Genomic DNA, 288,358 nt, shown 5'->3' on the forward strand with positions numbered 1-288,358 from the left:
CTTGTCTCTAGAGTCCAGTGTTGGGTGGTAAGTGAACACAGTGTGGCCTGTTCCTGTTCTGCTTGCCTTCTCCTGAGCACGTCTCCTTTTCTCTTCCCTGCATCTCTCAGGCAATATGCTCCAAGGACTGATTCCCTTTCCTACTCTAAGTTTACACACACCCCCTTCACACGGGAGTGATGTATAGACCCTTCTTTTCATCACTCCAAAGCCCACTGTTCATACTTGAGAAAGCAAGCAGTAAGAGTATTCCCCTGCAGTCTCTCTGGATCAGGCATGGATCCCCAAATCCAGTTGTCTTCAAATGCCATCTTTGTCCCAGGCACCAAACCCAGTATGCTTGCTCAGCTTTTTCCTGCTCTCAGCTACTAACCATAAATGGAACTTTTATTAGGTTTAGAAAACTTAGGGCTTTTGCCTTGGGAAATTTTTTTACTACTGGTGTTGAGGACAAATGTCCTCAGATCAGTGAGATGGGTTCCCAGTGATTACAGAGGCCATGGATGGTGTCAGGGCAGTGCAGCTGGGAGCAGGGGTAAAAAAGGCAGTCTCTTCCTCCCAGTGCCAGTGAGTTGTTAGACTGGCTCAAAAAAGCTCATGACACCACAACCTGAGCTAAGCTTCCTCAGGCCCTGGTCTCCAGGACCCTGTTGCTGGAGAGAAAAAACAGCAGATTCCCAGCTTAGATAGGTTGGTTACAAGGATTACTGAAATTCCTTTTGAGTTGCCTGCAGCTGCTCAGCAGAGATAGCCAGGAATAGCAAATGCTTGTGCCCCCTAAGAGCATCAGAGTTTAGTGAATGCTGGTATTAAGTGGAGCATTGTATGTTAACTGGTACACGCATACTTGGAATGTTTTTCTGTCTCACACCTACTTCAAACCAAAGCACATTTTCTCATATCCACATCCAAGCTCTCTGAATAAACAATATTTCTCTTAGCCATATTTGCTGCAATGTGATTTGGTTTCATTCTGTGGATTTACATTTAAGAATGACTTTTCTGATTTAATCAGTCCTTTGCATACTTTATATATGGAAAACTAAAAATATACTAAAACAGTATGTGAATAAAAATTAACCAAAATTCATAAACTGCTACTATTCAATTTACTTCTCTTTACTATATCACCAGCTAATCAAACACAGCACTGTATTTGAGGGTGTCTTCCTCAATTTTCCCTTCTAGGCTTTGGAGATGTGGGTTTTCCCTCTGCAGAACAGGGTTTCCAAAGAAAAACAGTATAAACCAGAGGATACTTGCAGACTCAGGAGAGAGCAGAAAAAAATGCAAATTTCCCTGCCCCCAACATCCACACAGACCTTAAAATCACCATTTCATATGCACCAAAGAAAGCCAGTATGTGATGCATTATATTGCACATACCTCTGCATTCATTTCAAGGCTGCTGGTTTTTAAGAGAAGGCAACTGCCTAAGCAGAAATCTTCCCAGAATTCAATTTTTCTTTTGTATCTATCTTAAAAATTATAGCTTCAAAGTACAAACCCCTTCATCTACAAAGATTTGGGAAAAACCTTCAAGTTCTGAGCTACATTGTCAGATTGTCCATTTCCATTTTTAACATTAATATAGCTATCTAAATTCTGCAGAAAGCCTACAAAAAAATGAGCATTGACCCCAAAATTATAACTTTTCTCTGTCACCTTCAAGGTTTTTTAGTAAGTGTTGTTCTAGCCATTATCTAAATCAGGGCTGCAACTACGCTGTTACTCCATCCCAAAATATTCTGAAATTGGACATTTGCATGACTATGTAAGAAAGAAATCAATTTCAAGATCAAATGCTCATGAAACTGCTTCAAAATAGGCGATTTAAACGGGATCTCAGCCCCCTCTATCTCTTACATGTCAAGATGTGTAGAGAACACCCTTCCCCTCAAGAATCCAGAGTATGAACAACAGCCTGACCAGAAAAATGAAGGATGAAGCATTACAAGCCTGATAGTAATTTCCCAAAATACAATAATTCTAAACTTAAAAAAAAAAACCCTTGAACAAAAAAAAATAGAAAAAAATTACAAACCAACAAACCTTCATATGTGAACTAAGACCTGATATAAATCAAAAGACAACATTAGTTCAAAATCCAGTGTATTCTCCCTACAGCACCACGTGGCCTAAATAGTCAAATGACTGTTACTAAAAAGATGCTGAAAGCATAGCACACATATTTAACTTGTGATGTAGTTTTGGCTCTTGTTACAGTGTGGGATTTAAGGGTTATTCACAGATTCACTGTGGTCCATGGCAATTCATTTCCACAAAATAACATAAGAAGTTATTTATACACTTATTCAACTTGTGTTCCAAAGCTGTGGAACACCATTCCTGTATAACACATCAGCAAAATGTAACAGAGAAATTAAGGATTAAGGATAAGAAACACATATAAGTCTGTTGAGGAAATGATTAACATTGACAAAAGTGTCTCCAAGAGGACCTGTATTGATTCATGCATTTTATACTATGTAGATGAAGTGGAGCTTCATCTACAACAAAACAGAAAGTCAAGTATGTGATTATTTCTTTCACAGAGTTGAGCTGACTGTTTCATTAAATGTCTGAGCATATGCATCAAGCCAAACTGGCTAGTACACATCAGCTTCCTGCCCTTGGACCTCCTTTGGCAGCTAAAAAGTATCCCCACGTGAGCATGAATCTCAGCTGCATCTCCAATTCAAAGTGTTCCCAAGTCAGAGAGAATAATCACTTTACATTTGCCTTTACAGATCACTTAAAGAACACCAGAATCCACAGCTCAGAATGTCATGGTGCAACATCATGTTCAATAGAGTGAATCTCACTAAGCTGAATCCTCATGGGACATAGAACTCAAAAACTACAACTAACTTAAAAAAAACAAGTAGAAAGCAGAGCTAATTACACAAGAAGAAAGAAAAATACAATAATATTAAGAGATTCTGTAGAATTTAAATTAAGCATTAGAATGCTTATAAGCAATGTTGTACTGCTTTTAACCTTAATTAAGGCCAAGAAGACATGTGAAGAGAAGACTTTAAGGACATGACAGTAGGGAAGAAGTATAGAAGCAGTCTGATATCTAATAGCAAGAACAGAGCACAGCCTACAAATTTGGACTTCAAGACAACACAAGGAATAAAATTAAGTTATAGGTTACATCCAGTCTGTCCAGAGAGAAATTCCTACCTACTTTCCTGATTAATATTCATGTAGTTTTACACTGGTGATTAGTTTATAGAAAAGACGTGTTTGAGGCAGTGTTACTCTATTCATGCTAAACATGCCTGTAACACTAAAGCCATTGGTCCTTTTCACACATTTCATACATGACACTTGAGTAAGTTTGGGCCACTCAGTACTTTTTCCTAAGAACAATATGATTTCAATTAAATTTTAAGAAATTAGTCTGTGTATGTATTTCTTGTATATAATGCATCCTTATATTGTATTGTACAATATTTTATTTTCTGCAATACATACGTAATCTTTCCAGGGAAGTTTTTTCTAAATTGTCATTTACTATAACTTTATTTTCCTGTAGACCTACAATTAATCTTGACAGGATACCAGGTCGTGTCTAGGAGCAAATAAACAATTAAAAATTTTATTTAACAATTTTTTTTGTACACCAGCATTACAAATAATCAATTTGGAAAAAGAGTATTCTGTTGGAAGGCTTTAGCCATAAAACCTAATGGACTGGGTTGCATGGAATTGCTTTTTTCCTCCCACAGGAAGCAGAAACGCCATCTGTGTCACAAGACAGCTTTCTGCCAGCTTTGCATGTCCCACATTCTTTTCTGTTTTAGTCCTGGACTTGGCAGTGCTGGATTAACAGTTGGACTTGATGGTCTTAAAGGTCTTTTCTAAGCTGAACGATTCTGTGATTTGCGACTGAGCTGTGCTGCAGACCAGTCTCGCTGTGCTGAGACAGCACCAACAACAGCATCTCTACCCGCTCGTTTGTCACTGTGCACAATTACATGCACCATATGAAACTGAGCCTAATGTGCAAGCCTGGTGGGGGGGTACCTTACAGCATTTCCAAATGGCCGTTTTTTCATTTAATTTTTAATTTGTATTTCCATACCGTTTCAACACTTCCACACTATTTCCCTGAATTATCTATTTGGGGAAAATAAAGCACTTCTTTATCGCACCATTTTTAGGCGTAAAGGATAATAAACTGCAGCGTATGGAAATAGTTCTGTTCTCCCGTACAGAGACTTTATTCTAGGTATTTGTCAGGCCTCCTGGCTCTGGGCCTCAGCCGAGACCCCGCAGCCCCCCTCAGACTCACCGAGTGTCTGAAACCCTCACTCCTGCCCCGGGCTGTCCCCGCCCTCTCCCCCCCGCTCCCCAATGGCACGTTCCGCTCGCGGCGGGCAGGCGGGAGCGCCCGCAGAGCTGAGGCAACGGTTGGGACGTTCCACCGCAGGAACTCGGGGGGCGCGACTTCCGGGCGCCGGCTTCGAAACAGGGCTGCGCCGCCGCCTCTGCCATGACCCAGTCTGTGGTGGTGCAGGGTAAGGGGGTCGCGGCGCCCCGACCTCCCGCTGCCCTCGCCCCGTGCCTTGAGCCGTGTCTCTCCCCTTTGCAGTGGGACAGTGCGGGAACCAGGTGGGATGCCGTTTCTGGGACCTGGCGCTGCGGGAACACGCCGCCGTCAACAAGGTAAGGGCGCCGCTGCCCCGCCGGCCCGGGCCTGCCGCCCCCGCCGCAGTGACTGCAGAGCGCCGTGTGCGCTTGGGGAAACTGAGGGCGCGTCACCGTGAGCACAGCCACCCCCGGCTGCTTGTGCCGTGTAACTAACCATGAAAACAAAACGAAAGGTTAACTGTCAGGACACCTTGTTAAATCAGAGGGTGGGCAGCCGCCAGCCGTGGGAAGTTTAACGGGGATTGGCGCTTCCTGCCCCTAGGATGGGACCACGCTGGATGTACGGACAGACTGGGGAATGAGAGGCTGGAAAACAGTGCTATGGGAGGGACCTGGGGATCCTGGTCCAAGGCAAGTTGCCCTGGCAGCCAGGAGGGGCAACCCTGCCCTGGGAGGCAGCAGGCCCAGCATCCCCAGCCGGGCAAGGGAGGGGATTGTCCCCTCTGCTCTGAGCTGGGGCGGCCTCACCTCCAGTGCTGGGGGCAGTTTGGGTGCCACAATATAAAAAAAACACATTAAGCTGTTAGAGAATGTCCAAAGAAGGGCCATGAGGATAGTGAAGTGTCTTGAAGTGAAGCCATATGAGGAGCAGCTGAGGTCACTCGGCCTGTTCAGCCTGCAGAAGAGACTGAGGGTCTCATTTGCGGTCTGCAACATTCTCATGAGGGGTGGAGGAGGGACGGACACTGATGTCTTTCTTCTCTGTCGTGACCAGTGATAGGACCTGAATGAATGGCCTGAAGTTGTGTCAGGGAACATTTAAGTTATGTATTAGAAAAAGGTTCTTCACCCAGAGGATGGTTGGGCACTGGAGCAGACTCCCCAGCAGCAAGCCTGTCAGAGCTCAAGGAGCATTTGGACACTCTCAGGCACGTAGTGACTCTTGGGGTGTCCTTTGAAAGGCTAAGAGTTAGACTCTTTTATTCCTTCTGAGTCCCTTCCAACTCAGAATATTCTGTGGTTGCTAATTCTGGTCAGCTTTCTCCAGCATTTCCACCCTGAAAAGCTCAGTGTGTCTCCCTGCAGCCCGGCATTAGCAGGTCTGAGGCAGTTAACAACACGGTAAGGGCTGTTCAGTTCTGCTACTTTGCTGCTGGTAGTAAAGCAGAAGAGGACACCCCCAAAGCCCACCATTGTTTTCCATGTTAGCTCATGCCATGACTTGCTGTACAGTTTTCCTGACAAAAATAGCAACAGGAGGAGGGCACAGGATTGTGCTGAGTACCCTGAACAAAAACACACTTTTCTTGCTGTGACTATAAAGCACTTAAGGTATTTAAACTTGTCAGATCTCTTTAGCTGTATGTTGGGGTAAGTAATCACCATGCTATTCCTTGGCAGGGAGTTCAGGAATCCATGTGATTGTACTGTCCTTTTTGCAGAACTCCAGGGGCGTTGGTATCACAGGCATGGAACCCATGATGAACTGAGAGTTGTATCAGTGGTGAACTGAGTCAGGTGAAGAGCTGCTCTTCAGCTTAATGATTGCATTGGGATCTTCAGTAAACTATTACAATTGCTTAATCTTGTGCTGAAAAATTAATTTCCTAGTTACATTCTCCTCTCAGTTTTTAATAACAAGCTGATGTTTCAATGAAATGTTCATTTTAGAGCTGACTACAGCTAGCTGGAGATGTTCACTCGGTTTCAAGCGGTGAGGTTTGACAGGTGTCCTTTAGAGGTCCCTTCCAACTTAAATTACTTCATGAAAAAGCACTGAAATTTCTTGACATTAAACATCATTTTGTGGATATTTTTCCTTTTAGAAAGGAATTTATGATGAAGCCTTAAGCAGTTTCTTTAGGAACATAGATACAAGGTAAGTTTTTATCAAGCAGTTCATGAGTTCACATGGTAGATCAGCACTTGTATATCTTCTTTTAACCTAAGTTATAGTTTTATTTAAGTCATATTTAGCTTGTGCTAGAAGAAGATTTTACGTTTTTGTATTCTCCTCAAAACCTTATCTTTGCATTTCCGTTTTATCTATATATACTTCAGTAGGTAAATGTGTTGAAAGTGTGTGGGTTTGTTTTCCTTTTGTGCCAAGCGTGGACAGTCAGGATCTGAGAGCTTTTGCCACTGCAGATAACAGATTTTGTGCCCTCTGAATACCAGCTGTGCCACATTTCTTGAAGAGTTGTAAGAGGAATTGTATATAAGATAGTCAGAAAAAATTGTAAAATTTTTAAGTCTGATTTATCTGACTATTTTGTTACACAGAGTAGTGTCTATAATTGTTTTTTATAAGTTAACCAATTCATACCTTAAAACCATTCAGTCATCTCTTATCCATCCAGTTACAAAAACCCTTTCAGTTTGCAAGAAGAAAATGTGTACTTGGGATAGCCTGTTGCATTTTAAGTAATAAAAAAATTTCACTGACCTTTGTTTACTTCCTTATATGAAAAGGATGCAGTACAGCAATGTGATTTTTACTAGAACAGCACTAAAATCCAAATTGCTTTGTCTCAAATTTTACCTCTTTGAAAAAACATTGCAGATGTATTAAAGAACGTTGCAGATCTATCATTGTCATTCCATATGGGTATTTCCAAGAATACTTTTTCTTTTTTTTTTTTAATCAGGAAAATTTGATCATAAAAAATGTGTGTTTCTGTACATGCCAGATGAAACCACCAAATATGTAATTGATGGGTTGGCTGCAATAGAAACATCTGGGTTTTTTTCAGAGAAACCAGGTCTAGTGGAAGGTGTCCCTCCCATGGCAGGGGGGTTGGAACTGGATGATCTTTTAAGGTCCCTTTCAACCCAAGCCATCCCATGGATGTTGAGATTTATGTATAGGAGTGTATAGGAATATTGAGATTATCGTATAGAAATGTTGAGATTTTTTTTTCAGCAATTGAATCCAAGTGATTGAAGGAATGATCTGGCATGAAAGACCAGAAAGCCAACACTAAGAAAAAGAAATGTTGTTTTGGGGTTGATTTTATTTCCTCTTTGAATTTTGTTTAGTCCCTGAAGAGAAATTCTCTAGGTGGATTTACTGAAGCTAGAGTGTACTCCTGCAGATGTTGTGTAGGCTGGAGGAATCATAGGAGTATTGGAGATTGCTGTGAGCTGCTCACCTAATGAGAAGTGTCTAGAGACCATCTTTGAGTGAGAAGTTGGAAAATTATTGAGTAATCCAGTGCAGCTCTGTACTCTTTTTCCCCTTGTTCCCGATGGGACTCGGTAGGCTCAAAACATTGGTGCTGTAGTGAATTTTAGCTGATGTTTTGTGAATATAACAGTAGTTGAATGTAGAATGGTCTAAGACATACTTTAAATTTAGGCTGGCCAGCTCCCAGGTGAGGTAAATAATGGAAGAGAAAATAAGATCAGTCTTCCAGTATCCTTGCCTTTTCTTTTCCCTTGTGCTGAGTTTGGCCAGACTATAGTATCTTAGCATTTGAGTGGGAAAAGATGTGATTGTAACATAATATATAGTGTGCTATGTAGGCTCAATGCAACCAGTCCTGGGAAAGAAGGAAGATTTATCTATGTCAGCCCAGCAGGATTTCTGAACTGGTAAATCATAATAAGCAGAATAAGTCAAGCACAGCACTGTTCTGGTGCAGTTACAGAGCTTTCACACCTCGAGCACAAGCACAGTGTTGGACTACCCCCACTGAAAAGCTCATGGGAAGCTTTTTTCCACTGTGCTGATAAAAGATAATCCTTCCCAGTTTTGCAATGCTGGTAGAATTGCTACAAAGCAGAGGCTGTGTCTGAGAGTAAACTTTTATGCTTGTCTTTCAGCTTCTTGAAGTAATGTTTAGGATAATTCTGATTGAGATTATGTCCTGTTATTGCATTACTTTCAGGAATTATGAGGTCTTAGCATCATGTTCAGGGTGTTTCTGTTTGTTTGCATTGTCATAGTCCTCTAAACATAAAATATCAGAGATAAAATTTTGTTGTAGTCTATTTTTTTTTGCTACGAATCTGATCTTGGATTTTTCTGTTCTGTTTTTTTTTTCCAGAAGCGGTGGTAATGGTCCTGATGTTTACAAAGGAAAAATCTGCTCTTTAAAAGCACGAGTAAGGCAATCTCTAAAGGTCACTCTTTTTACATTGAATATTTATGTCCAACTGTGTGAGAATTCTCATGAAGTACTTAAAATTGCATACAGGTTTAAATATGGCTTTGAATAGTAAAATTTCTAATATCAACTTTTATTAATGCAGTAATACAGTTTGCTGCCAGTCTTGTTATTTATATGGAATTTTTAATAAAATGTTTGCAGATATTATTAACTAAGGATTGGCTCTTTGAGCCACTTTAAATTATTAAGAAGCAAGGAAACTTGAAACATAAAAATGTTTTTTTTTTTTATTCCTAAGTAGTGGGGCAAAACATTATAAAATTTTAATAAAATTAAATGCAACCCTGTCAAACAACTTCTAGCAAATCAGCTAATGTGAATCTAGTTGATCTCCTAGTTAACAGCTTGGGGGGAAAAAGGTTTCTCTGGAGCAGAGTAGAAACAGAATTCCTTTTGTATTGTAAATAATATCATATTTCTTTGTGTGATGATTTCAAGGGTGGTTTGCTTACTGACTGAATTTAAATTCTTTCCATTCTCAAAGGCACTGTTGATTGACATGGAGGAGGGCGTGGTAAATGAAATTCTACAGGGACCATTGAGGGATGTGTTTGATAGCAAGCAGCTTATCACAGATGTTTCTGGTTCAGGAAACAACTGGTGAGAACCTCTTTAGAACACATTTCTTAGCAGCTAATTAGATGGCATTTGAAAGGGGAAATGATAACCCTAGCTCTCTGCGTTGTTCTGCACCTGGTGAGCTGCAGCATTTTACCAGCAAACTTGGAGTCGCTGTTGCCTGGAGGAGGGCTTTGAAAAGGCTCTTACAGAAGAATAATTCTGCTGATATATCATTTTGTCTCTTTTTTTCTCCTTCTTTTTTGATTTTCTTTACAAAAGAACATGCTTTTTATTTTTGTTTCTTTGGCATTCAGCTGCTTTCATTGCTTAGTCAAAGCCATAATCTAGTTTGAGACTGTGCAGCTACTGTGGAAATGAGATATATGAGCAAATGTACTTCTGATTTCTAAGCACCACAGAGTCTGGATTTGTGCATATAAACTACATTACCAAAAGAGAATTTCAGAAAAAGATTGATTAACATAATGAATTCCAAATTTTCACCAAGACCTTAAGGTGCTCTAATAATATTCAGTGCACTACAGACTGGAAAACAAATCACCAGCAAATGTACCAAAAGAGAGTGCAATATGGGGAGTTAAACTGTCTTTACCATCTACCAGCTTTACCATCTAGCAGACAAGTGTGTTGAAAATGAGTTGTTCGGGGGCCTTTTGTTACTAGTAGCATAGTGCTTGAAAGATGATCTGTACATTTACTACATAGGGATATCTTTATTGTTACGGGCTATGTAGCTTTCATTACTACAGTTGAATCATCCAGTGTGGGTGTTTATTTCCTTTTCAGTACAGAATAATAAGTGCATACTCCAAAGTTGTGAACTCAGAGCTGTTTGCATCCTCCAAGGTAAAACATCTCCTGACTCCCATATGCTTGTATGTAGTCACAACTTAGAAACTCTCACAAGATGGGGTGTTGCATCCAGCTTTGGACTCTGAACTCTTAAAATGTCACATAAGAAAGAGTTAAAATTAAAAAATTAAAGCTTGATTTTTGGGAGGGGTTATAAAGTACTTTTCATATCCTCAGGGCTGTAGGTCATAAGGTATACGGCTGTCAGTACCGGGAAAACATAGTGGAAAAGCTGAGAAAAGCTGCTGAACATTGTGACTGTCTACAGTGTTTCTTTATAATTCATTCCATGGGAGGTGGTAAGTAATCTTTTTATGGGAAGTATGATTGCAGTTGCCACAGATGAAAAAAAAAAAAAGAAAATACATGGATTTTTAAAAGAAAAACAATATAATAATCTACATCATTTAGAATGCAGATTTAAAAAATTAGCATAGTACAATTAAGTGGACACGTAATTATTTATCACTTGTTTTGTTAGAGCACTGAGGAGATCTAATGTGCTACCCAGAACAAAAGTGCAGCTAAAATTCTAAAGATGAGGTGGTGAGTAGATCAGGACAGGTACCAAAGACAAACAGTGAGGTATTTCTGATTAGAAGAAGAGTTGGTGACCTCTGAACACATTGTCATAATCAAGTTGGTTTTAATTGTGAGGAAAGAGTTTTCTAAAATGCTTAGAAGGAGACTTCTAATGTTGCTTAACTTTAGAAAAACGTTGTTTTTCTGTTTTCCTTCCACATAATTTTCTTGAATCCAATCTAGTTACTTTGCTAATAAGCCAAAAGGGAGAATCCTTTGCAAGTGATAATTTTGTCATTATTGCATTGCCATTAAGCCTTCCTACCCCAGAAACCTGAGAGTAGCATGTATTATATGCTTATGTGGAAAAAGAAGCAGAAAATAACTCTGACAAAATCTTTCCTTCATATTTAAAAGGCCTTTTTTATGGCCATTTACTTAATTTCAGAGACCCTGCAGGTACTGTTTCTGTTATTGCGAAAACTGCTGTCTTGTTCATAGATTAAATTATCTGCCACTGAGATTGTAGCTGAATATTCAGAAAAAGACCACAATTCTCTGTTTTGAACTCAGGGCTTTGTGGTTAGTGTTAATGAGGAAAAAAGCCTGTGTCCTGGGGGGAAGGGGCAGTCCTGTTTTTACTGAAGAATGAGAAAATTTCATAAAGAAACCCTAAAAGGAAAATAGTATTGTTTGGGGCAGTTCAATGCTTCTAAGCAAATGTTGTGTTTCATAATTCAAATTAGAGAATTGAAAATAAGAAGTAGAAATACTAGGTCAGAAAAATGTTTGTTACGTAATAGGACTTTATGGTTTACAGAAATTTTTGAGAATGTATACTTAATCCTGACTGACATACTATGGGAAATAATTTTATTACTTTATTATTTTCCTGTCTGGGAAAAACCTTCTTTCCTTAATTACATTTGAGTAGCCTCTACTGTCAGCCAAATGCTTCAGAAAATATTCATTAACATATATAATTGAAAAGTTGTATGTCTCCTACATGAGTCTTAGAGCCTAAGATAATGTGGGAACCTGTCTTCTCTCCTTCTGTCTTCATTCATAATTAGGGACAGGATCTGGTCTTGGAACTTTTGTACTAAATTTGCTTGAGGAGGAATTCCCAGAAGTATATAGATTTGTTACTTCAGTTTATCCCTCTGGTGAAGATGATGTTATTACTTCTCCATATAACAGTGTTCTGGCTATGAAGGAGCTTAATGAACATGCAGACTGTGTACTACCAATAGAGAATGAAGTAAGAAACAATATTCTATTTTGTAATTCTTTTTATTAGACAGTGGAAGTGTCTTTTCCTTTTTAGTACTGATTGGCATACTAAATGTCCAAAGGCATAATTTCATTGTTTAAAGTAATAATTGAATTTCTGAGTCACTTGCAAGCTTTTGAAATGAACATGGGTATCACTAAAAAGTTGCTTTGCTCCTTTTGTGCAAGTGAGGTAGAGTGAATTTTTTCATGTCTGTTTCAAGATGAACAGTAAAAAAGCTATTTACTGAGATAGTGTCTTCTTTTAGCAATCAATTTGTGCATAGTATTAGTAGGATCTCTTGCAAGGACCTCTGATGTCTCCAGATTCCAAGAAACTGAACCATGCTGATTAGTGATATGGGAATCATAGATACACCTGACCTTGCAAAGTGCTAGACTCATTTGAATCTGCCTTCAGTGACTGTCTTGCTATTTGCCTATGAAAAAAGCAAGAGAAATTGAAATTTAGTTGGAGACTATATTTTTTGCTTCACAGGTGTTATCTTCTAAAACTGCATTTTAAATTTTCATAAGGATTTTGAATAGTTGAATAAAATTCAAACTTCTGACTCAAGCTATGCATACATTTGTGATATGTAAGGCACATACTTTCAGTCAACTGGAATTACTCAAAAGTTGAACTTAGATGTATCAAAGGTATAATCTTTAAGCTAACAGTACAATGTCTGAGCTTTCAAGATTATTAGAAATGGAAAAGCGCAGTACTGAATTTCAAAGTTCTGTATGCAAGACTATTTCTGTGCTTGTTTTTCCTCTCTCAAAGTCTCTGTTTGAGATAGTTAATAAAATCCATCAGATGATCAATTCTGGGAAGTTAGGATCAACTGTGAAGCAAAACAGCTTGGTAACATCAAGTGCAGGCAGTGCCAAGACACTACAAGAGAAGCCATTTGATGCAATGAATAACATCGTAGCCAACTTGCTGCTGAACCTGACAAGGTAAAGGTACAGGTTATTCCTCTGTGACATCAACTTGAGTACTATGAATTGGTTTTTATTAGGTATTAGTCTTCTCTTTTTAAGAATTGGTTGCTAAAGTATTTGGAAGTATTCAGATTGTAGTGGTGTTGCTTTAGCCATGATAGTCTTAAAACTGAAGTATGTTTATAGGCAGAAGGATATTATCTTCCACTGGTGCCTAATGGAGTCCACAGGAGTTTGCCTTTCTAGGCCAGTTGCATTATTTTATAAATATTGTCAGATCATATTTGCTCATAAACTGTCTATTGCTGCAAGGAGTATACTTCTCGAGTATTGGTCTGTTTTTCTTTTAAACAGCTTGTCTGAAATGCAAAGTCACATGTGTTTTATTATAGCCTGTTCATTTTTAATACCAGCTGGTATTAACCAGTATTAAGCATTATTAATGATAATAAATCAGTGCTAAAGACTACAATTGGGAAACAAGGAACCATTCTTGGTAACTTATTGTTCTTCAGTGGGAAGTTTAAGTTAAATAAGACATAGCACTGTTACTGCCATATGTGAAAGTTTTGTAATTATACTTGAACACTTGCTTGAATGCTGTGTTGTTTTACAGTTTTATTGTACAGAACAGCTGAAAAATAGATTTCATGGAAATTTACCTTATAGAAGTGATTTACTTAGTTTGTAGCACTTTCATAACAGTTTGTTAATTTTTCAGCTCTGCTAGATTTGAAGGTTCCCTAAACATGGACCTTAATGAAATCAGCATGAATTTGGTTCCGTTTCCTCGACTTCATTATTTGGTTTCAAGCTTGACTCCTCTGTACACACTGGCAGATGTTAATGTTCCTTCTAGAAGGTAAGAAAAAATATTATTGGAGTTTCACATTTAAAGCTTAATTTCTGATTTTTCCATAGTTTTCATTTAAACATTCCATTGCGTAGCAAAACTAAGGGTAGAAGTTCTAAAACTTGTGTGTCTGCCACATTTTCAAATTCATCCTGCTGATTTATGGAACATCTGTTGTCCCTTTTCTCTGTAATGGTTGAGCCGCTAAACTTGACATCCTTTTAATCTCTGCTGGAAGTGTTTCTTTTGGGAAAATGTATTACTTAGAACCCACACCACAAGTTCTTTTGAGTAACAGTTTGCACTTGACTGACAAAATACTTTAAAGACAAACAAGGGATTAACTAGGCTCTTTGGGGAAAAACAGCATTTTACTTCAGTCTGGAGATGCAGTGGGTGCAGTGAGCCTATTTAATATCTTATTGTAATGATAAACTGACATATCAAATTTTGTGAGATACTTATCCCTCTGAATAGCAGAAAAATTACCAGTTAAAATAGATTTTACTGGGTTTGGTGGATTATGTTCAGTCAGCAAGACACCCAAATGGTGATAGAGACAGCCAAGGGTAAGTGATGGAAGTATGCAAAGTGGAGAAAAGGGCAGACCACACTTATTTTCCAATAGCAAGTTGTGACAGTCAGATCTGTTGAAAACATACCTTGAGGAGACAGTACAGGGCTGGGGGGAAGGCTGCAGACTGTGAGGAGATGGTCAAAGATGTTTCAGAATGAAGTGGGAACAGTAATATTTTTCTCTCTTTATTTTTTTGTAATAGGGAAAATTGTGGCAGAGGTGATACTAAAAATATAGAAATAAAGATTATAAATATACAGCATTTGGAACAAATGGAAATAATAGCTTAGATGTTGTGGGTCCACAAAATACCATCTTTGGTATCCTACAGTACAGTGAAACTTAGTTAAGGAAATGAAGAGAGAAATATTATATGATCTGCAATGTCATCTTTTAAAGCAGTCGTGTATGATAAAATTAGAATAAGTTGACCAGACAAGCCTGACTTTTCCCAAATCATTAATCAAAATTAATACAGTTCTATGACTCATTGATCCTTTTAAATAATGAACAGGCAGATTATCAGTTCTGTAGGGGTCAGCAGCACTCTGATATTCCTTATCAGATCCTTCCCAGTGAGATTGTCCACTCAAATTGCCACATAACCAGAACCCCAAGCAGTTAAATAATCTTACATAATTTAAGACTTTGTAACCATTGGCCTCAAATTGTCTTTATAAAGGCATCTTCTCTGATTCAACAGTGGCTTGTAACTTGAGTGCAACGAAAAAATTAATCCGGTGTGTTTTTAAAAACTTCTAATGCCGACATATGTACATATAAGGGTTTGAATCTTTCCTGTCATTTATGGTCCTGGTAAATGTACCTTTATCCAGAATTTTAAGAACTTTTAAACTCTGAAGGTGAGCATTCTGAAGAACTTTTGTATCCCAGTTCAGTAAGAGTAGGTAACTGTTTTCTTTTCACCCAGGTTGGATCAGATGTTCTCAGATGCCTTTAGCAGAGATCATCAACTCATTCAAGCAGATCCAAAGCACAGCCTCTACCTCGCCTGTGCCCTTCTTGTTCGAGGAAACGTGCAGGTTTCAGACCTGCGCAGGAATATTGAGAGGTTTGTAATACCACACACAGCAGTCATGGGATTTGTACAGAAACTGGCAGTTGTCCAGAGCATTCCAACTTTTCATTTGAACAGTTTCAATACCAAATCAGTCTACTCCAAACTCCTTTTCTTAATTTTAGAAGGGAAGAAAACATAATTAAGTTACGTAATGAATGAAAATAAGTCATATTATTCCTGGATTTCCAGATTAGAAGAGGTGCTACTCCTGACTTTATCCAAATTGCAAAAAAAAAAGCAAACCCCAGTCTTCCAGGGGTCTCCCAACAGCCAAGGATGTTGGAGTAATGAGTTCTGTAGTAGAAGTTTGTTTTTGCTGAACAGAAGGCCCTTCTCTTTCCATGGTTACTTTCATGCAGATAGGAAATCATCTTTGTTTTAACAACTCTGTGTTGTTAGCACCCATTTTCTACCTTGAACACTATTGAGCTACATAGATGTAATAGGAAAGGCAGGCAAAATGGAATTTATAGGCAGACATGCCTGGGGAAAATTTCTAGGAATCTAAAGTATTTTACTTATTTCAAAATTACGGGTAGACTGATTATCCCCACGCAGTATTAATCTGCCCCTTTACTAAATCTCAGTGTTTCCAGTCCCATTTATAGAAACAGGTACTTGTAACTTCACTTTCCAAATCCTGATGCATTAAATTAACAAAACACAATTGATGTTTGCAATTTAAATTTAACATAGAGACACAGTGGTTTAGTCTGAAGTCTAAAGTGTCTTATTCACAGTGATAGTTATAACTGTCTTCCTTAATCCTGAGTACTTAAATGTTAGTTGAAACTGTTATGTTAGTTGAAACTGTTAGTAGTTAGCCTTTGTGTTCTATATATTCCTTAGATAACTAAATTTTTATATCACAGGTTGAAGCCTTCTCTGCATTTTGTCTCCTGGAATCAAGAGGGCTGGAAAACTGGTTTGTGTTCAGTACCTCCTGTGGGCCATTCCCATTCCCTTCTGGCTTTAGCCAACAACACCTGTGTAAAACCAACTTTCATTGAACTCAAAGACAGATTTATGAAGCTCTACAAGAAAAAGGTGAGCTCTCATCATTATAACATCCATAGTCACTAATCATTAGCGTCTTGCGCTATTGAAATGCAGATCTTGGTGTCGTGAAGGGACTGTTTATAATTAATGGCCCAAGGGTTTTATTTGTGTGACCGGGTGACTCAATGCCCCATCTAACATGGCCAAGAACACTTCCAGGAGTGGAGCATCCACAGGTTCTCTGAGCAACCTGTTCCAGTACACAGTAGAGAATTTCTTCCTAATATCTAATCTAAACCTTGGAATCCACCAAAGCTTTCTCTCACTTTCCTTCCTCAGCAGGACAGGAGAAAAGTACAGTGAAAATCTTATGGGTCAAGATAAAGACAGAGAGAACACCCACCAGTTATTGTCAGGGGCTACACAGACTTGGAATTTGGAAAATTAATTTAATTTATTGCAAATAATAGTAGAGTAGGATGGCAAGAAATAAAAACAAAACTGAAAACACCTTCACTGCCACTCTACTGCCTTCTTCCCAGACTCAAAATTCTACTTCTGTTCCTTCTTGACTGATCTTTGTGTCTGCAGGGCTGTTTCTCTCACATTTTCTAGAGTCTTCTCTCTCACAGCTTCTGTGCAGCATTTTTACCCCTCAATAAATACGTTGTCACAGAGGCATTACCAGCATCACTAACGGGCTCAGCTGTGGCCAGTGGCAGGTCCATAGTGGAGCTGGCTGGGATGGTTCTGTTTAGAGTGGAGGCAACTCCTGTCATCTTCTCACAAAAGCCACCTCTGCAGCCCTGCTGCACAAACCCTGCCATGTAAACCCAACCCACAGCAGCTCAAGTGTACCCAAGAGGACAATAGGAAAAAGACAGATGTTTAAGAAGTCAGTAATATCCACTGTGACTCACTAGAGGATTGTTACCGAAGTTGCCAAGTGTTTAAACAAGGGATGTCATGATATAAGTCTCAAGGTGCCATTTTGACAGTGCTTGCACTCCCGCCATCAGTACAGGCTAAATGGCATTTACTGAGCCAAAGCAATCAAATACTAAGGAAGGGATAACACTGAATGTTTTTTATTCTCTTAGGCTCACCTTCACCATTATTTGCAAATAGATGGGATGGAGCAAAGCTGTTTTTCAGAAGCTATATCCTCTTTGTCTGACCTAATAGAAGAGTACAATGAACTGGATGCTACTAAAGGTGGGCCTAGAATAGATCCTCAAAGACTGAAGATAGCTGTTTAAAGAAGGAAGATCTGATTTTAAAAACAACAACAAAGAAGCACTTTCTTTAAGCATCCAGCCACTTCAGGTAGCCAGAATGACTTGTAGCATGCCTGGCTATTGTAATTCCAAAGTGGGACCAGCACAACTTCCTTACCTCAAGAGTTGTCTTTAAGTGATGAGCCATGCCTGTAAGAAAGATTTGAAGGCACCTAATTGTGGTTGGTATCAGTAAGGATGGTAATCCTAACTGTGGAGTAAATGGACACACCATATACTGTGAAGAAAAGGAGGAGAGGTGGTATGTAGCAGCCAAAAATGTAATTCTTTTCTCAGACTTTCAAGTTACAGTAAACTAAAGGTAGGTCTTGCTTCGAAGAAGGATCACCGTTGCTAGATTTAGTTTTTAACAAGCAACTATGAAAAGAAGAAAAGCTCATGTAGTCTTTTCAAAGATGAAAGCAAGTCTCTAATGATTAAACTGCTTTCTTACACTTTGCAGTAGACATTTCAGGATGCTCTGGGCTATGTTCCCCATTTTAGTATTTCTGCTTCTATGTTGTACTTAGTATATTAGAGCATTCTCAGTTGATACCAAAATTAGCAATATCACAAAACTCAAAAAAATCTTTTTTGTTTCAAGTATTATACTTGGAATATTAATTAATATTTTAATGATTCATATTCATGAATGCTGAGTTGCACTTGATAATGAAATAATACAGAATACCTCTGAGTGAAACATGCACTTATGATGAAGTTATTATAACCATTTGGAGAAAAACACTTATAGCCTTGAAAGAATGCAAATAAAATATATTTTAATATTTATAATTATTAAGGTAAGCAGCTTTTTATATTACAGTAAAAAATTTACAAAATAGAATGTACAGCTATTTCCAGTTGCTTGCCAGTGAACTGTTACAGATCGGAATGGATTGATACAATGATTTCTTGAAATTTGAAGTCCTTCTAGCACAGTTGGAGTGGGTATGTAAGTAAGCACAATTATGACTGTATAAGCTCAGAAATATTCAATAAAGTATTGTGATAACATTTGTTGAGAGAATTTTTTAAGAGAATGTTCTAAAAATAGCAATTTTCTTAAGTCTTGCATCTATTATCTGCAGTTGTCCACTTATTTGTTCCTTTGCACATCCATTGTTTATATCCACAGCACTAGAGAAAGAACATCTGTTGCAAAAAGCAGTCTGAGTTTAAAGTCGACAACTTCTATTTCAAAGCAGCATTGGTGTCTTTTACTATTGCAGATGTATTGCAGAAAAGATTCATTTAAGAATGAAGAATGATAGATGAAGTATTACAGGGCAATTTTTTCCTAATAGGTTAGAGCATCTATTTGTCTTTGTCAGCAAAAACTTCTTACAGTGTGGTATGAAGCTCTCTTGCTGTGCCTTTCTTAGTTACTAAAAGTTCTTATTTGAGCACTGCTGGTGTTACATTCTTGAGAAGGATGTATCTATCTCCCTGTGTAAAAACAGTTACATTTACAGGTGCTATTTAATAAATGAGGTGAATAGTCACATGTGTAATTTCATTTTAAACACTGCTGTGGCAGGGGGTTATGCTGACTCCTCAGGATGTGAATCTGCTGTCCGTGTGTTATAGTCAATGGTGTAATTTGTCATAGGAGTTTGAGTTGGGAAAATATATCTCCTGGAGCACTGCAAAGCCTCTGACACACACACGATGTTATCCACATCATCTTCCACCTGAAGGAGCCTTCATTGGGACACTCAAACTGTACAGTGATCACTTTGGACTTATTAGGAATGCAGCACCTCTTGTCCAAGCACACTCCGCAGAATGTTAGTTTGTATCTTTGAGTAGTTGAGCATCCAGAAAAAACTAGCTTCTCTGCTGTTGGAAGCTGGAAAGTTGGTTGACAGGTTTTTCCCTTTGGAATCTTTAATAGTAAAACAAAAATAACGCTGAACATTAAAAGCAGATCATGTAAGAAAAAGTTGCAGCATTAAAACATGAACATCGATGGTCCAAAACGTAAAGAGATATTTTAAAACTCGTAAAAAAGAAAGAAGTAAATGTTTTGTTAGTACTTGATAATGCATCCATTTTTCTATTAGTTCCAATATTTTAATTTTCTATTAGGAATTAATTTAATGCTATAAAATACCTTTATTTTCTTCAGCATATTGGTCAGACAAGGCTGGATGAAGCATAATCTCTTTTCTTTGTTCATTTCACATTTTCTGTTGTCATTGGTCACTCTGCTGGATATGCCTATGCCACAGGTCCTGGAACAGGGTGTCCAGGGAGTTGCCTGTATGAGGCACTTTTTCTTCAAAACTAGTGGTAAGCTTCTGTAAGCTAAGACAGCAATATTTTACTTATGCAGCCCCAAAAGGATGAATTGAAAATACAAGGATAAGAATTTGATTTCTGTTCATGAAGGTACTTTTGTACGTAAACCTAAAATTGAGACATAAGTAACATGTATACAAAATTCAGCTGAGCTGCAGTTATACTTTGCTGATACTGGATACTCAGATCCTAGCAAGGACTATGAAATTGCATGTATTACATGACCTTCCAGTTTCATGTGATGGAAACATTGTGTGAAAAGAGTTAATTGTGGAATTTTTATGAAATGTCCAGATTTTTATTTTATTTTAGGCCAAGCATAGTTTGTAAAGGCTGCTGAGAACATTAATATTTCTGTCTTTGTAGATATTGATAAGACTTCAGGTTTTGTATTGAGGAATAAAAATATCCAATCACTTTTAGATACACTAAAAAGTCTGAAGGCTGGATTAGGTGGAGTATACTTTAAAAAAGAAACAAAAGTGAAGTAGAAAAGTTCCACAAAAAACTATGCAGAATCTGCATTTATGTAAGAGCATGGGCAGATTTACCTGGAATTACCAGAACTGCTGTCTACTTGGAAAGTAGACAGCAATTTAAAGATCTCATTGAAGCAAGTTTAAAAGCCTGTCTCAGATTTGCAACAAATAAAAGGAAGTTAAATTGTTGTTTATACTTGGTACATTTTTTAAAGTATGACCTAGTTACATCTCTGTGTATCTGAATCGGATAAATCAAATTGAAATGGAAGGCCAGAAAACAGAGAAGTAAAATGAGACTTAGTACTTACTATCCAGTCTAACAGAAAAGGGACTTTTCAAAATACAAAGCATAAAAGGATTAGCCCATTGAGCTATGCATGGAATTCATGGACGAGTTGACAAGATACTTCTGCTGGACTGAGAAATGGGAGAGGGAAGACTTTATTTGGAAAAAAAAATTCAAGGTGTTTTTTTTCAGAAGATTCCCAAAGAACAGCACCCTGCAGCATGTACAGCCACCACAGGGACAGGGTGTTGGGTCCCTGAACCAAGCCCAATAGAAAGTGTGCTTTGCCAGCTGCATGTCTGCTCTCAAGGCTATGCTGTGCAGCTGATCCAAATTCCAGAATTAATGATGTCATGTTGCAGTCAGTGAAGGAGTTACTGAAGGTTGGACTGTAGCTTTTGGATTCACTGAAGGACTATAACGTAAATGGCTTAATGCTGTTCTCCAGATACCTGAAGTACATTAATTGGGTTTGTGCTGAGATGTATTTCAGAGGCTCACATGGTTTGGTTGCCATTGTTTTCAATGCATTATGATCTCTCTTCAATCAGATTAGCATTGTTCTCTGGAAGTTAAATCTCTCTTCACTTGAAGTCATTGCTTTACCAAGTACGTGTTTGTACAACAGCATTAAGTGTATTTCTGTGAAAAGGCTTTGATGCTAGATATAGGCATTGTATAATAATTTTGAAGTAAAGGTGAATTTTTTATTTTGGCATACTTGCATGACCACTGCTTACATGTGAGAACTTGTCCAAACTGGGCTTCAGATTTTGTAAGCAGGTCTGTTTACCTGCACATTTATTGATGTGCATCTACTCAGCAGCCTTTGATAAAGTTTTTCTGATAAGCATTGCAATCCTTTTCTTTTATTGATCCATGATGGTGATTCAGTCTTCCACCAAATAAATGGTTCTGCTTTTTGGTACCTGCATTAGCTGTAATGAAGATGACTTTTATCATGGGAAGCTGCACACAGAAGGAGATGGCGCAAGTGTAGCAGCTGTGGCCAGGGAAGGGCTGGCCTAGCTGCTTCTGGCAATGGTGCTTCCTTAGAATGAAAAAGAGACCTAATGTTAGCAGCAGAGCAAGGTTGGAGTTAAAGGGAATACCCACTGACCCTGGCAGAGTTGCATGGACAAGCTTATGAATGCTTTTAATCAGACTGAATAAAGAAACTGGGGGGCAATATTGTTCTTGCAGTGACCTAAAATTTGTGAATGTGGGAAAGCCACTAAGGCAATTTTTATAATTTTCTGATTTCTGTTGAAAGAAGAGACCTGCATCCTGTTACTGTATCTGTGAAAACCAAGACTGCCTAACACCACAAAGCAAGATAAAGTGGGGCAGTTCCCAGGCTGCAAAATGGCTGTCCAGCAGCATCCCTAATTGGGCTGATCCGTTGAGTAGCAAACATCTCCAGAAAGATGCTCTGGCCAATTCCCTGGTGAAGAAGCCAAAAGCCTTTTTGCTTTTCACATTCATTAGGCTTAGAGAAATGAGTCTGTGACCTGAGAGTAAGAGGGGCAAGTGGCAAAAGCCTTGAGCAAGAACTGGGCAAATGCCAGTACACTGCCTGCCTGGCTGCTGGAGCCAAGGACACTAAGTGCAGAAAGACTCATGTACAGAAAAGTTTACTAGTGTAGCCAGGCTCACCTGACATGAGTCTGTAGTTGGTTGACTGAAGTTGCTTGTGCTGTTCCAGGCCACAGATGGATTGTCCTGGCTTCTTTCTGCCTGGGCCCCTGGCGCAAGGAGTTCCTGCTAATCTTGGTGTGAATACCGGGGTACATCCGATTGTGCCACTGACACACAGGCACTGATAGAGGCGGTTGGGCTGAAAGGTCTGCCCATTGGCATAATAAACTCCATTGAGCTCACATCCTACAGCTACCAGATCTGAAAATGGTGAACAACGGTTACTAACACAGGAGGAGCATGTGGGTCTTGTTAAACAGAGTGCTAAAATGTGATCAGTCTTTATGACATCCACAGCTTTGTAAATCAAACATCAACATGTCTGCCAATAACAGGCTTATGCGCAAAGAACTGGTTTCACTAATGGAGGTAAGTTTAAATACAGTTCAGCCCTACTCTCAGATTCTCTGACTGAGCAGCTGGAGGACTAAATTAGGATAAATTCTTTAGCACAGAGCTGTGCAGCACCTGCAAGCAGAGTTTTCCTCCACAACCATTCACTTGGTAATCCCCACCCTCTTGGATTTCAAGAAGGGAACATGAAAGAACAACTTACATGCACACACGCCAATTTCATACCTAGGCTCATCTTCAGAGTAATCGCAGTAGAGCCCTTTGTGGGGATCACAGACATCTGCTTCATTGCAGGGCTCTCCTGCCTGCTTGGCACAGACCTTACAGCAGCCACAGCCATCCTTCACCAGGCTGACCCCAGGGGTGCAGGCTGGCACCAGTGGGCATCGGCATGGCCAGTGGCAAACCTCCTTGCGCTGGACTTCACCAGTTTCTGAAGGTTTATCTCCAGGCTGCTCTGTTGGGCTGTGGAAAAACTTACACACAGTGGGCTGTTTTGAGCATTGAATGCATTATGTGTAGCTGGAATACCATAAAATGAAGTCAAGATGGAAAAAAAATGACAAGTTGCATGAAGATACGCAAAATTTCTCATTTCACAAGATCAAAAAGTGAGAGAGGCAGTGAGGATTAGGTAGAAGGCAGAGGACCACTGCTTGTACAAAACACAGTTCACGGGTATTTCCTTCTATAGAACAAAACTGAACAGAAGTTTTAAAAAAAGTGGTTTAAAGTAGGTGGTGGTTTTATTGTATGTATTCCTTCCTAAAAACCTTCTATCAAACTAATTATCTTTTGATTCCTCACATTGTTTTATAGCCAGCCACAGTCCTGTGTTCCAGTTCTGATCGTAAGACCCTTTTAAAACAGGAAACCTCTTTTGAATGTTACTTTTGCTCCAAAATGTGAGTAGATGCTCAGAAAGGAGCATTATAATATTTACATATGCTCTTGTGCTAGATGCAAAAAAATTATCCTGGTAAGGGAGGCTAGTGAGTAGCTGTACTGAGTTTAATAGGTCAATTTCTAAGAGTGCATTTATTTGCATGACTAAGCCTTCATTGAATCCAGGGCTTACAGAGCAAAGACATATCTCATTAAAGAGATTTGTATCAGCAGTAGGAAGTCAAGATCTAGCCAGAATTTACTGATTTACACATTCTGTCTCAGAATTCATGTCTTTTTTCTTTTTTTTTTTTTTTTTTTTTAAGTAAAGGAAGACCGAATTAATTCTTGGTGGGCTTATTTTTCTGAAACATGGGGGCAGATTAAGTTAGCACAGTGTGAAAGGATCTATTTGAGATAGCTGTAGCCTATCTGCATTTTTAAGAGCTACAACTAAAACTTAGCCATTTAGATCTTAGCATTAATCTTTTCGTGCTGCTGATTTCAGCAGAAATGCAGATCATGGTATAGTTATTCTCCATGGATGGCTGGTTCTGTAGTTAAATGGGGGAATGCACAGCATTTGGCCACTATACAGCATAGGGCCTGGGAGCCATTCTCATCACACAGCTCTGCCCAAAAAGCAAAAAGGAAAGAAGAACCAGCCCCTCATCAGGTGCCAGTATCCACCATCAAGCTTGCAGAAAAAAAACGCTGAAACATATATCCTATATTTTTTTCTCGGCATGCAAAGCCCAGACTTTCAGTTTGTGTCTTTTCCTCCAAACTGCAAAGCTCTACTGGTGTAGAAATCACCTCCAGCAGAGATGCTGAAGGAAAGGGATCATTCAGCTGGGGTTCCTTGCTGCTAAATTTTCAAACTGGAAGTATCTGCAGAATTCAGCATTTCATATGTCATAGCCCAGGAAAGCTCTTACAGCATAATTGAGCTGGGTTAATTGAGTGCAGTAGTAAATGACCTTTTAAAAGCCTTTTTTTCTACCCCTAATTTCCATTTTTCATGGTCATTTACAACTATACTTATAATATCTTAATCTGCAACTACTAATGAAGCTCCAAAGTAGTAGCTTTCAAGTTCTTTTGGCTGAATGATTTTTAAGCTAGACATTAATTTACATAAGCAACTCATATAGTAAATGGATGTTAAACAATGTCGTGTGGTATTCCATACTGTATGAAGAAGATAGTTTCATACATGTGTCATTTGTTATAGGATTTCTTCTAATCTTTTTTACCCAAATGAAGCAATAATACAGAAACAACTAATTCAAGTTTACTTTTTAAGACAGCAAAGCCTTCCCTATAAACCATGTTAATTTGATGAATGTGTGCATTGAAATATAAAGGTTCTTAAAGGATTGCTCTGGAAACAAGACAAGCAGATATTCCTATACATTTAGCAGTGTTTAATAGGGTTGCTTTAGGAAACAGTTCCTTGCTGCTTCTTTCTTTAGAAGCAGAGTATTATTATTATTATTATTATTATTATTATTTTATTATTACTATTATCATCATCAGGAATTTGGCCATATGCCAGCAATATGAGGTTATGTGGTTTGAATCAGATATCATGTTTCAAAATGGGTATGTGCAGCAGGAAGTAATCTTATGTTCTTCAACCAATATGTTTAATTTGTATTACAAATTGAAACATGCTTTAAACCTACAGACTTCTACTTAGAGGAGTTTTCTCTCCTTTATTTAGGGAAAGATGTCAGCTGAAAGCCGCAAGATGAAGAAGTTCTTACAAAGTAAGAAAAACACCATCAGGCAAATATCTGACAGTTTTAACTGTGGAATTACTGAGAACTTCAGTTTACATAAAAAATCTTCACGTATCTGTGAAGTTACAATGAAAATGTAAAGTTTGCTTGTACAGTTAACAGGTCAAATATTTTTCTAATTTGTGCTTCCCCAAGTTTCTATACCAAATCTATTCATATCACAAAAGCCCTTTGCATACTTTTCCTGATCTTATGGGCAGATCAGAAAATGAGACCATTGTGTAAGAACTCTTCATGTGTTGTTTGTTTTCCTATGTTTTAAAGATTGAACAAGATCAGTATGGCATAAATAAGCAAATAGTAAAATAGGCAATGTATTATCACTGATGTTTGGTTATCTTAGTCTGGCTTTAAATATGTAGAAAGCGGAGAGAGAGCCATTTGAAAAGTCTGTTGACATTCATCTTGATTGTAAAGGAAAAATACACTGTGTACACATAAAGTGGATTTTCAAAATTAGGTAAATAAATAATGAAATTTGCCTTTGACACAGATACCTGTAGAAAAAGTTATCACTTAAAAATGTCTCATAAAAGACAAAGTATAACACAGCCCTGGTGCCTTTCTCATTTGTAAAACTAGCCTGAAGTCAGACTGCAGTGTGTCTATATATATTCGCAAACACATGTATACATATATATATGGAATATGAGCATGGATAAGATGTTTACTTTCTTACTGCACCGGATAGTAATTTGTTCTTATATTTAATTTATTTTTTTTAAAGCAAGGTCAAGGACAATTTAAGCTTCCCTAACACTCTTTTCTTCCCCACCAAGTCATATTAATGTACAGAGAGAAAAAAAAATACCAAATCATGACTGGTGCAGTAAATAAGCTGGAAATGAAATTTACTCAGGAGTAGGGGAAGGCTCCTTTTCTTTATGAAGAATTTACTTCTCTGAAATTTAATTCATCATAAAGCAAATAAAAACTTTTAACCGGGACAAAGTGAGGAAGGGGAAAATCTTTTTCTTCTTTTTAATGAACTTACCTGTTGAGTATAAGGGATGATGAAGATGGTGGGAACAAGGAGCCACCGCATGTTCCTGCACATTCAGAAGTGAAACTGGGAGATAGGGAACAGGCTGAGCTGTGTCAGAGGAAGCACTGAACACAAAGCTCTCCTCTGTCTCCCCTGCCAACCCTACTTTCCCCAGCACATGCACGAACACATACACACATTCACACTTGAAATTCTCCTCTTCATACTGAACCAGCTTCACACTGAAATTTCCAACTGGTCTTCTTTTCTCTGCCCACTGCTAGACTACAGATTTTTCACACCCTGCTTGATCTCATCCAGCTGATTCAGTCAGACTTAATTGAGGTCAGGTAGGGTGACATCTGATTCTTAAAATCTTGCTGCTGGAAATGCAGTGTTATTTTTAACTTGTCTTTAAATCTATATTGCAGGGATTTCTGAAATCTGAAGGGCAGAGCCCCGAATACATGTATTTTTTGAGATGGAGAAAGCAGAGTTCTTCAAAATTTCTAATGTTTTGTGCCTAGCAAAACCTTGCATAAAAGTTCACAGTCAGTACATGCTCTCTAAAGATGGAAGGAGATGCTATAAAGTGTTAAAATGCTGCTACATATTCTGCACTGTTTTTTTCCATAGAATCCTTAGGGGGAAGCCCAAACTATAATGTACTTTTCCCTGAAGTATGCATCTTGTCTTATTGCTGTGTCACCACATTTAAGAACAAGATTGTTCAAATCTCCAAATTCCCTCCTCCTTAACACTATCAAGGTAATGTGTGTGATTTTTAGGATAACAAGTGAGGGTCTCCAGGATAAGGTAAAAGCTCCAGCCCTGCAGCAGTGGTGTTGGTGGTGCCCTGGAACCAGTGCTCCTCCTTCGCATTTGTCCTTGCTCAGGCACCTCCTGAAGCCCAGGAGTTACTAGGGGAGGCTGCCAAAGACCACACTTCCACAGCAGCCACATGTGGACAAAGGCAGCAGTGGGAGTAGGGAATCAAATCCAGTCCAAGCAATTCTGTTTGGCTCCCAGACTTGGAGCACCACATGTCCTCTGTGGTTACAAATGCACCCTGAACTGCCCTTCCAAACTCTTGAGCATTTAGCTGTAAAACACTGAAGATCTGTTTTTCTTTAGCAGAATCACTTTGTCACATAACTCAAGACAAAGCCCAGGCAGTACCTGGGTGACAACTAGATGCAGCAGTTCATTTCATGATGTTATTCTGGTGTGTGGCAGTGCAGACTCAAGCCATCCTTGTGTTTCCCCTTGAAAGTTTATGAACATAGCACACAGGTTTCTCAAAAGTCTCTATCAAAACATAACTTCTTTCATGGAATTAGAAGATAGTTGAGGTTGGAAGAGGGCTCAGGAGGTCTCTAGTCCAACCCCAGCCCAAGCAAGGTTCATTCTGAGATCAGATTGGGTTACTCATGGCTCTGTCTATTTGGATCTGGAAAACCCCCAAGGGTGGAGGCTGCTAAACCTCTCCTGGCAGTCTTTCAGAGGGATAATGGTGAGCAATGCTGGTTGTTGGAGGAGATTCTAGGTTCAGTTTTTTCTTGCAGTCCCAAAGACACCCCTTTCACTCCCCAGCCTGTAAGAAGTGAGGAAGAAGTGAGCACATCCATTCTTCTTCTAGTACTGCAAGGGGAGCCCATAGCACTCATTTGAAATGTGTCTTTTCTCTTTGCTTTGCAGAGATAAAGCATGTGACCAGTGGAGGACTGGGAATGCTCTGTGTGAGCTGGCAAAGACTGGTCTGATATGAATAATGATTCCCAGTCTTGGGAAACAGGAGAGAGATATTTCTGTAGGATTGATTACCCATTGGTTTTATATGGTGTATTTTGCTGGAATCGCCTGGAGAACATGGAGCTTTAGAGAGTGAGACTTCAAAACTGTGGTTAGAGTATAATTAAGCTGATTGATAGGAAATGTTTGGTTTGGAAGGACTGGGAGGAATGCTCCTCCCCAAAGAAGATATTCTGGTGATATAACACATTAAAATGTCATTTTAGGTGGCTGGATGAATGCTCACATGTGTGCAAATCAATCAACATACCTCTTCAGCCTGAAAAGAGCCTGCTGCTAGGAGCACCACTCCTGCTATAATAGGACTCAGCTCTCCAAAACAACTACGTGCCTTCACTGCCTTTCCCTTAAATCCACTTAAATGAGGCTGTCTGGACCTCGCAGTACCTGCAATACTGATACTTGCATGTATAAGTAGCCATAAGACCACAAAGTCAGCAGCATTAACTCCTGTGCATAAATAGTGCAGCAGTGCTTTGACTGCTGAGTATTGGAATCTGTGTCTCTGCTAGTATTGGCTCTGATTTAAATAAATGGAGGTGATCGGCCCTTTTCCTCTCTTGCAGGTCTTTGGTGATCCCCCACAATTTAAAAACTAATGTTTTTAATACCATGTCCAGACTCAGCAAGTTTGTCTGTATGCATCCTCCTTGCCAAATCTCCCTTGCAGATTTGATTACATAAAGCATCATTCATTTCCTGAACTAAACCTACTCTTTCTATCTGGTGCCATTCTAATACCACCCTGAATGGAAATGTAATTTAGTTGTGTATTTAGTGATCTCTACATACTGCACACATCTCTTTGGTACAAAAAATTATCTTCCTGTCTGTGAAATATGCCATGTAAATCCATTGTCTTAAGAGATGGAAAAGCATGAGTTATAAACCCACAAATTAATATAACCATGCTTTACAACGGAGTACAAGGTCTTAGACAAAATGCCAGAGGTTATTGATACTTGTTGTGGACCAGGAATTTCAATACTCCCTACTGGGCTTGGTGGAGTTACTGCAATGAAAATCCATCAAAGCCAGGGTTTGGTTTGGTCATTTCTAATAACTGGGTGTTAGTTCCAGATACACACCAGAGCTGAGGTTCACCTTTTGGCAGGAAGGTTTTTGCATATTGCCCTGTTTTGTTGTTTTTTGGGCATGGATGTTACACAGAGACTCCTCTGTTTCAGTCAAACCTACTGTTTGTGTCTCTTCATTCAAATAAATAAACAGATGGGTAAAAAGGAATAGAACATTATATGACAACGTATTGCCCTTGGCTCACCCTGTCTCACATGCTGTTTGCTCGCTTGGGCTTTGGAAGGAAGCTGCCTTCTTCAAAACAGCAGTACTCCAAAAACACTGATGGATTTCACTAGGATTTTGCTACTTGCTATTGCTGGCAACTTGGGCACACTGAGGCACAGACATCTCCCTGCTTGGAGTGGCAGGGTTTGTTGCTGGGCAGCATGGCATGCACTAGGTCCTGGGATTAGCCATGCTCAAAGGTATGGTGAAGTTCCCAGCTGGAAGCCTGAGGCCAGGAGCTGTGATGGTCATTGCAGAGGAATCACCCACTTACCACCGATGCACTGTTGCGAAGTTCTTCTCTTCTCTGCTGGTCAGCTGCTCAGCTTTTAAAAATTTGGGCTATTTTTGCTTTTCTTCAAATTGAGTGTAAGACAAAAGTTGCACTCAAAAATGTTCCATACCTCTCCTCCTAGAGCACCATCAATAACAGCATATTCTCAACAAGCTAAGGAACTTCTCCCAAGGTGATGGGGGTATTTCCCATGGGACAGAAATCCCTTGTCCTGCATACACCCACATCAGCAATAGCACATGCAACACCGAGGTCGCTGTTGGAGGGGTAGAAATGCTTTGAACAAGGGCAGCTATACCATGTTCCCCACAGTGTGCCACTGTTTCTGTTTCAGCTGTGGTCTGCTTCCAAACTAATTCATAAAGCTCCTCTGAGCTATAACAGGCAACCTCATATATATTTACATGCAGGTTTAAGACTAGGTCCCATTTTCAAAACTGATTTATGCACGTAGTTGTCTGTATCCTGTTTTCTTCTTTTCTTAAACACAGAAAAGATGCCATAAAGTGCTTGTATTCCAAAGCTCACATCTCTGAAATGGTCCATCTTTCTGTGACTATCAACAATGTGACACTAGGAATTCTCAGAATTTTTTAAGTTGAATAGTTTTGTCAAAGACAGCCTGAGTTTTCATGTTTCTGGTTAACAGATCATTTAACACTGAACAGGATCAGTCTGTGCTCTGCTGGCTCAGTGAGGCAAGCTCTGTGCAATCAATCCAGAAAGGCATAGGCTGCAAAACGCAGACCAAAGTGAAGGTAGAGACAGAAATAAAAATGAAGACAAATTGGGGGCCCACTGAGCAAGGCAAAGAAGCACAACTGCACTGAGCTAACCTATTACACCTGGAATTGCCCAATTCTGCACACAGTGCAGCTGCTAAGCTTTTTTTAGTTTGATCCTGAATTCACTGTGACAGAATAAACTCAGATCACAGCCCAAACCGTATTTGCAAATGAGCTTTTCTCCTCATGCCCAGCTCTGTGGGCACCCCAATGCTGGCAGCTCCAGTCTCCCCTACCTTTCTCCTCCACAGCTGGGCTGTTTTGCAGAGCAGGCAGACAGTTGCTCCTCAGGGAGAAGCACCATCAGGGTAAATATTTGAGCCGGGCAGCTAACCCTGCATGTCAGGAGACATGTGAATGTCCACCAAGGCTTGTACGGTTCTCAAAGGGTTGCCATTGTTAGTTACAGGAGGAAATAGTAAAGCAGCTTCCCAAACTCCTGAACTATTTACACATGTTGTTTGTGTGCCAGCTAAAAAACATTCCTGATGGAAATGAAAATAAGGTCCTGGCCAATGTCCTGCCCAAACTTTCCTTGAGGGTAAGGCATGGGAGAGACACAAAAAAAGAGTTGTATTTTTTCCCAAGCCAGCAGCTGGGGATTTATTTTTTTTTTTCCTTAGTACATACTTTATTAACCAAAAAACCCAAAAATCCTACATAAATATTGGTGCATTCACATTGCTATCTCCAGATTTATTTTGGCACTGAAAGACAAACTCATCCCTTTGGTCTACAGGAAAAGTACATGATGCTCTCCACAGACCAAAAGACACATGTAAATTGTAGGGCACTGGCCAGATCTGAAGCCCATTTTTCACACCAAGTGTCTCAGGAAGTGACACAGCTTAGAGAGGGGAAGGAAGGCTGTGTCTGCTCTTCTCCCTCCTTGTGGCATCACCTCCACTTCTTTCCTCATGAATGAAGAAGGTCATCCCTTCTCCTGCATACAAGGAAGCCGCTCCAAGTTTCACGGCTGAAAGCATTTATTCCTTCATTGGATGATACATTAAAAATAGCAGAAGCTGGGGAACTAATGGTGGAAATCCAAAGAGCAGATGCTGGGTGGGCACAGCAGATCTGGCCAAGGTCCAGGGTTCACAAAGATTGTAACAGCCCGTGTTCAGATGCTTGAATGGGAAGATTTTGGAAAGGGCAGAAGAGAGGAGGGGACATGATGTCCCAGTCCTTAGACTATTTCTTTCAGGGTCTACAAAGCAATGAACTATCCGAGAGGAAAAAAAAAAAACCCTACCTCTTTATGACAAGGATATGGAGAATAGTGTGAAATTTCTTTATTTTTCTACTTAAGAATTTCACGTCAGCATATTTGTATGAAAGTGCAAAACCTATGGGAAACTCAATTTAAGCATTCACATTTGGTTTCTTTTAATTTTCCTTTAGAGAAAAAGCATCAAAATCTACAGACATCCAATCAAAACCCCACATCAACTCAAAATCTCCAGAGGAATTGCAGGCTTGCCCAGCTTGCAGGAAAATGCAGCTGAGTTGTTTTGGGTTGATCCCCTCAACAATTCAGTTGTACAGTTATCCTTCCTCTTGCATGCCTACTGTAGAATTCCCTGTAAATCATCAGAGGGAAAGCAAACAAACACCTCTGTTGCACAGCTATGTGTATTTATTTTATCCCAATGCTTCAGTCCAAATAATGTGATCACCATCACCACCAGGATGAAAGATAAGAGATGGCAGGAAGGAATCAGCAGATGACTTCCCAAATCTCATTTGCCATGTGGATGGAAGGGGAAAGACAGGAAAAAAGAAAAAAAAAAAAAACCAGGAAAGGGTTAAGGCAGAAGTCTCCTGGTGAATGATTGCACCTGAATCATCTCCAATCCAGAAAAGCCAACAGGACAGTTCAAACAAGTGAATAATGCGTCTGGGATCCAATGTGTTCAGTGCTGTTTTGCCTAAAGGATTATTTCATTTGCATTTTCTATAAATGAGTCATGACCTACTGATAGCTACAAAACTCTCCATATTTATTCTGCAAAATTTGCACCTCAGAGACGTCACCTTATGGGGTTTTGCCTCATTAAAATTCTGGCTCCCCACATTGTGGGACACATGGTCTGACTTCAAGTGGGACAATGCTGTGGCAGAAAGCAAAACCATGAAAATCGAAACAGCAGAGAGAAACAGAAGGTTTAGTGCTGCTGGAGCCAGATCATTCATAAGGCTTGTATCCCCTCATCACTGCTCTGGTCTCCTGCCTAGGAGACCTCAGCTGTGGCTGAGGGGTGCAGGCACTGCACTTAATACCTCATCTTGCCTTTCCTGCTGACCAGTTACCAGAGGAAGGATACCCTGGAGTACTTGGACAGACACCCAGGAGACTTCTTAATAGACCAGGCAAGGCTCTGCACTGCAAAGCTAATTAGAAAAAAGGAAGAAAACCTTCCCAATCTGATTTAAAGCAAGAAAGATATTAGAGTTTGCTTTCCTATATTCTCAATAATGCATCTATCCCTCCACCCCTTGCCTTTTTAAATCTCTTTCAGACCACCTTAAATTCACTGCAGAAATGCTCAGTCTTGCATTAGGTACAGCCCTGCCATCTGTCAGATTGTTTTTAAATTAAACGCTTGTTTAATATCAGGGGGGAAAATGCAGCAGTGGCTTGGGTTTTTATTTCAGTCAAATACATATTTGCTCTCCTAAATGAGTTCAGAAATGAGCAGCAACCCTGGCATTTCCTGGGGAACCCAGTTCATCTGGGACCCCATCCAGAGATCCCAAGATTGGACTCCTACCTCAGAGCCCATCTCATCAAAACTGTTAACCAGCATCAGTGATGGTGACATCCCACTTCTGTGGGCATCTTCATTCATGAAAAAAAAAATGTTCATTTTAGGGAAAAAGGTTGGGTTTTTTTCTCATAAGACTATCAGATCATGTATATTTATCTGCACTCCAGAGAGACTGTCTAAGGGAAAACTACCAAGGTACCAAAAGACTCTTTAACCAAAGAAAGAGTGGCATAAGAAGACACAACAATGGGAACCTCAAGCCAGACAAATTCTTGTATTTAACAGAATGAACTATAACACAATATATGGAGGGATGTGTCAGTTCTCTTTGTTCTAGGTGAGATTCCCCTAGGTGTCCTCCAATGGGGACAGGTATGTATCAACCCTTTCTGGTTTTGGAGAAACACAAGTACTTTCATGGTACAGTTCATTTCTTCAAATGGACACTTCATCTTCAGGCTGAAATTAATTGCATCTGTTTGAGTATCTCTGTACCTTTTTGTCTCTGGTGACCATGCTGGGATCTTGACATCTAAAGAGACAAGTGTGTGTTTTTTTCCTAGGCATCTCTCTGGCACAATTACTTGAATGAAACAAGTAATGGTTCCCAAAGGTGACCAAGTACAGTGTAAATTTGATGTTTAGACATGCTCAGATGACCCCACAGTCCCTTCTGGCCTTTTCTCTGAGTTTCTGAGGCTGGCACCACTGCAGAGTCATAGGCATGGCATAGGCAGTCAGGACCAGCCCATGATCCATATGAAAAGTGGTTTTGGCTCCCTGAATCATATGAGGGGCAATGAGAGGGGATGCCCCTTTGGCAGTGGCCAGGGTAAAGTCACAGAAGAAATCAGCCACCAACAAGCACTGACTTGGCAGCTCTGCCCAGTACAGCACCCTCTACCAGCTTCTTTCTTTCAATATAAAAAGGGCTTCAACAAAAAAGTTAAAAGAAACTCACTAGAGAACCTCTGAGCACAGAGGATTCATTCATTGTCACTATTCTGATTCAAGCCTCTGAAGATGTTGCATACACTCAGATTACTCATTCACTCCAAACAGAAGAAATGAGCACTCTGGCTTCTGTTTCCATATACTTGAGCTACATTCAACAGAAAAGAAACCCCAAGTGGTTTTTGTCAAGAGATCCAGGTAAGGTTAAATAAAATGGCAACTGGATTTTTTTTCCTATGAAACTATGAAAGGTGGTATTTAGAAACTGCTTACTTGAGATGCTGTTGCGACTGTGGACAACAGCAGATGTTCCCTGAAGTATGCTGTTTGGAAGTAGGATGTTTAGAACAATTGCTGTATTCATGGTGGGAAGCTTGCATTGTCCCTCCAATAGTCTTCACACAGTAACTTTTACTGCTGTGTCAAAACACAGGCAAATTTCCTCTTTGAAAGCCAGCAGGCAGATAAAGGAAACAACTGCAAATAATGCTGTGGGGTTTCTATACTGGCACAGAAATAACAGGAAAAGCCTCCTATCTAATCTGCACCTGTGAGGTTTTCCCACCCTCCAGAAGTTCTTCCCCACAATGGACTCAGACTTACTCAAAACCTTTCAGGGAACTTAGTCCTGCCCCAACTGCAGCTGACAAAAACAATGGAGAACTGAGGCAAAAACACTTCCCTGAGTCATGTATCTAATTCCGAGCAAGGTCACAGTGTGCTGGGAGACAGCCCGGGGTGCGCACGCATGGATGAGCAACACCCAGCCTGTGCTGTGACAGCAGTGAGAAGGTGACACTAAGTGAACTGCAGAACACGCACTGCAAACCTCTGCCGTGGGCAAATGCACTCTCACAGACATAGCCCAGAGGATGCAATCCCAGTGGTACGAAAGGTTAAAGCTCAGCTGTCAATTGGAATCTCAGCAAAGTCGCACTTGGCATCCACGTTGCTCATACACACGTATGGGCAAACGGAGAGGTGGCTGGAGGGGAGGACAAAAAGACACACCACTTCAGGCAGGGTGGTCACACCAGCTAAATCAAGCAGCTCATGCATGGATTGTAACACCTCAGCTTCATGCACAGCCCACATAGTCTTCAGGCATCTTCAAAGTAATGAACCAAGCTCAGCTTCTCCTCAGTGATGCTGGACCTCCAGCTGCTGATACTCTCCCAGACACTGTCAGGACTCAGCATGGGTCTGGCACCCTGTGCAGTAGTTAGGGTAGAGACACTGATCCAGTTTGGGAGGGAACTGAATTTACTAGTACGGATATGAGCAGTGCTGTGCCTGCAGCCCACAGGGCCAGATAATGATGTTTTATTATAGTGGAGAGACGGCCTCTGGGTCTAAAATGTACCTGGTCATTTTCTCATGTACCTTCCGCTAAAAGGATCCAGAGTGCAGTTGCCTATTATGCATTAAATCAGGAAATTACTATCATTAAAAATCACTTTATTCAATCAGTTTTAGAGTCATCTGGCAGTTGCCAACTTTTGTCTTCAACTGCACACTGAGACTGTGTCTATGTGACTGTCAGTCCTTTGTAGGTTGAAAATACCAAGTACACCTTTAAAATATCTAGCTGGGGTCCTGCAAACAGTTGCCATGGCAGCATGGAAATCTGGCCCAGCAGAATATCTTTGCCTGTCCAAAGGTGACAAACCATTCAGAACATCCAATGGATACTTCTTTAAAACAAACTGGGCTTAAAGAAAATCTGGTTTGTCACTCTCTCTTAAAACAACAACCTGAGACCTAATATCAGTAGCCACATGAGAAAAGGGGGAAGGCCAGTGGCATGAGAGGTCTGAGAGGATCAGAAACCTGTGTTAGCCTGTTGTGAACACTGAGCCAGTGGCATGAGAGGTCTGAGAGGATCAGAAACCTGTGTTAGCCTGTTGTGAACACTGAGCAAGTCCCCAGCAATGAGAAGACAGGTGAGCTGCTGTTGGTAGCGGGAGCAGCCCTCAGCACAGCAGTGCCTCAGTTCTCCCTTTGCATTCTGCAATGTCTGTCACAGTAGTGATTACTGCTATTGAAAATACCTGCCTTTATTCTTCTTCCTGGCTTTCCTTCTGACAGGATAAATTACTGCACTCAGAAAGTAAACAGCCTTTCCAGTTCTCCTGAATATCCGTGCTGCTATAAAACTATTAGAAGAAATGCACACAATGCAGAAAATAATACTGAATACCAGTTGTTAGTATTTTCATCCTGCCATAGGATTGCCTAATATTTAACTGGTATAACAAGCTGAGAGTACCTTCCCTCCAGGACCCCAGGCCTCAGTTCTTCAAAGACTTCAGAATGTGCTTTCATCTGACCGTGCAGTTGCACAGAGAGACTATTTGATGTGCATAAAGGTTTGTGCCTAAGTATTTATAGGGCTGGAGCCTGATCTGATGAGCACAGAAAATTGGAGAAAACTACGAGGAGTAGCAGATCAGTTCAATCTTGATTGGATGAAATCAAAGCTGAGGCACTCAGCAGTGCCAAAAACCATTTAGAACGGGTAAGTTTTCACCCTTTGAGAGAGAAATCCAGGAGTTCTTCTTAAATGCTCAGACTAATTGAGTCCCATCAAGGCCTGAGGCATATAAACATCTTCAGCTCCATCAAGTTGCTCACGTTATGTGTCCAGCTGTACAATGATGAACACAGGGAGGTAACAAAAGGATTCCCTCCTGATTTATGCCCTATCATTTGACCTATAATTTAAAAACACTGAGATCCCTAGATCTTTATAATTCAACCTCCCCCAACAGAGAGCTTTTTTTTCTTTGAGCTGTATAGCTCCAGAACTGAGTGCAGAAGCTTTCTGTTGGCCTACAGCATTTCTGTCTGCAGACTGTCCAGTCTAGATTTGAGGAAACCCCTCTCCTGTGTAAACAAATCCAAAACATATCCCCCAGCCTGCCTGAATCTCAAGTTCAATTACTTGACTACCTTGCTCATTTTAAATAATGACACTTTAAGTCTTCTCTGAATGTATCCCAGACATTTATTTGTAGGCTATAAGGAACTAACACATTTATCTTCTCTTGTGCAGGCTACAGGACTAGCTGTATCTTCTTCTATAGTCACCTTCTCCTTTTCTCCATCAGCCTTATCATCTTTTTGTACTCTGGCTCACACCCAATCTCTGATGGAGCTCCTGCTAGTGCAAGTTCCAGGGAACAACAACACAGTGCAGGGTGAGGGGCTCCCTTTGGTCCAGGCTCCCTCAGCCACCAATTCTCGCAAGTGACTCCTTGTTCCCAGCATGGGTCACGCACATCAGCAGAATAACAAAATAAGGGGGACAATTAAGTTGCAGCTTGTTTCCAAGCTGTATTTTTTCCTCTAAGAAGTGATCTCTTTCCTTGTAAAGGGTGGGAGGCAAGGAAAGAGGAATATAAACATAGCTGGGTCATAGCTTCTTTGTTTGGGTTTTTATTACTTTATTATTATTTTACTTAGGACACATCAGTAATTTACAAGCTCTCTAGTGAAATGCTCTTGTTGACAGTCAGGACCAGAGCAACATGTACTGGAAAAGCCATGACAGAACAAAAGCTTATACAGGTTTTCTACAAACTCAACTGCCATCCCCAGCCAAGACTAGCTGCTAACCAGCAGCCCAAAGCAGAAGTACCCCATGGGAGGGCCTGAGTGCTTCTGTCCCCATGGTCAACCCCTGCCACCCTCAGTGTAGGCTGGCCTTGGCAGAGACAGTGCTTACAAAGGAGCTGGTCACTGCTTCTTGGGTTGGGGTTTTTCAGACTTGCTGTTGATTAGGTAAGCCAGTCTTTCTTGAAGTTGAGGGAGGAATTGCAGGTTAATAAAAGAAAAGAAGCAGAAACAATGAACTCCCAGAGTTGAGACGGCCACTGTACTCAGAGTGCTTCATTAAAAGCTTCAGAGGGCTTCAAGTATCAGCACTATGTTATCTAGAAATCTTTCATACCTTTTCTATGGAGCAATCCTATGGGCAGCTCCACACAGCTCTGGCTCTCTCTCCACTTCTTCTTTCTTCCTTCTGCAGTCCCAGCTCACTGCTTCCTGTCCCAGCACAGCCTCCTGTCCCTTCCTCCTCACAGCATTGCCAGCAGACTCCAACTAACCCTCTATCAACTAACTCACTGTTTTATCACGCCCAGCTGTGAGGGCAAGGCTGTTCCCACTCTTTGGTAATTAACACAGCTGCAAGATATGGGAGGCAGGATTGCCTTTAGCACTATCTCTGTCTTTCCACAATGAACCAGCTCAACGTGGGTGCCTGCATGCCCAGCAGTGGTAAGGGAGGCTGTTCAGGGCTGTCTCTCTGCTGGCCGTGTCCACTTGGAAATCAGGCTTTGACTTGACTGTCAGTTGCATTGTCTCCTGGTTTTGCCTAGGCTCTTGTAGACAGCTGCCTTGCTTAGGCTGGCAGGAGACTAAAAGCTCTTGTTCTGAGGCTGTGTGTTTTGTCTAAGTGTGGGTGGCAAAACACCCTGTTTCACAATCATTACTCTCCTTTACAGAGGGGCAGCAGGGGAGTTTGGGCTGAATTTTGTAGTGGGGAAAGACTTAATGTTTCACAGTCCCCTTTGTGTTCTGCCAAGGTCTTATAAGTCGATGAAATGCTTATTTCTGCAGAAAGTAGGATATCTGGTGGGAGATAGGAGAGAGTAATTGCCCCACATCCAGCAGCAAGTCCAGCAGATTTCTCACCACTTGGGTTATTAATGACATTTTGGAAGTGTCAAGCAGAGCACTGTGGAGAAGCCTATATACTGATAATCAGGAAAAAACCCACAGAAAATGTGAAAGTGGCTTTGCTGTGATATTCCTGGATGGCTACAGCTCTGAGAGGCAAGCATTGAAGATTTCTTTTTATAGCAACAAAAGCTCTAGTGTCACCTAATGGGGACTGAGAATTTGGGTCATAAGCTGGAGCTTTTGCAAAGGGACTTTTCCAAATGTGGCTCTGCTCTGTGCAGCGCTGCACGCTGAGCATCGGGCAGGTAGAAGAGGAAAAGGCAGCCCTGGGGCCCCCAGGTAAACACTGCCCTTCCCATCTTCCCACTCTGAAGCGCTGAGTCTCAGCAGCCAAAACTCTCAGAAGGACAATTTTCCCATCGCACAGGGAGCATTGACAGCCCTGGGGCGGGAAGGCTGGCAGCAGGATGTGCAGGGAGGGCACTAATGAAGCAGGACAGGGCGGCTGACACGGGCGGTGCTTGGAACGCTTTCTTCCTAGGGAAAAGCTATTTGGCTGCTGCCTGAGCAACTGCTGGTTCACACTGTGAATGACAGAGGGTGAAAATGTGCTTTTTACAAAGGTAATGGCCGGAGTGTGCCGGCTCACAGGCTCTCACTGGCGGGCAGGGCGCTGCCCTTTCTCTGCCCATCTCCTGCCAGCCCCTGGGCAGGAAAAGGCTCCGAGGAAAGGGGAGGCAGCTCCGGGCCGGGCAGGAGATGCTGCAGGGTCCAGGAGGGTGCCCGGGACACAAACCAACCCTTCAGGCAGCTGCCAGTGCCCAGAAGAAGCCAGGGCAATTTGCAGAAGAGAAGTACACGCTACCCTTGATTTAGCAGTTCACTCTGTACTTACTCTGTTCACTCTGTCAGAGGGAAGCAGGGAATTATTGCGGTATTTGCCCCAGAGACGTTTTTCAGAAGCTGAGTAAGTAAAGAGGACGGTGTAAGCAAAATTTGTTGTGAGACAAGAAATATTAATAATGAATGGGCGCTTTCCAGAGTGGAAATAGGTTACTAAAACAGGCTGCTCATCTGGCCAGTGGCAATTTGGGAAAAGACTTAGACAGCGATGTGTTAATTTGGCTAAGAATAGAAATATATTTAATTTAAACACAGCCACAATGTGCCACAGAAACTACAGAGGAGTCTTTACAGTGACCATAGCTGGGGTTTCAAAAGAAAAAAGTTTTGAGACTTAAGAGATATTTTGTGATATAACACTCCTGGTAATCCCTGCAGGCTTTTGGGGGAGGGTTCTCTGTCCTCCCTATTCCCAACAGCCGGACAGAAAAGCTCAGGTTTTGCAGCAACAGCTGCGTTTTGGGAATCACATCAAACAGCACAATGTTGCAGGAAAATACACAGTAAAAAAAGCCCAATTTCTTTCATCTGAAAAATTATCCAGACTTCACTCCATGACAGAGCTGGGCCAACACATGACCTCTGATCAAAACAAAGGGGCAGCAGCTGAGTTAGATACCCCAATCCCCCTTTTCATCTGGAGTTGCAGGACACCAACTCTCTGCCACAAAACAAACAACAAAACTCCACAATTTGCCTGGAAAAACTAAATATTTGGGCCCAGAGCCATAATTCCTTGGAGCATCAAATGAGTATCCATAACTGTCCCCAGCACAAGGAGTGGTGCCATGTTGACACAGGGAAGAAAGAGCTCATCCTCCCAAATGTGAACTGATACTCCTAAATTAACACACTCAACAGTCATGCCACAAACCTCAAAAGTCATAAACTTGTTTTGAAAAGTACATGATTTGAAAAAATGAACATTTTTTATTATTTTTCTGTTTACTCAGTCTCTAGACTTCTGGTCCCTGAGGTTAGCTCTGCAGCCAAAGGGCTACAGACTTTTTCCAAAACCGAAAGCCAAGTTTGCCAAGGAATTGTTTAGTCACACAAACTGAGACTGTAAGGAAAAAACACCAAAGATCACAAGACTCCTGATAATTTTCTGGACTTGTCATCACACATGATTTGTCATGTAAGCTTGTGGAGAACGATGGTTACAAAATCCTCTGAAATTCTCTCTGGTTTTATGGAAACTCCTGAAGAACTAAAAATTTGATTTCTTTTTTAAGTTGTTTGTTTGTTTGTTTGTTTGTTTTCCTTTGTTCTTTTGTGGGTTTGTTGTTGTTGTTGTTGTTTTGGGGGGGAGGGGATTTTTTGTTTGTTTGGTGGGGGGGTTGTTTTGGGTTTGGGAGGGATTTTTTTGACTAGTGTAGTACCTGAAGTACTAGGAGTGTTTTTATACTTAATATTCCAGAATCTATGTAAGGAAGCATTCAGAAATAAGCAGTTTTCTGTCCATCCAGCTGGATTCAGCTGGGAAACTTTTACTCCTCTCTTCAGCATATTCCCTAGTTCTGATTTTTCTAATAACAGAAGAGAGAAGTAAATACTAAATTGGCTTCTTTTATTGAGCAACTGGACAGATAGAAATGTAAATAAATGCATAGTACATGAAAAATGAGTTTGTAAAATAGGTAAAAGGAATTTTGTCAAATTTTCTAATTTGTAATCCCACACACAGTTCTGTTAACCTGCCAGTGAGTTAATGGTTACTGTAATTAAAAATGAGAAGCAGCAAAACATTTTATTACTTTGTCTTTTGTCTGTTTGTACTGTCAGTAACATAGCAGAGAGGAGTAGCTAGCTAGCAGAATTAAACACCCTCTTTTCCAAAGTCTGATCAGGTACAAATATATGGTACCAGACACTAAAAGTGACCCAACAGTGGGATTTTTACACTGTGGAGTTTCTGTGTCTGTCATCACAAGGCCTTTCATGCTGGGGTGTGCTGAGAGAAAGGCAAAAGGCTCAATGATCCCAATGCCTTTCTGTGTCCTGAAATTTCTGCCTGCAACCAGTGCCACTGCCCTGTAACCTCAATAAAGCCATGACTACACCACGTCTCTCTTGTCCTGCTTCCTCCCAACCCTAGTACAGTCCCTGCAGCATTTGCTAAAGTACAGACAAACACTTTTCAGCAACATGACTGTGGAAGCTGCAGTCCCTCTTCTACTCACCTACATGTATGTAAGGACACTTGATTAATGTGCCTAGCCTTAGCACAAAAATTAAATTCTCATTTTATCATAACACACTGGCTTGACAATCTCTCAGTAAAAGAATGAAAAGCTTCACAATACCTGTCCTCCCAACCTCACATGCCACTTCCTCAAGGTCAAATAGCTCACACTGCTGTTCTCCACTACTTGCATGTAATTATATTTTCTGTGTAAGTTTGTGTGTGGTTCTCATCTCATAGCAATTCACAAGAACGTACTCAGGTGGCATACTCTTGTGCTAGCCTTTGGAAATTGTCTGTTTTCTGTGAGATTGAGTTCTTCCCTCCTAATTAAAAGAATTGCTCAAATTTGGCAAAATTAATTGAATATACTATTAGCTAATTTATTTTTAGTTAGACCTAAGGGAAAATCCAATTATAGATGACAAACTTCTACAGTGGATCTCCATCTTCTCCTTTCCCCTCAAGAAACTATTTCTGATGAGCCGAAACCTCCTAACACTTCCTACCTGCAAATACACCACTGCAGGCTGACTGGAGAGCTACATAAGACCAGTCTACAAACCAGAGTTACCCCAAGGACCTGAAGTCTGGGTGCTGGAGGTGGTTCTGAGTGATGGCAGCTCCCTCCACCAGCTTGTGTTTTGTAGAAAACCAGGCAGTACCCACTTTCTGTAGCTGCAGTGTCTGCCCCCTCTGATGCCCATATATGAATCTAAAATAATTCTCTGATGGTTTAGTTGAATATTGGCTTAGGAAAAAATGTCTTTGAAGGTAAACATTTCCTTGAAGAACCTTGAAGGTTTTGCTGTTCTTCAGCCTGATGGTTCATAGTTATCCACCTCAATGGCTTTTAGACACCCTGATATTTCTTACCAGGCTCTCCTGATGGTGTGCTGACAGTTTCCCCAGCCAGAGCTTTTGTCTTTGTAGAAAAGAGCAGTACTGCAGCACAGTCTGCCAGGCTCTGCTGGCAGTGCTGTGAGGAGCACAGTGGATGGGCTGCATGCACACAAACTGGAACTGCCCTGCTGAAAGACCACAACAGCTCCACTTTACCAGCCAGCAGCAGATAAGCGGGGACATGATTCTCCCCCACAAATAATAAGAAGGTGAAATTTAAAAAAAAAAAAAAAAAAAAAATTAAAAAAATTAAAAAAAAAAAAAATTCTGTGTTAACACTCACCTGAAAGCTTCTGGCATTCAGGTCCAGGGCAGTAATATGCACACTGGCTTTATGTTGACCTGTCAGGACCACCTTCTTCCCAAATGCAGGATGTTTTATACAAAAGGGCACTGCTTCCCTCCTGGATGTGAGGGATTTTGGACATTCAGGCATGTGGAGATAGAGAATATACTTCAACTTGGAAGACTCCTTCTCCTGCCTGAATTTGCCTTGGATTGTCAGCATTGCAGCTTCTTCTGCAGTTTGTTCTCTTGTTGGATTCAACATGAGAGGAAGGAAGGAAGGAAGGAAGGAAGGAAGGAAGGAAGGAAGGAAGGAAGGAAGGAAGGAAGGAAGGAAGGAAGGAAGGAAGGAAGGAAGGAAGGAAGGAAGGAAGGAAGGAAGGAAGGAAGTAAAAGCTGTGTTTCCAAAGGAAGCTAACTACCACACCAGAAACAGAAGATTTCCATGTGCATACATATACACAACACTACTATGGATGTGTTGCACAGTATAGCTGAACTGTTAGTAGCTATTATAGAGCTATAATAATAGTCACTATTATTCAGGTGAACAAAGAGGAGGAAAAAAAAAAAAAAAAAAAAAAAAAAAAAAAAAAAAAAAAAAAAAAGCCCACAGTGAAAAGAAGAAATCAGGTTGCTCTCCCAAATGCACATAATAATTACACTGGCTGTTTGCTGTGTGCCCCTCTACAGCCCCAAGGCCAGCTTCACTGCCTCTCCAGAGGCAGAAAATGCCAATGACTATCAGGAGGGTTGCCATTCTGCTGTGAGAAACTTCTCTGTCCAGGCTGAAAATGTTGTACTCCTGTAAGCCTGCATGAAAACTGGATGCTGCTGCTTTTATCTGGCCATCCTCAGCATGTGGTTTTCAGACCACATTTGTGTTTCCTTCACTGTAGGGCAAACCAGACCCTCCCACCACTTCAGTATGACAGCAAGTGACCCCAGGACTCTACACACCCCTCAGGGCTGGTGAGAGCAGCCCAGTTCCCCTGAGGATGGCACCAGCATCTGCCTCTGCCCACAGTCAGTCTTTCTTGCTGAGTGCAGCATGAAGCCAGAGCCTGGCCCCAGGGAATGTCACCATCTGCCCTTGACACCCCTACAAGGAGGCTGCCTAGAGTAGCTCTTGATACTGCTCCTTCAACAGGCCATTCTTCTCTCAGAGAGGCAGCAGTGGTGCTGGGTGTCCATCACCTGGGTGCAGGTACCTGTGGTGTCAGCAGCCAAATCACTCATGCCAGGCAGAAGGAGGGTTTGGGAGTGGTGCTTCAGTGGAAATGGCCCCACAAAGCACTGTAGGGAGAGGTTTATTCCTTTTGAAGGGTCACCTGTGGTTCTGGATCAGCATGGGCTGTTGCAGGCACAGCCTTTGCCACAGCCAGCTCACGAGCTCCCTGCTGAGCTCACCAGCCACTGCCCCCAGGCCTGGAAACAAAATTCCTCAAAGACTTAGTGATGCTCTCAGCAACACTGCACAGCTGCTGAGTGCCTGGCACTGGGGAGGGATGGTTGGAAGCTAAATGCTCTGCTGGTGCCTGCAGGGCAGTGGTGACCCACTGGAGCTGCTGCTGAACCATTTCCTCTGACCCTGCCATGGGGTTTTATCTTTGTGTACCACTGCAGTGACCAACAGGTCTTGCCTGCTGGCATTTGGCTCCTCCACTGGGAAAGCTCAGGGCTGTAATTTGTCAGACCAGATGCAGCTGTCTGTAGGGGTTTTTTGGGGTTTTTTGCAGGTCTTCAATTGCAAACAAGGCAGATGTCTGTTTCAAATACACATCTAAGGATATCCACCCTTCGTTTGTCCTCAATGAAAAAAAATAAATTCTTTGGGTGTAATTTGTCTTCTCAGAAAGAGGGGTCTAAGCAAGTCAAATGATTCCTATGCAAGAAGGATCTCCTCCTGTCCTTCAGCTGGAAGGGGCACATAGGGTGCCCAGGGCAGCAGAGGGCACCAGCAGTGTGCCGTCCCATGCAAGCAGAAGTGGTGTTCCCCAATACCCTTCTTGGCTTCCAGGGAACCCCACCCTGGAACTGCACAGAGATCTGCTCTCAACACCAGCAGCTTTTCCTCCTGTGAGCACCCTGACAAAGCACAGAGAATCCTGACTGCAGAAACAAAAATGTGCATTTTTGTTATAAACGCGGTGGATATAGCGATTACATGCATCACCTTTTTATGCAAATCTCTCTCCTGGCAGCTCTTCATCAAGTACAATGTCTGCCTGGGTGAGATGCTGTTGCTTCTCTACTACAAAGGGATGCATCTCTCACCATCTGAGCTCTCATTTTCCCTGCATGCCCAGAAGATCTCGCCTAGCATGGAGAATAGCCAGACATCTGTGCTGTGTGCAGGGTAACAAGTGTCCTCTGTTTTCTCCCATAAGAATGATAAGGCTTTCACTGGATGTGCTCAGAAAGAACAGACCTCTTGCTCTGCTATCAGATGTTCTCCCTTATGGAAAATGCAAGCCCCAGGAAATAGTTATGGCTCTACATCATTTCAGACAGGGCCTGGCCCCAGCGAGATTTTCAAAGCCCTGTTAAAAATAGATTTTCACTCCCCAATTTAATTTTCTATCCAATTTTCTCTCAGTGCTGCACCACGCCCATGTTATTTCTCCTTAAACTGAAATGCTTCCCACCACTGCTTCCTTTCAGCACCCCTCTCCAGGCTTGTCATTTACTGTACATCTGCATTTTGCAAGCCACAGCCAGCAACCAAAAGGACCAAGCCTTTCATGTTTTGCTTAGCACCAAAGGGGGAGAAAGCAACATGTGGAAAGGAGGCACCGACAGCTGACAAGGCACCCCAAAATAGGATGAGTGTGTGGCTGAAAGAGAGCTGTGGGCATGCTCTGGTGGCTCTATGGTACCTGAGCACAGAAGACACTGAGGCAGTCTGACACATGAAGGTTATTTAGGGCTAAGAGCCTTCTTAAAGTAAATGTTCCTCTGCAGTCACCAAAGAGAACAAGGTTCATAGTCAAGTCAGTATTGCAATTTGGAGAAGAGCCTTAAAATACAGTGTGAGCTAGATAAGTTGCAGAAATAGAGTGCAATGAAACTGAGATTTTAAAAGACAGATGTGAAATGCTTCCTATCTAAGGGAAATGTCAGTCCCATAAACACAGAAAGTAGGGATATTGCTTTTGCACAGCACAGCCCAGCCTAAGACAAGAGGTGATCCTGAGCCACATGGGAGCAATGCATGTTCATCCCAAGCAGGAACACTGCTGATGTGTAAAACTAGCAGGGGCTTTTCCTGAGGCAGATTGACACAGGTAGGTCTTGGCGTGAGCACAGCATTTATCTGTGGGGCATCCTTCTGTCACAACAGACTAAAAAAAACGCTGGAGGAAATACTGAGACAGAAATGAAAAACAGAAGTTTGAAATCATCTGACAGTTGAAGAAGGTGAAACGAAATGTGTTCAAAAGAGATAGGAAGATACCCAAAGAAATAAGTGAGCCATAGAAGATTATTTCTACAATCGCACAGACCACACCCTCATTAATTTATTGAGGACAAAATAACAAGCAGAGCACAAGCAGAGAAAACAAGGATGAAATTACATGTACTTTTAAGAAACCATGCAGAATTTCCACAATTGATGGAAATAGATGGGACATGCTGTGTAGTCCAGGCAGGCCTGTGCTCCTGGCTGCAGCTGCTGTGGGCAAACCATAGTTTCATGCAGCAGCACAGCCCTGACAGCTCCTGCAGCAGCAGAGTGCTGCTGCACCAGCTTGTGCTGACCAGCCTTCCTCCTCCTCTCACCCACAGGGACCTTGCCCCATTGCCCCTTTGATAACACTTCTCACACTTCATTCAGTGTAATTATCTTAATGAGCATTTTCAACACAGGTATCCTTAGAAGGATTTTCTTGCTCAGAACTATAGGCACTTTAAAATGCTACTCATCTTACTCATAGAAGCCTTATTTTTTTTCCTTTGTATATATCACAGGTATTCTGTTGAAAATCATGTGAATTTATTTTGTGTGGATATCCAAAGTAACATGTCAGCCAGCACAGAGAGGTGCAGAGGGACCCTCCCACAATGGGACACCTCAGTAGGTTCCCCTGTCCTCTGCTGGAGCTGGGCACTGCCTCCTGCAGAAATGTTGTTGTTTTGAGATGCTAAGCAGTAATTGGTGACCCTTTTCCTAACTTCAGGGCTTCTTTCTTTTTTCCCCAAATGGTGTACTGTGGATGTTCTAAAACATTTATTTTTTTCTTCAAAGGGAAGGCTATGCTATGCAGTAGCCTCCTCCCACAGCTCTCCTCTGCAGAGGCAGGGGAGCAGGAAGCCCCTTGGAACTCCCCAGTGCTCCACAGCTCCCCAGATCCTCTGGGCTTGCATGGCAGGAGCAGATGGGTTCATTCATGGAGCAAGAGGTCTGCAGGGAAGCATCTCATGGGCTCAGTGAGCAAGGACATGGGAGGACTAAATTGTTTATGGCTTCAGCTGCCAAATTTTATATCTGCTTCTCTGTATTGAGGGTCACGCTGCTATTGTCTTTCATCAGTCATTTTGCTGTTTAGTTTAGCCAGCACTCTCCCTATTAGAAACCCCTGGGCACATGTACAGGGCTAGGTTGTCTCACTTGGAGGCAGGGGACAAGGCAAGGCGTGGCAGAAGTCCATCGGATTTTATATGTCTGGCTACTCCAATGCACAAAAGACCCTTCCTCTGTACAACCATAATGAGAGGACTGCACACACAGTGTGGCAGCAGGAGGTGTCCCAGAATCCCAATAGATTCCCTCCAACATCTGCTCAAGAATAGATTTTTCTTTTGCTTTTAATTATTTTTTTTTTTCATTTTGAAAAGAAGAAAACAAGCAAAACCAGAGGGTACAGTAAACTGCTCAGAAGGACAATGATCTGAAGTTGTAGAAATCACCACACTGCTGTGTTAGGACACTGGGAATTCAAAATGTTCAACAATAAAAGGACAGCTCACATTCAAAGGTGACATTCCAAGCAATTCAAACGGCATAATAAAGCAGTATGTAACAAGGTACACAGTTTGTATCAAAGGTCCTCTTATTAAAGAGCTGCTGAGTGTGCTGTGCAAAAGGATTTAAAATAGACGTTTCTGGTTAAACAAGGTCTCATTTCTAACATATCTTCCTTTTTGACTGTTCCTGCAGTCAGGGAGGTCATATCATAAGGCTCAATTTGTGACGACACAGCTGTTTCCATGGTAGCAAACTATTGTCATAAACACTGAGCTTTATGATTTCACAGCTGGATTAAGAAAAAAAGAGAAGCAGGCTAGAAAGGGAGGAAGTTTTTTATTCCAACGAGACTTAGGGGAATACAGATGATTGCAAGCAAAGAAAATTGCTTTTTGCGTAAGTGTTCTTTTTTAAGTTTACCCCAGTGTGAAAGTCCTTTTTAAGGGATATAATTTGGGTAACGATCCCTCTCCTATTTAAATGCTCACAAGGCTAATGAGCAAGCTTGTCTATTTTTGGAACACTTCAGCAGTAAGGCTGGATGTTTTGCAGCAGGAAGCCAACAGTATTAAAATGTGTTTTCTTCACTTTCCTGAAAGCTCCTGACCCCTTCCTCTATGATTTTCTGTAACTTCACCATCTAGAAAGCAATGTACAGGTGAGGTCAGGTTATTTATGATGGTGAATAAACCCTACCAGTCACCCTTCACCTCCTCATTACTTGAATTATGGCTTCTTTTTATCAATTACATTGAAACATTCATGACTACTGAATGGAAATGCCTGTCAAAGTCGACAGATTAAAATATAATTGTGTTGTTTTTCTGACATGGTGATTTATGTTCTCAAGTTAAATTAGTATTGATAATTATCAATAGCATTTAAATATGGAAATGCAGTCAAAGAGATTTGGTTGTGGGAGGCCAGAAGTGGCCTGTGGTGCCAGACCACCAGAAGGTGTAATATATCACCACACCTTGGATGACAGGACTCATTTTGTCAGGGGCAAATCCCAGGACAGCTTTGCAGGGATGAAAGTACAATGCTGCATCCCAGCCTCATATCCCAGCCCCTCTATGTGCAAGAGTGAGGCCTGGAGAGATCCCTGGTGCCCATCACTTGCCATGGGCAAGCTCCTCTCCAAGCAGCATCCAGTTCTGCCTCCAGGGGAAATAAGGCTGGGGTGTCTGTAGGTCTCTCCAGGGAAAGGGGTAAAAGATTCAGTTCTCTGACAGCCCTCAGTGGTCTCTGCAGGGATATCTAGCAGGGAACTGGCTTGTCCCTTCATGCAGCTACAGTGGAACAGGGCAACCTCCATCCTCACTGTCTGGGAAAGAAGCAGCATCACACAATGAAATGCACAGTATTCCTATAGGAATACACGTGGTGAAACATCCTGTGTTGGCCTCCATCAAAGACAGAGCTCAAAGATAGAGGAAGATTATTACTGTGTGTCCTAGTGATTCCCCTGGAATTTCTACAGCAGAAACAAATTAAATGTAATTCATCTTACAAATAATTAGCACATTTCATTTCAAGAAATCCCAGATGACTTTACCTACTAGGCACTAGATTAGTGTGTCCTGCCCTAAAATGCATCTGACATTTAGCTTTCTAACAAAGAAAATTCGTGTGCAGGTAATCTGCCTTGTCAAAATATAAAATAACAGCACAGGCAGTGATACAGGCTGCAGAATTTCTTCCTGAGCCACTCCAAAATCAAAATGTTTTAGAGCATGAAGGCTGGGCAGCCACAGATCCAGTGTGCTGAGGTAGCCTGGCTTTATTGACTATTAAAGTCTCAAGGGAGGTTTTTTGGTTTTGTTTTTTGTTTTGTGTTTTGTTTGTTTTGTTGGGGTTTTTTTGAAAGAAATCCAAAATAAATAGAAAGGTCACTTTGTAAGGCTGCTTCCTTCCCATGAGATGGAAAATGGCCTTGCTCTGCAAGCTGGAATTGCTAGCTCTGGATACTGAGAGTTGTACACTAGAGGTCACTGCTATAATAAAGGAAAGAGCTATCTAGCAGCTAAGGCACCCTATTTATTATAAGGTGACTCACAATGAAAAGCAACAGCTAATTGAATTATCCTATATCAAGTGTAAAGAATCACTGAATAATGCCTATTCAGATATGGATGAAAGCTGAGAGATATTGAGATTTTTTTGGAGAAAGGGGATAAAGGCACATATAAGGCCCTTTATTTTGGAACACCAGTTCACTTTAATCGGTTTCTATTGCTTTAATTGGAACTGGATAATTATGTCAGCCTGTGGGATTTCAGTCACAGTGGTCCTCTTCCTTATATTTTTTCTTCCCTGAAATGGGTACTACTGGGTTGGCTTATCTAGACCAAAAGCCCAATGCTGCCTTTATCTCCAACATTCAAGTCCTGCTAAACTATACCAGTAATAAATGGACACAAGGAATTTTAATATGAATCAGAGATGCATACCAGTGGGTAATTAGTTGAGGATTACAGATGGGATGCCAGTGAAATAGTTTCCTGCAGGGAGATTGTCGCTGCTTACTGTGCACAAGTCAACTTATCCTGAAGCTTTCCAAGTCTCCAAGCATGCTTGCCTCCTTGTATCTGTTTCTGCATACTCTTAATTAGTGTCTGGGACTGTTTGTTTAATGAGGCATCCCACACTGTGGCAGTGTAGCTTCTCTCTAGCACACATCTTGTGGCTGAGCAGAGATGATCAGCCTCAATTTTCAGCCTGTATTTCCCCAGCTTGTGTCATAATGTTATGGTGCTCTTTAAGTCTATTTTTTTCCCAATCTTGCTGAATTATTAATTTCATTCAGGATCAGGCCATGTAACCTGTCCACAGCCTGTTTGCTGATGATTCATGACATTTCCTGTTTTGTTTCCTTTATAGGAACCATGGTTCCTGATGATTTTGCACATCTTCATGTGGCACATCCTGTGCAGGGAACTTCTTATCACCGTAGACAACAACATATTTTGTCAGCTGTTTCTCCTTATTCAGTCTTAGTTCCAGCCTTTCACATCCTTCTGGCATTATTTTATCCCATTTACTTAATTTTCACAATTTCATTCTTCTTTTACATCAAATGGCACGTCAAGCAGGAACATGACAGCAAAAGGTGTTTTTGTAGTGGGCAGCTGTGATGTGAGTTTGGCTCATCTCACAGTCCTGGCCCACAGCCATGCTCATTTCTTGTAAGATCTCTCATGTTTCATCTTGGTCAGGTGTCTGACACCAAGAGACAAACCCATCATGATTACAGAAGCCACCTATGGCCTAATCAGTTTCTGCACAGATCACTCCATCTCTATAAGCTTTCTGACAAAACATTCTTCATGAAACTTGGTTTATATATGTATTTTGTAGCTATCATCTTTCTTATCCTTGAATAGTCTTCTTTTTTCTTACCTGTTTTCTCTAGCTAAGGAATAGTCAAAGAATTACTTCTCAGTTCCTCTGATGATACTACTCAAATATCTGCAAATAATTTTCTCCCTTCTGAAATCTGATCTGCTGTTGTGCTTTTTAGGCTTCACATCTGAACTGAAACTTTGTAAAGATGCTTTGTAAAGATGCTTTATGCTCCAGGTTAAGGTCCAGTTCAGCCTTTGCCTGTCTATTATTTCTCCTATGCTTTTTTCAGCATGATAATTTCTCAGGTTTCCTACATCTTCTTGAGAATCCATTTTCGCTTTGTATGCACCAGAAACTGTTTCCAACATTCATCTCATTGCCTTAGTCTCTCCCCACCCAAGAAAAAGTTATTGGAACAAAATTATTAGGGTTTATTTTGGTCTAATAGTTTTCATTTAAAGTGGCATGTGTTATATAAAGTATTCAGTGTGCTAGAGCAAATTTTGGGAAGAAGCAGTCTGGGCCTATGAGTATTGGTAGTGTTTTACATGAGTATTAAGACTGCTTTCTACCAAAATGTCTCTGGACATGTCCATTACCTTCCTACACTTCTTTGTAATTGAAAACAACTTTGCTGTGAAGCTGTTGAAATGCAGACAGGCTAGGGGAAAAAAAATCTTTTCTGGGCCTTGAACCTAATAAGCAAACTGTAATATGTTGGTCATTTGGAAGAATTCCCATCATAGCATAATTCCCCCAGTATTGCTCAACAATTGCAAACATATAAAATTTTTCTGCCCTGCCATACATCTGCTGTGAAAGGAAGTCCCCACAACAGCCCTGTGAGCAACCCAGGGTGTCCTTCTCTGCTGTTCCCTCAAGCACCCTCTGCTACAGTGCCTGTCCCCCAGGCTTCAGGAGCCTGAGTCCACGGGTCCTGCTGCAGCCACCGAGCTGCTTCCTCCCCTCTTTGTCCACTGCCAGGCACCCTGCTGGCACCCAGCCCTGCAGCATCTCTCTAGGCCTCCCTGCAGTACAAACAAATAATGAGCAAGGGGGTTGCCTCAGAGCTGCTGGCCAGACGGTGTTTCCAGGTCAGCAGTTTCCTCTCTTGGAGCTGTGAGCTTGGAAGCACTCATGCCAGTGACACTGCCACTTGAGGCCACGAAAGAACAAGGTCATGAGAAGAAAAGTTTAAAAATCAGTGCTGCTTCAGACTGTTCCTTTTTCTCAAATGGAGCTTTCTTTCAAATGCCTCCATAGAGTATTGCTCACAGTGACGTTTCCAATGTGTCATAAGAAATAGGGGAGACTGCATTAAGGTTGGGTGTGTTGTGATGCTGTTACATGCAATAAACCCAGAAGCTGACTCCATTTCTAGGCTGGGCTGCTGTACATGCTCTGAATCTACACACACTCTCCATTCTTTCTCCTGGGATCTAAACATGTGTGCACACATGGTTTATTCAGCTTATACCCCTACTCCAGCAGATTTTGCACGAGCATCAGTATTGTCTGGAAAGCTTTTTGATGATGTGCACATGACACCTGGGAAGGGCAGAACATTTGTCAGAAGACCACAACAGGAATAATTCTGAAATTTAGTCATAAAACAGAAGCAGGCTATGTAGCTGGCACCTTGATTTTTCTAATTCATACAAATTCATCCTGCAAAGGTGTGGTTTGGAAGATTCTGGTAAGCCTAGACTATAACCTAACCTACATTAAATTCCAACTCCACATTTTATATAATACTTTTGTTCAACGTCTATTTTCCTTTTGAAGTTATAGAAATTCTAAGCTTGTATATAAAGAGAAGAATAAGTGAGTCATAAGGTGTGTTGCTTCACCACTTATTTACCTGGAATGCATGAAGATACACGGTGGCAAATACAAGAACCAATTTTAATGTCAGATCTAAATGTTTCCAAAACAGGGATGGAAGAATGACAAATGCCCTAGTTAGCTTGAAGATGGAGCTGGGATGAGATTTGGGACACAACTCCCTTCAAGCACAAGGACCTGACCTTAGTGACCTCCCAAGTCCTTTCCAGGCTGGGATTTCCACATCTGCTTTATCCAAGTTCCCCAGCGGGTCAATCTGACCGCAGTGCACTTTCCCCCAAGCGAGTTCATGCTCTCACATGGTATTTGTATGGATGAAGCTTTTCATTGTTTTCAAGTGTTGTCAAGGAGTAGGATTGCAACTGTACACGCGAAATTTCATCATGTCACTTGGCTGAATGCTCCTTGGGGCTGGGGTGGTAGTGTATGATGAATTTTTGGATACTAAACAAATCACTATTAATATCTAGCATTGTTGTACTGCTGAGCCATGGAAATTTGTGTGTAGAACTTCATTTTTTGAATGGTTTTGGCTTTCTTTTTTCCTGGGTAGACTTCTGAAAATGCTAAAGTCCTGGCTCAGCCTCTTCTTGCTGTTTTCCAAGGATGTTTTTGGAAAGTTCTTGGATACTAATGCCAGACTGTGCAGACAGACTCAGAAACCACAGAGCTCAGCCATTTGAGACATTCTCAAGCCTTTGAGACAGAAGACTCAAAAACACTTTGATTCCCCCATAATCTAGTTTGTTTAGGGGAACAGTGTGTGTCCATGTTATAAAAATAGCCATGTGGCCCCAGAGCAGTACCCCTCTGAGTAGCACATGCTGGCCACCACTGTACAAGACATCTTCACTGAGAACAGCAAGCATGGCTAGTGTAGAGCCCTTGGAAAGGTCTGAGATTACTAGAGAGGTCCTCTGAGCAGTAAGCCTCCCAGAGGGACTTTTACACACCATTTTCAAAACTCTTCATGTTCACAATTGGTAGCTAACATAGGGTTAAGCTATGGAGGCTCCTGAGCCTCTGTGACTATGGAGGGAAGGTTCCCCCTGGTTTGCAAAGGATCAGTGGTAGGCAGGCTGCTGTTCAGCCAAGTCATGCAGATGCTCCACATTACAAAGGAAAGATCACATCCTCTCATAAAGACTTTTGTTTGGCACTCACTTACTATTCCTCCTTTCCCATCCCATTTTTTCCCCAACCAAAATAAGAGTACATTGATTGTGAGCATATTGCCAGCCTTCGTGTGTGGAAAACATGTCAAAACAACAGCCAGATATCTGCAAAGGGTAATATTAACAATGTCTCTCTGCCTCAGAGAGTCCTGGAGAAATTCATTAATTTATTTGCAAGATGTTCTGACTGGTGTAAGGATCCTGTAATTAAATTCCACTTACTCATTGTCAATGCCTTTATGTGCTCTTAGTAAGAAAACAAAGGAAAACATAAACATGCAAAGGTACTCAATTTCAAATAAGATACACAAGAGACTCTTGTGCTCACAGAGAGGATTCTTTTTTCTCAGGCTTTCATTGCCCAGATCATTTTCCACAGATATCTGGCATTTCATAAACTGCATCTCCATGATGACAGGGATGTGGGATTCCTGGAAACAGTACAAGGTGATACATGCCATCCTGTCCTCCATGCCTGTGTAGCTCCTCCTTAATGGATGACCACCATGCCACCCTGGCAGGACATTGCCTCATCCCCCAGCTGCAGCCAGACACCCTTGCTGCAGGAGGCTTCTTCCACCGTGCCCTGTCTCACCTTGGCAGACCCTTAGCTCAGAAGGGCTCTGATAATTAATTATAAGAAGTTTGCAGAGACAAGGGCTGGGGCAGCACCCCCCCACCCCCCACCCCCCATCTCAAAGCTAGGAAGAAACATTACATAAGCAAGGAGGAAGGAAAGTCTGACAGCAAGATCCTGGGATTCCCTGCCTGCAGCAGGAGATGTGCTTCTGTGACCACGAGAATATATGAACAACCAGAGAACTGGTTAATCAAGTCATTTAAGAGATGCACAGATAGAAGATACAATATTTTGGTCACTAATCTGAAGGACTTTCATTTTAGCAGAGCTGCTGAGGCAAAGTTTTAAGAAGTCTGTTAATGAAAGCCATTACCTACAATTATCATCACCACTGACCCCCGTGTGAATCTGTGTTTCTATGAAGTCTGGATCAAACAATTTTTTTATCAGAAGAAAGAAATTTTTACTACTGCTTTCACACAGAATGGTGCAAGGTTGCCTGCAGACTTTAAGTGGGAAGCACTGTAGAAAAATGAGCTCAGTGGAAAGTGCTAATGGGGCTGACCTTTACAGCACCTGAAGGAGACAAACAGTCTGCAATCTAAAACCAAACTAATTTTTTCAAATGTTTCAGGGAAAAAGGTGAAGGAACACACCACAAAGCACAGGTCTCTCATGACAAGTCCAGAGAAAGTATAGGGCTTGAACTTCTTTGATTCATTTGCTTCTAAGAAATACATGTCTACACAAAAACTATTTCTTAATGGCTCTATACTGGGCATTACTGTACCCACTGCTGCCATTCAGACTGGACAAGGAGCTATCAAATGACTATTTTCCAGTTTGATTTGAAAGAAGCCATCTCAGAAGAATACTCTTTGTCCTAAGAGCCAAGCAAGAAAAATGACTATGTCAACACAGAGGAACAGAGAGAGTCAGATCATCAGCTCTGTAAAATTAGAAAGAAGCGCAATGGAATCTATTAATGCTACTCACAAGCAGCAGGGACTGTAACATAAAACTGAAGAAATATAAAAGGCTTGAATCATCCACAAAGATTATAATAAGTTAATCAGAAATAACAGCAGCAGGGGACTTACTAGGCCAAGAACAAACTTTACTTTATTGGATATTGTACTTACGATGAACTATTGTGGACAATAAACTGCACCATGAGCATGAGGCATCTGGAGAGTTAGAGAGCTGTCCCATTTTAGTTTTTGAGTTAGTTTTGGTTCAGAAAGAAAGATAGCAGAAAGGGATACATCCCTCAGTTTGCGTTCACATGGAGGATGCCCCACCTACCAGCAAATCTGTAGGTCCTGAGGATTGCTTTTGCTAGCACAGGGCAACACTGAAGGCACTGTCTGTGATGCTGCCATGAAGAAAAGAGAGCGCTAATCATCTAATGGTCCTCACAACCATGAAGAAAACCCAATATAGACCTACAGCCAAAAAGCACAGTCAGCAGTAGGTACTTCTTGTAAGTGCGACAGTAGTACTTTGACCAAACTCAAGAAAAGATTCAAGCTCAGAGGCTAAAGGGCTCATCTGGTGGTGCTGCTTGACAAGAATGTCAGTGATTGCATCCTGTCGTGGTTTCAGCCCATCCAGAAGCCAAGCCCCACACAGCCACTGGTTCATGGGCCCTCCAGCAGGATCACGGAGAGAAACAGAAGGGTAAAAGCTGGAAAACTCACAAATTGAGATTAAAATCAGTTTAATAAGGAAAGCAAAAGCTGCTCACACCAGCAAAGGGATTAATTCACTTCCCATGGGCAGGCAGGTGTTCAGCCATCCCCAGAAGAGCAGGGCCCCATCACATGTAACAGTGATATGGGAAGACATCATCACTTCAAATGACCCATTTTCTTCCTTATTCCCTCCACATTACATAATTGTTATTTATGTAATGGACATAATATCACATGGTCTGGAATATCCCTTTGGTCAGTTGGGGTCACCTGTCCCAGCTGTGTCTCCTCCCAACCTCCTATGCACTCCCAACTTCCTTGCCAGCATGGCAGCAAGAAAAGCAGAAAAGGCTTTGGCTCTATGTAAGCACTCCTCAGCAATAACAAAAATATCTCTATTATCAACCCTGTGTTCAAATCCAAAAAACAGCCCCATACTAGCAATTGTGAAGAAAGTTAACTCTACCCCAGCCAAAATCAACACACTCCCCAGTCTTCTGCTTTGTAAAGTAAGAAAGAAGTCATAAGGATTTGGGTTGGGGGATTTTGGGGTGGGTTTTTTTGGGTTTTTTTAAAAAGGGATTTGGGCACTCTCCCTTCAAAACAGCACAAACTTAAAACTTCATGGCTGTTCTGCATATGTGTGTGTGCGTGCTGGGCCATGAGAAGCAAAATGTGTTAGGAAACCAGAACAGTAAATTTTAATTTAATTTACCCTACCCAATGTAGAAAAGGGACCTAGCTGTTTCCTCACTGCTTATGCAATCTTTCCCATTGAACACTACCTCACAGGTCGTACACCTCCTTTCCAAATATAACACTGCCTCATAATAAAACTTAGGAAAACATATTGAAAGGTCAAAATAACAGTAACAAGTTATAAAACTATTTTACTTATTCAATGTTTCTATTTCCAATATCCTCTCTTTAATCTTTCACTTTCAATATTTACATACACTTTTGCAAACTTTATTAGGGTGATATTTTGAGTTTGGGTGGACAGTGTTAAAGTGTTAATCCCTGAATGCATTTAAACACCCCAACCAGACTGTGTAACTAAAATATTTAATGTCTCTATGGCTCTCTCTCTCCACTTTTTTGTGAGCAGTTTTCCTTAAACTAATCCTGAATTCCCTAGCAGTTCACTTTTCTGTTGAGGTGTTCTGCCAGCATCAATAGGTATTTTAGCCTCATCACAGATGGGCTATGAGGGGGTTGGTCCAGATAATGAAAAGCTCAGCAGAACAAGTAGTCTCACCCTCCCAGCATGAAGTATTCCTTCTGATGGAAACCAGATCATGGAGAGCAAAAAGGGCATTACCTGTGTTCAGGCATTGTCCTCACTAATTTGAGACATTCTCCAATGTCCTTCCATCAAACACAAACTAAAATATCTTCTCATGATCCAGCTTCTGGGAAGTAATCACAGACACTCATGGAAGTTGCATCAAAGGAAGTTTCCAATTTATTATTTTGAAAAATGTGCCTTTAAGCAATTTTCCCTAAAGTATAAAAGGGGCCAATGTATAGCTAGAAATGGGATTTTGGTCTTTTAAAGAAAGGCATAAGATCCACCCCAGACTTAGCTCTTCAGCATCACTTACTCTCCTACGACTCAGAGCATGGGCTCATGATTGTGTGAATCCCACAGCTTTGGCTTTAGGAGTCATTGCTGATCTGTGGGGATGCTGCATTTGTTGTGTGCAATATCCACAGAGCACATGCTCTTCTCAAACTGCTTATCATCTGTTTCCACACTATTTGCTTCTCTGTCCCTGGCTACCTCCTGCCATAACAAGGCAAGAAGAGTAGAACATACAGCCACACATCTTGCAGTCCCCTCAGCAGTTCAGGCTTCATCACTGGATGTTGCATTGAGAGAGGTCAGGATTGCCCCAAGGGTCCCTGACTTGTCCCACCTCTCAGGCAAATTGCTCCTGTAAAACAGATGATGGAGCACAACTGGGGTTAGAATGTAGGAGGAAAACTGTAGCAGAGTCTTATGCTTCCATATGTTTTTGCTATGACAATATTTGAGGGGAGGGGGCAGATTACAACCTCAGATTTGCCCAAAGGCAGAGTAATCCTGCTTTATGTTAATCCTCACTGAAGCTTGGTACAGCAACGTTACCTTGTGCTGGGGAAGGTTATGAATGGCACATTGACAGCTTGGCTAAGAGGCAGGTGTAAAATGAATTTGTGCTAACATGATTGTGTGCTGTCTCCTCCTTCGCATCTGAACAATATTTCTCATGGTATCACGTGAAATTATGGTGTCTTAATTGAACCTAAAAGCTCTGAGTCCTGATGGATCCTGAGGCTTCTGTGACAACAAAATTGGGTAATGATTGCAATATGAATGAAAAATTTCAAATACTAAAGCTTCTACTACAATTTCTCTGCTCTTAGCTGTCTCTTATCCCAGTTTTAAAGCTTTTTCTGACTCTGGTGAGGAATGCAAAGCTCTACAAGATTTTTGCTGCAGTCTCCTAACTTATGTGGCTATTGTAAATTGAGAGTGCTGGTGGATAAGAAGTATTGCTCATTTTCTGAGCACTACACCAGCTGCTGAATATCTTGCCCTATATCCTACTGCTTTGCCTGAGCTACAAGTGGAGTTACACATGTGCTTTGGCTGCGGCTCCTGCAACTTCACTGAAATAATTAACACTTTCAATTGTGCTCATTCGGGATGCAAATTGAACTTCAGTAGCTTCAGCTTACTCTGTTGGACTAAAAGCTTAACCACAGCCGTGTTACTACAGGAAACCTTTGCACCTTTGCACACAGGACACTTCTTTTATCTGCAGGAGTAAAGGAAGTCACAGTTCAGTTCCCCCTGCACATTCGCCGGGCTTCATCTGCTCTCATCAGCTCTTCGGGCACTCCCACAGCACAAAACTTCCCCTCCATGTCCTCTTAGCACGAACAAGGCCCCATCACCTTAGGAGGAAGGGAGAAAGAGCGGGAAGAGCTGGAGCCTTGCAGACTGTTCCCCGGAGAGTCCGCCTCGCCTCGGCTTCCGCCGCACGCCTCGGACGTGATGGATGGAGGGCTCGGTGCTTGGAGACCGGATGAATCATATTTTCCATGTTCAGCTGTAATCTGTGTAATTTCTTTATCACAGGGCAAAACGCATTAAAGCCCAGGCGGCTGCAGCGCTCTGTGGGCTGCGGTCTGGTTTCCTCTGCCATCAGGACACAGAGCCATCCAGCTGTCCCTCCTTGCGTATCCCCGACGTCCTTCAGGGCACTCAGCTCTTGGCAGCTGCCTTTCCTCTTTCCCTCTGCTGCAGCAGGGCTCAGGGGTGCTGAGAGATGATAACTCCTGCTCAGTTGCTCACCCTTGTGCCCCAGAAACACGAATCATCTTGGAAAAAACGCACAGAGAGCACTGGTAAAGTGCTTCTCAAATCTGCAGCCCAGAAGCATGTTTGGCTTCTCCTCACCTTGCCATTCCTTTAGGAGGTTTTGGTTCCTCCTGCTGAACGTTGCTGCAGAAGGAGATGGACCATGCAAACGGGGAGCTGCAGTTGTGTGATGTTCCCTGCTCAGCTACTCCTGCCTGCTTTGGCTGCGGAGGCAAGAAGTGGCTGTACCTCTGAACTCAGCACAAAGCTGCCACTCCTGAGCATATTGCCAGGAAATGCTGCCTGTGTCTGTCAGCCTCACCAGGGCCCAGAATAGCTGTGCTCTCTGCCTGCCCCAGATCTTCACCACCTGTGTAGATTCGCTTTTTTAATTCTGTCACAGCCCTCACATGAGCTGCCCAACTTAAAGCAAATTTCTTAGTCATCTCTCTACCAGACATAATGTCACACCGGTCACTGTGCCTTTCCATGTAACAGGGTCCTGGTTTTGACTCTCTGGCTACACTTCCACTGGTAAGCAATGCTGCGTCATGTCTCTTCTCCTGGGGTTTTTCCACACTGCCAAACTATCACTGTGGTTATGGTACATGATTCAGACCGACACCCCACAGTGCTGTCTCAGATGGTGCCCAGGACCAGTCTAGGGTTAGCAGGGACATGTGCCATTTTTAACAGACAAGGTGGGTGCAATTAGACTGATCTGGAGGGTGAAATGTACTACTGTGGGAGCACAGGCCATGCTGTGCCCCAATGACAACAAACAGTCTATTTTGTGGATAGAGATAAGAACTAGAGAGCCAGTGTGGAGCTTCCACCCTCTGACCATCACTGGATGCACACATCCAGGTGGGCTTCACCTCACCAGCCTTTGGCTGTTTAAATCTAATCATCCACTAGTTTTCTTCTCAGTAAAGGAACGAAACAGGAACCTCTAATGGGCAACCTAAAATAGATGGGGTGAGTCACCAACAGGAGACATCTGTTACTATCCACTAATTAAAGACAGAGCCAAGAGAACAGACCCAGACAACTTTCCTCACCCAGCTAAACTTGGGTGATATGAATCTTCCTTTATGTGGTTTTGCCTCTACTAGCCTACTGAGTCCTAGGACAAGGCACTGCCATATGCATGTTTAACAAGCACATTTGTACAAATGTATGAATGCAGAGCTTCCTATGGCTCTTTGAACTGATCATTCCTGACTTCTGAATAATTATTTCTGCAGAATTAACATTCTGAACATTTGCATTCCAGAGGAATATATGTCATGCCATACAATCTGTGATGTGCAAGAATCTAGATTCACATAATAAATAATTTTAGATATATTTTTAACCAATATGTTTGTTCCCTGAGTTATACCACATGGATGAAGGAAAATACACACTTCTGTTCATCAGATCCCACAGCTCAAGCAGAAATTTATCAGTAGTAGTGACTCTGACCAGCATATGTAAGAATATGTTAGCAGCACCATCATTTTATACCCACTGAAGATGGTATTTATGACAGCACGAATAAGTGAGAAGCTAAAAAGTGGTTCTGCCTGAGTCCTGTTATTTTCCATTTTTCCATTGTTGCAGCAGGGATGAGACAGGAGTATCAAAAGAATGCATGTTTGCTTCTCCAAACTACTGGTATGACAATTCTCCTTGAAACAAGGAACAAAACTAATTTTCCTCTTGTCTCCATGTGCTCACAAGTGTGTGAAGAAATATAAGCTAACACAGGATTTGTATGAGTGCGATACTGTGAAGCACCACTTTATTTTGCACCACCAAGCTTTTGGCACATCTCATGAGGAAAGGAATGGTTCACAAATCATGCAAGTCTCCTTAAAACACACATCATAAAAATCTGTGGTGTGTTCCTCACCACTGTACACGCTGCTTGTTCCACTCACTCCCTTCCACTGTTAGTCTTTGCCTTCCAAAATCCTCTGATTTTCCCCCTCTCATTGAACGACATTAGTTACTATGGAAACTGATCTGTGGATACGGAACTTGGTGACATCCACATGGAAGGGATGCTTCCCAGGAACCTAAATATCGACTGGATGGTTATATGCCAACACTGCATATGGCTTAGATTTTCTAAAAACCCACAGAAAGGCACTGAGGGAAAAGAGGTATCAGCTGAGGTTATGATGAAAGAAACCCCAAATCCACCCACTGGTATGTTTGGCAGTCCCATGACCTTCCTGGTGACACAGTCCTGTGACTCAGAGGGAGAAGAACCAGAGCAGGCTGTGCTGAACCACAGGACTGTGGATTCATCCCAGGAGCTGCTCCATACTGAGAGAAACCCACAAGGTCACTACAGCTTTTGTGGTGAGCTTTAAGGATGCTTACCAGGGAACTGTTAGCTGAAGTTAAAAGTAATTAAAGAAAAAAATAATGCCATGCACAGCACACCAAAAATATTTGTGACCTAGCTGTTTCAGAGAGATCCTTCCTCATAACACAGAAATTCACCTATTGCAAAAAACCCTTTGTGAAGATACACTTGGCTGGGAGGTACTTTGCTGTGTCACAAGGAGGAGAAAAACTTCCCCTTCTTAGAGTGATTAGGTGCACCAGAAAACAACTGAAACAAACAGAAGAGGGCCGTGCTCTCTAGCAGGCAGTACCCAGCAGAGGAGAAGGATCAGGCAGCAGGAGGTATCAGCCCCTTTGTGTCATCCTGCCCTTCTCTGGAAATAACCAGCACTACCTGGGCACGTGGGGATGCCTCTTGGTCTCATTGCTCAATAAAGGCTGTTTTCTGTTCTTATTAATAAACTCACTAGATACCACCCCCCTCAGTGCAGACCAGAGGTCAGACAGAGGCATGTGGGGAGGACAACCCCCTTTCCCTCTTGGCAGAGGGAGGCAGTGGGGCAGGCAGGAGGGAGGTGGCACTGCAGGCAGCAGAGCAGAAGACTGGGATGAAGGGATTGGACACAGAGTGATCTCAGCCCAGATTTATGGATTCCCAGCCCTTGTTTTTGATAAAAAATGTGAATCCTTTTCTAGAACAGAGGCACACAGCCTGACTTGGGGCATCATGCTGCAACCAAAGGTGGATGTTTTGGAGCAGCAGTTGTTCATATAGACTTTTTTTTCTAACCCTGTGTCCAGAGGAGTAGGAGACATCTCCAAGCATCTCCCAGTGTTTATCAGCACAAGTCACTGCCAGGGCAAATGCTGCCAGATGAGTATTGTAGGGGGATAAAATCCTCAGTTGCTTTGGGTTGGGTTGATTTTATATTGAATATGAAATGCCAGCAGTATTTCCATTCACCTACAAAACAGGTCAGCTGGCTGCCCTAAACTGTTGAAAATCCTATTTATCTGGATGCACAAGGAGCAGACCAGGGGTGCAGGTTCCCTCCTCATCCTTTGCTCCTTACCCCACAGCCCTGAGTGTGGATCACTCAGATTGCCCTTCCTCCCCTCGAGTAGCTCCAGAGGAAAAAGGCTACAGTAGCTTTAGTAGTCAATGGCTGACAATAAAATCTGACCCAATTTCAAACTCCTCTTGAAAGATTTGAAAAAAAAAAAAAAAAAAGACATTCAGTACTTTTTGGTTGGTGACATTGCAGCAGTAGCAGACCTAGTATGGGCAGTAAGGTAAAGAGGTATGGATTGATATTTTAAGTGGAACTATCCACAGAAACAACCAAGTAATTTAACACCTTGGACTGTGCTGTCACATTTCTGTTTAGCATCTACATGAAAAGTCATCATGTCCCATTTTTAGACAGCCACCTCTCTGTTCACACTGATCTTTATAACAAGCACACAAATGCCCATCTATATTTAAAGGGGGATTTTTGGAGAACCCTAGAAATTTCAGTGTGACAGAGATTTTAGGCTGAATATGGACAAGTACATAAAGTCATGAGTTTTGCACAGTTTACCTAAACTTTCAGGACTTGTTCTCTCTTGCCAGGCTACCCTCTGGCACTGTCCCCATCCTCCACTTCTCTACTGTCTCAGGGCATTAGCAGAACACAGGCTACCCTAGCAAGAGGAGTGGCTCTAACACACTCCCCTGTCATTTCCCAGTGCATCAATTGTAGGGATTTTCCAGAGGGCTTTTTTAGATCCACCTGTTGTCTGTTCAGCCAGCCCCACAGAAACATATAAACCTGTTTTACTTGAAAAGGGAAAGCAGGCAAACCTCCCTGTGCAATTAGATTGAGCTGTCTGTCTGCTTTCAGCCAACGAAGAGCTGCCAACCATGTTGAAGGAACAATTTACCTGACTGACATCTGAAGAGGAACAGAGTGAGTCCCCTAAATGAAACTTTCTCTTCAGCCTCAGGAAAAAAAAAAATCTATTCTATTCCCACGGTTTTGGCTGATCCCCTCTGAGTCTGTGTGAGGCATGATGGCTCTGAACTGTTCTTACTTGAAATAAACTGGCTGGCCCATCCCTATCCAAAACCAGTATTTAGAATGTGACAGAGGAGCAGCTGTTCAAAAATTAATGACAAGCTGATGACCCAGATGTAGAAATTAACTGCCAAAAACTCAGGTTCCAAAATATATGTACTCAAAATGGACATTAAATAAATATTGCTAGATACCAATAAATAACCTACAGAAATACGTTCAATCTACTTCTGGTATTGTAGGAATCTTGTGTGGTACATACACTAAAAAAAATAAATAGAAGTGAAGCAATAGCAAAAAAAATAGGAAAAATTGCACTTGATGGGAAATCAACTGGCTGAAATCCATGCTGGTCAGAAAGAGAACAACTAGGTTATAATTAGTTATACTGAGGAATAATTGAATGGAAAATGGAAAGAAAACTGATCAGCAACCTCTCCCTATCTTTTCTAATACAAAGATGTCTCAAAACTTAGTGACACTTTTGAGATGGTAAAAAGTAGCTTCAAAGCAATCAGCAGGAGAGCTGACACCCCAGAGCTGCAGAGTTCCAGACAGAGTGGAAAAAACGATGTTGAATCTGATTGCTAACGTGCTCTGTCCCTATACAAGCAATGCCACAGGAAAAGGCAGTGGAAATTCCAGAGCCAAGACTTGCAATAAGGTCAAAAATGAAAGCCAAGAGAGGAAAAAGATGAATAGAAGGGCAGCACCATCCTCTGCTCACCTGCATCAACCAGCAAGACCTCTTCCTAATTTGCATTTGTTTTTGCATACTGATGTGAGCTCTAGACTTGGAGCCGAGGGACTGAATTTTTATTAGGCATCGGCTGTCAAAGCACAGACAGCGGCAGCGTAGCAAAGCTGGAACAGCCTCAGTTTAGCTGAGCGGGCCCGTGGCTGCTCTCTATAAATACACGGTGTGGGGGGAAGCGCCAGGGGGAGGGGAGAGCTATTTCCGATGAGAGAGATTGCCCAAGAACAACAAATGGCTGTAAAGGGAGGGCAAAAGCCCTGCCTGCAGAGGGGACCGGCTCTGCCAGTGTGACCACCCTGCCGGGCATTGCCTGGGCTCAGACCAGCCCATAGGGAGCAGCAGGTGGGCTGGCGTGTGTCCTGATGCAGAGGATGGGCATGAGAAGCAATTCAAAGCCTGTGGGTTTGCCAAGGTGTGCTCACAGGACTCAGAGCACCCCTCTGCATGCCAGGGACACCAAGGCTCCCAGCATGGGGCACTGTCACTCACTGGCACCCTGGTCTCATGTGCCTCTCCAGCAGCGTCCAAGTCTCAGTCCATGTGGCATGGCCACACCTTCAGCAGAACTTTCCTAAAGGCTTTGTCTGGAAAGCTCAGATTTCTTAACAGGAGATGGGGTGTCTCTATGCTGCCAGCAGCAGTGACTGTGAAATGAATACTAAAAATTAAATCAACACTAAAAAATACTCGAGGAGGTACTGCAGTGTAGTTCTTCGCTGCTGGTGTTCAGAAACACTCAGTACTCAGCTGGACAAAGGTTCCGCTTGAACAGTGAATTATCAGACTTGAATAATCTCCACGTTTCTCTTTCCAGGACAGACACAGAGCAGAAGAACAGCAAAAGAAGGAAAGCTCCACCATAAAGGGTGGCAAAGAAAGTAACAAATGGGACGTGTGTTAGGGGAAATCCTAACATGCCTTTAGCCCACGACTCTGGAGAGACAGGATGGCACAGGATGGGGCCATGACAGGGAACCACACACCCCTTCTGCTCCACCAGCATGTCCCTGGACCCCAACAGGAGGGCAAATTGGTGGCCATGGACCCACAGTCCTCATGCAGGGCAGTCCTTAAGTATCTGGCTGCAGCACAGGTTTTCTCCCACAGTGTCAGGCTACTATCATTATATTTAAAAGGCTACTGTCAGCTTTCAGACAGCCCTCTTCTTCTTTTCTCTTTTCTTTATTTTTTGCAAGAAGTTGATGTAAATAGAAAAGGTTTGAAAGGTTTGCTGGGGAGCAGCGTTCTTTTTACTGGAACAGCTGGTTCAGATAAATAAATATTGTGTTACCATGTAGCAGCCACACCACAAGCAAGACAGCACTAGGAAACTAACAGCAAAAATACCCAAATTCTAAACTGCATTTCATTCCCCAAGCTACAAAACAAACACAGAATGTAAAAGAAATTTATTTTTTTTTACTCATCTCAAATTTAATAAATGCTGTTATTTCTGGTAGCAGTAGTATAGAAATATGTGTTTAAAATATAAATTTTCAATACTGAAAGCAAGGTTGTAGAGTGTGGGATATAAAAGTTTCCCCAAAAAAATTCTTCCTTTTCACAACTAAAAGATATCAGAAGAAATCTGATAAACACTGCACTTTTGAGACTTAGTATTTGTGCAGAACAGAGAAACAATTCTGTAAGAAATAGTGATCTCTAGGTTGAATCCTTATGTTGGTTTCTATCCAAATTCACTTAATTCTTAATTGTCAAGATCACATCAGAAGGCAGGTCTGTGGCTTGTAATCATGACTTAGCAGCAGCAGGATTGCAAGATGTAAAATAAAGCTGCCACCAGATCTATCTCAATTCCCATCGCAGCTACGGGAGTTCACCTTAATGGTTTAATCATATTCTGACTGCACAATCGTCTCACTGTAGGATTTAGGGCCCCCTCTGAAGGGTGATTTGGAGACCCCCAGTGCTGAAGGTGTTCAAACAAGAGCATAAATGGTCCTTGTTTGTTATGGATTTGTCTATATTTGGTATCCACCTGCTTTCCTGACAAGTTCATCAATGGCATAATTTGTAAAAGGCACAGTTTTATTATGCCTGGCTGGAATTACCTCACCTAAAAAGTCTGTTTCAGCAGATTGATTTGAAATACAGTACACTGCAAAATACTCTTCTTCCACCATGTAATCTAGAGCAAACCCAGAGTTTACCAGCCTCCTTATCTGACTTCCTACACCCCATATCAAAGCCCTTCACTTCTCTGGTGATGCTTTCAAATAAACATGAGAGGCTTTTCCTAAACCTGGGATTTATTTAGCAGGTCACACTGGGATCTCATTCATAAGATAAATCATGCTGTAAGAGAGATGGCAAAGAGACAAGAGCCAAACAGCTTTCCAGCTGGGGGTATGAGATGATACAACTTTAGAAGATACTGCTGGACTGAAGGAAAGCTTGGTAAAAACCAGCCCAGTTCACTCGGAAAACACATCTGTGTAAGTGAGGTCTACAACAGGCTGGGAGAAGTTTTGCTGCAACTCACAGCAGAAACCACCTCTTCCCCTCAAAATTTGGTGATTTCACCCATTCCTTCTCCACATGCTGCTTTTTGAAGCTCTGTCTACCAGAGTTTTGAGGAAAAAGCTTCAGGATAACTGATAATTTCCTCTTTTTATCTGGAGCAGGCCCCTTGAAGTTCATCCAGAATCAGCCTTGGCCAGGATGATTTGAAAAGCTGACCCAAGCTGTCAGCTTCCTGTGCCTTCTAACCTACCACCCTCTCCTCTCACCCCTCAGGACAGTGATGTTTATTGTCACAGCTGATTTTGATGGCAGTGTGGGGACTTGTTTTCTTTCTTTTAGTTGATGTGCTGCAGAGATCCTGCTGGGAGCAGTAAACATCCCCATCCATTCACAGGGACTAAAACCCACCCTGAGGTGATATTTTGGGAGTGCAAACATTCAACTTCAATGGAAAACTGACCAAAAAAACCATTTCTGAGCAGCACTGCTGATTCCAAATATGTAGAGAGGAATTTAGCTATGTTGAAATAATCCCAAGAAAACAGCATACTAAAGCATTCAAAGAGAAGAGTAGCCCCTATGTCCCTCATACCTGCTTTGCCGTGGAGATGGCACTGATGAGCCATGGACTGGCACTGATGAGCCTCCTGCCCCCCCATCTCCAAATGTTTAATTTATCCACTCCAAACTGGATGGATAAATCCAGAGTTATCAGTGATCTTGATGCAGTCAAGGGCCATCTTGGCTCCATCACCCCTGGGCAGAGACATCATGCATGTTCTGTGGGCTCCTCATCCTCAGCAGCTCCTAGCCCAGGCAGCAGGGGGTGAACTGGGCTGTCACACCCACCTGTGTTGAGAAACAAAACACTGCTCTGGCACAGATGTGCCCACCCCTGAATCCACATGGCCCAGGCTAGGGCTAGGGGCACTCAGCACTCTCCCAGGGGAGCATGGGTGCCAAGGAGTACTTCCCCAGTGTGCTTTGGATGGCGTCACTCACATTTGGGAAGCGGGGAAATTTACCCACCCCCACCAGTCAGCCCCAGCATCTGTCAATGTTGCCTTGTTTTCCTTGTTTACAAGTAAAGCCAAAGAGCAACTAGAGGTCAACCCTGCCTTCTAGACACTTCTTCAAAGCTTGCACAAAGATGTATGGAGTTATAGCAGGAAATCATTTTAGAAGTATATTATTCTATATTAATTTTAAGAATTTCTTGTCCTTCTCAGAGAAGAGTGACAGTCCTTCATTATAATAGTAGGGAGATATTCACATTCCTGAACATGGACTATTGGACCTTTCCCAGTGACTCTTCCTACCATGTGATCTAAAATTCCTGTTTTCCTTTCCACAAGCTTGCAGCAAAAAAAAGCATTTGTTTAGGGGGAAGCTTGTCTAGAATTATGCAGTTCTAAGTAGAGTCCCATGGAGAAGAGAGAGGAAGAAAATATGGCTCAGGTAGGAGAGGTGGAAGGCTAAAAGGTTTACTCCAGACTTTCACAAGAGGCTATGAATACAAAAAGATGTACACAGCCCTGCAAGAAGTTTAGCAGCTCCTGTCAGTTCCATCATGGATGGTCTCCTTCTAGCTCATCTCTTACCTCATGGGTAACCATGATCTAAGGTACAGCTGCATGAGGAATACACTGCCCATTTTTTAGCAACACCAAGCCTGTGTCAGTGTATGCAAACATAGAGAGGGAGTAAAAGGCAGTGGAAGTCATCCCTGTGTGTGACAGAGTGGAATAGCAAGATGAGCAATGCTGGAAAGAGATGTGACTCCACTGAGGTCACAAGGGCTTCTTACTGCCCTCAGTCAGCTCCAGCCTCAGACCTGGGAGGATCTGGGCATATGTAAAAATAGGTGTGGAAACAACCTTATCTTTTTAGCTACTTTCCTGTTTTACATTTGCTGCCTGCTTTAAGCCACATCCTTTGGCTGGGTAGGGTTAGTGCAGAGCTGTTATGCCAACTCATTCCTGACTCCTTGGTGAGAGAATCCCCTCCCTTGCTTTTTGTAGTGCCCAAGTGCTGCCAAGGGATCTTCACATGGCTTAGCACAGAGCTCATGTTGCTGTCTCACTGTATGTTGTACTATGCTGTTATTCCTTTACTTTTCTGCCTAAGCAACAACTGCAGTAACTTTCCATCCCCAGGCTAGTTCACCAATCAATCCAAACCGGGATTTCCATGAGGTCAGACGCACCTGTATTTGGCCATATGTTCTTTGTTTGCCTCACTTGGTGCAGGCAAGAGAAGGAAAAGTCTGACCAGTGAGTAAATCTTCCCCAGCCTTTTGCTATCGGCTGGCAGTCAGCAAACAGACTCTGGGCACAGGGGTAACGTGTCCAGATGTGTCACTGCCAAACTGCCTGGTGCCAGAAAAATATCCCTTGTCATACCAGGCTTTTTTTAACTTCTCAGATCAAAATCCCTGTAGCCAAACTAATGTTGTTTGCCTCCTAACTGTTTCCGTCAGCGGGAAGGAGAGTAGACCTGCTTGGGGACATCTGCTGTACACAGCCACTTCAGGCCAAACAAAGGGAACTGCAAATAGAGGAGCCTGCATCTCAACACTGGCTGCCAGAGTAACAAGTCATATATTTCCCAAGACATTTTCACCTTCCTCTCCTCTCAGGAGGCCTCTTTGGTCTCAAGTGTCCACATAACCATACAGAGAGGGGAGAGGAAAACTTGGATTTTATGCTGTTTGGTACTAACCCTGGGAGAGATCCTCAGATACATCCCTCATCATCATCAGCTAAAGAACCTCATCAGATTTATGCTGAGTTTTTATGGAGCCCCAACTACAGTGGTCTTTTCTGTTTAAGGGCACCATGGGATTCACATAAGGCTGAATTGCCTTGCAGCCCATACAGTTGATGTGGAAAGACAATCAAAGCCCACCTGAAGGCCACAAGAAGGTCACAGGCACTGTGCACAAGCTGGTGGAAAAAAGCAGGGGAGGGACCAGTAGCATTGAGTAGTTCTGCTTTTTGTGTGTGTGCAATCCAGCTACAGCAAGAACCTGGGATGATTCCCCTGAGGAAGAAGGGATCTCCCTGAGGAAGGGTTTCTAAAAGAAGCTTGGTTTCTGCAGCCAGTTACCACACAAAACTTGGCAACTCACAGCACAAACCCTTTCAAAGCCTTTTTTTTTTTCTTTCCCTGCCTCTACCACAGAATGTACATCATGCCCAGGACCCCAGAGAGCAATCAGGGGAGGAAAACAGTTTGACTAGGAAATCTTTCCAATGTCAACATCCTCTATCCTGGGGCCTTGCCTTCCGTGAAAAAATGGGCTTTGTGTACACATTTGTGTGGACTGGGCTTAAAGGCAAAGACCCATCCTGTGGGTTTAAAAATGAGTTAAAAGATACTCTACAGCCTAAAGAGATTGTGCTCCCTGAGTACTCCAGTGATGTATTTAGCAACATTTAGCAACGTATTTATTTAGACTAAGCAAAACCTTGGGCATTTGAACGCAGAGAAGCCCTGGGGTCACAGGGTTCTATACCAGACCTCATATCCATCAACACTGTAAACTGTTGCTCCAGTCCTCAGCAAAAGTTGTGGAGTGATTTAGGGACTCCCAGGATCTGACCTGGAACATCCATGGCTAAACAAATCCCTAAGGCTTTTATGTCATCACCCTTAATTTCTCCTGGAGCAGGAAAACCCTGGCTTGATCAGTGCTGGGATTTCTCCATGCAGCCAGCCCAGCTAGGGCAGAGGTGAGAAACTGAACCAGTGCATTAAGGCTGAAAGTCAGACTGGTGGTGGCTGGTCCTGAAGAGCAACCAAGCAGGATCTGCTGAGCTGCACCAGTCAGTCAAACCACTGGTTAGGAATTGCCAAGGCATCATTGTCTCTCTTCCACACCTCATCCCTCCTCAGTCTCAAGGCTGATGAAAGATAATCCTTGATGCAAAGCTACCCAAACTATGCTTCCCTTAGGGACACATATCCCTGCCAAGAGAATCCATAAAACAAAGATGTTTGTGACTACCATGCTGAAATATTGCCATTTCAATAGAAATACTACTAATTCTGCAAAGCAGGAAGGCACGAGCATTTTGAGAATGCACAACACCAAGAAGCAGCTTGCTTCACAAGACTGACACGCGTATTATTTTGAAGGAAGTTGTATCCATGACTAAAAATAAATCTATGCCATTTCCCCACTTGAATTTCCTGTAGATCTTTAAAGAATACAGAGACATAACCAAGTCATTCTCTTTGAAGGGAACATTTGAGATCATTAGCAACTTACCTGCTGGGAGGTTCTCAAATCCAGATGTCTTTGTGGTAAATTTGCACAGAGTGTTTGATACCTATTTATCCATTCATTTACAAACCACATGTAACTCATAAAGTCAGCGCTACACTAAGGGAGGCATGACTGGTGATTGCTATGCTTGCAAGAGACAAACCTTGGATTAAAATGAGGTTTCTTTGTTAAGTGAAAAGTTAACTTCCAGGCAGAGTTCTTAATTTAAAACATCTGAAAAATTAACGTTCTTATTTGGGCATTTTTCCAGATCAAATGGTAGTGCCTGGATATCCTCTGGACAAACTATCTCATCCACAGTAAGTGTCTAAATATTTGGCTCACTTCTTTAATGTATGTAAGTGAAGAATTATGATGTTTTTATTAATCGCCCCAGAATAAGTTCATCACTCCTCATCACAGGTTTTCTTTCACTGCTGTGTTTGGCTCACTAAAACCAGAGCACTTGTGTTACACCCTCTGACAGTCCCCACACACTTTGGCTGTTTCATATTTGGATGACACCAGTTGTTTTCATTTTGGATAATTTCTTAAATCCCTTCAGCATCTGTCAGCCAGAGAGCTTAAATATGCTATCAGTCTAGGGGTTTTGGTTGGGGATTTTTTTATTTGGTTTCTTGGTTTTGGGGGGTTTAGGGGCTTTGTTTGTTGGCTTGGTTTGCTTTGGGTTTTTGTTTGTTTGGGGGTTTTGGGGTTTTTGTATTTTGTTGTTGTTGTTAGTTTGTGGGTTTTGGGGAGGAGTTGTTGGTTTGTTTGTTTGTGGGGGTTTTTGGGTTTTTTCCCTACAAGATAAAAATCTCTTAACTCATTTATAGTCCATTCAAATTCCAAGCAGATTTAAAACACAAAAGGACTGTCCACACAGTGCATCCTGCAGTGAGTCCTCCCTCTTTTGGTTTGCTTTCCAGGCTCTTCTTATTACATCTTCAAATAGCTCCTCTGTTCATGGTCACTGTAAGCTTGAGCAGCCCTTTGAAGGAAGTGACTTGTAACTCAGCTTGGTGGAAACTTGGGTTTGCAAGACTGAAAAAGGTTACATGGGATCTAATGGACTCCAGTAAGCCATGCAGAAGAACTTTTATTAAAACATGTAAAATAATCTTCATGTTCTATTTGGTGCTTGCTTCTAATGTCTCTGATGAAGAGTATCAACCAGTTTGGGGCACCATCCTTCAAAAAAGACATAACTAAAAAAATGAGGGTGTAGGAAAAATGACCTGCTATTGGAAGGGTTGAAGTTGATTGGTCTAGCAGAAAAAAAAAACCTAAGGAGAGGCATTAAAAGCCTTTAAGGACAAAACAGATGCAAAAAGGGAGAAAAGAAATTATTCATATGTTCTTTGGAAATAGGACAAGTGTAATGTATTTTGATTGTGCCAAGAGAGACTAAAGGTTGGTGCGAGAGACAGGTTCCTCTAGTGATAAGGACAGTAAACAGTGGAAAAGATTGCCTAGGGAGGTTGTGGAATATCCATCACTCTTGGTTTCTAAAAGCAAATGTGACAGATGTGAGTAGGAATCACCCTGGAATAGCTGGTCCTGCTTTGGGCAAGGACTGTGAACAAGTTTATTCCTCAAGGCAGTCTACCAGAGCTACTTTTTTTAATACTTGGTGATAATGTGCCTGATAGACAGAGAAGATTAATATTTAATATTTTTTTTAAAGTCTCAAGAAAAGACAGAAGATAAAAAGACCTTGGACATCACCAAGTTTTGGGGAGCTAGAGGTGTGCTTTAGTGTTCAAAGAGTCCTCTGATCTGTTTTTGTTTTACATAAAGTTCATATAAAACATCACTTTGTAGGCAGCATTAAAAAGCCTGTTGACTTCAGAAAGGTCACTTAAGGGGGATAAGCTGGGTGGGTAATTTAGTCATTTCAGATATTTCATCGAGTTTCTTCTATCCATCCCAGTGGTGGGCCTCATGAGAGGAAGTGCACATATTGCCTGGCCAAGCAAAGATTTGTGCTACAAAGTTCAGAATCCTTTTGGAAGAGATTCAAAGTTAAACATAATTTTGGGGGTTTTTTTTTTAAGAAAAACAAAGGTGAGGAGGGGGGGGAAACACAAAACTTCCAGTTCCAGGAAACTGAACTGACATTTAATGGCCATGTGCAGAAAGGAAGTGAGAATTAAGCTGGCCATAAATGTTTATGATGAAAATGTTAGAGATCTGCTCACAGTCCATGCCATGGAGTCTCAGTTTACCATGTTTCATACATACAAGGATTACAGATATCCAGGTGGGGGAGGAGGTTGCTGGGCTGTCCCTCTTCCCAAGAAAGAAACAAGAAGAGTATGTGTTTCACAAAGCCACCAGGACCACCTTTCAGAATTCCAGTTAACTTTCCCTTCTCCTTAAATCATCCAGTACTCTTATATAAGCCTCCTAAATCTTCTTCACAGTTACTTCAGGAAAATCCAAAACCACATCCATCATATTAAGGCGCCTTCCCCAATAGCAACTCATTAACAGATCTTCCAAATTCTGACTTCACTGACACTGTATTTAATGAACTGTTGGGATTCAATACAGAATTCAAATGATGGGGAAATTGAGGTCTAAAACAGCAAAGACACAAGATGACATATTTCCAAGAGCTTCACAGCCTTTATTTCTGTGAATATTCTTGTCTGTGCTAGTATAAACTGGGAGCAACTCCACTAAAAGTGGCAAAACCCCCCAATAATTGCACATCAGAATAGTCCCACTGTGATATCATGATCAGTCCTGAAAGTGCTCACATAAATTACCATTTAGATTGCACCTTTTTTGAAAGCCTTTAGCAATAACTGAGAAGAAAACAACTTCAATAAAAGCACCTCACAGTTCTTCTCACTACATAATGACATTTGATAAAAAGAGAAAATCTATTTTGTTTCTTGTTTATGAAGCTGATGTACTTTCCAAATGCATACAGCAAAGTCAAAATACTTAAAACAATAAAGCATTTCCAAGACAAATGTTGCTAGTTTCAGGATATTATCTGAAAAGTGGCTAAGTAGATGAAAAAATGGCATTTGGGAGGTTATGAGTACATTAGAGACAAAGAAGAAAAAGACTGCTTAAAATAACATACAGGTTGTTTTGACAGTCAAGATTTTCAAGCTATGGGAAGTGGACTTGTAACAGCAATTAATTCCTTTCCTTTCCAAAATGCTCAGACCTGTGACAAATACCAAAATCCATTCAGAAGCAAAAAACCTCAGAGAACCCCTCCATCTACCCTAATACAAGTGTAAGCTTTAAGCTTACATCTGACTAACTGGAATGGTCTGTACTTCTTTAAATAACTTTAAATTAGGAAACTTTTGATCAGGATTTATAGACCACTTAAGTCCCATAAACAATATGCAACTTAGTAGTATTTTTTTTTCAGCTGGAAAGCTGAAGATGATGGAGTTTCCAACAAGTGTTAATTTCTTAGATTTTTTCCCTTGAAACAGAAAATTACACTTTTTCTATTCAGTACAAAGCAAAAGCATAATCCTCAAACATATCTAATACACAGCCTAAATCTGCCAAGTTTGCATAACAAAAAAAAAGGGGGTGGGACAGTTGGAGAAAGTGAGAGAAAGATAATTACTTTGGAGCTAAATGACAGCAGTTGGTGAAGATGAATGGAAAAAAAATGAATTTTGTGTGTTTGTATTGTGTGGATTAATTTATGGAACTTGAATGTCTTTGAATGCTCTTACGATGGATATATGAATACTTTTGATCAAGAAGAATACCCTTGGTGAAGAATAAAGGAATTACTAGATTTCGATATTCCTAAACTCTGTATGAAAAGCCCATGCTGAATAAGAACAAAAATCACAGATTGTTATAAACAAGTACAATTAGTCACAGTTATGTAAACATGAGTATATATTCAATTTGTAAGCACATATTAAAAGGAAATACGTTAAAAAACATTTCCAGAATAAGCACAAATAGGAAATTTTTTTCCCAGGAGAAAGTCATTCCAATAGAGGACCCTGGGGCTGCCAGAATGGACTGCATTGGACTGAGGGCTCACCAGAGAGCCACATTTCTCTTTCTTGGCCACCAGTGAGGATGCTAACACTGACATCCTTTTCTCTAGCAGCAGTCCCACTTGAGTGGAAGTGTGGATAGCAAAATCCACATATGCTCACTCTTGGGGTTTGGTTTTGTTTAGTTTTTTTTATTTGGCCCCTGAAGTACAGTTCATGTGGCCAGGATAGCTCACTCATATGTATTTTAACACTGAACAAAGGATGATCAGGTAATGAGAAGAGATCTCTGTAAGTCAAGGGACTTCTTGGTCCCTTACTTCTTTTATTTTCTATCTGTCCTGTTTCCTGGGGTCCTCTGTATTCGTACCTAAGCCTCATATTACTGTTCTAGGTCATTAATTGGTCAAGTTCCTTACAGCTACTTTCTCCAATCCCTTTGCTCTTATGTGAATGTTCTGATACAAAATTTAATGTTGTAGTTTCTAGATATGATACAACCTCAAGTGGTACTTATCAGATATTTTTGAGCATCTCACCTGGCTTTTGACTGATCAAACACTCTTGAAAACAGTTTCCAGCATTTAATTTGTAACTTCATGAAGTTATTAATTAAAAAGAAAATCCATACTACAACACTTTTACTTCCTTCCTTGCAAATTTGACATTGTTCTGCAATTGTCCTAGCACAGATCATATCACTGTCAATAGCTGACCCTTAAACTGGAAAATGCAACGTTAAATATGCAATCTAATGCCAGCCACCACATTTGTTGACTGCAGTTCCAAGACAATTTTGCTCTTTGATGTGCAGGTTGGTGTGACTGTAAGGCTAGAGAGGTTTGTGGTTCTACAGAGGCTCCTCTGTTTCAGCAGTGTAAGCATGGACTAAGCCCAGTGAGCATGCTGGAGTGAGGGCTACCAGTGGAATACTGACTGGCTCTGGAGACATGAGAGAGCTGGTGGAGGAATGGTAGGCACCTCTTCTCTGCTTCTTCCCCTTTTACTTTTACCTAGGTCAGCCCTCCAGTCTTACTGTCTGTCTATGTTTCTCAAGAGGATCTTGTTCAGCAGCTCTACTTGCTTTTACAGGTAGAAGACCACACAGTTAAAATTCCTGAACTCTCCAAAAGTCTTGCTCAGAATTGTATGACGTGAGGCATACAAAGCACCTAGCAGAAATCATTGTCTTGGTTCCCAAAGCATGCATGAAATAAGCAATTTTGTTGGGAAAACAGGCAGCACAATGATGTCTTCCCATTCCAGAAGAGCTCATGTGATGCTAACTGGTGGGGCTCTGCAGTGTGCTGCACTGCACAGTGCTGAGTGATAATGCCCTTAGTTTTGTAGGGTCATTAATGCTGATTAGATCTTGAGTGTCTGCACATAAAAAAGATTTGGGACAGGACAAAACTACTGTGCCAGCAACAGCTCAAAACAATAGCCCAGACCAGAACAAGGGGGAGAAGCCACAGATCGCTGATATCCTGGGTGTTTGGGATTGTTTACGGAGGTTTCCCGGCTCTAATTTTTTCACGGATAGTATTTAATGATACCGGTTTTGCAGAGAAAACCATCCACAGCAATTCGTGAGAAGATCGTTAGTAAAATACATACCATACATGTTGTGATATAAAATACTAGTTTTAGCCAACTGATACTGTTTCTTTACATTTGTGAGACATGCTCATAGTGAAGTCCACTGTTTTTCTCACTGTGCTGACCTAAGAATTCCCTCAAAATTCCCTAGGTAATTACAATGAGTTTTTGTAGAGCTGAGACTCTGGCTCATCTGGCTCCAAGTCTCTGTGAAGTGTGAAGCACAAACCTCTGAAAATTAGATTGTTTTTTTCAAAAAATCATCTTAAACGTTAAATACTCCAAAAGCAAGAGATGTCAAAGTAAATTTTGCACACCTCAAAGAAGAACAACATAACAGGTCCCAAAAAGTAAAGGGAGATTCCTGGCTTGTGATTTAAGTGCTCCTGTCTCTAAATTTAAATAACAAAATATTTTTCAAACTATGAATCTCTTGGGCACTGTCATATTACGTCACCAAATAATTCATTAAGGAATGTTAGCTCTACTTCTGCTCTTTGAAGTGCCAGAGGTTTCCTTGCCTGAAATCGCTTGTTATTCCCAAGGACAGAGGCAAGAAGAGGGCTCTCTTCATATTTTTCTTTCAGAGCACAATGGATTAAAAACAAAACAAAAAATCCTAAATAAGACAGTGAGGAAACTCATTCTAAAGGATTCTAGAGCGCTGTAATAGTATGTCACCATCCATAGTAGTACAAGGCTCTGTTCCCTCTCTGTGCACAAATTGCTTGATTGCTTTCACCACCACAGTTTGTTTCCTAATATTTGGCATGACATTTCCTATTTCTAGCCTTGGGCTTATATGGGTTTGATCCAGCCTGCCCTGAAATTAATGGAAAGACTACCATGTACTTCAGTGTCCCCTTTTCCTCTAGCTGGAGCCTGTTGGCTGCACCAATGATTTCTCTCACTTTCATTTTGGCTGGCCTTCAAGTCCTTCCAAAACATCGTGCCTCTTGTTCTGTACATGCACAGACAGGAAGAGAGAGAGACAAGACAGAAATCCTTTGCCCTGTGTGGTGGCCAAGGCACATGGAATGGTTCATGTGGCAGCAGTGCAGGGAACAAACTGGGTCCCAGGAAGCCCTCACCAGGTGCCCCAGCCTTCCCCAGCTACTCCCACTCTATGCAACTGCCAGTACCAGCAAAGCCAAGAGTTGCTGCAACTCTCTAGCTGTGTCAAAGACTACATGTTGAGTTTTTGAGGTCCCTAGACACAATCCCATACCTAATCCTGGTATAATGCCTCCCACTTGGGTGATTTGTCTTGCAACATTTAAATTTGTCTCAAAAATGAGTGTGAATAGTGCTCCTTGTTTACGTGTTAAGATAGCACTTAATTATCTCTAGAGATAATCTATTTTGAGTGATCTGCTTGTTTGACTGCAAACACCCTGGATTTGTGAGGCATTGTAAAGAGCCAGGTATGTACTTTCTAGGTGCTCAATACCAAAATATGTATCAGGCTATTCTCCCACTGATGACCAACAGCCTTGCACTTCTGGTGGTGGGGTATTTAGTAATTGTGGGCTGATACTTTCTTGTCTGCCTTTATCAATTTATTGTTAAGTTCTTGGAGAAGCACAGTTTGCCCACAGTGGCAGGCTTTGGCCCAAAGGTATTTCCCCTTCATCCTATTACTTGCTCTTACTACCACTTCTGTTTGATGGGGTAAAGTACCAAAGGTATATATTCATCTTGATAGCAAGCATTTTCACCAGGCTGCTGTTAACACTCTCTGCAGGGAATGTTACTATATTCAGGGATGGTTTGACATATATTTTCTGTTTAGCAGCTTGCTTTTGGTCTGTGGCACTTTTAAGCTTTGTCATCGTAACATGATGCTGACGTAGGACTCCTCTTCCAAGGAAAATCATCTGAACAGAGTGGCCTAAGTCAGTGCTGTTATCTGAAAGCACGAGGCTGAGGGTACCAGGCCTGCTGAAATGATTCCTGCTGTGGTCAGTGCAGTGTCTGACAGTCATCTGCTTCCTGTCAGACTGAAAGACAGACCATAGTGTGTGCACAACAGGGAGGGATGGGCAGCCAAGGCAATTTCAGGATCTCAATAGTGAAAAGTATCTGTGGTGTGGGCAGGAGGGCACAATCAAGATTTAATTTTTTCTGAGACACCTTTAACTATCTATGTCTACACCATTGAATAAGGGAGGATCAGGGACTGATTCCTAGTCCCAATTTTCAAATGGAACACACTAGATCATGCCTACTAATCTACAAGGTAATTGCTTGAAAAAACCAAAGTTTGAATCATCCAAGAAAAGCTAGGAATGACAATTAAACTGTGTGGACAATGTGCTACCAATACTCAAGTTCATTCCCACAGTCTCCCTTATTTAGAGCACAGACAAACTGAATGCTATGTACATTTCATCAGCTTTGGGTTGGTTTGGCACACACCCACATGAACCCCAACTGTTTACCAGGTCTTTGATATCCCTGGCCATGTCTGCCAAACAGTGACATCTCCAGGTTTTTGGACACACACTTCAGTTTCGGAAGGTGCTCTGAGGAAGCGTCTGTGATCTGAATACTGTGAGCCAAATGCCTTTATCTATGATGCTCTATGTTGTGTGCCCAGACTGCCTCAAAAATTCAAGTACTCTGTGCATGTGGGTGGGAGTTCTCCTTTGGCATATGCCCAGTTCCACAAAATTATAGACATGAGCACTTGTTTCATACGGTTTGTTGTCAGCTTCCTTTCAGATGGTTCCTTGACAATGGTAAATAATTGGCTTGATTGCTTTCTGTGTCTTTCTCTTACCCATTTTTCTAGATCTCATATCTTGGCTCATCTGCTGTACTTTCATGACCAGAAAATTAAGTCAGCTATGTATATCTAATTTCCTCTTTTTGTTATGTACCTCAAAGTTGTAGCATTGCAGTTTCAGCATCATGGAGAGTCACAAGCAATAACTCTTCTAAAATGCTCTCTAGTGATTTAGTGTCATTTTCTACTTCAGTTGCTTTACACCCTCAAACTTAAATGGCAAAACGACTCACATCAAACATGATTGCTAGACATTTCTTCTTCCTTTGGGTGTCTTTTGGTTCTGTGGTAATGAACTCTGTCAAAAAGCTACCAGCTGCCTTCTGCTGTAGGAATTGGTGCTCCTAACTACAACTCACTAGCATCACATAGTCTTGTTGCCTTTTGAGTCATACAGCCTTATTTTGGGACAGGATAAATCATTATCTGTTTTCTGGTGGTATGTAATGGTTATATGCGGTAACTATGTCTGTGATGGTTTTTTTCCTTTTTTTCAGAATTCAGCAGGAAAATAGTATAAATAATGTCTGCTAGTTTAAAAAACTACTATTAAAGCAATTTAGAAATTATCTTTAGATGCAGCTTTGTTGCTTTTACCTCTTTGGCACATAATCCTAAGGAGGTCAGCAAACCATGCAAATGGCATGGCAGAAAAGCACATTTTACTATGGTTACAGTCAAATTTTATTCCACTTACTTAACTCTATCAAACCAGGTTGTGGCCAACAAAAGGTTGTTAGACACATGCTGCTCTCAGGAGATTCAGCTAATCCCACTTCTGTTGTCGACAGGGATTACTCACTGTTTCTGCAGATAGGAGCCTAAATGCCATTACCAACTTTATCTAGATGAGATCCATAATCTTGCAGAGGAGCCATTTGACTTACCTGGGTGCTTTTAACATTTCCTCCATTGGCCATGAAGCACTGGAAATCATCTTGCTTCTCCAAAGCAAGTAATCCTCATTCAGGAAGGTATTTAGTCATGAACTCCAGCTGTCTTGTCCTGGCTATGGTGCTTGCTGAGCTCTTCCTCATCTAGTCACAGCACCAGGAAAGTGGAAGCACACTTACATACATGCTTCAGGGATGCCCAAAAGGCACTTTTGGGAAAAGGGAGCTTGATTGCCAGTCAACTTATTAGTTCTCAAATGAAAATAAACAGTGAAGTGAAGTGAAGTGAAGCATGGGTATCTGAAAAGAAAGAACATATTGCTGTTCCTGGTAGGAAAAGTGTTCAAGAGTAGGGTGCAGCAAAACGCTCATGCATGGAGTCATTGTGATCTGTGTAACAGAGGATGCTCATCTTGCCTGAGTTGGTATAGACATTCACACAGTGACACCCATGACAGCCCTGTTGACCTCACATTCAAGGGAGTCAGAGTGAAACTGGCAGCTTGAATTTTATACCATCCTACCACCATTACAGTATTTTGGCTGACTGAATTTTTCCTCTCCAACAAGACTGAAAAATGTTATCACTTCACATATATCCTACTACCCTACTGCTTCTTTTGCATTTTATTTCCTGAGGGTTTGGGTTTTTTTTTTTTAGTTTGCATCCTGAGATTTTATTTTGGAACAGGTTTTTTGATGCTACCTTGTATGTATATCATTAGGTTTTCTGAGGTTTACAGCATCATTTCTGTTTCCATGCCTTTGCACCACATTAATACCACGTGTCTGCAAAATCTGACTCTTGGTCTCACTTCCTGCCTGCTTGACAGTGTTATTTTGTATTATTTCTTTTATCAGTGCATTTAATCTCAATAACTTCTCCTTTTGCAAGTACTGAATACAAAGTCTTTGTGCAGGGAGACCTTTATTATTCCTCAGATTATTAATTTTTCTCTTTTAATTTTGTTTGTCTAGATTTCACCTCTGTGCAATTGGGTTTTGCATTCATATGGGTACCTTTCTGCGTTTTCTTTCTTCTACTAGTGGATTAACAAGTCTGGGTCTAGTTCATCTAAAATCTTGCATTTACATGGGAAACTACCTCCTCACCCTTGCATGCATTTGCTCCAGCCTTTGGAGACTTGTTGAGGAACAATCTCATATTTAGGTGCATTAAGGAGCTTTGAACAGTTCAGCAAAATAGTCATTGTTCCAGACTGAGCAGATACTCTTTTTGGGTAGAAACAGTCTTAGAAGATTTTTAGTTCAGCACTTGGGTGAAGACAGCTTAGTGCTGATGCATCTGTTCAGCATGTGGCTGTGCGTCTCAGAGAGCAGTGCAGCCACATTTGTTTTGTTCCTCCTTCTGCCCGGCTTCACTACATTCTATATCTGTTTTCCAGTGCAGCTAGAGAATGTCCAAATGATGAGCACGGTCATCTGTACACAGGAAGCTATGGCACAGTGCCATGATTATTGGTTTTTCTTCAGCTGAAGGATTCAGAATTCATCCCTAATGACAGATGCAATTGCAATTGCCAAGCAATAACAACTCCCAGTTAGAAAACAAGCCGATGAGGGCACAGGTTCACTTTGACATTGTCAACAAAGTAGTCTGTTCAAAATACTACAAGAGGTGAGAATGATGGAAAAGGAGGGCAGTTGCATTGGAACCTGCAGCTCTACAACAGCATGCCAGTGTGATGATAGCAAGGTGAAGGCTGCTTTGTGAGAGGTTTGCACTGAATCACATCCATTTGCAGATGCCAGCAGACACAGTGTGGGTAAAGAGCACGATGAGCACACTGCTGGCTTGGATGTGTTTTCCTTGGAGATAACACCAGCAGAAGAGGCTCTGATTAATAAGCTAAAAGCAAATGCAAATCTTATTAATGCTCTACTTGGAATCCAGTCTACAAGTCAGCATCTCATTAGAAAGAGGATTACTGCCAGTAAAACAGTGCATCAAGGCTGTTGTTGTGTGGTAGGGACAAACAGACAGGGCACTAGAGAGAACACAGCCTCTAGGAGCAAGAGTAGAAAGGGGCAGATTTGGGAAAGAAGGTATGTAAGACAATCTGTGAGAAGCTCGGCCCCTACTCCAAATTGTGGGAACACCTACCAGCACTCCAGTGTCAGCAGATAGCTGGAAACTCCCTGCTAAGATATGTACTTGGTACTTTCCTAATAATTGTCCCAGGCATACAAGGACAGCCCAGTGCTTCTGACTTGTAACTGCAGCCTCCAGGAGGAGGAGTGCAGGCAACCAAAGAACCCTCCCAACCCTCTAATAAGCCCATTAACACACGTCTTTGCTAACAATACACATGGAACCAGTCCACTTCCAGCTGACAGATCTCTGGGTTATTTTACCATTAGGAAAAAAACCAAAAACCAACAAACCAAGCAAACTGGGAAATCACATCCAAAAATAGATTAAAAGAACATGAGAAGTGGAAGGTCAAGAGTTCAACAGTTGGGTAGTGCCAGAACTGGGACAGTTTACGTAACCTTGCTGTAGCCTCCCTGAGTGCAAGCAGCAGTTAGTCACAGGAACATGGATCGTTTTTTTGAGAGGATCCTGACTCATTTGGTGACGTAATGGCCAAAAGGATTAGAGAGAAAAATAAAAATATGTCTCTCCTCACATTCAGGAGGTGGCACAGTGCAAAAATTCAGTCCCACAATGGAAAGAGTATTACTAATTTTCTTCATGCTTCTGCGGTACAGCCTGCCCAGAATATTTATAATTCTTCACAAATAGTAATTAATCTTCAGGCTGCACTAGTAAGAAGACATTTTTATCCCCATTTTGTATGTTGGGGAGAGAAGCACTATAGTCAAAGTACTCCCTCAGATAATCTGAGTACTCTCATGGAGTCAGCTAGTTCTTAGCATCTGCTGACATTTCAGACCTGAAAATCACTGTTAGTTCTGTTACACAGTGTGGCTAGGAGACAGTGACAGACAAGAAACTGCTTACTTCTATTTTTTTGGCATTTGCAGGTAGTTTGTGTAAAAGTGAATACTTCTGGGAATCGCAAAGCCCTACGTAGGCTTATTTCCTGGAAATATATCTGCAGTTTATCAGTGCATCTACTACAGTGTTGGTGTCTACAAGTAAGAGAAGAAAGTGGTATTTAAGACTAAACTTGAGCTTTATTCTACTGTAGGAAGCCAACCTTCCTCTGATGCTCAGCAGAGGACTAATGCTGACAGCAGAAGGAGGACAATGACGCATCTTTAAGTATATTATCTGCTTTTCATCTCAACAAAATTTTGTAATATACACACTGCCTCCTGTATCTTTGAACATATACTATCCCAAGAAGAGAACTGCTGTATTCTTTGGCTGGATTATAAATGAAACAAATTACTTTTGCCTTCAGTGTTCTTATCCCACAGGCTCCTCACTGTCATTTAAAAAATATTTTTACTGAAAGTCAATGCCTTTTGCCAACTTTCATAGAAAATTTTAAATGTTTATTTGAGTATGCAAAATAAGAGTAAGAAATTTTTTTCTGACTTGAGTAGCATGTAACTTCTAATAAATCTGGAAGTTATGAAAAATTGCTTTAATATTTTTATGCTATTTCTAGATTTCCCAAGGTTGTCCCACATCTGCTTTTTCCCCCGTGTCCACATGTAGCCACAGAGAGTGCAAACACATCTGGAGCTTATAAACACAGAAATTCAACTTTTAGAAATGCCATTTGAAGATGCTATTCTTACAGTTTAACACCTGCTTTGCTGGTTTTGGAAAACCTCTGTGTAGTTTGTCTTCCAATTTTTGTTTCTGGGATGTTCTAAGACAGAAAAGCAGGCTCGTATGAATGTAAATGTTTGAGATTAGACTCTCTACAGCAATAAGGATGGCCTCTTCTGTTTATTCCTTAAAGATATAAGGTGATGATGTTTCTTCTATTGACTTGCCCCCACAAATTATTTACCTAATACACAAATGCCAAAGTGCTCTTTTCCTATCCCTGCCAATACCCTTCCTTCAGCTTCTGTGTATTATTGTGACTATTGCTGATTAGCATGATGCAGAGTTCAGTTCAAACCTTCCCTTCTGCTTCCAGGTTGCTGTTCACGCCTCAAAGATGTTGTCCCCAGGGAGGAAGACCTGCCACCTCAGCATTCCCTGACAGTAATCACCTGTGAGTCAGCAAGACCCATTTAGCACTCCCCAGTTGAAGCACCTCCTGAAAATATAGTGGGATGTTTGAGGCAAATACTGTCAGCCTCCTAAAATACTGTAGGCAAGTTCAGATCCCTTTCCACCCCCCCCCTCCCCCACTACTCTGTAATTATTTATAATATGCTATATATGACAGGCTGGTAAAATACACCCAGCCAAAGTTAAAACGAATGGAAGTGTTGCCAAATTAGCAATGTAAAAAGAGAGGAAGTGTAATACAGAAGATAAAATGGTGAAGCAGATTAGTGACCTATCAGTCTGTGACTAGTGTATTGGTTTGAGTGAAGAATTTGAGCATAACGTTTGTTCATCCTTGTGAAAGGTAATCTCAATCATAACACATTATTCAAAAAAAAAAAAAAAAAAAAAAAAAAAAAAAAGAAAGAAAAAATAAAGGCACTATAACAATACTTTAATACTTTAACAATACTTTTAATACTTTGGGGATAATTTAAAATACAAATTCCTTAGGATCTGACTTTTAAAAATTATAGCTCAGAAGAATCCAGCAAATAATTCTGATGGCTATTCCTGAGAGTCACCCCAGTTTTACTAAGAGTGGCTTGACACAACCAAGGAAACTGAACTGATGTACTGCCCTGCTCTACAGAAGAGCTGCTTTTACATCTCTTTGCTATTACAGCCATGAGTATGTTTTGCTCCTCAAAATATTACCTTTCATTGAAAACTGTGGATATTATTTATTCAGCATACATTCATGATAGCTGTCACTGACTTCTTGCCCCCTGACAAGTCCAAAAGACACTTGTTTGTCATTTTGCGACTGCTATCCTGTATTCCCAGATGTTAAATTATTAATACTAATAAATCCTAATCAGACTGTAATTTTCATATTGCTGTGAGAGGCCATGTATCTCTATAGGAAGATAGGAGCAGGGAATTGGAGGGAGAGGAGAAAAATCTTGACACCACATCGTTTAGCACATGTGGCTGCAAATTTAAGGTTTTGACAGTATTTCCATGAAAATAACTGATGGAGAAGCAGCATTTCAATGGACATTATTTCAAGATTTTAATGAATAAGTGTTTTAAAGTGAGGCTGGAGGAAGGAGAAAATAGTTTGGCATGAGGAGGAAGGCTACACAGATGAAGGTGAGAGAAAAGAGTGTCATGGACTTAACCTTAAGGTATTTAGAAAAGTTGAGAGAATGAGGAGAGTATAAAGAGCTGTTCCTATGTTATGTAGGTAAATTTAATTATTTCTTCTGTTTAACTGAGAGAATGTCTGTTGGATTTTCTGGGTGATTCCTGAGGGCAAATATCAATACAGTCAAACCATAGTGGTGAGCACTGAGGAATGAGACTTGTGAGGAGGAGCTGCTGTGGGGACACATGGGCTTGACTCACACAGAGGGAACACTCCAGCACTCTGCCATGGGGCTGCAGGAACTCACAGCAGCTTTGTGATCCTAAGGGAAGTACAGGCACCCTGAAGAGGAAACACAAGGCTTCTTCCTGTGCTTCCCATGCAACTACCAGCACTTGATTCCTGGCTCCACACCTTGCTCCTTCAGCTATACTAGCTCAGAATCAGACTTTCAATGACATGCTGCTGAGCCAGTTTGTCTGCCCAGGCTTACAGCAGTCCTGTGGCTGCTGTGTGATGTTGTTTTGGTCTGTTTTCATTGATTAGTCAGTTACTTTCTAGTTTGGTTAAAAAAGAGTGTCAAGTAGTTTTTTACCTGGTTTTTTTTTTTTTGTTTTTTTTTTGTGGGGTTTTTTTGGTGGTTTTTTTGGTTGTTTTTTTGTTGTTGTTGTTTTTGTTTCTTTTGTTTTGTTTTGTTTTGTTTTTTTGTGCCATTCTGGTTTTCATTCAGAGCAAGAGCATTCAAATTTCAAAAGATTCTTTATTCCCACTTTTTTGATTATAAAATTAAATGTATTTCTTTCCTGTAGCTTTTGCAGAAAGAATATCTGGTTGTTTGATTAATTTCCAAGATGCTTAAGGTCCCAAAGAAATCTCTATTGACTTGTGGGAAGGTAAGATTACGTATAAACCCATAAAAAAAGGTAAACAAGGCGTGCAAAAATACCCCTTCCCCTAGAGCCACGTGCTGGCATTCTGCTGAGGAGCCTGGAGTGTCAAGACACCATTTGCAGTCCTGATAGTCTCCAATCTTGAAGTTCATAAATCTGCTCTGCCCCCACACTGCTCTGGGCTGTAGCTCTGTTCTGCATGAACTGGTACCTGCTGCTGGCCCAATGGCTGCAGCCTGAGCTCCCCAAAGTCTACAGGATCAGTATCCCAACCAGGCATAACCAGACCTCTCCACCAAGCTGCAGTTTTCATCCTACCGGAGGAAAATCAAAAGTTGGTTTTTCAATTCATCTATACATTTCTACTCTTGTGTTGATTCTACCTTTTACATGGTAAAACAAATTATATCAAAAAATCAATCTGCATAGAAGGATTAGGATGGAAACTAAAAATGAGCTATCTCAGAGCCTGCAAAACTTGTTTCTTTGTACATCTACAATCAGGTTTAAAATGAGAAGTGACACATGTGACATTTTATTTTGGAATTCCTCATCTTCTCCAAATTCTTTATGTGCTTGTTTGTGAAACAAACTCTGTTTGGTCCTGAAATGTAATGATCAAGAGTCACCTACACACAACCTACACACTCACCTGGACAAGAATTGAAACCCTTTTTGTTCTCATCACTCAGCTGTAGACATCTTGATAAGAAACAAGTTTATATTTGAGCTTGTAAAACTGTAATTTTATCAGGAAATCAAATTGTCAAGATGACATAATTCTCTGGTTAAATACCAGCACACTAAAATGAAATCCAGGGAGAAATGGGAGAGAAATGTAAACCTCATTTATTGAAAACTTGTGTTATAGTTCTCTTTGCTATTTCAACATTATTTAATTAAGTTTCTCTCCCTCTGCATTTGTATTTTGTATGTCTCTCCTGTTCTTGCTGAAACCTAAAGTGCAATTTCTTCAGTCCTGAGGCAGAAGAGCTTTCCAAGGCTAGGAGAGGAGTGACAGAGAGATGCCAATCCCTCAGTCTGGGAGCACCCAGGGTCACAGACAGGAGAGGACCTGGGGCTGGAGCGTGTGATGCTTTCCATGGGCGTTGGAGGTGGATGCAACACCTTGAGAAACGCTGGGAGGATTCATGGCGTTTCTGAGAACCTGAAGGGAACAAAGTGAACTTTCCCCATGCCCCGCCTGTGGAGAGGTGCCCGGTGGCTGCAGGACAGGGCAGCCCGCGCATCTCTGACCGAAACCCCGCACAGGGGACCAGCGGGGCTGCGGGGACAGACGGCACACCTCAGAAAGACAAACATCCTGGGGCTGCCCGACGCTCCTCCCAGCGCGGCTGGCTGAATTCTCCGCGATTAAACGTGGGAAAAGGAATAAAACCATAACTCTGGAAACCCTCCACCTATTTCATTACCGCCGTTGCCTTATCACCAACATTGCCAATTTCAAGAATTAGGGATTAAAAAAAAAAATCATAATAGTAGTAGAACAAGCCGCCGTGTCACAAAGGCGCACAATCTGTTTCAGACTGTTCTCCCATTCATCGGGATGTGGAGACGCTCAGCTCCCTCCTCCTCCTCCTCCCGAGGCGCCCCAGCGGCGTGCGGAGCATCGGAAACCGCCCCGGCTGCCGGCCGCGAACCCCGGCACGGCGCGACCACCCCTCCTCTCTTCTCCTCCCTCCTCCTCCTGGCCCCCGGTTCGGTTCGGTTCCCCTCCCAGCCGGGTCCGCCCCCGGCACGGCCGCGCCGAGCGCCCGGAGCGGCGGCCCCTGCCCGGGGGCGGAGGTGGGCCGCGCGCCCCGCCTCCCCCGCCACCCCTCCAATCAGAGTGCCGGCTGCTGCGGGCCGCGCCCCGCCATTGGCCGCCTCCGCCGTCAGTCAGGCGCCACCCCCGCGGAGGGGCGAGGCGGCGGGGGGGGCAGCCGGCTCCGAGCGGGGCCGGGCGGCGGCGGCGCTGCGGTTGCGCCATCTGTCACAGCCCGGCGGGAGGGAGCGCCAGCCGCGCTCCCCGGGCCCAGCCGAGCGGAGGCGGCAGCGCGGACAGCCCGTGCGAGCTCATCCCTGCGCAGGCTGCGGCTGTGCCGCCGCACGGAGTGGCCGCCTCCGCGCCCGGGAGAGGCAGCGGCGCCCCTCGCTGCGGGCGGGGGCAGCGGCGGAGGAGCGGAGCGAGGAGGATGCGAGTGCGGCGGCGCCGCCCCGGCCCCGCGCTGCGCTGAGCCGAGCCCAGCCGAGCAGAGCCGCCCCAGGTAACGGAGGGGCCGGAGCCCGCCCGGCCAGCGGGGGCGGGGGGATGCACGGATGGATGGATGCATGGATGGATGGATGGATGCTGCGGCGGGTCTGTTTCCTTTGTGCGCCCGAGCGGGGATGCGGTGCGGGGGCTCCCGGCCAGGGGAGGCGGCCGCGGGTCTCCCCCGCACACACACACACGCGGACCCCGCACCGCCCGCCCGTGTGTGTGCGGCCCCTGCCCGCCCGTGTGTGTGCGGCCCCTGCCCGCCCGTGTGTGTGCGGCCCCTGCCCGCCCGGTGCCCGCCCGTGTGTGTGCGGCCCCTGCCCGCCCGGTGTGTGTGCGGCCCCTGCCCGCCCGTGTGTGTGCGGCCCCTGCCCGCCCGGTGCCCGCCCGTGTGTGTGCGGCTCCCGCCCGGTGTGTGCGGCTCCCGCCCGGTGTGTGCGGCCCCTGCCCGCCCGGGCCCCCCGCCCCCGCCGGCCGGGGAGAGGGGAGGGGGCGAGCACAGGGACGTGTTTGTTGTCGCCGAACTGCGAAAAAGGGGAGGTGGGGGGGAATAAATAAAAAGACCTTCTCTCCCTCTGAAATAAATCGTATAGGATTTGCGCGTCTGTGACAAAGGCCTCTTTCAGGGAAGAAAGAAGGGACGCACAAAATGCCCAAGGGTGGTAGGATGTGAAAAGAGGCTTGTTTCTTGTCTCTCCCCTAGAGCCTCTCTGTTCCTTCCCAGACGAGGCCGCTGATCTGGTGCCAGTTCCTTTTCAGCTACGTTTTAGATCAGGGAGAGACACCCAACGCCACAGCACGGGTGCCAGCGTTTTGCTGCGTCTGCAGAGCCACACTGTACGTGTCGCCCGACCTCCTTAGTAATGCTGTTTGGCCTCTGCTTCCCCGGGATCTCGCTGTTCCCTGCTCTCTGTGGATGCTGCGTGTGCGTGAGCTCTGGGAGAGGCTGGCCGGGGTCACTGGTGGGAGCAGGACCCACAGGAACCCAGGGTACCCCGGTCCCTTCAGCAGTGATGGGGAGGGCAGGGCTGAGGAGGTGCTGGAGGGGAGAGGGTTTGGGCTGAGTGGAAAGCAACCCTCTGCAGTTGCTCATCAATCACTCGGATATGCTCTGATTCTTAAAATGCTAAATAACGAGTGGCCAGGGCGGAGCGGGCTTTTGGAGTGCATGCACAAGACTGGGAACGCCTTTGGGACCTTGTCATTTTCCTCCTTGTATACAACCTCCTTAACTCCCACATCCTTCCTTCCACCATCCCTGCAGCTGTAACACTTTTCAGGATCTCCTTCCCACACCCTTTTTTTTTTTTTTTTTTTTTCTTTTTTTTTCTTTTTGTCTTGATGCTTTTTTAACTAGCGTTCTGGCAGCTGAGAACAGTTGCAGGTGAAGATGTGTTTGTTTATACGCTGGTGGAGGAAGTGTTTTCGTTAGGGCTGACTGGTCTGGTCTCCCATGAGGAGGGAACAGTAAGCTAAAGGGACACTGTCAACTTGAAATCCAGAGAATGTGCATGATGAATGGAGAGCTGTGTCCAATATTACACCCACTGTTGAGCTCCCTGCTGGAGATCTGTGGTTTTTATAAGCCTGTCTTCTGACTGTGTGGGTTGGTCATGCAGTGAAGGAGTAAAAACATACTTCAAACAAAGTTCTGTTAAGTGAACAAAGGAGAGTAGAAGAAAAATACCAGAGTGGGAAGGGGGGCAGGCAACATCTCCAACTTCTCAGTTACATGCATTGTAGCCACTGCTTGACCCAGTGGGAAACTGGAGGGGTTGTAGTTCATTTTTAGAGTTGCACATTTATTTAGTATCAGTAAAGTGGAAAGGTTGTTACCTTTGCCCCAATGTTTCAGGAGTTTTCAGCACCTTGATGTGTGTGCTCAGAAAACTGGTAGCACTTGATGGATGTCAGTAGGGCAGTGTCTTTTCGCAGTATAAGAACAATTTTAAGAATGTTATCTCTTGTGCAAAAGACATTGGGTTCCTTCTTGAGCTCTTTTTACCCCATAAAGCTATCATTTGGATGAAAAAGAAAAAGAAAATTTGTCTAATTAATGCTTTAGAAATTTGTATTTTGCTGATAGTAGGCTGCAGATTTGTTGAAATGTTCAGATGCTTCTTAGAGGGTGCCTGTAAGCATCCTTCCTCTCCACCTCCAACAAATTACTGCCTCATCAGCGTGGCTTGTCTTTGGCAGAAGAAACAATTTTCAATATGAAGTTGTCTGATGGTAGGCCACTAGCTGTGGTGTTTTGTGGTTTATGCTTCAGGCATGTTGTTTCAGAAATTCTGTGTTGCCTGCTGGTGAAAGACATAGTGGCATAAAATACCAGTTAAGTATAAAACTCTGAACAGCCTTCTCTGGAAATTATTTTGATGTTGAGTAAATAGATGTCCTCAGTGAGGGACAAATGACTTTGGCATATGGGCATGGCAGTCAATGTAAGCCAGAAATTAATAAAGTGGTGTAAATAAGTTTGTTATTAATCATTTTAACAAGTGTCTTTAAAAGTTAGGATTGAGTGATAAATTTCTAATTCATATGAGTAAGAAAAACATTGCTGAGGAACTAATTATTTATGACAGACTACTACTATGATAAATTCCACAATATCTTTATGTGAAATACCTAAATGGTGTCATCGGAAATTCATGAGTGGAGTCTGATATGGTGAGGGCCTTTGTGACCACTGGCCCTGTGGCTTAGCTGAATTAATCTGAATACACTAATCTGGACATGGTATCATCTGCACTGATTTACAGTGTAATAAAATTGTGGCTAAAGTGAGTGAAAAATGTCCAGCACATTTGTGATGATTTCACACTGTAATATGGTACATCTAAAAATATCATATGTTTAATTGTGTTAAGTTTAGAGCTGTTGGCCATCTTATGCCCAATTACTTTTATTGAACTAGCATCTTCTCTTTTCTGTCTTGCTGCATTACTCTGCTTTTACGTCAGGGAGAAAAAGAGTTGGAGGCATGTGTTTTCCCTTCATCCTTCTCTCCGGGGTGCACATTAATATTTGATTCAAACTTGTTCTGTAAAGTTCTGCTTAATTCAGTTTGGGCACTACTTTGAATGTATAATAATGGTGTTTGTTTGTGTCATGGACAGTGCTTTGTAATTTGCTTTATGGGCAAGTCTGCTGCTGGCAGTGTGTATTGTCAAAGTGACCTTCCTTTCAGAGGGAGAAAACCAGTAACTCCTGGCCCTCTCCCACCCCTGCAGCTCCCACAGAAGTGTCTTCGCAAGTCGTTTTGACCCATTACTCCAAAAACAGGACTTGAACCGACAAATCTAGTTCACCCGAGCAGTCTCGTTGAAATCCAGCAATTAAGGATTCCTTTGGAGACAAAAGGGCTCCAGATCTGTATTGTGCAAGTCAGCCATTTACTCGAGGCAAACCCACAAAAGGGTTTGCGTGCCTCGGTATGGAGCACCCTGAGTTGTGATCCCTATGGATCTCTCTCTCTCCTGAGCCGGGGATGTAGCTGCTTGCTGTGCCGTACTGAATGCGTTGTGCACTAGAGAGCTGCCTTCCCAGCAGCGGGGGAAATGCTGCCAGGGCCACCCAATGCAAAGTACCTCAGAAGGAGGTTAAACTTCTGGGCTGCATCTGCCTGCCTGCTGTGTGTCTCACTTGGTGGCTTAAGATTAGCTATTAGAGTTTAAAAACCCCAACCTGCTTTTGGTAAGGTAGTAATAATTTATGTTTAAAAAAAAAAAAAAAACTCAAACCAACACACCAAAAGCCCAAACAAACAAACAAAAGACCCCACACCAAAAATAAAATAAAATAAACCCACAAAAAACCCAGCTTTGCATTTCAGTAGATGATAAACATGCAGGTGTAGAAGAATTGGGCTTTCTAGCATTTGCATCCTGTCATGGGTTTCATCCTTAATGCCTGAGTTCCAGACAGAGAAATGACAGGTGCAGATTCAACATGAAAGGCTGGAGCTGTTTGGGTGCATCTGAGGAGTGTGTGGCACTCCTCAGGGAGCCAGCCTGAGCCCCGTTAGCACTGTGCTCTGGGGCAGTCTCACTTGTTAGTTTAGGCAGGGCTTTGGTTTCAGGCAGGTAATCCGCCTCCTGCTTTCACAGTGGTCAAGTTAAACCTGTCTGTGGGACGTGTCCCTGAGCCCTGAAACTAAAACCAGGCCTGACCTTACAGGTGTTGCAGCCAAGGAGAAGTACCCTGTTGCTGTCCTTACCACTGGCTGCAGGAAAGCAATCACATTTTTGGAACTTCAGTTCACTTGGAAAGGAAATGAAATTGAACAATATCACTACTTCTGCTGGGGGAGGTGAAAAATCATATTACTTAAAGTCAATCAAAACATGATGTCTCATCTTGCTTCTGACTGTTTTAAATGGTAACTTGCTGTGAAAGCAAGGATTTCAACTCAAAATACTGCCACCTGTTTGGAGCAAAATAGAACCTTTGACACCTTGACTTTTTACTGGAGTATAAAATCAGCAGCAGTTTTGCAGAGCTTTAAGATGTGGATAGAACTAAATCATGTTGCAGAAAATGACTGTTGGATTTCTCCTGACCAGCTCTATTTCTTGTATACCATGAATCTGAATGAATGTTTTACATCTGGAAAAGCTATCAAAAAAGATAGCCTGGCAGTATCAACTGATTTGAATTAGATGGTCCAGGTTAAATCTTTTTTTCAAGAGGGAAGAAGACAGCAAATTAATTTTAAACTTTTCCTTCCAAAAATGCGGCTCCTTTTTTTGTATCAAAGACATCCTAGTTTGAATGGATCTACTGCTGTTGGTTGTGACAAGGTGCTGTGGGGAGAGGTTACCCCAAATTTTCTTGCCCAGCTTCTCCTGTTTCAGAGAAGTCTTGCACCTCTGAAAGTTGCCCCATCCACACTATAATTTTCTAAAATATCTGTGAGTAATAAGTCCTTCTTGCTTAAGGCAGAAACCTAAATTTTTAGAGCAAGTTCATTGATGTTCATCATACTGAGGTGTGGTTTAATGTGATAAACTCTACAAGGCAGCTGCAATATGAGAATGTTTTGATGAGAACAGAGAAGGTGACCCTTCAGTGCTTATTTGTTTTAGTCTATTTTGGTGGATTTTTTAGGAGGCAACAGTGACTGGAGGCCTTTTCTAGCCTAGGGAAGTTCGTTGTTCCATCCTGCTTTAGGTTCCCTGTGGCTACAACCAGAAAGGCGGGATGTTGAGACGCAGCTGCGAGTGATGTGTTCAGTGCTTTAAAGTACAAAGGATCCCAGTCAGGGCTCCTCAGAGGAGCCAGAGATACTTTTAATAGTATCGAATCCTGTGCTGTGAGAGCAATCTCACAGCTGTCTGCTCTCCCCAAAACAAAGACACTACCTGTCACCTACCAGCCCTGAAGAAGACAACTCTACCTCACATAGCTCACTTTGCTTCCCAGCTCTTAGCTCTTCTCTGGAAGATCATCTGCACATCCTCCTTTCCCCTTGCAGTGGCTGTGGGAACTCTAAAAGACAGATTAACATCTAAAGCTTTGGCTGTGCGAGGACAATTATAACCTGAAATTGAGACCTTGCATTTCAGACAAAATGTACCATCAGTACTGAAACTTCCAAAAATGCTTGGAAAATACTATTTTATTCACCAAAGTGCTGTTGCTCGCAGTGGTGAATTTGGAAAAAAAAAAATCTGTTTTGAAGCTGAAAGTGATGGTAATGTGGTAATGGCACCAGGACAATGTATGAAGAAGAGAAGTAGCTGGGGTGGAGGGACATTGAACAGACCAAGGGAAGAGCTGGCTGAAGCAGGCAGAGGAAGCTGCCCTTGTGTGTGTGTGCGTGTGTGTCTGATTGAGGACATTTGCTTTAGCAGAAAAGCAGTGTTTGGCACCACTTTAACATGAAAATAACTCTTGTTTTAGTGATTTTGGGAGGAGTAAGGAGGAAACCTCAAATGATTGGCTTGGCTTGCGTGAAATATCTTCTCTGTTTAAAATTGTCCTTTTCCTCTTGGCTCCAGTTTTCCTCTGTTAACAGATTTGACCAAAATAGTTCTCGAGCCTTTTTGGTATAGTCCAAGTTGAAAATATTATTGCCAGATAATCTCAATTATGGCAGGTCTAATTTTGCTATATGAAGCTATACGGAGAAGTTAAACAGGCTGTGAGAATGAAGATTAATATCAAATGCCCATTCAGGCTTGTGTGTTTTAAAGAAAACCTTTACCATTCCATGAGAGTTCTCTGATGACCAGTCTGGTGATTCCTAGCATCCTTTTTCTTTACAATTTCTGTTATTTTACTTGTTGAGGGTGGGGCTGGGTTTTTTGTTTTGCTGTTTTTAAGGAATAAACTTTAACATTCATTTCAAGGCTTTTTATTGTATTAATAAAGACCTTTCAACCTCCCTTGTTTTTGAACAACCTGTGTGTGAAAGAGCACTTTGTGTAACGTTGATCTTTGACTTGCAGCTGTACCACTTACAAAAAAGATGGCTCTGAAGGTTTTCCTGGCATGACTTTGGAATATCATGTATTTCCTATCTTGGCTCCTGATAACAATGTACAGATAACTGTGTTGGAGGGGGGTTGTTGGTTGGTTGTTTTTTGTTTTTTTTTCTACGAGTATGTTGGGCTTTTTCCCCCTTTGTACCTGACCTTTATACCACAGAATTGCTCTGGGGCTTATACTTGAAGTTGATGCTCTTGTCCAGAGTTGTAGGAGAAGGGAATACAGGTGACCTGGTCCCTGATAAGTAACAGCTGTGCTAATTAACCAATACAGCCTTGCCCCTGATGAGGCACAGCTATATCCAATAAAAATAAGTGTGATAAAAAGGAGCGAGGGGAGGGGGAATCATGAGGAACTTTGAGGAAGTGGGAACAAGAGGCTCATGAAGAGCAAGGATCCTGGGGAGAGAGAATCACTGCTGTGAGGTCGGTCTGGGTCTGCAGTTAGAGCCTGTTGTTGGAACCTCAGTCGTAGTCTAGCCGGGTAAAAGCCTGCAGTCAGAGTCTGCAAACTAATACATGCGGTCATAGTTTAGCAGGAAATAACCAGCAGTCAGAGGCTGCAAGGGAAACCTACAATAGGAGCTTGCTGCAGCCAGAGTCAGTGGATAGTTGGAGTCAGGATGGCCAAGCTGTAAAGAGGAATAAACCAGAGCCCTTTTCATGCTGTGATAAACAAGAAGTCTGTGTCTTGGCTTGCTTCTACCCTCTAACAAGAGCGCTGCTGCAACACAGAATAGTTGAGAAGAATAGTTGTTTGTTAGTTCAGAAGTTCTCCAAGCCAGAAGCCGCCACAGTGGACGGTGAAAGCGCTGGGTACGTAACTTCATCCCATATCTGGTCATTTCTTAGGATTTAGTAGTGAAGACCAGGGCAAAGCCCAGTTTTGGAAGACAGTTATGATTGTGTCTTCCAGCCAGCTGCTTTCACCTCAGGGATAGAGCAGGAGAGCAGGTGTAAGCAAAACAAACTCTCACACTCTTAAAAGAAAGGATATTTGTTCTTTGGACTGGTTTGGTTGGTTGGTTTTTTTGGGGGTTTTTTGGGTTTTTTTTGTGAGCACCCCCTCACGAGGCAGCTATGATATGTTTTTTCCAAGAAAAAAGAGCATCTCTAAAACTCGGTATGAAAACCACTGTTGTCTAAGTAGGCAATTAGACTGTTTCTTGTCTTAAACTCTATGTAAATGCTCAGCGTTTGTTCTTAGTGGTGAGGTTAACGGTGGAGGGCATTTATCATGGTGAGGTTTATGACCTCACCATGTTTTTAGGACTCCCTGTGAACAGGTCCTCTTGTGTGCTATATGCTAATAAACTTTGAATTACAGAGAAGGAGCCTGTATCCAGCAAAATTTTTGTCTAAGGACCAGAAAAATGCCAGTCTTGTTGCCTGTCTTCCTCCCTGGGAAGTAACTGAAAGCTCCTAAATTTCCTTCTGGGGTTCATCTGTGAGACAGCCAACAGATTATGAAATTTTTGGATGTGCAGCATTTAAATTGGTGATTTCATCAAGAAAGACTCTCAGTCCCATTTCCAAATTAACTGAAAATATTTTGTTGGTTTCTCTCCCTTCAGGAAGGAATAAAACTATTTAATACTAATCTTTTGAATAGCGCAATATCTGAGGTTATTCATAATTTTAATTTACTGTCTTTAGCTAAATATGTAAGCCTTTCTTTGCCAATATTAGATTCTCTAGGTATCTTTGAATGGTCAGTGATTTTTATATTCATAAGACCTCATACTTTGGACTTGTGAAGAGAAATAGCTGTTGGATTTTTATTTTATTTTTTAATATCTCTTCTATTTTATTCAGAAAGCCTGAGGCAAACTGCCTTTTAATGGAGGAAAAAAAGTACTTAATGAAACCTATTGTATTAGCTGTATTCACTGTTGAAAATCTTTGTTAGCCTATCAGCCTACAACTGGGATAAGATCAGTGTGCAGGAGCTGACAAGCTGAAGAACCAGATTTAACTCTCAGTATAGCAGGCTGTACGCTCTCAAAAACCCCCCACACCATAGCTTTGGCTGCAGTTTCTTTTGGGCACCTCTCTAGGAGTTTCTCTTTTGTAGGAAAAGTAGTGAGCCCAAAAATTTGACTGAGAAGAGAGCTGCTAAATGTTGTGACCTTGTGGAAGAAACATCCCCTACATTTGAAGGTCGGAAGTGACCTTTTGTGCACTTGGGGAGGTAGAAGACAAGCATTGACTGTCTTTCTTGCTTAGGGCAGCATTACTGGCATGTCTAAAAACTGCAGAACTCCTTGTCCTAATGTTCAAGTGGGGCTGCCAAAAAGGAACAAATAGGGCTGCAGATAAAAGTATGCAGGGAAGACTGTGTCCCTTTTCCTCCTCCTCGGTCATGGCAGGCAGGGTGGGGAGAGCATCGCTTTGCATTGCTTGATGACTCAACATTCACAGCAATCTGGTCCTGTAAAAGGTTAAAAAAAATTCTTTCATTTATAGATTTATTTTTTTTTTTAAAGCCACTGACCATCAGTGTGATTCAGTGACTTCTTTAAGGGTGAGGTAACCTTGTCTCTGCTCTTGCTTACATTTTCAGTAAATCTTAATTCAAAATCATGAGGTTGCATTATTTGGGGTAGGAGGATTCTTTTTCTCCCCATGCAGTAGAGTTGGTAGTTAGCTCTGCTTTATGAAGCTGTTAAACAAATCAGCTTAATCTTGCTTTTGTGGTCAGCTCCTCCATGACTTGTCACATAAGTTTGTGACTTGCAGAAGGAATCTGTCATCCGGTAGAGCTAGTGTGGCACAACAGGACTGCGCTGAGAGCAGTTTGGGCCTGCATGGGGACAGCACTGCTTTGGTTTCATTTCCTTGGATAGAGCAAGTTGGGGACCCAAGATACACCTGCACAGTGCATGCCAAGGTGGGAAGAGGAGCTCACATGTGAGATTTAGGGGAGCCCCAGCAGCCCAGAGGAACACTGTGCTCATGTGCTTGCACTGCTTCCAGGATCACCGGGATGTGTCCGTGGTTGTTGTGAGTGTGTCTGTATGGCAATGTGTGGTGTTGTAGAGGCTGTACTTTACTTCCTGGCACAAAAAAGAAGACACAACAGAGCAGTGACCAGAAAGAGTGAATTAAGTAGATGAATGTTCATTTTCATAGCATCAGACTACTCAAACTAGCTTTTTAAAAAGTTGTTACTAAACTTAATATTTTTTGCTATTATTATTATTTTCTTTTTTTACATTATCTGCCCCACAAAAGAAGAGTGATTATGTTCCACAGGAGCTTCATCTAGAACAGCTACCCACAAACTTTAAGGTGACACAGTGCTGTGATAGTATGCAATTTTATTTTCAATCTACCTTGTTTAAAGAAAGATGTGTTCAAATTGTATCACCATAAGTACTGGAGAGTAATTCTTGATGAGTGAGGTCTTAACAAAGTAAACTAGTACAGAGAGGTTGTATTTCAAATTTAATTTTGAAGTTTTAATAAATATCTGTGGATTTTTTAATGCCCCTGGACTGTTGTTGACACTCTGTTCCAAAAGTGAAATATCACAGAAAAATTAAGAAAATGCATTTGTAAGCAACTCTGCAAGGAGAATAAAATCTCTTTGCCGATAATGTAGATGTGTGATAAGAATTTCTTCCATAATCAGCAGTATGCGGCCACTGTGAGGTATAATTTCTGAGAAGATACCTTGAAAGGGGCGGTCAAATCGCATCATGTAGATTTACTTTGTGATTGTTGGTATGGGAACTTGCTAAACCTTTTAAATTGTGACAAGTATATAGCTTTGGACTCCTTCACATAATACTTTAAGAAGGGGATGCAGGACAATGAGGAGAAACTCCTAATGTTGTTTAACTTACGGTTTTTTTACCCAATCATATTGTAAAAATTTGTTTTCTGTAGCTGGTCTTTCTCTAGAGCTAACAGATTTCTTTCTGTTAGTACTTTTTTATTAGTTTTTTTATTAAACTACTTTTTAATAGTTCTTCTAACATCTCTGAGGTGAGCTGTAGGTTTGAAAGAAGTAATCTCCCTGAACAGAATAGTGGTAACTTTAAAGCCAGGGCCTCATCCAGGCTGGTTCTGAGTATCTCTCAGGACAGACTGAACAAAGCCAGCTCTCAGTCTTGCCTTCATCTGTCAAGTGCTGCAGCAGCTTTGTGGACATCCACTGGACTCACTCCAGTACGTCAGTCTTTCTTTTCCCAGGACTCCCAAACCAGACCAAGTACTCCAGATGTGGTCTCACAAATGCTGCATAGAGAGGAATAATTACTTTGCTCCACCTGTCAGCTAATTAGATTGCTTATTTGGTGCCAGATCTTCAGTTGCTGCCAGTTATCTTAATTTCCCTCAAGCTGGAGCAAACTCTCCCTTGCAGGGGACTACTTGTAGGCTCTGTCACCTCAAAAAAGCTGGAGCAGTGATGGTCCTTTGCTGAAGTTACACAAAGGAGGTGACCAGTCCAGTGCTTGTGTACAGAAGACTGTAAAGGTTTTCAGTTTCTCTCTAGCAGATTTTTTTTGCACCAATCCTTTATGCCTCATTATGCAATAAAACCTGAAGCAGTGAGATCACGTGTTTTGGTAAAACAGTGAAGAAAATGCATAGTAAATAGCATATGCAAAGAGATGCATTGTGTGTATTCCTGGCAGTACTTTGCCTATTAGCTAAGTTACCCATTTTAAAGGTGATGTTTGGTAGCAAATATGAGGATTGAAATAAGAGTTGTGCCATCCAGGTGAGCCTCATAGGAGCTGTGGGACAAAAACTTTTATACCCAAAAGGTGTTTTCTTCTTCACTAGATTTCTGAGGCTCTGTCATTGTGGGTGGGCTGTTATAGGTGACTGATGCACTATGTGTGATTTGCTGTAGTTTGTATTTTTTTAAGGCCTAATCTTCCTACACTATTTGATTATTTTTTTCCAAACACACACAAAATGAAAATTTCATGATTAGTGGTTTAGGTACAGAAATTAATACTTGCCTGAAAAAAAAAACACAGAACAACTGGAGTACAAGATAAACCCCCAACCATCAGCAAATACGTGCGTGTGGGACTCTACCTTGCAGTTGTTGCTGCTCCTAAGAGTGTGTGGCTCCCACCACCTATCTCAGAGGTCCGGTGTGGGACACCAGCTGAAGGTGTAGATTTTATACCTGCATGTACCTGCTTTAATGTGTAATATAATAATATTTAGTTTGGGAAATTCTGGCTCAGAAGTAGCTGTGGCAAGGTAAGTGTCTGAGGTGTTGAGTGCATGCTGTGTGCTTCCTGCCTGGCTGACTGGTGGCCAGGGAGACGCTAGGCTGAACTCTCGCTGTGCCTCCTGGGTATCTGTCCTGTGCAGGACCTCCTGGGTAAGACAAAGGAAGCCTTAACAGCCCACTGTAAAAGGAAGTGGTAGAGAGGTTTGAGCTGGGTAAGATTGCCAAGGGAGGGGAAATGTCAGACTGCTATTTTTTTTGGGTTTTTTTTTTTTTAACCTTTAGTTTTTATTTCCACTGGAGAAGTTGTTCAAAGTCTCCCTTCCTACTCTGGCTGTTGCTACCACTGTTTTCCTGCTCTGATTTTTCTTTGGGTGTTTGTTCTAGCTCTGTGGCACTGGCTATGGCTTCCAGAAGCTCTTTTAGTGGTCCCTCTTATCTGTTCTGTTCCCATAACCCTGTTTACAGCAATCCTGTCTTCATGCCTGCTTACCTCGATCTTCTTCACTACTCACCTTCCTTGCCTTGCCTGCAAATCCTCTCATCTCCCAACACAAATGAGCTGTTTATCCTTGAGCTAATGGGTGTTCACAGTGTTCTGATCATAATGTTGCAGAACTGCTTATATTCACGGTGATTAAAAAATAAAAAGAGGGATTACTTTTTTGCCCAGCCCCAGAAAATTAGTTGTAATTTTTCACTCAGTACAGTTACCATTGTAGGTTGTTTGCAGCTCAGAGCAAGCAAGATGCCCCTCCTGGTATGGAACCAACCCTCAGGCTACTCAGCTCATTTGGGTTACTGAGGCATTGTTACTTAGCAGAAGGACTTGGTGCAAGAGTAGATGCTTACTACTAATCTGATCACTGTTTTTTGTGAACAAATGGGGATTTTTGCCTGTTCACAGTAATGAATGGGCACACACACCTCATGACCCCTTGGGGACACAGACCTTCCTCAGGTACTGCTGGCGGTGCTGGTGAACAGCTCTCCCTGTGGCTGCTCAAGTGAGGTTCACCAGCTCAGGAGGGTGCATGCTTTTATTTATTTGCTTTTATTTAATCAGAAACTAGGGCCACTCGGTCCAGTATTTAAGCTCTTGTGGGGTAGAGAGTGAGAGTTGAAAGTATTCAGAATTTTTTTCCAGTTTTGATTTAAGTCACGTGAAGAGCTCACAAGCTTTCAGGTGTTTGGTTGCAGCTTGAGTAAAATAGTTCCAATGGGAAGATGAGGGGGATGAGTTTAAACTCACATTTAATATTTGTTTAAGTTGGCTATGCAAGATTAAACTTGGGTTATTGTCAATAAGTTAGAGAAGTCACAAAAACTCCTTTTCCAAAGAGTGTGATGTGTATTATCTTGGTAGAAACTTTGGGACATGAGGCAACAAACAGCACTGAGTGCAGGGGATTAGTACCTACTCCAGACAATGCCAGCACCTTTAGTCTTCTCCTGCATCCTGACCCTGAGTAAAATTTGGATAGTGGCAAGACTGGAAGCCAGTGTTACCAATCTCAAATATTTAAACCACTTTAAAACTTTAAAACCACTCGCTTTAAAACCACTTTAGTGGTTTTAGAGGAGAGGAAGAAGGGGCGGGAGTTTTGAGCTAGAGATGTTACGTGTTCATTTGGCCACTGAGGTCCAAGGTAGTGTGGTGGCTGCTGCTGCTGCTGGAGATCTCAAAGGTAACTATCTTTTTCTTATGGAACAAATGTGTGTATACTTGTCAACACCTTCTAATTAAATCTAACACATTCAAATTATGTTGGAGGCTGGCTCCACCAGTGTGACTCAGGTATTTTTAATATATATACTTTGATTACTCTGTCTGGAAGACTAGTTGGTAAAGTTGATTTGTAGCTGATCTATGCTGTTTTGAAATTGCTGATGCATAAATGGGTGTAGTAGAGGCTGATCCTAAAAATATTCTCAATTTTCTTATGTTAATGTTGGCAGATGTTTCTAAGCAATACACTGACTTCTTTGTATATTGTTTTTAATCTCTTAAAAAAAAAAAGAAATTAAACAAGGGAAGTCCTCTATAAAAGGAGTGGTAAGAGCTAGAGCATTGCTCAGTATGGGGCATTTGACACTATTTTCTCTTCCCTGTTTCGCAGTAGTTAAAGTGTTATCAGTGCAATCCAAACAGACAAGCCCACTGACTTCCTATGCCCTCACCCCTTCCACTCCAGCCAAATCTCAAACCATCTTGAAGATAAAGATTCCCTCCAGGATAACTGACCTTGGCTGCCTGTGTGCAATATGTGTATGAACCAAAAACGTCAGAAACGGTCCTTTCATGTTATAGACATGAGTCAGATTTTTTTTCTTTATTCTCTGACAAGAGTGTGGTGGCTTACCGCTTGAAAAGTGGTGCCTTGGGGTTTGACCCAGAGCACATCATGAGATGATCACAACAGAGACTGCTGTTTTAAAGTGGCTTCTTATTCCCTCTGGTTCTTTGGTGTAGGAATTTCCAATGTCATTTTGTCAAGAATTACTTTTTAGGAACTTAAAAGTGCACTTAGCACGTATGCACAGAGGCATACAATGTATACAAAAGGATAGAGAGGATCTCAAGTAACTTTATCTCTGAATCATTATTTTTTTAGACTACCTTTACTGGTGTGCTTAAATCTGAGTAGGTGCCACATGCTTGGGCTAGGGATGTAGTACGTCCCATTGTCTGTATATATAGCTAACTGGTTTTGAACATATTTTCCTCTGGGTTTTGGAGGAGTGGGAGAACATATTGAAGAAGACATCCCACCCCTTTTGACTCTGAGAGAGAGACCTGGATGATGATTTTTATTAATTAGCAGTGGCTGAGCCCTGAAAAAAAGCAGCATAAACCTTCTTGGCAGTAGTTTTGTGTGGTTTTAGGGCATTTTTTTCTTTACCTGATGTTCATGAGAAACTGCTAACCTAATTTTGGTATTCCTATGAGAGCTCATTTGTGTTGAGTTGCCAGAATTCCTTAAATAAATTTTAAGTTTCTTGTTGGCACCTGTAGTTTGAGATCCTTTGCTTTAGTTTTTAATACCAGGGTTGTGGTGGTGGTGGTTTTGTGGGGTTTTTTTTACCTGTGTATGAATTTGCACTCTTTGAGAAATATTTTTCAAGCAAACTAAGAATAATATGAAGTATAAGAAATTCTTTGGATTTACATAACGAATACTTGAAGATTCATACCATTTTTATGGCTTTCTGAAACTGTACCTTTGGTCTCCTGTCCCTGTAGTGTGAGGGACCACACAGTACAATTGTCTGTGTATTGCAAAATTTAAAAATTAAGGAATACAGTGAGGTTTTTTAATATAGAAAAGAAATAAATGTTAAAAGCATGTGTGTTTTGTTTTGTGTAGGCACAAGCCTTAAGCAGTTTGTTCATTTGTCCCTCAGACTTGGGAGTCTTTCTATGGCTCAGAGTAAATTCGAGGATGATTGTGAATGATATTCGTGACCAGTGTTTTTTTCAGAAGAGGCAGGTGCGTAGAGGAGACACTGTTTTTAACCTTCCTAAAGGGACTCTTGAACTCAGTGCTTGTGGATGTCAAACACCTGGACGCTGCCAAACCAAGTCAGTGTGTATGCTTTGCCTGACTAGCCATAGCTCTTCTCTCGCCCTTTTAGGGTGGCAGGAGACATGGAGCAAAAGGGAAAGTGAAAGGAAAGGCTTGACCATACAGTTAACTAGGAAGTAAAGGGCAGAACAGGAGGATGCTTTAGTAAGAAACAGGGCTTTGTTGGTCCACTGATTACACCTTGATATTTAAATTCAGTGACTCTTATTTCTAGGAAGTTCAAAGTGTAGCTGCTTGATACCAGAAGTAACGAATTTTTTTCATTTTTTTTTTCAATGCAGAATCTTTATCACTAGACTTATTTATCTGGCTTTTATAGAGCAAAAGTAACACAAGCCACTTGAACTCACAATGCTCAGTAGAGGACTTGAAATCCTGGTAGCCAGTTTGCCTTCTAGGCATACCCAGCAATCTCCCAGACTTGCTCTACCAGCCAGTCATGGCATTTCAGTGACGTGAATTGGCTGCATCTGCATCTCAGTCATGTTCCTCCTCAAGTTTGTTGGAAAAATGATTGACTGGTGTGTAACCAGAAATAATGCCTTACTGTGTTTAAATTCACAGGGGTAGTACCTGGAATGTGTAATTGTCAGTTTCTTCTTCCTAGGAGTAGGGATTTTTAATGTCCTAAAAAAGATGTTTCATTTGTATCCCTTTCATTCTCCAGAAGCTCAGGAACTGTGTGTTTGATCTCTTCAAGGTCTTACTGCTTTGATATAAGTGACAGTTATGGAAACTACTTGGTGTAAGGAAGATTTGGGGGAGAATCGAGCAGAAAGAGGAGCAGACAAAACTTTTAGTTCTGTTTGCAGGCTGAGGTTTCTATGTCTGTGCTTCAGTCTGAAAGTTTTGGCTAGGGCCAGCCCTTTCCTCTGGGAGTATCATACTTTGTCATTTCATACTTGTTCTGCATTTTCAGCAACAACAAAGGTACCAGCCAACATGCCGGTTTTTTCTTCTTCAGCTTTTACTGGAATTGAGATAAATTCATCCTCAAGAGAAAAAGAAAGAAGGAAGGAGGGGAGAGGAAGAAATATATTGCTGCAATATTGGGTGCAAGAAACTTGGTGTTTCTTGAGACTTCCTGTTAATCATTGAATGGTTTGTCAATTTTGTTAACCATCTCTTACTCTTTGTGAGTAAGCATCCTGCATTAGTTCTCATTGAGCAGAACTGGACAAATTGTGCTACCTTGGCTTAAACCGATACTATCTTTTATTAAACTGATACAGTGAAAAGCATTTATCTTCCCATGTGTGAGCTCTAATAGATTTCTTCAAGATTGGACGGAATTTTGGGGGTGTTTTTGCTTGGTTTGGCTTTTTATGTGTTATTGGTCTGGGGCTTGCCCTTCTGCCAGATGCTGCTACCTCATAGGTGCAATGAGATCTGAGTTGGACACTTATCAGTTACTCTGGATTACATGGTTTGTGTCAGGTTTACCCTCCTGCAGGCTGCTCACTCCTAGGCAGCTTGCTTGGGCTGGGGTGTTGGCCTTGCTCTTATGAAAAGGATAAAGAGGGGTGTAGGTGTCTGTCCATCTGTTCACACTGCTGTCAGCAGAGTACCTGGGCTGGCAGGTTAGTGCAAAGGCATCCTACAATTGTAGGCTGGCTGAGCTGCAGTCACTTAGTCTGGATCCTTACCATGGAGTCAATGAGACCCTGAACCTCCAGAAGGTTTAACAGGCTACTCACATTCAGTACAATGCTTTCTTTTTTTCCCGGTGATCTTCCCCTAAATTGCTATGCAGACATGTCTAGAAGAAAAATATAATGCACACAGTAATTTAGGATCTTCTCTGTGCTATATATTTGAGGGGTCTGCTAATAGATGTCCTGAACAGATCATTTCCCACCTGCTTCAGAGTTAGAAGTTTGCATTTGCAACAGCTCTGTTGCCTTTTGAAAGGGACTTTCTGTGGTCCTCATGGAGGAGAGTGGAGTATTTGGAGATGTGTGGCTCCTAAGGTATTGCCAGTACTTCTATACTAATAACCTACTGCTTCTCTAAGGGAAATTGGTTTTCTTAAGTACAGAAGAATAGCCTTGAGTTGCCAGCTCAGTTGCAAATAATTGCCCAGAGCTTTCCAGCTGCTGTTAGAGCATGTACATCAGCAATGTTCAGTAATGGGTGCTGAGTGGGAGGAGTGCCCACCCATAATCTCTGCCAAGTATCTCTCATGACTTTTTGCAGTGTCTGTATCCAGAACTGACATAATATGTATGTATTTACATCTGCATTGACTCAGGCTGCCTCTTAAACCACAAAGCACACAGGCATGTTGAAATAAGGGCAGGCAGATGCCAGCTGAGGTTTTGTGAGTCTTGCTTTTCTGAGAGCAGCTTCCAAGAGTGACACAAAACTGTGCATGGTAGAAATTTAGGATATGCAGGGGTCCTAATGGCATAAGTTAGGATACGGTGAACACAGGTCACTACCGATTTCCAGAGAGTTCAAGGGAAGAGCATCTTCAACTGCTCTCTCCACCCCTTGGTTATTGGAGAGTTTTTAATAACTAGCTGTATTTCATCAGTATTTGCACAAAGCATCTGTTATCTTGTACTATGTACTTGGAGAAACAGTGGGCCAAAAAGGAACAGGTCCTGGAAGCTTGTCTGTTCCTGCCTGCTTTTCTTGTGCAAGTAAAATGCACTGTCACTTTGTAAAAGCCTTCTTCATCTTTCAAGGCTGCTCATGTGCTCCTTTTCCATTCTCTCTCCTTTTTAATCATCCTGACCAATTCCTCTAGCCTCTCTTCATCTGTTTTCCAGCCAAGAAAAGACTTTAAAGCAAGTTGAGCAAGAAGCCATGGATTACAGTGTCTGTTTTGTCTAATCTGGAGGTAATTGAATTGAAGACTTGAGGTCTTGGGCTCTTCCTCCTGCAGGTAGCAACAACCCATGAAATCTGTTGATAAATGAAGTGATGTGTACCCCTTGTCCTCCCCCTCGATTGTGGTTAACCCAGCAGTAAAAACAGCATGAAGTTTCCCATTTCTCCCTGAGCTTAAAAAGAAGAGACTGTGCATCAGCCAGCTGATTAATCACACGCACTCATGTGATGAGAACTTCTCAGGGGATGGGAAACATTTGCTTTTAACAATCTTAAAATAGTCTCATTTCAAAGAATGTTTCCTTGATTTTTATTTTTTTTTTTTCCTGATGTCAAGGACGCTTAAGTGCTTGCAGTATCAGTGTTTGTGTGTTAGTTTGGGTTTTATGGGTTTTAGTTGCCTGATGTGATCCTAGGATTTTCAGCTGAGAAGATGCCTGTTTACTTTAGTGCCCTGTGGAGCAGACCAAGGCAGTAACAGGAGAGATTCTCCTGCTGAATCACAGCTTCACCTGTTGCAGGAGCTGGGAGGTGCCATGTGAAAGTGGTGGGGAAGTTTGTAGGGAGGAAAAGGCAAGAAACCTGCCAGGCATCTGGGAAAGAGGTTCCACGTAAGCACACTTTAAGAGAAGTGACTTATTTTGCTGTGTAGTAATCTAATAAACTCTGGGATGACTGGAGAAGTGTCAAGTTAGTGCAACTGCAAAGGAAGTCAATGGACTCATTGCTGTGGGTGTACTGAATAATCAGGCCTTGGTTCTCTGAAACTGGGCACCTAAATAAAGAACTTTGGAGTTTATCTTGTCTTTGTCATCAAGTACCAATAATACTCCTGGTGTCTTAGGATGCTATAAAAAAATGCATGCTTTGTGAGGGAGAACTCGTGCTGAGCAGTGCAGGGGCCCATAACTGAGCTGGCTGTGTTTCTGGAGCAAGCTGAGAAGATCATTCTGTGAAATGACAGTGAATGTCAAAAGGGAAAAAAAAAAAAGTATTAAACATCCACATTGAATAAACACCAGCCATTTTAGGCACTGAAGGGGAAACTCTGTTCTTATGGGAAGCTTTCCATCTGACCATGTAATTAAGAGCTTCATCATAGTGAAGTCATGGGCAAGCTGGGGAAGGGCAGGCAAATGTGAGCTGCTCAACCAGTAACAGCTCTGGGAAGTCTAGGGTTTGGGTGCATAACTTCATACATAGCCTTAATATTTGTGTCATGCAAACATGTGTATTTGTTCTTTAACATGAATCTGCAATGATATGGGGGAGAGCAAAAGCTGAGGCGTGAGGCTTTCTGTTGTTCAGGTATGAAGCAGCACCCTCAGTAACTAGAGAGGTCTCACCAAGAACTGGTGTTGCAAGTCAGTACATGTGAACCACAGTAATTTGCTGTTGCCTGCAGTGCTTGTGGCAAAGATGACAAACCAGCCTTTGTGCGAGTGAGAAACCAGTGAGACACAATGCAGAGTGGAAATTCGGTGCTGTTGGGACAGTAGGCGTTCCCAAGCCCTTCATCTCTCCCTTCCTCTGGATGGAAGGGTGTTGTACACACACGTGTGTGGGGGGAATGGTCTGAGCCACAGGCTGGCTTTCTGAGCACCCCAGTGGGTTAGGGACAGCATGGTTTATACTACAAGGAAGCCTGGCACCCTGGAAGAGCTTACAAATGAAACTTCTATTTTTCTAATTACCTGGCTCCAGTTTGGGGTGACCAGAATGGTTTTGTTTCATTTTGGTTGGTTGTGGGTGGGGTTTTTTTTGGTTTTTTGCTTCCTTTTTTTTTTTTTTTTTTTTTTTTTTAGATAATAATATTTAGGAGTTCAGTCTGTACCATGCTAAGAGCTCTTCAGTCAAAGAATGTGAAGCAGCTCTTCAATGCATAAGTATGAAATCTTACTGTCCTTTACAGGTAATGCAAAGCAGAGTCAGAACATAAACAAGCGATCCTGTGTCTGTCAGCACTGTTACTCTGTTTTATTTTAAACCTAATTATACTTGAAAGGTGTAGGGGAAATTGAGAATTGACTTTTGGCACTTGTCAACACAATCTTAATTAACCATCAGCACCTCTTTCCATGCATTTCTACAAAGAGCTCACTCCTATGATCTCACTTCCCTCATCTCATTTGACAGTTAATACTCTCAGGTTAATTTCTCTTAATTTTATAACATAGTTCATTCTCTGTTTAAAAATAAGAGGTAAAAAAGCTTCTGAAAGCTGTTTGGGCTCCTTGCATGTCAAAGGACAAACTCATCAAGCTGTCCTTTTCTGACTCTCAGCAAGAGGCTTCTTGGATGTATATAAATCTCTACTGTGGCAGTGGGGTGATAGGATATTGTGAAATGCACTTGTGCTGGTGAATGAGATTATAGGATGAACAGAAGACATTCAGGGATGAAACTACATGCAAATTTTACTTCCTAAATGAGGTGTTTGTAAATGAGCCCTTTGTTAAATATTAACTGAAATTTCTTGTTGTTTTTACTGACAGAGTGGAAGTAGAAGGTATTAAAATAGTCATTGAACAGCTGGCATGTGTCAATCAGAAAAAAATAGAATAGAACCAAAAGGTTATGTTCTTTGTATTTTTCAAAAAATTCTCGTTTTCAGTGTTATAATGACTTTTACCTTGAACATGACAGGTTTGACAAACTGTCAGAGTGATTGTAAATTATTGGTATTTTCTGCTCTTTCTGGGGGGTGGGGTTTTGTTGTTGTTATTGTTTGTTTTGTTACTGCTACCTTGGTTTTTAGAAGGAGAAAGGAGAGGATTGTTAGAGGAGTCAGGGGTGAGGAGATTTTTTTGGCAATCGACTTTTATTTGAAGTAAAGATATTTTAAAGCCACAAAACAGCATTTGAGTCACATAATCCCTGGTGTGCTTGTATAAGCTACTTATGAATTATAATAGAAAAGAAAATCCTGAAAAGCCCATGGTCAGTAGTATTTGGACACTTGATGAAACATTTTAAGGAGTCTAAAGAAAAGATAAAAATGCAATCACATCCTGTGCCCATTAACATTATTGTATGAGTAAAAGCTGATTCAGTGCTCGCACGGCATGTCCCCAACACAATGTTGATGACATTTTGAGAGAAGTGGGTAAACATTTATACTGTGCTCTGAGAAAAGGTTACCTGAAAGCCTTTTGATGGAACTTGGATTTGCAATTTCAGTCTTGTTTCTTCAAACATACACAAAAAAAAACAACCAACCAACCCCAGGTCAGTTGTGTCTGTGAGATTTTCTTCTTTGGGCTTAATGGAGCAGATCATAAGTTTTCTATGTGTGTATATATAAACCAGGTGTTGTATCTTTGCTTCTAGACTTAAGTATATGAATATTTATTTAAGACTGTATTCATATTCTTCAACATACTTATTGTAAGAGATTTTGCATGCTGTCTGTGGTTGTAACTTTAAGAGAAATCCATGTTTAATGACATAGCTTGCCAGAGCGTATACTTACTGAACTGAAAGGGACACGTATCCTGTGACTGGTTTCCTGTGAACCCCAGAGGGCAGAAGTCTTTTCCACTGTCATTTTGTCTGTTGGTGTAAAATAGAGATTATCTGCTGTCTGCCATTTCCTCTTCTCCCTCCCTCTCTTTCTTTCTGGGGAGAGAGGGAAATAAATTTTCTGTCTTGTGCAGATGTTAGCGCTGCAAGGAGCCTCTCTCTCTCTCCAGCTTTGGGAAGCATTTCCCAAATGGACTGTACTGTACAGTCCTTTGTCTTTATTTCTTTTTGTTTGGTTTTATTTAAAGTTGTTAGTGGTTTTGCTGACAAATTTTACTACATGCCAGTAGTATGTGTTTGTGGAAGAGTAATCATGTTGTGATTCATTTTTGGAGGCACTTGTGTTAAAACAGCATATGAAAGAAAAATTATTCAATTTAAAAAAATCTGAAGTACAGCTCTAGTGCATTTGCCTCAGAGTCCAGGAAAGGTGCTTCTAAGCAAGTTTACAGTAGTACATGTTGTCCTGCTGTGTGATCAAAGCATCTGTGCCACAAAAACACTGTGAAAAGATGCTAGATGTCCATGGTATTGAGGGTTTCACTTCTTCGAGAACTGAAATTTTCTACCATCTGTTTATTGAGACTGCTTTCATTCCACCTGTGGAGTGGGATGAAACCCAGACTTTAATCTTCTTGTATCTCAGTACAATGAAAATCTTGCTTGCAAAACTCCCCTGAAGCTTATGAGAAGCAAATGTCTGTGTGATTTTCAAACACTTCTAAGGATCAGAAGTATTTTTAAAAGGGATTTTAATTTTATCTTTAAATGTTTTTCCTTGCCCTCTCCCCCATCAATCCAGTGGTCTGCAATACCAATGTACTGTTTCCCAGACAGAGCTGGCAGCCTAGCTGAAGAGGTGAGGGAATGAAAAAGAGTGACAACCACATTGACTTACTTTGTGTTCAAGAAAAAAGTGCTATCAGTGGAACATTCAGGAGATACACTGCTTGTGGTGTTTAGTCTTTGAAGAAAAAGTAGTATCTATCTACAAAGTGAGGGATCTTTGTGCCAGTCACAAGTCCTGAAATAACCAGTACTCACAAGTTCTAGTTCCACTTTATTCTTTTGGTGCTTACTTGCAATCAAATTGTATTTCAGTGGTATCTCTCCTGATCTTTAGAGCTCATGGAAAGCTCAAGTAGTAAACAGAAACCTACATGCTTGTTAATAAAGTGGGCAGTAAGGGGATTGTGAACCCTCCTGTGAACCTGCTGAAGTCAGGAAATCAGTAGTGTGAAAGAAGGTGCTTTTTCTTGCAAGCAAAATAAGGTTTAAGTAGATTGGTATTATAGCCTTTGAAAGGAGGAATGAAATGAAGATCCACTAACAAAAACTTACTAGAAGTGGTGTGTTTGCAATATTTCCTTTTCTGTGCTGCTTTCCTCCCATCCTCAGTGGAGGCTGTTTGTTTATAGAAATGAAACCTGTTTCTGTATTTGAGGTGGACCAGTGCTATCTGCCAGAGCACTGCTGCAGCCAGCCCCCTTTTTTTTGAAAGAAACAACTCTAATGGAGTGCTTCTGTTCCAAGGTAATGGAGAAACAGCAACAGGGTCCAGGTGTGGCTGGCTTTTTTTTTTATTAGGGGTTTTCTTTGATCCTGCAGTGTGTGTTACAGGGAGCTGCTGGGAGGCAGAGCCTGCAGGCAGCACATCACCAATAAGCCAGGGAGTTTGAGCAGGCATCTCTTGGAACGTGGGTGAGGTGAGAAAGAGAATTTGGGTGGGGGGTTGTTGGTCTTGTGGTTTGGGGAGGCTTTTTTAATAAAGGTTAAGGAAAAGTTCAAGGGTGGAAGTAGTGATTGTAGAAAATACAGCCAGGACAGGAGAACTTCTACAGAAGGAGAAATGGTAAAGCTAAAGCAAATAATAGCCATAGTGAAATGAGCAAAACCACACACCCCTGTATAATTAATAAGAGTGGGTTGAATCCAAGAAGTCAAATGATGGTTTTTTTAAGAAAACTACAAGTGCTTCGTGTTCATTGACCAGAAAGCTGCTTGGTTGTGCTATTATAACATGTAGGCATATGCATTTTGGTATTTCAGAAACTGCTTTTGCTTAGAATGTGGCAGGCTGGAACTTTTTAAACTTAGATTATTACTAAAGAGAGGCATAATGGTTTTTGTATTGTCCCAGTCTAAGCGTAAGGCTGGTGAGATGGAGGTAAAGATGCTGAAATATAGAAGTGCTGAGTCAAGCTGGGGACAGAACAGCAGTCATGGAGGTGGCTGCAGACAGAAGGAGGATACCAGGCCTTGGAGAAGGATTGAACTGGGGAGAGGGAAGCAAGAGGCAGGTTAATGTCTTGTTTAATTTGTGAAGATGTTTGGCAATTTATTTCTGTACATATCCTTGCTTTATCAAGCATGTACATTTTAATTGCAAGTTCATTGACAAATATGCTTGATTAAGAGAGCTAGGAGAGTTGGCAGCAGAAGTCTGAACTGGTGGGAGAAAAGATGAGAATTTTTGTTTGGAAAATACAGATTGAATGTGGTACTGAGAGGAAAAGTTGCTGTACAAGGGATTTTTTTGGTGCCTGGAAGAATAAAATTTAAAAATAAAAAGGAAGAAGAAAGAGAAAGGTGAAGTGTGAGGGAAGAAATCTGGACAGTGAAAAAATACTGAAGTTCAAGCCCACAGGTCAGATGAGACTTGCTCAAGCTGTTGTAGTTTTCCAAGACAAGTTATTGAAGAGAATGACAGGTGGGTGAAGTGTTTTCTACTGGAGAGGGATGGGAATCTCTCCACCAGAGCAGGAAACAGTCTCCTTTCTCCATCCATCCACAAGACAGCAGCTTTCCAGGGAATGGGAGAGAAGCTGGATTTTCTGGGGTTGTGGTTTATGGGGGTAGGGAATCTGATTAAACTAATAGGAGATACAGTGTTTCACAAGCTCAGGTTTATAAACAAATGGATGAGCTATTTTTGAAAAATCAGACGCCACTGCAGAAGGCAGGGACATCTCTCACATCCATTTGAAGTGGAGAGAAGGCTTTGGTTTCCAAGGAAATTTTCTTTCCACAGTGATGGTGGAGCTGTTTTGTAAGTCTCCCTTTGTGAGAGGGACAAAGTTACCCAAAGCTATTAAGGTAAAGAGCAAGTTCACCTTCCCTGAACCAGAGCTGTGGGCTGGGTGCTGTGGCATTTTACGTATTACTTGGGGTAGGAAAACATGACACCTCTCTGCCTGCTGGTTCATATGTGCCCATGCCAAAATGTCTAAACAGTCTTCCATAGTTGTAGCTGTTTTGGAGTGGGGGATGTACTGGTGTAGGGCTCTCACGTTTGTTCTAAATTGCTTCATAGTCTTTTCCTTTCTTGGGTTAACACATGGGAGCATTAGGGTTTTTTGCATTTTGGTGGGATTTCTTTGGAAGGCAGCAGAGGGGAAGGGGCAGTGGATAGTGTCAGGGAATGGGAGACAACCAGAGATGGATTTAGCTGTACAAATATCCATCTGTCCTTCTCCAGCAGGAAAGCAGCATAATGGCAGTAAAACATACTTTCCTTTAATCTGTTTCTCTATGCCTTTATATCAAGATAAACTGTATAATTCAAAGTATCAAATAAAGGCATTGCATAAAAGGCAGCCATTGCTGTACCCTGGAGCATGATGTGCAGCACAATAGGAAACTCTTTAGCAAACCTGGAAATCACAGTGAGGAAATAGGACAAATGTTCAAAAATGCTCTTAATTAACTTGCATTATCAGTAAGTGCACTGAGTTGGTTTCTCATTTAAAATTTCCATCTAGAGGTCCTTCTGACTGGAGTATTTCATCATTATTGCTGCAATTTAGCTTTTTCAATTGGGACACTTCAAAAGTGATGGCCTTTACTATCTGAAAAAAAGCTGCTCGAAGTTCTGGCTTTTAAAGCTTAAAACTTACTCTGATATAAAGGAGGAAAGCATAGCTTTGCTGTGAATCTTACTTATTTTGTTGGAAGTTGGAAGGTTTTCATATTTATTTAGATACCGATGTTTTAAAATTTGCATACAGTTCTTTGAAATTCCACCTTTTGTTGCCACAAATGTCATTTTTGGTTTGAAATGAAGAACGATGAATATTTTTCCAGGAGTCTGGAGCTCAAGGATTAATGTGGTTGAACTAGTTAAATGTTAAATCTATTCAAAGTAAAACTGCACAGAGAGTGCAAATGTTCCTGCATGCAAGTAAATCCTTTTTATATTGAGTTTGGTTTGCTAAAGACGTAACTGCTCTGCCAGCTTGTTCTGTACAGATAAGTTATGTATGTTATAGGCACTCTATCTCAGGGTACTGTATTTGCTGTTCCTATTAATGCTGAGCTGAGATTGCAGTTTAATTCTGCTTTTTAAAAATTGGAATCAGCCTTTTTGAATGGAAAAGAAGTTGCTGTAGCACACAGTATATTTTATACACTGACTTTGTATCTTTGATGGCTAGAAATGAAAGTTTCTCAAGAAAGTTATATGAACCATGATAAAAGTTTAAGTATTCTCTCATCTCCTGCAAATAAATATCTCTTCAGCCTTCATCTGATAAGAGTCCTCAATGGGCTTTAGTTGAACTTAGCTACATCTGTGAAATATAAGTATCAAATATCCCAACACCATCTTTTGTACAAGTAAGCACCATTGAAATTTGTGCTTATCAAATGACTGAGAAGTGTTAAGTCCTTGATTTAACAGACTGGGTATCCATTCCCTTACATCTAATTTTAAACATGAAGATTTTGCAAAAGAGTGGTCAGGATGATGTTTTTATTTCACTTGACTTATACAAACTTGTGGATAAAACACTGTGGAAGAGTCACTTTGGAATTCCAAGTTCAAGTACTCACAAGTTGGGGAGCGAAAAGAATTTATGCTGGGACAAGTTTCAATGCCCTGTGTTCTGAGAATAAAAGATTCCCTTTTTTGCCCAGCTACATTCTTGGAAGTGACTGGGTTGTTTTGGCTGCAGCTCCTCAGAACGCTCAGCCTGAACTTGGAGCATAAAACTTCTGCACAAAAGGTTCAGACGTAAAGGTTTCCTAAGCAATGAAGTGCAGTGTGTTGGGAAGTTACAGGTAGCCCCAAAAGTAAATTGCTGCTTTTTTCCATTATGATTTGGGATTTAAAATTTGCATGTCAGAATTCCATTTGATCAGTTTCTTCCATTTCAGAATCATCATGCGGCTTTTTTTTTCCTTCCTCTGTGTTAAACAAAAGGCAGAGTTGCTACACCTAGGTCATACCTGTGGCCCAACAAGTCTAGTAGCTCATTTTGACTTAACCGGATTGTATTGCTTTGGGAAATGTTTTTAATACCACATGAGACAGAGTAGACAATGAATCTTCTCTTACCTCCTTTGTAATTAGACTGTAATAAAATCTTACTCCTGACACTTAATAGCCCTTCTAACACCATTGGCAGCAACACAGCAAAGCTAGGTGCTGTTCTGCATATAGCAGATGGGGAGGAATGGACCTATATTCCTGGCCCACTGATTTCTCCCAGAACTATAGAAGAGTTTGGGTTTGAAGGGTTCTTTAAATGTCCCCTAGTTCAACCCCTGCAATAAGGGGAGGACATCTTCACCTGGATTAGGTTGCTCAGAGTCCTATCCAGTCTGACTGTGCAGACTATTAATTAAGAGTAAAACTTATTCCTTGTATTTTGGCTTAATTTCTATAATGGGTCTTCTTCCTGAGTTTAAGTTCTTTCAGGGTCTGCAATATTCAGAGATGCCCACCTTGACTTCAACAGCAACCAAGTTGCGCAGATGGTCCTGCAGATGTTATCAAGCACCATCTCTTCACACAGACTTTTCTTTTTTGTAGGGGATGTTAACCTGGGCCTCAGTGTTTCTTTAGAATTGTTGTAGTCCTGAAATAGTTTTTCAAAAAAAAGCTGCAGAGTATATGTGCAGTTAGTGAAGTCTGATGGCAAAGATGGGGTGTGAGATGTAAATGTAGTGTTAGTTTTTCAGAGCAGGGACTTGAGGGTAATCTAAAGGCTCAAAATAAGAGTATATCTATGAAATCAGGAGAAGAGAATTTGTGTAATTTGAGAGTGTTTCTAATTGCTTCTGCCTTGTGATATTGAAAAGAATGATTTCTCCCACTCCTGATTGCAAGATCAGCAAACTGCAGACCAGTCATCTATAAATAGAAATATCTTTAATTTTCTTTGTTTTCCTGACTAATTCTCAGTATTATGAGAGCTGTAGAATTGCTGTGATTGAATCAAATATAAACCCATCCAAGAAGTAAGCAGAGTGTTTCCAAAAATTATCCTGGTTGGGATATAACAAGCTTTAAATCAGTGCTTTTATATATAAAATCTGTGGCCAGAAATTCAGTAAAACCTTCAAAAACGTTCATTTCCACTTCAAAGAGAAGATTTATTTAGCTTTCAAGTAATCACAAGGCAAACATGGCTGTGGTCTGTAATTTTTCTGGATGTAGTTAAGTATTTTTGGAGGTTTGAGAGCTGTTGATAAAATGACAAACTACTTGTGCTTCTTCAGCATTTCCCTCACGCTGGAAACTGCAAGTGCTCTAGACCCTAGTGGGGATAAGTTATGTATTCCATCCATAAGTACTACATGTTTATGCTAATATATTTAATCATTAGTGTGGTGTATTTGCAGGAATTATTCTGTCTCCACCCTAACTGCCATTGTTGCTTTCTGTCACTACTTAAGTGCTCAAGAACTAACTGTGGTTTGAGGGAGTGGACTGGAAGATGGTGACAATCACCTGTCATACTTTACTCAGCTTTCTTACAGGAAATATAGGCAATTCCTGTAAGAAGTGGTTTTTTGGTCATCTAAGTGTGCCGTGGAGGAAAGAAGGCTGTTTGTGGGTTTTCCTTTCAGTGTTTCATTGTCTGAAATGCCATTGCCTGGCTGCAGCTCTCCAGGACCTGGGTAATTAGGGGCATGTGGAGGTCCTGGAGCTCCCCTCCTCGTGGGGAACTGGGGGAGAAGCAACCTCAGCCTTATGGGATGCGTTTGCTATCCGTGGAATTCAGAAAGGCACGAGAGAGCTACAGTGGTCTGTGTGATACTTCATTTCCACACCCGTGGCTGTTCCCCTGACACATCTTGTGTCTATCAGGTTCAGGGCACTTCCTAACTCCTGCTGGGATGGCTGGGTGGGTGAGACCTCTCCATCTGAGCCCTCTTTGGCTCCTGCACAGGGAACACAGGCTCTTTTAGACTTTCAGGAAGTCACGGCAGCCCCTCCTACAGTGAAGTAATCTGCCTTCCCTTCCTTTTTTATCTGGTTAGAGCTGCTGCTGTGTTTTTGTTTGGTAGCATTTTCCTTATTGTAACTCTGAGAAGCTTCTGAACTGCCACTAACCACGAACAGCTAAAACAGTGGTTGTAAACTTAATGCTATCAAATATACATCTACTTTCAGGAAAGACACAGTTGTTTTTAATTAAATCAGACATTATCTCTGCCACAATTTTCAAAACGCATAGGAGGGTTTTAAATTCTGGGAGTATATTGAAATGTAGCAAATTTGTAACAAAATGGATAAACTTCAATCACGTTGCTTTCTTGGAATAAAAATGCTCTGAGGTAATTCTGTCAAGTTAGCCTGGTAGAAGAAAAACAGCATATCACATAGAAAAAGGTACACCTTTTAACAGACTTGAATGTGCATGTATTTGTTTGCAAGAGGCTCGTGTTGCCTCTTTCACATTTCTTTCTTCTGTCCTTCCTTTGTTGTCTTGTGCCTTTAATTATTTTCGAAATCCCAAGAAGCAGATGTATCTGTACTGTGTCTCTCAGGGTAGAGACACAGTGATGTCTTGGAGCCCTCTGAAGTGCTGCAGAATAAGCTCTAAGAAGAAGAAATGAGAGAGTATAGGCTCCAGCAGAGATTCCTTTCATCAGGATTTTCAGTGTTGCAGCCATCGCATAAATGGCAAAATCAGGTCAGAACTGCCAGACTTCCCCTTTCTGAAATAAAATTTTCTGGAAAGCTACCACTTAAAACTTTAGAAACAAAAGACTTTATAAACTAGCATAATTATGGTTTATAATACAGAAAACAGTATTACAATAACTATGTTGCCTTAGGCAGCTTACTTCAGAATTTTTCTTCGCTCAGTTTTGTAGTATGTGTGGCGAATAAATTAGATCTGTGTTCTGACACTTCTGATTGTTAGGGATATTCTAGTGATGTGCTTGCTAATGCACTCCTCAGTGCTGTAAGGCTTTTGCCTTGGGCTCAGCTCTTTGATTTTCACCCTGTTAAAATGAGGTGAGTGGTTATGGCTTGGCTCAGCGGGTGCTGGGGCGTGTGGCCAGAGCCACAGAAGAGGTTTCTTCTCGTCTTTGTCCTCTGCAGAAGCTTTGAGGAGCTGGAATGGAGGAGAAGGCCTGTGGTCCTCTGACGTGACAGCCCTGAATGAGGCTGAGGCAGCCACGTTAAAACAGATGGGTGAATGAGCCCCTGCTGCTTCTCTTCTGTCAGTAGCCTTAAATCTCGTAACTTGCAAAGCCAGCTGGGCAGAGGAACCAACATTTGTGGTTATGTAGTGTAGTGAGCTTGGACTGGCATATTGGTGCAGAGGGGAAGCTCACCTTGCTACCTGCAAGATGCAAACTGCTGGTGGAGTTTGGAGTAGCAGGGTGGACTCTGAGATGAGACTCTGTAGCTGTGAAGGAAAGCACTTGTGCAACACTGACTAGTTTGTGAACAAGAGATGTGGCTCTCTAGTGTGGAGCCACATGTTGGAGAACATGCTCCCCAATCCTTGCCCCAGTTTTTTTGTAAGGCTTTGCTCATCATTCTGGTCTCATTAGTCTGTATTTTTTTGAGATTTCTCAGGACTCTCAAATGAAAAGCTTAGTTCCAGTAACTGTTGGGCCTTTTGTTGGGATTTGTTCCTTTTATGTAGTGATTCACATTAGGACATTGGGCAGCAAGATGGAGAGCTCAGCTTCCAGTATTCTTTCCAGTCAGAACCTCTGTGTCAGCATCAACTTCTTCTGTCCTCCTGTGAATATCTTCAGACCATATTTGTGTGGCTCTGATAGAAGGGAAGCAATGTTTTTCCACCAAACTCAAGTATTTGCTGAAGGTTTCTGCTTTCACTATATCTGTCACTGCTGGCTGTAAGAAAGCCAGAGTTATTTTGGCTACTGAAGCAATTTGGCAATTTATTGTGTGTGCTTCAGCAGCACTAATCAGAGCTAGATTTGACCAAATTGAATTTAAGTTTTGTTCACTTCTTCACCAGTCAATGGAGGTATAATAATGTCTTCTGGGGGATTGGTGAGATTTCACTGCACAGGCCAGAAGGGTTTCTCTTAATTGAGTCTGACCTCTAGTAGTTCACTATTTTGGTTTGCTTTTCTAGTCTTCTCTCTGAGCCTGAGAACACAACCTTGACCTTCTGTGACCTAAGCTGAGGCTGCTCACATGTGAAATGCCACAACTTGGACATGATGATCCTTGTGGGTCCTTTCCAACTCAGCATATTCTGTGCACTTCAGAGACATTTCCTGTGACAAAATGACTCCTAGAGTGCCCCATTTTTGTACAGCATAAGCAATCCTGTTTTTTAAGTACAAAAAATGTTGTGTATAGCAGGTTTTTTAGTGGATGGATTTGATTTGTTTCTTTTCAGGGGAGGAGAGCTGCACTAGAGATTGCCTTTATGTTGTTGACATGTAAATTTTAATTAAGTAGTATTTTTATTAATGCTTCCAGCTGTTTTTCTGTTTTATTCTAGAAATTAACACTTCAGCTATTTAATTAAAATCTTCAGGATTTTAATTTCTTTAATTTCAGTTTCCCTTTTTAGTTTAAGTATCTTATGTATGACTCTTTAACCTCATTCTAAAAGTAGTTTTAAATGGTCGGTTTGTGATCTGAGTTATAGTGAGTCGATATAATTTTCTTTCTAATTTTGACCAGTGAGGTGAAGAACAATTCAAAGTTTTCTGATAAGCATGCATGGAGCTTTGGATTATTGCTTTCTTTTTCTGTATTCTAATGAGTACACTTTCATCCTTTTGGTTGCTTCCAATGGGGAATTTAACTAAGACAACATTTGCCATCAGTTAATGCATGCAAGAAAAAAATTGCTTGCAAAAATTTTTTAAAGGTAATTTCAGCATGATCTTTATTTAGTATTGCACCCATTAAATGAGTGTAGGGAGTAGTTGCTAATTAAGAGAAATGAGGTGTTAAGAGAAAACAAGTGTGGAATAAGTTGGGGTGTATACTTGCCACTTGTGGGTTTCAGAGCAGTAACTGCTGTATAAATTCTCAGGCTTTTGTCTGCAGTAACTCTGGGTTCTCCTGCAGTTGTAACACAGGATGAAAGTATGCTTGTGGGTAGCTAGCACTCAATAATTTACACCTGCTAGAAGTTCACAAGCTGCCACAAGCTGTTATATAGCATCTGGGACCAGAACATGGGACTTCCTCCCAAGTTTCATAAAGTTTGAGCTACACAGATTGTTTCCATCTACACAGAAGTTTGTATTAAACACTTACCTTGTAGTCATGTTAGTGCAATCTGCATTTTAGGACAGAGGATTGTTTTGAAGGAGGCCACTGTCTTCCCTCATAGTAAACAATGTGTCCTGATTAATCTGGGTAAAACTGTAGTTGTCTTTGTAGATGTGTTCAATTCCATTCCAAATGGCCATGACATTTGAAGTTCCTAGATAAACCTTTATCTATCATCATTTATAATACGCAGATTTAGGATTTAATCATTCACTTGAGCTGCTGTTGTTTTCTGGTGATGTGTATCTTTGAGACTACTTTAAAAGAACCCAAAAGTAACGTAACTGGATACTTGGCTTGGTTTAGTTTTCACTGTTTCAGAGTGTCAGTAATCTAAAATCAAACCTTACTTTTTATTATTTATTAAATTACTTTTCTCAATATAGACAGATAACACTAATTTAATCCCTTGTTAATGTGTCAAGCTAACATATACCTTGGTGAAAGCATGGAGAAGTCCCAGCTTTGTTGTGGTAAAGAAGCCAAAAAAACCCAGCACTCAGCTCTAGAGTGATAAAGCAAGGATGGAAGTGAGACTTAACCTCTTCCTTTTCTTTTTTTTTTTTTTTTTTTTTTTTTTCCTTCCCCAAAATATTCTGATGCCTTGTCAAATGACTGCTAATAAAAAAAAAAATTGCTGATGTATTTTTAAATTATTTTTCTGTTCTGTAATTTGGCCAAAATACATGCTTCTTGTGTAATACATGATGCTTGCTCATATGATGAATGTATGTTTATATGAACATATCACAGCCAAAAATTAAAGTACCATTAACAATTGCCTCAAATGTAATGATCATAAACTAAAGTGCAAGAAGCTCCACTTGAACACAAGGAAGAGCTTCTTTACACTGAGGATGGCAGAGCACTGGAACAGGTTGCCTAGAGAGCTCATGGAGCCTCTCTTTGGAAACTTTCAAAACTCTCCCAGACACGTTCTGTCACCTGCTCTAGGTCACCCTGCCTTGGTAAGGCCGGTGGACTAGAGAATCCCCAGAGGCCCCTTCCAACTTTGTTGTTCTGTGATTCTGTACCCACCTGTGGCAATTTGGTGCTTCCCTACTACATGGAGCTTTCCTGACAGCACTGCTTGGTGCAGGGTGATAAACTGTCAGCCTCAGCTGTAAGCTGAGCCTAGATTGTCAGCCTATTTGAATAACAAAAATCTGTAGAATGATAGGGAACTTGCTGAAGTTAATGGAAAGACCCTAATCAGTGGGATTGGAACCAGTCATTGACAGTGCAATTCTTTGGCAGAAAGGCCCTTCTGTGAGTATTCTTTCAAAGTGCTCCTCTAAAAACAGGGTGCCATTGGCTGCATGGAACCGTTTTCAGTCCCTTTCATGCACTAGTTTCTCTTTATCATGACTAGTTAGCAGCTCTTTGTGTTTGCTGGTCGCATGGCTACATGTGCAGTGCTAGTGCTGGCTGCTGAAGAGCAGATTTTGAATGATTCTTTTGGGTGTGCACCGAGAGCTCAGCTGCAGATGGGAAGTGCCTTTCCTGTGGAATTTAGATTAAAATTGCCTCATGTAACATATCATTCTGCAGTCAAAAATGTAGATTAGTCTGTAATTCATGAAACAGATATTGAAATTTTAAATATATAATCTTGATGGATTATATATTTCTTTCCCAAGCTCAGTATTGTCTGTTTGTAATAAAGCAACTTCATGAAATTATACATGAGAGAAGAAAATAGACCATTAGATGTAAGCCTAGGCTTGAAATATTTCTGCATATTATTTCCTGTAAGTTCTCTGTGCATGTGTGGGGCTGTAAGTTTGGGGGTTTTTTTTAAGTGCGGATGTATCTATAGATATCAATCATACTTAAACTGAATAGGCTTTTCAAATATACCTATCATACAGTGTGGTTTTGTGTTTAATTAAACATATATCTAATCCTACAGTTGTTAATCTGTCAAACTAGCCTTGCAATCTATAGCCATCTGATAAAGTAAAAGAGAGCTGGATAAAATTCCATATGGTTTTGAGGAAGTGCATGTCGAAGAGAAATCTTTACTCCTAGTTTTCAATAGTATTCTAGTACCATGTAAGCTTTTGGTTATTTAGCATTTAAAGTGTTTCCTCCCATTTTGATGGTGAATTGCTGTATCTGTATAATTTTTCTTGGATCATTTCCTGTCCACAAAAGACTTTATCTTAATACTGAGCCTTTCTAGTAAACACTCAATAGATAGGAAGTTATAGCTTCATAATAGACCACATCTCAGTGGAAATCTGTAAACATCCTTTTACCTCCCTTTTTTTTTTTTTTTTTTCTTTTTTTTCTTTTTTTTTTGGAGATTTATTCATTAGTCATTCCTGCTATGCTGCTTGATTTGTGTGAGAGCTTGGAAAGACAGTGCTTGTCAAATAGGAACCTTTTCACTTTGTCAGTGCACCAAACTAAAGCTGTACAGAGAAGGTGTATCAGTTTGAATGTTACGGTATTCTATGTAACCTCAAAAACAAAGTTAATAGCCCGATTGGCATCTTTGATGGCCAAAGGAAGAGCTTTGCACAAACACAAAAGTTGAGTAATACCCTGGAAATATTTTTTTTTTTTTTCCATTAGCACTTTGGAAAAGGTTAGTATCAGGAGAGGATAAGCTGATGACCATAAATTGAATACCGCTAGTAGGCAACCTGAAACAGTAATTTTTGTACTGAGCTGGTGGTCCTGCCCATCAGGTGATCAGAATTTTTACCTGGTTTACAGCTTGTTCCCTGCACACTGAAGAATATTGATGTTAACCAGTTAGGTCTCCAGCTCAGCAGTTTTCATGCCTGAGGTTCTTTCCACAGCAGGAACCCTGTCCTGCTCCACATCACAAGCTTGAGGAACCTCAGCACAGCAGTAAGCATGTCTGGGACTGGGGGACCTCATGCCTGGCCAGCCTGACTGCCTGCTGAACCTGCCATGCCTGGTCCTGCTCCATCAGGAGAATGCAGCACCACAAAGAAGCTGCAGGGCTTGTACTTCCTTCAGCCACAGCTTCTCTTTGGGTTTACCCCATTATACATCCCAGTGAGGAATTCTCTCAAAAGCATCTGCTCCATTGAACATCTTTTTTGCTTATGGATCAAGACAAACAGAAATTACCTCAGTTGAGATGAACTTCTTCTGTACCTTTTAGCATAATTTCTCATACTTATTGGTTCAAAATTTGAGATTTATTTCGAAGAAATTACTCTCTGTGTGCATACATAATACATAAAGATTTCATCATCTGCTTTCCTATAGTCACTGAATTAATTATAATGGCACCTAGGAGAAATCCACAAAATATTCTGCCTGAAGTTGTTTAAATTAAGACTTTAAGGCCTGAGAACCAGGCAAATCTTGATTTCTAATTCCAGAAGCTGTACTGCTGATGTTTGTGCTTTTAATTCCTTTTCTGGTTAATTTAGCAAAGTGATGGCAAGATGATTTTCACTAAGAAACCTCCAAATCATGTCAATTTTGAAAAGTATCTATTTCCTTTCCTCCGTGATTTCTACACTCACTTAAGAGCCCATAAATAAGTTACATCACGTTAGGTAACCTAAGTTGCATCAGAGGTGGCTGATGTAACTTTTCTGAAGCCCTAAAGCATCACTCTTGAGGCAGCCACCTGAGTCCCCTCATTTCAGCTCAGTGAGTGTGACTCTTGCTTCTTCATCTCTCCTTTCTCATGTGAGCCAAGGAGCAAAGGGAAGTGCTGCCTTCATCCTGACTGAATTGAGGTTGTGAATTCAGTGTGTCTGAGGGGAGTACTACTTGCCCTTCACATGCTGATTTTTTAAATTACTATTTTTAATATCTATGTGTTATCTAGGAAAACTGATGAGTACATCCATCATCTCAGGTCAGGCTTTACTGTGCTGCTATAATGCAAACCAAAGGAGGGAGATAACTTCTATATGCCATAAAAATTAGCTTTACTGGCTTTCTTTGGAGAGCTCTCTCAAATCTATCTACTTCTGTCTTCTTACCTTCCTGTTTCTCTCTCATGCTTGCACCCTGTACAAAATACCTGTATTTCTGCATGTTTGCTCTATATTATTGGATGTTTTTAGAAAAAGTGAGTGTCCCTTTCACAAAACCTTTTGGACAGCTGGTACAAGGAAGGAAATGGCCTGATTTGTGTATTTGAATTACTGACACAGTCTCCAAATACCTCAGATTGCCAAGTCAGGAAGGTCTTTTCAATGAAAGCAATACTTCAGAGACCTAATTCTTTCAATTAGATAAACCATGCAGAATCACAGCTCTATGCTTCTTTCTGACAGATCTAATGTTATTGATGAATATGTGATGGGTTGATCGTGGCTGGATGCCAGGTACCCACCAAGCCACTCTATCACTCCTCAACTGGACAGGGAACAAAGAATATAATGAAATATCCATGGGGCAAGGTAAGGACAGGGCAGGATCACTTGTGATAGGTGCTAACACAACCACAACACTTAGGGAAAGTTAGTTTAATGTTACCAATCAAATGAGAGTAGTATAATGAGCAATAAAAACTAAATAATAAAATACCTTACCCCCATCCTTCCTGCTTTCTGGGCTTAACTAAACTCCCAATTTTTTCTACCTCCTCACCCCAGCAGTGCAAGGGGGATGGAGAATGGGGGATACAGTCAGTTCATTGCATACTGTTTTTGCCATTCCTCTCTCCTCAGAAGGAGGAGTCCTCTTCACACTCTTCACCTGCTCCAGTGTGGGGTCCCTCCTACAGGAGAGAGGATTTTCTCCATGAACGTGTCCAAAGCCTGTCCCTCCTGCAGGCTCCAGTTCTTCACAAACCACTCCAGTTGTGGGTCCCTTCCAATAGGGTGCAGCCCCTCAGGAACAGGCTGCTCCAGCATGGGTCTCCCACAGCGTTACAAATCCTGCCGGCAAACCTTCCAGAGCATCACAGCCTCCCTTGGGTTCCCACCTGCCGTGGTTTGGGGCCCTTCAGGGGCCTCAGGTGCATCTCTGCTACACCATGGAGCTCTATGGGCTGCAGAGGGAGAGCCTGGCTCACTGTGGTCTGCACCAGGGGCTGCAGGGGATTAAAGTTCCCTGTAAGGCTGAGTGTTGTGTTGTTTGTTTATCAAGAATTAGCGTTTTTCTCATGTTGCGTGCCTCCCATAATCCAAAAGAAGTACAGCTGGTCAGGTGGGGGTTTTTTGGGTGGTTTTTTGTTGTTGTTGTTGTTGTTTTTGTTTTTTTTCTTACTTTTTTTTTTTCTTTTGGGGGGGGGGGGTTGGTTCTTTTGTTTTGTTTTTGGGGGTTTTTTTCCCCAGATAGTGTTCAATTTTTATTCCTGCATAAATTAGCAGCCAAACAAGATTCTGCATGACTCCTGTTTCCTAGCCTCATTTGGAGCTAACAAAAAGGAAGCAAATGTAAAGCCAGTCCAGTTTTGCCACTGTTCTTTCCTTAAAACGTGTGATCATGATGCCCTTTTTTACTTGCTCATCTGCTATTAAGTACAATAAAAGTTTTGTAGAGACTCAGATTAGTATCTGATAATCAGAGTAAATTTTAAAAAACCCTAATTAGCAACAAACTTATTTATAAATCTACATCAAAAACTTATTTATAAGAAGATTCCTTGTGTATTTTCCAATTTGAAAATGACTGCAGCTTATCAACATGAGTCTCAACTACATGAGTCTCTTAATAATTAACCAACTTCTGGTGAATGTGGAGCTGGTTAGTATCCTGTGGTACGTCCTAGGCTAATGCTGGACATGGTGATGTTACAGGTCTTGTCTCTACCTGAAAATAATGTCATCACAAAATTTAGTAGAACTGGTAGTGAGCATTTTTTTCATGGCCCTGTATTAACTGGTAAGTTGAAGCTCCCATTGGTATGTTTGGTCCTGTGCAGTCCAACTGCTGTGTTGAAATAGTAAGATTCTGAGTAATACTGTGTTTAATGATGCTCCTTCCTGTGTAGTGGCACTTACTGTAACTGTCCTGTGCTCAAGTGAAAGACTGGTCTCTGAGGTGTGACTCTGTCATCCCTTCCCAGTAACTAGCCTGTCTCCTTCCCCCACAGTGGTGCTTGTGCAGAATTGCCTCTTGGCATAACTGTGGCACTATTTCAGATGCAGGCATATGACTTTCCAGTTACAGATCACTTACTTCCGCAGAAAGTCCTGAGGAGGGCTTGTGTTGTAATGTCCACTGTGCAAACCGTGTGTGGGTGTTCTGCTGCAATCACTGCTGTTCACTTCGCTGAAGAGAACTTCACTTCACTGAAGAGAAGTGTGTCAGAGCTCATTTCTGCGGAGCTGCCGTCCTCCGCATCCTGCGCCGCTGGCTGGTGAGCGAGTCATGGCAACTGCACGTCCTGCTGGACATGGAACTGCGTAGAGGTGGAGAGGAAGCCCTGGAATGAAGGCTCTGATCTCATGGCACATGGTCGATATCTGAATTAATTATATGTCTGTCTTCTTCTGGGGTGCCTGCAGAGCAAGAGATGATGGAAATGAGAGCGGTTTTCTAATTTCCTATTAGAAAATAATTTAATTGCTGGAGAGAATAAGACGACTGTTTACAGACAGGGCTGTTTGAAGGCAGATCTGCAGGTAGGAGTTAATACCACCTACAGCTTTTTCAACTGTAAAAGGAAACTAGTGAATAAATAATAAAGATTATCTGTTTCTGTGGAACAGTTCTCTCTAGTAAATGTGAAGGGAGGTAGCAGCCAGTAACCTCCTGTGTAGGAGCTTATAACTGATGGTGTAATAACAGTAGCTATCTTGAGAATCATCTCGCCTTGAGGAAAAAGGAGTAATTGCTTCATATTTCTGCCTTTTCTTCTTCACAGTTGTGCTTTTCATGGTGCTGTTCAAGAATCTCCTGCTCAGGTGTGGAGGAGGGGGGCTGTTTGGTGTGGAATGCCCTGCATCACTATCCCATCCTTGAGATCTGCATGGCAAGGCTTGCCAGCTTGGGCATTGGTAGGGATGCATACAGTGTGTGATTAATCTGAGAGCTAATTAGGTTCTTACCCTGACTGTACTAATGTGTGTCTCGTGGGATGTTCAGATGGGCCTTTAAGATTTCATTCTTCTCCAGCTACCTCTCCCCATCCAGGCTTTCTAAGAAATAAGGATGTGCATGATTTTAATCTCTTAACTGTTTCTGGGGCACCCAAAGTTGTCACACAGTGACTTGTGCTTTTTGGGACTATTTGAGGAAACTGCCTGGAAAAATCCAGCCTCATTTAAATGCCAAGTTGTATGCCTGGGATAACTAATCACTTTTAAAAATAGTAATTGTCATTTAGAAAGCCTACTTCTTTTAGTCTTTTAGAACTGTTTTGTATAATGTTCAACTCCTTATTTGCATACACCTTGAGGTGCTTTGTATAGTTTGCTAGCTTGGAGTGAAGTCCTACTTTTTATGTGGTATTTTATTAGGAGATATTTATAATTTTTCTGTTTGAGGTTCTGAAGAAGTATTAGACCAGCAATTTTAAATTTTGCAAGAGCTGTTTCCCCAGGATATATAGAGTGAAGAGTTTTGGTGTTGTTTTATTTTTAATTCTGCACACTGAAGCCTTGAACTTTTATTATCTCATGCACAGATGAGGAAAATGACATGTATGAAATCCTTGATTATTTGCCCTTTTCCAGTCTTGGTTTTGGGAGTTGCACCAGTAGATTCTTTGGATACTCAACAGAGTATTTTTCTTTTTGGGGCATTTTCCTGTTAGGAACAATAAGATGCTTAGGTACTTCCAGGGGTATTTTGGTGTCAGTACAAATCTCCCATGAAACAGCACTACAGTAAAGATTTTGAAACTGGAAGGTCTTTTCTTTTATGAGACATATGGCCCAACTTACTGAATTACAGGTAAGAGAGCATTTTCTTGCTGAAGTTGCTTGTGTTCTTGCTGAGCCCTCGGTTATTCTCCCTCTTTCTCCACTATGAATGCACTGCTGGGGAAATTGGCAGTAGGGATCTCAGCACATATTCTCTGTGAGGGGACTAGATTTTGTTCCTCACTGCTCCCTTTTTCTTCTGGAGAAATGTTGGTCAGTTTGTCAAGGTCTTCACACTTGCCAGGAGGAAAACTTTTCTTTTTTCTTTTACAGAAAGTTCACTGATACCTGCAGTTCCTGTCTCTGGCACCTAAATTCCCCACACTAAAATCAATGGGGGATTATTTAATGACTTTGCTTTGTATGCTCTGCTGACTTTGGTAAAGCCAGTGGATGTTCTTTTTGGGTGCATTGAGAAACATGGAGAGTTGACCACAGAGGCAAATAAATGCATCCACTGACCTTGCTGCTACATTGCTGTCACCAAGTTATCTTCCTCTCCCAAGCACACATGACTAATCACAGCTACAGAGAGCTGCAAGGAGATAAGCTTAAAGAGAAAGAGAAATCAGACTGACACAGATATTTTATAATCTGAAAGTTGTGTCGTCACCCATGTAAATCAGGTTACAGTAAAAGAAAGCATGTTTTTAACATGCATGTATATATCTAATGGCTGCTTGCAGGTGTGTCTATCTGTTTAGGTGAGTGTTTCTAATGCAGACTGCATTCAGAAATATCAGTGCAAAATATTTTAAATCCTTCATGCTCAGTTGCTTGTGCATACCACGGACTTTCTTTTATTCTATTTAAATAAGAAGCAAGTTCTAGTTATTTTGCCACATTCTTCTTTGTGGAAGTAAAAACACAAAGTTGAAAGAACAGATGATCAATCAAAACATTGTTGGCTACCTTGTTAAAGCTGTAAAGCTAAAGTCAAGGTGATCCTTAAGGATTTAAACTTATATTAAATAGAATTTAGAAGCCAGTTTCCTTAATACCATTTTGGGGATTTTTCCCTAAATCTTCTAACAACAGTCACCATGATCATCTTCACATTTTGCCACAGCTGAGAAAGCTACTAACCATCTTTCCATGTGAAAATAGATGAGAGAGAAGAGTGCACAAGTAAAAAGGAACCAACAAATTGTTGGACTGCTTTTTACTATCCTAGTGTGAAGTTCTTCCTAGTTATTGCCCAGAAGCCTGGAGAATGGAACAGAAAGTGAAAATAGGGTCTGCCTCTATAACAACACAGGCTTCCTCTCAATCCCTTGTGCAGTCACCTGCCTCTGCAGAGAAATAAGGTGAGAAGCCACTGCTAGCACTGGTCACTCATGTTTGCACAGGGGACTTGCTGCTGACACAGCCTGCATCAGCCTTCACCCCACCACAGGGATGTAGTCCAGAGAGATTTGCCAGATGCTTCCTTCTCAGAAATCACTTACTCTTCTGAAGAAGTGAGTAGTGGCTTCGTAGGAGGAATAAGTACTCAGCTGGAAGAAAATGGTGGCATGAAGCAGATGATGCTTTATCTTCAGACAATTGCTTATCACAGCTCTTACACAAGCCTGTGGGGCTCTGTCTGCCCCAGACTGGCTGACCAGAGTTTGGGTGAGGTTCTGCCTTATGACTGTTCAGGGCATGTGTACACAGATATCCTAAGACACAGCTGTTGGAGTCTGGGCTATGAGATGTGCAGCAGTACAGGGGCTCTGTAGAACGTCCCTCCCATCTCCCAAAGTAGAGAATCACTTTGGTGTTTCCAGAACTTGAACCCATGTACGTTTTTGACTTTTTGGTTTCCACACCTGCTGCCATCCTGCATTGTGCAGATCATAGAGCAGATAGTATCAGTGCCAAGCTGCTTGTGTCACTGTGAGAGAGAGTGTTGGTGGGGGATTTTTTGGTGGAGATAATGTCTTCCCCATACCCACTCCTTACCTTCTTCACTGAAAATTTCCTCCAGTAACTGGGTAGCATCGCCTGGCATCGAGGTACATTGAGATTACATTTCTTTCATCTTCTGTAAAGGACTTCCTTCCATCACTATTAGGCAGAAGAAAGCAGGTCTTTGCCCCGCACCACTTTCTCCACAGTTTAGAACTTCTTCTGAGGTTCCTACACAGGGATGAATGTTTGATCTGCTATCAGCCTGCCTCCCACAGTGTGGGATTTTGTAACTAGACAAAGACGATGCTTTGCATGCTTTTTCTAATCACCCTCCAGCAAAGTGAGTCTCTGCCCTCTGAAAGGAACTCTGAGTTGGGCATAAGAGGCTGAGGCTGGACTACCTGTCTGCAGTCTCTGCTGAAAGCTTTGGGACTTGCCCCAGGGGGGTGTGCGAGGGGCCACAGGTTCTGCTTTCATCTCATACATCAGCCCTGCTCTGAACAGCAGTGCTGATGGGCAAGGGGCATTCCCCAGCTGGGCATGGACCTGCTAGGGGTGCTCTCTGGCTTCAGAGCTGAAGAACAGCTCCCTGCCAGAGAGGGAATGAAGGGGTCATCCGGAGAAGCACCTGGGTTTACTTTTTCAATATATTCAGGGGTTTGCTTATGTTCAAGGTTTTGGACTCTTTTTCTTTCTCTTTTTGATGTTTGCTTTGCCTTGGGATTCAGGCCACTATGGTAGTGTAAAGTTTAAATGAAAGGGTCCAGTTCCTATCTGAGATTTTTCAAGCAAAAAGGTTAAATGGTTTATTTGTCCCTTTTGTCTTTCCAAAATCCTGCCATATATTTTTACTAAGGTGTTGTACTTTATGTTAGGGGAGAATGCTTGTGATTTTGTGAATGCAACATTTGGGGTGGATTCTGCTGTTTCCTGAAAAGGAACTTACATTTTACTGACAGTAGGAAGCAGTTGTACATGCTTTCTTGGTTTTCTCCTTGTCTGAAGGAGCATGCTCGTATAGAAATGAGTGGGGATTTTCCCATTGAAAATTAGAAGCATAAGAAGAACAATGCAAAGTTTTCACACTAGGAGTCCTTAGTGGTGTTGATCCTTTTGATGTAAAGCATCTCACTTTACCCTTGTGAAGATCCTACTCCACAAAATCCTGTTGGTGAGAGTGGGGAGTTCTGGATGCAAAATGATGGCAAAAAGCATGTTTTTTATCTGTGGCTAAGCCTTTGAAATTGTTGGCCCAGAGAGATTATCATTAGAAATTCTATAGGACAGAGGATGTAAAAACCTGCAAGAGGAGAAAGCCACACATAGCTGATGAGTGTTTGCATCATGTCAACACCATGAAGGGGTTTTTTGCAGAAGCAAAAAACGTCAGGAGCACTGGAGGTTTGGCTGAAAGTGGGTATGGCACTCTAACATTGCAGAGATTTACCACCTGTGATTTAACTTCCTTAACTCACCCAAGTCTAAAGTATAGAGTTACAGCTTTCTAATGCAACATAGAAAATCAGCTGTCAGGATTAAAAATAATTTAAAAAAAGTATAAAACTATCTTTCTTTTTCTTGATAGTATTTTGGTAATATGTGTTTAATAAAAATTTTGTATCTGCTAGAGGCAAAACCAGAACTTGTAAAAGTTCATTTGTGAAGTAATTTCACTGGCAAAGGGCTAATAAATAAATTCAGAGTCTGAAGAGGCTAATATTCCAGTTTGCCCAGATATCTTGGTCTTTTAAATCCAAAGCTTCAAGCAAGGTTTTGCCGTGTGTTGTATATAAGGATAAGTACAGGAGACCTGATAGGACTGTCTGTGCAAGATGTGTCAGCTGGAGCTTTGCGGTATTCATCTGCAGTGCCAAGCAACTCCAGTTCTTCTTTGGTCAAACAAACTTTTTATTCATTGAGGTGCAGTTGTTTGCCAGAGCTATTTGCAGTCATGTGTCAGAGGGAGTACAATTAATACATTGTAAAAAAAAAAAAAATTTTTTTTAATGGTGTGCTGTGGAGATTTAATAGAGCCCTGCTGGCAGTGTTCTGAGGACCAGTGCAGGGTAAGGATTTGCCAGATCATAGCTGAGCACTTGAAATTTTTTAACCAGCAGGAAGGAAAAAGTGTGTGAGAGAGCCCGTGGGAACTGTATTTTGGTTCAGCAGCGTCCACTAACATTGTCAAACTGCCTGTCTCAAATTGTTAAGGCTGATAAACTGCCAGTAATTATCATTTAGAAAATTAGTGGCTGCCAAAACCATCACACACATCACATGTGTTGGTTGGACTGGTTTGAAATTACTTCGCTTAAAAAAAAAAGAAAAAAGAAGAAAGAAAAATTCCCGAATCTGCATCTGCTCCAAGAATAGCATTGAGTTTTGACATATGACAGTTGGTGCTGGCAGAAGTTATTTTTGTTGTTCGGAGTAGGCTTGGGGGATACTTTCTTGGAGTGCGTCACTACTGCTATTTACCGTCCGGGTAACAGGACAATTGGGACCTCTGAATATTTGCAGCACATCTAAATAAATAACTGAACTATGTGGGATGTCCTTTCACTCCCCTTCTCTTTTCTTCCTTGCCTATGACACTGGACAAAGAGAACTAGAAACAATGGTTGCCATAAGGAAAACTTTCTTATTTTGCAGTTGATTTCCAGCCACTGCAAAGAAACTGAATCATCCTGGAAGGACTGAGCAGGGAAAAAGCTTAAAAGCAGCTTTGGCTGCACACCACTATCACTTCATGTCCTCACAATCCTCCCAAACAGCCCATATGTAAAAAACATGGCTTGAAGCAGAGCAAATGTCATTCCTTTCCTCCCAAAGGACGTTGAGTGCCACTATGTCCAAGAGCTAGGGACGATTTGAACACAACCGTATCACACAGACAGTGCTGTGAAGGAAGATGAGAGTGGTGAAATGACCATGTAGAAGCTTGCATGATTTTTTTCACGCAGAGGTTTGTGATTTGGTCAGTCATCAATGAATAAGTCGGTGCAAAGTGTCTGAATCAGTGATCTGTAAGTCTGAAGGACTCAGAGCTGTCAGCACAAGAAAATATCACATTTTTGTTTACATGTTAATGTGTGTACCTTTCTACTTCTATTGAGTGCAAGGGTGTAAAAGGTTTGTGTGCTCTTTGCTTTTCCTTCCAGGCTGTGGTTCAAGACAGGACTTCTGGGGTGATACAAAGAAACTCTGAAGTTCCTGCTCACACATGTTCTGATGTGTTGCTCCACTCATCACCATTTCATAATTTAAACCAAAACATTTTGGAGTGATTGACATTAAACTCCCATGACTCAAAGATTCAGTGACCAGTGCAGTGTAACCAACAGGAAAATCAGTTGGACTGAGGTAAATGGAGAATTGCAGCAGAACAGCCTCTGCATCTAAGGGACAGGGAGAGCTCAGGATTTATCTTCATCAGCACTTCTGATTTGTTTTGGAAGTACACCTTTTCAATAAGTGATGTCATGTATCAGCTTAACTGAACTCTTTGTGAAATACAGAAGGAGAATTTTCTCTTTTCAAACAATATTTCTGGTACTGTGAAGCAGATACTCGGAGGCTACCGAATGGAAATGGAAGGAAAATGTATTGCATTTCATAATTTCATCTATGTGAACACTTTACTGTGTCTAATTCTGTTAATCTAAAATTATAAACAAACTTAGCCTGATATAATCTAATTTTCATTATAGACACCAAATGCTATTATGTTGGGCAACAAATTGGCTTAAGATAATTCTGTCTTTACAAAATAAGATTGTAATCAACAGATTTATAGTTTAATGAAGTCTCATGATATATGTATACCCTATAGCTTTTAGAGCTTTATTTTCAGTTCAGAGTTCCCATTAGTCTAATTTAAGATTATTGGTACAATCATTTGATTTAAGATAGGCATTTTTATAAACCAACAAAGAGGGCCAGCATGAGATACTGAAAGGAAGCAGTGTGAGGGAACCATATATGAGATGTTTTATTGCAGAGTTGTTCATGCATGAAACTTAGTGGCAAAAGTATGCAGTGCAAACCTGTGCTCTCTCTAAAGTTTGCAAAGGGCAGGGGACAGTGAGGATATGTAGGGTCCCAACTAGGAAAAGTGAGGTTAATTTAGTCTGAAATAATGCTTTTGCCAAAATCTAAAAACTTTTTGCAGATATTTGAAAAATACCTTTTCCATTATTTTCTTCTTTTCTAAGTCAATCTAAATTGTAATCTGAACACTATGGTCTACTTTATTGGCCAGATAGCACTGATCTTGAGATATAAAAGCCCAACAACAGAACCCTTACTGACAGGGATATAGAAATCAATTGCATCTTATTTAAGTACTTAAAAGAAATTAGGGGTTTGTCTGCCATGTGCATGTTTTAGTTTCTGATTTATTCATCTACCATTTTTGTACTTTAAAACAGAAAATCTGCTCTATTTTGCTTTTTTTTTTTTTTTTTTTTTTTTTTTCCAAAAGAGGTTTTTGTTTATATAGAATCATAGAATGGTTTGGATTGGAAGGGACATTAAAGACCATTTAGTTCCAACCACCCTGTCAAGGGTAGGGGCACCTTCCACAAGACCAGATTGCTCAGAGCCACATCCAACCTGACCTTCAACACTTCCTGGGATGTGGCATCCACAGCTTTTCTGGGCAACCTGTTCCAATGCCTCACTGCCTCTGAGTAAAGAATTTCTTCCTTATATCTCATTTAAACCTACTCTCAGTTCAAAGCCATTCCCCCTTGTCCTATCACTACATTCATTTGTAGAAAGTCCCTCTCCAGGTCTCTTGCAGCCCCCTTTTGGTACTGGGAGATGCTATAAGGGCTCCCTGGAGCCTTCTCTTCTCCAGGCTGAACAACCCCAGCTTTCTCAGCCTACATCTGTAGGAGCGGTACTCCAGCTCTCTAATCCCTTCATTATTTCCTCTGGACTCACTCCAAAAGGCCTACATCCTTCCAGTGTCTGTGGCCCCAGAGCTGGATGCAGCATTCCAGGAGGGGTCTCACAAGAGCAAGAGCAGAGGGGCAGAATCTCCTCCCTGGCCACACTGCTTTGGATGTATCCCAGGACAGAGTTGGCCCTCTGGGCTGTGAGCACACAGTGCCAGCTCACATTGAGCTTCTCATCCACCACCATCCTCAAGTCCTTCTCCTCAGGGCTGCTCTCGATCCGTTTTCCATCAGGCCTGTATTTGAGGTTGCCCTGACCCTGATTGAACTTGGCCTTATAGAATGTCACCAGGTTTGCACAGTCCCACCTCCCAAACCTCCTAAGGTCACTCTGGATGACGCTCCTTCCCTCCAGCATGTCGACCACACCACACAGCCTGGTGTCAGCAAACTTGCTGAGGGTGCACTCATGTGCCTGTAGTGTGCTCAGCTTCTTGTCTGAGCAAACTGGCAGAAATAATCAATTAAGCTTGCATCCTAAGCCGACTGTGGATCTGGGTCATTTGTAACAAATAGGTGAGACTTGATGTAATGATTTTGCTAACATGATGAGGTGTGTGTACAGGAATGTGAATTTTTAGCTGGCCGGCTGTATGTGATCAGAATTAAAGTATGTATACCTTTATTTCAGGAAGTGTATTAAATGTGAGGATATGTACATGTTGCTCTGGTTTGGGATATTCCAAAGGGCTGGCTGGGGAGAGACAGTGTTCTCTTCCTCCTGGTTTATCCCTGTGCTCTTTCAAGGAACTGTAATCTTCCTTTGGTGTACTTAGATTAATGTTGCCTATGAGCCTGTAATTAAACATGCAGGGCTTGAGGAACCTGGGAAAGAGCAGTCCTGCTTGATCCTGTGTGTCCATGAGCAAGGACAGGCACAGCTCAGAGCTCTGGGTCAGAGCTCACAGCTCAGAGAGCTGCCTGGCCATGGCACAGGCAGCTCTCTCACTGCCACCATACAGCTGAGGAGGCTGGGGAAGGGTACTGTGACTGCTCTGGGCTCAGGCCATCAGTCCGCTTTTGTGCCACAGTACAGGAGGACCTTATCTCCAGTATAACTGGAGCCAGCAGGGTGTATGTCAGAGAGTAGCTTCCCTTTCCCCATGCCCCCCTTCACCCACACTTCTAGAGTAAAGAGAAGGTTTCTCTGACTAAAAAGCTGCGTTTCACAAGAACAGGAACCAAGAGGCAGTTCATTTCTATGGTGAGTTGCTATAAATAGCTTGCTCTGTTAACATAAATTCTTTCTGTGAATCCTACAAACAGGGTTTTATTCCAAGCCTACAAAATGCTTTGTATACCCTTGTTACTTTCTACGTGCTGGTGCTGCTGCTTTCCCCCACAAAATGAGAAGCAAGCCTGACACTTGCAGGGCAGTGCTGTTCTGTTGATGGAGTAAAGGAGTCCACCTTCCTAAACAGGCCTGTTACAGTGTTAATTTTTTACATCACTGATACCAAAAGGACCACTGGACATTTTTAAGGCAAGTAGGGCAGGACTTGCTGAAGTCCACACACACTGATTTTTAAACCTTCAACTAGCTGCAATGTTTTCTACTGCTCTGCTCTCTCCTAATGCTTGCAGTGAGTCTGGGTCAGAAAGCTGTAGCTACTGCAAGCCTTGAAAGCTTTGCAGGGCTTTTAGGAAGCTTGTAATTGCTCCACTGTGAATCCTAGAGTGAGAAAGAGCTTGCCCAGGAGGAAAATGTCTTCTCTTACTGCTCATGCAGTGAAAACTCTGTGGACATTAATGATCCCAGCTGTATGATATGCATCTGTCACTCTGCAGCTTTTTTTTTTTCTTCCTTTTATGCAGTCCTGGTACTGGAAGCCCTCTCTTTGGGAGAAGATTTTGACTTTCCATTTAAATCCATTCCTGCATTTGAGTATCTGATGCACAGTCCACATCCCTTCCCTCTCTTCACATGAAATGGAAGCCAATGAGCTGTTGAAATTTTCAGAGTTGAAAGATTGACCCAGAGGTGTCTGTCCAGAAAAGGGAAGTGCTTTGGTGTTCAGGCAGTTGATAAAACACACGTTTATGAGGAACCATGCTCTTTCTTACTTTTTGTCCTTTTTTTTAAATGCATCCGTCTGCTTGTGGAGACTGCTATTTTAACTCCCCATATACCTGTATGACAAGGTCAAATACAGATCTCTTTCTCTGATACCCTTTCATGCATTAGGTGCTTCTAAGTACTTGTAGCTCTCTGTCTGTGTGGGTGGATTGGAAGTGCAGTAAGCAGCGGATGGCCACACATATAGCGTGGGGAGAGGAAGCAGACCAAATACACCGGTTGTTACCCAAGGTGAAAGCAGCAGTGTATGGTGAGCAGGGCATCTTGACATCCCAGGTAGCATTTCTGCAGTGCCAATGGCTTTGTGGGACTGTTGTGATCCTAAAATCTGTTGACAATTTGCCATTTGATGTAAAAGTATATGCGAGGGAAAGGAACCTGATGTTTTTATCACATACAGTTTGGATTTAAAATGTGACTGTTGATTAGCTGCTGATGATGGTGTTTACTGTAGAAATCTTCACAACTTGCCCTTGCAGCAGCTCCCAGATTGTGCAAATGGTTTTTCGAGGGGAAATTAATTAGCCAGCTTGCATATTCAAAAGAAAGAGGGAAAAAAAAAAAGTCTTGTTTCTTTGTGGCTCTTTGGCGTGCATCCCTCATTTTTCCATAGGATTGTTATGGATGTGTACTTCCAGGGATTGTACCATCAGCCTGTACCATTCATAGGTTTTGTAGAGTTCATAATCAGATGCGTTCACGGCTGAAAGTGGCACACGTGCTGCTCTGAATGCTCCTTCTCAGATGTCTCCTGCTTCTGGTAACCCACATTCTGCAGCTGGGGGCTGCGCTCCAGGCGCCGCATGAATGGCGCGTCTTGTGTTTCAGCCAGGCGCAGTGAACTCGATTCTAGGTCAAAATCAAATGTGACATTTCCTAAATGCACGAGTCCAAACTAGTTACAGCACTAAAATTTGGAGCCTGTGAGTACTTCTCGTGTGTTGTTTCTCAGTTTTACTCAAGGTAGGAGGGACACTGAATGTGAGTTTATTTATTATTTTTTATTAAACCAGTGTCACCTCATCACATACAGGTGCAGAAGACATACCCTTAGAGTTCCAAAAATCCACTTCTGTTGTTCCAGGGTGAGGGTGTCCTGTTTACAAATACTGGCCTAGATAATACCTGCCAGCACAGTTCCTCAAATCTTCAGCCTGCTTCTCCCTGCTCCACTGTTCTTCCCCGCAGTCCTCACAGGCACAGCGAGAGCAGGCAGTGACCCAGATGCGCTGCTCTGAAAGTGCCATTTGTTTCCAGCACTCAGCATGCTGGCAGATTTGACACATGGCTGCACACACATCCATCACTGGACCAAAATACGCCTCTCCTGTGCTGTAAAGGGTGTTGTATCAGATAAGCCACTGCTGACAGGGCCAGTAGCTGTTCACACATCCTCTGAGGTGTGTGGCAGTGCATGTGCGTGGGACACGTGCCCTCCGAATGTGGAAGGATTTGTTGAGTTGCATGATGCAGTCCTGGTGCTAATTTTCCAGGGAGTTAGCAGGCAAGAATTTTGCTACCACATGCTTTGTAACCAATGCTACCAAAAAATAAGGAGAAAGGCCTTTTTCTAGTTCTGTTTTTTGTCAGGGAGTATAGGGCTGTATTCCTTCTCTTCTCCTATTCTGACCACAGCTTTATGTCTGTTTCCTTTGCATACAGAGCTATTTAGAGCTATTACATGTATATATGCAAATATGTGTTTATACAAATATGTATTTACACGCACACACACACGCATATGCATATAATCACCAGAGTCATAGATACGTACATATGCATAAGGTTGTTAAGATTGGAACATGAAACTAGTTCTCTCTCCCCTCATCCAAGCTGTAACCTCAATCAGTCTTTTTTCACTTCTTTGTGAATACCAAGCCATCAAGTCTCATTCAGCTTGACTAAACAGATATCCATTGATACCTCTCTTCCTCCCTACACCTGCAGCTCTCCCCATTATTTCACACTGCTGTTGCCATGGTCAACATCAGTGTCCCTCAGCCAGGCCAAAACCTGTCCATCTCTCAGTTCCTTCTGTCTTTACTCAGCAGATTCTTCTTGTGTACGGTCTCTTAATAAATGCTCTATGCTATCCACACCACACAGTTGAAATTCACATCTAAGCACTCATTTGTTGTCCCAAATTACTGCAACATCCTTTTCTCTGGCATCTTCAAATTATAATTCCATCTGTTCAGAATGTCTTTACAAAAGGAATGTGTCCCATTTCCTCCTTTGTTAGCAGTGTAACATTCCCTACGCACTCCTCTACTGATTTCATCATTCAGCACAAGGTGCCTATCTTTATCACCAAAGACCCTCCCTTCCTCTCTACTTCCCATCTGTCAGCCAGCTCCAAGAGGGCATCTTTCTCCTCCTGCCTCCTGTGATGCCTGTCTCCTCCAGTGCGCAAGTTGCTTTCTGACATGTCGTTACAGATTTTCTGCTGACCTAACCCACCCAGTTAATATTGGCAGGACTACTTTCTTCTTGTCCTTAAGGTCTCTCCCTTAAAATGTTCTTTTTTTGTCTGGGATGCAGGCAATGCAGAGCAGCTCACCACCCATCTTTGGCTTTCAGAGTGCAGCACTTGCACAAGTAGTAAGCACTCATTGTAATTTTAGACCTTATTGAGATTAAGGCCTTAACCAGCATCTCCTGTCACTGCAGGCTTTTAAAAATAGGCTCAACATGCACGGTAATAGCAGCGTTGTAACCATGGCAATGCAAGGAAGGCAGGGTTTGCAGGCAGGGATCTTACCAGACCAACTGGCGTGTCTGAGGGCTGGACCAGGGCGGCTCAGGGGAGAGGTTTCAGGCTCAGGAAGGGACTGTGAGCCTCAAAGCACATCTCTTTTTCCCCAGCTAGGTCAGGCGGCCTAATAAAAAGAATATCATAGGTATAGTTGTTCCTGCCTTGAGCAGGGAAGCCACCTGGATGGCCACTCGAGGTCCCTTTAAATCCTGTAGCCCTGTTTTAATAGGCAGAGCTGACTTCTCCTTGTCTGTGTGCTGTGTGTTTGAGCATATGCTGATCTTCTGCTGATACCAACAGAAGGTCCCTGAATATCAAGAAACCAGAATATCCTCATTAAGGATCTTCTTGGAGGATAGGAGAGTAATGTATCACTCTTTGAGCGAAGGCTGGCTTTGTGCAGCAATAAAACATGAATATTAAACAGGAAATCAATGACACTTCTGAAACATGTCTGAGACAGAAATCCAGATGCTGTATGGGGATATATAGGCCCTTAAGCCTTATGTCTATGCTACTTCCTATTTTTTTTTTATTTTTTTAAGCTGCATCTGCATAGTTGGCAGTGTAAGAGGGGGGCATAGCAAGAGAAAATCCAGATTTTTTTAGCCTAGTTTCTTGAGGAAGTGGGGGTAAGGATATTAACTCAGTGCGTTTGTACACCAGTCCTCCTCTTTATAGGTTTGCAGGCTGTTTCCAGCCAGGGAGGGGCCTTCAGGGGCAGCATTTGACTTCCCAGCTCTTTCTCCAGTGCTTTAGCTGCTGCAAGGAGATGGGCTGGCTGTGGTGGCAGCAAGAGCAGGGTGCTGCAGACACCCCTGGAGCAGCTGACCAGCGGCTGCAGTGGGGCTTGTGCAGTAAATGTGGCTGGGTTCCAGATATCTGAGGCTATGGGAGAGCCAAGAGCTCTGGGATGCAGTGTGAGAAGGACTCTCATGGTAAAGTTTAGAATCACGACTCCAGATGAGCTGGAAATTCTGTTTCATTAGTTCCACTGATCAGGCGTTTGCTTAATCATGAGAAACAAAAGGCAAAAAGAGAAAGTAGGGAGGTTATACTGAATAGTAATGACATTTTTAATCCTTAGAATATTTCAGCAAAATAAATGCTTTTGTGTGGCTTCTGCATTGCAAAGAGGTTTATATTAATGTAGCACAATCCTGGAATTACATGAACCTTGCATTTTTCTGGTTCACACCGGGACACTTGCTTTCTGAGGGAAAACCTGTTGTCTTTAAGGGCAGTGTGAGATAATAAAGACTTAATCTAGAGCTTGAGGCTGAAGCATTACATCAGTGCAAAATCTTTCATTCATACTTTTAGTATGTTGTCCTGAGAAATTAATTTCCTGTTTGCACTATCAGAGAGTCTTTTTTGGAAGCCACCAGAGAGCAGGGTTGGTTGTTTACAGTGTTTTTTGAAGGTAAATTGTCAAAATACAGTAGTTTTTTGTGGTTGGCCCTTTTATGTATTTATTTATGTTATTTCCTGAATATAGAACCCAGCAACATGAAGTCTCATCATTAAAGTAAGTAAATAAATCAGTGAAGTAGTATGAGGGACTGACCTTTTTTTTTCCTCTTCCCCCCCCCCCCCCCCCCCCCCCCCGCCACTTATTTCCATCCTTGGCCCATTGATGATTTTTCCTATGTTTTGCAATGCTTTTCAGATTTAAAGGTTATATTCTCTTCCGTTTTGTCTTATGTGACAATGAAGGACCTTATTTATTTTCTTTACTTGTCTCACTATTAAAAAAAATAAACCAGAAAGTCAAGTTTTTTGTTCTTCTATTTCCAGTACTCTTGTTTATTTTGAAACTTCCAGAAAGAGATAAGAACAGCTTAAGAAAAATGCTCTCCAGAGTAATCCCTTAAAGAGCAGCAAACAAACACTGCAGATTGGTCCTAAAGGCTGTGCTTCCTTTCTGGGGAGGGAGGGAGGTGGGGAGAGAGGATGTTTTCTTTTTAGTTGTGCTCTAATCATCCGATCTGGGATTTGATAAGCTCCACAAGTCTGAAACTGCTGCCTCCTCCTGTCTTCCCCTTTCCTGCCTCTCAGAAGATTAAAGTGAACATGGCAAAAAGGAAACAGTTTATTTTCAGCTTGTTGTAGTTAATAATTAGTTTACAGTGCAGCATTCTCATTGTTTGTATTCTAATCGTGTTGCTATATTCTTTTCATACAGTGTTTACTTTTCGCATCACGGGCCTTCTTTGATACAGAAATAGGTTTACAAATAGTCCATTCTTGCAAAATTTTCAACATTTCTTTTCAACATTTTTATATTGCACATCAGGAAGTGTGACACATGTAGGTGGAGTAGCTTCTGCAGGCATGCTTTGCCTGCCCCCAGCCAGCAGATTGGGCCATGTTTTCTTTTTACTCTCTGACAATTTGGAATTACAGTGGTTGTGAAACCACAATAGGAAGCAATCAAGACTTTAAAGTATTACCTGTGCAAGATAGAAGTATTATTTGGTTCACTCAAAATTAGCAAAATCCATGTATTGACTGAACTACAAGAAGTCCTTAGTAAATATCCCCTGTTTGTCCTAAGAGATACTTGTGCTGAATTCTTTTAACCTTTAAAACCTTGAAGTAAATTTGCCAGGACTTTGAGACTGTGTATTCGCATGTGTCTATTTTTAATGATTTCTTCTACAATGGCAATGGCTGACATTATGGATACTGTAATATTGCAACAGTAGCATATGTATTCTATATATATTCTCTATGTATGTGTTCATTGTATGTCATGGAAATAATGTCCTTAATTATACCTTGCACACTGATCAAAGCACAAAAATATTTCTTGTATAACAAAGAATCTCTCTTGAGGGGAAGGGGAAATTTGCTTATAATAACAATTGCTTATAAAGCATTTTTGTATACAAAAAAACTACATTTGCATTGCGATTTAATTGTGCTTCTATTGGCCTTTACTGCTTCTCCAGTTTGTAAATACACTGTTTAGCCAGTTTCTCCTAAAGGTCCTTCTGGGTCAATCCTGTCTCTTCAGAAGGGAAAGCATTTTCTTCTTTGAAACAAACTTGAAAATCAATTATTAAAGCAAAAGCTTCTGAAATCTTACATTATGCATGGGTTTTTGTTGTTTTGTGTTTTTTTTGTTGGTTTTTTTTTTTTCCCTTGATGTCTTTTTTAACCTTCATAATGGTGTGAGTACTTATTTCTGGCCATGGAAGTGTTTCACTGATGCCACTGGGATACTGGGCAGGTAAGGATGAGCAGGAGAGGGATGCAGCACTAGCTCTAGCTGCCATGTCCCTGCATCACTGTCTGCCTATGCCTTTCCTCAGCTCCAGAGATGCCCAGCAGCATTTCTAGGAGCCAGCTCAGAGGTATAGAGAGTTCAGTCTATTTTTAGGACTATGGTCTTCATTCATTTATTTTTTATAAAAATTGTCTAGGGCATGGTACTTCTCATTTTTCTGCAAAGAGAAATGCAAATGCTGTTCTGTAATTAATGAAGTAATTTTTCTACTATTTTGAGAACTACAGTGTGCTGCTACATACAATCACATGCCTCTCATATGTAACACCCTCAGTCTGAGTGCCTACTCAGTATTGAGCTGGCTAATAGCTTTCCCTATGGATTGCTCATCCCCCGTGGCTGCCCACGGCCCTCTGACCCAGGGACAGGCAGCTCCAGGGGGAGGCCGAGGTGTACACAGCACATGCCGCCTTTTGCCTTACACAGAACTGCACACTCATCTCTCTGCCCAGCAGTGAGGATGACCAGGGGTGCCACAGGGTTTGGATTCTTCTCAGGACACTTTCAAAAGGCAGGATTTACAAATGGTCCACAAGTGCCTTCCTGTCACCGGTGGCTTCCCTGTGTCATTCTCCACTTGCTCACCGTAACCACCGGCTGTCCCACTGAGGGTTTCCTAAAGCTGTTGGCTTTTCAATCTTTTGATTCTTTACATCTGCCTCTGCTGTGTCCCTGTACACACCCACACCCTCTGCCTCTACTGGTGCTTTCCATGCAGGGGTTGGATGGTGCTGTGTTTCCAGATCCCAGCTTTATGCTCTCAGCTCTGCTGTGTTACAGAGCTAAGCTGATGCTTGGAAAAGGAGTTGTGAATGAAGATTTTGTTTTGTTTATCCAGCTTGGTAGTAGAGAAAGGGGAAAGGTACTGATATCACTGATACTGAGCTGTCAGTATCGAGGGGCTTGAATGCCTGTGAGGGACACAGCCCAGGGTGAAGGAGAGCAAGCAGCCAGCTTTGGCAGGGCTGGGAGCCACAGAACATGGGGACCAGCTGACAGCAGCACTCTGCTAAAGGTGAGTCAACAGAGCCAGTGTGTGAGGAGATTGAAGTGTCACAGAAAAGAGGCAGTTGACCTTTTGCTCTTTAACACATTTAACACAGTTTGTGGGTTTCTTTTTTTTCATAGCTCCATTTTATTAGATCAGAAAAAGTTTGAGCAAAGCCTCTGTGTTTTCCTGGTGTTTTCTTCCCACGTTTCCTGTTTCTTGAAACTTGTTGCCACTGCAATGGTGATTTTGCATTTGAGTTCCTCCTGCTCCAAATGGAAAGGGCAGACGTGTTTTTAGACAGGAATAAGTTTAATGGTGCAAACATTCGTGTTTTGAAACCACTAAACTACTTTTGGACTCCTTTAACAGAGGGACCTCGTTATCCTTATTCACATCCTGCATGCACAGAAGATTTCCAGTAACCGTTTTGGAAATCCAGTGACTTTCACGTGAAAAAATGCAGAGTGCCTGTCCCATAGCCACTGTCCTCTTTCCAAGTTTTGGCACTGTTCCATGGGAGGACAAACCACAAGAATAGTAGTGTCTTAGTATAAGTCTTCTACTGGTGTTGGTGGTTGGTGTTTTCTTATTTTTGCTGTTGTCCAGGATTGTGTCTGGACTTGTTGCAAGAGCATATTTTGTTGGGAGCTCCCTCTTTCTGCACTCAGCTCTCCCTCCTTCTGCACTCAGCTCTCTCCCCCCAAGCCTGTTGATGACTGGGTTTTTTCATGTGCCAGCTATCTGGGACCTCACTTAGAAAAGGGGTAGTTTCAGGCTAACAGGGAGGCTTTTGTCTCTGTGTAAGAACAAGCCTATAAGCTTCCCCTAAACTTTAAATGTTTTATTGTTGGAAAGCTTTCAGATGTTCACAGGATAAGGGCTCTTTATATGTCATCTGGCATTGCACAGTAAAGGATTACTTTATGTAAGTTAAGATGTACAGTTCCTTTATAAACTGGCTGTATAGGTCCAGCATGTAGAAGATTGTTCTTCTCCTTCTGTTTAATGTTGTGTCTAGAAAGGGTTTCTTGATTTTGGTCAGTTGGGGGGGTTTGTTGGTTGGTTGGTTGGTTTTTCATTTTAGTACGGTTACAAATCTTGGGTGGTGGGAATAGGTGGAAAATGGTGCATGCACGCTGTTAAAAACTGGACATGTATGCTTCCATAGATTCATTCAAACAAAAGTGTCAGTAGAGTCCTGGGTGACAGAATCCTTAACCAGTCTGAAAAGGATAACTCAAGATTTTTAGAGCAGAGTCCTAGTAACCTACTACTGAAAAGTATTTTCTGGACCAATTCATGGCCCAAAATCTACATGGTATGATGTAACATAAGCATGACTGACATTGAAACAGATTAAAAAGGCAGGCTGTTACTCTGAAGAGACTAACCAACACTTTCTTTGCAAAGTAGATCCAGCTCATTTACTGGTTAAACATTCTGATCCAGACAGGTTCCTTTGCAAACTGTTCAGCATGAAAAACTTCATCTTCCCAGTTTTTGCCAAGATAGCAGCCCAAGCACCAGGAATGCCTGCTTCTACTTGAGGTTTGAAAAAACAGCAGCAGAAGCATATTGCTAATAGAAAACTGACAGATGTTTATAATTATGTAGATTTTCTTCTGTGTTTGAGTACCATAAACTCAATTGCATCTACTAGCATTTGAAAAGTATGTAAGACCGCTTATGGCTTCAAGCAGCCACTTCCTCCAGCTGGGTGAAACTCATATGAACTGCAACATGTACCAGGCCAGCACCCTCTGTGTGGCTGTTTTTATGCTTTCAGCCATGTTATTAACTGTTTTCAATGGTGGGTAAATTGTCACTGAAAAGTTTTTGTTTCAATAAACAATCAGGAGTTTTGTGGGTTCACATCTATGATTATTCACAATGCACTTGAGCCAAAGATCCTTGAAGTTGTTGAGTGCTGATGGATTTGGGAGTGCAGGCTTGAGAAAAAAGTACTTGCCATGTCTGTTTTCAGTGATTTCTCTTTTGCCAGTAGTAATAAACTTAATTCTGATCCCAGTGAGAACTGACAAAAACATGTCTGGAAGCTGATGAGGAAAAATAGAGGTTGTCTCATGAAGCAGACAATGTCACAAAACCAAACATGCAAGTGATGTCTAGTTATGCTACTTGCCACATTCTGTTTCACAAAATACTTCTTTCTTTACAAAAAGAAAGTAATTTTCCCACAAGGCTACATAAATACACTGCTGATGTATATGTAACACTAGGAGGGGGATATGGGTTTTTGGTAAAAGGTGGCAGTTTGTTGAAGCTTGTGCTGCCTACAGGAAAAGGTTGTTCCTGGCAGATAATAACTCTGATTATCCCCTAGAAGTGTTTTGCTTTTCTTTAATGTTTGAAATCATGTTGCTCTGAGATTCAGTGCAAGTTTTCATGTCTGTTGGTATGCTAAGGATTTTCTGTATCTTACCATGTAGGAGGAGATGCTTGGACAGCTTTCATTTGGATACTGGTTGGACAAACCGTTTGTTTCCTCTTCTATTTGTTATACTGATTGTAAAAGAAGCCTATATTGGTATGCCTTGAGGCCTGTATTAATGTATTTTGCATCTCCTATGCTGTACTCTCCAAGGTGAGCAGAGCTTTTCTGAGAAGTGCTCATCAAAATTTAGAGATATGTATCATGATCCAAAGCCTTCAAGAGAAAGGAATATTTCCCCTACATTCTTGGGTAGAATGAAAATTATTAAGACTAAAATTGAGTCCTGTACAGGCCCCCAGACTGAACATGGAGAAAGAGTAAATAATCTTTGGTTTGCTCTGCAAGCTGTATCCAGCCCTCACCCTCAGTTATGCAGCAAAATCTTTCCCTTCCCTTCTCCCTCCCTGTTCCACCTCCAAGCCTCTCTTCTCTTTTGTAGCATAAGAGATAGAGCACATTTCTCAGCATGATCTAAAATCAAGCAAAAGGCTTCCCCAAGCTTTCTATCTGCCACTCCTACAGTTCTGAAAATCTTTCAAGGCTAGACATGTGGCAAATTGCATGTCTGCCTCAGATTTAAGCAGACCCCCCTTTCCCTAGCCCTCTTGCTAGTTTCTGTCATTCATGGTCTCAGTGAAAGGCTTGGACTAGACTCCCTTGGCATGTATTAAAGCAGCTGCCTGCATTCCCATGCTGTAACATGGGAATGTTACCTGTAACAAGTGGAGCTGTACTCTTGGTCCAACCTTTGCATCTTTTCCCCCCCTTTTTTTACCCCCTTTTACCCTAGAGTCAACACAAGCCTTTCTCTTTTTTTTTTTCTTTTTTTTTTTTTTTTTTTTTCTCTAAATTTCAGTCACTGTGCAAACTTGTCTGAAGAATTTCGAATTTCCTCAGTTTGATTTAATCCTGGTTGCTGCACAGGCTTTTGTGCTGGGGTGAGGGAGGGAGGGGGAGAGGACGGGAGCGCTGCTGGGGCCGCATCCAGAAGCTCCGCACCAGTGCTGGGATGGGGAGAGAGTTCAGCCCCTTTTGGCTGAACGGTGCCAGCCCGTCTTTCAAGTATTCCTGGGACCCACAGCATGGAGTACAGAGTTTCCTTATTTGTCACTCCTCTGAGGAAATTTTTTAATCAGTCTCATGGTGTAGAAGAAAATAATGAGCTAATCCAGAGTTGAGGTGCTGTTGGATTGTTTTGGACCTGGCTCATTTCTTAAGCTTCTAACTTTTCTGCATGCAGATTTTATCCAATTAGTTCGGAGGCAGAAGTAGAGTTTCTTGACTTGATGTTTTCTTTCCAGGCCAAATGCCTGGAAGCTAGGGAGGGAAATAGATGGCACTGGAATAATAACCACCTTCCCTGAGTTTGAGCAAAGCAGTTAAGACTCATCTTTTTTTTTTTTTTTTTTTTTTTTTTTTTCATAAACTCTGCCAAGCTGTACAAAAGGTGATGGGAGAGGAGGGGATGTTAATTCTTTTTCTTTATTCCTTGATATACCCATTCTTTTTCTCAACTGCTAAACAAAGAAAGCAAGCAGAGAAGATGCTTACGTTTGTACTTTTCTGTTCGAAACTATCTGTTTCTAAAATCTCTCACAACAGCCTCCTCTGATTTGTAATGATGCTTTTTTTTCTTCTTTTCTCCCCACCTTGAACCCTCCACACAAATGAAGTCTGAACTTTATAATATCAGATGTCTGCTTGCTAATCAGGACTTAGAGCAATGTGATTCAGTTTCCATGTTTTAGAGGAATATTTATTTGGTTATTCCTTAATAGAAATTTTAATTTCATAACTGCTTTTTATGTAATGATGACCAGTAAAAATAATTCAATTTAAGAAGCCATTCCCCTTTTGTTTCCTGTTTATGCCTACAGCATCTTTCAGGAGAGGTGCTGGCACAAGAGTTGCTGTCTGTGCAGCTGAGGCAGGTTTTCATGATCAGTAGTGCAGGGCTCCAAGTCATCTGTGCATAGCTGTAAAGTTACTCATCCTGCAGTAATTTCACAGATACCTCTCTGGTGGAAAGTTCAGCCATGTACTTGGGGGAGAACGAGACTTAGAAGCAGTTCAAATTTAGTCTGACTTCACTGGTGTGGACACCTGGGCACTGAAAATTGTGTTCTTCTCCATTTGCTGCAGAGTTACCACTCCCAACCCTGAGCACCAGCAGAATCCTCACCTCCTCCATCTTCTATGAGTTTACAAACTAAACGTTTTAACATCATTGTTAGTCTGTGCTCCACGAGTTATTCTTTCAAAGATTTTGCCTCAAGGAGAAATAAGGCTTAGCTGTCATTTGAAATTTACTCAGGGTCGGCAAAATTATGGCATTTGTCACTTTTGCTCTCCATCTTCTTCAAATGGGCCCTAGTGTGTGTCAAGCTGGATATTGTGTTGGCTTCCTTCTTCTCCCTCTTTGTTCTCCTAGAGAATGCCGAGTAATTAATACAGTCTAAAAATGAAGTGTGGCACAACCCCTTTTTTCCCTTTGTGTAGTTTTCAAACAAGGAGGCTGTCACGAAACTACGTGCATCCAATTCCAAAACCAGTTTGCTAAAACAAAATGACTGAGATACTGGCTTGACCGATTTTTTTAGGGTTGGATCTAAAATAATTGGCACGCTTGCTGTGTGCTGCTGCGCGTTTCATGTTGTTGACCTTGTCTCCCTGAAGTCTGAATAGCCATCATGTCAGTGACAGTGACGTGTCTGAGCAGTCTGAGGGAGTCCTGCAATTATTCTAATATTTTGCATAATACCAGTGGAATTCAATAATTAGTTGTGAAGGTTTGGATCCAATTACCTCCTTCCCTAAACCAGGAAAAATGGTGGAAGTTGGTGATAAATGTTAGTAGAGAGAGAAAAAAGTATAACATAATTTTTTGGTGTTCCAGTCACTTATTTTTTTTTCCCTTCTCTCTTGTTTTACAGGGCATGTTTTCGAGCCATTTGTGAGGAAATGTGGTGAATGTAAACTTGCTCTGTTGGGGGGGAAATTGTGGTAAGTTGTGCTGCCTTGATCAATTTTGGCTTTCAATGAGAATTTCGTAAAGATTGTTTTAGCTTTTTTCAGTTTTAATTTTATTTTTCAGCTCTGGAAAATATAAAGATATATTTGATTATATGTGTTCTTTCTCTGGTACGGAGATTCGCAGTATGAGAAGCATTGACAGAGAACAGCATGCTGGGCCTCAGGGCGAGGAATGTGTTTTCATTTGCTCCAGTGGCATCTGCTTATTGTGTTTGTAGCTGTTCCATTCTGCTGAAGAGTGGTTGAGCTAAAACCTAGAGTAGAAGAAATAAAAAGGCCTAGTTTAAAAACGAAGGGTACAAAAAAAGCATACTAGCTGTATAAAAGATGGAGAGCAAAAGTAATGCAGAGGGAGCATGTATTTCCCAGAGTGGTGGGGGTATCCAGTCACTCTACAATCTTTCCATCTCTTCCCAGAATATCTGACTGACACCCTTGCCATATGGAACTAGGGTGGTTTGCTTATGTCTGAGATAAGGAGATAGTTACTGTGTGCTATACCAGTTTTCCTATCCCTCCTTTCCATACCAGACAACAAGCTTCTCTGCTTGTCTGGCTACTGTATGCAACACTTCCAGAGTCATCAGCTTCCAACAGACCTCTCTGGTCCTCAGGGCTCTGGGAATATGGCACATCACGTGTCTGTGCTGCTGAGCTGCACCACTCTGAAGTAGGAGAGAGAGAGAGAGAGAGAGAGAGAGAGAAGAGAGGTAATTAGTGACATGTCCGAACTAGAGGGAAGTAATTCAGAGAAAGCTCTTCCAACCTGTAAAAAGTAAAGGCAGCAGTTCGTGGGCTCATCTTGCTTTTCCCTCTAGAAGATTGTGAGTACACACAGTTCTGAATAGAACCAATCAATCACCCTTGGGAAAAGAAACATGTCAGCAGAAGACTGTGTCCCTGCTTCCCCTTGGCCAAGCAGGGTATTGGGCTGGTGCTTTTTCTCTAGGCAGAATGTGCAGATTGCAGATGAAAACTGACTTATTCTCCACTGGCAGAAGACTTAAGAGTCAGATAGCCTGCAGGGTAGAAAACTGAAAATTAAAGACTGGCTTTGTGAGAACACTTGTTCTTGTCTACCATTTAAAAACCCCCAGATGTTGTTACATCATATAGAAAGATCTGGGCTAGCTAGCAGATGTTTAAATGTAGATCACTTACCCTTCTGCAGAACATTTATTCTTAGAGACAGAAAAAGATAGGAAAGTCAAGCCCAGAATTTCACAAAGAAGCTGGCCAAACACATGAAAAATTCCTGCACAGTTGTACCTGGGTAAATCCTACTGCAGTTTATTCCTTTAAATAATTTTCTCTCTTTAGATCAACTTTCCTGACAATTGTGCATGTTATAAGTTTGTATATATATCCCTATGAGAAATATAAACAACTATTTTTTTAACTAGAATTTGTTTGTAGGGCTACAGATCAGAGCATGAGTTCAATAGTCCATGAGATTTTGTGGTGAATTCCACAAAACTTTGTGACTTTACTACAAAAGAGGGTAGAATCTATATCTGGTTCTCTTTTTAGTGGTAGTACTGATACTTTGGTCCTAAAAGTTGTCCAGTGTCCTCCCTTAGAGATTGGCTGAGCTTTGTGTGGGGATGTGACAAAGTCCACAGGTGAAAGAGGATCACTATTTGGAAATAGCGATGCTATGTACCACCAAGGAAAAAAATGTGTATCAGCCGACCTGGTAGTCAGATAGTTGGGTTTTTATTTCCCTTCAAAGATGTTTCAGCTGAGGCCAATCTAGTCTCCATGGCTGACCTTAGTAAAGAGCATAGTTCAAGTGCAGCAAAGGGATAGTGACAGAAGAGGCATGCTTCTTTAGATATGGAAAAATCCTGGTGGAAAAAACTGCCACAAAACTGCCAAGAAACTTGTACAAGCTGTTGTCTTGTCCAAACTCCCACTTGAAACAGGTCCTATTAGGTCAGGTTGCTCAGGGCCTTGATTTTCAAAATTCCAGCTGGCTGGAAATTTTACAGCCCTTCTGGGCATCTGTTATGTCTGACCATCCTCAGAGTGAAAAAAGTGCTTTCTTTTTGCTTCTTGCTGTTGTTTGCTGTCCATCAGTGCAAACTGCATCTTCTCTGCATGTGACAGGGAAATCTTGAAGAAGACCTCAAAATCAGGAAAGTTGCCTCATGTGGCTCCACAAAAATGTGGTGTCATGCAGATGCAGTAAACTTGCTAGTGGGGGAAAAAAACCAGACCACAATCTGGTTCACAGAGGTTCTAGTTGGGCAGTGTTTCTCAACCTGTAATTGATGTTCAGACTTGAAGAGCAGGGCTGCTTGACTTGGTTGAAATTTGAAATGTGGAAGAGGATTAGCTGACAAAACTGCCAGCTTTCCTCATGTGCTTACAGTGATGTAAGTCATTGAAAAGAGGTCTTCTCACTGCTGGGTTGTAAGCATCCTGGGATTTTTTCAAGTCATTCTGGAGCTGGGTTTGTGCTCCAGGACTTTGCTCTAAAATTTGTTTTAAAATACATAAACAGAGTGCAAATTTTGTTTGTTTTCACAGCTGTTCTTTTCACTCTTCCCACTTCAAACTGTTTGCAACATCTTATTTTGAGGTAGAATAATCAGGGGCCTTGAGTTCTCATATGTAAGGATCTCTGAAATTCCTTTAACCCCACTGTATGTTTGCCTATGGCATTACAAATTTCCAGAGAGTTTAAAAATAATTGCAAAAAATACAAGATAAGGAAACAGTTTTTCCCAGCCTAGGTTGTCCCAGTAGGTTGTCCCTAACCTACTGAATCCAAGAAGTACTGGACATCAAGAGGACGTTTTGAATTTATCTTGACATAGCTCAGAGGCTCAGCAGTTATTTATTCATCTTGTATCAAAGTCCTAGAAAAGGTCATGCAGCCTCTAGATCAAAAATTCATAATGGATTTAAGAGCTGATTAGAGACGTATACTTGAATGCTGGGAGGGGAATCTTGGCTGAATTTAAAACTCCCTCAGCTAAGCTGATGACAGTGTGAGAAGACCCTTCATTTGATGAGATTTCTGTAAAGCAGCCTGGTGGATGTCAGAGCAGATATTCGTGTGGCACTGTAGGTTTGCATTGAACAGAGCATTGGAGGGCAGTCACAAATGGCCACCCTTCCACATCACAAGGAGTCACAAGAGGCCTGACTGATGTAGGACAGAAAACCTTGGGGTGATCTCTCTTGTATTTTTTCCCACAGTCACACTGCTCTTTGCCAGTCCACACTCCCCTTGAAACTCTTGCCTTTCATAACATTTTTTTTTTTTTGTATTTCTAAGCATGACTTATGCTGTACAGTTTGGGGTTCTGTCCCTGTCCCTGCAGCTGGTTACAGCCATCAAGATCAGGGGAGGATAAAGCTGTGAAGTGAATCGAGGGACTGCTGTACCATGAACCTGACCTGCATCTTTCTGTGCCAGGTGTGCAACTGAGTATTTGTCAATTTCCTCTTCACAGAAAAGCTGTGAGTGTTTCAAACACAGGCCTTGATGTTGAATGTGTATCTTAGGGCCTGGGAGGCCATGGTTCTTTTCCCTCTGAATTTAGGTAGGGATACCTTCCCAAGCTGAGGTCTTTTTGATGTTTCAGCTGAAATCTGAGATGCTTTGCTTCTGTTTGCACATCTCTCCATAGACTAGAAGCAACTGCACACCTTAAATGATGTATTCAGTTGTTATATCAGTAGCTCAGATATATCAGGGAAAACTTGGATTTCTGCTAATACACTCATCTGCTATTTTGGGTTTTTTTCCCCTATTAGAACAGTCAGGTTTTTCTTCTCTCTTTATTAAAAAAAAAAAGATAACAGGTAATGGCTCCTTTGATTTTAAGAAATTATATAAAACCAAATTTTCAGCATCTCTACACATAGTAAATTTATTTGCATTTAGAAAGACTGTGATGCCCTCTGTATTCCTGGGTGTCCAATTTGTATGGTACAATTATTTATATCCCTTATGTCTACCAAAAATGCTATTGCATTTCTCTTTGTAATTCTTCACACATGTCAGGTTTCTGACAGAAAGTGTTACAGAGCAACTATGTATTATCTGTGCTCTCACTACAAAAATAACCTACTGGGACTTTTGCTTTATTACCTGTACTCTGCCATACCCACAAGAGGATTTGCCCAAGTCATTAGCTGTTCTCTGTAATTAGAGCTGACCTGGTGTGCTTTGGTCCTATTTCTGGCAGCTTTTAGTTTTCTGAAGTCATTCATTTGGGCACTGATGTGCCTCATAGTGTTCTTCTATTGCATATCTTCATTATCTCTTCCTATGGGCTGAAGATTATCTTTCTCCTTAGGAAGGAAAGTGTGGGAAATGCTTGAACATTTTGATATATATAGGGCTTACCAAGATTTGCTATGCTGTGCTTGTAATTCCTTCAATTTTAGTCTGTTTCTTTTCTTCCAGTCTAATCTGTTCAGATGTGAATGTAGATGCTGCTGGGTGTAGTAAATGTTAAATCTGGTCCATAAGATTTCTAAGGAATGTGGTTTGTCCCTTGCCCAGAACTGCATGTGTCCAGTCCCAACCTGATTGGATTTAGTCTTCTCTCTATGAAGCATTGTTATACTTGTGTTCAGTTTATTAAATCAGATAACCCTACAGAGCAAGGTTACGTTCCACTCTCCTGCAGAAGAGATCTTTGTGTCTGTCTCTGTAATTTTCCTACATTTCACTGGTAATTCATTTAATATAGCTTTTTTTTCCCTTCCTCCCCCCTGCCCTCCCCCCAAAGTTTGAGGTGATCCAATTGTTAGAATTACTCAGCAAAAGAGAGTTGATCTGTGGGCCATCTATGTGGATGTCTCACACTGTAGCCACTGGAGAAGAAATAGGGAAGGACAATTAAAACAGCAGATGGAGCAGAGGACTTCACACAGCTGTATTTCCCAGCTCTCTTGGCTGGCTCAATGGCAAAGATGTTTGCAGTGGGTCATGATGCTACAGCAGCTTGAATATCCATGATAGGGTTTAGCAAGTGCTAAATTGATTGTGGTTTTGGGTTTTTTAAATCTAGATAATAAGGCTTCCAGTTGCTCTGCTAAAAGAAAAACATTACATTTTGAAAATTCAGATCTTGCTTTAGGGAGTGTTAATCAGTGTTGCTCTTTTCTGTGTGTGCATTGGTGCAGTTGATACAAAAGCTCTTGTTCCATCACAGGAGCATGTTTCACACCTCATGTTCCCCTTCCTCCCCTGCAGAGAACTGCATACAAACACATACCTGAGAGAGGGCCCTCCCACCCTTTAGGAGCTCAGAATTAGGTATGGAACAGCCTTGTAGCTGCTCTCATGACTAGCTCTGATCACTTACAGTGTAACTGCAGCTTCAAGCAGGCAGGTGTCACCCAACTGGTCGTGGGATCCTGGAGCATTGTAGGTGGGATCTCCAGGGAATTTAGTTGCTAGGAAGCATCACCTCCTTAGTGAGCTCATGCAAATTAAGATTTATTTTTTAAGAGGTTAGTAATTTAGTCATGTTTGGGGGTTTTCTGCAGAGATCAAAACACAAAGATTTTGCCTTGGCGCTTTGCAAGTTTATGGTCCAAATCACAAAACCTCTTAAGTTGTTCAAAGAGTGACTAGAAGCTTTTCACATGAATAAATCACTCCAGTTTCCCATGCCTTGCTTCAGAATTAACTTGAAAAATTTTGGCTGACGTCATGCCAAAAATCCAAAACAGCAACAAAGCAAGGGGGGAAAAAAGCTTCCCAGCAGACACCCAGCATGGAGAATATTGCCAAACTTGGGTCTGTTTGTGCCAAGTTTATAATCAGGCAGCAACAGGGTCTTAGTAGGTAATGCTCTCAACTCACAGCTAATGAGCCCTGCAGCATAGGGAATGAGGAACACTCTAGAGAGAGCCTAATAATGCTGTGTGCAAGACACCGATCATAGCTGTGAATAAAAGGAAAAGAGAGCATGATCTCTGGGCATCCAATAAGGCCATTTTTGTGGATATTACTCTTACTAGAGGAGTAAGTGTTGTAATGACAAATAGATCTATAGGTAGAATTTAAGGCATGCAGACAGACGTAGATTTTTCTGACCCAAGTGTGCTGTATTTTGCAGTCCAAGCCATGGCACTGCTTTTCTTCTTATAGTTCCTTTTATGAAATACAGGAGGAGGGAGATAGTTAAAGTAATTTTCTCAGCATTAATTCTGCCTCATCAATACTTCATGGATTTAATAGATTTTAGAGTTACAGTCATTTGAGAGATTATTTTATCAGCCAGGCTCAGTGGAAGTTGCTGAAACTAAGTGGAGGAAAGAATGCACATGTGTATGTGATACAGGAGATGCTGTGGTATCAGGATTTAATTATTATGGGATTTGTTTAGGAGATCTTTCTGTGCTATTTGTGAAGCTTTATGTTGGGCACTAAATATATTGTGTGTAGGCAAGTGATCCCTTCAATAAGGGTTGGTATGGATCTCCAGGTGCAAGTGTGTCTGTTTCCACCTCATAGCATAAGCAGACTGCTCTAGTTCTTCATCTCTCATTACATCTCCTTCTCATTTAAATGCTCATCTGACACAAATATAATGAAACTGCATATAAAGGATCACGAAGAGGAGGAGAGATCTCACTGCAGATTACCAAAGCAGAATATTTTTGGACATTGAGTTATTTATATTATCATTCTGCTAAGCTCAAAGATAAAAGAAAACCTTGGACGCAACCCAGAAAAATCAAGAACAGAAACTAGTGTAAAGATGATGCATTAATGAGAGTCTTGAGAATGCCTGCAGTGCTGTATCACGATACCCATTCCAAAATAAAAATTAAGATGGGTGGATCCTGAAAGCCAGTGCTCCGTGATGGGGGAGATTGCTGCTTGAGGTGTCACATTCCATTAGCTGAGGTGGAAAGCTCTGTTTTAGGGAGTGCTCCACACCATTCTGCAGCTGCCCTGCTAAGCAATGGGAAACAACATTTATGGGCTCCAAGGGGTCCTCTGCAGCCTCCACTGGTCTGGAATAGTCATCTCTTCCCAAGACACATATCAGGGAACTCACCAGTGGTGATTTTTAGAAAATATCCAGTGAGTTTAAATTCATGACAAGTTTGTGTTGGCTCTGAAAACCTCAGAGCTAACTGAGGTTTATAAAGCCTTCTCATAAATAGCATTTTGTCCTGGTGACCTTTATACCTGTTCAGCACCCACCTATAGGAGTCTGCCTAATACAGAAAGTCATATTACTGCTATTGTTTTTAAGAAGAGAAAATAATAAAAGATTCAACTGTGTAAATGTCACTCCTGCCCAGCCCATTTAGTATTACAAGACAGGGAGAAGTCTGCACTGAAATTTTCCCTCTGGCAAAAGCTTGAAAAGTCTCAAATGTTGTGTGCATCCTTGATCATGTTGTGCAACGGTAGTAGTGAAAAATATAAAATCTGTCTCATTCTGCAAGGGTTTTGAATGCTGTGCTGAGCACTAGTCTTCCTAATCTTACAAGGTGGTGTTGAATCCTGTAAAAGTCTTCCAGGAAAGCTATGACATAGTTACCATCCTGGAAACATGGTGGGATGGCTTGCATGGCTGGAGTGCTGCAATGGATGGCTACAAGCTCTTCAGAAGGGACAGGAAAGGGAGGAGAGGAGGCTTTGCATATTAGGGAACTTTTAGACTGTAGAGTTGAGGATAGTGACAGTAAGGTGTGGAACACCTGTCACATGAGGAGCAGCTGAGGGAGCTAGGGTTGTTCAGCCTGGAGAAAAGGAGGCTCAGAAGGGACCTTACCACTCTCTGAAACTACCTGAAAGGAAGTTACAGCCAAGTAGGGGTCAGCCTCTTCTTCCAGGCAACAAGCCATAGGATGAGAGGATATAGCCTTAAGCTGCACCAGGGAAGCCTTAGGTTGGACATTAGGATGAATTTCTTCCCAGAAGGGGTGATTGGGCATTGGAATGGGCTGGAGTCACTGTCCCTGGCAGTGTTTAAGGAAAGACTGGGTGTGGCACTTAGTGGCATGATCTAATTGACATGGTGGTGCTTGGTCATAGGTTGGACACGACGATCTCAGAGCTCTTTTCCAATCTAATTCTGTGTGATTCTGTAATTTCAGATAGTATTGATTTACTGGCATAAGTTTTGTGCTGTTATTTAATCGAATTGCATTTCTTACCTTGTGTTTTGTTTTCTGCAAAATCATGATAACTAAAGGTAGTGACTTTACAGGTAGAAGGATAAAAATAGCATTAGACATTTTAGGTTCTTTGTAAAATTATTAGTTAAAAATAGATAGAGATGTTAAATAGGATCTGAAATGTTAACTGCTTTGATCCCTGGTTAGCAAACATTCCCATTCATGCAGTTAAGATGCTACATAGAAAGAAGACTCTATGTGAAAAAAAATTCAGTTGTACACTATGGAAACAGGATTTGGGGTCATCCCTTGTCCTCTTTTGCTGCTTATCAAAAGTTGAAAGTTTGTCTTTTTCTTTAGTGGGGATTTACACCAAATTGAAGTACAGTATGCTTTAAGCTAGTGATTGCATCAGTCACCAGCATCTGTTACTGAGGGTGCTGAACCTGGTTAGCTGTAATTAGACAGAACCATCAGTCTGAGGAAGTCCTCATTTTCCATGATATTTGTTGCTTGTGCGTGACACTTAAGAGTTTTTGTCCATTTTTTCCTCCTCTGCTAATTCCTCAATATTAGGGAATTAGTGTGTGTCTGCATGCCATTTACTATCAAACATAATCCCCTTTTTCCCTATTTCCTTCCATTTACATCCTCTGATGAGAAATATTTAGGCCACTACATGTCTTTATTCTTGTCAGGCAGAGGCTGATGAAAGATCTGTTAAAGGAAATTTTGCTCTATCTATAGAACAGGGTATCTCAAAATACATGCTTAGACATACAGAAAGCAGGGACTGACAGCTGATAGATGCTGTAGACTTTCATTGTTTTTTACCATGGTCATTATGCCGAATGTGTCAAAACACAGGGAAACAAATTTGTATACAAGTGAAGGGGCATATTTTTTGACAGGGAAGACAATGCAATGCCCTATTTTTAAGATACCCATTATGACCATTTTGGTATCTGCTAAATGCATTTGTAGAAACCCAGGATCATTCCATTTGTTTTTTTTAAATGCTTTTTCTCTTAAGTTTTGCCCTCTGACTGTAATTACACAGGGAGGCTTAGTTTGAGTTTAACCACTGGCTTTCCTGTATGTCATTATATAGTGTTGGGGGATTATCAGGCACAGTTGTAAACTACAGTATATTACTTCATTTTCTTTTTTAGATTAGACTGTGTATAAGCCAAATGTTTCAGATGAGAGAGAGAGAGCACTAATCAAAGCTGACAAAGCAGAAGGAAAGTTTGTTTTGAACTACAAGGCTGTTTGCAACAGCCTTTTGCTCACCCCAAGGAAATAAGAGCATGCTGAAGTCACAAGCTACATTACCAATGTAAAACAGAATTTTTACGTGTCGATACTTAGATATTCACCATTTCTGTGTTAGTGCAGCATGTGCCTTCTATTTGTGTTACCCTGTACATGTGGTGTAGGTGGTGTCCAGACACAGCTCCTTGTCTGGTCATGCACGTGGAATATGCCGTTGGCTGCTGTCAGCAATAGCAAATCCTGCACAGAACTGCAGCTCCTGCTGTGCTCTGAGCTGTTTCACATGGTTTATGCTCAGCACTCTTGGCGTAGCACTCTTCATCTAACATCTCTTGCAGCAGTGTGCAAAGGAACTATGTATTACATAGCAGGCCAAAAGCAGCCCAGCTTGAAAACACTTGAGAAAGGTGGATGGATGTTGGGAAGAGCTCTGAGGAAGGAGCTCCATTTCCAGGCAGAGAGAGGAAGCACTTGAGCTGCTTGCTGTGCACAGCCAGTGGTCTTTGGGAGGAGCTCATGTTCACATCAGTTTTGTTAGTTTGCTTTACCATCCAGTTAAGGTCCCACAACTTGCATCTGCTTTTATCCATACTTTTCTGCATGTGTGATTTGGGTGAATCTATGTGAGACCTGAATTTTAAATTCTGTGGGAAACACAGACTATTGCTCTGGTGTTGCAAGACCCCTTTTACAGCACTTCAGAGTTTACAGAAATCAAAAGAAAATGATGGGGTTTGTTTTGATGTTTGTTTGTTTTGTCAGCACTGAAAGTCATTTGTATTGTAGGGGTCTTCTAATTGAAGTATTTCTGTTAACATCAATAGTTTCTATTAATGTATTAAATATTTCCCCAGTTGTGCTTCTGGTTAAAGATATAACAAGTTCCTAAGCTGTCACTTTTAACCACCTCTTCTTCTCTAAGAAAACTCTTACTTAATACTATGAGAGTGCAGTACCGTTGCAGGCCAACCCTCCTGCTTTAGTAGGAGCTGTAAGAGTGCTGCTGTGTGGAGAATTTTTGTGTCAAATTATCAGCACTGTTCTCCTTCCACTGTAACCAGCAATTTTCAGGGTATTTTTTTTGCCAAGAATATTTCTCCTCTTTTTGAAGCTACTCTTGAATGTAGTCAATGTCTTGCTATGCTCTTTTGAGTCTCTTATGTCTGGGACAAGTTCCAGGAGCTTTATGGTGTGGCTTTAGGCTCCACTGGGTTGGAGATGCTTCTAGTTGTCATCCAGACAAGAACTCTCCTTAACTATTTAACACAAGAAAAGAAAAATGAAATAAACAAACAAACAAACAAAATACAGGTAAAAACACAATAAAAAATATAAAACCATTTTCCTGTTCCAGGGTGGAGGAAGAAGATACCCTAGGCACAGCTGGCAATTAGTTGTATATTTTCTTCAGGTTTTTAACCAGCTCTCATAGAAATCTAGTTTTTGATGGACAGATCTCTAACGATAGTGGACAGTGAGAACAGCAAATTTAATATGCTCTGCAAGTCAGGGTTGAAGTACCAGAAAACTGTGAGTCTGAGAGAAGTGCCCTTGGAGCTCGCTTTGTCTGCTTGCAATTTGCCCTTTCTTGTGTTTAACCAGTTTGAGTCCAGGTCATCTGCCCTAGGCTCCTCTGTGTCAGTGGGGTGGGGGAGTGTAAAGGGAGCTGATTTTTTAAAATCTTTTTCTTTTTTTCTTTTATTTTTAACCCAGAACACATGAGCAGAACAACAGGCTGTATGCCACTTGAAATCATGGTGGCTCATGCAAAGTGTCAAAGAAGCTGTTAGTGCTGTCAGAAATCTGTTCTTGGTTAGTTTGGCAAAACATAAACTAGTAAGTGACTCTCCACAGGTATTTTTGTGATTATGTGGCAGGTAATGGCACATTTACTGTGTTAACAAGCTTGACAAGTCACTTGCTTGATACCTCCAGCAACCTCCAATTAAACTTTCTGTAACTTACAGAAATCATTCCTTCTGATACTGCATACTAGTACCCTGCAAGAGTCTGGAAACATCTAAGCCATCCTAATTGATTTGTTAAATTTTATAGGTTGCTTATCTTATGATTAAACAAAATCTTGAGGAATAGGATTCTTCAATGGAGCCCAGTTAAATCTTTTGCAAGGGCTGATAAAGCTTGCAAGTAGAAGAAACTCACACTGCAGATCATTTAAATCTGTATTATCTCATCAGTGGGTAATTTCCAAACCCCGCTTATTATGTAAATATATTCAGTAACGAGAAGAAGGCTTAAGTATGTGAGAAATCATACTTTTATGTGCTGTAAGTCATCTCACCTGTGTTATGTTTATTCTGGGTGAAAAACAGTGTCTGACTGTGACTGGGAGCCTCTCCAGGGATCTCATCCTCAAATCTGCAATGCTGTGATTTACAGGAACAGCCTTGTGATGCCTCTTGAACCTTTTGGAGCTTCCTGTTTCTTTCTTAGTCTTTCCAGGACTAATGTAATTTTAGCTACTTCTTAGCAATTAGATTAGGCACAGGCAATTTCCTTGTAAAATTGCCTGAGCAGGTTCTTCCATAAACTGTAATAGACTTGTTGTGGCTCAGCGATGTTTGGCAGAATAATTAACCTGGACTTCAACACCACAAAGAAGTATGTAGCTAAAAACCACAGATCTGCTCAGATGCTTGTTTGAGTTTCTATAAACATAGTCTCTGTCATGGCCATATATGTCTTCAATTTATGGTTTCTTCTGCAATCTATTCACTCTGGAAAATCACGTTTTAAGTACATTGGACAATAAATCCCTTGCACCTCTCACCCCACAAAATGTGCCAACATTAGGTGGTGTCAATTTGTACCATGTGTGTCTTTGGTGTTTATTTTAAAAAAATATCCCTGGTTGTGTTTATTTTAGAGTAATACTATTTTAAAGCAGTACCCTTGAATGTTCAGCGATCTTAAGACGGAGGAAAGAGGGCAGTTAAAGATTTCATAAAAATCAAGAATCACCTTTGTGAGCATCTTTCTAAATAAGCCTGAGAACTGTACCAACTGGACAATTGCTTTTTCATGCAAGGGCTGTATTGATTTTGTGCAGCATGACAAGTTCTGCTAGGTCTTTGTGCAAAAGAAGCTGTGCTAACCTTCTGCCCCTTCCCCTATCAACCTCATCACTTTCTGGCTGCATGTGTCTGGTGCCCCTGCAGCTATCCCCATAAACACAAATGCCCCTTTAAACATCATTTCTCAAGCGTTTTCCTCTTCGTTTCAGAGAGCACAGAGAAAGCAGAGTGTCCCTGTTCACACAGAGACGTACCATTACATTTTCAGCCAGTAGTCTGATTGCTAAAAAGAAAAAAACCCACCCATGGGTAATTAGTACTGTGTGTGTAGTTAATCGATTTAAAATTAAATGCCACTGGTGCTGCTGAAAGGTCTTGGGTTTGTTATTGCTTTGAAAAAAATCTGATTTAGTGAAGACCATCTCTGAGAAGGGATATTAGTTCTTTGTGCACTGTCTGCAATAAAAGAGAAGCTGGGGGTGCAGTTTCTATAAAGGATGCTGTAAATTTTATTATCACTAGGTTGGAGGAGGGAGGGTGGTCTGTGTTGATTTTAAGAGAGGAGCCCTTCAGTGTAAGAAAGCAGCTGTATATTCTTACTCACAGGAAAAGGAGCTTGTGTGCCAGTGGTCTTGCGGGTGAGATAGGAACCTCATCTCCTGCTTCATAGTCCATCATCCTCATCATTAGATGATTCTGCCTCCCAGGCAGGCTGATTACTTCATATTTTCATTCATTAATGATTTATCAGACAGCTCCTCCCCTAAAGGCTCATCTCCTCTGTTATACTCACAGCCCACACGCAACATGTAGCTTCCAGCTGGCACTCTGGCTTTGGGAGAGTGAGCTGCCCAGAGCTCTTTCCACATCTCCTGCTGCCCCCTCCTCCCCTCCCTTCCCAGCTGCTCAGCTCACCTGCCTGCTCCTTGTTGGCTTCTTAAATTGCACCAAAGCCATGAAATCCCCGTGTGTCCTGTCCTCCTATGCTATCTCTCCAATCTGATTGTTTAATGTGCTTTTCACAACTATCTTTTGAATTAAAAAAAAAATAGAAAGAGAGACAAGGTGACCCTGCCTGTAATGTGGCGGTGCTTGTGTCTTTGTTACAGAAAGAGTGGCCTCTCATTTTGGTGAGAGGGTTTTTTCAGTGGTGACTTAGATTTTGGTAGAAGAGTGGGAGTACTGGGGAGAGACTGACTGAGCTGTGTCTGCAAGCAGGAAGGTGTGGGTTGGCAACAGTTTCAGGTTTTGCTATCAGGTGCTTGGCACAACAGCTCTGTTGAAATCCCTCTCCAGTTGTCTGTGTGAGAGAGTGATTTTTATCATGTTGCTAAAGATTAACTCTATTCTTGTTTTCTGTTCTTCTCCCAGGAATCAGGCATGCTCTGAGGTCTGGGAAAGAGAATCCAAATGAATTCTCATGATGAAAGGGGGGAAAATTCAGAATTGTTTGCTACTGTACAACTTGTCTGCTGCAGGCAGGTGGTGACTGAGAGCAGTGGGAACAAGGGCTGCAGGACAGGAAGAAAAAGATATAAGCTAGGAGAAAAGGAATAAATGAAACTCCCTTGAGTCATTTATACATGAACATATAACTCTTGAGTGCCTAATCTACTCTTGGCAAGTGGTGACTGATAACTAGTTTTCTCTCTTGCCTCTCCCACATCCTCCCAGTGTCTTCAGAAAGGACATGTGACAGGAATAATAAATCTCATTATTTTAACAGGCTAAAATGGAAATTATGGATTAAAAGTGCTATGGATGCCTCAGTGGAGAGAAACTGACTGTTCCTAGGATGCCTAAAGTGTATTTTCACTTGCACTATTTTTGAGATCTTTCTGAATTATTCAGGGCCCTCCACTTACCTCTTTGGCACAACACTTTTAAGTAAACTAGTGTTAAAGTCATCAGTGTCCAATTGGGTAGCCTTTTTGCTTCTCCTGCTTGAGGTAGCTAGAGCCTGACACTGCTCAGGCTTTGGGGCATGTCTGGACATAAATCTAGATTGGAATATTTTTTACTCTAGATCTCTGAGTTGGAGCTTTGTGCTGCTGTTTTAAGGAGGGGTATGGAAGGTGAAGGGGAGTTCAGGCTGACACACACAGTGGTGCTGCAAGACTGATCAGTTTGGATGCCTTTGGCTTTGGAGCAGGGAAAGGTGTGTTGAGAACAATAGCTGGTTGTGTTCTTTGTGCAGCCATGTGTCTTAAGAACCAGTGTCAGCTCTGAGGGTGTAGGAACTCTTGCTGCTCTGTGTCAGAGGAGGCTTTGGGGCTCTCACAGAGAGGGTGGAAAGCCATGGCAGGGCTCTGCTCACATAGGCTGAGGAGAAAGTGCATTGTATGTGCCTCAGGTCAGAACAGGGGGAAAACCAAGAACAGCAGCAAGTAACATATTTCAAGGGATAATCTGTGACCAGAACAGGGATTTGGGACATGGGTCCTACAAGCCTCTAGACCAAGGACACACCCCATTGCTTGCTGTGAGATTGGTGCATTGCAGAACTGTGGATGAGGATAGCAACCGAGATGGATAAAGCACTTCATGCATTAGCAGGTGTGTCAAAGCTTCTTCCTGGTCTCTCAGTAAAACCTGTCAAACCTGGCACACTGTCAACAGAGCTAAGGGCTTGTTGCTTGAGATTTCCATCAGTAAAGCTGAGTGTAAATTTACAGCACCTGACTACTTCATTCTCTGTTCTCTCTATGTGGAGTGTGTTACCCTGTGCATAAGGTGCATTAACTGTGCAAGAAGTTGCTGTAGTGCAAAGAGTATGCACTGAATTTCCACCAAGTGCTAACTGTCTGGGGTAAAGCATAGTTTACCAGGCAGTTGTTTGGTTTTTCCTTGCATCCCTTCTCTTAGTTTTACCACTTGGATTGGAGACAGGCATAAAAAAGAGGGAATCTGAACCACACCTTTTCCCTGCAAATCTGTCCTGCGCTTTTGTTACCTTACTGAATTGTTGCACTTGTCTCTATCTTGTAAAAGGAGTGAGAAGGGGATTTTTGTAAGTGCAGCAAGTTGTTATATGACCTGACAGAATCACAAACTACTGCAGTTAGAAAGGGCATCTGGAAATCATCTGCTGCAACCCTCTGCTCAAACCAGGGCCAACTTAAAGTTGGTGTCTCAGAGTCATATCCAGGTGGGGTTTGGATATCACCAGGAACAGAGACTACAGCCTCTCTGGACAGCCTGCACCAGTGTTCAATACCTTCACAGTACAAAAATTTTTTTCTCATGTTTAAACAGCATTTCCTGTACTTTAATTTGTGCCCATTGCCAGTGACTGGAAACCACTGCAAGGTCTTGCCTTGTCTCATTTACTGCTTCCCACGTGGTATTTATACACATGAATAAGATTGTCCTGAGCCTTCCCCAGGCTGAAGAGTCCCAGCTCTCTCAGCCTTTCCTGGTAGGATGGATGCTCTAAACTCTTAACCATCTTTGTGGCCCTTTGTGGCCTTTGTGGATCTGCTCAAATAATTTAATATCTCTTCTGTACAAGGGAGCCCCAAATTTTCAGGGATCCCTAAATTGAATCCAAGACTCCAGTCATGTCTTACCAGTGCTGAATACAGGAGAATGATCATAGTTCTCAACCTGCTGGAAGTGCTTTTTCTGATGCAAGCCAGGAGGCTGATGATCACCTTTGCCATAAGGGAGCATTGCTGGATCATGTTCAACTTAGTTTCTACTGGAACACTCAGATTTTCTCCTGCAGTGCTGCGTTCAAACTGGTCAGCCCTGAATTGCCTAAACCCTGCTGATTCAGGTTGGCATTTTCAGCTTTTTCTTGTGTTTAATGTGTCTGTGGCAGCTATTTCTTTTTGCAGACTATTTGGTCATTTTACATAATTACACTCTTGAACTAATTAAACTATCATCCTGAAATCATGTCCTGTGGAAAGCAGTTCACAAAACAAGGCTCAGTGAGGCTTGCACCAAAATGGAACATGTAACCCACCTAACATATTGGGGTTCATTTCCTCCCTTTTTCTCACGCTTAAATGTAAAATAAGCATTATACTGAAGGAACCAGGCAAAGGCTAATTTGCCTCATTTGAATGTGAAAAGGAGCCCACATCCTTCCTGTGCCCTGCAAAGAATGCAGAAAGACTTTACAGAGAAAACAGATGTACTAATATGTATCACTTGTTGGGGGCAGGGGGAATCCAGGGTGCTGCCATTAAAGCAGTGCTGAACTTGCAAGAAAACAAAAGCACCAGCATACAAAATATAGTTCTGGGAAGCTGAGAAGGCTGGGACTCTTTTCTTTTGCTTACATTTATGCTTCTGGCATAAATCTGAAAAACTGCTCTGAAAAAATATATATACAAAAGGAAATATGGACCCTCATTTTTCATGCTTCATCTTCAGGGAAGATGCTTAAGTGCCCAAATGCAAACATAAAGCAGAGGCTCCAGCCCAGCTGTAGGGAAATCTCCTGCATTTCAGAGACAATATTGCTTCGCCAGAAGAATACACTACTGACATCATAAACAAACAAACATAAGTTTTGGAAGGATCCCTTGATTTTATTTATGTTTTAAATACTTCTCTAACATGTAAATATGAAAGAGTTTATCCTGTTACCTCACAAAAAATGCAGGATACAGTGAGGAGTTTTAACGGTCTGATGGTTTTCAGCATGGGAGATAGAGAACAAGTGAACTCAGATATTATTTCTACAGCTATGCAATCCAAGGCAGTTCTTTCTTTCCTGACCCATCTGTTTATCCCTTTTCAAGAACTTTGGCATTGAGCAGTCAGCACTGACTGGTCAGCTTGTGAATCTGCTGGTGTTCATAACTTCCCAAATTCAACAACTTACCTGATGCAGATTTGGCCCTGTAGCAGTATTGAGTCTCTTGCCAGCTTTTAGCTTGCAGACAGGAGGCAGTAGCATGTGGCAATTTATAATTCATTATATACATGTATTGTCAGTCCCAGTAATAAATAAGAGAATGCTTTAAAGTTTTCTCTTAAAAAGCTACCTCATACTTCCTAAATTAAAAGGTTCACTTCAGAGCTGACATTTCCTGCTTGATCTGCTTTTGCACCTTTGGAAGGTGTTCTTTATTCACAGGAGTTTTAAATCTATAGCACTGACATACAGATATCCAGCCATGGGTAAGACAGGCTTAATAACCTTGAAAAGAGAAATTTTAAGCCCACTTACCTAAATCACTTAGATGAATGTGAATGGAGCACAACAACTTTTGAGGTGTTTGAGTTGCAATTTAAGTGCTGGCTTGTTTTGTATGATCAGGGTAAATAAAATCTTGGCCTTGAACTGCTATCTGTGTATTGGAACAAACATCTCAGTGCAGCACACTGCAGAAGGAAGGAAGCAGAAGAGAAATTAGATCACTTTCCTGCATTATTTCTTGTAAGTGTAGTCTTCTTACGTATGGAACACACATTTCCTCTTGTAAAAATATTGTAACAGCCTGCAGTAACCAAACGACAAATAATCTGCGGTGACTGAAAACTGGAGTCAGAGGAGGAGGTTTAGAGGGAAGTATTGGAAGACTGCAGATGATCAGATCTCTCATGCTCTGAAAAGATAGTGAGTGTGAACTACATGACGGCTGCTGCAATTGTCCAGACAACCACGGCTTGACAATGTGGAAGAAATAATAGACTGACTCTTCATACAAATGGCAGTGTAAAGGTAGGGTGCATTTGGTTCTTGCTTTTTGTTTTGTGTCATCCATGCATTTAGACAGAACCATGTGGGTATCTTAATCCCCTCTTCTTCATGTGCCTTTATCCTGGAGTATATGTGCTTTCTTTGTCTCTGCTTGCAGTGATATGCGTTTGTATCCATATTCCGTATGTTCTCTTACATCACCATTAAGTCCCAGCTTCATGAACTGCACCAGATGTGTTTTGTGATGGAATCCCAGAGTTGAGAATCCAATTCAGTAACAGAATTACCAATCAAAGAATTGTTTGCATTGGAAGAACTTTTGAAGTTCATCTACTCCAACACTCTTGCCCTGCACAGGGACACCTGCCACTAGACCAGGTTACTCAAAGCCCCATCTGACCTGACATTAAACATTTCCAGCAACGGGACACCTAAAACTTCTCTAGGCAGCCTGTTCAATGTCTCACCACCCTCATTGTAAAACATTTCTTCCCATATCCAGTTTAAATCTACTCTTTTTCAGTTGAAAACTGAGGTTTAAAAAAAGAGTCACTACAGGTCCTGGTAAAGAGTTTCTCTCTTCGTGTTTCTTATAAGCCTCCTTTAAGACTGTTCTAAGGTCTTCCTGGAGTATTCTCCATGCTGAACAACCCCAACTCTCAGCTTGTCTACGTAAGGACAGGTATTCCATCCCTCTGATCATCTTCACGGCCCTCCTTTGGACCTGCTCCAACAAGTTCAAGGTCTGGTGCTGGGGATCGTGGAGCTGGATGCAGAACTGGTGGGATCTCACAAGAGTGGAGTAAATGGACAGAATCACCTCCCTTGACATGCTGGCCATGCTGCTTTTGATGCAGCCCAGGATTCAGCTGGCTTTCTGGGCTGGAGTCACATGTTGCCAGCTCATATCCAATTTTTCATCCACCTGTACCCGCAAGTACTTCTCCACAGGGCTTCTTTCAGTTCCTTCATCCTCCAGTCTGTACAGATGCTGGTGATTGCCCTGACCCAGGTGCAGGACCTTGCACTTGGCCTAGTTGAATTTCACAAGGTTTGCACAGTCCCACCTGTCAAGCCTGTCAAATTCCCTCTGGATGACATCCCTTCCCTCCAGTGTGTCAATGGCGTCACTCAGCCTGGTGTCACCCACAAGCTTGCTGAGGGTGTGCTCAATCTCACTGCCTATGCCATTAATAAAGATCTTGGCCAAGGTAGGCCTAGATGAGATATGAGGAAGAAATTCTTTACTGTGAGGCTGGTGAGGCACTGCAGCAGGTTGCCCAGAGAAGTTGTGGATGTCCCATCCCTGCAAGTGTTCAAGGCAAGGATAGGTGGGGTTTTGAGTAACCTGGTCTAGTGAAAGGTGTCCCTGCCCATGGCAAGAGGTTGGAACAAGACGGTCTTTAAGGTCCCTTCCAATCCAAACCACCCCATGATTTTATTACTAAATTGTTTATAATTCCTGATGATTTGTGGCCTTAAAATCCTTATTTCCTGAACCTTGTGACGCTTATGCAGGTCCCAACACAGAGTAAAAGATTCTGTGGCTTCTGAAGCTCAGCCAAATTGTGGACCACAACTTGTGGCTGCATTCTGGGGGCAGGTCACATAAAGGGCAGTAGACAAAGGACAAAAGTCTGCTTTTACTTTGTGTAGGGGTGGTTTAATGTTCCACATCAAATAGCTTCAGTGGCTGTTACACATGATCACTCTTCTCTCAAACCACACTTCCTACGGACATTAAAAATGGTAATCTTTATCTGTCTCTCCATCGTGGTCAGATAACAGATAGCAGGCTTTTATTGTGGTAAAGTGACCCACACAAGTAGCTGCAGAAGAGCAAAGTGAGAATCCTCACAAGACTTTCTCTTCCTGGAAACACTCCAGGCACACAGAAAGGGGAAGCCTTAAGTATCTCATCTGGTTTTTGCATTATACCATTGCAGACAATCTTTCTGTATGGACTGATGGGGGAGGAGCTGGAGGACTGGGAGAAAAGAAAAACTGTAAATAGCAGAGCTGGATTATTTTCTTCAGAGAGGAAGTAAAAGAGAGGAGGAAATGAGCTTAGGAATCGGCTTTTTTGTTTGGTTTTTATTGTATAAAGTTGGGGGACCAGCCACATTCAACCCTGGTATTTTCCCTGGTGAGTTCTGAAAAACTGTATCATTGATGTGTAGGTCTTCCTCTTTTTTACTCATTTTGCTCATTTCAGGAGCAACATCACCAGATTGAGAAGAAAATCTTCAGCTTAGTCTTTTATTCTCAGGATAGACATTGTGGCATCCTTGATCTGGTCTCGTACCATAATTCCTCTTTCTCATGGAAAAAAATACTAGTAGCTTCTCTTCTTGCTGTCCCTGTGCAGAAAAGTCAGTGTTGCCTCAATGTTCTCTGACTTCAAGCTATGCAGTCTCAGAGTGTGCTAGAGCTTGGATATTTAAGTGAGTGGCAAGGCAGGAAGGTGTAGTCCTGACGATTATATTGAAAGCAGGTCCATGCAGCCCCCTAAATTTTAGAAGTATGTGAGAAAGGGAGGAAGAGGGGTTTACATTAAGTTGGAGGAACTATGCTAGGAACTCTTTTGAATGTACTGTGGCCATAAAGGACTGCATTAGGCTGTTCCTGGGGTTTTAAATTATTATCTTCTATAGGACAGATGTTTCGTGGATGTTATGTGTAAAGAGCCAATTATATACACAAGTTGTGTAAATTTAAGCTATAAATGAAATGCTGTGTATGCATTTACATTTTGTAAACGTTTAGAAATGTTTATCTTGGTTCTCCCTTTCTTAGACAGCATGTATCAGCATTGCTGCTGGGAGGTGGGCATGTATTTGGCTGGGGTTTGGGTTGTGCTTTGTTTCCTCTCATTGTTTTCTTCAGTGAAGAAAGGAGATTGGATAAAACTCTTTTCTGGTCTCTGTTGACATCAGCACATTCGATCTGCCTGCGTCCAAAAGAATTATGTCAAAGCAATTGCCTGCATTTGTTTCTTAGCGTGTTCTCCAGCAGCACTGTCGCTTGAGGGTCAGACTGGAATACATTAGACTGGAATTGGGGCAGAAACTGCAGCCAGCCTCAGGTCAATGATGCCTCTTGAGATTTGTGAAAGTGACACTTCTGGGGTTCATTGCATTAAATTCCATAGCATTTCTGTGTCTAGTCTGGGAGAATTACAAAGGCAGATGGGATGGTTAGTTTCACATTCTCCCATTTAATTCTGTGTTTGTGTGTCTAGAATAAAAGGAAAAGCCTTGCATCTGATTTATTTTGCAATATTTCAGAAACAGATTTTTTTAAATCCATGTATTAAAGCTCTTTCCTTCTTTGTAGTTTTTATCATTTATGGTTAGGAAGATTATCACAGTTACTTCATCTGTAAAATTCTGTTTCTGGAGTCTGGCCTATGTGATCCTTGGTACATCTTTTGACATAAGCTTTTACAAGGTTTAAAAACATAGTTGCATGTGTGCTTAACATCCTCATGTTGTCAGATGTAGCTGGGGTTGTGCCAGAGGAAGAGGGGGGAAAATGCATCCAGGAGGACAGAAAGTATAAAGACGTAAATTCAAACTGTACTTTTGCAGGCTCTAATTAATCTTTTATTAGTAGCTCTAAAACCTTGTCCTTGATCAGCTTTCCCTAAACTTCTGCTCTATTGGTGACTGAAGTGTTGCCAGTCACAGTTTTGAGTCCTGGGAACTGTTGATAGGAATGCTGAGAATAACAGAACTGAAGTGCTGCCATGTATGTGAATGCATGTACATGTACACATACATACACATCACACTTGGACGGACCTTTTTCCTCCCTAAAATTTTTCCAGACTTTGGTGCTGTGATTCCCTCTGCAGAAGCTTTGTACTACATGTTTACTGAAGACAGGCTGTTTCTTTTATGTTTGTAACATATGACCAAGATTTTACTATGCTGTGTTTTAGTAGGCATCACTTACTGAGCGTAAACCAGAAGTTTGAAAAACACATTTTTTTCCACCTGTTGAACATAAAAATAACTGTAGAACCATAATTAAATTTAATTAGATGTTTGCATGAAATAACGCCTTCTAAATCTCTGGAGTGGCATATGTGAACTAGTCCTGAGCTCAAGTAATTGAGATTATTTTGTTTTATTTGCAGAATGTACACTGCAGCATTCAGTCAAAAATGGGTTCATTCCAGAAGCTTAAAATGAGATGATGCCAGCCACTGGCACAAATCAAACACTTCCAGCCTTCCCACTCCTGCACATTGATAGGATTAATACTTCCTGGCCAAAGGCCCAGGTTAAGACAGACAGCACGCAGAAAATACTTGTACTGCCTCATTAAAAAACACCAAATTTAAATATTGACAGGCTGTGAGATTAAGCAAATTTGGTCACCAGGGCCCCAGCTGAACACATGGTCCCCAGGAACCCAAATGCCCAACCCCAGCCTTGGAAAAGATAGCCAGAAGCTTTCTTGGCAGCACGCAGTTCCCTCAGCATGCAGAAAGGGAAGGAGAAGACACGAAGATATCTTCCCAGATATATTCCCAGAGTGACCTGGGAAGTTCCTGCAGGAGTAGTGCTCATATCCATTCATTCTGCTTAAAGGATCTAACTTGTTTTCTTGAAGAACATAACTAGTCCACCAGTTCATCCTAAAAGGGTTAATTTGGGAGAGGAAATATCTGAGGTATGGAGGACTCTTCTCCACAGCATAATTCTCTGAGGTTTCTCTGCGGTCACCTTCTGTGGCCAGGGGGTGCTGGGGTGAGATCCCAACCAGATCCCTGGGACAAGGTCCCAATGGCACGCAGCAGATGAAGTGAATTGCTGAAACAAGGAGCCAACAGTGCTTTCTCAGTGGCAGAGCTGTAACAACAGCCATCAGTTTCCTAAAAGTGGTTTCCTTGGCACCTCAGTGTGAGGAGCTTTGTACTGTGAGGTTTTGTGTGCATCCAAGTGCTGGGAATAGAGAGAGGCTGCCTGCAGATCCTGCAGAAGATGGACAGTTGGGTGTCATCTGTACTTAGATGGCACCTCATCCCCAAAAGCCTGAGGTTTCCCCAGAGATGTTTTGTAAGCTGTGAACAGGAAGGCTGCCACCATTAATACCCTGGAAGGAGAAGGAGAGTTCCTTGGTGGCAGCACAAAGCACAGTGTGATGCAGTGACCACTCAGCTCACCTGCAGGAACTCCTCCTTTGTAACAATTAACCCAAGCTGCATGGATGTGCATCCTTTTTGAATCAAGCATGGTTACTCTCCCACTTTGCAGAGGTAGGCAGTACCTCATAACCTGTGATGCAAAGGGTTAATTACTGGTTAATTGCCTATAACATCATTGCTGAATAAGCAGAACAAACTGGCCTGTCTACAGTCTGGCTTGGAGTGATTTTCAGTCCTGATGCAATTTCTAGCTTTGCTAGATCAGAGTCTGCTGTTGTCAAATTTATTCAGTGTAAGAATATTGCTATACCATGAACAAAATAAAAAAAAATCCCCGTAAGATTTATGTTTATAACAAAGCCTTCTGTAGCCCAGTGTTTTCAGTTATTTAATTCCTCTTCCCTGAACACTCTTCCAGTCTTTCCAGCAGTTTTTCTGTATGGAGCAGCAGAACCTGATACGTTATTCATGGAGCAGAGAAACGAGAAGCAAATACAGGGTCACCATAACCTACCTATTCATCTTCTGATTTTCATTTGTTTGTACAGCTGAGGCTCACATTAGCCCTTTTGGCCACACGTGGGGAATTCATGTCAAGCTGATTGCTTCCCAGGACCCCAGGTCTCATATTCAGTCTCTGCTTTGGAGGATAGAGTCCTCTCTCTCCCTCTCATCCTGTAAGTATGGCCTGTCTTCTTCATTCTAATAAGGTGATTTTGTACTTGGCCATATTAGCACCTAAACTGGTTTCTCCCATCTTTCTACACACCCCAGTTGCTCTGTGTCAGGCTTGTTCTTTTGTGGTTTGTTTTCTGCTGTTCCCAGTCCCGTGTCTAAGCACAATGACTTAACTTTAATCCGGGTCACTGATAAGGCTATTAAATAGTTAAAAGAATGATCACCAATGCCTGTGGAACCCACTAGGAACCCATTTGTTTGCTAGTAAATAGTTTCCCATTTACAGTTACACTTTAGTTTCCTTAATTTATCAGCTTTTTAATACTTCTCATATGATTGTGGACTCAAAAGTGACTTCACTATAAAATGGGTTTAAGGTTTTAGCCTGATCTTATATGGTGCTCTCCAGCAATGAAGTTCTGTTCTCTATGTACAGATGGAGACACTCCATATAGGCTTCAAAGCCTTAGTAAAGATACCCTACAGAACAAGTCAAATGACTTAGATTTGTAATACTGTTAACAATGCTGCCTTTATCAAGTAAACTTGTAATTTTTGCAAGAAATTACATCAAATTAGCTTGACAGGATCTGTTTTCCTTAAAGCCAAGTTAATTGACTTTAATTACAGAGCTTTGAAAAAAGTTATTAATTGAGGCTGATGTTGGTTGTTCTATCCGCTGCAAAATACTGGAAACTCATCCAACTGGCCTGTAATTACTTTTTACCTTCTCAAATAGTAGCCTTGTATGAGCCTTCTTCCTGTCCTTGGTCCTTCCCCAGGGGCCAAGAGCTGCTTTAGATGCAGCAGCAGCTCCAAGGCTACCTCTGTAAACCTTCTGAGACAAATTTATTTCTAGCAACTAATCTGAATCACCCAGAATCGTTTATCTGCTGCTTAACATCCCCTCTCCAGGGGCTGCTGTGGTGGGAAGCTATTTCATTATCATCATCATAAACAGATCATCCAGCCTTTTACCTGTGCTAACCGGAAACATTTACTGAATAACTTCTGCTGCTGTCATATTGTTATGAATGATTCTACAATTTTATTGTTCAGGATTGATCTTTCATAACCTGCTTAGAAAAATTTAAAATGTATTTCTGATTTTATGTGCCTTTATTTTTTCTAGTCTCTCTTGAGTCCTCGATATAATCTTTATTTTAGCTTTTTCTCGCTTCTTATTATCTCTTCCTCTTTCCCCTTTCATGTACCAGTTTTCTATATAAGATTTATATGTTTTTTTCACTTCCCTGGTAAACCCAGCTGTTGGGGTTTTTTTTTGTTGCATGTTATTTTTATCTAGCCCATTTCCATGGTTGTAACACTGTAGGCATTTAGGAAATGTCTTAAACTGTTTGCAGATGTCAGCAACTTTCTGTATGTTCTGCCTTCAGCCTGATTTGACTCTCATTTGCTCTAGTTTTGTGAAACTGCTTCTGAGACAGCATGCACTAGGATTTTAATTTATGTATCTATAAAGAGCGTACTCTCACATATTGCATAAAATTCTGGTCTGGATTTGATTGCAGACAATGTTAGTTATTTGCATAGGAAGTGTTGGTCCTTTTCAGTCTCAACAACTAGTAACCTCCTGGTTGGTGATAGTTTCCTCTCTACTGAGACAGTCTTGAGCAGGGATGCTCTGGCTCCAGTCTGTGCTAGACCACAAATGACTCAGGGGCAGTTCAAGTGTAGCTACATCACTCTACCAGTGGTGAGTTGTGCTTGTGCCAGCACTGCAGCTCCTGCCCATTGCAGTCCTGGCTGGGGCAGGAAGGAGTGGGTCGTGCTGCACGTGGGGTGGGTGGGGTTTAGCTTGTGTGTGGTGCAGTTCAGCTCTTCACCTTTGTGATTGTGCTGTGAACTGCTCCTACTCCCTTTGGTGCTTGTGAGGTAAATGTTGTAGATGACTCATGTAGCTACTTGGCAAGAGCTTAATTTCACAGGGTTAGGAAGGCCCATCCTTTTTTGAATTTAGGGGTTAGTAATCTGTCATTTGTAGCCCTTTGGAAAGTACAGGTCTGTGTTAGTGCTAGTGACATAAGGTCTCCAGAGTAATACAAGAGGGGATTTTGTACTTCTTGTATTTAAGTGTTAAAGAAGCTCATCATCCCTGTAACTCTCCAAGATTATTTATTTCCAAGTTGTCAGTCACTCAGATGTCATTTGTGACATATACAGCCTGGCACCACCCTCTTCCATTTAGATTTTTTTAATTTGCTACAGCTGTTTCTGTTAAAAATATAATAGTCTAAATATAGCTATTATTTTTCAAGAATGTTATTTTGCATTGCTACTTTATAGGCAGAGGGTTTATCCATTTTTTTCAGTATCCTGTAATTAGCATATAAACAACTGAAAAGGGTCATCTTCTCACAGTCTTCGCTTTGGTTGATGTTCTCCTCAATATCATGGTTTGTGTTGAATGAGCTTGTGGTTCCTTATTTGACCTGACTCTCCCAGCTGGCCTAGCTTAGAGTGTCAATTTGTTCCCTATCAAGAGGCCCTTTTCCCTTTACAACACAATCCACAAATCTGACACGTGTCCCCTGTGCTGTGGGGACAGCACAGTTGTTCATTTCAGTGGCCTTCAGTTTTTTGTCTCTGCACTGGGAAACAGGGAGGAACTCCAGAAAAGATCTCCAGATCGCCTGAATTGTCAAGGGTTTTGTATTTCACAAGATGTATCACAGAACAGTCATTTTCAGTGAAACCCTCTCTGTCTGCTCCAGATTATCATCCAGTTTTGCCTTTTTCTTTAAATACACAAAACAGAGAAATAGAGAAAAACCTCTGTGGACTCTTCCTCATGCACTGAGGGTGTAGAATATTCCTTTGGTCAGCTGGGTTCAGCTTTCCTAGCTCTGTCCCTTCCCAAACCTCCCCCTGCCTTCTTGCTACAGTGACAGAGTGAGAAAGGAAGGAGGTGTTGATGCTTTGGGAGCACTGCTCAGCAATAACTTAAACGTGGGTGAGTTATCAACGTTGTTTTGGTCACAAAGCTGAAGTACACACAGCGGAGTTTGGGATGCTGTGGAGAAACTGAACCCCATCCAGATGCAGTAAACTTACCTAAGGTGTCATTTAGCAGTAAGCTGCCATCATACACTGAAACCACAGTGGCAACAGCTGGGTTTGACAGAATGGATCCCACTAGAGAACTTTCCTGTGGGTGTGTGAGCGTAGGCAGAGTTTCTGTGTGTCCCCATTACTGGTGTAGTCAGTACCTTCAGCACTCACTGCCTTTATCACAATGTGGTTGCCAGTTTGGGGACCCCACCTGTCAGCATCTTTGCTGTTGTAGATGAAGCCAGCTACAGTGATGGTGAGAAAGCTGGGGGTTTCTTTGTGGGCTGGCCACAGGCAAATGCTTGCTCCTGTTTAGGAAGAAGAGTGTTTTTACCCCCAGTGTAACTGGACAAATAAGGGATTTAAATAACTCTATTAATGCGCTAGCAGTAGCAACCTAGAAGAAATGAGAGCCTCTTCAGGAGGGAATGGTGTCTGGGAGGGTTTCAAATTAAGTCTCCTGATCTGAAACTCAGCTTGGTCTCTTTTTCTTGCTGTCACATCCTCCAAGTTCTTCAGTCACAAAACAGAAATCACACAAGGCAGAGAAGGGGTTAGTTTCATTCCTGCATGGGCGAAGGGGGAGGAGGAAGAGCAGTGAGGGTTTTTCTGAGAGAAAATCTTTTTTTATGCCCCTTTTATAGTCCACAGTGTCAAACAGGCAGAACTGCTTTACTGCGTCCTTCCCCTTTCCCCCTTCCTTCCCTGCCCATCCTGATTCACATTTGGCACTCCACTCTCTGCCCCTCCCATACTGTGGGTCAGAGGAACACCCATTAATCCTGGGTAGAATCTAAAAATAAGAATTGAAAGAAAAAAATCAGAACAGTGTGAATCAACCTGCAATCATCTTTCTGTTCTCCTAATGGGAGAAAAGAAAGAGGAAATCAGTGGAGACACTGTTTTATTTCTTCTCTTTCCAAGACAGAATTATTCTGGCATTTGCAGCAGTTGTTCTCTTCCTATAGGTTTTTTCTAATTTACACACTTAAAAGGCACTTTAAAATTTAGGTGCATTAGCTCAAAATACTTATGCAGACCATCCACCCACTTCTCTCTGCTCATGAATAGAGCTACCACAAGCAGCCTGATGAAGGAGGAATGTAGCTCAAAATCACTTGAAAAAATCGTTGAATTTACATGGTGTTCTCTCAGAACCAGGGATAGATCCGTCCTTTGCAGGGGTTAACTGTAGAGTAAGCAGTGTGTTTACTGTATGTAGCTGCTGCCATTAGTTCTTAATTTCAAAGATTCTTTTAACACATTTTAAGCATTAAAAAAAATTCCTGTGTGCAGTTTTGAGTCTGACTTACTCTTCAGCTCATGAGCATAAAACCTGCAGGCCTTCCTTCTGAAGTTAGTTACACATAAGACTTTTTCTTTTAGATTACAAGTTGGAGTTTTGGAGGCTGGTGGGAAAAGAAAAAGGAATACAGAAGAACCTTTTCTCAGAACTGCTGCATTTTTCTAGGGCATCTTTTTTTCCAAAGTAATAAAAGCCCTGAGACAGTACAAGACATAACTCAGTTACTGTAACTTTAAGAGATTGCAGCGTGAGCCTTTAATTGCTTCTTGTGTTTTGTTCTGGTTTGGTTTTGCTGAAAGGGATGTATCACAGGGAGTGGAAGAGAATTCACTGTTTTTTGAAAAAGATGAGGCCCTGACATTCACAGTCTTGGCTGGCAAAGAAGCCGCACAAAACCAAAAGGGTGGAGATATGTCTTTCAATGGGTAGTTTAGAGGGTTTATCTTCTCTTCTTGCTTTTGATTACAGCTGCTCAAACAACATTGTGGTAATGCAGCTTCCTGTGGCCTTGCCAGGTCATGTCCCCACCAGACAGCTACCAGCTAGTCCCACCACCACAACTGCCCCTCAAAGAACACGTGGACATGGTTATTGTTCCTCCTGCCCAGCTGGAACACTGACTTCCTTTTTCCTCTCTAACTTGTAATAAATAGATCATCCAGCTATATGGATAACAAACAGATTGTCTGGGTTGTAGTAAATCTCTTTCCAGAGCAAGACCAAGACATTCATCACTCTTCATTCCCAGCCCTGAGTGGTCACTTGCCCTGCCCCATGGACAGCTGTGCTCACAGCCTCTGACAGAAGCCAAGGCTCCGGTTGTAGCTCAGTGAAATCCTTCAACATGCACCTTCTCTTCCCTGGTCCTGACCCCTGAGCCTGGCTGAAATTAAACAGGCAAGGTGAAGCCCAAACCTTCATTTTTCATAACTTGTCTTTTAGCTCTGGTCCCAAAGGGGAAAGGAGGGAAGGCAAGCACAGGGCCGTGCTTTGCAGGTGTGTGTTAAAACTTAAACCTTGTCTGCAGTGTCAGGAAGCTGTTGTTTGCAGGGCTGTGTCCCCAGTCACTCAGTAATGGGGAGGAACAGCAGGGCAGAATATGGCACTTCAAAGCCCCTTCTGGGCTCTGCTCTTCTCATGGCAACTGGAGCTGCTCCCTTTCCTCAACCCCTTCTGCCACCATTGTAGAGAACTTCCAAAGCAACTGTAAGCTGACAAGAAACACTAGTAAGAGCACTCCAGCACTGTAAAAGGCATTTGCTTTGAACCAGGGCAGTATGGCAGCAGGAGCTCAGCTAACACTGCTCTTCCTGCTCTTCCAGCCATGGTTGTCCATGGAAACTAGGCAGCAGCCTGACTTCTGACTGCTGCAGATGAACAACTGAACTACTGGGGCTTTTTCTGCTCAGCCCACTAAAGCAGAATCTGGGAGTGAAGCATTAAAGGTCTCCCTTAAAAATCAAATTATTCAGCCCAGGAACTTTTTAGTGTTGCTTTGAAACATACTTGAAATTTTGCCCTGGTGTTTCTGGCTTTTTTTACAGGAATATGACTTTGTGTATGTGAGATTTTCTGCATATCTTTAACAGACAGAGGACATCCAGTGGTAGTACTGTGTCTTCTCTGATTTACATTTTTTAATGCACCATGACAAGTGTGGTGCACATGTAGATTTGCAAGAATTCTGCACAAATCTCCAGCTTTGTTCAAGGCTGAATCAGATCTATCATAATGCAGTAAAACTACATTCCTTCTAGATCAGACCTTAGTATAAAAATTATATGTATATATAGTAACCTGCAACCCACAAGTCTGGGAAATAATGAATGACACCCAAGAGTTTGAATTTTCAAGTATTTGTTGTCTCTCTCTGATCTAAAAATTGTGGAATCACTGGCTAAGCTGGAATGTAGGCAGTCTTCTAAAATGTCCTGGAGTTAATAGATAAAAACAAAAATAGTGCAATAACTACTGCTGTTTTATTCCATTTGTTTCATTTCACTTGGCTTGAAACTGACACAGTATTAATTCTGGAAATCCAAAATGTTCCCATCAGCATAGACATGAGTCAAAGAGAGGTCAGCAAGCAGACAGCATGAGAATTACTGACCTACATAAGACTGGTTTTAAGTGCCTATTTGTTGCCCAACTTGGAATGCCTTCCTAGCCACTGGTAATGGTCAAAGTGGGTGAGTAAGACTTTTCTCTTGGGAGTTTAATGTGTCTCAGAGTTGTGTTTCAAAATAGGTAATCCATCAGTTTCTCTCTAGGGAGCTACTAATGGGGCGTGGAAAGTAAGATGTTTCAACTTCGGGGTAAATTTCTGTGTTGATTATTCCCGCTATACAGCCTGCAGGAGGCATTCTATAGTCATTTTTAAAGTCTCTTTTAAAAATTCTAGGAGTTCTTATTCTTGGAAAGCCTTTTCTGTCCTCCTTGAATCTTCACAGCAACTCAGAATGTGGCATTTTGAATATTACATCCTACAGTAGCTCATAAAATTTGGTTTATTTGATGTTACAGACTGATAGTTCTGTGGTGCTTTCAGCAAAACATAAAGCACCAAGAAGATGGCCCTAGAGATTTCATTTTTCACAGCCATGCTGGATGCAACCCTTAGTTTGATTCACCACAGAGACTGAAATAAAGCCAAAGATTTTGTGCTTCTGATTTCATTTTAACATAACTATTTCCCAACTCAGCTTCCTTGCCGATGCTTTCCAGTCAAGATTTGTAAAGACAGTCATAAAAAGGCAGTTGGCAGTTACCAGTAATCCAGCCTATCCCTTTCATGTTTTTTACTGAGAGAAGTTTATCTTAAAAATATGCCATCAAATTTCATTCCAGAGAAACCCAGGAGGAAAGAGAATGCATCCTGCTAGGTCTGAACCTGCTCTCCATCTCTTCAGCAGGCTGGAGCCTTCTCCTGTGCCAGTTCCCTTTCGTGTGCAAAGGGTTGGAGGACAGAGGTCACAGCATGGATCAAAGAGTGCAGGGTAGACAGGTTTTTTCCCCTGCATCTCCCAGTACCTCTCCCTCAAACACTCTTAGGACCTATTTTCTCTTACAACTCTAAAAAAAGAAGGTTCTGAAGATGTACCATAATTCAGACTTTCAGCTGTGAGTTGCAAAGGCTTCTGAGAAAACTTCTGATGCTCGGAAGGAGTGAATCTGCACCATTCTTCCCCCCATCCATATGCTTACTACTGCAGAAGCAAAGGTTAATCAGTACTTTTTGCTTTTCAGATATCACATGTTGGAGCTTTTATTTTTAAAATAGAAGTATTAAAAAAAGGCATTTTCCTGCTACTCTTGGATTTTTCCTAGGCTTTGATTAGCTAGCAGAGGACGGATTTTGTTTTTGTTAATGGAGTGGGTGTCTGGCTTTGTTGGGTGTTTCAGTTTTGGCTTCCATTTTGTATCAAGAACATAAAGAAAAACTGAAGAAGGATGAGTTACAGTAATAATAATAATAATAATGTTAAAACATCTCCTTAGCCTTCATCTGTATCCTGGTTGAAAGTGATTAAGGTGCTATGACTATATAAATTATTAATAATCATATAATGAATTTTATATCCTTGTCAGGTAATGTTTCCACAGTGTGGGTGGAAACTACTCTTTTGGTTAGACACACGTTGGATTGCTTGCAATATAAATGTTTGAGTCCAAGAAATGTAATAAGGACAAGAAAGGAGACAAATAATATTTATTTTCATTTGTCTCTAAGGAAGTCTCAAAACTCATGAAAACGAGGGGTTTTATGTTTTCATAAAAACACATTTTACATTAAAACACAACTTCAAAATAAACAAATTAAATTGCTTGCATTAGAAAAGTTCATTTTAATTAGGCCAGTTACATACCTTTTAACGTTACCAGTGTCAGACTATGATAATTCTGTATGACCCATAACTCACACATCTGAGAAATGCTGCCTTTCCTCGTGGAAATGGATTAAAAACTTATTCCCTTACTGTCAGATGCACAGCATGTTGGATGACTAACATTGTGTGCTCATCTCTAGAGAGTTTAGTGTAAAACAACTCCAGATTTTGTTTAGTGATCTCAGAGCTGGCTGAATAATTCCAGCCTTCCACAGCTCCAAATGCTGACATGCAGGGAGATTAAACTTTTGGATATTAAAGTCTTGCTCTGTGATACTGAAGGAGATTAGTTTTTGGATTCCATTCATTGACACAAAGGCCAATGCTGAGTGGAGATGATATTTATTGTCTATGAAACCCCTGAGTAAGCTGAAATCACTTTAGGCATGTACATGCATACATGTACTCTCTCACATTTAGCCAACTCCCCACGATGCTGTTTCTTTGAGCCAAGAACAGACAACTTTCATGGACTTGGCTTGAAAAGATGTGTGCATGTAACACCCTCTGTCACATTTTACAAGAGGCTGCAATCAAGCAGTCTTTATACTTGGATTGTCTAGACACTGTGGCAGTGGGAGGGGACAAGTGAAAGAAAAAGCCCATTTTGTCAGTCGTTCACTTTGCATCAAATTCTCCTTCCCTGTGTGCTGCCATTGCCAGCAAAAAGATAAAGCAAGCAAAAACCAAACAAAAATCACTGGTTCTCTATACATATAATTCCTAGTAATAAAAACACAAACCATTTTTTAAACTACCAGTACATATGTATATCATCCCCTTGTTCATTCACCTTTTTCAGAATAAATATTTTTAGCAATTTTTTTTTTTTGCAGCTGATTTGTCATTTCAACTTTTTCCCTATCAATGTGTAAATGAAATATGTAAGGTTGTCTTGTCAGCAGTTGTAAATTCATATGTGAAATATTCCTGGATTTCAATGGGGATTTTTTTTTCCCTGCTCAGCTGAACGTTTGTGAATGAGCAACAAGAAAACCACTTTCCCTCCCACTGGTCTCCCAGATTTCATGTTTCCTATCTCTTTTTTTCTTTCATTTTCTTCTCTGCTTTTTTCATGAAAGCACATGGGAAAAAATAAGAGGAGAAACAGAGCTGGGAGGGGAAAGGGAGGAGGTGATGGAATTTCACAGGGATGTAAGTCTGCAAGCCAACAAAAAGGCTGTGAAATTCTTCTCTAAACAGTAAATCCTGCATATCACTTATTTGCCTGGAGGTGAATAAGCCCATGTTGCAGCTTTTAAGCAGGCTGATTTAATGGCTTACTCTTCCCTGCTCAGGTGGTCAGCACCTCCTGTTGAGCTGGGATTTCTCTGGTGTATCTCACACACAGCATTTGCTCACTGCCCATGTTTTGCTCTCTGCACATCACAGCCATGCTCTCACAGAGGTGTAGCAGGGTCCAAGGAGTGAGTCTCAGACTCATCCCTCCTCCCTAAAGCCTTCTGGGCTCTGCCCATGCTGAGAGCAGGGAGATGAGCCATCACCCCCCAGGGCTCTTGCCTTCCATGTGGTCCTGCTTCACTCCCTGGCAGTGCTCATAGGGCACCTTGGTTCTGAGAGGAGCCAGGAAAACCTCAATTCTGAGTGACATCTCCAAACAAAGGGTCTCCAGAGCCACACTGTCCTGCTGTTGAAATGGTAAAAGCAGTAGTCATGATTCCCCAAGCAGTTTTTCACAGCTGATATGAAGCTGGCCAGGGCACCTCTGCACCTCGCATGGTCCCTGTGGGCTCACTTGGTGTCAGTGCTGGTCCTGGGTGTGCACAAGACTCTGCACCTCCAGCTCCAACCCAGCTTCTAGGGTGAGCAGAGGCCCTGGTCAGCATGGCTACTGCAGCAGTAACAGCAGTAAACAACCTTTCCCTCAACCAGTTATTACTTTAGTTTACTGAGGGATCCCAGCTCATGCCACCCATGCAGCAAGTGAAGTGTCAGGAATCCATTTTTCTGTTCTCCCAAAAAGACTTCAACATTTTGGTGAGAGAACCCTGCTGAGTGGATGGGGTGTCTTGAAAGGAATAAAGAAATGCAAAAAGGGCAGTTTTAAGTCAGGCTAATAGCAAGAGGGGGTAGACCCATGCTAACTGTAGGCAATACAACTCCAGGAAATAAATAAAAATAAAATTACATCATAACAGAATCATTTAGGTTGGAAAAGACCCATGAGATCATAGCATCCAGCCTTTGACTGATCACCACCTTGTCAACTAGACCATGGCACTGAGGGCCATGTCCAGTCCTAAACCCAATCTGGCTGGGTCTGATCCCTTGGTAGTCCTATGTGTGTCTTGTGATTGCACTCGAGGTGATCTGTTCCATAACCTTCCTGGGCACCAAGGTCAGACTGACAGGCCTGTATTTTCCCAGATCCTCCTTCTGGTCCTTCTTGTGGATGACTGTCACATTGGGCAAACAAAATGGTGCTTGTTTTTCTGAACAGACTTGTAGAATAACTGGAAGTATCTGCAGATTGTAGAAAATACCCTTCAACAGAAGTGTTTTTCTTTTTAATTAGGCAGGTTAGATGTGGGAAGTAGGTATCCAGACTGTGGACTGTCACAGAAAAACAGGGAGCTGCTGCATAATTTTTCAAGCATTAGCACTGGTGAAACATTCTTTTTCTGAATCCCATGAGTCTGTCAAAAACAATTTCCTGTGTTAATGTTGGGGTAAGGCATAGAAAATAGCCAGCCTGGCAACTACAGAAAAATTAGGAAATTTTAAAAAGCACAAACCTTTTATTTACTCAAAGTGAAAGGTATTGTCTGAAATGTGAAAAGAAATGTGGGGAGAAAAAATGTACTTAACTTTTTTTCCATTTTCTGCATTTTCTCCTTATCTATTTATATATTCTGAAAAAAGTATGTCTAGTAAGTAATTTTTTAAGATTTTTTTTTTCTCTTACTGCTCTTCCAACCCCACTGTTCAGAGTATGTTGTTTGTGTGCCAGGTTGCATCTAAGAATCACGGTACTGGTTCAGATCAAGGATGCATCCAGACAAGTATCTGATTCCCTAGGTTCATCACACCCAACTCCAGAAACTCAGGTTTTGTGTCTAGGTTCAACCTGGGCCAATAGCAAAGAGTTCAGTAACACCACCACATGGATTAGAGGAAGTTAGAGCTAGCAACTGTTGCCTAGAAAGGCAATACCAGGTAACAGGACTAACCTTGCAGGACTGCTTCTGAGATGTGGTGGGTCAGCCTCTGTCTCCCTCCATGCAGAGAGGGGCAGGCACCTAAAATAAAGAGAGATTCACCCAGGCCCTGTGTGTGTCCCATGACAGTGCTGAACAAGAGGTTATAAGAATTTTAAAAACTTGGAGCAACCTTTTTGAAGCTGTAATTTTTGAAACCCTCTCAGTTTCATCCTGTGCAGAATCTTTACTTGCAGTTGCTCTGCATTTGATGTGTTAATTCTTTTGGGACTTTCTCTGGTTTCTTAATGCGTGTACCTTTGCCAGCCCCACCTTCTGTTACCAGTGGGTTTAGCCTTCAATTTGGTACTGCATGAAAAGGCGCTTCCTTTTTTTTTTGGCTGTGTCCTATGATAGTTCCCTCCTAATTTCCTGCTGTAATAATTCTTGGCTCACTGTGGCTGCTTTTCTGCCTGCCATGCAGAGCTCCAGCAGTGGAAGGGTTTTATTGTTTTCAGGTGAAGTCCACTCCTGTGTAGTTGACAAGGTCAAATATGAACCACAAGCTAAGTGCCTCATTCTGTGTTCTGAGGGCAGTCTTGAACACCTCCAGCTGCACTTTCTTGGCTGAGTCCTTTGCCTACCAGTTGCATCCTCCTGGCAAAGGGTGAACAAGATGGGTTTCATCCTCTTTGTCACTCCGTGCAAAATATTGCCTGTTAGGGCTGGACAAAGATCTGCCACTACCCTAAGAGAAGGCAGGACCTCCTTCCCCAGGCCTTCATGGAAAATTCCTGAGGGAAAGATTTTGCGTGAGCTTTGTTCCAACATGTTGCTGTTTATGTTCAAACCACTGCAAGTTTTTTTCCAAAGTACTTAACTTTTGAGCAGTGAACTTAATTCGAGCCTCATCATGTGTGAGTTTGGAGGAGGTCTGGTGAGCATCAACATATGAGCACCTATCCTTTCCTTCCTCTCATAGGATTTTAGATAATGGGCTGTGTGCAATGTAAGGATAAAGAAGCAACAAAACTGACTGACGAGAGGGATGGCAGTTTAACTCAAAGCTCAGGCTACCGCTATGGGACAGATCCTACTCCGCAGCACTATCCTAGCTTTGGTGTGACTTCAATCCCAAACTACAACAACTTCCATGCCACAGGAGGCCAAGGACTGACTGTGTTTGGTGGAGTCAACTCTTCCTCTCATACAGGGACACTGCGTACAAGAGGAGGAACAGGTGAGCTTGAAAGTCTTATTTTAGTGCTCATAGTGTCAATCATATGCCTAGAGTAGAGGCCTGCCTGACTGTCTCAGCATGTTGCTTTTAGGAAGAGTTATTTCATGAAATAGTGCAAAGAATTGAAAGAGGGTGGAGTTGGGTCTTCACCCCTACTTTTGCTAATTGACAGATCCACTTGTGGCTGAGAAATTATATATACATGCCAAAATCACCTAACTGCCTTATCCCTCTGCCAGGGAATGTAAAGTGTGGGCTGAGCCACCTCAAGTAGTTAAATACTTGGCATGGCTATGTCTAAACTGTCTCTTCAACCCCCTTTGCCTGCTTGGGATCCTGTGGCTGTACACAGTGAAGGAGGTGGAGTGCCCACTGGCAGCATAAGACCACAGAGATGAGAATCGTTCAGAAAGTTGGAGGGTTCAGTTTGGTTTGCTCCTCAGCAACTGGAGTAGCTCAGCTGTGTCTTAGCCACATCATCTCTTGAGGTTCCTTTCCCTCCTGTCTTCTGTGATGGAGTATAACCCACCTGTCTTCTTCTGTAGGTGTAACTCTTTTTGTGGCGCTTTATGACTATGAAGCAAGAACAGAAGATGACTTGAGTTTTCACAAAGGAGAAAAATTCCAGATACTTAACAGCTCGTAAGTTTTAGGCTTGGGAATCTACTTTTTAATAGTTTCAAACTTATAATGTTTACAATAATGCTTGCTTATGTTATTAGTAAAATCTGATGTTGGATATTCAAGTATGGAGGGGATTTACTCTATGCTTACTTACTTGTCCTTGCACTTAGTGCACTTTTGCAAAGTGCGGTATTGTTGGGCAAAAAACTTCAACCACATGCAGCTTTACTTTAAAAAAAAGTGTTAGATTGTGTGATTTACTGCTTACATTTTACAGTAACCCTACATTCAGAACTGAGACTCCCAGCTCTGTACTTTATCAGTAGCTACAGAGGTTCTGCAAGGCATGTACTAACACTTTTTCCAATCTGCTGCAAGTATCCCTATACAGAAATGTGCTAAAAACTGGTTCACAAAAGATTCATTATCCAGACGCACATGCTAAGCTTAAAAGCATTTTTGTCCTTTTAAAGGTAGGTGATGCAGTCAGAACATGCTAGGAAGTTCTGTTGCATCTGACATGAAAACCACATTTCCATCCTGGAAATCATCAACTTAAAATTAATTTTATCAACAGCCCATAGAAAAAAAAATCCCTTAGTGATTTAAAAATAACTTCTAAAACTCACTGTGCTACTGACCTATATCTGAACATCATGTAATTCTTGGCTAAGAGCATAAAGTGGCAGGCTCTGTGTTATGTTCACTACTGCTATTATGTAGAGGTAAAAATGGGTTAACAACCAAGTATGTCACTTTCTAAAGGCTTTGTGATATTGGTCTTCTCTTTTTTTTCTTTTTTTTTTTCTTATAATATGTGACAATGAGGCAAATTCACCCCTGGTGCAACTGTTAATTTTGATATAGCAACTGCAGGATTGGAATTGGCTCAATGTGCATTGAAGCTTTTTAAAAAGTCAGGTAATTCTGTGGAATATTTCATGAAGCTAAAGAGCTTTGATGTAGATGAAAGCACAGAAACTTCAGTTACGACTTGTAGAGGGAGCAGCAGTTTAAAACCTTTCTCCCTCTAAATTAGGGGTTGGAAACGAACCCTTTTTAAACCTATGATCCATTTTTGCTCTCATTGCCTTGTGCTTTCCTAACCTTGCACAAACTATGCCATAACTTGAAACAAGAAGTTTTACACATTATAAATACCTTGGATGTGCCAGCTGGTGAAATCTGGCAGTGCTCACCAGCAGTTACAGAGCAATCATCCTTGAAGTTGGTGAGACAGAGAGATTCCCCTTCATGTCAGTAGCTGCAGTACCTGCATTTTGATGCAGGTAATTACTGCCTGGAAAAAGGGTTTTTAAGGAAGGAAAAAAGACCAAGCATTCATTGATTTTCCTGTAGGATTAGAGAAGCATTTTTTGAGCACCTGCCAATGCTGTTTGCAAATAGAAAGCATATAGATGCAAAAAAGTAGTTTGTCTGGAATTTTTGGAGGGGTTTGGATTTGGATTTTGCTTTAGCTCTCAACAAATAAAATTTGATTTGTGCTTTGGAGTAAACATTCAGTGCAACACCTGAAATGACATACAGGGAGTATCCCTGTGATTTGAACCCAGAAATTTTACTAAAGGCAGTCTGGGTGAAAGAGGTACCTGCAGAGTGGTTCAGAGCAGAGCTTGACTTTGAGGCTTCCAAACACATCCCCAGCATTCCCACCCTGTCTGGCCCCATTGACTAGCTGCCTCCTACCTCAGCTGCAGGTCCAAAATTAAGAGCTGTGAAAAAAGCCCACATTCCTCCTCTTTTCTGGCGGTGGTTTGAGAGATTTAAGCTTCTCTGTCACAGCAGAGGGGGTTGTTCCTGATGTTGTGATCATCTACAGGACTGCTTTTTTCCTCCCTAGATACGACAAAATACCTCCATCTAGTGGACTCTGTACACAGTAAGGAGAAGAGATGGAATGGTACAATTTATCAAGCTCAGTGTGGCATAATGCCTCAGAAATATTCTACAGCAGCATATGGGGGAAGGGTTAGCACTTCAGCTGGCAGTACTAGAGACACAAACAAAAAGGGCCATTTGCCTGACATACATAATGCACACAGGGTGTATTAAAATACTGTCAACTGCTAGCCTCTGCAAAAGCTATTTGCACTTTGTGTTTCTTGAACTGTAGAATTGGAAGTGTCTCCTTTTTGACTAATTACAGCTGTTTTTTCTAGTTGTTTTCCATGGAGCTTGTGCTCCTTTAATCTGTTAAATAAAGTGAAGTTTAAAATTTAAAGAATTCACCTTGACACCACCTTTCCTTCCAGAAACAGAAGACAGTGTGTTTTCTGTAACTATTTGCTTCCAGAAGAGTTTAAATTCTCCAGTCACATTTGATAATAGTGCTTTATTTCGTGAACAAGTCTCTGGTTTACAGAGAGGGGAACTGGTAGTTTCTAAGCAGTTCAGAAATAGAAACGAAAATGCTTATTACTAGTGATAGAAGTTAAACACTGCTGAATCTGGTGCTGAGAATGAAATTGAAATTGCTAAATCCCAAATCATTGCAACCTGAAAAAAGCTGAGAAATAAACTTCTCTCAAAGCAGCAATGTGCATTGTCTGAAAGGCAATGTCCCACTGTGTGCACCAGTGTAAGACAAAAATTCATGCTAAGCCTACAGAACTACATTGAAATGTTGTAGTAGAAGAGCTTTTTGTATTTGAAAATGCAGCCTAGTCCTGTGCTACCTCCTCCAGGTGGCCAGCAGAGGGAATCTAGACAATGAAATGTGATCCTTAAGAGCTGTCTAAAATGCCATGTTGATAGATGGCTTTTTGATATCTTTGGGTTTCAGATTAATTATGCTCATAGAAGTCTAAAATGAGCAGTGAATGTGACACTGTGTTGTGGTTTAACCTCAGAGAACAACTCAGCCCCACACAGCCACTCATTCACTTCTCCCATGGTGGCATCAGGGAGAAAAACAGAAGGGCAAAAATGAAAAAACTCATAGCTTGAGATAAAGGCAGGTTTAATAGGTAAAGCAAAAGAAATGCACAGAAGCCAAGCAAAACAAGGAATTCATTCATGGCTTCCCATGGGCAGGCAGGTGTTCAGCCATCCCCAGGAAAGTAGGCTTCTGTCATGCCTAACCATGACTTGGGAAGGTAAACGTCATCACTCCAAACATTCCCCCCTTTTCCTTCTTCTCCCCCAGCTTTTCATGCTGAGCAGGATGCCATATGGTCTGGAATACCCCTGTGGTCAGTTGGAGTCAGCTCTCCCAGCTGTGTGTCCTCACACAGACCCGTGCACACCCCCACCCCCTCTCTGCTGGGTGAGAGGCTGAAAAACCTTGGCACTGTCGGAATGCTGCTCAGCAGTAATGAAAACATCCCTCCATTATCAACACTGTTTCCAGCACAAATCCAAAACACAGTCCCATACCAGCTACTTTGAGGAAAATTAACTCTATCCCAGCCAAAACCAGAACATGGCATTCATTTTGGCAATTTTTCCTATAAGCTCTTTCAAGGGTCTGTATTAGAATAATTGCTATGGATACAGTTTTCAATATTCTAGTCCAAATTCAGCCCTCACCAAACCTGATTACACTGGGCTGTTCTGCCTCTTCATGCTATTTATGCTGCATCTGAAAGGCTACAGTACTAATCACTGCTGCAGGAATTCTAGGTGTAAAGAAGTACGGATATTATTTGGGTTTAGATGCAAACAGCTCTGTCGGAAGCACAGCAGTGATAAAGAGATGAGTTGCTGTAGCTTCTTACAGCCACAGTTTTGGGTGCTGTTAACAAAGTCAGATCATTTATTTTACAGCTGTGTCTTGCTCTCACTTCTCCTCCTCACCTCTGTTTCCACAGGGAAGGAGACTGGTGGGAGGCCCGTTCCTTGACAACAGGCGAAACTGGTTACATTCCCAGTAATTATGTGGCTCCAGTCGATTCCATCCAAGCAGAGGAGTATGTTTTCTTTTTTTGTTCTAAATACCCATTAGTGCTGTATTAGAAGGAGGTGTGATGAGTTGGTTTTGATTGATTGCCACAATTTTTCAAATTACTTACGTTATATTTACTTCAGGTCTTAACTGTACTGATAAATAATTAGGTAATTAGTAACAAAAGAAGCATGAGCTCAGTGCTTTTTCAATGTCAAAACAAAGGAAGAAAACCTAAAAGAACACAGATCTTCTTCCTTTTTTCAACTGTCAGATAATTTCAAGCTTTAACCAAAAGGTGCCCTTGCTTTTCCTGAACCAACTTGTAAAAATATTTTGAGTCAATTAGTGTGCAAACGGTCCATTAAAGAGGGCACATTGTATCAACAAATACAAATCCTAGGATAGGTAGGATGCCCAAAATGCATACAAAGCTGCCTAATGAGGATCCATGTATGCAAAGAAAAGGAGTGATGTGTGTATTCACGTTATTTCCAATATAAAAGATACAGAGGTGAGCAGGTACTATTGGATTCTGTACTTCAGGTTGTCCTTGGTTGATTGTGAAACAACACAAAAACGTTGCTGCAGGAAGGAATAAAGGCTGTAACTCTGAAAGCCTCATATAGAACCACAAGTAAAGTGGTTGAATCTCGTCCTTGTACTGAGATTTTATAGCTGTGCTGCAACAAAAATATTGAGTGCTAGTAAATCACTATATAAGTCAAGTATTTATAGCAACATCTGTACAAACACTGCTCTTCAGCAGCAACAGTTTTCTGCCCTTTTCTTTGTGTATACCCTCCACCCACCACATCTTGGTCTCTGTTTGTCCAAGTCTGGCCGTTGTCAGAGGAAACCAAGTGTTCTCTGCACCTACTGATTACAGGCTTAATGCAGAGAGTACTGCCCAGCACAAGGTACATCTACTACAGGGTTTGGCAGGCTGGCTTTCCAGCATAAGAGACACAGTGTGACAAAAATGGTCGACTGTATCTGAGTAACCACAGTTTGTACACAAATTCCTCTCCATGTCTGGGCTTTGTGGCACTATTTAGTAATGCTACCTAGCATCTGTCTTACTATTTCTGGTATTTCCCTAAGGTGGTACTTTGGCAAGCTTGGCCGAAAAGATGCCGAGAGGCAGCTGCTGTCGTTTGGAAACCCCAGAGGTACCTTCTTGATCCGGGAAAGTGAAACTACCAAAGGTAGGCTGGGCACAGGTATTCTAACTATGAGTGAGAAGATAATACAGAAAAAACTGTGCTGAGTGTGTGAAATACTGTTTTCAGTGGTATGAAGGTAGAGATAAGTATAATTTTGCATGTATTTGTGTTAGGGAATTGGGTGTCTGGATATCCTAGGTCTTGGAGTGACTGTTCTAAGAAGAGAACAATCAAAGTACAACTCATGCTCAACCCATGGTATCTGCAGTGCAAGACACATGGTATGATCCTTCCAAGTGCTGGATCCTTGGAGGTAACAAAAAAGGAGAAAAAAAAATATGCAGCAGTTTTAAATTCACACATTAACAGGGAAAAGACTTGAATATACTTCTAATTAACATATTCATAAAGTATTCAACTGTATCCATTCTGTTGAAGTCAAGTGGAAGGGTGTATTCTCCTCCTTCCCTCTAAAAATATTGGAAGAGTTTCAGTTTTCTTGGCGGGTGCTATTTTTGCTTTTACGTTTTGCTCACAAGGCCTGTCAACATCTTCTTCAAAAGCTTCACATGTATGAAAAGATCTTTCTAATTCATACAACTACTGAGCAGAAAGCCTGCAACTAAGTAAAAACAAACCTGGCCATTTCTCAATTAACCAACAATCCAAAACAAAAGCTGTGGGAGGCATAAGTCACTAGAATTAATTCCATACAAGTTCTGTAATCTAATGATGGTTCACATAATTAAAGCTCTGACTTGTCAGTGCTTTGATCAGAGCACACTATCAGCTAGGCTTAGCATGCAAAATATCATGGCTAGTGAAGGAGTTTAAAGAAGAGAATCAAGACTTGCACTGCTCTCTCCCTGACTTATCTTCAGATGCTGCATTCAATCATCTAAAATTGTAAGTTTTGCATTATTCCCTCCTGAAGCCACTGGATTCTTCCTTTGCTCCCTATAACTCCAAAGACTGTTTTTGATGCATAGACTTGCTGTTGTTTCAGGAAGACAAATTCTTGTCACCCACAGCTTCACCATGCATCCCATAGGAGTGAGGCACTCTCACCAAGAGCAAGACAGGCTCTGACTTGCTCTTTTTCTGCAAATAGCTTCCACCTGTTTTTTTTTTTCACCAACAGTTGCCCTGATTTGTGTGAGAAGCAGGACTTCATCCCACTCTATGCCAAGTTTAAAAACTCACTCATATGCAGCCATGGAGCCTAAAAACAAGCACAACACTGTTTCTCTAAACCACATTATCAGTTTAGTATGATTTCCCCAGTTTTTAAACAGTGCTAGAGGATATGTTTTGCAGTGCTGTTTACTTAGCTAAGTCAGGGGTTTCTCTAATTTCTTGTGAGACACAAAAGCATTGAGGAAATGTAGTAATCCATCATGAATGGGCTTAGAGCAGCAAGTTTAATTTCCCTGCATCTGAACTTAAGGCATTCTACATCTTCAAGCAGAGTTTGCAATAAAACTATAGGAAAAAACCAAATATGCTTGGGGGTTTTTGTTAAAAAATGCCTATTTCCCTTCTCGTCCTTGTGGTGTTTGAGTATGTTGTTAGAAGAAAACAGAGAGCTTGTTGTTGAAGAGAGAGAGAACAAATCAATTGGGTGGGCTCAAATGCTGTGTTCTGCCGTGTCTTCTCAAAATGCCCCACCCCAACTAGTCATGGTGAGCTTAAGGCAGGAATTGTTTTATGGCCTAGAATTGTCCCTTCTGCTTTAAATAATAGCAATAATAAAATTAATCAGGATCATGTTAGAAGTATCATCATGGATGGTTTCAGCATGATTTTAACCTCCCTTGATCATGGTTGCCTTTTTTCTTTCAAAATAAATCATATGGAGCTGGTTTTTCATTTTTTCAATGTCTGACTACCCAGGTACTTCATCAGCTCTTGTCTGTATAATCATTCACCTGGTTTCAATCTCCACCTTTCAAGAATGTCTGGTTTTAGTTGTTTGGCTTTTTTAAAAAAAATCATTAGTATGATATATTGTGATGTCGTATTTCTACCCCAAATTTTTATTACTTATATCTCTTGTATTTAAATTTATCATCAGATAGTAATGAATAGTATAGATAACCAACAGCCTAAATAAAAAAATAATGAAATTCATCTTGGTTCTTGTTTATGTCCAGGTTTGAACTTAAAGCTCCAGTCCTGCAACTTGATCTGAGGTCAGTGGGGGTCCACAGAGGGCCACCCACACAGCTCTGATTGCAGACATGGAGCCACAGATTGTTTACATTTTCCTAAAGAATCTAAAATAGTGACCCAGATAAGCAGGGAGCGTGACTAAAGAAAATACAGCTGCTGCCAGTGGATCAAAACTCAAAAATGAGGAGGTGGAGAAGACTCCTGGAAAATCCTGAAAGGAGGCTGACAGTGTATAGCCGAGAGTGGGGTACAAAGCATGCACAAGATGTGCTTGCAAATCACCAAAAAGCTTTGAACTCCTAGTTGAGAGAAATGTACTGACTCAGAGGGAAAACCTCTTCAGAAAACTGTCCTAAACAAACAGTATTTTTCTACACTTAGAAATCATAGAATCACAGCAAGGCTGGAGTTGGAAGGGACCCTAAAGATCATCTAGCTCCAACTCCACCAAAATAAATACATTAAAGTAGAATAAAATTTTTAAAAGAAAAAGGAGACATAAAATAACCCCTGACACTCCTTTTAAGGGTGCCTCCCATTCAAATAAACCAGAATCATCTGTTTTATGTGCTGGCTCTTTTCCTCCTATATAGGGGACAAACAATAGGGAATTTGAGAATTCCTTGGAGTCAGGGTGGAGGCATTTTGCATCTCCCTCAGGAATGAGCCACCCTGTTGTTGGTTAATGTGGTCAAGGAGGCTTCTTCCTGAGGATACATCCAAGAAAGACACTTTACACTGAGACCACCTTTCGTGCCATATAAAACTGTTTGGTGATGGTTTTCCTTTTCTGCCCCTTAGCTGACATGGTTACTGATGAAAGCAGCAGAGGCTCCAGAAGGAAGACCTTCCTGAGCTCTCTGCAGCTGGCAGTTTCGTCTTCTTCCTTTTAATGCCTAAATTCCCTTGAGTAAACACAATATTTGTCTGAGCCATGAGTAAGGACTTGTTTTCTTTGCTGCCTTTGAAATGGGCCATGTTTTTGTTCAGATGCTGTGTTACGCTGTAAAAAAGTGGTTTTGCTTTTGACACTGTAGAGAACCAACATGTGTCACTGGCTGTAAAATAGGACTGTCCTCCAGAGTAAGACACCTGAATGTGCAGGTCCCCATATTAGGTGCCCATTGAGCTGTTTTTGCATTCAGCAGGAAGCCAAGGCTCTTTTCAGCTGTCCGTGACTGCAGACACCGAGTGCCCAGGCCGGCATCACACCACAGTGCCATAACACTCATGGAAACTGGGCTAGGATTCAGCCACCCTCACAGCACCACAGGTTTATGTATGGGCATAAAAATCAAGCCCTCAGCCCACCTGCAGACTGCCACCACTGCACCTAAAACTATAAATCCAGCCCATCCACTGAGGTTCCTTTACCTGTGAGCATCCAGAGCCACTTGAAGTGCCTGCAGGGCATCCACATGGCTGGAAAAATGTGACAGCCTGTGGGAAAATTGCCAAGCACCATGTCCTGAGGCATCTCATATGGCACTTAATCCCTGTGCTAGGGCATCTGAATCCCACTAGTAAGCTCTAAAGCCCCACATGGATTTGGGAAGTTAAGCATGAAGTTCTTGCAGATCTGCTGGTGCTCAGTCTTGGTGTAGTATTACTTTCCAAAGACTGTGGTGTACAAAATATGCTTATTTGGTTGTTTATAAAGAAGTTTGGGATCCATTCAGGTAACACTACCCACATATAGTTATTATCTCCAGAGCTTCTTGTGAAAATCTTGATATTTACCACCCACTGGCATTTACAAAAGTACAGTATTTGCAGTGTAACCTGACACTTATAATAGGAAAAGTTGATTTAACAGCCTGGACCAGTAAATGTTAAAATGTGAGTTTTCATTTACATGGAAATTCCGGTATCTTTCTAGAACATGGTATGAACATCCCAGCATTTCTCTGACGCTTAATTCATTGTGTTAGATTAATTAGGTTTTTTTCAGGATACCGTAAGCATTCGGGAAGCAATTTCTTTCACTTTGTAACAACCAACCAGGAAACTGAAATCTTTGTGACTAAAAGCTACTTAAAATTTTTTATTTCTCCTTTGCTCGGAACAGGTGCCTATTCCTTGTCTATTCGAGACTGGGATGATATGAAAGGAGATCATGTCAAACATTATAAGATTCGTAAACTTGACAATGGTGGATATTATATCACAACTCGGGCACAATTTGAAACTCTTCAGCAGCTGGTTCAGCATTACTCAGGTAATTTTTCAGATAATACATGGCACTCTGAAGTATTTTAAAACAAAAGTGTTTGCTACTGAGCTGATGTATGTGTAAGATGCCCTAAAGAGTCATTTGATCTATGACTCTTGCTTGTTGTAATGCATCTTCTGTTATCCCTTTCCCATTAGAGTTATAAATGTCTTTGAGTGCTGTTCACAGGATACAGAAGCAGAGCTTTTAAAACCTAACACTTTACTGTGCTAAAGGTTTTGTCAGCTCTCCCTGTTCTAAGCAAACAGAATTACCAAATTTGACTTGCACATCTCCAAGCATGAATTCTCTATAAGTGAGTGCTAATATGTGCCATTTTGCAGCACACTATTGCTAATAAATCAAATAGGAATTGCATTGTGGAATTGAGTCACCTAAAACAATGGCCAAAAGGTTTGCATATATTAGATACATTGCATATATTTTCCCACTGGATTTTTGTTCTATGTGCAAAGTATTAACATCTAAATTATGTTAAATAAATAAGGCAATATGCGTGTTTCTTTATGCACACTATTTGTGTCCACCCACCAAACTTTTTTATTATTATTCCTGTGAATAAAGTATGGATTGCACTATTCCACCCAAAAGTACATCCTGTTGTCACTGGCAGCTGGTGTACAACAAATGCAATTTCAAAGCCCTCCCAAACCTCTGCATAGGACAACTGGTTCTTACACAGGAGATTGCCATGCTTCTCGGCATGGTCATTTTTAAGCAGAAATTTGTATTTTGAATTATTTGCTCTTTGGGGTTTTTTCCCCTTTACTTTAGCTTTTCATAATATTATTAACAGATTACCCCAAATGCTTGCTGCTCAAAAACTTTTCATAATTTTTACTTGGGAAATCAACTTCTCTGTGGGGCATTTTTTCTGTATTCTTTGTATTCTGTCTGCTGTATTCTTATACTATTCATACTAGACATCTGGCTGTCTTCTCCACCCAATTCCTGATGGGTGTATGCTGCCAAGGAGAATTTCTAGTTGTTTCTGGTGACTCCAAGCTAAATGAGGTATAAAAACTCTCATATAAGGAAGATAATTTACAACCTCACTGTACTAGCTGGTATATGTCAAATTTTAGTTTCTTGTGGTGAGCTTATTTGAATGGCGTATTTTCCATGCACAGAAGCAGAAACAGATAGATCTGGAAACAGCCGTTTCTGTGCAGCATGGAGGCATAATCAGTAGGATCCAGGCAGGGTAGCTCTGGAGGCATGGCACAGTACTCCAGAGGTTTCCCCTGCGGTCTCCAGGACTCAGGTGAACATAGGAGCCCTCCTTGCATCCCAGCTCCAGCTGACTCAGACCATGAGGGCTCCCTCTAACTGCCTGCTCTGCACTCTGAATTCTGGGAGAGCCACAGTGCGCAGTTGTGCTGATGAGGTGGAGCCTGGTGTTGCAAGGAACTTCAGTGCTTGCCCACCTTATGCTGCTGAAACAACCTATTCACCTGTATAGAAGGGAATTCTGCAAAGAAGAATACAGATTATGTCTGAGTCTGAAGTGCAATTGCACTTCCCCACCTTGTTCTGCTCTGCTGCACCTGCTTTAAGATGCAACTCTCTGTGCAGGCTTTATATTGTAGTCTGCTTTGTGCAGCATGGTATACTCCTCATCAGTATGTGTGTATATGTATTTCATGTTTGTATATATCATTGTTTTTACTCTTGCCAAAATATCTTGTGTGACTTGTCACAGTTCAGTCTTTTGTGAAGCTTTCTAAGAGCTGGTATCATGAACCTGCCTCAAACAATGTAGGACTGGCTGCATATGCTAATGAAGGTTTGCTCTAGAAAGAATGTCAGACTTGCATGACACCTTTTCACAGAGCAGAATATTGAAAATGCCTTTTCCCAGGCTACAAAAAGTCCACCGAATTTTCATGTCGGTGATTTTTCAGGAAAAGAAATAATTAATCATCTCCATGTTTCTTTTACTCAGTACAGAAACAATTCAGACTGTAATTGACAGATTATTTTTAAAAAGCTATACTGTACCATAGTAAACCAGTCACTCAGGAGGTTCTCTTAATGTGGCATTGTGGGAAGAGGGAAGTTCTGAGTCCACAAGAGAAACCAAAGGTGGTCACCTTCCATTTCAGGCTGTGCAGAGACTAAAATATTTCCTATTCTATCTCAAATGAATATGTTTCAATGTTCAATTCCTAATCTTCCAGGATGCTTTGTGGTATGCAACTAACAGCTGTTGTGAGTAGCATTGTTTTTATGCTTACTGTATTTGTTTCATGTCACACTTTTTTTTCTTTCCTCTCCTTTGCTGTTGGCTTCACTTCTGGCTCCATCAGAGAGAGCTGCAGGTCTTTGCTGCCGCTTAGTAGTCCCCTGTCATAAAGGAATGCCAAGGCTTACTGATCTGTCTGTCAAAACCAAAGATGTCTGGGAAATTCCACGAGAATCCCTACAGTTGATCAAGAGACTGGGAAATGGGCAGTTTGGGGAAGTATGGATGGGTATGGAGCAAAATAATTACTCTAAAATAGCTGTCTGTGTGGGGATTGCAAGATGGAAGGTGAAAACGTAGGACATTGTGACCCACAAGAAAAAAAACTAGTAAAGCTCAAACTGTTAGGAAAAATGTCTTTGGAATCATGTCTTTGACTTTGAAATTCTTTAATCTTCAACTTTCACTATAATTGATGGCAAAAGAAAACTGAAAATCCATGTTTCCTTGGAAGGTCTTGATTTTGACAAATTACCACTGTCCTAATAATAAATCAAGGCTCACATGGTAATCTCTCGGCTATACCAAGAAGCCTTTTTCTGCAAGCTAACAAAAGAAGTCCTTACCTTCAGCATCCAAAAAACAGTGTTTGCAAATGAACTTTAATGCAGCACTGAGAGACCCTCACCTTCCATCTTTCTCAATGCATGCATAATTTTGGATTATAAGTGTGTTTTTTTTATTAATTTCCTCTCCTATAGAGAAAGCTGATGGTTTGTGTTTTAACTTAACTGTGATTGCTACGAATAATACCCCACAAACTGTTGGATTGGCTAAAGATGCATGGGAAGTTGCACGTGATTCATTATTTCTGGAACAGAAGCTTGGTCAGGGGTGTTTCGCTGAAGTGTGGCGTGGTAAGGCAGAGAATATATTTTGCTTTGGATGGATCTTTTAAGGCCCTCTTGGCAGAAATAAACATTTCAAGTTTAGATCTTAAAGCTAAAAGATCAGAAATAGTAAGAAATGTTAGTTTATATTGCCTGAAACAGTCAAACGTAAATACAGTAATCCATGGGGAAGCTTCCTTTCACTTGCACACAGTGGTATGAGAGGTTAGGGCATTAAAATTCATTAATTGCATTGGGTTTATTCAGGTGAGCACACAATTGCTAGGTATTAAAATAGGAATGATGCTAAACCTCTAAGGCAGAATGGCTAACCAGAAATTAATCTGGTAAGTAGACATTTTTCTTTCCTCCTGTGTTGTAGCACTGATGGAATCAGACCCTGAAAATGTTTCCATCCATTCTCCCAGTTTAAAAATAATGGCAAATAGCAGCAAGCTGGTATTGTCGAGCTAGCTTTCCCATGCATCCACTTCTTCAAGTCTGTTTGAAATTTGTGTCTGCAGCAGAACCCAATAATTCAATATAAAGACTAGGGTCAACAGAGGCAAAACTTGCCAGGCCCAGCTGAACCCTCACTTTGAAGTCCAGAAACATTGACCTTTTCCAAGTCCACTGACATTGTTTTCTGCACACTGGCCAGCCTAACTTACCCATCATGGGACTCATTCTTTTAATGTGTAAAAACCAAGTAATTTACAATTTACATAAATCTTGGTATGGCCATAGCATTGAAACACAATATAGTGGCCATTTCATGATATGTGGCCCAATTTCTGTTCCAAATTGCTTTCTGTAGAGACTCTAAAATTACCAGTTCAAATAACGAATCACTATATATTGTTTCTTCACAAAAATTTGAGGGGGTAGTTAGACCACTCCTATTGTTCCAGTGACACAAAAATATGTACAGCCAAAACAACCAATGGGTTCTCCTGGGTTCTTGCAGCTGTTTACTACTGCAGGACTACAGCAAGGAGCACAGCAGCAAGTCTGTGAGATTTAGAAAAATTTCTGGACCAGAAATACAGAAATTTATAGAATCTCACAGAATTACAGATGACCTGTTGCAAAGAAAGCTGCCTACATTTCTATTGGCATTTCCAGATAATTGCAGTTTCTCCTTCTTGTTCTCCATCTTGAATGCCTGCACAAGTTTTCAGTTGATGTTAATACTTAGGGGTCAGCTCTGTGTGCCATAGATATTAAACCAATATAACAAAGTTAAAGGAACAAATGTTTAAAAAAAAAAAAATCAGCTATGAGAAACAAAGTGCCAAGTACCAGTACCAAGTATCTGTCAGAAATGCAAAAATTGTTATTACAATTATGAAATTATGTTTCTTAATGTATAGTAAAAAATGTTAACAGCTCTGAAGCATTACCAAACTGGAGTAGATTAACACAGTAAAAATTAATAAAAAACACATTAAGTAGTAACTAACTACACATGGGAGGAATTTAGAGGGAAGTCTATGCTACTTTTCTGACAGAACAATATACCAAAACAGAACAAGAAAATGGAAGAATTTAAACTGGAATCAGGGCTGAGAGGATGAGTTAACATTTTTGTTGGATTTTCTTTTTTTAAACTGGAGAAAGTCATAAAAGTATTTCAAAACAGACTTGCTGAAAACACTTCATGGTAATAGAATGAGTCCTGGGATTTTTATTAAAACAGATAGTACACAATTAATCCTGTTAACACATGAGGTGAGATCCTATTTTATTAATGGCACTCTGGTGCCCATGAAACCCTAGTTTTATTCCTGGTTCATATAATTTGTGGTACCTCTGCAAAGTGGCTGTGACTGATGGCACGCTGCAGTCTGGAGCCTCAGTGACTCCAGGCAAAACATGCTCCCTGTCACCCATCAGAAAAGGTTTCGGCCACCCTGCTTGAAATTAGAGGCAAAACCACCTTCCTGGTTTACACAGGAGTGCCACTAGAGCAAATTCCTGCTTCAGCTCTGGTTTGAAGGATTGAGAGGAATTAAGGCTTCAGCAGTCCCTCTGAGGCGTGCTAGGGTAGCACAGGAGCAGCAGCTCCTCCACTGCTCTTCTGCTAGCCTCAGCCAAGCAAGGTGGACCTGAGACCTGAGCATTTGCACAAAAAAGGACCAATTTTCTGGCTCATTTTATACTGTGGAAGGTTGCAAAAGCTCATGGTAAAGTTATTTTGGCCTAACCAGTTCCCATGCAGCAGCTGAGCCCTGTTATTGTTCATGTACTTTTTAACAAACTAGGTTATTTTACACATTACCTTTTTTCATTATGTGTATTTTGTGGGCTTTCTGCTATCCTCATGCTTAAGTGCAGAGGAGTAGTTTTTAATGTGATTCATTCCTGAAGTCATTTAGTGTTGTTCTGCCTTATGACACAGCAGCTCCCTATCTACAGATCACAATCAAAGCCATGTCAGCCCTGACTCTGGAGCAGGGTTCTGGCTAGTCTGGGCAAAGGACAACCAGAAGGCAGCAAGAAACTTAATATTTCTGCCCATTTGATTTTTTTCTTCCTTTTCCTTTCTGCACAAAAACCAAACCCCTCTCAAAAAAAAAAAAAAAAAACAAACAAACAAAAAAAAAAACAAACCACCAACCCAATACCCAGGTGAAGCCCTACCTTTTTGCAAGACGCCCTGAGTCAGCCTTCTCCAGCTCTCTCTAGGTTTTTGTGCAGGCTTTTGGGTGTTCCATAAGGCTTGGTAGGTGATGGTTGAAAAATTATGGAACTTGTCCATTTCAGTGCTGACCACAAGTAAAGAGCAAACTGAAGGGGACAGGAACACCTAATTTTCTATTATCAGCTCCTGGGGATAAAGAGGGGAAGGAAAAAGACACATTTGAGTTTAGAAACACACCTGTGTTTCTAAAATGAAATCAATTCATTATTTGTTTCTCAGGAGGTTTTTTTTTTTAGGGATTTGTTTTGGGGGTTTTTTTGTCTGACTCAGAACAAAACCAAAATGTTCAAATGTGTTGCAAATGAGAAGTTCTGGTTTAACCAGGTTTGTTGTCCAGATCTGTGACTGGAGCTGTGTTGCTGTCTGTAGCAATTACTTGCTAGCAAGGGAGTACACAAAGATGGGTTTCAGCAATCCCACGTTTCTTGCTCAGAGAAGGTTTCTGTTGAGATCACTGGAAACATTGTCTGAGTAGGACAACAGCAATTGTGCCCCAGTACCAATGGGAGTATTTTCAGTGTAACAGAAGAAGACTAAAATATGAAGGAGGTGTGGGAGGAATATAATGATAAGGCAACAGGGGAAACCAAACTTTTTTTCAAAAGCCTTATATTAAATGTCCTTGGTACTTTTTCCTTGCTTACATTAGGCATCAGACAAGAAAAAGGAGCAGAAGATATTTAATCTAACTAAGTGTCTGTGCTTGTAGGTACGTGGAATGGAAATACTAAAGTGGCTATCAAGACCCTGAAGCCTGGCACCATGTCTCCAGAATCCTTCTTAGAGGAAGCCCAAATCATGAAGAAGCTAAAACATGACAAATTGGTCCAACTTTATGCTGTGGTATCTGAAGAGCCTATCTATATTGTCACAGAGTACATGAGTAAAGGTGAAGCCAGAGCTGCTGTGCTTGATAATATTTTTTTTCTTTATTGGTGCTCCTTGGGGATACAGAGGGAGGTGCAGCAGGGTGCATGTGAGGAAGGAGAGAGGGAACAGGAAACTTGAGTCACCTCTGCCTTCAGAAGAATTACGATTTCCACTACAAACTGGGCCCAAAACCTGGGGGAAAGAGAAGTTGGTGCAGGCTAAGTGATTCCAACTGCATCAGCATCTAAACTGGCCTGACAAATGATTTCCATTTTTTAGGTTTGATGATACTGCATGCTGCTTCCCAAGATCCTAGCTTTTCCTGGCATCAGAGAGGTCTTAGGACATCTTTCTTCAGTGATTACTTGTTGGCCTAGGATTTCTGTTTTTTCATTTAGCCAATCCTGGATCTTGTCACTGCACCTCATTCTCAGATCACACTTCACTTTCAGTCCACCCCATTATCATCTTAATACATGATTTGCACATATTATTCTTTCCCTCCTCCTTTTTCCTTCACTTTCCCCTTCTCCCTTGTCTCCTCCTTAAGCTACTTAGCTGGTAACAGTGTAGTAAAATGAGAAAAACAAAACTTTTTACTCCATCAGATCTCCAGCAGGGGTGGTGAGAGCAGAGCAAAAAATCTCCTTGTTTTGGAAAAGCAAATGAACCAAATAGGAAACATAAGTTCTCACAGGGAAGTTTCATTGTACATTGGAGGATACACTCTGAAATTTTAAGTGCATTCTTTCAGTCTGTTTGGAGTTGACTTTTATTTTCCTGGCAGGTGCTTGCCCACCTCCCTCCTCAGAGGCATCCAAGCCCTGACTAACTCACACTTTAATCATACATCTCAGTGACAAGCATATGCTTTTTCCCTTTAAAAATAAAGACTTTTCAAAACCCTCTTGAAGTATGGGGTTTATTTTGGCTTACTTTACTGGTTTGTACTGTAACATTTTACATCTTTGGATCTGAGCTTGAGGCTGACGATTTATCAAGGGAGAAACGCCTAATCATCTGTCTTTTTCCTTTATTTATTAAACCAATTCTCTGACCTTATTTAAAGGAGACTGCTACATTTCTCTTTTCAGATACAAGATTAGGGCAGAAGCTATAACATCCTAGGCTCTTTTTTTAAGCAACAGGGTACTTTCTTGTTTTTCCTTGCATGGGAAAGCAATGATCTCACAACTTTTGCTAAAGTTGCTTTCACTTCATCTCTTCTTTGTCTTCTAAAATTAATGCTTCATGCTGTGTTTAGTTCTGGGTTACCTAGAGGAAGAGTACCACTAATTTCTAAGGAAAAATAGCCTTTGCTAATACTATCCCCCTTGGGCTCACCAGGCTCTGGGCTGACCTTTCTTTTGGAGCAGGTTGAGGTGGGATCTGACTTCTGCCATAACTTGTGTGGCTTGGAACTGAGCTGCTGCTTTGCAGTTAGCTGAGGCCTTTAGAGAGCAGCTGGTATGTCATTTTAAGGAGCAGTGGAAAAGTTAAGAAAGATGAACTTTTTCGTGTTGGGTCGGGAAAATTTAAAATAATTATGTTTCCTTTCCCTCCAACTCTCACTGTACTAGTGGCACATTCTTCTGCAAGCCAACCTAAAGAGTGAAGCGAGTACAATAGGAGAATTTAAGGATATTATGGGTTTTTTTGAAACTGTCCCTTGAACTTGAAACATTGCTGTCTTTAATATTGCACATATGGCTGCACCTCCATCCTGATGAGTTGTTTTCCTAACGTCTCTCTTCTGTTGTGTCCACTCTGCATTTTCAGGGAGTTTGCTAGATTTCTTAAAGGATGGAGAAGGAAGAGCTCTGAAGTTACCGAATTTGGTGGACATGGCAGCCCAGGTCTGTCTTCAGAGTATTGAGCACTGAGATGTACGTGTTTATAGCCCATGCATGTACTGAGTTTGTTTTAAATGCATGGTTTGTCTTTGCTGCTGGCAGGTGGCCGCGGGCATGGCGTACATCGAGCGGATGAATTACATACACAGAGACCTGCGCTCTGCAAACATCCTGGTGGGCAACGGCCTCATATGCAAGATTGCTGACTTTGGATTGGCAAGGCTGATTGAAGACAATGAATATACAGCCAGACAAGGTAAATACAGCAGCACTGAGTGTCGTCTTGTGACAGGGAAAGAGTGGAATATGGTTTTGAAAAGCTCTCTCTCCTGTACTTTGGGGCTGCTTTCAGTACATCCTGAATTCATACTAACTCTAGTCAGAAATTCACTGCTAAATGCATGTCCTAAAGAGAATGTTTTATTTTGTTGTCTTTTCTTTGAAAACCAAAATGAAACAAAGGTGATGAGTGAGACCACAGCTGGAAATGACAGCAAAAACAGGATCTTCATGGTGCTATAGCAAAGAGGATATTTTACTTACTGGTTATGAGAGTCTGAATGTGGTAATCCAGAAAAGTGTGTGTAGTGTATTTCTTTTGTAGTGCCTTCTAGTATTGACTAACCACTGTTATCACTCCTATAGTATTCTTACTTTCTTTATTTCAAACAGGTCAAAGAGTTGTGACTCAGTGCAATGGAGCTGCCTCTCTGAGCACTATATTTTCTCTTTCTTTCTTTCTTTCTTTCTTTCTTTCTTTCTTTCTTTCTTTCTTTCTTTCTTTCTTTTTAAAAAGTTGTTTTAATAGAAATGCCGTTTTCCAGTGCTACACAGGGTGCTGGACACAGACAACTACTGATACACTATAGAAATGTATCAAAGAGTTTTGTAGCTTTTTCTAAATAGCATGTGTGTTCAAACTGAGCCATGTCACAGGCTCTTTTTAGTTATTCTTCACAAGTCATGCTTCATTGTCAGATGTTGGTCCAAGCTGCAGAGCTACACTTTTGTTCTCTTTCTGCTGGCAGTACTTTGATAGTGCTTGCTCAATATGCGTTGGTAAACGTGACTCCATCTTTTCAGTGCCAGAGCCAAGAAGGATCCCATTAAACCCTGTTGTACCTCACCGAAAAGCACAGGCCAGCTAAGTACTTCATAATGTGCATTTACTCTCTCCTCTTGTGAGTTTCTTCTCTTGAGCAAAGGCCCTGGACCCTATCATTAATTCTTAGGAAACAGCTAGCCTCTTTCTGTGTTTTTTTCTCTAAGTGTTGACAGAAGGAGCCAGAGAGTTTCCAGCAGGCCTTGCCCTGGCCTGGGAGCAGCAGCAGCTCTCAAACTGTTCTCACCCCTCTGAGCTGCTGTCAGCAGTACCCAGACACAGGGATGTGGACCACAAGCTGCATCCACCCTAAAAGGTGCCTGCCTGCTTCACAGTCAGGCAGCAAGGCCTGATTATTTTGGTGAGGTTCTTGAAGAACCCGTGACAGATACTAATGCAGAGCCTTAACTACTATTGATTTCTGCCTGAGGGTGGGAATTGCTTCCTGTTAGAAAAAAATAGGCTTGTGTCATTTTCTCTAGAGCAGTAAGAGTGTCTGGAGAGGCTCTGGTAGACAGAAAGCTGCCTGCTTGCTGTTCCCCTCTGTAAAACAAGAAGAGTTTTCCCTGAACAAGGCAAGCAGATCCAGTCTGCAAAATGGCTTTGAAACAGTGTCCTATATTATCTCCATTTCTGCCTGGTTTGCTGCCATGTCCTTTGTTCCCTTTGGAAACCACTCAATGTATAGTTTTACATGATTAATTATTTGTTTTCATAGACAAGTATGTGACCTACTTCTGGCCAAATCTCTTCAGGCTCCTGATCCCTTGGAAATCCTATGATGACCTGTTTGCCTCTCAGTTTAAATCTCTCAGCATAGTTTTGCCCTCTTCACATGTTAAAAAAGCTGTGAAAACCTGCCTGACTGATATTGAAGAGAAGTTTAGATTTTTAAATAAAAATCACTGGATTTAGGGTGGAGAAACTTTGAGAAAAGTATAACACCAGGCTGGCAGGAAGAGGGAGCATAGCTGTGGGTATGTCCTGCCCTTTTTTTCATGGCAGAAATCACTTGTATTGAGGAAAAAGTGTCTGAGATGGGAGAACTAGTTTGGCTTTTAAGATACATTGCTGATGATCTGGATATCTGAGTCATGTTTGCCTGGCTTCATCTCCTGGTGCCAGTATGGAGAAGTCAGCCATCCTTCCCATACTTGAGGCCAATGGACAAAACTTCCTTCCCCTGACCTCTGAGTCGGGCTGAAGTCCTTCAGAGCTACAGAATTCCTTAAAAGAGAGACCCAAACAGGCATCGTGTAGAAAGGTCTTCCTACTTTCAATAATATTTTTGACCCTTTCTTAAGGAGTAGGAAGGAGTGCTTTTTTTGACCAAGTAGCACACACTCAGCTTAAATTGCAATTTACCTGGCTTCCAAGCCAGGATGAGCCTAAGACCTTTAATTTATTGAGGGAAAAACATGGGTTCTAATGCATCAATGTTGTTTTTTTTTTCCAACTAGAATTCTGGCTTGTTTAGTTAAGCTTCAGTTTGAGCAATGCTTGTTGGAGACCACAGTATCAGGAGGAAATGGTTGCCTCTGCTTGTTTCCCATGACCTATTACTTCAGCCTCCAAGGGGATGCATCTGGGGACTGCTCTGTTTATCTAGCTGACTACTGCTTCAGTGGGAATTTTGACACAGGAGGAAAGCTTGGCCAGCAGAGGGGAGGGGAACGGGGAGCACTCCAGACTGGCAGCTCCTGTGGGAGAAAGGAAATGTTTTTCCTTGCAAAATCTGAAGATTAAAGTCTCTGGTCACTCTCTTCAGCAGTCATCCTTCTTTTGGTTTAAGTGTGTTTGTACAGAGCTCATTGTTGGCGTGGGGAAGAGGTGGTTTTCTCCAGCTTTGCTTGATCTCTAACTCCCTTCCCCCACTGTCACTTTTGTCTCTGATTAAATATTTTGAAAGGAAACAGATGGGGATGCTTTGAGCCCCAGCGGGCTAGAGTGCAGGATTCCTGAACCTGTGTGGGTATTACTGAGCCTGGTGGTAATGTTTTACTGACCGGTTTATTTTCTTTTGGGTTTGAACAAAGGAGGCCTGACTGCTCCTGATTTATGAGAGGTAAATAAAAAGCAGTTCGTTGTCTGCACTGCCATTTCTCAGCAATTGTCAGGAAGGAAAGAGATGGTCATGCCACTAATGATTTAAAGTGTGTGACTAGCAGCTACACACTGCCATTAAATAATACCAAAAAAAGAAAGTTATTGGCTTGTTATGAGCATTTGGCTCCTCTTGCTTTTAGAGGAAGTGAGTAATCAAAGGGGAAAAACATGCCTGCTTAGAGTGACGCCCATTCCAAAGGCTGCACTGGGGGACTGCATTGCAGTGTGTCCCATTGCTTCTTTTGGCTGTTGGTGTTGCAACATCTTTCCCACACACAGTTTCAGGCATGGAGTCTTGCTTCCTTCCACTGGTTATGATGCTTGTGTCAGCCCTTTAAGGCAAGACTTAAAACTCCTGGTATCCTACAGGACAAAGAGAATCTTCCCATCACCTCCAGCAAGGATTTCCCACGCAGTTCTGCTATCCTTACACTGATATGGTTCACAGTTATGTGGAGTTTTGGCCGAGCATGTGGCATTTTTGTGGAAAGAGCCAGTGCTCCACAGAGTCACTGGGTTAGATGTTGCTATTCTAAGCAGCAGCAGCTGATACAAATCTAAATTTTTTTCTTAAGAAAATATTGCAGAGTTATTTTCCAGGCCATATTTCTCCTGCACACACTAGCAGCACTTGCAGTGTGCCACTCAAAGCACACACAAAACAATAAGGATCTTTCTGATGCCTTCCAGACGAGCCAGAGCTATTTTGGGAGCACTAGTATGTGTTTGTAAACTCTCAGATCATTTTTGCCTCCTTAACACTTAGAAGTAACTCCTTCCTGCCCTGCTTATAATCAAATGACACCTCTTAGTTTGATTTCCTAGAAATAGGCCGGGATTTCCACCCCCACTCCCGCTTCCAGGCTCTCTCCAGTCCCTCTGTAGGGACCTGTCCGCCAGCTGATCAGACCTGTTTTGTTGGTGACTGCCTGTACTGCAGGCTGCAGCATCCAGGGCTTTGTTCTGGCTCTGTACCTGAGCCAGCCCAGGGGAGGGCAGGGGAAAGGGCTCCTGGTTCCCAGCCAGCGGGTCCCGGGGGATCCCGATCCCCGGCAGAGGAGCTCTGCCCTGCCATGAGGAGCGGGGCCGGGTCAGGGGGAAGGGGGGCTGCAGGCAGAGAGCCAGAGGGGGGTTCAGGGCAGTCCCGCCCCCCGTTCCCTGGGGAGGGTCTGCCTGCCGAGCCCGCTCCCCATCGCTGCTGTTTGCCAGGCTTGTCATTTCATGTTCCTTCTCACAGCACACAAAATGCAATTGCACGGTCCCTCCCACACGGCGCTCACCATCGCCTGCCGGGGCTGACTCCTTTCCTGTTTCGTGCTTGCTTCAGCACTTCGTTTTTACCTTTTGCAGCTTTCCCTTTCCAGCCCCAGAAGCGGTTCAGTGCTGGACTGCATTCCCTAAATGCCAAACCCGAGCTTTTGGAGCTTGGAGCTTGGAGTCCTCCACTGGGTGGGTTTGGTTTTAAGGTACAAGAGGCAGCAGCTCTGTAGCATTTCCAGAAACAGAATCATTATCAAGCCGGCAGTGGCTCTGGGGCATGAATTTCAGAGGTTTCTACTTCATCAAGATTTAGATCTGAAAAGAAACCAAAGCTCTGAGGGATTCTTGCTTGCCTCAGAAGAAACCATGCTGAGAATTGTATCTCAAGGTCACTCAATCATCCCAGCCCCCTCTGCTCCTTCTCATCACATGGCTTGCTTATAGCCAGCAAAGAATTAAAGCAGGGCATGGATTGATTTTTCCCAAGGAAATCCTTCTGGGAGATAACCTGTGTGAATGCAGAGCTGGACAGAGGTCCCAAGAATAGAGCTGAGTCTGACAAAAATCCTCACAGGTTTGGGGGCCGGCTGCTGTAACCATAAATTGTATCAGCAGCTTTGGTTTCATGTGGTTACAAGCAGTGCAGAAACCCAAAAAAGGCTTTCCCCGGGCTGCAACGTTTCAAAAAAAATGGGGACTGAGATAAAAGCTGCAGATTAGTACCTTGTTTTGTGGCAAAGACAGGTTATCCTGACCTGATGGAGACAGTGTGCTGTTAGTGTTCATGCATGGGGTTACTGATGTGTTGGTTTGTAATAAAACAGGTTCCAGCAACAAAAATAAAGAAATCCCTCCCCCACTGACAAAAAATCTGCCTTCAGAGTAGGAGATGGGCTGCCTTGTCAGCTGGGGTAATTTGGCTTATCAGATTTATTAACATGCTTGTCAGTAATACACGTTTTATCTGATGCTGTTTAATTTGTTTGCAGCACAAAGTCAGTTTGTTTAATAAGCTTCTGAGGCCTGGGCAGAGAAAGGCAATGGGTTTTTTAATCAGTGTGTTGGGAAGAGAGTAAGCACAGGAGCTGTGTGTCCATCAGGAACCACACACAGCATCCAGCCTGTGCTAACACTCCATGTAGCTACAGCAAGCAGGAGGCTTCAGGACAGTGCTCAACACATTTGGGAATTTTTGTGCTTTCACAGCAGTGCATGTCTCTGTCTCCAGTTCCAGGCATTGAATGAGAGGCAACACCTTGGAGGGATCTCTATTAGACAGACACACACACGAGCTGTGTGTGATCTCGTTATGTTATGGCAGCGCATGTGTTGTACCTTCAGGTGACCAGCCTGGTGTGTTCTCCCTGGTCTTTGCCCCCTTTTCACTGACAGCTCTGCCATACTGGACTGCAGACTCTCTTGGGCCATCTAAGCCTCCAACATGTGTTGCAGGGTCAGAAAACCATGAGGCAGGGCTTTGCTAGCAAGCTCTCTGCCAACCTTGCATTTTTCTCCTCCCCATCTACCACTCCAAATCTGTCATCTGCACAACTGCAGAACGTGATTTTTTATATTAGTTGCTTTAGGCAGAGAATCATCCATAGCAAGGGCAACACAGAGAAGTAATGAATAGCTGCCCTGTCATTGGAAAATCCTCAGCACAGACCATTCGTCTTTCCAGCAGTGCTCATCACACCCCAGTGAGGATTGTACTGCTCTAGCTTTCAGGAAAAGGGATTTCCTGGAATTGATCCCCCTTCTCGGGGGCTTACCTTGCTTCTCATTTTCAACACGCCGCGTACTCATCTCCCAGTGACACACTGGCAGTGGGTTGAGGCAGACGAAAATACTCGGGGAATTGGCCACAAAAGAGTCTGAAAATATTTCCTTCCTCCAAGGATGAGTTGTAGGTGGTTGCTACCTTTGGATCTGAGTATGAAGCACAAGGGAATTAGAGCAGACTTGGCTAAGTTTCTCAGAAAAACACAGCTGATTAAAGAAAATTGTTGAATAATATGTGTGCAACATGTGAACAATCAAACCCCCCTGCATGGCCATCTCACACAGCACCATCTCACATAGCCTGGAGCTATTCCTTCATTCAGCTGGCAGAGGCTGTGTGTACAATCTCAGCTGCACGTAGGAGAGAGCAGTGGGACATTAGCCCTCACATTCAGGGCTGCCTGCACAGGCCCATCTAAAGGCATGCACTGCAGGCCAGGGCAACCTGACCACCAGACACAGACAGCTTGCAGTTTTTTCCAGGGATTGGCATGAGCTGTAGAGCCCCAGGATCTCGCTGCAGCTGGAGCAGCCAGTTGCCAACCCCAGGTGGCTGCTGGTGCTGCTGAAGCAGGGCCAGCTTCCAGGACAGAGGATCAAGTGATGGCAGCTTCTGCTGCAAAGGACTCATACATCAGAGCCAAGGTAAAAAGAGAAGATGTTCTGCAAACTTTGAGTCTTGTAATCTAAGATTGGCCACGCAAAGAAGTGTAAGTGAAGCAGATTGAGACCAAAGCCAAGCACCCCAGTTTAGTTCCTGCCTACATATCAACCAATGAAAATACATAAGAAACAGATTTTAAAAAGTGAACAGGCATCCAAAATCCTCTGGCACCTTTGCAAAGCTAACCAGTGATGTGCTGATGCTTAACTAGACTTAAGTTCCTGCCTTCAGGCATTAGGTATCTGAAACTTTCTCTTGCATCTTTTATCCTTTAGCAGTACATTTTCAAGCCATTTAGCAGGACTTACTTGAGGAACTGCAATACTCTTTAGGAAAAAAATGTGTTTGTACTAGAGTACTAGTCTCTCTTAGGATCATTTACATGTAGAGCAGAAAAAAAAAATTCGCACATCAAAGTTTTACTAAGTAAGGAGATGAGAATTACAGTGTTTACTTTTTACTCTTAAGTCCTGTCAGATTGGTGTGTATGGCAGAAGATACAGGACATGGAGCCCTGCACATGATGGTGGAAAAGTGCCAGCAGGGAACTCTAAAACAGTGCCATGAGTTCACTCCCTGAGAGTGATTTGTCCACGTTGTTACACTTTCACACTCCTCCTGAAAGCAAAGGGAACTTTTATGAGAGGGTGATGTGAAGTCGAAGTCAATCTGTTTCCAAATTCAAGAGTGTTTGTCACTAGGGATCAGCAATAAGCAATGCAACTCTTTTGCCTGTATGTTAATACAAGGCACCAGGGAAATGTCTGCATATTTTTTTGTACATACTATGAGTTAATTATTACCACAAGACTTTTCTTTAAAGTCATACTGAAAATATTTTCCCTAAGAAAACAGTCAGTGATTGGAAAAGCAAATAAATCAGTGTTTAAAGACTTGTTATCTTGCTATCCTTACTGCAACTGGCTCCTGCAAGCTCTGATGATGGATGAGCACATTAGAACTGCATGTATTTAAGGCACCTACAGGCTTTTCAGTGCCAGGAGCTTAAAGTACACTGTCAAGTTATAAATCACAGGCCAAAGCTGTGCCCTGACATCAAGCACTCCAAGCAACTCAAATAGCAGTATTATTTCAAAGTCCTTGCATGTTTCTAAGGAAATATTGGATTTGCTTATAATTTTTGTTTTCACCATGTTTGTTTGTTTGCATTTTGTTCAGCTTGAGCAGGCAAACTGGGAGGTACATATCCAGTATATCTCAGTTCTGTTTATATGTGCTAAGTGGTTTTGATTTGCAAATATTTGAAACACCTTGGGAGAAATTATTTCTATTATATTTGGCTTATTTGTTTTTAAAACTGGGTTGTTGGGGGTTTTTTTCATTTTATAAAATTTCAAACTTGAGTTAAAATGTCTTATTCTTCTCTTGGGATGTGGGACAAACTGAGCCCTTCCATGCTTAGTCTTTCCTGATGCCCTACATGTTCTGCCTACCTGTCCTCTCTGACTCTACTCTGTGGAGCTGTTGGTTAACACTTCTCTGCAGCTGTTTCCACCTGCATGTGTTGAAGAACTCAAGAGTCACCTGTGACCTGGTGCTTTGGTTCTGTCTCTGTTCTGGTTAAGATTCATGTATTCTCTCTTTAGGTGCAAAATTTCCCATTAAATGGACTGCGCCAGAAGCGGCTCTCTATGGAAGGTTCACAATAAAGTCAGATGTGTGGTCTTTTGGGATCCTACTGACAGAGCTGGTAACAAAAGGGAGAGTGCCATATCCAGGTAAGAAAAATGTCCTGCTTCACCTGGAAAAAGGAGTGGGAATGGGCCATATGTTTAAGCTGGAATGTTTATTTATATTCACTGAGCTCAAAGAAGAATGGCTATAATGTGTAAGCTTTGTGTATGCTTAAAAACAGTTCTGACTCAAAGCAACTTTGTGATGGTCATGATAAAAATGACAAGGGGACAATTCAACAAATTAATTTCTACTGTTTTAATTGTGCTCAATTCAACTAATATAATTTCTAGACAACTAATGAAAGCAATGTAAAATTATCATATTCTGGAGCAAATAGCTCTCCATAGTATTGCACTTACTTTAAGATACCAACAGTTAAACTCCCACAGAGGCCTTACTCCGTTTATTCTGTCAGTCTGGTTCACTGCAAGGTTTGATGACTGTCTGAATGTCTGGTACTATCACATCTCTTTTTAATAAACTCTTAAATTTCAATCCTTTCTTTTGAGATGGATGGAAAGGGAAGAAAATAGTTCTGTAATGTGCAGACCAGAGCTCATGGCAGGGTCACAGCAGGGCCAGATTCTCTGCATGGGGGAACTGGAGGCCCCATGGCTCTTTGTTGAAACCCTGCCAAGTGTCCAATGGATTAAGATTTGTAGGAGGAGGTGATTGGATCTGCATTCAGATTCAGATCTACATTCAATGCCTGAAGATTGTAGGCATTCAGGTGAAGAGGAAAGGGGTGAGGTGAAAGCCATGCATTAAGTGGAAAGGAATTTAATCCCTTTTTCTCATCAGCACAGATATTAACAGCAGGGGATGCCCTGCATTTCAAGATGCCTCTAGCTGCATTTTTAGTCTTTTTATAAAAAAAAAAAAATCTAAATACTCAACAGTCTGGCTGTGTGCACTGTAGCTGATTTAATGGAAAGTTCCCTACAGCAGTTTCAATTATCCAATCTGTGCTGTGATCAAGCAGTCAGATCCATATATCAAACTGAGCAGGAGAAGCATCAAGGTGGAGTTCAGTTTATCCTGTGGTGTCTTACACCACTTCAGAAGACTGAACTCAGCAAAACTAATCATCCAGACTTTTACCAGGAATTTCAAGTTTGCTAGCACCTAGCAGCCAGTAGCTGATATTTGAGAAGAGAATATGGGGACTGGGAAGGCATCTCATGATCAGCAGTGAACTTTGGCATGATTAACAGGGAGCAGCTTAGCAAAGGTGTGGCTGTGACAACTGAATGAGGTAGCAGAAAATATAATGGCACGTTTCTGTGGAATGGATGAGTCCCTCTGCCCAGCACTTCCCCCCATGTGGGGTGTTGCCTCCAGTCAGAGCAGCTGTGTCACCAGTCAGCACGAAAGTCTTCCTGCCGTAAGGATTCCTGGTAGTGGTGTGAGAAAGCTATGATTTCTGCAGGTTTATTGAGGGTTTAAGGAGACATGGCATGCTGTGCAAAGGTCAAAGACAGAAAAAAGATGTATAAGCTTTAGTTGATGCTGTGTTGCTCCCAGAGGGGGCAATGTTCCTGACTGGGCTGCAGGGATTCTCTAGTCACTACCAGCAGAGTGGGTGCCTGGGGGCTGTCACCAGCCAGGGCAGAGTTAAGGTGAAAATACCATTCCATGCAAAAACAGCCATTTAAACCCTATGTTCACTCACAAATCTGTAAATGGACACAGGGTTGGCCATGGCTGCAGAGGATATCTGCACTTCATAAATGTTTCTTTCCCTCACCAAAGGAGAAGGAGTCCACAGGATGTGTCTTTAAGTGCTTGCAATATATAACTTCTTGTAGGAGTCATGACAGTAATCTCAGGCATGGGCTGTGTCCTGAAATTCTGGACAGTTTTATTACGTGGCAGCTTGAGCACATCAAAGACAACTAGCAGGATCTCTCCTCTTTCAGCACTGTCCTACCCCTTCATCCTCACTACATAAAGCCCTCACATGCCAGAAGTCCTTCTGGCTCACTCTCCTCCACCTGCACTAGGAAGATACCAAGTAGCTGGAAGCAATTTTTTGTGTGTAATGTATCACTAAGTCAGCAATTTTCTGGATGGTCGTGTTCTGCCTTGGTCATACCCTGCACAGACTGTATGCCAGGGCCATTCCTTCCCACCAGGACTTCCCTGTTGCTCATCTGGGAGGTCTTAACCATTCTCATGGTCACCATCACTCCCCTCTGCCAGTTTTATGTAAGGACAGCCTGGATCTTACATTCAAATGTCCAAAGTCTTTACAGATTTCAGTCCAGTCTCATTTCCCAGACCCTGAATGGAAAAGCTTTTATAGGCCAAGGCAGCAGTGGAGGGGAACTGGGGCCTTCTCAGAAGGATCTATCTTTGCAAGTGGATTGAAAAGAGAGCTTGGACTTCCCAAGGTGACAAAGGTCTCCTGAGCTCCTTAGAAAAGGCTCTCTTTTCCCCGACATAGAAAGGACCGTCTATCTTCTGCTTCATGCTGGGAAGAGGAGGGACCCTGTGAAGGACAAGGTTTCATGAATACCTATCCCTGTCTGAGACAGAGAGTAGGGTTCAGATGTACTGACAGGGCTTTTCTTGTCACTATGCCATGGCTTGCACAAGGAGGAAAAATGGGATTTCTGTCACCCTGAGAGGCAAGACTCAGCTCTCTTCACCCAGGTAGACAAGGTGAGAGAGTGCGGTCTGTTGGGGCTGCCAGCATTTTGGTACCCAAGATAGGACACTGAAAAGTGTCAGCCTTGAAACAAAGAGGGTCATGGAGCTCTCTGTCTGCTTTAATACCCAGTTTTTTAAATAGTTGTGGGCATGTTGTCCTGATGTTCCTGCTTACAGCTTGCAGCAGGCTGGGGGGAGTGGAGAGAAGTCCTCAGACAAAGGGATTGCTCTCTTGCTTGACAAGCTCTTAGTGCCTGGAGAAATGATTTATAGCACACATCCCAGTCCTGGGATGGTACCCATGCCTGCAGGACACCATACCTCGTGCCTTCTCATGTGTGGAACCAGGCATTGTTTTAAGCTTGTGTAGAAGGCAGGAGAAGCACAATGAGTAGGGCAGAGAGGGGAAGGCAGGCAGTTTATAGGAGGGAAACAGACTGGGTGGAACAGACCTTGGCATTCTTTGTCCTACACATTTCAACCAGTTCCTGTCCTGATGCCCCATTTTGAAAGAGAGGCTGGTGCAGTGGTGAGATATATAAGCAGTAAAGATTTTGCTGGTGGAGATGAAGATCAGTCTAGAGTTTATAATGAAACCTTGCCCCAAACCCTGTAGCTCCCACAAACAAGACCAACTTTTTGGAAGGTGTCCTCATGTTCATACTTCAACCAAGCCTGTTTCTCTGTCAGTGATCATAATGGGCCACTATGATAACTAATTTATGCTCTTTTATATGCTTTCTTATCCTTTTCAGAAGGCAACAGATTAAAATAAGCAACTTTCACAGTCTTTCACACAGAGGTTCTATTTACATTCTTACAGTGGAGAAATGAAAAATAGATAGGGCCAGAGGAGGAGCCAAGCCTAAGAAATAGTCTGCTTAGTGAAGCTTTTTCAGTGTCAGTTTATTTTCTCTTTGACAAATGCCCTCCCCTAGCAATAGTTGGAGAATTTGTGGGTTTTTAACATGCTGCCTTTGGGATAGGCAAAAAATCTCAGCCACATGAAACAAGCACCTTTGACCTTGCCCCTTCTGCTTTCTGCTGCAGTTGTCACGTCAAGAGCATTTTCATTTTAAGTCTAGTGTGACAGCCACTGTCATGCTACTCCCAGTGCTGCCTCTGGCCAGGCAGGTCTTTGAGTCTGGGCTCCAAGCAGCCCTGCAGCCTTTGGGCAGCTGTATTCAGCCTCCTAATCCTTGGGAGAAGCTGGGCCATGAGTGCCAGAGAGCATGTGGTACCCAGGCCTGAGGCCAAGTACATAACAGTGAGCCAGCATAGGTAGGTGGGTGTAACATCATTGTGGCTGGTAAATAAGAGGTTAAGAAAAGATGTGTACTCACCACATAGGATAGATAAGGTCAGGTGGGTTTATTTGTAAGCAAGGAAGCTCTGCTCACAAATGCTGTAGCTCAAGGTTGCATCTGTTCATCTGTTATACTAAGCAAATAATAACTTACTTAAAAAAACAAAACCAAAGCAAAAACCAGATATTGATAGTCTAGCTTTGAGGATGAGGAGATGTTGGGGGTTTTCAGGCTTTAATTTCTAAGTGAAGTGGCATGACTTCCAGAGTTTTAAAACTTGTTCCTCCATTTCCACAGAAATAACTTGGTTTGCATTGCACTCAGTAAGAACAGCATTCAGAGGCTGTCTTCCCTTAGGAGCAGCTTTGCTGTTCCCTTCCATGCACTGTATTAGTTTGATCACTGGTCTGAAAGCATGCAGTAAGTCTGGAAGGAGCATCATTCTCAGTCTGTGTATTGGGTTTGCATGGCCAAAATATCATAGTTGGGGAAGGGGGGATGTGCCTGAGAAGAGGCTGTGACCTTGTGGGAGGCCTGTGGAGAGAGGAGCCCCTGCTGGGGCAGCCTGTCCTTGAAGGACTGTGGAGGAGTGACCCACACATGCTGTAGCAGTTTGGGGAGGACTGTTTCCCATGAGATGGAGAAGTTCATGGAGAACTATCTCCCATGTAGGGGACCCCATGCTGGAGCAGGGGAAGGACTCCTCTCCCTAAGCTGCAGGAGAAACAACCAGTGATGAGCTGACCATAACACCCATTCCCTGTCTCCCTGAACCACTAGGGGAAGAGCTAGAGCTAGGAAGGAGGGAGAGGTGTGGATAAGGTGTTTTTAAGGTCTTATTTTGCTTCTCATTATCCTGCTCTGATTTTGTTTGCAATAAATTCAACTGATCCCTCTAGTTCTACCCTGTTTTGCTGTGACACTGTTTGGCGAGTGATCTGTCCCAGTCCTTATCTCAACTCATGAACCATTTGTTATATTTTCTCTTCCCTGTCCAGCTGTGGAATGGAGTGAGAAAGAGGCTTTGGTGAGTGCTTGGCGTTCAGCCAGGGTCAACCCACTACAGTCTAAGAGAAGCAAGCAATAATAAAGTAGCCTAAAACAATCACTCTCCTCTCTGGACTTCACATGTCCCAAATTTTCTGTATAGCTCATTAGTTTGGATGCAGGGACACTCCCTAGTGACAGTAATGTTTCCTGTCTTCTGGAAGAGCAACATTGCCTAGTATTTGCACATCTAATCAAGCTCCTAAGAGCACACCAAAGTACTTTCCAGTGTTTTCTTTAGCCATGATTGGAAACTCCGCATCCTTTTTTGTCTCACAGTAACTCTTAAAGTAACTCCTAAAGTCACTGTAACTTAAAGTTCTTACAACTTTTCTAGGAAAAGCCAAGCAGTATTGCATTTCTGTCCCCAGTCTATATGGACAGTAGATTTTTATTGTACTGAGCATTAGAGTGGCCATATCCTGTGGCATCCTGAGATTATTGAAGGTTTCACTAATAAAGCCGGATGGTGGGAGGTTATTTGATTTCTGGTCTTCTCAGGGAATAAAAAGCTGATGGAAAGGCCATCTTTTGGGAACCGGATGTTTTCTTCTTGGCCAAATTGTAATTCTTGAAATATCATGAGCACAAGCTGATTTTTCATGGAATTCTACAATGATAGAATTGTCTAGTTGGAAGGCACCTCTTAAAGGTCATCTAGTCCAATCCTACAATAATCAGGGATATCTCAGGGTACTCAGAGCCCTGTCCAGCCTGAACCTGAATGTTCCTAGGGATGGGACATCCCATGACCACTCTGGGCAACCTGCTCCAGTGTTTTACCACTCTCATTGTAAAATACCTTTTTTTTCTTATACCTAATCCAAATTTAGTCTCCTTCAGGATAAAACCATTACCCCCTGTCCTATCCCAACAGGCCCTCCTAACAGGCCCCCTTGAAGTACTGAAAGGCCACAATGAGGTTTCCCCAGAGCCTTCTCTTCTCCAGGCTGAGCAATCCTGATTTTCTCATCCATTTCTCATTTCAAGGCCCTTCTCTGGACATGCTCCAACAGGTCCATGTCCTTCCTGTGCTGGGACCCCAGAGCTGGATGCAGCACCGCAGGTGGGCTCTCACCAGAGCAGAGCAGAGGGGCAGAATCCCCTCCCTTGCCCTGCTGGCCAGTCTGCTTTGGATGCAGCACAGGATACAGTTGGCTCTCTGGGCTGTGAGTGCCCATTGCCAGCTCATGTCCAGCCCCTCATCCACCAATACCCCCAAGTCCTTCTTGGCAGGGCTGCTCTCACTCTGTTCATCCTGCAGCCCAGACTGACACCAGCCGTTGCCCCAACCCAGGTGGAATAGCTGTACCCAACAAAAGAACATTGCTGAGTATTTTATTTCACAGATTTAAGGATTTTAGGATAAACTTTTAAGGGGTCTGGAAGCATACTGCAAGCAGAATGTCATTTATTATTTATTAAGAGTTGAAACTCTTGGGTATTCATTAGGAGAGAGGAGTTGTACAGACTGCTCAGATATTCTCTCTGTGATGTTAGAAGTGCAGATATGACAGACTTCTGCTATCAAAAGAGAAACACTAAAACTTGCAGGATAAGATAAGTAAGTCTATAGAATAGGTTTGTAAACATAAATAGGCTGTTTAAGAGGTAAAATGTATACCTGAAGCACTGCTATTTTTGTAAGTCTGACTAGTAATCAAACTGATTTAGAAATAAAAGTCTTTGAAATTCTGTTTATAAATTAGCAGTTCATGTCAAAACTAGCAGAATTTCTTTGGCAAATCCTAGGTGCTTCAGCCCTTGCTGGATGTATGAATTCCAGTGAGGAACATGAGGATTACTTGCTTTAGTTTCATAACTGGGGTTTACTGTGAGGGAAGGGAAAGGGGAAAGGAGAAGAGAAAAGAAGGGCATTTTCCTGGATTAAACTGTGATGAAAAAACCTGGCTTGACTCACTTTCCAGGGACAAAAAAATGACTCTGATTTCAGACAGCAATGTCTCTTTCATGTTCTTTTTTCTATCTTTTTGTTAAACAAAGGGAAGTGAAGAACTATTTATGTTTTTCCTCCCCTTTCTGTCTCCTCAGGGTTTTTCTTCCAGCACACAGTTCGTTATCAGGTTTCAGAGTGTGTTTTGCAGCACTGAGTAAAGCACTGGATAAAAATACCAAACATTTGATATCTTAGAACAACAAATCAGTTGGGAAGGAGCTTTTCTGCTGCTGTAGCTTCCATCCATGTTGTACTTAAGGATGTACTGCCAAAATAAAAGCAAAGAATGCAGTTTGTTAGTAGTTATGTATATAGGAACAGATGAGTTACCAGTAACAGTTATTTTCATAGCCTTTAATATGTCAGGGAAGCAAAGCACAGCAGTTCTCACCCTAAAACATGAGGTAATTAATCTGATTCAAAGACAAGGATCTGAAAAAGGTGCAAATTTTTGTTCAAAACACAAATTTATAAAACTAATATTGAGAACACAACGTGAACAAAATGTGCATTTTTTTTTTTCTTGTAGTATCTTGAAAACAGCAAGGCCAAAAAGTTTGAGTTGATGCTGCCTTAGGTTTGTGTCTAACAGACCATAGTATTGTTTTGTAGTCTAATGAAGAAGTAAAATATCTTTGGAAGTGTTCTTGTTGTATACTGAGGAACACCCAAATGTTTGTTCAGTGTGTTCTGGTTTGTTGTGAGCCTCTGTGACCTAACAACATCAGTTTGGAGTCAATAATATAGGAGAACCTTAACTCTATGCAGAATCTGATGTCTGCAGAATCTTGTTTTAAGTCTGTTTTCATCATTTTGGAGGCCTAACCATGGTCCACTTTAGGAGCCATTCAGAGTGTTTGTTCCTAGTTATAAACATCATAACAAAAATATGGTGGATGGGATGCAGCTGATAAATGAAACACAGGAAACCAGTGCTGAAGTGTTGGCCTGCAGGTTAGGGAATACTGTAAGTCTGTAACCTTTCTTTTTGCAATTATCCCTGCAAAAGAGAGGCCTATAAGAGTATGAGACAGTTTTCTGGACAGGTTCTTCCATGCACAACAGGCAGCAAAAGAAACTTCCTTCTCCTCTCCCTTCCCTTGCAGTAAAACCCATATATGAAACTAAACTAAGTACTCCTCATGTTTGAAAATGGGAGGTGCTGCAGTAAGCTAAGCAGAACTATCCTGTGACCACAACATGGATGACTGAGAGCCTAAATATAAATACAAGGAATAAGTAGGGAGACCATGCCAGGGGTGGTTACAGTGACAGGATAGGAATATGATCCTTGCCCAGACACTGCAAATGGATATCAGTAGGAGGAAATTACCCTGACAAGATAAGAGGAAAAGGGGGTTTGTAATCCTAACATGAGATGAGAATCTAGACGTGGATGGTCAGGAAAGGCTGAATTTTGCAGACGTTTCTTTCTAAGCATCCTTAATAATTAAACACAGCCAGGACATGAGGATACAGAGTAAAAACCAAATCCAGGGTTACAGCCAAGTTACCAGCCTAAATGCTATACAGTGTAAGAATTTTATTGGCTTAACCCCAGCCAGTAAATTAAATTCCACACAGACACTTGCTCACTCCCACGGCCCACCCCCAGGCCCCTCAAAGGTGGGATGGGAAGGAGAATCAGAAAAAAGGTAAAACCTTTTCTTCTTATCTTGACAGGGTAATATCCTCCTGCTGATATCCAAGAGGTTGAGATAATAACAGTTTAATAACTGAAATAAAGTAAAATATAATAATAATTTTATTGGAAATGAAAAAGCGAGACATATAAGCCAAGAAAAATAAATTATGCACAATACAGTTTCTCCCAGCTTCTTGTGCACCTCCTCATTGGCAGAGCATGAGAAACTGAAAAGTCCTTGACATAGGATAAACTCTACTTATCAACAACTAAAACATCAGTGTGTTACCAACATTATTCTCATACTAAATCCAAAACACAGCATTGTACAAGCTACTAGAAAGAAAATTTACTCTATCCCAGCCAAAACCAGACCTTTCTAAAATCAAAGTGTAGAGTGGTTAAATGAATCTATATTGAAGAAGGTGATTGAATCATTCCTCACAAATAGAATTACAAAAAATACAAGATTTTGGGTTCTGGAGGTGGGACAAGCAAACTCTTCAAAAGGACACCCTGCAAGAAGTGGAGGATTCCCAGGGAAGGATAGTGTCATGGAAGCCAGGAAGAGGATAAGCTAACAGAAAGTGCAACATTAAAGTGCTGATTTCTAGATTCAGTCATGAAGAAACTAAAGTGTCCCCACTGGTTCTCCTGCAGAGCTGCTTGGCAGGACCTGCTGAGTCAGGAGAATGAATTCTGCAGGTATTTTTCAGCAAGAGACTGGGGCAGGGCAAGCACAAAGTTTGCAGTGCAGGCTTCTTCTGAAACACCTTTACAGGCTTGTGGTGCCAGTCTTACCCCTGGTACTGTTAAAAATAGTATTGGGAGAGAGATGTAAACTAAAGCTGAGGGTGACTTGCAGTTAATGTTGGTGAAAAGCACTTTGGCAGAGGAGGGGTTGCAGAGAAAAGAAAAAGTGTCAAAGGGCCTGGCCTTACTCTCAGAGTCAAGCAAGATGAGTCACCATCCCTGGAGATATTTAAAAGTCCGTAGATGTGGTGCTTAGGGACATGGTTCAGTGGTGGACTTGGCAGTGTTAGGTTAACAGCTGGACTCAATGATCTTAAGGGTCTTTTCCAACCTAAATGTTTCTATGGTTCTGTGAAGGTAATGCTACTTTTTTCTTTTGAGAGAGAGAGAGAGCTATGGTTCTTTAGTGGAGATCTTTTGCTTGGCATTTGACTTGTCCTGTGAGCAGCTTTGTGCTGTTTTGGTTTGGGAACAGGCAAATATGATGGAAACTGTACTTAACCAGTACAGATGGAGGGAGTGCAAGTCAGGAAGAACAAGCTTCTGGGCTGACACTGAAGGTAATGCTGCTGGACAACCTTGGTTGCCAGCATTAGCAGTGTTTGTCTTGAAGTCCCTGCAGCATGACCTCACAGAATGCTTTCAGAAAGGCCCGTGGTTAGTTGTGAGGGTTTCAGAAATTCATCTTAATTTCTAGAATTTTGTAATTTTCCATTTTTTGCAATCCATTTGTTTTCCTTAAGCAAGCACATCACGTGTTACATTTCACGGTTCCTGCTGTCAGAGAGGGAAAGCACCAAATCCTGTCCATTGTGAATAAGCGAAGAGGGCAACCATGGGAGCAGTGTTCTGCTCATCACTGGATCCTAAAACCCTTTACTGAGAAAGAAAATAATCCAGGTTACCTTGCAGTAGATGAGGAGCTGAAAAAGGACACCACTCTGCTTGTGTTTCACTTGTCTTAACCAAAAGAAATTAGTATGATTGCATAAACCACGTGTTGTAGATATACTTGGTTAATTTTTCTGTAATTTACTGTGGATTTGTTTGCCTTTCACAGGCATGAATAACCGTGAAGTCTTGGAGCAAGTAGAACGAGGTTATCGGATGCCATGTCCTCAGGACTGTCCCATCTCCTTGCATGAGCTTATGATTCACTGCTGGAAAAAAGACCCAGAGGAGCGTCCAACTTTTGAATATTTACAAGGTTTTCTTGAAGACTACTTCACTGCAACAGAACCCCAGTACCAGCCTGGTGACAACCTGTAAATCCCTGGTTTCCAGACACTGTCATGAATTACCAGGTGTTTCTCAGCCCTGTCCCACCTGCTCTCCACCTTCCAGCTCTGTGCTCGGCTTCTCCAGAGTGCAACATCTTCCAGCACTGCAGTGCACAAGAGGGGCTGAAGCTGGGAACTTCTACAGCCCTTGCCTATGACCACTTGTCCTAATAATCTGAATGTCCTGGATGAAAAGGAGAAAAACACTTGTTTTTTCTTAATCAAAGACTCCAAAACTGCATTGTATTGATGTTATGTAAACTGCAAAACCTCTGTTCATTGTAAATAGTAACTCAGTGCCAATAACTGATCCTAGTGCTTTCCTTTTTTTAAAATGCAAAACCTATGTGATTTTAACTAGTCTTCTCCTGATTCAACTAAAAGTATTATTTTCCAGAAGTGGCCTCTTTGTCTAAAACATTTTTTTTTCATGTTTTAACAAATAAAAAAATCAGGACAGGTGTTTGGGTTTTTGCTTTTTTATATATAAAATATATATAATATATATACATACCTGTACATACAGTATATGGGTGCTATTGCAGAGGAGGCTCATTTGGAATTGAATGAATCCTGCTGCAGCTGTACCCAGAAAGCGATAATTTTACTGCAGACATGAAAACACTGGTGGGATTCTGACAGCCAGTGATCTAATTTTTGGCTTTTGCCAAGCATGATTTTTTTAAATTGGATTGCACTTTTTGTTTATGATTATGTACCTGTAGATGGTTGTAACTTTGCTCTTTCAGGAATCACGTGCTGTATTTACAGTAATGTTTCCAATGTTTGACAAGTGTGTGATGATTTGTTCTTGAAATTAAAACGAACATATTTAAAGCAAGAAAACTACACCATCACCGTTTGAACTGGAAAATTGAAACTGCAAGGACTTCTTGTATCAAAACATGTATACTGAAATGTTTCAAAAGGATTTATTAAGCAGTGTAACCACATTCAGATGGTCTTAAAATAATAGCATTTTAGCCATGTCCCCCCGCTAAACTGTTGGTCATGCAACTAGGATTTTTCTGTTTTATGTGTAACATTTTTCCATTGTAAAATAAGTGTGTTAAGTGTCCTGTACTGCTAATGAAATTACTTTCTTTGTGTCTGCAAGTTCTCCAGTGGAATTACTATGCACTTCTTTACATTTCATGGGGGATGCACAGAACAAAGTATTACCTTTTCAGTTGTCTGTACCAGCCTTGAATTACTTACGTTTAACCAAAAAACACACAAAAAAAAATTCCTTTCTATTTCTATTGAGTTTTTAATACTGAGTTGCAAATTTTAAAGTCTTAATTACATTTTGTTATGGTTTATTCACAAGTTTACATTTTAAAACTGTTTAACTTTCTTAATTTAGTAATTAAAAAAAAGAGCATTTTACATTTGGATAGTTGTTTTTTTGTTTAAACTGTGGAGCTAATGGTGGACATGAGATTAAAACCTTTTCAAGAAGGGGTGTTATGCCATTTGGAGCATCATATTTCATAGGAGTATGCAGACCAGTTACCTATGGGACATCATTTTCCAAATTGTGAAGTCAATATGTTTTTAAATAGCTGGAGTTCAGCTGTGAGGAAGATGGCTGAATGCATAGCTAGTCTCTCATTTCTCTCTTCTACAGCAGTTTGTTCTTTATTAGTTCTGTTGCATTTAACATGAATACTTTTACAAGTGTTGCAGGAGAAGACATTTTCTATGTCTTGTATTGCTGTTACTGCTTTAAAAGATTGTGGCCAACTAAGACTTCCTGACAGTTGAATTTTTTTTTTTTTTTAATTATTTAGTACTTAAGATTATAAATTCATATTTTGAAGATTCACACATTTTCTAAAGAGAACCTTTCTTCGTTTGTGAAAACTAACCCAATAATTAATTGAGATTCAGAGAACAAATTGTCATCATCGTTTTAGTATTTTCTACACAAAACTTTGACTGAAAATCCTCTCGCAAAGGAGGCTTCCACACTTAGCCTTTCTCAAAGTGTGAATTTATATGGCAATGTTGCTTGTTACCAGATTTCCATGATAAATTGGTTAACGTTTTACATGTAGAGTCTATAATTAATGTTATGTACATTATATATTCAATGTTGCTGTACCTGTAGCTGTGGAGTACTGAAGAGGCCATGATCCTTGTTGGACTTCTAGCTTCCTCTTAGTACTTACAAAGCAAGTCGTGGCCCTCTTTTTTTTCCCACAGCTACCCCCCTGCCTTAAAATATCATCCATGGAACTGAGGACTCCATAGTAACTCAGCGGGCTGGCGAAGCCAACACGTCACCTCCTCGGCCCAGAGCCCGGTGGCGAAGCGTGGCCGTCCTGCCGAGTTCCTTTAGCAGCCTTTGCTGTGCCACAAACTTAAGTGCAGTTTCCATCTGCAATGCGGGACGAGCCTAAGACGTTAGTTTGCCTGTGTTTCTCATGGGAAGTAAGACTCGGATGGGGCGTTGTTGGGGTTTTATGGCCTTTATTTCTGATTCTTGGGTTTGCTGTTTCTTGTATTGCATTCGGTCTCTGAGTACCACGTTGGTCTCTGCCGGATCTCTGCCTGCAGCTGGCTTGTGTGCAGACTGGTGCCACTGTTGAGTGGCAAATCCAGACCATTTCTCATCGGTAGCTCTTCTGCTTCTTTTTCTTAATGTTGGGAGTTTTGTTGTTTGGGTTTTTTAATCTCTCAAATAAAAACATTAGCAAAAAATTTAAACAAGGGTGTTAGGTTTTTTTGCTATAAATTAATAAAAGCCTTTTCTTAAGCACCATGTGTACACCACAAGTAGTTGTGTGGTGGCTGTAAAAGTAGAATTGATGAGATTAGGAATCTTCTGTTCCTTCCAATAATTTTGTAATTTAAGACTAAATAAATTCCACCCAGATAAAAACAATTGGCTAAATGCTCCCCCCACCAGCCTACCTGATTCCATGGTGTAGTGGTTGAGTTCCAGAAGAGGTCTTCTAGAAGACCTACCAGCAGCAGAAAGGATTCTGTGGAGTGACACAGGCATCTCTAAGCCAAGTTTAATCCAAGACCAGTCTCAGGAAAAGTAACAGGTGGAAATGGGACACTGCTGTGAAAGGGATGAATAGTATGGTTATTATATTTCTGTGAGAAGGCAATTATGTGAGACTTGGTGGTCTTTGAAAAAGACAAAAGTTTGTCAAAGGCACTAACATGATATTCTTTGGCTTTTGTAAACAGTGCTCAGTGTAGTTGTGGGTGATGCTCTGGTTTTGATTTAATAACCCCTGCAGAAAAACAAATACAAGACAGAAAAGTGCTAAAATTACAAGAATAATCACAAATGGAAAATCTGTCTCCAGTGTGAGTGTTTCTTCTGAAGCCTCCAGACTGGAAAGGACTGCCTGCAGCCCAAGAAGGCAGATTGCTAAATGTCTCGATCTTGCCACATAACTTCAAGGTGAGTGGAAAGCTGCTCAAATTTATTTTAACATGCACCATCCTTTTCTCAAGTGCTGCAATAAAAAATGCAGCACGCTAATGAATGCTACTACATTGTACCCAAGGGGTTTAAGGGCCTCACACAAGGCTGAGCCCAAGCATGCAAGAGCTATTAGGAGATATACAGTAGCTCCTCTTCTGAAGTGTAGACAATATTCATTCATCAAAGAAGCCTTTTCCTGTCTAATGGGAAATTACCACCAGCAGTGCAGACAAAAGGATATTTATTTTCTCCAGTCGTGTCAGTTTGAGGGTCTGTCTGTCTTTCAAGAATAATTGAAGTCTGTTTGTAGCTCAGAAATCTCATTGTGTTCTGCAGTCTTGGAAAGCAGTGATTATAATTTCCTGTGACTCATACACAGGGATATTTTATCACTGAGGGGACTCCTGTCAACTGGAGCAGCATTCCCTGCCATCTTAACTGAAGAAAGGGGCACTTTAGTTTCAGACTAAACCAGCACAGACCAAACCAGAACCTGTGTCATTTCCACAGAAAAGGAAAAGAGGCCCCTTGCTGAGATTGCCACATGAGTAGGGTGCTAGTGTCTCCCTCTCAGTGCTTCTAAATTTCTCAGAAATTCTGACAGCTAAAACTAGGCTGCTGAGGTTCATTTTGAATGTTAGAGAGGAAATGCTGGCTTCCCTTAAGTCTGTGAGATATTTTATGTTGACTTCTAATACAGACCCTGTTCTTATGTGTGTGTACAATTATCTGTAACTCAAAAGGAAATTCCATCATAAAAACATCTACATAAACATCAATTCTATCTCCTCGTATTCCTCCCCTGTAACTGAATGCTTAACAAAAATGAAAAACTGGGACATGAGTAGATTAGAGGACAAAATGCTGTTAACAACAAAAGAGTTGCTCTTTTTTCTTCTTGTTGTTTTCTTTTTTTTTTTTTTTTTTTTTTTTTTTTTTTTTTTTTTTTTTTCCTGCTGGTTCCCACTCCGTGATCTCTTACAATCTCTATTCCCAAACCAGGAGCAGCGGTAGCAGCAAGCACTGCTGCTACAGCCCAGAGATGCTGTGGCTACTGCAAAGAGCAGCCTGCAGCTGATTTTAAAGCTGGGGAGAGAAAACCTTTCTCCCGAGGGCATGGCTGCAGTTTGGAGCCTGCGGCAGGAGTGTGCAGGAGTGCTGAGAGAACTGCCCCCCAGGAAAAGCAGGTCATTAGCTGGTAGGCACTGCATCGTGTGCTGGAGAGGCAGAGCCAAAGGTTGCAGCAGCAGCAGCTGTGTTTGCAGCACCAGCTGTGCTCACAGCGCCTGTGCTTCCTCGTGCCCAGGGATTTGGGTGATGAGATTAGAGCAGGCTGAGGAGCATGAACTGCGGTTTCTGCTTCCAAATGTAAATATCTTCTCTGTTACAGCGTAGAGGAAAACAGTGTATGTTCAAGATGGGGGGAAAAGCAGGATTGGTGTGGCCTGTGACTGCGAGGCAAGTGTTGGTTCTGCCTGACCGGGCCAGATGGAAGTTTGATTGTTTGGCTCATTGTTGGAAATAACCCAGCATTAAGCTCTGTGAATAGCTAAAAGGGCAAAGAGTAAAGAAATGAGATTATCCTTCTTCCCCTACAGCCAGGCTATAGCTTGCCAAGGGCTCTGGTTTGCTTTTTTGTGTATAAGCATTTGTTGCTGATCTTCTGCACCCAGAGCCATGAAGTTTGCTCAGCTACCTATTGTCACAGCTTCACACAAAATTCCTGAGCCCTGAAATGGATGAATTCTAATCTGGAAAAAGAAAAAAGAATGCGGGGCTGCTTGTGACTGTTGGGGCTCAGCCTCATGCCAAAGGCCTGTCTGTGAGCCCTGGCATTCCCTGTTTTATTCACTGCTGCAGTTCAGGCTCTGGGCTGCCTCTCAATCCCACAGGCTGCTGGATTTCCCCAGCTAGAAGATGCTACTCATATAGGAAGGGTCCCAGCACACCCCTCCTTGCACCACACAGGGCCTGGGCCATCATTGTTCCTGGGACAGGCTTCCAGGAGAGAGTGGCAATGCAGGAGGGGGCTGCAGCTGCCCTGGAGGCCCTTGGACACCCAGAGCTACCATGCTCTGTTGGCAGCAGCTCAGGCACAACTGCATGGAGCTGCTGACGGGTCTTGGGGTGACTTGGCTGGGGCTGTGTCGCTACAGCCCATAGTCCCAGTGACAATGAAGAACCAGATGCTAAATCCTGCCCTCCTAAAAAAACAAAGGCAACGAGCCACATGGGGAACAGTTTGGTGTCTTAAAGAGAGAGGACTAGGTACGTTTGATCACACGAGGGCTGAAGTGTTCCCTCAGATTCCCATGGCTCCCAAAAGTAGTGCGGCCGCCAGCTGAGCTTTGTCTATGACCTCATATACATCCAGTGTATAAAACACATACCACATATTGAACATTTGCATATGTTACATGTCTTTTGTTCCACTTGGGTGGCCTTTTCCTCCCCTCCCCCCCACCTCTTGCCCCATTACTCATCCCATCACATTACTCTGGACGTGTCATTTCTGAAGGACTACACTCTCCTGTCCTGCAGAGAATGGGGACTCTGTTAATTGTCAAATGTTGAGTGGGTAATGATCAATGGGTGACTAATTGGATGCAAGAGGGAATAAAATAGGTATTACTTAGCTTCTGCTCTTAATTAAGAGGATACGTAATGATGTGGGGAAAATCTTAACAAATGGCAGGAGGGGTTTTTGTCATTATGCAGGATTTAATTACAAGCATTGCACAAGCTAACATCCAGGTACTGTTTTCTTTTCTTTCAGGTGTCTCTCCAGGGTGTGACTGAAAAATGCCAAAGCAAGAGCCTTAAAATAAAGTAAGTAGAAAATATTTTTGCAGGCACGTGCCTAGCAATGTAAACAGCAATACACGGAACAAAGCCCCGGTTTTCCTCATAGTGCAAAAGCAGCAAGGGACAAGTCACATGCAGAGAACCAGAGTGAGACCATCATGCAAGTTATGCTGAGGCAGAGGGGGTTAAAGGCTCACTGCAATGTCTCCAGGTTAATTCACAGCACCAGTGTTAAAGGAGGAGCAACATGACAGTGCTTTATTCAAACAGTTAATCATTTGGAAGCAAAAACATTCATGATTTATTTCTCCAAATACAGAGTTGTGGTAGGAAATATGAGAAGGGGCACTTGATACTAACACTTTCTTCCTAATGAAAAAAGAAATATTACAACTCCTGCAGGATTTGGAACCTTTTTAGAAAAAAAAAGAAAGGTCTGTGTTACTTCCCTTGCCAATGAAAACCATCTTGCACTTGAATCTGTCCTTTCTATGACTGGCCCAATATGACTCAATATCACATTCTGCTTGTAAATAATGTACAGAGAAGATACTAACTTTAGAGAGTTCAGAGTTTTATCTGGCTTTCGGTGAGTGAAGTCAGTAGGGTAGGAAGACTTCAAATATATAAAAGAGGCCTTCAGAAGGCAATTATGATGGCTTCAGTTTTGGGGATGAGGTAGGTTTTTGAAATGCTGAAATAAACCTGCGTATCTGTGTTGTCCAAGGTTCCTAATCCAAAAATTAGTTACTTGACAGCAGTTTCTACAGCTTTGTGGGAGAGTACTTAGGTTTGGGCTGGACCTTTGAAACCCACTTGGCAGACAGTGCTGTTAACAGAGTCAGCAGAGTGTGACTTTCAAGCTATTTTTCCTCTCTTTGTCAGGCTGTTAATAAAGTACATAAAGCTCAAGTGAGAGGAAACTGCTCCAAGTATCTGCTGTTTTCTGGGGCTTGGCAGGCTAAAGAGGGGACAGAGACTGGTTGTTTGGTCTCATCTGCAGACACCATTAGGTCTCTACATTTCTGGACCTGGAAGTGCTCACACAAGGGACAGATCTCACAGCCAGAATCTTTCTCTCCTGGCCAACTGGCAGCTGTCTACAGGGGTGGCAGGTGGATGCTGTTGTTCACTGGATGTTACAGACCAGTGTCCAGGGTTTGACCAGCAGAGAACAGAGGACTGTCTGTACCCATTGTTGGTAAGGTGCTTGATGGCTCCATAGCAGAGCCTTTTATAAAGACACCTCACAAATGTGGGTACTGATGCAGTGTTCCATGGGACACTCTGCCTGCAGGGTCCCCATGCTGCCTGCATTCCCTGAGGAGCTGGTCATTGCACAGCAAACACTACATACATCCCTTACATACATCTCAGGAAGGTCAGGCACTCTCCAGAGCAACTCCCTCTCCCTGCTTCCATCCTGTCGACATTCACCAAGGTCCTGGTTTTGGCTCCTGTGTGGCCGTGGGCCCCTCACCGCCCTCACCCACTGTGGCACACAGGTGGCAGTGGAGCCATCACTGCTCTGGAGCTGGAGGCCAGTAGGAAAACTGGCAGGAGAGGCAGCCACCAAAGCCCGTGTGGTGCAACTCGGGGCTCAGGCAGCCTTGATGAAAATGCCAGCTGTCAGGGTGTTCATGGTGCAAAACAGCTGTGCAGTGGAGGCCAGGCCAGAGGGATTAAACCTTCAGCTGACTCAGATGACTGTGGTTATAATGCAGCCACTCCAGCTGCAAACATATCAGATGTGCTCATCACATCTGAGTCTGGCTGGGACCAGCAGGGACTGTCCAGGAAATCTAGCAGCAGTCAATGACAACTTTAGGATGCTCCAAAAGGGAGCCCTGGTGTCCTGCTGGCCTTTGCCTTGACACAGGGAAGGAGGGGGTCAGGATGGCCAGTTCCAGGGCTAGGCTGATGTAGGGTTTCTCAAGAGGGAAGGTCAGCCCAGGCTGCAGGGCATCACTGCACTGCCATCAGTACAATCATACTTGGTGCTCGGCTGGGGGCACATGCTGCTCCCAGCTGCCAGAGGTCTCTCTCCAAAAATACGGGCAGTCATTCCCTGATGAGAGGAGATCATTGCCTGGGTCACCGCTTTGCCTTTGGACCAGAAGAAGGGGCTGGCAGAGAGATGCCTCTGGTGGGCATCCAGAGAGCTCTTCCCGGCGGCAGGAATGCCGGGCATGTGGCTCCTTCCTCAGCCCCCAGTGTCACAGGAGGGGCACAGTAAGGAGCAGCGGTGGCACTGCCAGAGCAAGGAGCTGGGGGATGGTTGAGATGTCCCTGTGTGCGCACAGACCTGCCAGGCTGTGATGCAGCGTGTGGTGTCCGCCCGTGGTCACTTGGAGGGTGAGGAGCCCTGCCCAGGCTGCAGCTACGTGAACCTCCTTCTAGGCTTACACTAAGAAAATGAGGCTGGAGATCAGGAAGAGCTTCCCAGCAGGGAGATAGGCTGAGTGAGGTCAGGACAGTGGTATGGCTGGGACAAAAGCGGCCAGAGTGGCTTTCCTGGGGCAGCTCACCAGGATCCCCAGAGCTGCTCAGCCTTCAGGAGCTGTGAGAATACAGAAGTTTCAGACTGTGGGAAAAGCCAGTTCCTGCTCCTTGAGAGAGTAGAAACCTGGAAGTATCTAGAAATCTAACCTAAAAGAAAGAGCTAGACAAAAAAAAAAAAATCCTTTTTCTGTTGTTCTTCATATAGCCCTTACACACATCATGTGATTGTCTTCAGCAGTCTGAATCACAGCTGATTTAACATTTGGCAGTGACAGTAAGCGACCGTGGGCTGAAAGCAAGGGATGACTTTCCCGAGGAGGCACTCCGCTTAGGAACCACACACGCCGGGCTTCCCCCGGAGTTACTGACCGGCTTGGCCCGGAGAGGCCCCGGCTGGCCCGGGAGAGGCCCCGGCTGGCCCGGAGAGGCCCCGGCTGGCCCGGGAGAGGCCCCGGCTGGCCCGGAGAGGCCCCGGCTGGCCCGGAGAGGCCCCGGCTGGCCCGGGAGAGGCCCCGGCTGGCCCAGAGAGGCCCCGGCTGGCCCGGAGAGGCGGCGAGCGGCGGGCGGGCGGGCATTGCCGGGGCGCCGAGCGCTCCCCGGTGTCCCTGCCCTCAGAGGCGCTCCCGCCGCCGGCTGAGCCGTGCTGCACTTCCTGCTGCAGAGCCAGTTCTGCCGCTCACCTGGGAGAGGCACGGAGGGTGTCGTAAAAGGAGGGGAAAGGCGCCCGGCCGGCGAGGAAGGAGCCCCGGGCGCGGCGGGGAGCGCAGGAGGCGCGCAGCCCTCTCGCCCTCCTCGGGCAGCCCAGCGCCAACCTCCCTCGCCCGCAAGGTAAGAAGTGTCAGCGGAGCCGCCTCTCTCGGCCCCTGTTTGCCCTCAGCTGCTGACCCACGCCTGGCTCCGGCCGGGGCTTTCCCCCCGCTCCAGTTGCCGCCTCGCTCGCTTTCCCCTCCCTCTCTCATGACAGCCCGGCTTTCACAGATGGTCACAACATGTTTCAGCCATTTCGCCGCAGTTTGTTTTGTTCGTTGGTTCTCGTTCTTTTATTTTTTTCTTTTAAATCAGGAGGGCTTTGGGGTAAACGCAGGGGACGGACACGCCTGGTGTGGAAATGTTGTCCTGCCTGTTTACGCAGTTGCCCGGCAATGCCTGGGCCCGGCCCCGCCTGCCCGGCTCCGCGGGCTCAAGGTGCGCTCTTGGCCTGTGGCCCTCTCCTCCCTCGCCCTTCCCTTCCCCCTTCCTTTCCCCTTCTTTTTCCCTTTCTTTCCCTTTCCCTTTCCCTTTTCCCTTCCCGGCTGACCTGGGGCTGCATAGGACAGGTCCCCAGGCCTGGTGAGGGAGAGGTGGCTGCAAGGCCTGAAGCAAACGGGGTCACAGACCCTTTTTACACCGTCCTCTGTAGCCTTGGCACGGAAACAAATGGGAACAAGGTGGTAGTATTTGTTTTAGATTAGGATAAAATCAGCCATATAAAACCCGCTCCCATTTCACCCAGTTTGAGGCTACAGGTTTTGCAGGGTTAGCACTGGCTGGGCACCGAGATTGGCACATCTGGCCTTACTGGTCCTCAACCACCACCAGCAGCCAGAAATTCCCATTTCCTGCAAGCTCTGGGTGGGTTCAAGGCCTGGACTGGCCACACCAGTGCCCCACCATGACCAGATGTTGCTGTGGTACCCACGGCGGGTGATTCCAGAGACAGGGATGCGAGGGGCAGGGGAGGCTGCCAGTGGTGCTGCTGCCTGCAATGCCATCAGCCTCTGAGGCCAGCCGTGCCCTTGCAGAGTGCTGGCACTGTCTGGAAGCGTGCTGTATTTTTTATTTTCCAATGGTGTTGAATTTTCTTTCTGTTTTCCTAAGGCAGGAAGCAAGGCATGTTGTGCAGTTATGGTGTTCGTGTCTGTCAGTACCCCCCACCCCCAGCAGTGGCTTTTGAAGTTTGGCAGAGGGTACATGTCTGAAAGATGCGCACATTTCTGCACGTTTCACGACTGCGAGTGAGAGAGGCAGTTCTCACGCCAGCTGAGGGAGACACGTCAGGTCCCTGCAGGCTTCCCTCAGCTCCCACCGCCCACACACCCCGCAGCCCTCGAGCTGCAGGCAAGGGAGAGTGCTTGGGGATGGAAGAGACATCAGCCCTGGGAAATACCAGGGCTTCTTTAGGAACCAGCGCCTTCGTTGTAAGGCATGAAGCTATAGGAGAGCAGGCTGAGGATGCCTCTCAGGGTGATGGCCCCATCCCACCCCACTGAGCCAGCCCCCGTTTTGTGACAGGGGTTTTGAATGTCCCAGGGCCATGGGATATCCCAGATTGGAGGTTCTTAAGTGCCTGTGAGAGTTTTATCAGCACCAGAAATGGGTGGGAAGTAGTCTCTGGAAAACAATCACATTTTTAAGGATACTGAAGATAATTGTAGACATTTTCATATTTCACAAAGTGTAGAAAACTGGCAGGGAATACTGCCTCTATCTGAGATGCCTGTTTGGATCCTGCTAGAGGGTGTTCCCCTTCTAGTTTCTTACTACTTATTGTCCAGCATTCCTTCAACATGTATATTGATGTCTACACTAAAAAGGCAAAAAATATTAGGTCTGCTGTAGCCTTTGCACCGTGGATTGTCCAGTGAAACAGCATTACTGCTACAAAAGAGAATGTGCTGTTTGCCATTCAGGCAGGATTTGAAGTATGTTCTCCTGGCACCTGTAGATTTCCCTGCCATGGTTTCAGAAAGTATGTGAGAGCAACCATATAGCCAGAGGAACATTGTTTTCATATTCTTTTTCTAATTTTTCCAGAAGTCATAAAAATAATCATTACCTGCCCTAGAGAGCTAAAAGTCTGGGCTAGGAATGTGACACGTTGCCTTGGCCTTTGCTGTGGAGGGTCAGTGTCCATGATGACAGCAGCCAAAATTTCTCATGGTGAAGTGCAAAGCTCTGAAGCTTGGATTTCCTTGGCAGTGCTTATTTAAGTTGTAGACCCAAACCAGTTCCCACATTTGCACTTGCTCCTCGTGTAAGGGTTTTTTTGAGGAAAGTTGTGTCAAGTGCTTTTGTAGAGAAAGCTGCACTTAGAGCAAGTGCTCTTGAACACTTATCTCACCCTATGGCAACAGCATTCCTTGGGATCTCAGCATGTGCATCCTGAGAGCAGCTTGCAAATTCTGCATCCACTTACTCCCATCCTGCAGATGGGTATCAGCAGCACCAGGGAGCTTAAGGGATTCAGTCAAAGTACACGGGAATTATTTGGAAATCAAGAAATTCCTGTCTGTCCCCACCCCTTGTGATCTCAGCTTTGCCTTAATCTCTACCCATGCCATTTTAGAAATGCTGTGACTGGTGGATAAAAAACCCTGTCCTTGTGTGTTGTGCACCAGGGAAGGTGTGAGGTTTCTTTCTCATCCTAATGTTTTCTGTTTTATCAAGGTAGACAAATAAAACTTTGATCAAAGGAGCAAAGATATTTTCCCCCTCTCCAGAAGTGGCAGAGAGCAGAACCATGCTCATGTTGCAGTCTCTCTCTCCTCTCTTTCTTCATGACAGAAGGTTTCTAATCAAAAGCAGATAGATGGTTAGAGTGTGTTTTGGGACAGCACATCCTGACAAGTCTTCGTGCTGGAAAACAGATGAAATAAATACCTGATGGGTTTTGCAATCAGCTGCAAGAAAATAGCACAGATGAGCTGAGCCCAACACCCTTCCCCTTGTCCTCTTGCCTCCGTGGGAGGATTTTTAGGGAACTTTGGCCATTGCTTCAAACTTGGGTGCTCAGGCCCATCTCTACTGACCTGCAGAAGAATTTGCTCCCCTTCATATATGCTCCTCCTGCAGGTTTCCAGAAGTGGCCACAGCCAACGGCAGCTGGCTGTGAGCAGGAGGTCTGGGTGTCTTCCCCTGTCTCCCTGGCAGAGGCAGAAGAAGAAGCTCTCTGGGTGTGGGAAGCCTCACAGGGAAGCTGGAAAGGGATTCTTCTCAGGAGCTTGAATCACTGAGCACCCACCCACAAAGGTTATTTGCTGAATTAATGCACATTGCAGAAGTGGGTGTATAAGGAGAGGAAGGAAAAAGAGTAGTTTAAGGAGTTCCCTTGACATTTTTGGGAGCAGTCCAGGCTCTGTCCCTCCAGGAAGGGCCTCCTCACTTTATTACAAGCAGAATTATATGCAATGGCTCCAGCTGGTTATCAGTAATCTCCTGAATAGTCAGAGGTGCAGGGGGGATATTAAATTCTTGACGTTTTCTGGCAATATCATGAACTGACTTGAAGTTGCAGTGACTTTCCAAATGAGGCTGGGCACGATCTCTGCTCTCCAGCAGCCTCTGTGCCAGAGAAGGGATCAGGCTACAGGTTTCTGAGGGTATTTCAATATGCTGAAGCATTCCTCTCCTCTAGTTTTCAACGCAGGAGACCAAGCAGGTAATTTTTCTGCCCTAGGCCTAACTGTATTTGCAGGATAAGCTAACTAGAAAAGTCAAAGGAAACAAAATGAAACTCAGCAGCACAAGGCAACATAAAATACAGGGATAATGGGCTCTTTTGGGTCTTTTTCCAAAAGCCAAGAATCTTCAGCTGAGCAGAAACAACACCCTGAAGTACTGCTGTTGGAGGAGGAGGTTTTTGAATCATCTGTTACATTTTCAGCAACGTGGGGATTTCTCTCGGGAATTCCCATCCACATGCTATTGCAGGCATTGCTTAAAAAATGTTCAGCATGTCCTGGGGTTAATTTATCCATTGCCACAGGCAGAGCTCTGCTGTTGCAACAGCTTCTCTCTCCAGCCAGGGCTACTGAGGGAGGAGGGGGATGAAGTCACATTTCCTACTGTTTTAATGCCAAAGCCCTCATCCCCTTGGTGCCTCCTACCTCGACCCCATGAGAGCAGGGGCTGTATGTGGGTGTCAAAGCTCAGCTTTTGCTTCCACCCTGCAGCAGGGTCTAAGCAAAAACCTGTCAAAAAAACCAAGATTTTTTTGCAGGTAAAAACATAAGTGATGGGATTGGTTGTCTCTCCTGTCTGACCAAATTATTTCAATCAGGTATTTGGAATAATTTTTTAAGCTCATGTTACACAGGAAGGAAATAGGGCTGTCTTTTAAATATTAAGTTTATTTAGGAGATAAAACAGCATTTATCCATTCAGAGGTTAAACTAATAGGAAAGACATTTTTGAAATATTCTGAAGTAAGACATTGGAAAAGTTTGATGGCTGATGATTTGCAATACAGTTTAATAAAGTCTTAATATCCCTTCTCCAAAAGGCAGACTAAATACATTAAATAACAAACTTCAAGAAAGCAAACCTTGAATTTTTCTTGCTCATGTTGTCCCTTTCATTAGATTCATGCAGTTCATTTCATAGACAGCCAGATGTTAGCAATGAAACTAAAGAAAAAAGACCAAAATATTTGGAGGCTGTAGCTTCCATAGGAATTTAGTAACGTTTAAATCCCATCTGACACCCAATCCAAAACCTATGGAAGTCAATAGAGATTTCCATTTACTTCACTGAGCTCTGGATTGAGATCTCAGTTTCTCCAAAGAAATCTGTTCTTTTTGTCACAGTGCTAAACTAAAGGCTATTGAGTATGGAGGATCTGAATTCAAAGTAGTTTCTAGCATTTTCATCCAGCTACTTCAGAGACCATCAAAACAGCATCTTGGTGTATGAGGCATTACAAATTTTTTTCTGAAAAGTCTAGCTTGCATGTTTGCTAAGGTGTATATCGAATGGAGGGATGATCAGACGATGCATGTGGCCTACAGAGGTGGAGGCGTACCCCAGTCCAGAGCTGAGTTGTGCTTTGTGAACATCAGGGTGAATTTTGCACAAGGAACCAGTTTACTGGAGATGCTCAGAGGGGAAATAAGAGTTTGCAATGTGATTTGTGCTGCTGGAGTGCTCGTCATTCACTTTACAACCAAACATGCAGAGATATCCACAAGTTAAAGCATGTCTGAGCAGGCACTTCAAGGCCAGCTGATCCAAGGGTCAGGTTTACAAAGCTGTTGAGGGAAGTAGAAGACAGATGCTTTGCAGGACATTTGACACCTCTCCTTCATAGGTGCTTCTCTGTCAGGGGACCACTCAGCAGCTTTACAGCCTGGTCGGTGTAAATCTGACTGTGCCGTACTGCCCTGGTGAGTCACCACCCCAGGGCAGTCATCATTTAAACTGACACCTGAGCAAAGGTCCCAGGCAAAGGGCGCTTTGCCAGCCCTGCACAGCACAGCACAGAGTCCCTGTCACGGTCCTGTCTTGGTGCTGAGAGCTCGAGGTTTTCTCTTTCCCATCACATCAGTTATGCCTGTCAGAAAACCGGGACTCAGCAGGCTTGGCCGGTGTTTGTGACCTGACCCAGAGGAAAAGGGGTGCACACCTCAGGGAGGGATGTGATGGTGGTGAGCTGACTGTCAGCCTTTCCAGCCTGGGCTCTGGAATGGCAGGAGCTGGCTTGGCACCAGACCCAGCGCTCTCGCGCAGGGGCTGCAGCTGTCGGAGCAGCAGCGTGTGTGCTGTGCTGGTGCAGCTAATAGCTGCTCTGAGGACTTGCTTACATGGGAAAATTTACCAGCCTAATTATCTCACTGTAATTATCCCAGGATAACTCTCCCTGTGGATGTGCTTAATATAACATAGAGTATGTATGAATATATGGCAAATCTTCTGCACAGATGGGGCTTAAGTTACATAGAGGAGGAATGTTTACATTGCAGCCCAGCAGCAAAGCACAGTTTATATCCTACTTCCCAGCAAATGTTACACCCAGAATTTTCTGTGCCAGAGGTACTTTCAGGGGGAAGTACATGTCATTTGATCTGATCAGCAAAAATGTAAAGCCTCAAACTTGCCCGGTAACATTGGGCACAACATTTGCTTTTACAGAATTGCTCTGGAAGCCAGGGTAAAGGCTGGGACACTGCTTTGTACCTCTCTGTGATCCTGTTCAACTCTTTTTAATAGAGTGGTTGTTTAAATTTGTTATTCATTTGACTTTTTTGTTCAAGATACTGTGACTGAAGTTGGGAGGAGCCCTTGGATCACTGAAAGCTCTTCAAACATGTTGTGATTTTGACTTTCTCTACCAGGCTTTCAGGCCAGATTCTTTCGCCAAATGTTGTCATTCCCGTTGCTTGAGTGCTTAGTCCCCTCTCCTCTGATTACTCCTATTTGGGATTTCAGCTTCTTCAATCTGATAAAAGGTGAATGGCTGGGGAAATGGTGAGCACCAAGTGTATTTTTCTATACTCCATGGTAAGAGAGGGAATTTGCTGGGAGGAAGTTGAGCTGCACCCTGTAAGAGGATGAAGATGGCTGCACTTCTTGAAGCCTGCTCAGCATTCACCCATCATTGCTGCTGTCATCCATCACTGATGCACAGGCATCCATTATCAGGAGTCACTTGGCCAGACCAAATTTACTGATAGCAGTCCCAAAAGAAAGTGGTCACTTTGTTTTGGTCAAGTTCTGAGAGAAAGAGCGAAAAAATCCAACCAATAATTAATCTCTCTAAATTATCTTTTAATTTTCAGCATTTTAAAGAACGAGAGTCGTGTGATAATAGACTGGAGGAAATGGTACCATAAATTAAGCAGCAGCATTTGGAAACAAGATTTTGAGTTGAAATTTTTCAGCTAGGTGTGTGGTGAATTTTAGATCCGGTGCATCAGCTGTTATTAGAATGTCAGGAGTAAAATAATTGCAAGTGGTTGTGTTGCCTGGATTATGCCTAAACCAAACCTCCAAACCTAAGCAGTCTGATTTACTGTCAGGTGCTAGAATTACTTCTGACAGACAATTCATCTGCTTTTGCCCCCCTTCAGTGTCAGCAGGAACAGTAGGTTTCAGAAATCCCAGAAAAAACATTTGATTTGCGCAACACAATTTCCAAAACTTTAACTGCTATTTCTTTTCCAGCATCTGAGATGGAGTTATTTTAGGATTATTGCCCATGTGAAACTGTACCGTGTTCACAAGAGTCCTCTTTCTTGTTTTCCAGCTTGCTGAAAAATCCTGGCCTTGCAGTAAGGCAGCTGACTCACTTCCGGTTCAACGAAAAAATTTGGAAATGGCCTCTGTGTCAGGTTAGTCCAAATTATAACTCTCTACTAGCTTCACTCCAGCTAACCCTCTGCTTTCTTCTGTTGCCAAAAGTCAGCCAGACCTTTCTTGCTGTTTTCCGCTATCTTTTTAAAAAGCATTAAAGTATAAAGAATATAAAGAATCCATATTGCTCTTCAATATTCCAGCTCACAGTCACTGAATGGATGATAGGCATTCAGCTGTGTGGCTGTCCATCCCCAGTGTTACTTCTCTCAATTTTTCAGGCACTTTTGTGGGTCGAAGCATACCAGTCGAAGTGGATGAATCCATGCCATGGTCCCAATTACCTGAACATGTCTTGGAAAAGGTTTTGCAGCCTTCTGGAGAAGATACAGAGGATGAGAAGGCCCAGAGCCCACGTGTTACTCGAACACCTCAGGCCGATCCATCTTGCCTTTGCAGAGCACCAGTTCCTCATCATTCAGCACTGTCTGTGGAGCCAGACAGCAGCTTGTGGTCAAAATATACTGATCCTGATGGAGGTGGACACTTCTGTTCCCCTGGTGAATCAGTATCAGAAGTATTTCCCTCGAAGACACATTCTACAGCTGTGGACAAACCAGGCATGCAGCCAAGATCACAGCTTTCAGCTGACACCAGGCACAACTCCAGTAAATCAGAGCAGATCTTGTCTGATGTTCCTGAGGACTCACTGGAGGAGAGCAGCCAAGGGAGTTCACAGTCACAGCAACCCTCAGGAAACAGACTCCTGGCAGAGCTGGGGACTGTAGATACAGGGTACAACTCCCAGTCACAAGACGTCATGGGCATCAGGCATCTGGAGCACCCCTTACCACTGGTGTCTGTGCTGAACCCCCAGGACCTCCCAGGACCACTGATCTCCAGAGAGTTTTTGGGACCCGAGCACCAGCAGTGCCCTGTGTGCCAGCACTTGGCCCATCCCAACACCCCGTCACAGGCCCACGGCTGCCTCAGGCACCGCTGCCCGGCACAGCAGCCCCCGCAAGGCCCGTGTGAGTAGCACCTCTCGCCCCACAGGAGGTTCTCTGGATGTATCTCAGCCATCCTTCACCAAGGGCGTGTTCCCGGCACTGCATGCAATTATTAAGCTCTTTAAACATCTAATTGCAGTCCATTTTAGAATTTCAGATTTTTGGGTTATGTGGCTGGACTCTCTCTGCTGCAAAACCTCTGAACCTCTAAGTTAAAGAGGTCACGGTTACTCATCAAGTGCAGGCGAATGATTTTGCCTAGAAACCAGCCTTTGTCGGTCACGCTGAGCATGCACAGCCTCTCCCTGCTGTTACTTCATATTCTAGTCATTTCCTTCCTCCTTGCATCAGTCATTCGGCAGCCTCCTATACCGACTCAATTCCTGTTGTTTTCATAGATTTCCTTGCTCCCCCTTGGATCCCCAAAGTTGAGAATTTCCTGCCAGGATCAGGATGGGAGGCTACCCTTGATCTCCATAAATAGTTATCTCCCAGCACTATGACCAGACTCACCCATGTGTTTTATTTCTATGTGAAAAGAGCGTGACATCCATCATCCTCATTTTTTTTCTGTTGTCAGCTGAAATGAAAGCTCATTACTTAAAATGGAGCCCTCTCAGCTGCTGGTGATTGTGTCGCTGAACGCTGATGTGACTCCCTCAATATGGGCGTTCTGGCTCTGGGAGACTACAGCGCAGTTTACAGCCTGCTATTAATTAGCATTCCTTTTCAGTCTCTGAGATTTTTATCTGTTATGAAGTGAGCTTTGAACATTCAACAGCAATATCGTTGTTTTAATATAATTTATATTACATTAGGCTCATGAGACCCTGACCTGTTTTGGGCTGGCTTTGTAATAAAAAGCTGTAGGCCTGTTGTGATAAACTCTTTTTTTCTTTTTTTTTTTTCTTTTTTTTCTTTTTTTACCTTTTTTTTTCTTTTTAACTCCACAGCATTTATATTGCATCTGTTTAAGGAGTTTTGCCATTCCAGCAATGTGCTATAATTAGGTATATGAAAGAGGAGGGTTTCAGAAACTCGGTTTCTAGCTCTGATTTTGGAGCTTTGTAAAGGGGAAGGGGCTACAAATGGACTTTCCAGCTTAACATTTGGAAAATGTCCTCTGGTTTTCTTTTCGTACTTTTTCCTTTCAGTTCAGCTCTAAACAGACAAAGAGCTGGTTGCACAACACCCCTCACTATTTACCTCCATTTACCTCCTCCACAAGCAGGCATCCTGAGAAGTAGGACATTTACTGAATGAGGACATTTTGTTTGAAAGCAGGAGCTCTGAAAGGCTTTCTTCAGAAAAATCACTACCATTCCAGCCATATCCAGAGGGCAAAAAAAGCAAAATAAACTCAGATGACTGGAGCAGGTTTGGTCAGGACCAAGAAGCTGGCAACTGTACTCCTGTTTCTCACATGCCTGGTACAGCTAAATCACCTCCTGACAGCTCCTTGTGTCTCAGATAATTGTTGGGCAGTGGCAACCCACAACAAAGCTGCAGTTTGTGTGTTGCAACAAGCCTCCCCTGGGGAATAGCAACTGTGCCCGGAGGCTCTAAGCTGGCTTGGGGCACCTGCTACTTGACATACAGCAACAAAACTGCTTCTGAAGTCAAAGAAATGTTCAAAACTATGCCGTGTGCCCTGGGACCATTATTTCAGATATTTGTCTTTGAGGGATGGGGAGTGTGTGGGCACACACGCCTGGCCACGCTGTGCTTTGAGCTGCGGCTGCATCCAAAATCCTGTAGCAGCAGACAGATTCAAAGGAGGCTGGTAAAACATTGGCCTTAAAACCTCTAAACCAAACTGAGTATGCCAGATCCCTGTCACCTTCCCTAGAGCAGGTCATGAGGAATCCAGGAGGAAACCATATTGACTTGCAGTATGGTTCTCCCAGACCCTTTTACCCTGTCCTGTTGCAAGTAGTTAAGAGGGGGGTGGGAAAATCTCCTGAACAATCTCAACAAATACAATGTTGCTGATTCACAATTTCATCAGTATAATTATGGGGTTGGTTGGAGGGGTTTTTTCTTTAAGCGTTGGCCCCTGGAATTGGAGTATTTCATCAAAGCTTTGTTTTTGTTCTTTATCCTTCCCTTAAAAATAAAAGTCCTCATGGCTGCTAGGGGAAGGAAAGCATGACCCAAAAAAAAAAAAAAAAAAAAAAAAAAAAAAAAAGCTAAAAGGATTAAAAAAAACAGTTCTGGGGGAAAAGAGCATTTGAGTACTGCAGCTTTTAGAGACAGCTCATAACACCATAATCATGCAGTGCTAATAAGCCCTGCCAGGCTGGACTTTGATCTGCACACAGCAGCTTGGAAGTGCACAGAACTGCTGCCTAATGAAAACAGCAAGCAGAAAGACTGAGTGCTGCCTAATGAAAACAGCAAGCAGAAAGACTGAGAGGAAAAAAAAAAAAAAATCCTCCTCCCCAGTTGGGAAACAAACAGCTTACATTGCCTTTCTCTTTCAGTTTATGCCAACAGTTCCACTGTACGATAGTTATTAATCAGTGTTATGTGTGGCCAGCAACAGTAAAGGTTTTCAGAATTACTTGAGCAAAATTATCACTTTGGGCTTCCCCTGCAGCTTCTTGGGTGGCAATGGGAGCAACAGCAAGTCCTTAAAATGTCATTTTGACAGAAAATTCACACAGGGTGAAGTAACAAACTAAGCGATTATTTTTCCTCTTTTCATTTACAATAATCACAGTCTGTTTAGCCATAGTGTTGCAAACTGATTTGTTCCAGGATTTTGTATCTGCTTTCATGAGAACTTTGGGATGATTCATTTTCACAAGTCATTGCCAAAGAGAAATCAAAAAAAAAAACCAAACCCTACCAAAAAACACTGAGGAACAGTAAGCATAGGGACAAGGCAGCCCTGAATGTTTAACTCTCAGCTGTCCCAACAGCCCAACCCTGAGCAGGGATCTGAACCGTGCCGTATGTGCATGGGAAATAGCAAGCTTTAGACTCTAAAACATTCCTTCATCTGGCTCCTTTCAGAGCGAGATACCTGCAAATGCCTCCAAACTGCTCAGTTTCCTCAGACGTGCCTGGAAAGGAATAAACACAAACTGAGGCAAAAATGTGTTGGCTGAAATGATAGTTGCTGCCTTTATTTTCTCACCCTCCCAGATGGCAGAGCTCCTTACCAACATTTTGCTGAGCCATCGCAACCACTTCCTCCTGTTCCTGGACCTTGCATAAGAGTTATCCGCCCGGCCCAGCAAGTCATCCCAAATTACTCAAACCTTCGTGCTCCCAAAGGCACTGGAGAGCGACCACCCCAGAGGACGTGCTCCTCCCCTGGTCCTCCTCGATTCCCGTAAGTATGCCTGGGGGCGTGGGAGTTGTGGGAAGTGGAAGTTCCTCTCATCTGATTTTGTGGGCTTTTAACCAGCAATTCTGAATCCTTGTACTGTGAGCTGTGCCCAGGCTGCAGGAGTACATGTGAGATGCTGAGTTGTTTCGTTTATTTGATGTTTTACACCCAGTGGGGGCCTGACCCTTTCCTAAAGGACTTCAAAGCCAGATACCTGATACGTTGTTAAGAGCACACCCTGAAATGCACGCGTTAAGGAAGATAAATGCTTGAAGGTTAAAGGGATGAGGGGTTGAAAAATATCTCAGTTGAAACCTTGGAGCTCTCCTGTTCACGGGCAAAGGTCAATTTGGTGGCTTGCTGGGGTCTTCAGCTTTACACTGTACCAGCCTGGGACAACTCAATCACTGGTTTCCAGTGATTTCCTTCTTACCTCTTCTGTGGTGCAGATAAAAAAGGAGAAAATCCCATCAGTTGCTGTTATATCTCTACACTGCAGTTTGCAGCCTTTTCTATGATTTTTCATAGCAAAATGTCTGGCATTTTCATCTAGGGCTTTTTGACTGATTTTCAAATATTAATTTACCAGGCCTTATATTCTTGTAAGTATCTCATTAGCAGATGGGAAATCCTATTCATGCAGGGGTTCCTTCAGATTCAGCTATCTAAAACCAAATTGAAGCTTCAGGTTTTGAGACTATCTGAAATCAGACTGTTTTTATTCAAGCGCCACAATACTTTTAGAGGTGTTAAACTTACAGGCATCTGTGCTTGAAAATGTCCACTTACGTGACATGGTCTTGGCAGGGAACTGTGAGAATGTGCAGGACAAGAGAGGGCAGACAGCTGAAATATCATTCTGCTCTGGCCTGTGGAAAGTTAAGGGCTGTAACAGAAAAGTGACAGCAAGATAAGGGAGTACCTGAAGCAGAGACAATTGCACTGAAGAGTTTGTGTGAAAATGTAGAAATATTGAGGATAGTGGGTATCCTCTGCAGTAGTAAAACCAGACTCCTGATTTTTGGCACATTTGTTATTAGATAAGGTGGAATTTTGGGAAGATCCATAAATCGGCCACCGGGTAGTGTTTTTGTGGTCAGTGTTGAGACGTGTTGCTTTTATTAGTACTTTCTTCTGCTAAAAGAGACCCAGAATACTCAGGGTCTGTCCTGTGGCTGTGTGGCTGCTGCTTGCAGGCTGACTCCAGGAACAGCAGTTTTGTGTTGGTAATATTTGCCTATAGAGTATTTTGTAACAGAAAACATCTGCACCAAAATGAATAAACCAAATCTAAATGTGACAACAGAAAACATGCTGCGACCAGCCTGTCATCATTCATTTAAGGCAGGCTAAGAAAAAAAAAGAGTGGTCTTGATTGACTAAACATCATGGCTCTGTGGGGGAAAGCTCTCAGAGAAACCTAAAAGTCATCCAACAGATTCAATCCAGCAGATTGCAAGTACACCTCATGTAAAAACCCATAGATTCACCTGCACATTGACTTAAAATCTGAAGCCAAAGTGTAGTAGGACAAGAACTCCTAAGCTTCTTAAAATCATCCCTTTCTGTCTGTTTACTGCAATGGAGAAGACATTAGGCCAGGTTACTGCATGTCTGAAATGGCAGTCCCTGACATAAGAAACCCTTGTTTGGGTCTGCCATTTGCTGGTCAAGAAATTAGCTTTGTTCCCTTCGGCAAAACATTTGTCCAAGACTGGAGCCCTCCAGAGCTGGAGCCGGAGGGCCCTTGTAGACCCATTTTCCCAACTGCCACCTTTCCCTGAGCCTCTTGTGCTGCACAGGACATTGTGAGAGCATCTGAGGTGCCATGAAGCATTCTTTACCTTTCGGGAAGGGGAAGAGGCTACCCAATGGCTACTCTGCTCCCATACATGTGTAACAGCATCCACGACACGCCATTATTTCTCCCTCAGAAACAGCCTTTGCTTCTGCTAATTGCAAGCTGAACAGCTTTCAGCTATGATGTGACTTACTTCCTGTGATTAATGTTGTTTCTCTGATAAACTGCTTCTTGTGGTAGCCTGTCACCAAGGTATCCGTTCCAAAGACACTGTAATAACTAAGCAGATGTGCTGAGCCAAGCATTTCTGCAAGAACTTTTCACAGCTAATATGTAGATAAAGTTCTTAGCGTGTTATTAAAAGGAAAAGAAATTCTAGATTTTGTCTGAAAATAAGTATTTTCTAAATCCTCTATTGCTTTTCTTTGTAGAAACCAGCCATACAACCAGCTCCCTAATGGTCAGCTGCCCCCCAAGGCATGTGGCCTGGATGAAGCCTGCGGTTGTCCTTCTGACAATTTTCCATCTCCAGCTGCTGTCCCGAGGCCTCTCAGTAACCCTGCAGCCAGGGGAACTCTGAGGACCAGCAATCTGCCGGAGGAGTTGCGTAAGTGCTTAGCAAATTTGTTCTGTGCAAGATTTTACAGCATGGCCTAACAGCTTTAGGTGGGAGAGCTCCAGAGTGGTGGAGGGGGAGGAGAAGGCAGGGGGAAATGACATTAAGACAACAAGAAAAGAAAATACCGAGTGTCACCACGTCTGTCAGTGTCTGTGTTTGGTGGGATGGAATTACCCCCTTGAATCCTGAAATCACAATTGTCATTAATTGCTTGTTATTTTGTTTACAAAAAGTAAATACTGTTTAGATTGTTTTCATGACTCCTTGCTAAACAGGATGTCCCTTTGAGGCAGAAGAGGCTGGAGCTTACAGTAAAAGACTAATAACAAACAAAGCCTGAGGGATAAAGTGTTTCTGCCTGCCCCAAACCAGACAAATATGTTGAGCCTTGACCTCAGTTTCTCCCTGAACTGGTGAGTTTGGAGAGGACTCTGGGACATGCTGAGGCCAGCACAGGCTCTGCCTGACATGCTTCTACTGCCACCAGTGCCACAGATGCATTCACCCTCCAACTCTTAGGGGAAAGCCAGGTTTCAGAAAAATAGCTTCTTTCTGAATGCCAAGCTGACTAGTAGGTGAGATGTACCATTGCTGAGAACCCTCCACAGCTCTCCTGAGGTTTTGGTTTTTCCTTTATTCTTCATTCAGTGTATCACCTTTCAAATCCAGAGAGTCACATCTCTCTGGCCTGTAGGAGTGAGTTATACCAGATGCCACTCTTGGATAGACCCTACTTTATCAGTTAGTGTGTCCTAGATGGAGGAATTACTGGATGAAACAGGGTCATTTGTGGTACATGCACAGCTGGATTAGATCAGTCAGCTAGTTTACTCTGATGGAAATCCATGAAAACCCCTCCCACAAGGGCAAGGACATTGCTGCCACCAACCATGCATCCTGCCTGCACAGGGGGTTAATGCTGCTCCAGGGAGAGGCAGTATGACATGCATAAGGGCCCCTCCAGCTCTCTGTCATATCAGTGGGTCTGGGGAAAGCTGTGATGGCTGCAGCCAGTGCAGGTAATGTGAGCTGTGGGTGAGAGCCCAGGCTCAGGTGTGCCCAAGCACTGGGAAAAAGCAGCTCTGGGCACAGGGCAGGGGGAGCAGCAGAGAGACTTACCTTCTGCAGCTTGCCAGTAAGGCAGGAGGAGCTCAAATCTAGAGCAGGGTTTTTTACAGGGGGTTGGTGTCAACACTGAGCCACTGCACTATCCCACATCCATTTCGTTAACAATCCAAAGAGACCTAAGTGGGCAGAACCTGCAGTGTGGTGGCAAAGGAGGGCTGTGACAGTCTCACCCTCTGGTGTATTTAAATGTGTTATATATTCATACAGACTCTCTCTCCCAGGCAAGGTCTTCATAACCTACTCGGTGGATACGGCAGTGGAGGTTATGAAATTTGTGAATTTCCTGTCTGTAAATGGATTTCAAACTGCTGTAAGTATTCCTTCCAGAAAACATGACTTTCAACCAGGGAAGAAGAGGCTTTTGTAAAAAAAATCAGAGGCAATACACTGTCCATTTAAATGTTTTCCTGGTTATCATCACATTTTGTAGGCTGAAGAAGATACAAAATAGAATGAACTACCCTTGGTTTTACAAGCTGTAACTTAAATTATCTGCCTTTGTGTTTATTTTTCTTTTAACTGAATTTTGTGCTTTGAAATATGCTTTAATAACGACCCTGGAAAATTTCACTTAGTGACACCAGATGAGCAATAGTATGAGGTTTTGTGAGCTATTCCATTAATATTGTCTCATTTTTGATCTGTAATATCAATATTACAAAAGGTCAGTTTTATGCTCATCCCATCCTACCTTTTTTTTCTCCGATGCTATTACATCATTGATTCTTCAGATGTGAGTAACTTTCTGCTAAAAAAGATCTAAAAGTAGATTCTAGAATTCACACAGCTTAATGAAACAGCTCATCTCATGGTTTCGTTTGCTTTGTTATCCCTTTAAAAGTGATTTTGCTTTGTTATACCTTTGAAAGGGATTCTAAAAATCATTGGCCTGAAAAGGTCTGTGTCGTACTGTCTTATCCCATAAGCCATTCTCATTTTTACTGAATTTCTCATGAGTTTGCTTCATATTAGAGGCCCACAGAGGCTCTAGGATTCAGTAATCATCAAAATCTTGATTCATATTTTCTTAATTCAAGAGCATATGCTATCTGACCCCTCAACCTTCACTCTTTGGCTCCAGTTCAGGAAAGCATTTAAGCAAGTGGCTATCATTAAACTGAATGAGACTCAGTGGGGAGCTTTGCACATGCTTATTTATTTTCATGAATCAAAGATTTTTTTAACTGAGACTGCAATTATGCTTCTCTCCAGTAGTTCTGTACTATGACCAATTTATAAGAAAGCTTTTGGGCACCATAGCTTTACAGAGTAGAAGGCTCATTAATAGTACCTTTGCTGGACAGGCAACTCTTGGAGCCTGTTGCAGAATAATAAATACAGCAAAACAGCCCCAAAGCAGGGAAACCAGTGGGCTCTCTGCAATCAGAAAGGGAAAAAGAAAGACTTGAGAGGAAATCATGACTCTTCTCTCAAAAACTTGGAGAAGTTAATACTTACTCCATTGGTCACAGTCACTGATTCCTGGTTTCTGGGTTTACTGGGCGTGCAGAGAAGCAAGCAGTGTTGGTCATATTCAGTCCTAGGGAGTCCTCCACTGCTGTGCTGTCACTGAAGTCTGAGTGACTGCACCCAGTTATCAGTGACCTGGCTGACTTCCCACCACCCTGAATATTTAGTTCAGTATGAAGCTAAAGCTTCACACTCAGTAAAATCTTGCAGTCAGAAAATAGCAGGCATTTGCAGCTATACAGATGGAGAAGGTGAGCAACACCTTGCTCTGTACAATAAAAAAATGCCTGGGAGTTGGGGGTTGTCAGGGCAGCCAGTCAAAGGGCCAGCTGAGTGGGAGCCCAAGGATGTGCCTGCAGCAGCCTCTCTCTGCCTGCCTGCTGCCTGTCTAGCACAGGAAGGGGAGAAGTGCATGCACACATTTCTTTCCTAAGAGAATTGAGCATGCTTGTCATAAACAAAGAAAGGAGTAGGTGCTCTATCAGTGCTGTAAAATGGGGAGGAAAGGTGAAAGGATGCTCACCACGGACTTTCATTCTCTTGCAGATTGATATCTTTGAGGACACAGTACGAGGTATTGACATCATTAAGTGGATGGAGCGCTACCTAGGTGATGTATGTAAGGGCAATTTAACCTTGTTTATAGCAGAGGTGACCTGAGGAAAATGGCTGAATTATTCTAACACACAGCAGGGACAGAATGAAAATGCAAGACCCTACTGTTGTCTTCCCTGCCCCTGTAGAAATGGCAGAGGCATTGCAGAGACAGTGTAGGCAAATCTCACTCACATCTGTATCTGATGGTCCCAGAGCTCTTTCCTTAAGAAATGAAGTGCTAATCCTGGCATTCTTGCCAAATTCTAATGCTTCCTGTTACATCCAGTCTGAAGCTGCCATTGGAAAAGTTGTTCCTCCAGCCCCTTTTTAAATAGTAGGGTTTAGCTGTGCTTGGTTACAATGATATCTGTATTTCATCCCAGGCTGCATAGTCATGGCTAATGTTCATCCTTCTCACCTGTAGCTTTTACACTGATATCTAAAACACTGAAGGGTTCTTCTGGATAAACCATCCTACATTTAAACTGGAAATTGGTATTCTCTTCGTTGATACATAGATTTGCTCTCATCACTTTGTATCTATCTAAGCAGTAAAACAGAGATTTATCTTGCTGCCAGTGCTGTCCCCTTCACTTCCTCTGAAGTTCCCCTGAGCAGTGAGGGCACATCTCCTCTAGGATCAAGCCAATGGTCAGACTATACCAGCACAGCTGGGTGCAAACTGGCAATTCTGTCACTGGACAGGAGCCATCCTGGGCTGGCTTCCTTGGATTCTTGCCCTGCTGAGTGGCCACTGGGTCTCTGACTTTCTCTGGCCACATCTCCATGGTTCAGGAACAGGATGACAGAAGTGGTGGACTCTCCTCCTCCACCTGGGTGAAGAAGCTCAACCATCTGAGCCAGCCCTACACAGGTTTCCTGCAGGTGTCCATGCAGGCACAATACAACTGCATGCAGAGCCAGCCTGGGACCTCTGTTGTGGAAATGCAGTCATGCCTACTGGGGCTTGCATCAGGAAAAATTAGGCTTGGGCCCACTGTGTGTAATGTAGGTAATGAAACCAGAAAACAGGGTGACTTTGCTTTTGCCAAAAACATCATTATCACTTAAAATACAAGCTGGCAGATCTCCTCTGGGACTTGGGCACAGTCAGCAGGAGAAACTCGTATGTGCAGGAGACAAATCTCCTGCCTCCACCTGAGGATCTTTTCTCTGACTATCCACCCCAGAAAAGTTTGGTTTCCATCACTGACTGTAGAGGCAGTTTCTAACTTCAAAACCCTTACACGTGTGTGGAGGAAGGGACTGCTTGGACACAAGCAGAGGAAAGTGTGGAACTGGGCATGTCTCTTGCAAACCCTCAACATCTGTAAATGCTTATGCACATGTCAAGCACAAGCAAAAGTAATTCTGGAGTATGTTGAGTCAGTGTAAGGGATAATGGCTCCTTACCATATTTGACCCTGTGGTGGGGCAGATTCTCTTGATACAGCACAGAGGGAAGGAGTTAATTAAGTGCCAGGCTGACTGTGATCCACCGACTTGGAAGCCTTACACCGCCTGATGTGCCGGGGATGAAAGGCAGGCCCCAGGTAAACACAAGTAGGAAGCTTTCATCTGCTGCATTTCAACTGGCCTGCCATTAAGGAGGAGAGATGTTTCCCAGATATAAAGCATAGCCCCTCTCTGGAAACCTGAGCTCAGTGTGGGGCTGGGATTAAACAGGTCAGAGGCAAGATTCAGGCTGTCCTAGCAAGGTGAAGGAGCATTGCCTTCAGCCCATCCTGGCAGAGCTGCCAGGTACCCTAAATCTGCCCAGGCCATCCACAACAGCCCCCCTCTGTGCACACTTTGCCACTAAGATCAGCAAAAAAAGATGTCATTTCTGCCACTGTGAGCCCAAGAAGTAGCTTCCACAGACCACTGTCTTAAGTAGCTTTTTGTATAAAAAGCCATAAATGACTAAATAGATGCCCTTCTACATAAGCTGTTGGAAAACATTAGGTCTGAATTTGAAGACAAAAGTTTTCTGTGTATGCACATAGACACTCTACACTGATAAAAAGTAGCTTTTTATGACAGGGATTCCAAGTGTCAACTGGTAGCTGCTAATACATCTCTTGACATTTAGATTTTCTATATTGAGATGTTGAGAAATAATGAGGAGAACGAGTGTATGAGTTCTCCTGTATTTCCTGCCAGAATGAATGAGATCCTCTTGTGTTTGCCAGGAACACAAAGATCACTTAAAACACAAACTGGCAGATTTCCGATCTGCCTCTACCAAACACACTGCGTTTCTCAATTTCATAAAAGTGCTTTTCTCCCTAACAGAAGACGGTGATGATAATCATAGCAATCAGTCCAAAATACAAACAGGATGTGGAAGGGGCTGAATCCCAGCTGGACAGGGATGAACACGGCTTACATACTAAATACATCCACAGGATGGTAAGCGAGGACATGCTTTTGCTGTTTTACAAAGACTGTCTCTTCTTCTCAAAAGACAAATCTGTCTCCAAATGGCAGGTTCTTTGCTTTGTTTTCCCTAATCCTCATAGTTAAACACCCCTCTTTGGAATTTATTAATCCTTCCTCTCATCAGCTCTGTATGCTCATTAACATCTGCTAAGAGGTTCAAGGAAGAAAAATCCTATTAAACATGCTCATCTTATTTCTTCATATTCTTTATTGTTCAATGTTTTTCCCCTCCTTCACCTTCTTGAGCCCTTGCCTAGATTGCCCTGAGCACAATCTTATCTAACAGTGCCTGACCTTCCTCCCTCTAAGCCAGCCCCTGTTGCTTCAGCCATCCTGGAACTGAGGTCCTTTCTTAGGCAGCAGTAAAACTGACTGAAGGATGGAATTGCAAAGCAAAGGCCAGGGATGCAGTGCGGGGCTTGTGGGGACTGCATGGTGCCAGAGGACCAGACATCCATCTCCACAGCCTGGCACAGGATGGACATTTAGCCCAGAAGAGCCCATAGAGCCATGGAGCTGATCCTTTCTCTCTCAGTTTGCAGTTAGCTACCTTTCTCACCCTGTAACCCATCTGATCCCCCAGTTTGAATCTGCAGTCAGGTTTCTCAGAAGCTGTCACCAGCAGATGAGCTCTCAGCAGTACTCTGCTGTCCCTGCCACCCCTGGGATGCCTGTGTCCAGGGCCATGGGGAACAAGCTGGGCCTTAGCTCAGACACAGACCTGGCCTCTGGCTGAAATCTTTCACTCGTTTGTAAGGCCAAACAGGGGCGTTAGTCAGGCTTCACCAGTTTGAGATGGATTTCATGGGATTGTACCTGCAGCTAAACCCACAATTATTTCACACCACGAAACTAAATGTCCAAGAAATATTGACAGATCTTGCCTGTATCCTTCCTGTAGCAATGAAGAATTAGATTAAGTGACCAAACCAAACAACACTGAGTCCACCAGCAATAGATCAAATTATTTAACAGAAAAGCAGTTTAAGTAAGCAAGGAATGTTTTTATACATAGGGTTTAGATGCATGCAGAGAAAAATTTTCATGTCACTACAATAAAACTGGCATTTTGTTCTATTCTAGATGCAAATCGAGTTTATACAGCAAGGAAGTATGAACTTCAGATTCATCCCTGTGCTTTTTCCAAATGCCAAAAAGGTAACATACATGCATGCTTATATACTTGCCGCATGATTAAGTGCATATTATTTTGATCACAGTGCAGCAGATGGAATCTTAAAACCTAAACACTCAATTTCTTGGTTCTTAATAACCCCCAAGTAATATTCCAAAGCTTATAGGTTTATGTATTCCAAAGTTTATAGGTTTATGTACATGCAAATAAAAAACATTTCATCCACATTATAAATCAGCGTATAAATGTATTTCTGATAATGAATGTACAACTAAAACTCAAATTGCCTTGAGCACTAAAGAATTTAAATGGAGAGAGATAATCTATCCAGGAAGCATGCTTTTTATATTAACCCTTTTATAATTTTGTCCAAATGCAATACTGATGAGTGAGATGGGCAGGATTTATGACTGATGTGAAGAGACGGTCTGGAAGAGGGTGTGTTGAGAATATAAAAATAAAGAGTATAATACATACTAAAGTACTAGGCTGTTGCTTGAAGTTTGATGGGCCTATCAAAGGCAAACTAAGATTTTTTAGGATTTGCAATTTCATCTGCCCTCCTTACTTGTTTTGAAGATTCATTTGAGAAAAAGAAATAAGTAATGCAACAGATTCTACCTCAATGAGAGAATCTCTTGGATTTTTATAAAGACAAAAATATTAAAAGGCTTCAGTTATAGCTTCCTCAGTCTCCTGAATTGTATTCATTCATGTTCTCTTTGCATAAATAAATGCTTTGTGCACTGTTGTGTAGCTATTGTGTTGCCCCTAAGTACAGCTGCATTTTAGAAAAGTACGGAAAAATTATTTTATTTCTTCAGGTGCCCAAATTTTGGAACACAAGTCAAAATTTAAACAATGGTGTCAATGGTTATAGGGCTGACCAGTCCCACTGCACTTGTGGGTTTTAGTGTAATGAAGTTCTTTATTTAAGCACCGATTTAAGATCAGAAATCTGAAAATATGTCCCTGGGTTTGTAAAATGTGTGAGGTCCTGTGGGTTGAATGGTGCCTCTGGTATTTCATGTCATTCAGATCCCTTCCTGAATGATCTCAGTCTGCTACTTAACTAAGTACCTAGAAGACAGCAATGGTGGGAATTGGGCAGGCCAAAGGCAGGGAAGCAGTCAGCATTTTCAGTCAGTCTTTGCAGGGGGAAGGGTTCCTAACCTCGGGGCTACTTGAGTGCTCACCATGTGAACAGACCACAGTGTCTAGAGCCACTTGGCACCTTAAGGGTTGCAGATAAAAGTGTCGCAGGAGGCACTATAGCTGCCTTGGGGCTCTGAGACAGAACAGTAAGTTATGTTAATTTGGGCTCAACTTCATTTATCAGAAGACTAGTGTATAGCAGCATTTCGCTCAGACAGTGGTCTGTAAAGAATTCCAGGGTTGGTTTGTCCAGCTGCCTCTATCAAAGCATCAGGCTCTAAGCATCCTTCCTGCCCATCCTCTGTAGTCCATTTAACCCTTCAGTATTTCGTGAGGTGCTTTTCTCATTAAATTATGCAGATCAGCATTTCCTACTACTGTTAAGCTTTAGTCTCTTTCTCCACATAATCCTTTGGTACATCACCTACCTTCACCTTGCTACTTAATAATAATGTAACTGAGGACACCATGGGTGGAAGGAGAGCACCAGAGCCTGAACAAGTTGCAGTAATGAAGTCTGGAGGCAGTCAAAAGAAGTGAGGTACCTGAAAAACTGCCAAGTATATGTACAATTGGATGATGTTGGTAGGCAAATTACTTCAATTTTGTCTTTTTGTATTGTCCTTTATACATTCAAGTATTAGCATAGCTGGCAGTGGAAAAGAGCAGAAAATGAAGATTTGGAGGTTTCATCTGAGGATGGGGCTATTAGATGAGTTAATCTCATATACAGCACATCATAAAGCACTGCTGGTATGTGAAAATTAGTCGACCTCCAACAGGAAGAGATCTATGTGATCCAAGGAGCATTCATTAGGAAACTGAATAATGAGGCGAGGTATGCACAACACACTGTTAAGGTGGAACTGGCATTTCCAGCTTCCCGTCTTACACTACTAAAGGAAACATGGGTCTTGCTGGTTCAAGGTTTGCATCACAACAGTCCACAGAAATGTGTCCTCCTGGTCTGGCCACTTGGTAACCAGAGTGTTAAGCCAAGATTGCCCCATGCTAGAGGCTCCCTCTGGAAGCAGCCAGGGGGTCAGATGAACAGGGCTGGTGCCAGGGAAGGCAGGAGATGTCAAACCATGCTCTGCTGTCACAGCCCTGAACAGTCCAGTCCTCTGCACTAATATACTCTGCCCTCTTCCTACCAGTTTGAACTGCAGAGTTATCAAATACTCTCTTTATGGCATAGAGAGAATTTCCTCTCAGCTCACAGATACACAACCAAATTTTAATAATGTAAAGGACAGTAGCCATTTTCCCTTTATTCCTACCTGCAATGACAGATGATGTTGCGTGGCATCACGCAAGGATGAGCCCCTTTCTCACTCTGGGTAAAAATAGCAGCTATAGCTACCCTTTATCCCTACACACCTCCCTCAGATTAAACCTATTGCCAGAGCTGATTCGTGTGCAGGTGCCTTTTGCACTGATTTCATTATGGAGGGTATTAAACAAAACTGCATGAGCAGGTTTGGAAGCAAGGCACAGAGTTTGTCTCTGGATGTATAGTGCCTCTCTCATTGTATCCCCACTTCCTGATTTCTTACCTACTACACATTTCTCTCACTAATTTCCATCTTAACTAATAATTTACCCATGTGGACCTCTATCAAATGCATTTCTGAAGTCCAGACTGACTATATCTACTGTATTTCCTTTGTCCAAGAAATGTAGTTTCTTATCAAAGGCAGAGAAAGGGCTCATTTGGTAAAACCTCTGCTGTATTTAATTGCATTTCCTTCTGTAACTCTTCACAAGATTTAGTAAAGAAACAAGTTCCATGTAACAATGCATGTGCATGCAAACATAGTCATCTTTCTTTCTCCCAGTAACATTTGAGTTTCTTGGCAAATTCCAAAAAGCTTTGTCAAAGGAGTAGAATTCACAAAGATTGAAATCCATTCCTGTGCCAAATTAAAAAGACTAGCAGGTGGAGGCAAGAAGCCTTATTTTTGCTGCTACCAACGGGAATACTGTGGGATCTTACCCTTGCGCAGTGAGATGTTCACTTAGAAGAACAACCCTCCACTTTAGGGAGACCCCTGACCAAAGTCTATCCTTTCTCAGCCACTGGAGAAAGAGGAAGGTCAGGCTTGATAGATACCTCTACCAGTCACAAAGCTGCTTGTTCAGAAGCCTGTGTGAGTTCATGCTAATGGGTCTGTAGGTGCCTGTGTGACTTGCCTCCTTCTTCCTACACATACATCCTGTAGCTCTAACAGAGTGGTTGCATCAATAACACAAACTGCTCCCCGAGCAGGGAAAGTGCTCCCTGATGCAGCCTTGTTCCTACAGCTGTACAGGCCAAGGAAAAGATAGCCAAATTTGAGAAGCATGATCATGGGAATGAGAGGTTTGGAGTACAGCTAGGCTGTTTGCTGGCAGCAGGACACGTGCAGCCCATGCCAGGGCATCCCCTGGCAAGGTGCCAGAGATGTGCATGCCAGCAGCTTTTTGTTCTGCCCTCTTGGAGCTAGCTCCACTAGCTTGACAGGAACTACGCTGCTCCTAACAGGGGCTGTCTTGGGAAAACACTGCTAAATAAGAGGTCCAGGGACCAAGTGCTGGATGTCCTGGCTCGTCATGTTGCTTGCCTGCTGTCTCATTTTGGCTACGTTCTGGTGTCTCCAATTCCAAAACAAATCTCTGTCTCATAGTGACCATGAACTGGTTTTGGTCAAGGATCTGTCCCTCTGTTAATTAGTGGTATTAGAATAGCCCTTCACCCCTACACATCCAGGCTGTTCATTGGAAACCTCCCAAGGCTGTGGGAACATGAGGTCTGAGCAGGCTCGTCTCCATCAGCTAGCTGGCTGTCACTCTCCAGTGCCATGGCGGTCCCAGCTTCATTATGTTAATGGACATTAGCCAACCCCTACGAAGGACTGCACCTTTTCCAGGATGCAGGCATTGGTGGAGGTTTGACCCTGTGAATCTGAAGATGCATTAGTCTCCTCAAGCTCAGCATCAGCCTCAGCCTTCTGCTCAGTTGGTCAGAGCACACCGTGAAGAAAGGTGGTGAAGAAAGGTGCAAGGGGAGGGGGAAAGAGCTGCCAGCATGTGAAATGTTCCTGTGGGGTCCCAGTTTTCTACTGATCTCTTGGGAAAGATGGGACAGGAAGGGCTTGTGGGTATGATTGCCTGGCAAGAAATACTGGAGATGTAAAACCTGACGGTGAAATAGAAATGAAAGCCAGCTTTGAGATGTGATCATGGCAGGCAGGAAGACAGTGATTAGCTGGAGATAGGTTGAGGGATAGAAAACAAAAGGACCCAAGGATGTAGCCCCTCTCCACCCTGCCAAGGTATCAGGGAAAAAGTAGATAAGAAAACTAGTCTTTAGAGTTTAGAATATAGGATGATATGGTGATATAGCAGTTCTCATAGGCTGCATGCAAAGTTTGTAGGTTTTGTATTTCACGCTGGTTGGTCACTGTAAATTAGAATATTCAACACAAAAGGAGATATAATGTATTGTAATAAGGTCCTCGCTCTCTTACCTGCCCCAGCTCTCTTAGCTCTCTTAGCTCTTTTACCTCTCTTACCTCATACCCTCTCTCTCCCTTTCTCTTTGGGGCTTCCCTTCAGCCGAGGCTGGTGGCTGAAGGCAAAGCCCTCTTTACCCACGACCGTTGCAATAAGACCACGTGTTTGTAGAATATCTCAGGTCAGCAGAGTTCCTTCTCCCTGCCGTCCACGGATTCTGCTACATTGGTCCTTATCCCAATGTGCTGTATGGATCCTTTAGCAGCTATGAAGGTGGCAGCCTTTCCCTGCTAGGGAATCCTATTCTCCTCTCCTCTCCTCTCCTCTCCTCTCCTCTCCTCTCCTCTCCTCTCCTCTCCTCTCCTTTATTTTCACAAGCTTTTCAATGCCTGTCATTGACATCAGACTTCCTTTGAAATGTGCTGAAATTAGCCAATGTGATGGCAGAAGAGAAAGAGAGACAAGCAAGCTGTGAGATCACACAAAGTTCATTTATTTAGGAACCCAAATAAAATTCTGAAGCCAAATTAACATTTCATGTTGTTACAGGAAGTGCCTAGAACAGACAAAATGAAATCCTCCTTGGCAGGGTCTGATGGAATCTGAAAGGTTCTGGTAGAGATTCAGAAGGATTTATGGGATTTAGTTTTTATTTTCCTTTTTTCTTTCAGGAGCACGTGCCTACCTGGCTGCAGAACACTCACATTTATAACTGGCCAAAGAATAAGAAGAACATCCTTTTGCGGTTGCTGCGGGAGGAGGAATATGTTGCTCCTCCGATAGGACCTTTACCAACACTCCAGGTTGTGCCGCTATGAACATTATAACTTAAAGCACAGGACGAGTGGTTGTTAAAGGGGTGTTCCTGGCAGGGAGCCAACACTCTTCCAGATGGCTCTTTTTGATGACAGAAGACACTCTTTCTGCTAAAGGAATTGGTTGTCTTGGGTTACTCAGGCTCAGCTTGTTCTCTACCATGTTAAACATCTATTTCCAAAGCTGATGGGGCAGAACTCTCTTCTCTAGATTTTTAAATAAGCTACAAATGGAAAGAATGCCCACTTTTATTTTAACATCTGGTTTTAACATATTCCTTGTATTAGTCATTATAGCAAACAAATACCAGAAATAATGTTGCAATAAGTATAATATAAAAACTACATCCTCCTTTTTGCTCAGGGTTTCTTTAAAGATATTCCTGCTTTGTATAGCATTATTGAACCATTAATTTGTATATACACTATTAAATATATTTGCCTTTTGTAAGGCAATCTTATGTACCATGTCCACTTCTGTTATTGCTGGGGACGATGGAGAAACAGGTTGAGTAAGGCAGATTTTCCTTAGCCTGTCTTGCATAAAGACACTTCTCTTCAGTTAGAGGACTTTTAGATCTGAAATCTCTAGAATTCCCTTTCCTTACAGCTTGGTCCCTCACACCTCCAGCACTGCAGCAATAGTCCCCAGAAGGAGAGCTGAATGCATGACTACGTGTGTGCTGTCAGTGCCATGGAACACTGCAGTATTTTTTATGGCAGGCCTTCAGCTTCACTACTGTTCTTCAGCCCTTATTTAAAACAGAGCATGTCAAAGGACAATTGGCATTTGGAAAGCCAGCGATTGTTAAGAGAAAGAACATTGACTCCTACAACTTGCAGTATGGAGTATGGAACAATAAAATGATCAAAGATGGAGAGCCACAGGGTGCTGGCCACCAGGATGGCTCAACAACATCATGTCTGCTAAAATTTCAACATTTTTTAACAGACCACATAAGCATAATTTTTGTGAGGATTTTTTGCTTTTTAACAGCCTTAACCTTACTGAGGTAACAGTAGACCCTATTGGCTTAAAACTCTGCAGCCCCATTTAGAGCAGTCGTACCAAGATACTCCTCAGCTTTAATATTTGTCATAGAATGACCCGAACACAGCTTTATAAAAAAGTACATGTGTTTGGTAGCTGGAAAAGAAAATGAGCCCAGAAGTTGATACTCCTCGTACAGTATCCAAATTACTTAATTAGCTTTCCATGGAGGTGGTGCCAGCATGGTGTGTTGGTGCAGCACATGCTTTGTGTTGCTCAAGGAGAAAAAACTGAAATTCAAATTTTCCTTTAGCAGACTTTTGCAAAAATAATTGCAGCCATTTAAGAGAAGGGTGTATTCAGTGTTGTCAACTCCTCTGATTTTGATTGTGGTATTTGCTGTGCTTCTTGCAACTCCAGTTTCAAAAGGGAAGCTCAACAACTGAAACAGGCTAATACCTAACTTGCCAGCAGCTTCCTGAGAAGGCACAATAAAACTGTTAGGCAGTGGTATTCCTGACACCTACTTACATGTGGGGAAGAGAGGTCTGTTTTTCATGTGATAGTTTTTCAATTAAGAAAATAACTTTCTAGTATGTGGTGACAGCCTAAAATAATGACAGAAAGCTATCTTAAATGGTCAACAAAGCAAAGACAAAAGGAGTGGGATGTGGGTTGAGATTTGGGGTCACCTGGAGTGCACTACAACATAGAGCTCAGCCTCTAGGTTTTGCCAGTCTCCTAAAATGCTGTGGCATTATCTGCCAACTCAATATGGCTGCCTCTGGTTTTTTTTAAGGTGTCTGAAGTGTTTTAACGTTGTGAAATAGTCTGTCTCAAATGGCTTCTGAGCCTCTTGGCCAATTTCTGCCACATCTAATAGGGAGAGCTCAAAGATACTAAGTGTCTGTGAGTTTCATGGAAAGAATTACCCAAGCAAAGAGCGAGTTCCAAACCCACATGCTGAGGAGGGAGAGGTTCTGGTCTTTTCCCAGAGGTGGACAGCTGGCCACCCTGGCCCTGGCAGGGGGCTGGGAGGCTGCCTGGGGTACACAGCCTGCACAAGTCTGGAGGAGAGAAGCATGTAGGGAATGAGGCTGTGTCAATTTTGCTGCTTGCAAAGCAGCGTATTAGGGAGTGCAGTTAAGCATTCAAAATTATTAGTGAGGCTGGGTAGTAAATTCCTTTCATCATTTTGGCTGTCATCCGAAAATACGTGCTCTAGATTTACCACAGATTTGCTTGGTTTGGACCAGGGAATTTCATTAAGTAACTCCTGCATCATGTGATGCACAAGGTTGCATTAAATGGTCCGGTGATTATCTCTATTCTTCTGTTTGAATGATCCTTTTCTGCAAAACAATACTAGCAGAGTGAGGAAGAAAAACTAAGCTTTGCTGTTTGGGAAGTATAAAGAGCCCAATCTATTTAACTGCCTGGGCTTTTTCTTTTTTTTTTTTAATCAAATAACAATTCCCAGGATTCATTGATCTTTACATTAGTTAGAGCATCCTACAAGGACAGAAACCATGATGAGGAGAGTGTGAGTAATGAGCTAGCAGCCTAGTGAATCATTTCCCCTAAAGCTTTGTATTTGTAGAGAGACAGATGGTGGGAGCTGTGAAGAGGGAGAGGCAGGAGAAAAGCTGGTTTTTGCAAACAGCAAAGTACAGAGGACGGTGAAGAAAGAAAAAAAAAAAGAATCAGCAGGTAAGGGAGAAGAAGAGGCTGAGAATACACCAGCTGTTTCAAAACTAATGCATTAATGTTAAAATGGATTAGGGTTAAGGGAAAATACAGAAAGGAAATTGCAGAAAACAAGAGCTTTGTGGCTGAGAGAGGGAAAAATTACCAAAAGCAGCCCTAAATATATATTTGTAGATGAACTTTTGAGCCAATTATTAATTTTATGTGCAAATAACAGAGAAGTAGCTGAAAGTATGCAAGACTCCATCCTGCAGGCTGGCAGTGCTGCTGCCCAGCTGGAGCTGCCAAGCTGCAGGACCCACAGAGGCAAAAAGCTTTGCTTGGATGGTGACAGCACCAGGGGTTGCCCCTGTATATTCACAAGGGCTGTGTGGGAGAGGAAATCCATTGTCCCTTACATGGAAAGTAAGCAAAGCAAGAGAGTTACATACTTAACATTGGGATGAGTGCAGCATTAAGATAGAAATAGAGGATTTAGAGACAGCCTGCTTTGAAGGCTTGCCAAAACTCAGACAACATTAATGCATGTAAACATTTTCTTATGCAGGTCACCTCTGTGACAAAAATAGGGTTGCAAAATTTCTTCCCACAGTTAAGTTAGATTGGCCTTTTCAGAGAGGGATGTGTAGGGTGATGATGTGTAGGGTGATTCAAGTACAAAGCTAATTTAATAAAGCCTTGTACACAGGAAAATAAATGCTGCCCTAAGAGCTCATTTGCTCCTGGTAGGGTCTTAACTGCCATAATTTGATGCCATTTAAGAAAATAAAGCAGCAGACTTCCCTGCAGCCCCTCCAGGACCGCCAGCAAGGCAGATAATAAAACTGGCTCCTTAAAACAGCTCCACCAAAGGCTGCCTTTCTGAGAGCCTTTCCCGTATCTCCAGCCACTGACCAAGCTGCAGGTAGCAGAGACATGGGCATCTCAATTAATGGCATCAGTCCAGGCAGTGAACTTGGGCAGTGTGGTCAGGAAGCTCCAAAATGAGATAAGAAAAGGAGCAGTTCCCACCATTTAGGATGCTTCTGGGTTGTCAGATGGAGGTGCTGGTAAAGCTGACAGAGACCCCTCATCTTAAAAGGGAAGGGGATGGGGGAGGGAAAAGTTGGGAGCTCCATGGCCTTGCAATGCAAGAGGTCTACTGTGGTAATGAAGTAAAACACATCTCAGAGTGTTCCCGCACCCTCAGTGTGCAGAACAGGTACACGTTATCTTCCAGAGCAAACATGTCTCTTGTTACACTTTGGCTTTAATTTAACAGGTTCCTCCATGCCCACATCTGTAGCAGTCTGCTATTGTTTAACCTGTGTTTGGGCAACAGATCCTGCCTGGAAGGTCACAGCTTTCATCAACCTCCTCCTCCACCATCCTTTATCATTATGTTGCTGCAGGGGAGCACTGCCACAGCACCCAGTTCACAGTACAGTGCAGGGCTGCACTGCTCCGTCTGCCCAGAACCCCCAACATGGGTCTTCTGCAGAAGTTCCAGCCTGGCACACAACACACTGGTATCATTACACATCTCCAGTGTGTCACTTCTTGAGCTGTGCCAATGGATGCTCACACAGTCCCCTCAGCCAGCATGAACCACATTGGCACATGAACAGCTCACAAAAGCCACTTGCAAAACCCTCTCTGAGACATCACACACCTCTCCCACCTGCATATTACAACCAGTGCAGGAAGAGAAATGCCTGTATTTATGTATTATTTGTATTACTAGTTATTGCTCACAGCAAGAGGTGTTCTCTGGGCTGCAGGAGAAGAACATCTGAGCAAGCAGAGGTTCCACTGCCATGGCAGAGGAGTGCTGGATGCTGCTGCCCACACAGGCAAAGCCAAGCCAGGCCCTACGATGCCAGGCCACAGAAGAAGACAGCAGAGTAGAAGCCTGTCCAATCCTCCTCCAAATTAGGCCAAGAATAAGATGGAATTGCTTAGCCCCACTCCAGCCTTCATCGGCTCAGAGCCCAGCCTCAGCCTGATCATGGAAGAGTGCACAGACCACCAGCTGTGTGTCCCTGTCTGTGGCCAAGATCACTTGTAAACAAACAAAAAACCATCTAAAGCTAAGTTTCCCAACCTGTCCAGATCTGCCAGCTAGGCTACATTTCAAGGCTCGCTGATGTGGATGGGACCAAATGAATACAAACATACTCCCCGTATAGTGGCTCTGAGCACTGCATGCCACTGCACAGATCCATGCAAACTGCAAGATATGTCACAAAAGCAAAGGCAGGGTTTTTAAAAACATTTTTTCTTTTTTGAAAAGTATCAGGAACTTTTCCGGGGGAAAAGGGACTTCTCCAGTTTCCAGAGGGTGAGGGGCAAGCGCCTGCTTGCCCACCTAATCCTCAGGTAAGGGGAGTTTCACAGCAACGTCTGCATACACCAAGTCCTTGGGTCTAATGGACAGATCCAAGGAATCTCAGGTGAAACTTGGATGAACTCAGTGGATGTAAAGCCCTGCAGGACTGGCTGTTGTGGAAGGGGAACCTGCCAAGGAGTAGGAAACTTCCCAGGACCTACTTTGACAGCTCAGCAGATGAAGCCCTCTCTGTCTGACTTGTACCCCTCTTCTAAGAATGGGAAGTGCACATTGTTGGAAAGCTCCAGAGAACCTCAAAAGCGTGGGTTTTCTGGAGCTGCAGAAGAAAGTACTCTGATGGCAGACACTGGACAAACATCACCTCCTCCACAAAACAACTAAAATAGCTAATAACTAAAATTGATTTTTAAAAAATCATGACTAGTACCACCTGCAGTGAGCTCATTCTGGCTGAATTTCATTCTCTGGATTTTCCACTTTTTTACTAAGGAAGTATATTCTGGAAATACTATCTGGGAGGCCTTTTTCAAAGCTACCTTCCTTTACTTGGGCTGACAGTTCTTACAGCATGTCTGTTCTGTTTTTCATCAGCTACGCCCAGTGAAAATCTGGTGAATGTGATGCATTGTGACTGCCACGTTCAGCACTGCAATGTTCTCGTGCCAGCCTCAGGATTTCCAGCAAGCAGCAGGTGCTGCAGTCCACTGTTAAAAACCCTGTAGTCTTCAAAGGAAGAGAGATTTCTAAACAGATAACACTATTGGGGATTGAGTTGAACATCCTAGAAGCAGCAAGTGCATTAAAGAATCTTTCATCCCTAGGCTGGGAGAGGGGATTGAGCCCAGCTTGGCACTGACCAAACCCAGTTCAGTCAGTATCTGGTAGCATCAATTCTCAGTGGGAGCTGCGTGCATCTCACACATGTGCAAATGCACACAGCCAGATGCTCCCACCACAGTCTTTCTCTCAGAACTTCCCTCCAAACAGATTGTATAGACACTGAAATCCAGCCTCAGCACTGATAAGGCAGTAGTGGTTCCCAAATGCCAAACAAACAGCATACAGGGGACAACTGGCCACCCCTCTTTAGAGTAGACTAAAAATACTCCTACCAGCAATGGTTCCAAATGCTCATATACAGGGCAGAGAATCATTTGGAAAACAGAAGTTTTATTCCTCACTTTATTACTGCACTGCTGCAGACAGCAGAAAGTTACCCAGTCACTCTTCTCCAGCCACCTTAGCTAAGAAGCTGAGATAATAGCAAAGTGTCCATTTAGGTAAGGTTGTTGAAGACTTACTGATTAAGGAACCATGTACAAACAAAAATTACTGGGTTTTATAGGTCCATTCTCCTCACAGCCTTACAAGAGACAGTTTTTTCCTTGAAGCACCAGCTGTGTAGAAGCTGAAACAGCAGAAAGCAAGCAGTAAGACTATCCCAAAAGAGAGATGAAGAGGAGCTCTTAAAATAGGCACAACAGCACCTGAGAAGACAGACAGAGTACAATAAAGAAGTGAGAAAGAGGAAGGGAACTACACTGTAATAAAATTGAATACAGTAGCAAAACTAATCAGCTAGCATAGACTCATCTCTTTTGGTCTTTTTTTTTCTTTTTCTTTCCTTTTTTTTTTTTTTTTTTTTTTTTAATGCTGTAAAATAACTTAGCATTTACTGTTTTAAAAAAGGAGAGGAGAAAGAGAGAAAACCTGTATTTTCCTCCAGGCTTTTGTATCCCATTTTAACTTAGTAGTTGGAAACCAACCTACTAAAGCAGCACAGTCCCTCCTGAGGACACAGCCATGCTGATGACAATTTGATATATCGGTGTATCAGCAGTCAAGAGACAGAGAGCTGCATCAAGACAAGACAGACAGGTACCCAATACACATGTAAAACACAAGGAATGAAAACTGTACATCTCAGACCCTAACAAGACTCCTTGCTCACTCCAGGCTGGAATTAATTATTCCCAGAAGTAATTAACAGGTTGAATTTTAAGCTCTGGGCTGGATGGACTTGGCATTGGAGAGACAGGTTTCACTACTCCCTCAAAGCAGTGCCCAGACAATGGTGTGAATTTTGTGATTTGCTCTACTGGAGCTATACTAGGGAAAAGGCATCATCCTCATCAAACCAGGTTATCGTTTTTCTGTTGCCCATATTTCTCAGTTGTGCACACTTCCCTAGTTTTGATGTCTTACAAAGTAGCTTGTCTCAAACAGCCCGATGTTCCTGGCCCCAACAGCAGTTTCTTTCAGTAGAAATGTTCATCCAGAGACATCAGGGTCAGCCTGTGCATCCCTACATAAAATCAGCACTGGATCTGGTGTGACCCTGTACTGCCTTCACATGATGTGAAATAAGAGGTGTAGTTCAGCAATGCTATTGTATGGAGAGAGAGTGGTGTTCCAGGGAAACTATCAAGGGCATTTCTATATGAAGTATGGTCTAAGCCTACATCTGTGGTGACACCCAAACTGGTCTTTTGCAGAGAGCAAGAAGACAAGCCTTGATGAGACACTGTCTTGAAACAGCATTGGTGAGAAAATCCAGTGAGTTCCAGGAAATCTGGTGTCACATTGCTTGTGGCAGATCTCAGTAAAATGAATGCTTTCATGGAGGCAGAGGAGTCCTTGACCTACCTGCTCCCTACAACAGGGACATTTCTTAGGTACATCACAGGGAAAGGCATTTATCCTGCCAGACATATGGGGTACAAGCACAGGTTGCAAACAGCGTGTCTGCGAGCTCTGAGCGTGTCAGACAAGTCTCAGTGCCTCGACCCCTTGGTGCACACGGGCATTTAGCAAAGGCTTTGGAGGCATTTCACATCAGCCCAGCTATCAGCTCTGACTATCTCACTGTAGATGTGCAAGACATAAAAGCATGCTTTCAGTTCTGACTTCTCTTTTCTCTCACACACTTCTATTAGGGAACCTCTAATCAAAAGAAGCATTTTTCATAATTTTTTTGTTGTTGCCTGCATTTTGCAACATTAGAAGCAGCTATGTAGATACATAGATACAAGCTGCCTTGTGCCTATGCTGAATATCAGAAGGCTGTCCTTAAGAAGAGCTTACAGTCTATCTGGGATTTGAGTGGCTAACTAAAATCCTTTGCAAATTATCTGTCACTTCTTTGTAAGCTCTGCTTCCTTTCTTTACGTCTGAAATCGGGCTGGGGATAATGAACTTCCTGTATCATAGACTGGGATACAAGGAAACTCATTGTACACTCACCAAGGAAGAGTACGTAAGTAAGTAGCTTATGAGGCAGCTCTGAAGGGTCTTGTTAGAATGACTTATTCTCCAAGTTTCAGTGGTTTGATTAAGTGGATCACGTGATAAACACTTATAATGAACTTCTTTAGATGCTGCCAGGGAAAACCCAGCAGATAAAATGCAGAATCCCATGGCGTTGCTTTCTGCATAACAAACTGATTACAAAGATGGAAAAATCATGCAATTCACTGGCTTCTTCTCCCACTCAGGACAGCACAACACTGTTATACAATTTTCTCTTTGCTGTCCCAGATTAAAGTATCCTTGCTACTCAGTCCAGTTCAAATTAGTGCAATTTTTCTCCTACAAGTCATCAGGCTTGATGGAATGGAACTACTTGCAAGAAAACAGCTAAATGGAACTACTTGCAAGAAAGTCTAGTCATGCTTCTGAATGATTCCTTTCTTATTAAAGAAAATAATACAAACAAATATGACAATGGTTAGAATGAATAGATGATATTTAAGGCTGCTTCCAACCCCAATCCTTCTATGATTCTATAGGAAAAAAAAACAACTCAAAGAACTAAAAAACACGTAAGCATAAGTTCACAAGTAACATATGCTAATTTGGTTTGTTTAAAAGCAGCAGGCCATAGTTGAGAGCATCCCTTGCAGTTTTGGCCTGGCCAATACCTGTAGGACCAAAGAACCAGGGGAATACATCAACATCTCCTCTGCTTTCTCCTCACCCCCAGTCACAGCCTCGTTGCTTCTCCTTCTCAGCAGCACTGCCTCTCTTCTTTACTCTCCCGAGTTGTCTCTGCCTAACAAGCTACAGCACCTCTGTAAAAGGCATCCTGGCGGCATGAAGCATGGGATGTATGCACTTGCTCCTGTCCTGTTAGCCAGCATAAATTACAGCACTGCTTCCTCAAGGGCAGTGCCATATCCCTGACTCAGGTGTCAGCTGGAGCTGTGTGATGGATGGGGTGCCTTTAAGAAAGTCTTCTTCAGACACTGTGGCTGAGATGAAGGAAAGACCCCAATTGCCTCTTCTCCTTGACTAGCAATACCCCCCTGCTCCTGCTACCACAGACAACAGCTGCATCAGGACACGCCTGCTGGTCTCATCCTACACCTGACTATTTGTCAGAGCTCTGCTACACAGAAAAGGATTTGGAGCTCTGCTGGCACTTTGAGGTATCAGGATGGAGAAGGCAACCGTTTCAGCTGGGTGTGGTAAAGATGTCAGGAAGCATGCAGAGAGATAGACAAGTGCTGGACTCTTAAGTGAGATAATTTGTATTACTTGGGACCCTTAATTCAGTAAAGGGTTAATGAGGGCATCCTCTTCCTTCAAGCTAGTTACTGACTGATTTTCCCTCAGTCCAGATCCCAGACTTTACAGAGCAGCAGCTGAGATGGCAGAAGCTGCAAAGCCAGCCCACAGTAATGCCTGTCCTCAGGCTACCTTGCTCCATATCATCCCACTGAGTAATCAGCTCTTTAGGGTCACTGGGTGAACTGCCTTAAAGGAAATTGCTTCGGCAGTTCAGGTGTCAGTAGAAACAAGAGGGTAAAGGGTGGTAAATGGCAGGTCACCTCAGCAGCTCTGTCCTGCCTGTCACCAGCAGGTCTGATAGCTGCCAATGCCACAGAGTGGAACCAAACTGGCAGTGCTAATTTCTCCATCAGACTTATAGCCCTTGCATTTCCCTCCTGCCTGCCACAAGGCACGAGTGCCCAGCTTGGCACAGAAGTTGCACACCACCACTTGTGCACCATCACTAGAAAGCCTGCTTTGGCACAGCACTTGGGAGAATGGTCTTGGTTATGGTGGCATTGAACTGTGCTTCCCACTCAACTGCTTCCCACGCACAGGAGTAGTCCCCTGCCTGTTGCACTGAGCAGCCTGCTAAACCACCTTGCTAAATACCAGCTACAAAACCCCCAGATGTGCACAGACACACAGACAGCCTTGCAAGTGAGATCCTGTGCTTGCAGTTTGCACCAACAGTGCAGCTGGTCCAGAGGCAAGTCTAGGAGCATCCTTAAGTACAATACAATGTGTTAATATGCTACATGAGTCAACAGCCTCATCATACTTAGTGCAGCAGTTACAAAGAGATCTAGGGAGGAAACATTTGCCAGATGAAGAACACAGGCAGGAATATCAAGTGGACCTGTCAGATGAATTACAGCACTGGGGGAGGGGAAGATGCCCTGCTCCTTGGCTTGACCATCAGAACACTTATCCATCAATTCTATTTCAAGGAATGGCCCAGCAGTTATGACATATCAAAGGAGTCATAGAGGATGGTAAAAATTTTGTGTTTTTTTCAAGCAGCCAACCTGTAAACACAACAGCAGTTTAAAATGCATATCAAACTGTATGTGAGCTTTCCTATGTACCATTCCTAGCCATTAAGTTTCCTCAGGTCATGCTATTATTCAATTAATGGGATTGCAAGCTATAATTGAAGGGATAAGAAACCTCTCAAGTGTCATCAGTTGTGATGGCATGTGAGAAAGAGGGCCTTATCTTGATTTATTTTACAGCCAAAGGGAATTCATGTATCTAATAGCAGGAAAAAAGGTATCTTTAAAACATGGTGCTATATAATCAGTAAGAATCAATAACATTAACAATACTGCTATTAGACTCAGTCATCAGAGAAAAATGGAATTTTAAATCTGTAAACCAAGCAAAAATTTGCACATTCAGTCATTTCCACTTAATAAAGGAGCCTTCCTCCTACATGACAAAAAGGGTAAAGGTGTTTGTGCTTTAAACCATGGATACTAACTTATCCACAATCTAGTCTGAAACCATGAATCAATTTGGAATGCCATTCAGCAGCTGCCTTTTTACTGGTCTCATACTGGTATGTATTAAATACTGTCCACAGATTTCCTTTGTAGACCTGTCCCCAGGGACTGAAAACCTGGTGTGCTCAACTCATAAATAAAGCTAGTGAGACATGAGCAAGAAAAAACATAGCATACTTCTGGGAATCACTCCAGGAAAATAAATATGCAAGATGGCACATCACCCTACACAAAGCTGGCAAAGGTAAAATAACATTTGGGTTTGATCATTATGGAAAAGAAAATAATTCTGTGTTCATATGTACATGCTGAGACAAAAGGGCAAAGGTAAGAGTGGATTTTGACTCACAAGAAAACAAATCTCCTGGAAACAGTTGTGGCTTATTTAACCAAATTGAGGTAATCAAGCCTGAATCTGATCCCTGGCTTTCAGAAGGCCAATGCATTCTCTAGGAATGACCACAACTATTATTTCCTATCTCTGTGGTTCATGACTCTTCTTATGGCACATGCTTGCTTTTAAATTCTAGGTACACCTTTCCCTCAACAGCTAAAATGCATGACTTTATACAGTAGTACTAAAACATGGTAAAAAACAAAAGAGGAGCAGTTGTCCTGCTTTCCTATAATGGGTTTGGATGAACATGCACTCCTGTTTCCATCAGCACTTCTCTCTTTTTTTCTTGAATAGGATATTACATTTACTGGCATTGACTTTTTCCTCAGTTTATTATTTGGCTTGCCTTCTGCTCTTCTCTCATTTTCAGTCTTTTTTTTTTTTTTTTTCCCTAGTCTCCTGAATCCTTATTTTCCTATTAGGCTTTGCACTGTCTAATCCCCAGGTTAGTTTACTGTTGTTATTTATGAGATACTGAAAAATTTAAGTCACTGTATATAATGTATGAGAACAACAGGATTGCACAGAAATACTCATTATTTAATAGATGAATTAGCAGAAGACACAGCCTGCAACTATGCAGATTGCAGACAGATGTCTACCTGTGTTTTGTTTGGCTGTGATTTGGAAATGTACAGAATTCTTTGAGAGCAAATGTGATGTGCTCCTGGCAATTTTAATTTCATTGTGGATTGGTTCATATTTTTACTTTTAGGGATGATGGTTTAGTGTTGTCTTATAACTGCCTGGTGATGTTTGCTGGCAATTTTGCTTGTGTTCTTAAATTTTATACGTGACAGTAGAACTGCACACTTGCTTTGCAGACAAAGGTTTATAACAAGCTATTTATTGATGCCACGTTCCATCAATAAGTTTCAAAATTTGGAATTTAAGTAAAATATTTTAAAAGTAGTAACTTGCACTATTTCAAATACTGGTTGGTCAGGTACTCTTGCTTTGTGTGTGCATTTTAAAATTACCTTATTCTTTGCATGACTGAACATGCTTATGCTACTTTCATTGCACAAAGAACCTGTAGGAAATATTTTCATTTCTGTGATTGAATGACTGCTAAGATATAGCACCAGGGTTCAATGAGAGGTATGTATGCATACTGCTGGAGTTGCATATTTGTTTATGAGACTGCAAGAGCTGACACAGCTAATACAACACATGTAAGCCTTGAGGCATCTGGAGGTTTTAATTTGGACAACAGAGCACTGAGTGTGCCTTTGTGTGTGAGAATCCCAAGGGTGCAGGAGCACAACAAAAAGAGAAAGAGGGCTGTGTGGGATATGTGCACATCTAGCACTCATCATTACTGATAGGTAACTCATTCTCTGTTTCCCTCCTAGCAGTTATCCACATGCAGCATATATCTGTATTCTCACTGCAGTGTACTCAATACCAATCATTAGTTCCTTCCTTGGCAGACTCAGATTCTTGAGAGGTTGCAATAGGAGCAACACTTTATGTTGCAGCCCATCAAGAGTTGTTAATATATGTTACATCTGTTGAACTGGGAAGACAGAGCTTCAGGATGATGCTCTGTAGATGTCTAAGATAAATAATTTTCTTGCTGAAATTGTCAGCACAGATGCTGCTCTGACAGAGTACGATCTAATGCTTTACCTAGAATTGCTATAACAATCGTAAAACAGACGTGCAATCTGCGATAACTAGGTAGGAAAAGTCAAGCGACTATCTTAAAATACTTCACTTTTTGTAGTTAACAGGGCACTTGTTACATCCCAAGTGTAAAGAGATAACTAATTCCAATAATGTGCTTTGACAGAGGAATGAAAGATGAATTCTCTAGTTCAGGTGGAGCTCCATAACCATCATTGACAGAAATTGGAGGATTCCATTGAGTGCTCTGTATCCAGAGCACAGAGCACAGAAGATGGATCAGCTTGATTTTTTCCATCTCTCTTATCATTGAAGTGATGGCCAAAAGTCATAAAGGGCATAATTTTTGTCAAGGATAGTGAGCTGATGGTTCCAGACACAGGTCCCAATGTGAAGCAGGAAAACTACCATATTCACCTTAGATGTACACTTCAAGAACCTTCAAGAATTGAAGGTGGCCAAAGACACTGAATATAGACTGCTGCAAGTTCTTGTGGCCTTTAAGGACTGGCCACTGCTCCAAAGCGAGAAGATGGTTTAAAACATCATGTAGCAATTCCTGAAATGTACTCAAGATACTTCACAGGTCTAGGAGGAAAATTTCATTTTCTTTGCCAATTAGAATTGCCTCAATGAGATCTTACCATCATGCAAGAATGAGTGAAAAGCAGTACTTCCTACCAGCTATCCAGCATGCAGGCTAAGAGAGGAAACAACTTTAAGTACAGAAGATACCAAACCGTTCCTCTGTTTGGTGGCTCCAAATGCTGGAAGTCCATTAGTTCTACAGTTACTCTTTTCAGGATATTGGAAAAGTAGGACTCTTTTGGCAAATAGTGATTAAAAAGGTTAATTTTGCTGAGTCTTATTTGATATTGCCAAGTAATCTGCCAATTAGGAGTGACAGGAAATACTAAAAGGAAACAGCTATCCCTGGAACAAGGAAATCATTGCCTTGTCAGCTTGTGCTTAAAAATGTTTATTCAGGACAACTCTGTTCTGAGAAGATGCCTTCAACTGTTTTTGATTCCCTGTCTGTGTTTGGAGGAGGAGTATCTGCTGAAATCTTTTAAGCAGATATGCTGTGGACTAAGTACAACACAAAAAAAGATTTTATGCAAATACCATAATTTAATTTCTTCCTGGCACAGAGAGTAATGTCATATTCTCACACTATTGTCATGAAGCCATGTAAGATTGCTAACAATCATGGTGACCTTTCTGGTTCAGATATTTGTCCACTGGAACTGGTTTAAGGGCCTGACTTCACTGTAAAGAGGCCATCCAAAAACTATCAGATGACAATAACTTTCTGTCATGACTTGCGTGGTGTCAAGACCTAACCCATATCCTGTAAGTTACCCATTTCCTACAAGGAATTAATTTATCCTATCATATAACAGAATAGCAACCACCTATTCTGCACTGAAATACTTACCTACTTTCTAGTGTTTCAGTCTAGTAAGTACAATTTCCCTGAACTGGCAGAATTTTTGGAGTAAAAAGAGAGGTAAGAGTTCTGTGGTTTGGGGAAGTCAAAGAGAAATTCACTGCTTGGTTCAAAAGCAAATATCTGCGTGACTGTGTGCAAATTGATGGGTTTCTGTAGCTCACTGTCTTGTTTTTCAACAAGAAAAAAAAATTTAAAAGGGAAGGACACATTGATTTGTGTTGTGATTTTTCCAGCTAATCTTCCCACTTGACTTGTAAGAAATTGAGTGATTCATTTGGGGTTTGTTATTTTAATCTTCACTATTTGAAAGACCCCCTCTGAGGGTAAATGAGACCACCACAGCTGTGTCCACACTGTAATTGAACCAAAAGTCCTTTGGATCATGAGAAAATATGGTATAATGCATAGCCTCTCCTCTCCAAGCCCTATCCAGATATATTATGGCACAAGGACCACCAGCAGGCTGACCCTTAGGATGTTCCTGTACTAACCCACCAAACTCACTCAGGTGCCCTGAAGAAAAGGCATCATGCCCATTTCTGAGGTCAGTCCTGTATCCTCGCAGTACAAAATCTGGTTAAGCGTTATTTTCAAAAAGGTTTCAGGTCTGCTTTCATTGGAGCACAGATCTAGGTCTTAAGTGATTATGCAAATTCAGTAAGTATGTAAATCTATAAGACTTATGATAATTGGAATCAAGACTGTGGATGTAAATGTGGACCTTGCTATCTTGCATTTGGTGGGGGAATTTTTATTTTTCTGAACATTGTAATATAAGAAAACCTTAATTCCAACACAAACCTTTAGTAACAAATCAGGTTGATAGGCAGAATGATAAAGGTTAAGCGTAATTTGTTATTTACAGTTTTCAAAATCATATACAAATCCCCATGTTCTGAGTGCTAAACTCTTGTGACCTATACATATGTTGTTTGTTTTATTAGACTACATGTGAATGAAGAGAACAGCTGTGACCTCCCCTTGTACTTCAAAAGATCTCTGATAAAAAAAACCAAACAAATCCTCTTTAAGAAAAAGATTCTTAATTTGGATTCATTCATTCTTCATATATAAGGACTTATTCCATGTTTTTATTACATTCAGAATTAATAGTGAAGAGACAGGTAAGGTAGAATCTTACACCTGTTCATATGTAGTTTTGGAGATAACATTTCAGTTATAATGCACCGTTCACTACCACTGTTTTCTAACCTAGAACCAGACTCATTGTAACCTGATATGATGTTCATGTAAGCCTCTATTTGTGCTGAAACTGACTTCAAGCAATGCCATTTCCTTTTTGTGCAACTTTCAGTTACCTAAAATACATTATTAAAAGGATTTCCCTTTTTCCATACATAATTTAAACAATCCTTTGTTGGATTGAGTGTGACTTTAAGTGTTATCACTAAACAGATACTAGTATTTAACTACTTTTAACAAAGTCACTAAAATTACTGTGTCTGTGCTGTAGGCTTTTATTGCTTTTATTGCACCAAATGATTTCTTTCAAATTGCTAACAGTACATGAAAACTAGATGTGTGTAACCCATTGTTAAACTAATGCATAACCTTATGAAGTCTTGTAAAGATTTATTTTATGTCAAAAAATGAGACAATTAATCAGTGTAGGTTCTGAATGTGACTAAAACACAATGATACACATATTTCACTGTAAAGCACTCATAGCAATTATCATGCAATATCCCTCCTCTATGCCTCCTGGACTGCACACACTCCTTTTTCTCCCCAGAAAATACAGATCTCCAAATATAAGCACACATAATGAGAAGACAACAAAAAACCAAGAAAAAAGGCCTCTGAACACAGCTGGAGAATAAGGCTGCTGCCTCCCCAGGTACAAGATGGTGTGATCAGCCTGGCTTTCTGCAAGACAGCTGCTTGCAGCTTCTACTAAGCTGTGCACTCAGGATGGGATGCAGAAGAGAGGAGATGGTACTGGGATAGGAGGCTGGAAACAGGGAATATTGTGGTTCATGTTATGGTGTGGAGGGAACTGAAGAAGGAAAATGCAATGAAGCCATTGGTTTGTGACTCACTGGCATTGTGTATTTTATTTCCCTTCTTCTTGGCCTGTACAAATTTGATGATATCTATCCTTGGTCTTCTTCCACTTACTCCCACTGCTATGTGAGCTTTTGCATGTGTCAAATGACCCAGATGTTTCTCCTCCACTCACTGTCTTCCAATTTGACTGAGCAATTCCTGTGATTAACAGGCAAAAAATACATGAACAGGGTGTATTTTCAGTAACAAATTCTGCAGCTAATTGAAAACTAAAAATTAATTAAAATATTTTTAAACATTTAGTTAGTAGATTAATGATTTGGTGTCTTCTACTTTTTAAAATTTTCATATGTAATCATATTTAGAATAATTGAAATTCTGTGATGAATTACCAGAGTCAGTTACAGATTCTGCCTTTTAAGACTGAAGCAACAGAAATTTTTTTCATGCTTGCCATATCACTGCCTGGAGAGATGTAGGAACAGGCAAAGAAAGCAAGCTGAACATAGCTGTAGCTGGCTGGGCTCATTTAATCCAAATATTTAATAACCAAATGTTCCTAAGAATAAATAAGAAATAGAAATCTATTCTGTATCAAAGGATATATTTGAACTCCCTGGGCAAGTTTGGTTTAAGTTTATGAGGTATGTGTTAGTGGAAAGGAAATACATAAGGAAAGATGAATATGTTCTGAACTATTTTACCAACAAAGAAGAAGGGAGAATACAGGAATAAAGTACACAATTCTGTACTTTGTTCTTGAAACAAGCAGAATAACTTCCCTCAAAGCACACACTGTGAACTGCACAGACTGTGACAAGAGCCCAGGCCTGGCCAGATACCCAAATCAGCTCACTGTACCCAACTGGAGTCACGTCGGACACGTTAGCTTAAGGCACAAAGCAGTGATAAGAACATATTTACCCAGCTGAGAGGGAAAGTGCAGTAAATCTCTCTGTGTCATTTTCCACCATGTTCCTCAAACAGTTATATAAAGCCAACCCACATTTCTCTCTTACTATGTCACAAATATAATCCTCTCTCTAATAAAATAATAAAAGACCTACATTTGAAAAAACATGTTAAATAATTTGCAGGCATGATTAATAGTTCTGCTGAACGGTAACAATCTGGTTAGACCAGCTAGAGTATGATGGTTTTTTAGGGGCAGGATAAAGTTTATTTGATTCTCTGTAACTGAGTGTCCTCAGCTGAACCTACCAGCCCTTTGCTCTGTGAGGATTATAACTCACGCTGCAGTTGGATCAGCCTCTGTTTCTATTTTTAGTGCAGATCTTGCTCCTTATTTAGTCCTGATTGCATAGCCAGAACTGCATTCTCAGCAGCTCAGTGAAAAGCCTGCCTGTTCCATTTTATAACTTTTCCAGACAAAAAGATGGGAAACCTGTAGCTTTCCAAACAGGCTTATTTTAGGAGCTTGCAACACAATACAGTCCAAAAACCCAAGGGCCACATGAATCCCTGCCACATGAATACTATAGACTTTCCTGAAGTTTTACACAGCAAGAATTTGGCTGCTTCTAAGTTAACTGAGATATTTTTAAAAACAAAACAAAAACACCAACCAAAATATCCCAACAAACCCAAACAACTAAAACCAAACAAACCCTCAAATTCCCCAAAAACCTTCTTCACCCTAAATACTTAAAATATATCTATTGAAAGAGTAATATACATCTGGATCAAATTCTTCAAAAAGCATTTTATCCTCCTTAGTTTAAAAATCCAATTCAGGAAGGCAACTACTAGCCAAAAAAGAAATGAATAAGGAAAAATGGAAAATGTTGGTTTTAAAGAATCTCTTAGCTGGGATGACTACACAGAATTAATTTTCTGCTACTCAATTAAAACCATAACATTTCTGGTTTTGAACAAAGTTTTCCCACTAGAGCAAGGAATTTCTGCAATTCTGTCAGCATCAGCTAAAATGCTTCACCTTCACTTCTAGGGTTTGCTTTTTGAATATCTCCTCAGTCATTTATACTGCATAAGCTAGAGTTCCATTCGTTGCACACAAGTGCATAACTAAAACTAAAGATGATCAAGACCACTGTGAGGCTATAAACACACAAAATGCAAAAAATATACATGGATAATACATGTAAAATGCATTTTCATCCACAGGTACTGAAATACAATGTCAATAATGGGTCTTATTTTCATGTGAGAAGACACTACATTTTACCATACACTGAAATTACTCATAACTCCAAACAGGTCTTTGATTCCTCACACAAGATAGTTACAGCCTTGTATGCACAGACCTCTTGAATGTAATCCTGAATCCTTTCTCTCCAAACCTGCCATAAATTGCTAAGGAATCGTTATGCTGGTCAGGGAGTGGTCACTGAATTCAGCTAGTGTTACTGTGCATGTAAGGATGTGCAGCACTCCTCCTGTAGTGGGGAGATTGATTGCAGACAGAAATCTCCCTCAGCTGCCCCTATATTCAGGCTGTTTACTAGCCTTTTCATGGCACACTGAAAACACAAAGGCAGATTTAAAAGAAAAATAACTGAAGGAGTAAAGAATTAAAATCAGTGAAGAGAAGGAGGGAGTGACATATTCTCATTGTAAATTTAATTACCCCTTGGTCAAACACTGGACAAATTACAAAGCCAAAGCAAAACAGAAGGGCCATAAAATTATGTATTCAGCAGATCTGCATTTGCATATCCTGCGTTCCCCAAATACCTTAATGACTCTGTGAAAATTGAGAATATTCCAAATACGTGAAGTCAAGTTCTATATCTTGATTTAAATGACAGGCTTGGAATGCCACAAGAAGTACTCAAGATCACTATCTGGAAGGCAGAGGGTTAGAAACTGAAAGAACCGGAAGTCATTAACTGAAAAGACCCAAATACTTGAAAGCCTGTTCATTCCAGCAGCTCTCAGAAACATTGCACCTTTGTATCCTGAGTGGAGATTACTGAAATTTGGGTATTTGGGATGTGGAGTATCTTGGCTGAGCTTCTCAGTGTGACACATAAAGTTGAAGCTGTAGCACATTTGGACAAATATAATTTAAAAAATACTGATACCAAGGCACCAATGTGCAAATTGGGGCAATGAAATCACAATTTGTGTGCCCACAAATTAGGAACAAAAATTTAAGCATGACTATTCTGAGAGAAAGGTATTTAAGAACAGAGCCTTATTCTCAAAAAGCCACTCAGATTTTTTCAAGATCACTGAGAGACTGAACTGCACCTGAAAAGCCTTCAGAAAATCCCTAAAAATCTAACACAGCCAGAGACAAAGATAATTTCCTTCAAGCATTTACAAGAAGGGGCTTTTGAAATTATGCATTGCAGAGGAGCCCAAGAAGCTGATACTGAATTGCAAGGGTCCAAGACATATTTTGGAAGTCTGTACACCTTTATATTCCAGGAGGGTGTGGAGAAGTCTTTCACAGGGAGACCCTATATGGAATCATTACAAGACTTCCTCTAGGAAGCTTCTGGCATGGATTTTCTTATGAAACACCACAGCATAGTGCAAAAAGTATCAAATTACTCACAACTATTCTAGACATATTTTTTCATAAAAAACGTAACTGCTGAATCCATTTGGAAGAAAACTCGATCTAAGTGTATATAGCTTTGTTTATAATTCAACACTATAAAGAGTACCCTAACAAATTCTGAGTATTTTGCAACTGATGTAGTAACTATTTCTGTATTTTCAGTGAAGAGTGACCATTTCTCTGTTTTGAATTAGGAAATCTGCATAACATTAAAATAAATTACTCAAGTGCCATTTTAAATCAAAATTAAGTAGGTCACTTTGAAGTCAGCTTTGATGGGCAGTTTTGTTGTTGGTTTTGGTTTTCTTTTTCAAATGGGAGCATAAGTCTGTTCCCTCAGCACCACTTAATCACTGGTAACTTTCATGAAGAGCAAACAAAAGGCCTCTTCTATTTATCCATTATGTTCCTAAGAGGTGAGAACAGCTTGATGCAAATGAAAATCATTAAAGCATTCTGCACTACCATTAACTGTCTGAATATGTGTCTATGCAAATGCAGCACATTACCCAGTGAAACTGCAGCCTCCTGACCTTTTGCATTGAAAATCTATGCCTTATGACACTCTTAACAGTTGAAATGCTTTCTATGCTGTGTCTCTGTGTATTTGGTTTGGACAGGTACAGTAATGGGGGGCAAGCCATTTCACAGAAACATATTCGGTTTCAGATACCCCTTCACCCTTCTGGGGAAGCGGTAACATCAGAGATACGCAATTTGCAACAGTGCTAGGGTACAAATAAGAAGCCGAAATGTGACTGCCCAGACCCGATCCTGAGTGCATTTACACCCACAACTTCACTCAAATGAGCAATTCCATTTAAGACACAATGAACATATAATAATCCAAAACTGTAAGTGGTTTGTAGGATTAGAGGCCTAATTAAATATAAAACCTACTGACCTAATTCTTTAGAACTTTGTCCTTCATGCAGCCATTTATACCCAACCCCAATGGTGTGCAGAACCCTGCTCTTCTCACTCGATGCCATGGTGCCTGCCTGATGGTTTAGTCCTCCAACAGCAGTACCTGATGACAGTAATGCACCACAACTCCTGCCTTCTTAAAAGCTTGAACCAGAGACATATTTACAGTAGCCCAGGCAACAGGTTACAGGACATTTATTGCTGTTCAGTCTGTCTCTCTCCTTGGCAAAATTTAGGTCACTCTTCAGTCACAAATTTGCATCTGCTGCATAAGCTTTTCTAGAACTAAGTCTGGCAGAGGTTATCTCCCTCTCCTTTGGGACATACACCTTTGTTGCATACTTTTATGTAGCAGCAAAGTGCTTAAGAGGTGCATTATTCAACAGCTGCTGAAGAGGCAACAGTAGACTGGATTCTAGGCTTTCTGTTTGAAGGACACCAAGCCAACCTCTCCTGTCTCACAGACCTGGCACACTGAGGAGAATGCTTCAATCAGCAGGTAGTTGCATGTAAAGCATCTCTTACCTCCAGTTTGGGATTTTGCCAATCATTGCTGATGACTGGAAGACTTAGAGGACAAAAAGAGTGAGGAAATTTTAATTTCCTAGGCCTGCTTATGTTTTTTTCACTGGACAATAATTAGCTTACATACATAGCACTGAGTGGAAGGACAAAGGACCTTTAGGCAGTGGCCCTTATTACTCATTTATTTGGACGTTATGAAAAGTAATTAACACATTTCAAAGCCAGGTTGGAGGGGGGTTTGAGCAAGCTGGTTTAGTGGAAGGTGTCCCTGCCATTGGCAGAGGGTTTAGAACGGGATGATGTTTGAGGTTCCTTCCAAGCCAAACTATTCTGTGGTTCTATTTGAAGCATGTAGAAAAGAAATCAGTCAATGGAACTGAATAACCCTAAAGGTTTTGTTCTGAATTTGGCAAATTGGCACATTTTAAAAACCTGATCTGATTTAGTAAAATGGTCCAAGGGAACAAGCTGAACACTAGCCTGCTTGTCACCTGGGCCAGTGTGCTGGGGGGCAATTTAGGGCCATAAGAGCAAGAGCCATCCAAAGCAGCATTCACACAGAGGTCAGGGACAGCACTGGAAAGGCAGGGTGATGCAGTGGTCTCAGCAGTCCTTCTTCATTTTCCAGTATAGTTGCAATATATGGTAAGTAACATTAAAAAGGTCCAAAGGAGGAAATTATGAATTCTACTCTAATGCTACAGTCCATATCAAATAATTTGAAATTTTTAAGTCTTGGAAGTAGGAGTGTTATAACTTTATAAATTATTAAAATAGAAGAAGCTTAAAAAGTTTTGAGTTCTTGGGAACATATATATTATGCTAACAACAATTCAGTATTTACTGAGAAGTTGTGCTTATAACAGGCTCATTCATCCCATTTTCTGTCAGAACATAAGAAATAAAGCTGTTTATGTTTCTAGGTAATGCACTTTATCCCTTTGGCAACTACTGCTGTATTTTCTCTCTGAGTGAAATTTACTTCTAAACAAAACTACTTAATTTAAAAAAATGCTAATACTTTCAAATTGTGATAAAAGATTAAAGCTACTCAGGATAAACTTGAAAAACGTGGATGCTGTAGATTCTTTTGCTTAAAAGAAGTAATTTCTGAAGTATTTTTTTAAAAAAAGCAATTCTGTGCCAGTAAGAAAAAGAAAAAATTGGGAAACTGACTAGTAACCTTGGCTGAAGCAAGAGAGGGGAAACTCAGATTACTGGTATTGAAAGCTTGATCACAAAAAATAGTGGCAGCTAAACCACGTGGTCTTTAAACACGCTTTTTTTTGTCTCCAACAGCAACTAAGAAAAGGTGGACATTTTTCATAAGAAGTCCAATTTCCTCTTCAAGCAAACAGATATTAAAAAAAAACTTAGAATGCTTTTAAAAGCTTATTCACTACAGCACAAATATATAGTCTGATTTTTAATGTGTGCCTAAAGATCTACCCAGAATAGCCACCATAGCTGCTATCTTTAGACAATGATCAAGGGAAAAAAAATAAAAAATGAGGGTATGGAGGAACGGTATTGTTTAATGAAAGACATACCCAATTTCTCAAAGCACAAGAGACCTTAGCACTGATAATTCTTGTTTCAAATGTCCAGTCCTAATGCTTTATTTCAGAATGCTGCTACAGCTTTGCAGGCAAGCCCACAACTACACTTGATTTACTGACTGATTATCTTCTGTTTCCTTTTAAAGGTAAAGAATGTGTCTAAAGCTGAGTTTGAGAATGTGATCACTTCTTGGAAGGTTCTCTTCCCTTTCTGAACCATGTGAGACTCTTTCAAATTTTTTTTTATGGCATAATAATTTCCTATTTTCCCCTGTCCATTACTTATTTCACTCACTTTTTTTTTTTTTTTCCAAAAAGTGCTGTCCTAATGCAAACACATCAGTTAATTATTAGAGATTAAAAATGAAACAGGTCAAAAGCCTCAGTCCTGTCTCAGAAAAACAGGACAAAATACTGTCTCCATAAAATAGCTTACAAAGCACAGGGAAAGGAAGGTGGAGGTCGAGTGTGTGGAGGCTGAAACATGGAGTAGTACTTAATACTTCACAGATTTTGGGGACAGTGTTGTTTCATCTTATTAGCCAAGTCATCAAGTTCCTGCTTTTGGACAAAAACAAGTGTCACTGATTTTCTAAGCAAAACAGCTGCAGGATTACTCAAGATACAGCAGGAAACATGCACCATATTATAACAGAATCCAGTCCCAGTCACTTAAGCACACAGCTCCCAGAGAGAACACAGCCAATTTCTGTACATGACTACGTCTTTATAAACAGCACACGATTTTCCTCCCCAAAATCTGGAAACAGAATCACAGAGTCTTGCCTTTAAATCTGTCCTAACTTTAGTTAGCACATCACATTAGATTAGCAGATCTACTCTATAAATTTGGGGGTTTTCCCCATTTTCCATCTCCAATGGTACCTACCTCATGCTTTGAGACATAAAACGATCAATATATTGGTATGAAAATTACTTTTATTTCCAAGACTCAAATTGCCAAGGTGGATCTGTGTGCTGATGGGGTATGCATTTTCAGGGTCATCCTTCAGTAGATAGTTCTAGAATTGGTAGACTGTCATAGTAATAATAATAATATGAAGAATATCTTAATATTAAAATAACATAATAATATCGTCCCTACAGAGGAAAAGAAAGAACACTAGCAAAAAGTATTCAGTAAGTGAACACTTTTGAAACTAGGCTTCAGTAGCCACAAAATTAGTTTTTTAAACATCTAGATAAGAGCCTTACCTCTGAAATTGCATTAAATTTAATTTCAGATGAAGCAAGCCTGAAAATGTTAGCCTTAAAGGACAGCAGAACACTAGGCAATATTTAGCTTACAATAAAACAAACACCACCACTTCCCCCAAAAGCAAGAACAAAATACAGGGTCCAAAAGAACTCTTTAGATATTACGTAACTCAATTTTTGGAACACATATGGTACTCTAATGAAGCCTCAAAAATCACTTGGGATGTGCTGCATAGATTACAATGCAGAACGGGAGGTCCAAAGGACTGTGTAAAAATTCTGTAGCTTAAAGAAAACACAGACTTTTATAGGGCTCAAGATAAAACTGGAATAAAGGAAAAGCAGTAATTTATCTATACCTGTGGTGCCACAGGAACCATTGAAAGGCCTTGTTTTATTTGACAGTTTCATTAATCCCCAAGAGGCTACAATGTGGGCAACTTTGAGGACACTGAGATACTTCAACATAAAGTAGTGAGGCTAAAATGCAGCCAGAAAACTGTAAAATTAAATTGAATACAAGAAAAATCAAGCTACTGCTATGGAAAAGACTGAGAGAAATATTCTGAAACAGATTCTGGAATATATTCAGTGGGATGGAAGTACCCCAGAGGCATCATATTTGTAAAGGATCTAAGATAACAAGCAAACAGAAACTACAAATAGATTTGTAAGAGTACCAACAAAGAAACTAATTTAGATTTGTGTTGCATACTTGGAAGCAGAGTATCCTGGAGCAAGAAGGTAATGGTTTGTCTAAACACAGCTGTAGGCAGACTGTGCAACACTTCATCTGTGGACAGCCAACAGAGTCCTTCAAGCCTGGTGGTGGACCAAACATCAATACTCCCAAGTAATTAATCCCGCCCTACAAATGGAGGTCATATGGTTGCCTGGACATAAAACATAAATTCTTCATCCATACTCTTTACAACCACATCTGGACATCACAAATGTGTTCTAGGCATATTACAAGAAAGATCTATGCAAATTAAATTGAATTCGCATAAAAATAACAAATTCTTTAGCCGGAAAGAATCAAAAGAAATGTTACAAGCCTAAGCAAGTGTTGCTTTACTTAGCTTAGGCTAAGCAAATAAAAAGTTCAAAACGCTTTTTTACATTCAGTTTGATCAGGAAAATTATTTCAAAGGAACAAACCCCGAGAAGGAAAAATAATTATTTGAGGTAACAAAAGGTTATATATACATACTTATTTAGGAACTCAGAGAAAGCATATACTAAGTTCTAATCTAGAGGTAATTGTCCTAATAGGAAAAAATATAGCAGGCATCTGAAACTTCAGTATAATGTATACACTCACGTATGACAGGGACCAATATCAACAGAGATGGACAAAATACTTAATGGAGTTCTGCCATCTCTAAGCTAATCTTAAAACATTTTAAGTTTACTCTTATAGCAACACTCCTCCTTCCTTTAGGATAACAGATGGCTGTTTGTGATCTACATATTGCACTGAGGCTTCTTTCACTTTGTCTGGTGCATGAATGAGGAATGCCTCCTGTAAGTCAGACTACATGACAAAAAAACCCAGAGCATCTAAAATTAAATGGCTTTCACTCCTTACCATCCAGCCCCATTTCTGTGATTCATTCACAGAAACACATTTCCCATTTTAAAACAACAAAAATTCAAATAACCATACACTCATGTATATTTGACTACACAAGTTATAGAAGAATGATAGAGCTTTTGGCAGTTATAATACTTGAAAATTTTCCATTATGACATCCTTCTAATTACTTATTATTTAAACCATTTGGGCTAACTGTCTTCACACCAGATATATTTCTCAATGGAGACTTTCAACTATGGAAGTTAAATGCCTCAGCTATTCATCAGAACTAGAATATGAAAAATAATGCTTTACTTGCCTGATTAAAAGCAATTCTTACAATCATCTACCTGAGCTGCATGGTGTGGAGTAGAAACTTTAAAGTATGGAGGGATTGGCACCTCTCCTGTAAAAATAAATCTATTGCTTTAAAAAAAAAGCTATTAAAATGCTCAACCACTTACTTGTCTTTGTATACTCCACTACGTGCCAGTAACTCTGTTGAACATACCATTTCCCAAAATAGTATTAATGCTCAAATGTTACAGGTCATTACACACTGTCTTCTCTTTTGAGTCCATTCCCAACTTTTATAGTCATTAGTACAAAGCAATAGACAGGTTTTTAAATTACACTGGTTCAGCAATGCCAACAACTCCAGCACTATTCCTCAATTATCTAAGATTTAATCAGTTCATCTTAATCAAATTTTAAAATTTTATCTATG

General features: G+C 42.0%; 4 protein-coding genes and 1 long non-coding RNA gene across 11 annotated transcripts; 3 read left to right on the top strand and 2 right to left on the bottom strand.

The window, feature by feature from the left end:
* The first annotated feature begins 4,314 nt into the window (after positions 1 to 4,314).
* On the top strand, positions 4,315 to 19,155 carry TUBE1 (tubulin epsilon 1). Of its 3 annotated transcripts, XM_083858306.1 has the most exons (12): positions 4,466 to 4,529; positions 4,604 to 4,677; positions 6,429 to 6,481; positions 8,652 to 8,709; positions 9,259 to 9,374; positions 10,386 to 10,507; positions 11,804 to 11,991; positions 12,790 to 12,965; positions 13,672 to 13,812; positions 15,312 to 15,452; positions 16,334 to 16,508; positions 17,561 to 19,155. In XM_083858306.1, the coding sequence occupies exons 1-12, from the start codon at positions 4,505 to 4,507 to the stop codon at positions 17,717 to 17,719; spliced, it is 1,428 nt and encodes a 475-aa protein (XP_083714432.1). In that variant the 5' UTR covers positions 4,466 to 4,504; the 3' UTR covers positions 17,720 to 19,155. The 3 variants fall into 3 exon arrangements, with proteins under 3 accessions (XP_083714430.1, XP_083714432.1, XP_083714431.1); XM_083858305.1 differs by lacking the exon at positions 6,429 to 6,481 and having other exon boundaries at positions 4,488 to 4,529; XM_083858304.1 differs by lacking the exon at positions 6,429 to 6,481 and having other exon boundaries at positions 4,315 to 4,677.
* A 188-nt stretch (positions 19,156 to 19,343) lies between these two features.
* CCN6 (cellular communication network factor 6) lies at positions 19,344 to 86,550 on the bottom strand (the record flags this gene model as incomplete). The annotated part of the gene is given in 7 exon segments (XM_083857633.1): positions 19,344 to 19,625; positions 19,854 to 20,047; positions 22,466 to 22,708; positions 23,064 to 23,326; positions 26,546 to 26,604; positions 26,607 to 26,816; positions 86,488 to 86,550. Coding segments are annotated over 7 exon segments (1,314 nt in total).
* Positions 86,551 to 89,990: 3,440 nt separating this feature from the next.
* FYN (FYN proto-oncogene, Src family tyrosine kinase) lies at positions 89,991 to 228,542 on the top strand. Of its 4 annotated transcripts, none has more exons than XM_083858451.1 (14): positions 89,991 to 90,038; positions 151,351 to 151,420; positions 175,232 to 175,360; positions 187,767 to 188,024; positions 188,570 to 188,666; positions 192,479 to 192,577; positions 193,657 to 193,760; positions 197,959 to 198,108; positions 200,433 to 200,597; positions 204,612 to 204,791; positions 206,552 to 206,628; positions 206,728 to 206,881; positions 215,147 to 215,278; positions 225,659 to 228,542. In XM_083858451.1, exons 4-14 carry the CDS (start codon positions 187,778 to 187,780, stop codon positions 225,865 to 225,867), a joined length of 1,614 nt encoding a protein of 537 aa, XP_083714577.1. In that variant the 5' UTR covers positions 89,991 to 90,038; positions 151,351 to 151,420; positions 175,232 to 175,360; positions 187,767 to 187,777; the 3' UTR covers positions 225,868 to 228,542. The 4 variants fall into 4 exon arrangements, with proteins under 4 accessions (XP_083714577.1, XP_083714579.1, XP_083714580.1 ...); XM_083858453.1 differs by lacking the exon at positions 200,433 to 200,597 and adding an exon at positions 201,070 to 201,225; XM_083858454.1 differs by lacking the exon at positions 200,433 to 200,597.
* Positions 228,543 to 235,364: 6,822 nt separating this feature from the next.
* On the top strand, positions 235,365 to 262,119 carry TRAF3IP2 (TRAF3 interacting protein 2). Of its 2 annotated transcripts, none has more exons than XM_083856307.1 (10): positions 235,365 to 235,461; positions 242,633 to 242,717; positions 242,961 to 243,710; positions 246,840 to 247,029; positions 249,259 to 249,434; positions 250,796 to 250,884; positions 252,591 to 252,659; positions 254,937 to 255,053; positions 256,167 to 256,241; positions 261,540 to 262,119. In XM_083856307.1, exons 2-10 carry the CDS (start codon positions 242,702 to 242,704, stop codon positions 261,684 to 261,686), a joined length of 1,629 nt encoding a protein of 542 aa, XP_083712433.1. In that variant the 5' UTR covers positions 235,365 to 235,461; positions 242,633 to 242,701; the 3' UTR covers positions 261,687 to 262,119. The 2 variants fall into 2 exon arrangements, with proteins under 2 accessions (XP_083712433.1, XP_083712432.1); XM_083856306.1 differs by lacking the exon at positions 235,365 to 235,461 and adding an exon at positions 235,575 to 235,818.
* On the bottom strand, positions 241,991 to 246,960 carry LOC310906800. Its single transcript, XR_014589478.1, has 3 exons — positions 246,857 to 246,960; positions 246,718 to 246,778; positions 241,991 to 242,100 (listed from the first exon to the last, which is right to left on the bottom strand). It is a non-coding gene; the product is annotated as an uncharacterized lncRNA (long non-coding RNA).
* Positions 262,120 to 288,358: the final 26,239 nt, after the last annotated feature.

The sequence above is a fragment of the Zosterops lateralis genome (assembly GCF_965231275.1).
Source record: "Zosterops lateralis genome assembly, chromosome: 3".
NCBI lineage: Eukaryota > Metazoa > Chordata > Aves > Passeriformes > Zosteropidae > Zosterops > Zosterops lateralis.

Coding starts and splice junctions, on each gene's coding strand:
- TRAF3IP2 (XM_083856306.1), top strand. CDS start 235,591: ATGACAGCCCGGCTTTCACAGATGGTCACAACATGTTTCAGCCATTTC. Junction 243,711..246,839: donor GCAGCCCCCGCAAGGCCCGT/GTGAGTAGCACC, acceptor TCACCCTCCCAG/ATGGCAGAGCTCCTTACCAA. Junction 247,030..249,258: donor CCTGGTCCTCCTCGATTCCC/GTAAGTATGCCT, acceptor TTTTCTTTGTAG/AAACCAGCCATACAACCAGC.
- FYN (XM_083858451.1), top strand. CDS start 187,778: ATGGGCTGTGTGCAATGTAAGGATAAAGAAGCAACAAAACTGACTGAC. Junction 204,792..206,551: donor CACAGAGTACATGAGTAAAG/GTGAAGCCAGAG, acceptor CTGCATTTTCAG/GGAGTTTGCTAGATTTCTTA. Junction 206,629..206,727: donor TGGTGGACATGGCAGCCCAG/GTCTGTCTTCAG, acceptor TGCTGCTGGCAG/GTGGCCGCGGGCATGGCGTA.
- TUBE1 (XM_083858304.1), top strand. CDS start 4,505: ATGACCCAGTCTGTGGTGGTGCAGGGTAAGGGGGTCGCGGCGCCCCGA. Junction 13,813..15,311: donor GTTAATGTTCCTTCTAGAAG/GTAAGAAAAAAT, acceptor CTTTTCACCCAG/GTTGGATCAGATGTTCTCAG. Junction 15,453..16,333: donor CTGCGCAGGAATATTGAGAG/GTTTGTAATACC, acceptor TTTATATCACAG/GTTGAAGCCTTCTCTGCATT.